This window comes from Podarcis tiliguerta, assembly GCF_965153285.1.
Source record: "Podarcis tiliguerta genome assembly, chromosome: 17".
Classification (NCBI taxonomy): Eukaryota; Metazoa; Chordata; class Lepidosauria; order Squamata; family Lacertidae; genus Podarcis; species Podarcis tiliguerta.
The window spans coordinates 27,798,454-28,086,811 of NC_139550.1; the positions used below are offsets into that span (position 1 = coordinate 27,798,454).

The following is a 288,358-nucleotide window of genomic DNA, read 5'->3' on the forward strand; positions in this document are numbered from 1 at the left end:
AAGGGTGCAACTGGACAAAGGTGTCCAAAACAGAAACTGGAGGGGAGAAAAGCTCCTCTCTTTGCACTCCCTTTCCAGCTGTGCTCTTTTGACTCCACAGAATCCTTACCATGTTGAATCAGAAGACCTATTAGATTAAATAGGTTTACTCCCAGGTAAGCGTTGTTAGGGTTGCACCATAAATTGTGCCTGGAGATCAAACTTCAGACAAACGTGTCCCATATTGCAGCCATATCTCTGATCACGTTTCACCTCTGCCCTTGCTCGCTTCACTTTTAACTGCTCTAGTTGTGAGTACAATCAGGTTAAAGGTAAAGGTTCCCGTGCCCGTATGGGCCAGTCTTGCCAGACTCTAGGGTTGTGCGCTCATCTCACTCTAGAGGCCAGGAGCCAGTGCTGTCCGCAGACACTTCCAGGGCACGTGGCCAGCGTGACGAAGCTGCTCTGGCGAGCCAGCGCAGCACATGGAAACGCCGTTTACCTTCCCGCTAGTAAGCGGTCCCTATTTATCTACTTGCACCCGGGGGTGCTTTCGAACTGCTAGGTTGGCAGGAGCTGGGACCGAATGACAGGAGCTCACCCCGCCGCGGGGATTCGAACCGCCGACCATGCGATCGGCAAGTCCTAGGCGCTGAGGTTTGCCCCACAGCGCCACCCGCGTCCCACAATCAGGTTACTACTAATAATAAAAATAAAACTTTATTATTTAAAAGTCGGGGGGGGGGGGGGAGGTCAGCTTATTGAGTCTAGGGGAGAGACACACTGCAAGTTCCCTGGATCAGAGTTCAGATCCTGTGCCGCTTAGGCGATTACTATAGCATGAAGTCAAACTCCAGTTTTTGTGTATGTGCGCTTGCTTATATTCTTGCATGTTTTACAGAAGACCCCTTCACAACAAGTTTTGGATGACCAAGTGTCAGGAGGTAGAGGTGCAAAGTTGTCATGTGGCTTTTCCGCCTAGGGGACCCACATTTCCAGGGAGTGCTCTGCTGTCCCCTTGCTGGACGGCAAGATGATGAGGCAGAGCTGTCAGTCTCCAGGGGCCATTTCTCAGGAAATGTGTAATCATGCAATCCCTCCCTCCCCACCAAGCATTTTCTTGATGACAGACTTTCAAAAAAACGAAACAAACCCCCAACCGAAAATCTTAGGATGCTGTGTGTCCCCTTGTCTGGGTGAAATCACCCAGTGATTTCTGGGTGAAATCACTCAGTGATAGGAGGATCACTCCGTTAAAGTGGTCCTGGCATACAGATTCTAGCCAGAGAGGATTCTCTCTAAATCCTAGGCTTCTGGAAGTGATTGACAGGGATAGAATTTTATGAGGGGACGAAACATATTAGCCAGGATGGGCTTGCTGATTTTAAAACGCTTGTGGAAAACACCGTATTGACACTGAATTCAGGGCAGAATTTACAGCTGAACACGATGCTTAGTTTTACAGACTTCTAATTAAAAAATGGGAGTGGGAAGAGGGCATGTCCAAAAGGGAAGGTTTGCATCCATTAAAACAGTTCAGAGGGAAGGGAAAACTCAGCTCCCCAGCAGGAAAGAAAAAAACCGATTCATGAGCACAGTCAGTTCCAAAGCATCTCGTGAGTTTTAGGAAGCAGAGCTAGGAGGAAAGAAACACGGCAAATGACACCACTTACTTTCGCTAGCCCTAAACGCCAGATTTAGCCCCAACTTCCCAGCCAGCACCGTAGCAGCCTTGTTAGCATACAGATGGCATTGCTCAGAGAGCTGCGAGGTGCCGTCTCTCTGCTGCCTGTTTTCTCCCGGGGAATGCTTAGTAAACAGCCGTGCTGCCGGACTTCCTCGAGGGGCACTTCAAAGTGGAAAGGGCAGCTGGATGGGGCCCTCTTGTCCCCGAGGGAAGCTCCCCTGCCACAGCTTATTGGGAAGCCCCCGCTTGAAATTGCAGCAGGCAGAACCAGGACCTGCAAAGCTCAGGTGGCGAGAGCCAAGGTTGCAGGTTCGATCCCCGTCGGGGGCAGATTGCAGGGGGTTGGACTGGATTACCCCGGGGTCCCTTCCAGCTCTGCAATTCTAAGCTTCACCCGATCTCCTGCCAAGCATGCAAACAAGGGGCCTGGGAAAAGCAGCCTTCAGCCCCAAGCCCGCTGCCTCTCGCCTTTCCTTCCGTCAAGCCCCGTCCAGGTTCCAGCACCTTCTTCCCCCGACCCTCCCGCGGCCAAATGCAGCCAGGCTCCTCTCCATCTCTGCGGAAGGAGAAGACTCTGCAAACAAGGCGGTGCAAAAATGCAGGGGGGAGAAGGCGGGCGCGCATCTCTATGTGCGTGCGGGTGTGAAATGAGCCCATGCAAACATCGCGCATAGTCCCAGATGCTCCGCGCGCGCCTTGCACCGAGAGCAGCGCCCGCCCGCCCCACCGGCCTCCCCCTCGGAGCAGGTCCCCAGCTCCGCCCGCCCCTTCCCGAGCAGCCTCGGGAGCGACTCCGCCTGCTGCTGGAGGGGGCGGGGGGCCCCGTGAGTGGCAGCAGGGAGCCTCCAATCGGGGACCCCTCTCCGCCCTCGGGGCGGGCACTCCGTCTCGGCGCCGTCCAGTCGGAGGCTCCCTTTGGGCGGCATGGGAGGGGGGGGAGCGTGGGAGGAGCCGGGGGCGGCGCGGGCGCGGAGGAAGAGGCGGGGATGGCCGCGCGCCGTGAAGTCATCGGCATAATCCGGTGGCTCGCGCTGGATCTACTCCGGGTGACTCAGAGAGAGAGGGAGGCAGGCAGAGGGATCTGGCGCGGCGCTCTCCCCCAGCAAGGTAAACGTCCCCCCGACGCCTCCCGGGCGCATCCTCCGCCCTGCGCTGCGCCCCCTCCGCGGCTCGCCGGATCCTCCACTTCGCTCGGGGCTCCCGTTTCCCCCAAATCGGAGACCCCCCCCCCAGCAAGTCCCTTCCCCCTCCCCACGTAAACAAGTCTCCCCGGGGCCCCCCTCCGTAGAGTGCGGGCGACTTCTTCCCGGCGCCCTTGAAGAAGCCAAAGACCCCCAAGAAAGTTTTTTTGGGGGGTCACGATCCCCCTTTTCCTATTTTCCCCCTCCCAGGAGGAAAGATTCTGCCGGATCGCGCCCTTGGCTCGCCGCTGACTTTGTGAGTCAGCTGCAGCTGGAGAAGGGAAGGTCGCGGGAGCGAGGAAAAGGCTGCGCGGCGGCGGCCGAGAAGCCGGAGAGAGGCAGCAGCTGGTGCTGCTCGGGTTGCTTTGGTTTCCAAAGCGGAGAGCGACCAAAATAGGCTGCGAGGGGCCGCCGGGTCGGGCTGCCCCGGCCCTCCTGCGCCTGATGGACAGAGCTGCGTTTGGGTGGCTATAAATAAGCAGCGGCGCGCCGAGAAAGAGGAGGATCCCCGCGCCGGATCTGCAGGAGGAATCTGCCCGGGAAACCGAGGCAGGTGCCGGGGGCGGGGGCTGCAAGTTTGCGCGGCGTCCTGCCCCAAGGAAGGCAACGTCGGGGGGTGGGGGTGGTTGCAGGGGATCCCCGGTCCCTCCCCGGGGTGGAGCTGCCGCCGAGGGCAGGGCGATGCAAGATGGGGAGGGCGGCATTCGGCAGCCGAGCGCAGGAAGGCCACGATAATCTCCCCGCCCGACGGTCACAAACATTACGCACACAAGGCGCAGCAGGGTCTCCAGGGGCCGCTGTCCTCGCTGCCTCCTAGTTGGGCGTCTCAAAACTCAAAAGGAGATCTGAGAGGCTGCCCAGCGCCCCGTCGGGGCTCCTTTCCGCTGCTGCGAAGGTGTTGCCGTGCGCGTCCCAAAATAGCCTGGCTCCCACCCCCCTCCCTCGGAGCAGGAAGGCGCTGTCTTCTCATCTTTACCCCACCCCCCGCAGTACATGCATTCATAATATTTCCGGCGAGGGGGCACAACTCGGCGAGCCGTTCTTCCTTTGGAGAGGGCTTTGCGTGCCCGGACGCAGCGGCGCGTTGGTGCGCCCTCCCCCGACGGGCGCCTGCCTGCTCCCTCGCCTCGTTGGTGGCCGTTTCTCGGCCGGGAAGGAAGGGGCGAAAAGTTTTTTGGGGTGGGCTCTCAAGTGCGGGGAGGCGCCGCCGTCTTTGGCGCTCTGGCGTCGGGGGCGTCGGGCGGAGCAGGCGGCCAGCTGGAGGCCGCGTCTCGGTGCGCCGAGCTGGCTGGCTGCGAGAGAGGAAGAGGCGAGGTCTCGGCGCGCAGGCTGGGCTGGCTTTGGCATCTCTCCTCCTCCTCTGCTCTCCTTCCTTCCTTCCCTCCGTCTGCTCCGAGAACCAGGAAGTCCCCGCGGCCGACGAGGACGCGCCCTCCCGTCTGGCCCGGTGAGCGGGGCGACGAGCTAGGCCTGCCTGCGCCGGGGAAGCGCACCCGGGGCTCGCCTTCGGGGCTCCCTTCGGAAAGGTAACGCGCCCTGCAACAGCAGCAGCAGCCGGGATCGGCTTCCCCTCCCCCCCGACGGGGGCCGGGACCGAGTGCGCGCTCCGGGGCTGCTTGGCTCTGCTTTTTCGGCGCGCGCGCCCGCGCCCTGCAAACTGGAAGCGGAGGCCTCGGCAGCCTGCAAAAGTCCCGGAAGAGTCTCGGATCCGGAGCGAGGTGGCGTGCGCGCGGTGGGTTGGGAGGTCGTGGCGCCGCGACGGGGCGCCCCACGCGCTGCAGGCGAGGATCCCAAGTTGGGCAACTTTGCCGGGGCTCCCGGGAGAGGTCCCGAGTCTCCAAATTCGTGGCCGGCGCTATGGCGCGCGCGCGCCGAGCCCGCGAGGGTTTCCCCAGCCATTTGCACGAGGCAAGAGGAGCCGAGGGACTCCTTTCTGGCGACGGGGCGGCCTTGCAGCTTCAAGGGACCGCGCCGGTTGCGTTGCAGCGCCTTGCGGTGTTGAAAAGTTTTGCAGAGCCCCGATTCGGGTTCATGTGCACCAAGAAATGGTGGAGCCGCCGCCGAACTTGGAGTTTTTTTTGTTTGTTTGTTTGTTTGTTTTTTGCGCGCCCTGGCCGTGAACGTGGCCTGTGACCCGACGGCCTTGGGGCGCCCTTGCCTCCTCCTCCGCTCCCTCGAGGTCCGGGCAATGAATGCAAAGGCCGCCTGGCCTTGCTGCCCTGCTATGCAGCGGCGTGTTAGGAGGTGGGGCAGCTTTTGCTGAGCGAGTTGGCCCATTGTTATGCAAATTGCAGGCACACTTTCTCTTTGTGGACCTAATTGCCCTGCTAGTTTCATTCTTGTCTCTCTCCTCCCTCCCTCCTCCTCCTCTCCAGTCCCTTTGTTACTGCAGGGAAGGGGGGGGGGGGAGATATAGCTGCAGCAGGACAAAATTAGAGGCAGATTTTTTAAGTCCATCTGCAATTCATCAGATGCATAAAACAAAATTCCTTGTTGGTTGTGAGCATTTTGAAGCGCATTCAAAGTTAAGCGTATCGGGTAACAGATGTGGGTTTGACAGAGGTGAAGGCAATGCTTCATTAAGCAAGAATTTCTTCTGCGCTGTGTCTCTGCTTTAAGGACGGTGGGATTTCATGAAAAGTGTTCTCCACCAGAGCTTGTTCAAAGCAGCCTTGGATCTCTCCTTTTGTTCATTTCTGCCGTGTCACATCTGAGGAGGGCTTTGACCAACACCTGAGGCTGCAGACTGACAAGGGAAAAAAGTCCTCCAGCTAAAAACGTTATATTGTTAATGCTGGAATTCTATTTAATACATGCTTTTCAAAAGTTTAGCTGGAATTAATATCCACCCTGTTGCATGTGCCGACTTCTGCTTTGCTTTGAAGTGAAGATCACAAACTGCAGAGGGAGGTTTCCTCTGCAAATTTTATTTCTCTTTTAAACCGTTAAACTCCTGGTTATTATTGTTGTAACCTCCGTGATCCGGGCATGAAGACTTCTCAGCTGGCAGCAAATGGGCAGATGCACACAAATCCTTTGAAGTATTTCCAGTGTGTTCCCGTGGCCTCTGCTGTTTGGGAAGACAATTGTGTTTGAAGCTGCTTGCTCCCCCAATTTGCTCAGAGTTAACTTCAGCTGAGATTCTCTCAAGTGATTATTACCTGAAAGCTAATCTGACATTGCTGCAAGGAAAGAAGATGATGTAGCCCTCGTTTTAACCACAGTTCTCAAACGTAATGCGGGGATAAAGTTTGCCACTGTTAGATTATGGTTCTTAGTGTGAGTTTTTGCATTTTGTAACTTTTCTCTGTGGGACAGCAGCATAGAACCCCCTTGCGGCAACACCAACAGAAAGTCCTGTGGCATCTTGGAGACCTGACATATTTTCCACGGGACGGACTTTTTGAGGGTCAGTCCACAGAAGCAAATGGTATAAGACATTTGTTAGTCTTTATGGTGCCAGAAGAACCCCCAAAACCTCTGGTATTTTGTCACGTTGCTCTGGCTTGTTAAGACATAGCTGTCAACTTTTCCCTTTTCTTGCGAGGAATCCTATTCGGAATAAGGGAATTTCCCTTTTTAAAAAAGGGAAACGTTGACAGCTATGTTCTTAAGAGCTTTGCACAGAGTGATTGATGCTTTGGGCTCCTACTTTTTCATGCCTCCTTCCTGCCAGGCTACCATATTCTCTTAAAGTTCCCAGCTAATGCCTTCTCCATTGGATGTTAGGAGACAGCGCTTGTCTTCTAAATTGGCTTGACGGTCCCTCGTGGAGTGGAGCTGCCTGGGTCCTTTGCACGATGCAAAGCTCCTCTTCCGTGTTGCTGTTCCGTCTTGCCCACCTGTTGGCTCTTTGTTCTGCCTCTCAGGCCTGTGTCTCCCTCCTGCTTTTGCAAAATACTTCTTATGCCAGCTGTGCTAGGAGACTGTGGAGAGCTGAGGCCCCCCTCCCTCTTCCCATCCCCAGGGAGGGTTTTGGCCCATGCTTTCTGAAACCTGAGTCCTGGCTTGTTTATGAGTCTGTTCCGAGATTATTTGTCGTCCTTGGCAGTTTGTCGTTCTTCTGCCTCCTCTGGGGGCCCTGTCCTAGAGTTTGCAAAATACCAGTTTTGCTCCCAAACGGTAATTATCCCCCCCCCCCTTTTGTAAATTACATTGACACAACGGTTGGAGTTATGGAGGCTGTTATCTAGTTGATCTGTTTTCTAATAATGTGCAGACAATAATCCCTGACGAGCCTTGGAGGAAAATAGATAATGCCCAGCTTTTGTCTGCTTTGCACTTATCCATGTTTTGCAGGATAACTTGTGAAGAGGCTTGTTTGGCGCAAAGGAGTGACGAAATTCAAGGCTGTTCCAGTGTTTTTGCAGCCTTGAGCTGCTCCGTGAAGCTGAACCTTTGCCAGTTTGAATCTGCTTCTTAGAATGGACTGCCTGGCACTGTTGGAAGTTTGCCAGGCGTGTTTTGCAACTGACGGGGGTCCGCTTGCGACCCCTTGAAGATCTCTGGGGGCAGGTCGGTGGGTTTGCCCGACTGGCCCTTTCCGGTGAAGTCTGGGCCTGCCAGAAGCGCCGGGGCTTCACATCAGTGTCAAATCTAGATAGTCCAAAGATGAACTTCGGATCGGGCCACCCCGATCTAGAGCCAGAATAAGGGGGCGCTTTGTCCTTGCTCCCTATTTTGGCGCAGCGGGTGATGTTATGATTGCTTCCGGGAACGTGCCCCATGGGATTTTAAAGCTCCAGAAGACAAATTGGGGCCCCCCTGCTCTGTTTGTCAGTGTGCCATCCCTGCAATGTAACTCTCGTGTAAATTGCAAGTTAACCTGGACTAAGAAGGGACCTATTCTGCAAAGGTGCTGAATCTAATGCATATTTTTGCCGCTTGTCCCGTGCAGTTCGGCTTCAACCTGCGCTGGTCAAGGAAGAGCTGCTGTTCCCATTGCTCTCAACCAGATGTCAGCAAACTTTTCCAGCAGGGGGCCGGTCCACTGTTCCTCAGACCTTGTGGGGGGCCGGACTATATTTTGGGGGAAAAATATGAACGAATTCCTATGCCCCACAAATAACCCAGAGATGCATTTTAAATAAAAGGACACATTCTACTCATGTAAAAACACGCTGATTCTCAGACCATCCGCGGGCTGGATTGAGAAGGCAATTGAGCTGGATCCGGCCCCCCAGGCCTTAGTTTGCCTACCCATGCTCTCAACCCTTGTGCGAGAAAAAATAAGAAGTCCTTGTTGTAAATATGCAGGGGTGTCGATCCGACGAATGAGTTCTTGTAACTACATCGGTCTCTTCATATTTTTCCCCCATTTGTATTTGCTATTATTGCTTAGCGAATTTATTGGTTGGAACTCGATAGTCTCTGTGAATGATGGGAACAAACAGAAAATAAACAGGACTGTACAAGGGGGTTCTGAGATTGCATTCATATTGTGGGTTTTTGCAGCCACTAAATATGCTTCCTGGTGTCTTTTCTAGCTGTTAACGTATTATTTCTATAATACAGTGGTGCCTTGGTTCTCAAACGCCTTGGTATTCAAACAACTTGGAACCCAAACACCGCAAACTTGGAAGTAAATGTTCCAGTTTGCGAACTTTTTTTGGAAGCCGAACGTGCTCTGTTTTGAGTGTTACACTTCTGTTTTGAGTGACACACTTCTGTTTTAAGTGTTACGCTGAGGTCTGTCTGTTTCTGCTATTTATTTTGCGTTTTTGCGGCTCTTTTGTTTTTGTGACTGTGTGGAACCCAGTTCAGCTACTGATTGATTCATTGTGTGACTGCAATGCATCGTTTGTTTCTTTTATTTTACGGATCAGTGTTCTTGTTTGATAGTAAAATTCATGTTAAATTGCTGTTTTGGAGGTTGTTTTTAAAAGTCTGGAGTGGATCAATCTGTTTTGCATGACTTTCTATGGGAAAGTGCGCCTTGGTTTTGGAATGGACTTCCGGAATGGATTAAGTTTGAGAATCAAGGGACCACTGTAATGCACTCTTAATACAAAAACCCAGAGTGGCTTTTTTTTGCCAAATAATATTTATTTGTTTTCCAAATTTTAAACAGATCAACGCCAAATTACATCAAAATTAATGCAATTTTCCCGAAGAGTTGACTTCCCGCTCTTGGTCCTAGATGCATCCCTGCTTTCCCCCATTGCTGGTAAAAACGTACCATGTGTTCATCCCCATGAGGTTGGGGTCCCATTCCCACTCGGCTGTGAAGCTGCCGCCGGGGAGCCCCTCCCTCTCAGCCTTGCCTACCTCTCAAGGTCCTTGTGAGGATATAGTGGGGAGAACAAGAATATACTCTACCTTGGAGGAAAGGTGAGATAGAAACGCCATAGGAAATAAACTTTGTGTGGAAATAGCCTCAGTCCTAAATGGTACCATTGTCAAAGCAACCGTATATTAAGTTTCTAATACATCAGAAATGTTGCTTCTGGTGCGTAACTCTGGCTAAATCTAAAAGAACATGCTGCACCCATTGCAGGGGTGTGAAGATAACTATTTATTTCTTCTTTCGCACTGGCTAGATAGCAGTTTCTGTTTAAATTTAGCCTTTCTGATAGCAGTTCTGCATTTTCAGGCAGTGCTAGGAGGCTCCGCTACATTGGACTGGCAGTCCCTTGTCTCTTGCAAAACACCTTCCAAAGCCACCTTTCCCTGGAAAAAACCCCCACAAGATGCAGTTTTGTGCGTTTAAAACACTTCCTTTTGTGATGGCGGTTAGTGGGGGGGGGGGACTGATGAGCCCCCGGGGACTCTGCAGGTATGGTTTGTTTTGCACAGTCTGGCTTTAGAGGTATTTACATGTCTTGCCCTGCAAGCAGTGGGAGTCCCCAGGTAGATGACTTTAATCCAGCCCAGTGACTCTTGTTCCAATTGCTGCCTGGCTTAATCAGAGGAAGGATGGAGTGATTGAAACACAAGAATGTAATGTTTGCACAAATATAAAAAACGCACTGGAGTAATGAAGTATTGCTGAGTATTTAGCGCTGGCCTATAAAAGGATGGAATTGGAAGAAAGAGGTCTTAGGCTGTGTTTCTTTTTTGAATAATTTGATTTTAAATAATATAAACAAATTACAAGCAACAATTCCAAGTCCAAATGTTGAGATTACTCTGAATCTCCTGACTTTCCCCCACCCCATGGATCCTATTGATAATATTTACAACTGCGTATCCATCTTTATCCTTTTAAATTATCCATACTTTCTGTTACTTTAAAGTGTGGTGGTTAAAATCCTGCCAATGTTTTAACTTGCTTGCAGCGGTCTCGTAAGTGAATCACAAACTTTCCCCATTCTTTTTTTAAAGTTCTGGTCTTCTTGATTCCTGAGCTTCCCAGATAATTTTGCTGTTTCGGCGTAGTCCGTCTTGGTTTGCCGTTCTTTTCTAGGAAACCCAGCCAGATGGGCGGGGTAAAAAAGGTAAAGGTACTCCTGCCCGTTCGGGCCAGTCTTGCCACACTCTAGGGTTGTGCGCTCATCTCACTCTATAGGCCGAGAGCCAGCGCTGTCCGGAGACACTTCCGGGTCACGTGGCCAGCGTGACAAGCTGCATCTGGCGAGCCAGCGCAGCACACGGAAACGCCATTTACCTTCCCGCTAGTAAGCGGTCCCTATTTATCTACTTGCACCCAGGGGTGCTTTCGAACTGCTAGGTTGGCAGGCGCTGGGACCGAACAACGGGAGCGCACCCCGCCACGGGGATTCAAACCGCCGACCATGCGATCGGCAAGTCCTAGGCGCTGAGGTTTTACCCACAGCGCCACCCGCGTCTCCGGTGGGATATAAATACTAAATTATGTATTATAAATGCTAATGGGTGGGGTATAAATACTAAATTAGTAGTAGTAGTAGTCAGGGTTGTTTCTTCCTTCCATCTCTGGCGTCTTTGACTGTGTTTCTAAGGCTCCCGTGTTGTTGTTTTCTGATAGGATGAAATGGATGATGTAGCAGCAGACGACAGGCTCCTGTTTGAACCCTTTTCATACTAGGTGTGCTTGTTCCAATTCAGGGATGCTTCACACACCGTGTAACACCGTGCAATAGCCAGTGCCACTTGCCAGCTGTTGTCCTTCTGTTTTCTGGTCATTTAGTCCAGCTCCTTGCGATGCAGGAATCTCAGCCATGACAGATGACCACCCAAACTCTGCTTAAATACCTCCGAGGAAGGAGAGTCCCATCACCTCCTGAGGGAGACAGTTCTGCTGTCGGAAAGTTCTTCCTGACGTTGGGCCGGAATCTCCTCTCTCGGAACTTGAAGCCATTGGTGCACCCAAAGTGCAAAAGCAAAGCCTTCCACGCTGTAGGTTCTTGGTTCAGGTGTCAAACAAGGTGCCTTGCAAGAACCCAGCTTTGCCATCTCTTCTCCCCGGATTGCTTTCCACAGTTGCCGAATTTCTGTCTTGGGAGACCCATCCCTCTGTTTGGGGATCTGTGGGGTTTGGGGCCCCAAAGGGGTCTGGCCATAGCTGTCAACCGTCCCTTATTTGGCGGGAAACCCCCTTATCCCAGTGCCATGTCCTGCTGCTGTCCCTTATTGATGATGTCCCTTAAACTTCCTGGGTTTCAAAGGAAGCAGCTCCTCTCCCTCCCTCCCTGCTGGCCAGGGAGGGAGGGAGGCTCCAACTGTGTTGCTTGGCTGCGTTGCTCACCCACTAAGGAGTCTAAGAATGACTGGGGAGTGGAGCTTGCATGCCTTGTGCCGATCAAATTGACCGCGTTGCCCAGGGACTCGCCTTTGCTCTGTGCTTCCCAGCAGAGATGTGACGGTGGTTTTCCTTGCTGTATCCCCTTTGCTGGGTTGCTGCGCCTTGGGAACCACCGCTTGAGGCTTTGTTTGGCCGCTGGCTGGGCTTTCTGCCTTTGGCTCGGAGGGGCTCAGAAGCTGAGCATACCTGCGCCCGGAAAATCCCTTATTTTGGCTGCTGATCCCTTATTTTCGAGGCTGCTGGTCCCTTATTTTCAAATCTGTAAGTTGACAGCTATGGGTCTGGCAGGTAATGCACACTGAGGTAACAGAAGCCAAGACAGGCAGAAGTTGGGAAGGGAGAGCTTGGTCTGGCAAGGTGCCCTCCGAGGGGAGGCTTTGCCAACACCCGGTGGAGCTATGTTGGTTCTTGAGCTCACCTGAGTCGATGCTGAGCCAGGTGACTGGTGCGGTCATGTCGCAGCCGAGATGGTGGCATTGATCGGTCCAACTCTGGCAGCAAACTTTGTGGTGGATGCTCGGTCTAGGTGGGAAGATGCAGGGATGGCAGTGGGAAGTCCTAGTAAGACTCTTCTTTCTCTTCACCAACATCACCAGTAATGGTTCTAGGGGTTGCTCGTGCGTAAGTTGCCGCCACTCCTGGCTAGGTTACCTGGTTGAACCCTTTCTGTCTGGACAGCCTCAAGTTTCGTGGCTGCCTCAGTCGCTGGCAGAATCCGTCAGTGGGCGTTTCTTGAACCTCTTCCAGCATAAAAGCTGTTTGACGCCCAGTCTCCTCCTACTCTCCCTGCGCGGAAGTCTTCTGCGCAGGGAGGGTATGGGCAGCGGAGTACCCGTGCTCTCTCTGCTGGTCTCCGGCGAGGAGTCCTGGAGCCACCTCTCCGATTCCCCCATCTGCCCCCCTTCTCCACTGGTGTTACGCTGATTTCCTTCCCCAGCGGATGGGCTGCCTCTCTCCCTGCTGGGACCCCCTCCGGCATCCCTCTGGAGCCTTCTCTCCGCCTCCAGCTCCGATGGCAGTTCCCTGACATCACCCTACAACTCTCTTAGGACGATGCCCCTGTCCGCCCACTGTAGGTGGCTGTCTTGGAGAGCAGTGGTCTGTTGGGGATCTCGGTTGAGTGGCACATGCCACTCAAGACGCAGCATGCTTGGAATAATGCAGTGGTACCTCTAGTTATGGATTTAATTCGTTTCGGGGTACCGTGTGCATCCCCAAAAAATCGTAACTAGAGGCGCCGCTTCTGTGCATGTGCGCGGCGCAATAGAGCACTTCTGCACATGCGTGAGCGGCGAAACCTGAAAGTACAGTGGTACCTCAGGTTACAGACGCTTCAGGTTACAGACTCCGCTAACCCAGAAATATTGCTTCAGGTTGAGAACTTTGCTTCAGGATGAGAACAGAAATCGTGCTTTGGCGGCGCAGCAGCAGCAGGAGGCCCCATTAGCTAAAGTGGTGCTTCAGGTTAAGTACCGTTTCAGGTTAAGAACGGACCCCTGGAACGAATTAAGTACTTAACCTGAGGCCGTAACCCAAAGATTCTGCAACCTGGAGGTTACGCAACACGAGGTACCACTGTACAGCTGTACTCAGCATGGCAGCATCCTGGTTGAGGGGAGAAAGATACCCACTTTCTAGGAGACTGCTCTGAGTCTTGTTCTTGTCATGCAGCCTATAGGACTGCAATGTTTGGCATGTCTGGTTGTGCAACGGGTGCCTGCTGAAATTGTGATGTGTGAAGTGGCATAAAGCGCCGGCCTCCATAGGTCCTTATTTTGTCTGTTCTCCCCCCCCCCATCCCTCCAAGGTCTTCACACGTGGGCCTGCGTGACTCGATATCTCTCTAGACTTAGGGTCCTGGACTCCATAGCAGGAATTTTCCATTTATTCCTCTGTGGCTTCATTGCCGCCATCCAAATTTGCTAAGTCCTCTGTCATCACTATTTGACATTTATTGCAGTGTTGGGGAGGGGCGATTTTTGAGTTGTTCTTTTTTTATTACCGTATTTTTCGCTCCATAGGGCGCACCGGCCCATAGGACGCACCAAGTTTTTTTGGGGGGAAATAAAGAAAAAAAATTTTATTTCCCCCCCCCCCAGGCGCTTGTGGGGCCAGCAGCAGGGAGAAGCGCTCTTCTCCCCACCGCCAGCCTTCAGATCAGGTCCGGGGACAGCGGGAAGACGCGCTGCGCCTCCCCGCTGTCCCCAGAGCTTGCAAGACAGGCAGCGGGGAGAAGCGCTCTTCTCCCCGCTGCCAGCCTTCAGATCAGGTCCGGGGACAGCGGGAAGACGTGCTGCGCCTCCCCGCTGTCCCCGGAGCTTAAGGGGCTGGCAGCAGGGAGAAGCACGCGTCTCCCCGCCGTCAGCCTCCAAACCACATCGGGAGACAGCGGGATGGCGGCGTTCCGCATCCCCGCTGTCCCCCGACCTTGTGGGGCTGGCGCTGGGGTTCTCCTGAAGTCTGGAGAGCGAGAGGGGTTGGTGCGCACCAACCCCTCTCCCTCTCCAGGCTTCAGCGAAAGCCTGCATTCGCCCCATAGGACGCACACACATTTCCCCTTCATTTTTGGAGGGGAAAAAGTGCGTCCTATGGAGCGAAAAATACGGTATGTACTGTATTCTGTGCTTTTATATTGCGATTTTATGTTGCGAGAGGCCCTGAGACCTCTGGGGTGTAGGGTGATATGCAAATCTAATAAATAATAATAATACATTTTAATATAATGGGTTGTATCTTACAAGTAGGCCCACTGAAATCCATGTGGGCAGAAAAGGAGGAGACATGCTCTGGTGCCTCTGTGAGCAAGTGTTGGTTTGATGTATTTAGGAGACGTCTCCTTCATTGGTAGCAATATAAACAGATCAGATTCTTTTTTTAAAATAAATTTTTATTGGAAATTTTATTTATAACATAACACAACCCCCCCACCCCCCCAACAACAAGCATAATATACAACAATACAAACAACCAAATAAAAGACTTCCTTTATCCTGTTTCTGGCATCCTTATTTACTTCTTATAAGCTGTTTCCTTTATGAATAATTATTAAGATTTTTCTAATTATAACTTAAACATCCACAAAGTCTCCTGCAGACATTAATCAAGTCCAGGTATGAATTTTAGGGCAAAATCGGTATCTGTATTCCAAATGCAAGCAAAGCATTCTTGTAGCAGAGAACTCTTGTCTCGGAGATACTCCCAGGGCCCTAATAAACGGTTGATGACCAGAAGTCTGAGAAGCTGTGTCTTTTTCTTCCCATTGAAATGAATGAACATTTGCTGAGGCTCATTCCTTTCCCCTAGTTTACTCTGAGTAGCGCTTGGTTGGCTCAAGCTCAGCATCCTCAGAGTTTAGATTAGTTATTCTGCACCGTCAGAATGAGTTTTCAAAGGCAGGGTTAAGGATCTGTGGTGTCCTTCACATATAGTGTCCGGTTCCTTTCTCTGGAATGCGCATTTGTCTTTTATCATTTATATCAATTTATATACTCTATCCTTAAACTGTCCTTCTGTGCAAAACTCCCAATTTGAAAGAAAATGTGCGATTTTGATCTTAACAAGTCCGGTTTGTTTAAAAGTTTCTGGCTGGAAACCCAGCCAGATGGGCGGGGAAGAAATAATAAATTATTATTAAATTATTATTATTATATTATTATTATTATATTTTCACGGCCCATTAGGAAGTGAGGCAATAACTGCAATTATTTCCATATGCCCTGTTCTAATTTATGCTTTGCATCGTTACTTGGCTGTGGACAACTGACCTTCACATTGTGTTTCTCTCCCTGCAGCCGGACCGTGGACTGAAAGCGAGGCAGAGAGCAGATGGCTACTCCGACAGATCCCGGCGCCATGCCTCATCCCGGACCTTCCCCAGGGCCAGGGCTCTCTCCTGGACCCATACTGGGTCCCAGCCCAGGACCAGGTCCCTCGCCCAGTTCGGTGCACAGCATGATGGGACCGAGTCCTGGACCTCCAAGCGTTCCGCACCCCATGCCCGCTATGGGACCGAACGATTACCCGCCAGAAGGAATGCACTCCATGCACAAAGTAAGCATTTTCAGTTTTTCCCCATGTTGTGCACGTCTTTTTTCACAATTTTCACAATATTATAAACAAACACATAAGACAAACAAACATAAATCATAGCCTTATTGAAAATTACACTTATTAACTTTGTTAGGTGACTTCCTCGCTTCCCCTTGGTTGAATTTCATTGCATGTCCTTTTAACGGTTTTCCGAATCCCAATTCTTATAAAATTTAACTTGGACGTTAACATCCTTCAATCTTCACCTTATGGAATTAAACATATCAATTCATCACTTAACATAAATAAAATCCTAAGCCAATTAAATATCTGCAAGGTATTTTCAATTAATTTAACTTAACAAATTTAGCTAGATAATCATTAAATTTAATCCACTCTTCCTGATACTCCTCCTCCTTCCGGTCGCGGACTCTTCCGGTTAGGTCGGCTAGCTCCGAAAAATCCATCATCTTCATCTGCCATTCTTCTGTCGTTGGTAATTCTTGGGTTTTCCAGTTTTTAGCTAACAAAATACGGGCAGCAGTTGTTGTGCACGTCTGACATCAGTAGGGTCGCTTGCACGACAAACATTGGTGGCTGAAATCCCCTCTTTTGCACAGCTATTAAAAGTGCCAAAGCCCCAAGATACCAGGATCTGATGGTCTATCAGCGAAATATTATAAGACATTGTAAGTCTGGCTCATTCAACCTCTAGTAGAAGTATCTAACTCGATTTTGCGAGGGGGCAAAGCCCCTGAAACCTGGAAGCAAGCTTATATTACTCTGATTCCTAAACAGGGTCAAGATAGATCCAATATTAAAAACTACAGACCAATCTCCCTATTCAATGTGGATTACAAATTTATTGCAAATATACTGGCCAACAGGCTAAAGAAGGTTTTATCTGAGTATATTCATAAAGACCAGGCAGGATTTCTGCCTGGAAGACATATGAAAGACAACATTAGAAATGTTGTGGATATTTTGGAAAAGTTAGAAGCAAGAAAGAGTTGTAAAGCAATGTTAATGTTTATTGATGCAGAGAAAGCCTTTGACAATATATCTTGGAGTTTTATGTTTTAGATAACTTTATTAAAAGTGCCAAAGCCCTGCGCTCCTTTTGCATTTAGCCGCAGACTGGACAAGGCTGAAAAGCAGTGGCTGTGCCTTTGTGTTTCAGAATAATCATAAGCTTTATATTATCTAAGTAAAAGCAGAGACATCACCTTGCCAACAAAGGTCCGTATAGTTAAAGCCATGGTTTTCCCAGTAGTGATGTATGGAAGTGAGAGCTGGACCATAAAGAAGGCTGATCGCCGAAGAATTGATGCTTTTGAATTGTGGTGCTGGAGGAGACTCTTGAGAGTACCATGAACTGCAAGAAGATCAAACCTCTCCATTCTGAAGGAAATCAGCCCTGAGTGCTCACTGGAAGGACAGATCGTGAAGCTGAGACTCCAATACTTTGGCCACCTCATGAGAAGAGAAGATTCCCTGGAAAAGACCCTGATGTTGGGAAAGATGGAGGGCACAAGGAGAAGGGGACGACAGAGGATGAGATGGTTGGACAGTGTTCTCAAAGCTACAAACATGAGTCTGACCAAACTGCGGAAGGCAGTGGAAGACAGGAGTGCCTGGCATGCTCTGGTCCATGGGTTCACGAAGAGTCGGACACGACTAAACTGAACAACAAAAGGGCAGACGGTGATCCTGTGATACGGAAATGCATTTGACTCCTGCAACTGAGCAGCGCTTCTGTAGCGCATGAACTGAATGCTGCAGTTATGGCAAACAGTTTTGACTTAGGTTTCTGCAATCCTATATCCATTTACTTACCAGGGCGTTTAGTAGCATTGAAGACAACGGGACTTACCTCTGAGTAGCCATGTCTAAGATGGCGCTGCCAGTTTCCTGGAAGGAAAGAAGGAAGAAGGATGGCAGTTTGGAAACCAAAGCAGTATATTTTGGATACTGTCCTGAAGGTTGAACACCACCTACTGGGAATGGTGTTTTTATTGAAATCACTGTATCTGGGCAGTAAATACAGGATCCAGGCATTAGAAATCACGCTGTGTACTTACTCAGGCTTGTATTTTTTTTTAAATAAATTTTTATTAAGTTTTACACAAATATCTCCAATTAACAATTCCCAATTAACATATTTTTCTCTTTTGGACTTCCCTCAGCTTCTCTGACAATCATCCGTATTTGAATTTATTATCTACACATTCCCAAAATTAATATCGCCTTTTAAGATACCTTTACATATTTACATTCTTGCAATATTCCTTATTCTTTCACAAAGCTTCTTTAAAACCCACTAGCATTGTTTGCTCATCACACACACTTTTCAAATACTCAGAAAATTTCCCCCAATCCTCAATGAACTTGTGATCTCGTTGGTATCTTATTTTTCCAGTTAGTTTGTCCAGTTCTGCATAGTCCGTTAACTTCATTCTCCATTCTTCAAGAGTCGGTAGTTCTTCCTGCTTCCATTTTACTCAGGCTTGTAAATGGCTACTCGATCTTGGTGGGACTCTTCTAAGGCCACATCCGTACAATAAAAGAGGGAAGCTTACAAGTGGAATATTTTCAACGTTTTCCCAAATGGAAACGCATCACAAATAGCAGATGCTGTTATGGGTGGGATAGTATAACTTTTGAGGTTCTTAATTTTTGTAGACTCAGCTGCCAGTGTTGAGCTAGCACCTTACATCCCGATCCTGAGTGAGTTACGTGGAAGCAAGTTCCCCTGAAATTGCTGGGGCTTACTTCTGTGTAAGGGACGCGGGTGGCGCTGTGGGTTAAACCACAGAGCCTAGGACTTGCTGATCAGAAGGTCGGCGGTTCGAATCCCCGCAATGGGGTGAGCTCCCATTGCTTGGTCCCAGCTCCTGCCAACCTAGCAGTTCAAAAACACCCCAAAAAGTGCAAGTAGATAAATAGGTACCGTTCCGGCGGGAAGGTAAACAGTATTTCCATGCGCTGCTCTGGTTCGCCAGAAGCGGCTTAGTCCTGCTGGCCACATGACCCGGAAGCTGTACGCCGGCTCCCTTGGCCAATAAAGTGAGATGAGCGCCGCAACCCCAGAGTCGGCCACGACTGGACCTAATGGTCAGGGATCCCTTTACCTTTACTTCTGTGTAAACGCGCCTGGGCAGCTTTACTCTCATGCAAACGGGTTTATTTGCCTTGGGGCTCATGAATGATGGGAGATTAGTGGTTTTCTCTTTCTTTATGACCACGATCCAAAAGTAAAGGATTTATACTTTAGAAGTGGCTCGTTGCAAGTTTTGTTTCTGAGCTAACCTCCTTTTGGTATAGGGGTTGTTGTTGCTTGGTCATGTTATTTGGAGTGCGTGTGATACAAACTGTGTTTAATGGGACTTGTATATTTTCAAGTTCCTACTCTGATTTGTATCCCTCCGTTTCTTGTGAATTTGGCAAAGCCCCGGGAACAAAAAGTACCCCAAGAATAATTGGGCTGCAGTATTACCTCCTGAAGGGGAAAGATCGCATTGCACCAAAGGCCACGTAGAGATCAGTTAACTTAGTTCTTCAGGTTAAGGTTTTGAGAACTTTAAAGCCCTACACGGCTCAGGACCTCAATACCTCAAGGATCGCCTCTCACCATGTGAACTGATCCAGACCCTCCATTTGTCTATCTCCCCCACTCCCAGAGAGGTTTGGAGGGTGGCAACAAGAGGGCGGGGCCTTTTCTGTGGTGGCTCCCCAGTTTTGAAACACTCTCCCCAGAGAGGTTTGCCTGGCGCCATCATTACATGCCTTTAGGCGCCAGGCGAAAACATTTCCCTTTACTTTTCATCCATTAAATAATCTGTGGCCTGTAAAAGTGTGGGGGAAATGACTATTACTATTAATGATTTGTCTGTCTGTCAGTATGCTTTTGACTATGTTTTTATCATTGATGTTCTGTAATGTGTTTTTAACGTAGTACACCGCCCTGGGAGCTTTTGATAAAGGGTGGTATATAAATTGATTGAAATAATGCGACTACTAATATAATAATGATGACACCTGGTTGGTTGGCGACAAATCTGCCTTAAGGTGTGCCCTGGGAGCATCTTGCCCGGCCTTCCTCTTCCTCCCTCACCTGCTTCCTGCTTTCCCATTCTTAACGGATCTGCCAACTGCCATGGAACATTCTGGACCCATAAATGCCATAGGGAGGAAACTCCCTTCTTGGACCTCAGCCCACCTGCTCTGAAGCATCTTCTGCCCACAGCAAAAAGGCCATTTTCGGTGTGACTCCAACTGCTTTTCCACAGTCCCGTGACTTCGAAACGCCTTGATCCGCCTTGGCAAACATCTCCATCGTAAGAAAGGCTGCTTGTGCCAAGGGCATCGTTTTCAGGATAGCTCTTGTCCTTTTTCAACACTAACAAACTGCCCTTCCCAAAATTGAGAATTTCTAGCGCTGTAGTTTTAATTATGTGCTATTAGGGATAGCAGTGGCTGTTGTTGTTTTATCGGGAACGCTGTGCCTTCGAGAGAAAGGAAGAAATGGAGTTCTTCCTCTCGGGCAGATTACCGTATTTTTTGCTCTATAAGACTCACTTTTTCCCTTCTAAAAAGTAAGGGGAAATGTGTGTGCGTCTTATGGAGTGAATGCAGGCTGTGCAGCTATCACAGAAGCCAGAACAGCAAGAGGGATTGCTACTTACACTGTGCAGCGATCCCTCCTGCTGTTCTGGCTTCTGGGATTCAGAATATTTTTTTTCTTGTTTTCCTCCTCCAAAAACTAGGTGCGCCTAGTGGTCTGGTGCGTCTTATAGAGCGAAAAATACGGTAGTTCAAAAATGCCGTTGGGTATAAAGGAAAACTTCTGGCCGTGCAAAAACCTGTTGCGATGTCTCGCAGCTCTTCCCACCTCCCCAAATCTGGAATCATTTATTCTTTCCTTTTGTAGCAGAGTTCTGATTTTCCTCCCAGCTTCTCGCTTTCTCTCCATCGCTCTCAGCACTTGGAGGCCTGGACATGGCCTTGGCTGGGCGGAGAGCAAGAGATGGGAGCGCGGCAGCTGTGTGTTTGTGTGTGTGTGTGTGCAAGGGGACGGGGAGTGTGTGTGTGCGCACACATGCGCAAGTCTGTGCGCTGCCCCTTTTTCTCCGGAAAGCAGCTGCTGACTGCTCCTTTCCCTTTAAATAACGGCTCCCCAGTGCTCTGCATTTGCAGCTGGCAAGGGAAGTAAATCTTCTATTTCCTCCTGCGCTGATGTTTTTGCTTTTTTTTTAAAATAAAAAAACCCTCCAGGCTTGCAATTTTCAGGTTTCATTTGCATGGACTTTGCTCTGTTTTCCCCGCTCCCCTCCCTCCCTTCCGTGTGGATCTCATCATGTCCCCGCATGGCGATCTCTTTCTCCCCTGGATGAATCCAGTTGCCTTTCGTGAGTTTGATTCTCATTGCTCAGATGCCTCCTCCCTTTCTCTCTCTCTTCCTCCCTTGGCTGAGTCTGGGTCTCAGTTTTTTGCTGGTCTTGGGTGCTGCAAGGGCTCCGCGAGGTTTTTCTGCTTCTCCTTCCTCCTGCCCCATAGGAAGGGCTGGTTCCTGCCATTGAATATTCACATTCAAATGGTCTTGGGGATGTTCTGGGGCGGCAGTTGCTGCTCAGAGCGTCCCAGACAACACATCTCCTCTTCTTCTGAGTTCCTTGCGTCTGTTTCCGGGTTATGGAGAGCAGAGGGCCTTCTCGGTGGTGGCACCCTCCCTGTGGAACACCCTCCCATCAGATGTCAAGGAAATAAACAACTACAGTCATACCTCATGTTACGTCCACTTCATGTTACGTTCTTTCAGGTTATGTCCTGCGGCAACCCGGAAGTACCGGAAAGGGTTACTTCTGGGTTCCACTGTTCGCGCATGCGCAGAAGCGCAAAATGATGTCATGCGCAGAAGCAGCGAATCGCAACGCGCGCAGGCGCAGGCACGCCTCTGCGGGTTGTGTTCTTTTCATGTTGCGAACGGGCCACCAGAACAGATCCCCTTCTCAACCAGAGGTACCACTGTATCTGACTTTTAGATGACATCTGAAGGCAGCCCTGTTTAGGGAAGCTTTTAATGTTTGATGTTTTATTGTGCTTTTAATTCTGTTGGGAGCCGCGCAGAGTGGCTGGGAAAACCCAGCCAGATGGGTGGGGTATAAATATTAATACATTATTATTATTATTATTATTATTATTATTATTATTATTGTCTTTGTGGTCCCTGCCATTTGCTTGGCTGCTGCCAAAGAGCAGGAGATTATCACAGCAGCACTTTTGGCCCAACACACCACGACAGGGCTCTCAAGAAGTCTTGGGGTTCAGCGAATGGCTTTTGAAGCTGCTCTAAGTTAGGTTTGGAATGAGAAAAGTCAAACACGCATGAATCGTAAAGGGACAGTTTCAGAAAAGATGGGTGCCGTATCACATAAAACTCTCACCGTGTTCATTTGATGCCGTCGGAGCTCCTTGAGTCTTCAGTTTTCTTGGTCTTTTTAGCATTGTGTTTTAGATGTTGACCTAGGGTTTGCAATATTTCAAACATGGACAGAAAAGTTGTTGAGCTTTGGGGGCAAAAGCGCTTTAAAAATGCCGTTTTTGAGTTATTTTTATGGGAAAACTGCACTGCTGACATGGGCTGCCATACGTCCGGATTTCCCCAATTTCCACCTGGACTCTGCTGCCCACCTCTGTTCCAGGTATGTCTGGGAAAATCCGGACATATGGCAACCCCAGCTGACCTGATTTTAATGCTATTTTGTGTGTGTACATGTCTAGAGACCCATTTTTCTGAAATGATGGAGCAGTCCAGAAACGTATGCATGTTTTTCATCTGTTTACAGCCCATTGATGGTTTGCATGAGAAAGGAATGGTGGAAGACCTGCACAACAGCGCCATGAAGACCGCAAGCATGAGGCCCCCTCACCCCGGCATGGGGCCGCCCCAGAGCCCAAGGGATCAGCACAGCCAAGGTGGGTTTTCCAGGGGGCTGGCGATATATTTGAGGTCACTCTTATGATCTGTGAAGCTGCTCGCTAATTTGGGCAGGGAGCCTTGTGCCCTTGGTTGTCATTTGGTTGGTTACTTTGGTGGTGGTTGTCTTTCTGCCTTTATTTATTTATAAAAAGCTTTTGAAGCTGTAATAAAGAGCTGAATAATCTTTCCCCCTTCCTAAAAGTTTAGGCTCAAAAAGAATTGCAAGGAAAGCAAGTTTAAGGGTACGTTCGTAACTCCACTTATGTAAACTTTGGGATAGGTAAGTGGCAAACATGGAAGTGTATTTCCGGGTTTTTGCCGCGTGCGCAGAAGCGCTCTCCCACGCCGCGTGTGTGCACAGAACAGGCACCTCCGATTGCGGAAATCTTGGGATCTGGCCAGAGCTCTGGAACGGATCCCGTCCGCAACCAGAGGTACTGCTGTATTTTCTGCTTTCATTGGGTGTGTTTTCATGTTTTGGAGAATCTGTATTTATTAGAAAATCAAGAAATTATTCACATGGTGGAACAAAAGCACGTGAGCACTGTTTGTGGAATGGAAACTTCATGTGGTGAGATGAACTGTCACGTCCGTCTGTTTTCCCAAGGTTATCCCCATCTCTAAATATGAAATCGCCCTTGTCACCCAGTCCAACTCTGGCTCTGCCATCCGCTGGTAGCAGAAGCTTCTCTCCAACTTTCTCGCTAACCGGCCAAGTCTCTCCCTCTTTGCCTTTGGTAAAGGGTAAAGGGACCCCTGACCATTAGGTCCAATTGTGACTGACTCTGGGGTTGCGGCGCTCATTTCGCTTTATTGGCCGAGGGAGCCGGCGTACAGCTTCCGGGTCATGTGGCCAGCATGACTAAGCCACTTCTGGTGAACCAGAGCAGTGCACGGAAACGACGCTTACCTTCCCGCCGGAGTGGTACCTATTTATCTACTTGCACTTTGACGTGCTTTCGAACTGCTAGGTTGGCAGGAGCTGGCACCGAGCAACGGGAGCTCACTCCGTCGCGGGGATTCGAACCGCCAACCTTCTGATTGGCAAGTCCTAGGCTCTGTGGTTTAACCCACAGCGCCACCTGCGTCCCATCTTTGCCTTTGGAGCCTGTCCCAGTTGCCATAAGAGGGCCTGGTAGCACTTTTCAGTGTAATTTTTCTGGATTCACGACGCCTCCTTTAGTTGCAGCCTCAGCTGTCGTGGTCCTATCATGGTGAGCCCTGACAGGGGCTCCTATACCTTCCGCCTTTGTTTTGTGTTTGGATAAGATCCCAGAAGGGCAAATGTCCGAGCTAGAGAACGAAGGCAGAGCCCTATCTTTGCATGCAGAGAAAGCAGACAGAAAGCATGGCTTGCCTGCAGAAGGTCGCAGGTTCAAATCCCAACATATCTGGCTAGGGTTGGGAAAGACCCTGTCTCAAGTCTTGGCCAGCTGCTGCCAGCCAGTGCAGACAGTACTCAGCTGTAGGTGGGCCTGTGATCTGGACTGGAAAAGGCAGCTTTCTATATAATATCAGACTGATGACCTATCCGGACTAATGCTTTGGCTGCCAGCATTTCTAGCCCTCCGGCAATGGCTTCCGAGGAAGGAACTCTCTGTTATGTCGATTAAATTCTTGCTTAGCTCATAGAATCGGAGGGTTGTAGAGCTGGAAAGGGACTACAGTGGTCATCTAGTCTAGCCCCACCACGATGCAGGGATTTTGGGTTGGATGAGTCTGTAGCATTGGAGTTTGTTTGCATTTATTCAGAGTTCATTGGAAAGGAACTATTATTATTATTATTATTATTATTATTATTATTATTAATATACTGCCCTATACCCGGGGGTCTCAGGGCGGTTCACAGAATAAAATCAAGATATTAAACCACAAAATACCTAATAAAAATAACAACCTGATAGCCCCCTCCAAAAGAGCCACATTTCAAAAGGGCATTGGATGTCAGTCAGCCCAAGGCCTGGTTAAAAAGGAACATTTTTGCCTGGTGCCTAAAGGTGTATAATGAAGGCGCCAGGCGAACTTCCCTGGGGAGAGCATTCCACAGACGGGGAGCCACTGCAGAGAAGGCCCTGTTCTCGTGTTGCTGCCCTCCGGACCTATTGAGGAGGGGACATACAAAGAAGGGCATCAGATGATGATCTCTGGGTCTGGGTAGGTTCATATGGAAAGAGGCGGTCTTGAGGTATTGTGGTCTTGAGCCGTTTAAGGCTTCAGAGGTCAAAACCAGCACTTTGAATTGGGCCCGGAAACTAATTCGTAGCTGGTGCAGTCGGACCACGATTAGTGTAATAAGCTCAGACTGTCTTGCAACCTGGCCGCTGAATTCTGCACCAGCTGAAGTTTCCGAACTGTCTTCAGAGGCAGCCCTGTGCATTGCAGCAATCTAACCTTGAGGTCACCAGAGTGACAACAGAACTATATGGGTGGGTGCTTGCTTTGTGATGTTCTTGCTGAAGAAGCAGAGGTATGGTGGGGAGGGAAGCCACGGAGAGCCTGTTGCAGTTTTAATTTGCGTCCCTTCAGAAAGCAATATTGGGGGCAGGCAGATGTTTGCCGGACCAAATAAAAAGGTTAAGGTACCCCTGACCATTAGGTCCAGTCGTGACCGACTCTGGGGTTGCGTGCTCATCTCGCAACTCTATAGGCCGAGGGAGCTGGCGTTTGTCCGCAGACAGCTTCCAGGTCATGTGGCCAGCAGGTCTAAGCCACTTCTGGCGAACCAAAGCAGCACACAGAAACGATGTTTACCTTCCCGTCGGAGCGGTACCTATTTATCTACTTTCACTTTGATGTGCTTTTGAACTGCTAGGTTGGCAGGAGCAGGGACCGAGGAATGGGAGCTCACCCCGCCGCGGGGATTCGAACCGCCGACCTTCTAATCGGCAAGTCCTAGGCTCTGTGGTTTAACCCACAGCGCCACCTGCGTCCCGCTGGACCAAATACATGATGTGAAAATGGTGCAACCTGCCTAGGGTTTAGCATTGTGCACACCTTGTGTGCAGGATATATCCTCCCCTTCGCGATTTGCATCTCCCTTTCCTTTGCCACCCCCTCCGCCTGCCTTCTTGGGGGTTTCTCCTTGCATTCCCTTGACTGACACATCCAGCCGCTTTTTCCCCGCTGCTTACGGAGGGCAGGCCAGGCCTCGGAAAGGTCAAACGTTCTCGTCGCGGCATATGCTGCGCAGCTAAGCTCTGAGAACAGAAGGTAAGCATAAAATACGGTTAATCTCTGGCAGTTTCTGAAAACAAATGAGCAGTGGCAGAAGCACATCGTTCGGGTGTCCCTTCCCTGAGGAATTCACGGTTGAAACCGAGCGCTTGGGATGGTTTCGGTATTTAGATAAGGCTTGCAAACGCTCTGCAGTTTAAACAGTTGCCTGGCATTCCAGAAGCTCAGCTGAACAGAAAGGGAGTTACTTATTTCGGAATGCTATTATGCCACTAAACTCTGCAGGCTGCTTCCCTGTGTCCCCTTTTGAAAACACGAACGTTGCAATCAGAGGGATATTTATATATATATATCCTCCTCCTATTGATGCTGGGTTGCCTGCTTTTTGTTCTCTTCCTATTAAAAAGGAAAATGTGGTGGGCTTTAGAAGGAGTTGCATTCATTTGAGCGCCAGGCCCAGCACCCAGCCGCCTGAGCAAACAACGTGTATTCACGCCTCGAGACAGTTACAGCGTAAAACCTCGTTCTGGCCTGACGTATCGTTGCATGCTTACATTGCAAAAGCTTTCCTGCAGATTGTGTCCCGGGGGGGGGGGGCTCCTGTTATTACGTAGAGCCTGGAATAGTATTGTGAAAGTGAAGAGCAGTGTGGAGCAATAGATATACAGTGGTGCCTCGCAAGACGAAAAGAATCCGTTCCGCGAGTCTCTTCGTCTTGCGGTTTTTTCGTCTTGCGAAGCAAGCCCATTAGCGGATTAGCGGTTTAGCGGCTATTAAAGGCTTAAGGGATTAGCTGATTAGCTGCTAAAAGGCTATTAGCAGCTTAGTGCCTTAGAAAAAGGGGGTGGGGAGCGGAAAAACCCCCCCAGGAATCGCAAGACATTTTCATCTTGCGAAGCAAGCCCATAGAGAAATTCATCCTGCGAAGCACCTCCAAAACGGAAAACCCTTTCGTCTAGCGGGTTTTCCGTCTTGCGAGGCATTCGTCTTGCGGGGCACCACTGTATATAGATGGCAAGGCTAGCCCAGTAAATTTGGGGACATCTAAACATCCCCTTATGGAACAGGGTGGCGCTGTGGGTTAAACCACAGAGCCTAGGACTTGCTGATCAGAAGCTCGGCGGTTCAAATCCCCGTGATGGGGTGAGCTCCCGTTGCTCAGTCCCTGCTCCTGCCAACCTAGCAGTTCGGAAGCACGTCAAAGTGCAAGTAGATAAATAGGTGCCGCTCCTGCGGGAAGGTAAACGGCGTTTCCGTGTGCTGCTCTGGTTTGCCAAAAGTGGCTGAGTCATGCTGGCCACATGACCTGAAAGCTGTACGCCGGCTCCCTCGGCCAATAAAGCGAGATGAACATCGCAACTCCAGAGTCGGCAATAACTGGACCTAATGGTCAGGGGTCCCTTTACCTTTAAACAATCCCTTACATTTGGGGCAAGGGCTAAATGTGGCCCTCCAAGCTTTTTTGTCTGGCCCCCAAGAGTCTCCCCAAACCGCACCTCTGCCAGAGTGGTTTTGCCTGTCTCCTTCGATTCTGATGATGCACATTGTTTCTCTGAACTGAGCATGGGGCATGCATTTGAGCATGTCTAGACAACAGCCCCCTGTATATATTCATTTTTCTGCCTGCTTTTGCCTTGGGTTGCCTCCCTCCCCTACTCCCTCCTCTGCTATTGCCTCCACAAGGCAATACGGCCCTCAAGCGGAAGGAGATTCCTGCCTCACACCAGTCAACAATGGACACAATACCTAAGGAAGCAAACCTGCAAAAAGAAAGAAAGGATACCGTATTTTTCGCCCTATAGGACGCACCATCCCATAAGGCGCACCTAGTTTTTTGGGGGGAAATAAAGGGGAAAAAAATATTTCCCCCCCAGGCGCGGGGTTGGGGAAGCCCGAGCTTCCCCCGACCCCAGCTCCCAAACAGGCAGCTCTCTGCAAGCCGTGGGAGCCCAGCGCTGGCTCCCGCTGCTTGTGGAGATGTCCGCGAAGCCTGGACACGCTGAGCTCAGCTCGCACAGGCTTCAGCATGCAGGCAACTCTCCGCAAGCAGCGGGAGCCCAGCGCTGGAGAGGTGCACGTAGCCTACATTCGCCCCATAGGACGCACACACATTTCCCCTTCATTTTTGGAGGGGAAAAAGTGCATTCTATAGGGCAAAAAATACGGTAATTATTTAGTTTTGCTTTTCCAGGGTTTACAGTGTCCTTCCTTATAAGTTCAGCCATAGAAGTGCTGGTCCTCTAAAAAACAGTTGCCCGAGTGTCTCACTCAGAGACACTGAAACATCTTTGTGAGATGCTGATTTTACAAGCATGTGGCAGGATCACACCGAGTGTTGAGGGATGGAGAGAGCGGTTGTGACCTGGCAAGAATCTTCCCCCTCCTTCCTCCTCTGTCCAATTCAACATTTTATTTAACATAAGACTAAAAGAGTTCACATTGTGTATGTGTGTGTTTTGATGGCTTGCATATTTAAGAGTAAATTAAGTGGAAATGGGAATAGGGACGCGGGTGGTGCTGTGGGTTAAACCACAGAGCCTAGGACTTTCTGATCAGAAGGTCGGCGGTTCGAATCCCTGTGACGGGGGGAGCTCCCGTTGCTTGGTCCCTGCTCCTGCCAACCTAGCAGTTTGGAAGCACATCAAAATGCAAGTAGATAAATAGATACCGTTCTGGCGGGAAGGTAAACGGCATTTCCGTGCGCTGCTCTGGTTCGCCAGAAGCGGCTTAGTCATGCTGGCCACATGACCCGGAAGCTGTCTACGGACAAACGCTGGCTACCTCGGCCAATAAAGCGAGATGAGTGCCGCAACCCCAGAGTCGGCCACGACTGGACCTAATGTCAGGGGTCCCTTTACCCTAAGTGGGAATGGTACACCTAGCCCCCCACCCAAGTGCTGTTACATCAAATGCTGCTTTAATCAATGTCGGGCTGTTTTAGTAACACTGAAGCGCTCTGCTAAGAAAGCATTTATTCCTGCGCAAGGTTGCGGGATGCCGCTTGCAAAGGGCTAAAACTGCCGAAGGAGTGGATGGGGATCCTATGGGTGACTAAGGGAAAGTAGCAACAGGAGGACTTGGGGATTTATTATGGCACGGAGGAGATAAAAATGCTGAGCAACGGCTGGCTGTGACGCAGGAGACCCGAAGGCACGGCTGTAAAAGCAAGCCATCAGGAATATTTGCACTCTTGCAGTGAAACTTGCATCCTCTTGCAAGGGGCTTGTTTTAAATGTGCAGCTTGTACAGTGGTTCCTTGGTTCTCAAACGTAATCCGTTCCAGAAGTCCGTTCCAAAACCAAGGCGCGCTTTCCCATAGGAAGTCATGCAAAATGGATTAATCCGTTCCAGACTTCTAAAAATAACCCCTAAAACAGCAATTCATCATGAATTTTACTCTCTAACGAGACCATTGATCCATAAAACGAAAGCAATAATCCAGGTACTGTGCTATAAAATAAATAAGGCAGTATTGTAGATGACGAAAATTAAAATGAATTTATTTTCTTACTTGCTCTGATGATAGTCATTGTTTGGATGGGGGGCTTTTATCCATTTCTGCAGTCAATCAATCAGTCAGCTGAACTGGGTTCCTCACAGTCACAAAAACAAATGAACCAAAAAAGCCTAAAAAAAAAAAAAAAAAGGAAAATAAATAGCAAAACCAAAAGCGCTAAAAACAGTGGTCCTCGAACTTAATCCGTTCCGGAAGTCCGTTTGACTTCTGAAATGTTTGAAAACCAAGGCGCAGCTTCTGATTGGTGCAGGCGCCCCAGAAACAAATGCTGACAGCCGCATCGGACGTTCGGCTTCCGAAAAACGTTTGAAAACTGAAACACTTCTGGGTTTTTGGCGTTTGGGAACAAAGGCATTTGAGAATCAAGGTACTACAGTGGTGGTTCGATGAGGCCCTCAGCTCCTGAAGGTACAGTGGTGCCTCGCAAGACGAAAAGAATCCGTTCTGTGAGTCTCTTCGTCTAGCGGTTTTTTCGTCTTGCGAAGCAAGCCCATTAGCGAATTAGCGGTTTAGCGGCTATTAGCAGCTATTAAAGGCTTAAGGGATTAGCGGATTAGCTGCTAAAAGGCTATTAGCAGCTTAGTGCCTTAGAAAAAGGGGGTGGGGAGCGAAAAAAACCCCCAGGAATCGCAAGACATTTTCGTCTTCCGAAGCAAGCCCATAGAGAAATTCGTCCTGCGAAGCACCTCCAAAACGGAAAACCCTTTCGTCTAGCGGGTTTTCCATCTTGCGAGGCATTCGTCTTGCGGGGCACCACTGTACTGTACTTTAAGAATACGGAAGCAAGCATCAGAGACTCCTGGGGTTTAAAACCCAGGACCTTTAGGTTGATGAGACTAAAACGCTCTGCATGTTACATCTTAATACTGCGTTTTGTTTTACATTGGTATCTGTAACTTGAATCTTTTGGAAAGCAAGAACCTTTTTTGTACTATGTGCATGCCCTGTGAACCCATAGAGCCATGGGAAAGTGGAAATTCTGTCCTAATTGGTTTGCACACCATAATCATAAGTTTGTTCAATGACACACGTGCAGCTGATTTAGGTAGTATATCATAAATGTCTTACAGGCTCTTAAAATGGGAATACCCAATTGGTTTTTATTTTATATGCTTTTCGGGAAAGCTGACTTGGCAAAATACATTCATTGAAAGGTGGGCTATGAATCCTATAAATAGATGAAATATCTATGGAACTTTAAAAAAAAAAAATGCATAAGATCGTGTTTACAAAAAACCCAGAGGCCCTCCTTCTTGGGCTACTGGGTTCCGATATCCCAAAAAGTATAAGGGAATTATTCCTCTGTGCGACAGTGGCTGCGAGAATTTTAATAGCCTCAAATTGGAAAGGAGAAAAAAATACCCTCAAAATTGGAGTGGCAACAAAAACTAATGGCCTACGCAGAACTGGCTAAGCTATCAGGAAGAATAAGAGACCACGCAGATCAAGTATTTTTCAATAAACGGGGTTTATTTAAAAGTTACATAAAAGATTGCAACACTATAAAATCTGTGGCAGCCTTTGAATAGCTTCTGTTATACACCGAACAGGTTTAAGAAAGTACAATATCTTGGCTAAGCAATTATTTTAAACAGACGCAAACAGTGAGCTAGATAAATACACATTTAAAGCTAAATGGAGTTGGCGGGAAGTCAGTGGAACTGTGATAAAGTGTAATAGATATTGACAATTCTTTGATGTTTATCTGTTACGGATAATTTTGATTTTGTGCTTTTTTAAAAGTTTAATAAAGTATTTAATTTTTTAAAAAAAGAATCCTATAAATAAATAAATCCAGCTTGTTTACCAAAATGCTAAGGGGAAATAATGTGGCTGTGAGTGGCAAGTTTCTCTTTTGCTTATTGTCTCCCCCCTGCCCCCCCCCCCGGGTGATCCTTGTTTCCTAATTAAGCTGAGCCACTCTGCCGCAAGGAAAACCTCTTACATTTTTCAGGAAATGACGGCGCTAATTCCTCTTTCGCTTCTTCCAGGCTACATGTCTCCGCACCCGTCACCCTTGGGACCGGCCCCCGAGCACGTCTCCAGCCCCATGTCCGGAGGGGGTCCCACCCCGCCCCAAATGCCGCCAAGCCAGCCGGGACCCACGATGCCAGGAGACCCGCAAGCTATGAGCCAGCCCAGCCGGGGACCTTCGCCCTTCAGCCCGGTTCAGCTGCACCAACTCCGGGCGCAGATTCTGGCCTACAAGATGCTGGCCAGGGGTCAGCCGCTGCCCGAAAACCTCCAGCTTGCCGTCCAGGGGAAGAGGACTCTGCCCGGGATTCAGCAGCAACAGACTCTTTACAAGCCAACGGGTAAAACAGCCAGGCTCAGTCGGCTTCCTCTACAGTCACCCTTGTGCAAATTACCGTATTTTCCGCTCTATAAGACGCACTTTTCCCCTCCTAAAAAGTAAGGGGATGCGTGTGTTCGTCTTATGGAGCGAATGCAGGCTGCGCAGCTATCCCAGAATCCAGAACAATAATAACAATAATAATAATAACAGCAACAACAACAACAACAACAATAATAATATGTTTTATTTATACCCCGCCCTCCCCAGCCAAGGCCGGGCTCAGTGCGGCTAACAAGCAATAATAAAAACAAGTTGAATGAATACAAATTAAAAACAAGATTAAAATACAACATTAAAATATTGAAACATTAAAATATTAAAATGCAGCCTCATCACAGGAGGAGAAAGGAAAAAGAAAAAAGAAAGAGGGGGAGGGAATCTAATTGGCTCCAAGCCAAAGGCCAGGCGGAACAACTCTGTCTTACAGGCCCTGCGGAAAGAAATCAGATCGTGCAGGGCTGGGATCCAGAATATTTTTTTCCTTGTTTTCCTCCTCCAAAAACTAGGTGCGTCTTATGGTCTGGTGCGAAAAATACGGCAATTGAAACAAACAATGAATTTAGCACAGTAGTTTATTGCACAAAACTCACGTATACATGTACAAAACTCACATACACGTACGTTAGTAACAGATATGGCCTCCGCTATTTTTAAGCAGCGTTTGAACACGGTTTGGTATGGAGTCTACTAGTTTCGAACAGTCCCTGTTGATTTTCGGATCCCTGCACCACACTTGAATAGTTGTGCAGTCTACACCACGGGTGTCAAACACAAGGCCCGCGGGCCGAATGCGGCCCGCCAGACCTCGTCATGTGGCCCGTGTAGCCGCTGCCGGCCGCCAGCCTTTACCTTTTATTCTCGCTTTTTTTTTTTTTTTTTTGATACAAGAAAGCCGCCTCTTCAGCGCATGCGCGGCAGCCTACAAGCCAGAGAACGTCTGCCCTCTAGCGGCGCCGGCCGTTCTACACAGGAAACCTCCACTTTACATGCATTCAGGAAACCTCCACTTGTTTTTATTTATGATAATACAGTGGTGCCCCGCAAGACGAATGCCTCGCAAGACGGAAAACCCGCAAGATGAAAGGGTTTTCCGTCTGCAGAGGCGCTTCGCAGGACGAATTTCCCTATGGGCTTGCTTCGCAAGACGAAAAATGACGAAAAAAGTTGTTTTTTTTTTTTGCTCCAAAACCCCTTATTTTGAATCGCTAAGCTGCTAAAAGCATTTTAGCAGCAAAACCGCTAATCCCCCACTCCTTAAAAAGCCGTTTTTAGCCCTTAAATCGCTAATAGCGCTACTCCGTCAATGGGCTTGCTTCGCAAGACGAAAAAACCGCAAGACGAAAAGACCCGCGGAACGGATTCTTTTCGTCTTGCGAGGCACCACTGTAAAGAGTGGACACATAGTCCTACAGATACAACCGGCCCTTTGAGGGTGACCAAACTGCTGATGCGGCCCCCGATGAATTTGAGTTTGACACCCCTGGTCTACACCATGGAGGCGACTTTTGCATATAGCCTACAAAATTCTCCATGGGATTGACATCTGGGGAATTCCATGGCCAATCAAAGATCTGTATTTGCTGCTCTGTCCTGAATTTCTTCCCCGCTTTCAATGTGTGACGGGGGCTAGTTCCAAAATCTAACTGCGTGAGCATTGCATACATGCTCTCTACGATGGGGTTTGAACTCTGTGTGTGCCTGTCAGGGCTTGTGACGTAATTCACTGCAACTCCTGACGGAGGTGCAAAAGCTACTGGAACCTGCTTTGGTGTGGCCCATTCTAATGGAAGGAAAACCGTCTTTTTGCAGTTTTTGCAGCACATGCCAATGCCCCCCTCCCAGCTGGACCACCAGGAGCTGCCTCAGGAATGCCAGCGCACACGGCTGCCATGGCCCCCAAAACCTGGCCAGAAGGTAAAAAAGAAAGAAAGATGTCGGCAGCTCTTTTATATCTAGAACATTGACATAATAGAGAGAGAGAGTTGAGAAAAAGATAATGTTGGGTTAGTCAGTCCTTTTCTTAAAAAACACACACAACTCCTTTGCTATACAGTGGTACTTTGGTTCTCAAACTTAATCCGTTTTGGAAGTCCGTTCCAAAACCAAAGCGTTCCAAAACCAAGGCGCACTTTCCCATAGAAAGTCATGCAAAACGGATTGATCCGTTGCAGACTTCTAAAAACAACCCCTGAAACAGCAATTTAACATGAATTTTACTAACTAACGAGACCACGGATACATTAAATGAAAGCAATAATCAAGGTACAGCAATCACACAATCAACCAGTAGCTGAACTGGGTTCCACACAGCCATGAAAACAAAAAAAGAGCAGCAAAAACGCAAAATAAATAGCCGAAACAGACAGATGTCAGCGCAACACTTAAATCGGAAGTGTAACACTCAAAACGGAGCATGTTCTGCTTCTGAAAAAAGTTTGCAAACCGGAACACTGACTTCTGGGTTTGCAGTGTTTGGGTTCCAAGTTGTTTTGAGTGCCAAGGCGTTTGAGAAACAAGGTGCCAATGTATAGCAAATTAAATACTATTGGACTGTAATGGTTTTTATTGCCGTTGGACTGTTGGGACAATTCCATTAAGTCGTTTGAAAAGTGCAATGTTATCCTTGGTGAACGATAGAAATGAGAATGGAATTGGGTAATGTGAGGTAACTGATAAACGTGAGAAATTGCGGCGAGTTTTGTGTTGACATTTCCTGGGAAAGGCAATCTTTTGTTGATAAAAGGATGGGAACAGTGATGGAATTTCATGGAGAGTTGAAGCATTCAATTAGCTTCTCAGGCACATTAGTAAATAGCAGCATCTTCTGGTCTTTACCCCTGACCTTATATATTGAGAATTACTGGTAAATGCCAACATTTTCATTTATCATAACAGACACACCTGTACTACCCCAAATGCAGCCACGTTCACTGCTTTATTGATGCATTCAGGTGGTTTTTTGATTCATTCAGTTTTTTTGTTTAAACGTAGCTTTGGTTTCTCTCATCTGCATACAGGGCTGTGTGAATATTGCAGCACTGGTGTCCATGCTCCTAATAGGAAGTAACTTGTAGGATGTCACAGGACCACAAAAGCAAACCCGTCCCGGTGGGCCCATAACATGTACTTTTATAATTAAAGGTACCCCTGCCCGTACGGGCCAGTCTTGACAGACTCTAGGGTTGTGCGCCCATCTCACTCAAAGAGGCCAAGGGCCAGCACTGTCCGAAGACACTTCCGGGTCACGTGGCCAGCGTGACATCGCTGCTCTGGCGAGCCAGAGCCGCACACGGAAACGCCATTTACCTTCCCGCTAGTAAGCGGTCCCTATTTATCTACTTGCACCCAGGGGTGCTTTTGAACTGCTAGGTTGGCAGGCGCTGGGACCAAGCAATGGGAGCGCACCCCGCCACGGGGATTCGAACCGCCAACCTCTTGATCGGCAAGTCCTAGGTGCTGAGGCTTTAACCCACAGCGCCACCCGCGTCCAACTTTTATAATTAATGAATGCAAAATAAAGTCCACCAACTATTTTAGAACTTTCAAACTCTAGAGATTAATCCTGATTTTGTTAAAAAGCCAAATAACTCATCACCAAACCATGATCTGGTATGAGGCTTCCTTCTCCTCACATACTTTGATTTCCTGAGTTGGGTAGACCACGGTGCGCTGTTGCATCTGAATGGGAAAATTGGGCTTTTCGCTTGTTCTCCAAACCAAAATCAGAAGCAACGCTTTAAAGCAGGTTACCAGTTAAGGTCTGCAACCATAGTTAGCCAGTTTGGATGTGATGGGGCTGCCCAGGGGGAGAAGAGAGTGTGCCAGCCCAGGCTGGCTTTGGCCTGTTACATGTGAACCATCCCTCAGGGTTATGAAAAGAGGGTTACGTATCATCTGCTCACATGACTGGGCAAAATTTGCTTTATAAAGGAATATTTCATGTGTCAGGAATTGGATTGCGGTACACCTAGATTCAGCCAGTTGTTAATATCTGATGTTTCCTCCCTTTATGGTCCTGATTTATGGGCTACTACTAAAATGAGGGTGTATTTTAATTAACCGTTTGTTTGTTGTTGTTGATTTTCTATTACGTTTTATTGTAATTTATATTTGGTGTGAGTCGCCCTGAGCCCGGCCCTGGCTGGGGAGGGCGGGATATAAATAAAATATTATTATTAATAGAAATAATGCTTCTGTTGGTATACATGGAAGCGAGTGTGGAGAAGTGTCATTGGAATCCACTCCAGAAGTCCGTTCGACTTCCAGAACGTTCAGAAACCAAAGTGCAGCTTCTGATTGGCTGCAGGAAGCTCCTGCAGCCAATCGGGAATCGCAGAAGCCCCGTCAGACATTTGGCTTCCAAAAGAAAGTTCAAAAACCGGAACAATCACTTCCGGGTTTTGATCGTTCAGGAGCCATGGCGTTCAAGATCCAAGGTATGCCTGTATTTCATTCCTTCTCTTTAGCAGGTGTATCTGGCTGCTGAAGTGTCCTTGATCCTATTGTGTTGACCTTATCCAAAAGGATAGATAACATTTTGTTTAGCTCCTTTTGGTCCAGGTTTATGAATATTGGTGCCGGCTTATTTTCCAGGGCAAGGGCCAGAGATGAATGTTCCCAGCACCCCTCAAAAGCTCCCTGTCCCATCTCCCAGCGGAAGACCTTCTCCGGCACCCGCCCCTGCCCAGCCGGCGGCCGTCATGCCAGGCCCTTCGGTTCCTCCTCCCACAGCCGGCCAGCCTTCGCCCATCGTCCAGCTGCAGCAGAAACAGAACCGCATCAGCCCTATCCAGAAGCCCCAAGGGCTGGACCCTGTGGAAATCCTCCAAGAGCGGGAATATAGGTAAGAACCAGGCGAAGAGGCAGGTGTTTCAGTACGATTTGTGATTTATTTTAAAAAAATAAATATTTAGCAATTGCTGTATGACAGGGTTGTCTTTGCCCATGGAGTTTTCTTGGCAGGGATACTGGAGTGGCTTGCCGGTTCCTGCTCCAGGTGGATCACGTTTGGTCAAAACTCTCCACTATGACCTGTTCATCTTGGGTGGCTCTGCATGGCATAGCTTATAGCTTCTCTGAGTTATTCAAGCCCCTTCGCCACGGCAAGGCAGTGATCCATGAAGGATCATAAAAAGCAGAGACCTTGGTGATGACCTTGCCAACAAAGGTCCGTATAGTTAAAACTATGGTTTTCCCAGTAGCGATGTATGGAAGTGAGAGCTTGACCATAAAGAAGGCATTTGAATTATGGTGCTGGAGGAGACTCTTGAGAGTCCCATGGACTGCAAGATGATCAAACCTATCGATTCTTAAGGAAATCAGCCCTGAGTGCTCACTGGAAGGACAGATCCTGAAGCTGAGGCTCCAATAATTTGGCAACCTCATGAGAAGAGAAGACTCCCTGGAAAAGACCCTGATGTTGGGAAAGATGGAGGGCACAAGGAGAATGGGACGACAGAGGACAAGATGGTTGGACAGTGTTCTCGAAGCTACCAGCATGAGTTTGACCAAACTGCGGAAGGCAGTGGAAGACAGGAGTGCCTGGCGTTCTCTGGTCCATGGGGTCACGAAGAGTCGGACACGACTAAATGACTAAACAACAACAACAACAAGTATGACAGGGATGTCCAACTCCCAACAGACTACGATCTACTCATAGTAGAAAAAAACTGGTACTGATCTACCCATTGTTGTTGGGTGGACCAAAGTTGTTGAGCTTTTTCAGGAAAGGCAAAGTGGTTGGGCTTTTTTAAGGAAGCCGCAGTTTTTGTTTTCCCTTTTTGGGGGGGGGGGCATCACTGAGGGACCGAAGATCTAGCAGGAACACCCCGCGATCTACCAGTAGATCACAATCTACCTGTTGGACATGTCTGCTGTATGAAAACAACGTCACACCCATGGTGTGTAACTTTGGGGGAAGGGTGACGACTCGTCCCGGAAATTGTGTGGTGTCGCCCAAATAGGCACCAGCTGACTTGAGGGAGAGGATGACGAGGTTGGTGTGCTTTCCGAGAGTTGTGTAGAAGGTGTTTTTTCACCTCTGCATAGCCATTTGCCAGAATTTCTCCTGCACCCAGTGGACAGAGGGAAAACTACGAAGGAACGTGTGCCTCCTTCTGGAAGATTCTTTGGGCATAGAGGAAGGGCACCTTCGCTCCCTTGAGGCTGGTGGTGGTTCCAATTGATTCAAATTTCCCTCAGCACCCTCAGCCCCAGGTTTGGTTCAAATACCTCATTTGTTTCCGTCAGATCTCTATAATACATCACTGAACCGAACCAAGCTCACCTACCAGCTGTGTCTTGTGTTCTGCTGGCTCTCCTTACCTCCAGTGCAAGACAGATAAAAAGCCAAAACTACGCGTGAGGAGATAAAGAGAGGCCATCTGCCAATCCTCCTCTGTACTGCCAACCCGACCAGAAGTAGTGTCAGAAACCGAGATGTAAAATCTAGGATCCAAACAGCACCTTAAATCTAGGCTCTGGTCGCCTCGACAATTTCTCTGGGTGCTTTTTCTTTGCAAGATCACAAAGCAAATGGTCAGTGGGGCGCCAGAAGACCAGCTCACCACAGACCAGCTGACTGGCGCGACATCGCAGCCACGCCAAACCTGGTCATACCCAGGATTATGTTGCTGCAACACAGGTTCCTTGGCTCCCAGTATTATTTGGGATTTCATCAATCTCTGTTAAGAATTGGGGTTCTCACTTCACCACCTTCTCTGAGGCTACATCATGGCCTAGGACCCTCGTACCTACAGGACCGCCTCTCCTTGGTATGCCCCACGGAGGACCTTAAGGTCCATATATAGCAACACCCTAGTGGTCCCGGGCCCTAAGGAAGTTAGATTAGCTTCAACCAGAGCCAGGGCCTTCTCAACACTGGCTCCGGCCTGGTGGAACGCTCTGTCTCATGAGACCAGGGCCCTGCGGGATCTGATTTCTTTCCCCAGGGCCTGTAAGACAGAATTGTTCCACCTGGCCTTTGGCTTGGAATCAGTTTGATTCCCTCCCCCTCTTTCTTTTTCCTTTCTCCTCCTATGAAGAGATTGCACCCTAATGTTTTATCTTAATCTTTCAAATTGTATTTTAATCAACTTGTTTTTATTATTGGTTGTTAGCCGCCCTGAGCCCGGTCTTGGCTGGGGAGGGCGGAGTATAAATATAATTTTTATTTTTGTTATTATTATTATTATTATCATCATCATCATCATTATCATCATCATTAGTATTACTACTACTACTACTACTACTACTACTTAAGAGAAACCTGCGTGCTCTGAGCGAAGGCAGAAGCCAGCTCCGGAAGGTGGCTGGAGAATGTTTTGTGCTAATGCTTTAAATTGTGAACCATCCTAAGATCTGCGGATGATGAAAAAGAAGAAGGGTCAGTGAAGTGTCATTGACGGTGCCTTCTGCCCTTAAAACTATCTCTGAAAAGTTGCAGCCCATCCTGAAAAGAGTTTTGCTGATATTCGTCATAGTATGGCTATACTTGACTTCTCTCTTGAATTGATTCTGCATAACAAGAGATTGCTCCAAAACGCGATTATACCCCCCTTTGACCAACAAAGACTATAGTGAAACTCTTGTCTTTTGAAAAATCTCTACAAAACCTTTACATTTATGTCGAGAACAGCTCAGCTTATTTTGCTGTTTGAAACTGGGCCAGCGCAATAAATTCATGCCGTAATTCTTACAAAGCTCTCTTTAACACTTAGAAGAAAAATTAAGTGCTGCTTTAATCTTAATGAATAAGTATTGTAAAACTAATAATGCGCAGTGCAATTTAATGTCACTCCACTATGTGCAAAGCTTCTTTCCTTCTCAGAGCTCATAAAAAAAATTACGCCCGCTATTGTCCTGAAATTACGAGCACAGTGGATTATGTCGGATGGATTCCTTTTATCATCTGACGAAAGTATCCCTGCCAGAAAGCTCTTTGTGACTCCAGAGTCCTCAGTCCTGCCGCATGGCCCCCGTTCCAAAAAAAACCCTCACCGTCCTTCAGGACAACGTTTGTGACTGCGCTCCCTTGGTTCCAGGGGCTGCTGCCCTTTTGCAAAAAGATCTCCAGCTCCGGCTCCAGTTCGAAATTCGCTTTCTGCATGGATGAAGACAAATAACTGCACTGTGGAGATTAATTAAACATATTTTGGGCAGGGTTAGATTAAATCCCCTGAGCGTTTTGCAAATGGCAGCTTCAAGAAACTGCTTCCGTCTTTGGCCTTTCCTTATGATTGAACGACTTAAGAGCCTTCACTGTTTCCCTCCGAATGCAAGGGCAGCCTTTTTAATCTGTTCCCAGGATTAGGCAGGGAGCATTATTTCGGCATTTGATGCATTGATTGTAGAATATGTGGCTGCCACAAAGCCTTTAAAGGTATAGTATTAATTACAATTCCTTATGCAGTGCATTCCTAGTAGAAATTTATATTTTAAAAAACAGCCCCCAAATATTTTTTCCTTTTAATTTATGCGAAAGCCATTTGGCTGTTGCCTTTATCTATCATCTATCTATATATCTATCTATCTATAGTTCAGTTATGAGACTCTTAGTTCAGTTTTAAGCAAAGCCAAGAATAAGTTTGCGATAAATTAATGGCAGCCTCTACAATTTGGTGCTACTGGTCTCTACCCTTAGATAGATGTGTGGGTTTCAGTTGATTTTCAGGTGTTGCTTTCTTCGTTTTACCTGCCAGGTAAGGCGGCCGGTCTTTATTAAGATAAAGGGGGCAAAGTCACGGTGACATTCTTCCCTGGATCAAATTCCCCTCCTGCCCAAATGCTGCTGATGGGTTTGCCGGGGACCCCGTTTGTTCAGAATTTCTGGGGCCCGTCCTGTTCCCTCCCCAGGTCCTCCTGACTTTTGCTGGCGCTTGGCTCTGTTCCCTGGCCTGAAAGCAGAAGGGGGGTCTTCTGTAACCTTAGGACCCACTTGGCTCTCGGAAGCGCTGCCTCTTTCAGCCTCCCCGTCTGGTGCCAGACTGACACCGCTCTTAATGTTGCGCTTAGTTAACAACTTTTCATCCCAGGGCTGCCAACTCCTCTATTAACACCATTAGCATTAATTCTTCCCTCTTTGCGCTGCGATAAAGAGATTTAACGATGCGCAAGGAGGTGAATTCATTGGTATTTGAATGGCATGCCGGTGAGTCGTCATGATTGGCAGCTGACATTCTTTTGACAAAAAAATAAATAAATAAGAAAAGGGTGTGTATTTGTGTGTCCACACCGTGGGATGCTACCCACCCACTTCTATCCAGGTGGACCTAAAAACCATTGCAAAACTTTTCCGTGGGTGAAATTGAGGCTGCTTTGAAATGGAGCCCAGGTTGGCTGGAATCTAAAACCTTTTCTCTCTCGTTTTGAGCCCTGCTTATGCCTCAAATGTCTTCCTCAACAGTGTGAGGGAACTCTTGGCCTTTTGGAAAATTTCAGAGGATTTTCTCTGTTCATTTCTTACCTTAAGCTTAACAGACACATAATGTGCAGTTCAAAGGCTTTTCAGATAAATGGGTAATTCTCCAGTGATTCGTAGTCTAATTATTTTAGATATAAATAACAGCGTTTGAAAGTGCTGCGTCTTTCAAGAGTGTACGTACTGGCATTTCATTAGCGGTAACAACAGCGTAGCCCCAATCCTACGCGTGTTTGCAGAGAGTAAAGTCCTGCGAGATGCGGTTGGATTTATTCGCAAGTAACAGAGGATGGGATCGCAGCTCTAGCAAGGTCAAGAGAATGTCAAATGCACCTGCAATGGGAAAATTAATCTCTTTCTCTTCTAATCCTCTGCCCTGTGTCCTTCCCTGTTTAGACTTCAGGCACGGATCGCTCACAGAATTCAGGAACTGGAAAACTTGCCTGGCTCTTTGCCCCCAGACCTGCGTACTAAAGCCACGGTGGAGCTGAAGGCACTCAGGCTGCTAAATTTCCAGCGCCAGGTAACAAATTTCCCTGAAAGGAAGTTTTTTTGGTTGTACAGTCGTACCTTCGATCCCAAACACCTTGAGACTCTAACGTTTTGGCTCCGGAACACTGCAGACCTCTTTGAGTGTTCCGCTTTGTGAACTTTCTTTGGAACCCAAATGTCCGACGTGTTCCTGCAGCCAATCAGAAGCCGCACCTCAGTTTTCCGAATGTTTTGGAAGTCGAACGGACTTCCTGAATGGATTGATGCATTGATTGTAGAATTGACAAATACAGTGGTACCTTGGTTCTCAAACTTTTACCTGTTCCGGAAGTCCGTTCCAAAACCAAGGCATGCTTTCCCAGTGCAAAATGGATTAATCTGTTCCAGACTTTTAAAGACAGCCCCTAAAATAGCAATTTAACATGAATTTCACTCTCTAACGAGACCATTGATCCATAAAATGAAAGCGGTAAACAATGTACTGCAGTCACACAATCGATCAGCAAGCAGCTGAACTGGGTTCCACACAGTCGCAAAAATGCAAAATAAAAAGCAAAAACAGACAAACCTCAGTGTAACAGTCAAAACGGAAGTGTGGTGCTTAAGTCGGAAGCGTAACACTCAAAACGGAGCACGTTCGGCTTCTGAAAAAAGTTTGCAAACCGGAATACTGACTTCCGGTTGAGAAGGGGATTGAGAACTTTAAGATTCCTTTAGGATGCATTGAAGAGGAATCTTTCAGGAAGGGGACAGTTGGCGGTGGGAGGTACCTGCAAGAAAAGGAGGGTGGGAAGAATTTCTCAGGGGGGGAAATGGGGGCACCCGGGTGAGGGCAGAGGGGTCTGCCTTTCTATGTGTGGATAAATGAGAAGATAGGTAAAGGGACCCCTGACCGTTAGGTCCAGTCATGGATGGCTCTGGGGTTGCAGCGCTCATCTTGCTTTATTGGCCAAGGGAGCCGGTGTACAGCTTCTGGGTCATGTAGCCAGCATGACTAAGCCACTTCTGGTGAACCAGAGCAGCGCACAGAAATGCCTTTTACCTTCCTGCCGGAGCGGTACCTATTTATCTACTTGCACTTTGACGTGCTTTCGAACTGCTAGGTTGGCAGGAGCAGGGACCGAGCAACGGGAGCTCACCCCATTGTGGGGATTCGAAGCGCCAACCTTCTGATCGGCAAGTCCTAGGCTCTGTGGTTTAACCCACAGCGCCACCCGCGTCCCTAATAAGAAGATAAATATAACACAAATGTCTTTATAGTTACTGTTTTTCTATTCTTTCCCCCTCTTTTTCCATTCTATAGTGTTTTGCGTTTTCCTACCAATGAGTTTGAATGTTAGTGTTTAACACGTCAAAAAACTTTCAATAAGATTGTTACGTTAGAGAAAGTGATGGATAAATTAATCGCAGTAATAGTCTGGAGCAGCACTGGGGGTGGGGAGGGTGGTGTTGATGAGGAGATCATGCTAGTAGCCTCCCTGTGAGTACATGGAAATTCAGTTTAATTTGCCCCGTGTGCATTGTTATCAGTAATAATTAACCACCGTCAAGTTGTTATTGTGCTTTCTGTAGCACTCAAGATCCCTAATCTTAATTGCTATCTGACGCCCACCCAGCCCCAACTAGGCTAGTCGTTGGATGAGTGACTTTTCCATCTTTATATCATCGAAGGAGCGATAGCTGAAAAGAGATTTGAACCTAGAAATTCAGCTTCCAAAATCAATCTTCTGCCTGCTGTGCTCTGCCGACATCCTGCTAGATTCTAGATGCTAACTCTTCTTTATAAGAATCATTTCAGTTGACTTTTTCTTCTTGCAGAACAGCATGACGACAACAGCATAGCAGTGCAATAACGAAAAAGTGAGAATAAAAGTCATACGTAAAGTCTTTGAAAGCAAAGTGTTTTCGGAGTGCGTTGCTATCTTGTATATAAATCCCGGAGCAGAGTGAATGATTCCTTTTTAAAATTAATTACTAGTCTGACAATTTCCCAGATTCTAACAATATTGGTGAGCTTGACCAAGAAAACAGGGATCTGGCATTTGAGGAATCCAGCCAGATTTAGACGTACTACCAAAAAAAGCTTATAGGCGAAAGGAAATATGCAGAAATGGCAAAATTTACCCGAAGAATAAGAAATCAAGATAACAAACTTTTTATAAAAGAATGGAAAAGGTTTATTGAATATTTACGGATAAACTGTAAACAGATAAAAACATTGGCAGGATTATTGTAATAACCTGCGGTTTCATAAGAGTGCATATTTAAAGAAGATGAATAAATGAGCAAATTAAGCTAATTCGGATATGCAGAGGATATTAAAAACAAATTCAAGGAACCGCAGAAAGAGGGGGAAGGAAGTTAAGTTTTGAAATGTCAGAATGGTGGTGAAATCAGTGAGATGTGTGAATCTGAAAAGTATGAATAAAAATTTAAAATACAAAAGTGGAAGGGAAGGAGACAGTTCTTTAAAAAATGAGTTTTGCTGGTGATGATTTGCTGCTGAGGTCTGTCCTTCTGGCTCCCAGCTGAGGCAAGAGGTAGTGGCTTGCATGCGCCGCGACACGACCCTGGAGACGGCTCTGAACTCGAAGGCCTACAAGCGCAGCAAGCGCCAGACCTTGCGGGAAGCGCGGATGACGGAGAAGCTGGAGAAGCAGCAGAAGATCGAGCAGGAGCGGAAACGGAGGCAGAAGCACCAGGTACCTGCATGCTCCAAGACGGTTCTGCTTGTCTGTTGCAGGAATAGCCCCCAGCGCCCCCTCCAAATAGCACTGGATTCCAACTCCCATCAGCAGCGCAGCCAAGGGTCGGGGGTTTGGAGCTGTAATGCAGTCAGCTGCTTGTCTTGCTACGTACACCCCTGTGCAAATTAATTGAAACAAGCAATGTAGTAATAATAATAATAATAATAATAATAATTATTATTATTATTATTATTATTTATACCCCGCCCTTCCCAGCCAAGTCCGGGCTCAGGGCGGCTAACAAGCAATAATTAAAACAAATTGAATGAATTATTAATTAATTAATTAATTAAGCACAGTGGGTTGAATGGTTCCTTCGCTCAGCCCTACATGCAGATGTCCAGGATTGAACCTGAGACTTTCCCCCAAAACACAAGGGGACAGAAAGAAGCTGACACAGACTTTCTGTCTGCCTAGGAATCGCTCTCAGGCTTTAAGCCTTTTGAATTAATTGCTACCTGGTCCTTTGTCAAAACGGGGGGTGCCAGGAATCGAACCTGGAACCCGCCGCATGCCAGATATGTAGCAAGCATGACCACGGATCTGCGATTTGTTCCAAAGGGGATCGGCCTACGGTTGATCTGCGGAGGACCTAGTGGTTTAGGAAGAGACCGCTGCCTGCTTGCTCTCATTAATAGGACTTGCAACATGCAGATTTCCTCTCCTACTTTTTTAGATACGTTCCATTTTTATTGAAGCTTGATGTCTTCCTGCAGAACCGCTAGGAACCCCCAGAGATTATGCCTCTGAGCCAAATAGCACGTGATGCTCAATATTGCATTAGAGAGCATGTCGGGTTGTTGGTTTTTTAATTAGACGTGGTGGGCTCCCCCCCCCCCCCCGGCCCCCCAAGATGTTAATACTCCCTCTGGCATTACAGAAGCTTCTTTCTAAGGCCATTGGCAGTGCAGAAGTGACTTTTATTTGCATCTTGGCTGGGGAGGGAAGATTAAACCTTTCTCCCTAGTCCACAGGATGAAAATCACAGCACACTCCACACACATTATTAAACAACATGCTTTCTAATGACATATTTAGGGCTGGCTGTAAATAGCCTCGCTTACTTTGTTTTTAGCTCCATTATTCAGCAGCAAAAGACTGAATGCAAGGAAGCACTCAGTTAGTGGTTTAAATATGTGCCACTTCAGGATGACGTACCAGCCTGGCTGTTTCCATAGAGGCAACAGCAGCAAAAACAACCCAGAGGCTGATGGCACATTGGAGAACCATCATGTCCGTCCACTTGTGGGAGCCAGCGTAAGGGTTCCCAAGGCGGTGCTCTCCCCCCTAGCCTGCCATGGGCCCTGTGGGGTCGGGAGAATCACCCCAGATCGGCCCAGAGAGAGAAAAGTGGGCACGCATGTCTAATAATAATAATAATAATAAAAAAAATAAAAATTTTTATTTATATCCCGCCCTCCCCAGCCGAAGCCGGGCTCAGGGCGGCTAACAACAATTAAATAATCAAACAATCAAACATTCTAAAAACATTCCATTATAAAAATTAATTAAAATCAAATTAACGGCAAACATTAAGCAAAATTCTGTGCAGGTTGCCAGAGGAGGGAGTCAGGCTGGGCCCTGACCAAAGGCCTGGTGGAACAGCTCTGTCTTGCAGGCTCTGCGGAAAGATGTCAGGTCCCGCAGGGCCCTAGTCTCTTGTGACAGAGCGTTCCACCAGATTGGAGCCGCAGCCGAGAAAGCCCTGGCTCTAGTTGAGGCCAGCCTAACCTCTCTGAGGCCTGGGACCTTCAGGATGTTTTTATTTGCAGACCGTAGGTTTCTCTGTGGGGCATACCAGGAGAGGCTGTCCCGTAGGTACGAGGGTCCTAGGCCGTATAGGGCTTTAAAGGTTAAAACCAGCACCTTAAACCTGATCCTGTACTCCACCGGGAGCCAGTGCAGCTGGTATAGTACCGGATGAATGTGATCTCGCAGCAAAGACCCCATAAGGAGTCTTGCCGTGGCATTCTAGAATGATACACACATGCAGGAAAAGCAGTTGTAAACAAGGGTTCAGATTGCCATGAAATACAAAAAGTACAGTTTGTGGCAGTTCCTTTAAGGCCTGAATGCATGCAAAATAAGACCAACGGGCGTTCACAACAACAGACACTTACTGTACGTTTCCGAGCACAATTCAAAGTGTTGGTGCTCACCTTTAAAGCCCTAAACGGCCTCAGCCCAGTAGACCTGAAGGAGCGTCTCTACCCCCATCGTTCTACCCGGACACTGAGGTCCAGCTCCGAGGGCCTTCTGGCAGCTCCCTCCCTGTAAGAAGCAAGGTTACAGGGATCCAGGCAGAGGGCCTTCTCGGTGGTGGCACCCCCCCCATCAGATGCCAAGGAAATAGGGAACTATCTGACTTTTAGAAGACATCTGAAGGCAGCCCTGTTTAGAGGAGTTTTTAATATGTTTTGTCATGTTTTTAGTATAGTCATACCTCAGGTTACAGACGCTTCAGGTTGCGTTTTTTTGGGTTGCGGACCCCCAAAACCTGGAAGTTCCGGAACGGGTTACTTCCGGGTTTCGGCAGTCGTTCATGCGCAGAAGCGCTAGATTGCACTTTGCGCATGCACAGAAGTGCCGAATTGCAACCGGCGCGTGCGCAGACGCGGTTTGCGAACTGTGTGGGTTGCAAACGTGCATCCCGCACGGATCACGTGCGCAACCCAAGTGTCCACTGTATTCTGTTGGGAGCTTCCCAGAATGGCTGGGCAAACCCAGGCAGATGGGCAGGGTAGAAATAATAAATATTATTATTATTATTATTATTATTATTATTATTATTATTTTATTATTATTGGCGAAGGCATAATTTACTTTGTTTATTGACAGTTGGACCGGAAAGCATTGCCCATATTCAAGCCCAAACTAATAGAAATGGTCAAAACTGGTAGGAGCCTGGCTGCTGGGTTGATCAGGAGTGGAGGACCCCAGCGTATCCCTCCTGGCTTAGTTTAAGGGCGACTCTGCAGTTACCTTCCCATCTCAAGGATGAAGGAGGGGCCACAACCTCATCTTCCCAGCTGTGAGTCATAGCACTATATCAGCCGGAGGAGATACATTTAGATCCTTGATGCAGGGTGCGCTTGGAATCTGCGACCGTTGCTTGTGGGTCAGCTCCCTGGTTGATTTCCCCCCCTTTTCTTTTTTGCAGGAGTATCTCAACAGCATCTTGCAGCACGCTAAGGACTTCAAAGAGTACCACCGGTCCGTGGCTGGGAAAATCCAGAAGCTTTCCAAAGCCGTGGCCACGTGGCACGCAAACACGGAGCGTGAGCAGAAGAAGGAAACGGAGAGGATTGAGAAAGAGCGAATGCGGCGGCTGATGGTGAGGCCGGTGTTGGCTCATGGAGGCCGTTGTTGTAGGGCTTCCCAAGCATGGGTCTCTTCCTGTTCTTGGACTACAGTTCCCATCATCCCTGACCACTGGTCCTGCTAGCTTAAGGATGATGGGAGTTGTAGGCCATCATCTGGAGACCCAAGTTTGGGAAACCCCACTGTAGAGGGAAGGGAGCGGCCGATGGGGCTCATCCACCTGGGAAGGGAGGCCATCCAGGAGATGGAAAACTCTGGTCCTAAACCTCTACTGCCTTGCGGGACATCTTCGGGAGAAGAGAAGGCTCAGGAGTAAACCCTGCTACCCAAATCCATAGGTGAGTCCCCAAGATGTTTGGATGGCGCCTTGTCCGCCTCCTTCCAGCAACTCCTTCAGCCAAGCTGGTACCCAACATCTTCTGCTTTCCTTTGGACCCCATCAGATGAGAGGGGGCAGCCCAGGACCCCCAGACATGCTGCCCAGGCTTGTACCCCAGGGAGGTCACTTAAGTGCTCCTAATACAGTGATTTGACTTCACCCCCGGAGGCGTACTCCATTGTCTCTCGAGAGCCATAAGCCAACCCAAGGTGAAAATAAGGGAGCTTTTTCTATTTGTAAACCTTTTGTTGTCTTTTATGTGCGTCTTAATGGGGTGGTTATGATATTTATGGACTCCCTTTAATATAATGAACCAAACCACTTTCACCTTACCTTGTGGTTTCCAATATTTTAATTGCCCTGCCCCCATTTATAGGTTGACCCCATTACTTATACCTTCTGAGCAACACCAGATGTTCTTTTATATGGTGGTTAATTTTCAAGGAACTATACTTTCTCTGTAGAAGCTTCTACCGCAGCACAGTAATTTCTTCCAAACGCTTGTTAGCATTCACGGCATCAAGACCATATCATTTTTTTCTAACCCTTCGGTTATATATAAACTACAGTGACACATTACCTTTCAATTATTTCCGGTGGCAGCCCCACCTTGAGAATGAATTCCATGTCAAAGGCAAGAGGCAAGATTTCATCAAAAGTTAAGCATCCTCTGAATCAGACTGATTTCCGAGGGAGGCGTTTAAGACTGTATTTTTCTGCTGAAACCAGCGGGACATAAGAGTGTTTAGATTTGGTGGGACTGAGACCACATTTTCCAACGTAGTTCCCTGTAATCCACAAAGTCAGGAAAGGGGAAGTTGTTGAGCTATTACATTCAGCAAATGTAACTCCATTTTGTTCTCTTGGGTGTTGACCTCAGTTCATCTTGGATTTTAATGCATCACTTTAATGCAGGCTTCCTCAGCCTCGGCCCTCCAGATGTTTTTGGCCTACAACTCCCATGATCCCTAGGACCAGTGATCAGGGATGATGGGAATTGTAGTCCCAAAAGATCTGGAGGGCCAAGGTTGAGGAAGCCTGCTTTAATGTTTCTCCAAGGTTCCCCCTGATATTTAATTAGTGTTTAAGGAATAATAGGGTATAGGTCCCCCTACTATTGCAGCTGGTGCTTTCACAGTACAGTGGTGCCTCGCAAGACGAAATTAATTCATTCCGCGAGTCTCTTCGTCTAGCGGTTTTTTCGTCTTGCGAAGCAAGCCCATTAGCGGATTAGCGCTATTAGCGGTTTAGCGGCTATTAAAGGCTTAAGGGATTAGCGGATTAGCTGCTAAAAGGCTATTAGCGGTTTAGTGGCTTAGAAAAAGGGGGTGGGGAGCGGAAAAAAATCTCAAGACTCGCAAGACATTTTCGTCTTGCGAAGCAAGCCCATAGGGAAATTCGTCCTGCGAAGTGCATCGAAAAACGGAAAACCCTTTCGTCTAGCGGGTTTTCCGTCTTGCGAGGCATTCGTCTTGCGGGGTAACACTGTATCTAGAAATCAGGACTTCGACTCACAATGGAAAACATCTGGGTGCAAAAAGTTTCTAGATTTTTCTGCAGAATCTCAAAAAACCCCAATAATAATTAACAAAAAATTCTCCAAAACATCAACATTTCCGATATGGGCTGCCATATACCCAGGTTCCCCCGGACATTTTAGCCAATCTTTGGAAATTCCGCCTGGACATCATTTTCGACAGAGGCATCCTGGGTGTATGGCAGCCCTACCGTAGGACTCTATTTTTTAAAACGGTGAACAAAATAGAGGCGCTTTTTTTTGGGGTGCTTTAACATATTGGAGGTTTTGACTCAACATCATTTGGGAAGCTGTACGTAGCTAGGATCACTGATACGGCGCAGTTGGCAAATAGCTGTCTCCCCAGCCCTGAAATGACCCCTGGAGCTTTGGAAGTGATGGAACTTGACCCCTGCGTCCGGATCCCGCGCGGAAAGTGTCCCCACTTTCTTTGGGTCTGCTTGGCGACAGAGTCCCTTAATTTGCCTTTTCTTGCGCTTCCAGGCTGAAGATGAGGAAGGCTACCGCAAGCTGATTGATCAGAAGAAGGACCGGCGCCTGGCTTACCTGCTGCAGCAAACGGACGAATATGTGGCCAACCTGACGAATCTGGTTTGGGAGCACAAGCAAGCGCAGGCGGCCAAGGAGAAGAAGAAGAGGAGGAGGAGAAAGAAGGCAAGTATCTCTTTCAGCTGCCACTAACAGAGTTTTCTTTTTTCTTTTTTTGTAATCGTTTTGATTTGATTTTGCATATACGAATTCATAACATTCCAAATGCATATCCATATATCAAGATTTCTCTGAATCTCGAGACCTCCCCCATACACTCAATGGGTCCTATTGTCAACATCTACAACTCCATATTATTCCATATTTTATATCAATCCATATTGTCCAGAGTATAATAATAATAATAATAATAATTTATTATTTATACCCTGCCCATCTGCCTGGGTTTCCCTAGCCACTCTGGGCGGCTTCCAACCGAGTATTAAAAACACAGTACAGCGTCAAACATTAAAAAACTTCCCTATTACATTACAAGTGAGCTTCAAATCCAGCTAATGTTTCCATCTGCTTACAGTCGTCTTCTAAGTAAGTTATAATTTTTCCCCATTCTTTTTAAAAGTTTTTGGCCTCAGTTCCTGAGTTTTCCATCCAGCTTTGCCCTTTCAGCTTAACTCGCCATTCCTTTCTGGTAGGGGATTCTTTCCATCTCTGGGCTAGTAGCATCCGGGTGGCTGTTGTCCCGTACATTAAAAAGTCAAAGGAATTGGGTACTAGCACTAAGAGAGTTTTCAATATCTCCCTCCGTCCTTTCCTTCCTTCCGCAGCAGAGGAAAGTAGCCCTCTTTGCGAAAGTGCCTCTCAGATCTTAAAAAAGTCTCAGACATGTAACGTCTGCCTTGCATGATGAAGACGTTGCTGGGGGTTGGCAAAGGGGGCAGCCACTCCCCCCCCCGCCACTGTGGGTGGGAAATGCTCCCTAGAGTGCAGGCTCCTCCAACCAGCTGGCTGGAGGGTGCGCAGTTTCCCCATGCCGCTGCGGAAAAACTCCCTAGAGCATGCACCTCCCGCAGCGGCATGGGAGGGGGAATTGCGCTGACCTTTAAAGTGTTGGTGCTGACCTTTAAAGCCCTAAACGGCCTCGGTCCAGTATATCTGAAGGAGAGTCTCCACCCCCATCGTTCCGCCCGGACACTGAGGTCCAGCTCCGAGGGCCTTCTGGCGGTTCCCTCACTGCGAGGCCAAGTTACAGGGAACCAGGCAGAGGGCCTTCTTGGTAGTGGCGCCCGCCCTGTGGAACACCCTCCCATCAGATGTCAAAGCGATAAACAACTACCTGACATTCAGAAGACATCTGAAGGCAGCCCTGTTCAGGGAAGTTTTTAATATGTGACATTTTACTGTATTTTTCGTCTTTGTTGGAAGCCGCCCAGAGTGGCTGGGGAAACCTAGCCAGATGGGCAGGGTACAAATAATAAATGATGATGATGATGTTTATTATTATTATTATTACGCGCGCCCCAACCAGCTGTCCGTGTATAGGACAACCCCATATTTTTTGATATATTTTTTGAGTCAAGAAACCTTGTCTAACACACGGAAAAATATGGTCATTCCCCAAATGTACACAAGCCTTGCCAGTTCACTCCCATCGCTACCACTTGGCGCTTGTCTTATCCATCCGTTGTGCTGGCCCCGGGGGTACCCTGAGAAACACGGTCCAGGTCCGGTCCAGAATTTGAAGGTTCCGCTAGGAGTCAGTCCGACAGGGCCAAGGCAGGAAACCAGGCAAGGACAGGTACAGGATATCAGGCAGGATCTAGCATACAGCATTGTTGCTCCCGCAACCTGGGGCAGGGTCCGACAGCCTTTTATCTTTGTCGGGGTAACGGCTGGTCCTGATCCCCCAGCGACTCACCTCCCTGTTTCGCCTGGAGACGAGCACCCCTCCTGCGAGTACTCAGGTCTCTCCTTCTCTCAGACCTCAGTCTCTGCAGCTCGGGAGACGTCGGTGGGTTACTAGACCTAGGGGCCGCCTCAGCCTCCCCTGACCCAAGCGGTAGTGGAGCAGCTGTAAGTGATGGCCCAGCTGAAGGCAACAAAACTGCAATTAATCCAGAATGTGGCAACTAGACTGGTGACTGGGAGTGGCCGCCGAGACCATATAACACCGCTCTTGAAAGACCTACATTGGCTCCCACTTTGAGCACAATTCAAAGTGTTGGTGCTGACCTTGAAAGCCCTAAATGGCCTCGGCCCAGTAGACCTGAAGGAGCGTCTTCACCCCCATTGTTCTGCCTGGACACTGAGGTCCAGTGCCGAGGGCTTTCTGGCAGTTCCCTCACCATGAAAAGCCAAGTTACAGGGAACCAGGCAGAGGGCCTTCTCGGTGCTGGCGCCCACCCTGTGGAACACCCTCCCACCAGATGTCAAAGAGATAAACAACTACCAGACTTTTAGAAAACAAATGAAGACAGCCCTGTTTAGGGAAGCTTTTAATGTTTGATGCATTACTGTATTTTAATATTTTGTTGATAGCTGCCCAGAGTGGCTGGGGAAGCCCAGCCAGATGGGCAGGGTATAAATAAATTATTATTATTATTATTATTATTATTATTATTATTATTATTATTATTATTATTATTATTATTATTATTATTGTGGGGTGAGCACTTTGAGTTGGGGTCAGAAGGTTGTAGGAGGAGGGATCCGTGAGGCCATGCTCTGCCAAGCAGACTTCTCAGAATAGTACCAAACTGAGGGTTAAGTCTTGAGTTGGGGAAAACATGAATCATGATTTCTTGGTTCCATTCAGAGACCATATTCTTAGTCTTAAGAGAGATACTTCACACTGTTTTTGAACGATCCTTCTTAACAGCATTCAACCTTGAGCCAGGCGAATGCAGTGTGTTGAATTTTTGTGTGTGTTTCCGATCTTGGAGAAAACACATTTAAATGGAAATGAAATATCTGGTGCCCTTCTGTTTATAGGCTCCCTCTTCATTGGGAGTCTGGCCATGGCTCATTTCACAAGTGTCCTAGTTTTGAGCGTGCCGTTCGAAAGAGCATCCTCACGTCTGGCCATTTTTGGGTCCTTTTAATTTGGGAGAAGGTGGCCCTTTTTGTACCACAAACCTGGATTTCTCAGCTCCCCTCAGAGGTTTCTGTGTCCTGTATTTAACATTATTTTGTCCTGTGTCTTCAGGGTCCCTTTTGAATCGCTCAACTCGGGGGGTGGGGGGGGGAGAGACTCAGGCCCCTTGCCTTACATAGAAAGGCAAAATACCTTTTTTTTATGTGAAGTTCTGTCTTAACTTGCTTAACTGTATGTGTGTGTCAGCTAGAGAGAGGGGAAAAATGTTCATCGTTTACCCACGGGACACAGTTTTTGTTGTTGCCTGATTCTGATCTACTGTCTTTACAAACAATAAATTCACACTGCTTTTCGGTAATGGATTATATAATTACTTGTCGCTAAGCAGAGTGAGAGGAAGCGAAAGTGGGAAAGGAGGGGAAACGAGCTGCTTCCCTTTGCATCTTATTTTATACCTGGCAGTTAAGAAGAGCCCATCTCTTTAAAAATGGCTTTGTTTCCAGTCCTAAGGTGAGTCAGAGAGCCCATCCCCTTCTGCTTTAGGGAAAGGGCCACGTACAGACAGAATGTAGTTTGAAGGCTACAGATTGTCGCAATAATTCAATTGGAAGTTCGGGATTTATGAGGCATCCCTTTTCCCTGAAGGCTTTCCTCACTCCCCGTGGAATAGTGAAATGCATGCGATATTATTTTAGCCCATTTTCACGGAGTGTGGCCTGCAACCGTATCCCGGTTTTCTTAGCTGAAACGTAACTTCTTGCCGGTGTTCTTTGGTTTCAGAAAGCAGAAGACAGTACAGAAGGCATGGGATCTGGACTTGGTCCTGATGGAGAGGTAAGGAGTCCAGAAGGCGTTTCAATATATTGCCCTCGGTTCATGATAATTAAAATGCCGCAATTGCTCACCCAGTGTGCCAAGGGACTTCAGAGAGCAGGGCCCAAGACACAGAGGTGGGGTTCTTTCACTTAGTATGGTTTGCCCATGAAAACCACATCAGTCTGACCTATAACAACATTGCAAATAAACAAGGATTTAAGACTTTTAAACAAGAGCAGGAAGGTGACTTTTATTATTACTTTTATTACTAGTATTATTAATTAATTAAAATTTGTATACCACCCTATACCAGCAGGTAGTAGGGTGGTTCATGGGATAAAACCACAATATAAAACAAAATGCATAATAAAAACAAAAGCATGAGCCCCTCAACCCCCCCCCCCATTTTAAAGGGGCATTGGATGTCAGTCAGCCCAAGGCCTGGTTAAAGAGGAACGTTTTCGCCTGGCGCCTGAAGGTGTACAATGAAGGTACCAGCCGGACCTCCCTGGGGAGAGCAATTTCACAAGTGGGGGGCCACTACAGAAAAGGCCCTGTTCTTGTGTTGCCATTTTCCGGACCTCTTGTGGCTTGGATTCCAAGTTGCCCTTTGATCGAAAGGAAACTCCTGCTGACAGAAATGGGCGGGTGGGTGTGATTCCTATGCTGTTCCAAAAGATCTCCCCAAACTTTTATTTGGGGGGTTGCTGGGGGGGGGGCGCAAACCACCGCTTCCCTATCATCTGCAGGGATGCTCTCCAATCAGAGTTCTGTTCTCAGGATCTATTTATGTTTTTAAATCAGCCTTGTCCAGAAGCCCACAAAAGTTACTCGCACAGACATTATTATTTTTAATTAAAAAAACTCGCTTTTGAGGGTTTGCCCACTGGCTTTTGATGTTAAGCGAGGAGGAAATTCAGAGCGTGGCTTTCCTCGCCTGCCAGCCGACTCACTTGCCAACGTCAGGCTATCCATTTGCCTGTGTGCCATTTAAATTGTATCCCTCCAGCACCACTGGTCCCGTGGAAAATGGCTTGAACATAAAGGATTAGAACATAAATGATACAGAGGTTGGTGATGAATTAAAACTATCTCCTGCTGCGTGAAATATCTCCAAATTTGCCACAGCAACACATTGATTATAAACGACTGGTTTCCATGTCAGACTGCCATCTCACATAGAACTAGTAAGAAATAAAATACCGTATTTTTTGCTCCATAAGACTCACTTTTTCCCTCCTAAAAAGTAAGGGGAAATGTGTGTGTGCGTCTTATGGAGCGAATGCAGGCTGCGCAGCTATCCCAGAAGCCAGAACAGCAAGAGGGATCGCTGCTTTCACTGCGCAGCGATCCCTCTTGCTGTTCTGGCTTCTGAGATTCAGAATATTTTTTTTCTTGTTTTCCTCCTCCAAAAACTAGGTGCGTCCTGTGGTCTGGTGCATCTTCTAGAGCGAAAAATACAGTATTTCACATTGCTTTTTTGGAATTAAGTAATTTGAAGGCGCCCATTATATAGCTGGGAAACATGTTTCATATTAACTTCCATGTGGTTGGCATTGCTTAAACAATGCACTCTAGAGTCAGTTTTACGATATTTTTGTTTCGTTATGGGAATTTATTTTAGCTTATACCCTCTTAAGTACCCTAGCTAATCAAGCAAACAGGCATCAGTGGTTTTAAAGTTTGCTGTGTTTTCTGGCATGCAGAAAGATGTGTAGCAAATTGGTTTAATGGAAGACACTGCCCAACACTTCTAATTGAAGTTTTTAATGAGTGCCCTTGCCGTTAATGAGCTATCTCACTAATGAGCATGCTGCAGTGCCCTATAAATGACTTCCGGAAGCTTCTGTCTGCGTGTCTGTTAGTATCCTTTACTGGAGATGAGACAGATATTATTATTTTTTGTTAGTGTAAAAGGAATAGGCATAAGGCATTAGATTTCTAATCTAAAACCTCGTATCCTAGTCATTAAGAAAGAATAATACTGACAGTGCAATCATATAATATCTACTCGGAGGAAGTCCCACTGATCTGTAAGATTGCAGCCTTAAAATCCATCATATTTATAATAATTTTCTTTATAAATAGTAAGAAGGGAACAGAAATTAAAATGATCTGTTTGGAGAAGCTGATGAATTCTTGTGGCTTCACACCATATTTTCTCTAATGTCCTTAGTGGTGCTGATATTCATAATCTGCATGTGAATAGTTTGGTTTGATGCTAACTGTCAAGCATATTTGAAGTCAAGTAATAATTTGCACTGAGAGTAAACTTTGAAGGTGTTTTTTTTTGGTAAAAGAAATCTCTTTCTGTGTTCTTGTTTGCACATCGCATTAAACCATACCTCGTTTCAAACAAACCATGGTTTAATGGGAAAGAGGAGTGTGTTGTGGGGAACACAGCTCAGACACAGTTTTCGTGGCGGTCCTCTCCTTCCAACCGCTGTGCTGCAGACGTAACAAGCCAGAGACTTGTAGTTTGTTTCCTCCCGATAAGCCATGAGTTGCAACCAAGGTTTATTCCAATCACGCTTCGGAGGAAACAAAACGAGCAAGATACTAGCTTGTTTTATTCGTGCTGTGGCAGAAGTGGACGAGGATCGTTGCTATATTTTTTGAGCAACATGCTCCAGTACACTGTTCGTACTAAACAGTTTAAAAATCTGAATTAATGTGATGTGAACTTGGCTGGTGTGTGGCTTAGCATTGCAGAACGATGTGCTCTGTGGCTGCCTATTTGCTCTCAGCTTCAGTCTCGTCGTGACCCAAATTGTGGGAGTTGGGTGGAAGAGCCAGGCTTTGGGTAAGGAGAACTGCGCCCAAAGTCTCTTCCAACTACAGTTGTACCTTGGAAGTCGAACGGAATCCGTTCTGGAAGTCCGTTTGACTTCGGAAACGTTCGGAAACGAAAGTGCGGCTTCTGATTGGCTGCAGGAAGCTCCTGCAGCCAATCGGAAGCCCCGTCGGACGTTTGGCTTCCAAAAATAGTTCGCAGACCGGAGCACTAACTTCCGGGTTTGTGGCATTCGGGAGCCAAAACGTCCGAGAACTAAGCTGTTTGAAAACTTAAGGTACGACTGTATATGACTCTGATGGGACCAGGGCCGGATTTAGGTTTGATGAGGCCCTAAGCTCCTGAAGGTAATGGGGCCCTTTCTGTGTCCAGCTGTCCTTTGTCAACAACAAATGGTCGCTGATTTTTGTGTTGAATATATGCTATAATGGTAATTTATGGACCTCATAGGTATCTCAAGCCATTTGCCCATGTTGCCATGCAACCAGTCCATGCAAAATGTAGGCACCCTATATATAAAAAGGAGCAAACCAGGGATATTTGAGGGAGCAGGCGAGCAGGCGGGGCCCATCATAGGAGCCTACACAACACAAAACATAGTTGCTGTATGTAGGTTTCATTTGTTTTTTATCTTATATTTTGGAAATGTACATCCAGTCTTTTTTTTCCTTTAATTTTTTTGGGGGGGCCCAAGAGAGTGGGGCCCTAAGCTAAAGCTTGTTTAGCTTATATGTAAATCCGACTCTGGGGTTGCGGCGCTCATCTCGCTTTATTGGCCAAGGGAGCTGGTGAACAGTTTCCAGATCATGTGGCCAGCATGACTAAGCCACTTCTGGCGAACCAGAGCAGCGCACGGAAACGCCGTTTACCTTCCCGCTGGAGCAGTATCTCTTTATCTACTTGCACTTTGATGTGCTTTCTAACTGCTAGGTTGGCAGGAGCAGGGACCAGACAACGGGAGCTCACCCCGTCGCAGGGATTCGAACCGCCGACCTTCTGATCAGCAAGTCCTAGGCTCTGTGGTTTAACCCACAGCGCCACCCTGTCAGGGGTCCCTTTACCTTTTTAAATCCAGCACAGGATTGGAGCACCTAGTTGGCATGGATTTCTGTGCAAGTGACGGCCACGTAGCTTGCAACTTTGGACTTGCCGTGACTAAATTTGCCGTTCCTCTTCCAAAGAGAGAAGCTTCCTTCCATGCCTTAAACTTGACTTTTGTCCTTCAATTCCAGCCCATTGATGAGAGCAGTCAGATGAGTGATCTCCCAGTCAAGGTAACTCACACTGAAACAGGCAAAGTTCTCCTTGGACCAGAGGCTCCTAAAGCAAGTCAGTTGGATGCTTGGTTAGAAATGAACCCTGGGTAAGTAATTCTGCATACCCCACAAACCCACCTTGCCTTTAATTGTACCGCATTGCACTGCACTGCATAACCTTGATTGATTTTGTGCTGCCTTTCCGGGCAAAAACTTGACCCGAAGCGGCTTGCATCAAAATCATAGTATATCCTCTGCCTTTGAAATATTTTCAGATCTGTATTCTGTAAAGCTTTCTGATACACACATTTATTATTTACTCCTCTGCCTGTTTCTTCCCCGCAGGTATGAAGTTGCACCCAGGTCAGACAGCGAAGAAAGTGGTTCTGAGTTTGAGGAAGATGTAAGTGACGGCTTCCTCTTGATACATGCATTTATCCAAAATATTATTTAATGCAGGGGTGCCCAAACTTTTTTCAAAGAGGGCCAGACTTGATGAAGTGAACATGCATGAGCGCTGACCAAAGCTTTATTTAGGATTGAAGTTGTTGAGCTTTTTTTACAATTTTACCTCAAAGTTCTTGAGCTTTATTTAGGATTGAAGTTGTTCAGCTTTTTCTAGGATTTTACCCCAGGACATATACTGCCACGGGGGCCAGATTAAATCAACCGGCGGGCCAGATTAGGCCCCCGAAACAGACTTTGGACATGCCTGATTTAATGTAATTTCCAATCTAGGGACCAGAGCCTCAGATTAAGCATATAGGAAGCTCACTCTGACCATTAAAATAATCATTGCTATAACTACCAGATAAATAAGGATAAAGTAGCCTCCTTAGAATAGATTTCAGTGCTTTTTAGACCCTCCTCTCGCGCCTTGCACTGTTAACTGGTAATGAGCTATTTCTGTGGCTTTACTTGTCTAAACAAGAAGCTTCAATATGATGGGAGGGAAATTGCAATGCTATAATCCAATTAATTAACAGAGAAGATAGATTAGATGATATACGTCTTTAGGCCATGAAGGAATGCAGATTTCGTTTTGATTTCCAGTGACTGTGAATCGCTATAAACAGTGGGCATTGTTTTTCTTGAGATCTGCTCTCCAAGAAAGCAGATATAGGTTGTTAGTCCTTGGCATAGTTATAGTATCCTGTCTGCTTGCATCAACGTTACCTGCATACAAGACAACTTCTATTTCTCAGGAAAGTGTTATCTTTTTAATCAGTCCCTCATTAAAATACAGTAATGCACCAGAGAGTGGGGAGAGAGAAATCTGAAATGCAGCTGTTGGTATATTTTGCCACTTTAGCAATCAAGCGGGGATTCAGTAATATGCAAAATGGTGTTTGAAAGCATTGTAAGTAGAGACTTGGAAAATGTGCGCAGTTGAAGAACAGCAGGAAAAACTGAATATGCTTTGATTTCTCTCTAGCCTTTAGAATGCGGCACTTTTGGGTAGGAAAAAGGAAAAGGGAGTCTCTTAAATAGGGCCTGTTCTGCCAAGGTTGCCTATTCCTTCTTTGGCTTAGCATCCAGAGCTCACCTAAGGGGCCCCCACCTGGTTCCTGCTGATTCCAGGAGCAGAGGTCCAGCCACCCAGCTTTGGAAATACAATGGTACCTTGGTTGTCAAACTTAGTCCGTTCCAGAAGTCCATTCCAAAAGCAAAGCGTTCCAAAACCAAGGCGCGCTTTCCCATAGAAAGTAATGCAAAGTGGATTAATCTGTTCCAGACTTTTAAAAACAACCCCTAAGACAGCAATTAAACATGGTTTTTTTCTATCTGATGAGACCATTGATCCATAAAACGAAAGCAATAATCAAGGTAAGGTAAAGGGACCCCTGACCATTAGGTCCAGTCGTGACTGACTCTGGGGTTGCGGCGCTCATCTCGCTTTATTGGCCAAGGGAGCCGGCGTACAGCTTCCGGGTCATGTGGCCAGCATGACTAAGCCGCTTTTGGCAAACCAGAGCAGCACATGGAAATGACGTTTACCTTCCCACCGGAGTGGTACCTATTTATCTACTTGCACTCTGACGTGCTTTCAAACTGCTAGGTTGGCAGGAGCAGGGACCGAGCAATGGGAGCTCACCCCGTCGCAGGGATTTGAACAGCCGACCTTCTGATCGGCAAGCCCTAGGCTCTGTGGTTTAACCCACAGCGCCACCCGCTTCCCAATAATCGAGGTACTGTACTATAAAATAAATAAGACAGTATTGTAGATGATAAAAATAAAAATTACTATTTTTTTCTTACCTGCCCTGATGATAGTCATTGTTTGGATGGGGGGCTTTTATCCATTTCCTCAATCACACAGTCGGTTTGACAGCTGGGCTGCCTGTTTTCTGCAGGAAGATGATGAGGATTCAAGTAGGCAAGAAACAGACGAAAAGAGACACCTGGATCCAAACAGTGAAGACGTTCCAGAAAGAGACGCTAAGAAGATAATTGAGTGAGTCATTTGGGAAGCAAACCCTTTTGGGCACGGCTAGTTGTTCTTTCTTTCTTTTAAAATAATTTTTAATGCATTTTTTTTGAATTTTACAATTTTATATTCCACACAATCATCACTATCGCAAAAAAACATGTATAAATCCCAACTCCCTCCCCTGATTTCCCTCAACTTTCCCTTCTGGTTCTTTAAATATTTGTTTCTCCTGCCTGTTTTATTCTACCTTACCTTTGGAATCTTTTACCTAAATGTCATTGCATTCATTTTCCAGTTAGCTTTGCTGAAGTGGCGAAGCTACCGTATTTTTTGCTCCATAAGACTCACTTTTTCCCTCCTAAAAAGTAAGGGGAAATGTGTGTGTGTCTTATGGAGCGAATGCAGGCTGCACAGCTATCACAGAAGCCAGAACAGCAAGAGGGATTGCTGCTTTCACTGTGCAGCGATCCCTCTTGCTGTTCTGGCTTCTGGGATTCAGAATATTTTTTTTCTTGTTTTCCTCCTCCAAAAACTAGGTGTGTCTTGTGGTCTGGTGCATCTTATAGAGTGAAAAATACGGTAACTGGAAAATGAAGAGGCAAGGACAATAGCGACTTTAAAAATGATGGGGTACCGTTTATGCTGTATTTACAGAAGTATTGTAAAGGAGTAGACTCACTAGGAGGGTTTAGTAAGGACTTCCAATTAAGAAAATGAACATGAAAGATAAGAGACAACAACTGGGAAAATAATAAAAATGCAAGATATGATTTGGGAGGAATGGTACAAAAATGATAAGAGCGCAATAATATTTGGGCACGGCTAGTTCTTTGTCCTGGTGCAAGAGCTAAAAAATCTTGAAGGAATTCTGCAGTGTAAATAAGGTGCTTCCCTTTCTCTCCTCACTTTGCAGGACGGCCAAACAAGATGTGGACGATGAGTATAGCATGCACGAATACAGCGCAGGAGAGTCTCAGTCGTACTACACTGTGGCGCACGCGATAGCCGAGAGGGTGGAGAAGCAGTCTTCCCTTCTGATTAATGGCACATTGAAACATTACCAGGTATGCACCCCAGGGGGAGATGATGATGATGATGATAAATTATTATTTATACCCTTCCCATCTGGCTGGGTTTCCCCAGCCACTCTGGGCAGCTTCCAACAGAATATTAAAAACACGATAAAGCATTAAAAATTTCCCAAAACAGGGCTGTCTTCAGATGTCTTCTAAAAGACATAAACGGCCTCGGTCCAGAATACCTGAAGGAGCGTCTCCACCCCCATCGCTCTACCCAGACACTGAGGTCCAGCACCGAGAGCCTTCTGGCGGTTCCCTCACTGCGAGAAGCCAAGTTACAGGGAACCAGGCAGAGGGCCTTCTCGGTAGTGGCGCCCTCCCTGTGGAACGCCCTCCCACCAGATGTCAAAGAGAACAACAGCTACCAGACTTTTAGAAGACATCTGAAGGCAGCCCTGTTTAGGGAAGCTTTTAATGTTTGATGTATCACAGTATTTTAATATTCTTTTGGAAGCCGCCCAGAGTGGCTGGGGAAACCCAGCCAGATGGGCGGGGTATAAATAATAAATTATTATTATTATTATTATAAAAGATAGTTGTTTATTTCTTTGACATCTGATGGAAGGGTGTTTCATCACAATACACCAATATTGAATTGATTCTGCACTGTCTATTATTCCGAAAGAAGAGTCAGGATCATTGGTTGCCACCTGCAAGTTGGAGAATAGAGATTGTTCTAAAAGGAAATCAAGAATGTGTAACCCTGGAAATAGGCATCCAAGACACATGGGGACAGTTAAGAGCCTGCAGTGTGTTGCAGGGCGAGCGGCATTCATCTCTAGCCCTGTGCCCAAAGCGTCCGTCAATAAAGGCAGCGGCATACAGAGCTGCAGGGTATCATGCACATATCTGCGGCTTATTTTTCATGAAAGCCGAGGCGTGAGATCAAAACTTTGCTGTGTGCGGACTCCGGTTAATTGAGGCGATTCTCCTGCATTTCAGATCCAGGGCCTGGAATGGATGGTTTCTCTGTACAATAACAATCTGAATGGGATTTTGGCTGACGAAATGGGCCTCGGGAAGACCATACAGACCATCGCCCTCATCACTTACCTGATGGACCACAAACGGCTCAATGGCCCCTATCTCATCATCGTTCCCCTCTCGTAAGTAGATGAACTCCTCCTAATGATATTTTTCTACGCCGTGCAGATTGGCTCATTAACAACGTGGACACTATATATATATATATATGCACGCGCTTAACAGTTAGACGAAGCATGCAGGAGGCTGTGCTGAGGGGGGGTCTCTGGGCTCCCTCTCTGATTGTCTTCCCTTCTTCTCACATGTCATTGGGGACCAGATGGCTGATAAAAAGCATTTAGCATTATTGTGCTTTTTAGTCATTAAAGCTTCTCCCTCCTGTGAGTCACAAGGGGGGAGCGAGAGAAATGCATGTGTTTCCTATTTTATGCGACATCCTTTTCCCTTCGTTTTAAAAGAATTTTAGCACAGCTGCTGGATCTTTATAGGGGGTGTACTCAACTGGCACCCTTTGCGGCACTTCAGCACCCTTGGTTCATAATAGTCTTCCTTTTCCCCCTTTTGGTGTCGGTACCTCCTAGCTGTGAATATTTTCACTCGGTGACTCACCAGCCACCTTTGCAGCCACCCCAGGCTCTGTGTAACAATAGATTTGAAACAAACACAAAATTAACATCCTAGGGCCCAGATTCCCAGGAGGAAATTTTATTCTTGGAAACATTGAACTTTGAGGGGGTGAAACACTCATATTGGTCTTACAGTGGTACCTTTGGTTACGTACTTAATTCGTTCCAGAGGTCCGTTCTTAACCTGAAACTGTTCTTAACCTGAAACACCACTTTAGCTAATGGGGCCTCCTGCTGCCACCGCCCTGTTGTCGTGCAATTTCTGTTTTCATCCTGAAGCAAAGTTCTTAACCCAAGGTATTATTTCTGGGTTAGCAGAGTCTGTAACCTGAAGTGTATGTAACCCGAGGTACCACTGTATTAAGGTAGTGGTTTTAGTGAAAGCCAGTCGGCTGCATTATAAAGCGATCACGCCACAAAGTCAGACCCGCCTTTGCGCAGGTGTGTCTGGGCTTCCAGAGCACCTGATCACCTTTCTCCAAGGATGTCTGGGGGCTCTTCAGTTGGCTTCACCATTTCAGCATATTCCATCCGTTTTCCTTGCCATTCTTCTTCATCACTTTTCCATCCTTGGGCCAGCAAAATCCTAGCCACAGTTGTAGCGCCCATGAAGAGTTGTTTCTTCTTCCCTTTTGGCAGATCTTGACCTGAACACAGTGGTAGAATTCTCGCCTGCCACAGTCCCCTATTAACGTTTCCCCAAGCTTTCACTTGCAAACTGAGAGTCTAGAAACCTGCTTGAAGAAAAACGAAATGAGCATCTGCCCAAACGTGCATTTGTCCCTTTTTGTTGTACCTTCAGATCAGTTAGCGAGGAGCAATAAATACGCACAACAGGATTTCCATTTTCAGGAGAAATCTTGTGACTTCAGAAGAGGACTGGGAAGCAAAGACCTCTTCAGTGCAAAAAAAATAAATCACAGGTTTTGTAATTACAAGCCTGCTGCACTGTCTATCTGCAAACAGGTGCAGATTCTGCAAATCCCCTCCTCTTCAGCAAAGCACTAAAATATATTCTGGCAGTACATTGGACTCAAATTGGGCAAGTGTCTGCATGCATGTGAGAAAGGAGTTCCGTGCTGCAGCCCAGGGAGCTTTTTGTCTTCTCTTGGCTGGGGTTTTTTTTTTTTTTGGTAACACTGTTTTTATTCATTATTATCTTTAAACTGCTGCATTGAGATATCTGTTTGCTTACATATGACCGGCGATGATTACGTAAAATTAAAAATAAGTCAACAATAAAAACACTCAGGTAAACGTTTCTGAATGCATTAACAAAATTGTGCCAAAGTGTATGTGCCAAAAATTATGACACTTATTCCAGATATGAAGTGATGTATAGTGACATGTTTTGCTTAGCTTAGGGACCAAAAGTAAAAGGTATTTTGTATCCATAGCAATTAGAATTTTTAGGAATTTTTGAGGAAGGAAGGAGGGAGGGAAGGTTAAAAAATTATGATATGTACTTCATTCGCGCCAGACGGCTGTAAACGATGGCTACTGTTCTACCATATTATTCATATAATCAATAGGGCCTTGTTTCTTTTGGCCTCTTTGAATTTCGTGTCATTTCCCCCCCCAATAATGCTGTTTGCCAGATTGCATTATACCATAGGTAGGCAAACCAAGGCCCAGGGGCCGGATCCGGCCCAATCGCCTTCTCAGTCCGGCCTGCGGATGGGCTGGGAATCAGCGTGTTTTCACATGAGTAGAATGTGCCCTTTTATTTAAAATGAATCTCTGGGTTCTTTGTGGGGCATAGGAATTCGTTCATCCCCCCCCCCAAAAAAAAAATAGTCCGGCCCCCCACAAGGTCTGAGGGACAGTGGACCGGCCCCCAGCTGAAAAAGTTTGCTGACCCCTGCATTGTACCATTGGTCCACAGTTAATAATTGGAATGATTTCCATGTCCTGGCAATAGTTGTCCTTGCAGCGGTTAATAGGTATGTTAGGAGTTGTCTGTTTCCAATTTTCAGCATACCATCACTATGTTGTCAGGAGCCGTCCTACTCTTGAGTAGGTAAGCAGGGTCCGTTCCGGGGACTGCCTGCTCCTGGGAGCCTTTTCTGAGATGACGAGAAAAGCTTCTGTTCTCCTTTGGTCAAAATCAAAAACCAGGCTGTAGACTTCATTATATCTTTTATTGTAAGACTGCAGAGTTCTAAGTCAATTTATAGAACCATCGGTTTTGAGATGCTTTGTGTTCTTAATCTTTTACACAGGACTTTATCCAACTGGACTTACGAGTTTGACAAATGGGCTCCTTCTGTCGTGAAAATCTCCTACAAGGTTTGGACGTCCTTTATATGCAAATATAAAGTGGGCAGTATAAACACATAACACCCCCCCCCCCAATCTATTTAGTTGTGTGGTTTTTCCGTGCACTGAAAACAGCTCACTGTATTTTACCCTGCATTAGACACCCCCTATTTTGGGGGACTAAATTTAAAGAAAATGAGGGGAAATGGCCCAAAGTTGTTGACAGTGGCGTAGCGTGGGGGGTGCAGGGGGGGGCCGGCCGCACCGGGCGCAACATCGGGTGGGGGGGCGCTCGCACTCGCAGCTCTCTGCCCCTACCTGGCTCACTCACTCTCTCTCACTGCAGTGCTGGCTGTGCAAATCCGATCCGAGCCGCCGGGTCGCCGCCCACTGTGGAGGGGAGGGTGCCAGGCGTGCGGTGCGGTGCGGAGAGAGAGCGAGGGACTATCTGGGGGAGGGACAGTGCAGCGGGGGGGGGGGGCGCAAATTACTTGCCTTGCCCCGGGTGCTGACAACCCACGCTACGCCACTGGTTGTTGAGCTTTCTAAAGGCGGGAAAAGCTCCCTGGAGCACGGACCGCCAACCAACTTCCCCCTATGCTGCTGTGGGAAACACTCCCTAGAGTGCGCATCTCCCACAGCAGCATGGGGGGGGGGGGAGTTGCGTGCCCCCCCAACCAGCTGGCTTGCGGTGCACAGCTCCCCCCCCCAGCCACTATCCATGTATAGGACGACCCCAGTTTTTTCACGCGAATTTTGAGACAAAAAAACAACAACCCTCGTTTAATACACGGGAAAATACGGTAATCCGTACACTTGATCCAGGCTTGTTCCCATCAGCTGCCGGCCCCCTTGGGCACCCGATGGCGCAGGGCATGCACAGGGAGCCGAACCGCTTCCTGGGATCCCAGAAGGCGTTTCTCATTGGCTGCTGAAGCGCTGTGGTGATCCCAGCAGGCGGCAGAGGGGCTCAGCCTCGACCCAAACCAAACAGGAGACTTCACCTCTCTGGGTCACACCTGCCTGGCAGAGGCCTCCCCTCCCCAGTCTGGAGCCCATTGTGCTTCTGCAAAGTCCCTCCCCATATACTCCTGCTATGGATACATTCAGATCAGTGCCAGATTTAGGTATGAACTAAACAAGCTATAGCTTGGGGCCCCACTCTCTTGGGGGCCCCCCAAAAATGTAGAGGGGGGAAAAACTCTGGATACTTCTTCTTAATTGTATTTCAAAATATGATAAAATACATATTTTGTTATGTGCAAATGGCTTGAGATACCTATGAGGTCCATAAATGACCATATAGCATATATTCAACACAAAAAAGCAGTGACCATTTGTTGTTGACCAAGGACAGCTGGACATAGAAAGGCCCCCATTACCTTCAGGAGCTGAGGGCCTCATCAAACCTCAATCCGGCCCCGGTTCAGTTGCTGGTTAAAAGGGTCCCGAAATTATTTTGGGCTCTGCATAGTGGGCCTCCTTGTGTTGAGGTTTTGCCTTCCTCGTGGCATCAAGTCTTGGCTCAGTTCTTTTTTTTTTTATAATATTTTTATTAAGGTTTTTACATAAAAAGAAAAAACAGCAGAAAAATACAAAAATACAAAACAACAAAAACAGCAACACAAAAGAGAAAAAAAGAAGAACGAATAAAAACAATTCCATTTTCACAATATTCCTTGCATTTACTTATTTCCCAGACTTCCCCACACCTCCCCTCACTGTATTCCAGTTCATATATTTGATCAGCAAATCCCTTCCCTCTATCTTAACTAATCTTTATCTTAATCTTAATATCTTAATATATCTTAATCTCCTTAATATCTTAATAAATTAAGTCTTGGCTCAGTTCTTGTTGTCATCATAACTTTGGGCAAAGGTCAGCATCAATAACCGTCTGTAGAGTTTTGGGTGGGGCTGCCCCAAAGGCCGTGGCCCCAGCTTGGTGGTGGTGGTGGTGCTGAGTCTGACCATCATCCCCCCTGGGGCTGGGCCTTCTCGGGGGGGGGGGGGCTACCCTGGGGTGGCTCTCTGGTGCTTTGTGACGCCCTTGCGGCTCACCTGGCTGCAGGATGGCGGCAGGAGAATAAGCCTGCCTTGCCCCGTGATCCTTGCCCCGTGTCGCATCATCTCCGCTCATGGCGTGACCAAGAGACGATGAAGTTGTTCCCAATCTATCTCTGGTATGCTATTGGCTCCTGGACGCTCCCCTCATACTCATTCAGTGCAATTTATAACAAGTCACAGTTACTTTTGGATATTGAAATGCAGCAGGAAGTCGTTAATGATCGTAAGCGTTTTGGCTGGAGCAAGACAAGAGGATAAATTCTGTGTGGTTGTACGTTCTGAAATATTTGTTGTAAATCATAGAATTGTAGAGTTGAGGAGACCCTGAGGATCATCTCGCCCAGCCCCAGCCCCCAACGCAGGAATACGCAGCTGCCTCATACGGGGGTCGAACCTGCAGCCTTGACCTTGTCAGCACCACGCTCTAACCAACTGAGCTATCCAGGAGTATAATACAGTAGAACCTCAGCTTACGTTACCCTCAAGTAACATAAACTTCGGGTTCCGAAAGCAGCAAACCCGGAAGTATTTTTCCGGGTTTTGCCGCATGCGCAGAAGCGCTCTATCACGCCATGCACATGCGCAGAACAGGCACCTCTGGCTGCGGAAACCTCGGGATCCGATCGGAGCTCCGGAACAGAAGCCGTCCGCAACCAGAGGTTACCACTGTATGTGAGCGTTCATGTCATGGCTTTTATTGGAGATTTCAGGTGGTTTAGCAATACTGAATTAGTTCACTGATGGACTAATTCAGCCCCTGATATTCTTAGGAAGGCGCTTGTAAACAATACGGACCTTCAGCCTAACTTGCAACAGCAATAAGACCTATTATCTGAGTGGAGTTTTTTGCCCGGGAGCCATTGTCAGTGGCAAAGTAATTACAATTTACTTTTTCTCCAGTTTGTTCTGGAGAATTTGCTCATTGCAACAAGACCCTTGCAATTTGTTTTGCATTTCTGTACCCTCGTTTCAGGGGAAGCTTTTCTTTTCTCTTTCCAGGGCACACCTGCGATGCGCCGATCCCTCGTCCCTCAACTCCGTAGCGGGAAATTTAATGTTCTTTTGACGACTTACGAGTACATAATAAAGGACAAGCACATTCTTGCTAAGGTAAGGCTGCGTTTCTGGCTCCTCTTGGGGATGTGGTCTCTTGCCCTCGCCCCAAACAGCCAGGATTGCACCCGGCAAAGAGACTCCTGGCTCTGCACCCGCCATTGCTGTTGTCTTTAAAAGGCAGTTCTGCGTTCCTCTGCCTGAATGGAGGCGTTGGGCTTTTCTTCCAGCCCCTTCACCGTCTCCTCTCCTGCTGCGCCACTTTCAGGGCTGGGGACGAGAGAATGGCTTTGCTGCCTGTGGATCTCGTCAATGCCTCCCCGCCATCGCTCCTCGCAGGAGCGTCACCATCCTCCCAGCGACATTTATTGTGGGGTCCTGCTATTCCATTTTGATCCACTGCTCTTCTCTCGCTCTTTGTTTTCTGAGCAGAGACAAACACAGCCAGCAAAAGGACTCCGGCTGTGTAGCCGCTTTCTGGATGTGGGGAGATAATAAGGGGCCAGAATGAAACCTGCTATCTTCATTTTCATTTGTGCATTTAGACCCGATAGCTCAAAATCACCGCTTTTGATCTGAATGTCTCCTGAATAGTTAATAGACTCTGAAAAGTGGGAGCTAATCTTTGGGAACCATGGTTTCTGCGGAAGTGGAGGCATTTAAGTAACGGAGCTCCAATTGTCATACATCAGAGCCTGTGAATTTCTTAATGAGCTTTCATGTGCTTGCCATCGTCACCTTTTCAACGGTAGTTTTCTGACCATCTCCCTCCTGGCCTAATATTCAACTGAGAACACGCATTCCTGGGCACAAGCACCTTCTTATAGGCTTTTTGAGGATAGCTTATTTAATCTTTGCAAAGATTTCCATCCTTTTCATTTGTTTTAAAAGCATACCTTAAACTTCTTTTCTGTGGTTTGAATCCAGCTTTCGCCCAATTCCTCCCTCTCCTTTCAAATCCCCCCATGGCTCTTTGAAGCATCTCCTGATGGGGACATAATTTTGGTTGCAAAGTGGCCCTCCTAAAACCAGAATTTGGAGCGCTTGGTTTCATTATTGCCTCGGAGAAACTGCCGACAGGCACCAAGCGCACAGCCCCAGATTCACGGCTGGCCAGTTAGAATTTCTTTTTGGGCCACAGAACCAGCATGCGTTTGTAATTGCCTGTGGGGTGACAAGCCCATTCTCTTTATCAGCTTGGCTGTCAGGCTCATATGGTGGCAGGTGACTTGGCGCAGCTGCAGTCGGGCAGATCGGTATCTCATCTGACTTGGAAACTCTCTCAGACTATAGCGAGAGGTTTTCCTAGAATGGTAGATGTCAGGGAACTGCCATCGGAGCTGGAGGCGGAGAGAAGGCTCCAGAGGGATGCCGGAGAGGGTCCCAGTAGGGAGAGAGGCAGCCCATCCGCTGGGGAAGGAAATCAGCGTAACACCAGTGGAGAAGGGGGGCAGATGGGGGAATCGGAGAGGTGGCTCCAGGACTCCTCGCCGGAGACCAGCGGGGAAAGTAAGAGTACTCCGCTGCCCACACCCTCTTTGCGCAGAAGACTTCCGCGCAGGGAGAGTTGGAGGAGACTGGGCGTCAGACAGCTTTTATGCTGGAAGAGGTTCAAGAAACGCCCACTGACGGATTCTGCCAGCGACTGAGGCAGCCACGAAGCTTGAGGCTGTCCAGACAGAAAGGGTTCAACCAGGCAACCTAGCCAGGAGTGGCAGCAACTTACGCACGAGCAACCCCTAGAACCATTACAGTAGAGTTGGAAGAGGGACCCCAAGGATCATCTAGTCCAACCCCCTTGCAATGCAGGAATCTCAGCTCAATAGAAAACAGCGCTCCCATCCTTAGACGGCAACCCTGCACCCTCTTGCTTCAGAGCAATCCCCGTTAAATTCTCTGGGGCTTTCTTCCGAATGGACGAGTGTAGGAGACAACTGTTCTTAGCTAAGAGGAGAAAGTTTTGTCTCCCAAGTTAGATTAAAAAGAATTGGACAGGATAAATATTCCCCCCCCCCTACAAAATGTGAGAGGTATCAGGACATAATAGAATGGGGGGGAAACATTTTCTCAGTTCAAAGAAGAAAAGGCAGATATGGTGTGCTTGCAGGAGGCACGCTAAAGAGGGCAGAATAATTTACTTAAAACTTGAATACAGTCACACCTTGGATCTCGGGACGCCTTGGCTCCTAAACGATTGAAACCCGGAAGTGACTGTTCTGGTTTCCGAAGGTTTTTTGGGAAGCCGAACGTCCGACGGGGCTTCCGATTGGCTGCAGGACCTTCCTGCAGCCAATTGGAAGCCACGCTTTGGTTTCTGAACCTTTTGGAAGTCGAACGGATTCTGGAATGGATTCTGTTCGACATCCAATCTGTACAGTGGTACCTCGGGTTACAAACGCTTCAGGTTACAGATACTTCAGGTTACAGATTCTGCTAACCCAGAAATAGTACCTCTTGTTAAGAACTTTGCTTCAGGATGAGAACAGAAATCGGGCTCCGGTGGCGCAGCGGCAGCAGGAGGCCCCATTAGCTAAAGTGGTGCTTCAGGTTAAGAACAGTTTCAGGTTAAGAACAGACCTCCGGAACGAATTAAGTACTTAACCCAAGGTACCACTGTACTTTGAATAGAGCAGGGGGGACAGGGCTGTCTTAAGCATATGTGGCGCCAGGGTGCAAAGATCCACCTGGCGGCCCCCCCCCCTCCCCAGGTTGCCTAGTCCCAGGCGTGCAGGAGGGCAGAGCCAGCCGGCCACCTCAGCGTCTCGCTGGCTCAGTCTCCCCCGAACTTGCAGCGCAGAGCTGCCCGCTGCGGCACTCCGACCAATGGGCTTCCCCGGACTCTGGGCCTGGCGCCCCTGAGAGCCCGGTGCCCTGCGCCCCTAGCGCCTATGGGTAAGATGGCCCTGAGGGGGGAGCAAGTTTGGCCCACAGGCCCCACATAGCCCCTCCACTGCCAGGCCATTTTGGGGGAGCCACGCCGACCCTCCACCTGACATGGTTGCATTTTGTTTGTTTTGTTTTTTAAATAATATTTATTCCAATTTTCACAAATACATAAAAAAGTTGAAAAAGACAAAATACAGTAGAGTAAGAAGGAAAAAGAAAACAAAAATAAAAATTTAAAAATACATAAAAACAGCACCCCTCCACCCCACCAACAAAAAAAGAAACAAAAAAACCCAAAAACGTTTAAAAAGAAAACACTTCCATTTTTCAAGTTCCATCTTTCGATAACTTATTTCCTCGACCTCCTCCCACCTCCCTTTTTGTATTCCAGTTATTAATTATATCAGCAAGTTCTTTCCATCTTTCACTGCTTACTCACTTATTTATCTTAATCCATTTAAACCTTATTCTCCCATCAACATCTAGAAAGTTATCCAAACTCCAGCCTAATAGACACTTACAAAAAAGAAGAAAAAACCTTAAATCTTATATCCTTAAATCCTAATATCTTATACCCTTAAATCCTAATGTCTCAAATCCTTATCTTATTTCCACTAAAGCCAAGTAAATTCATTCCACCATCTCCCAAGAGTCCTTAATCGTACAATATTATACTGAATGCTGTTTTTTTAAAAAAAAATCCCAATTTTCCCCCACCATCTCTTCCCCCTGGTTTCGGATTCTGCCAGTCTTTTCTATAAATTTTATCAGTCTTTTCTGTCGGCTCCCCTAATTCTATCAACCCGGTTCTCTTATGTCCGAGGCTCTTAAGTCTTCTCTCATGGTTGCATTTTGGGTGTTCTGGTCCTGCTGAATCTTTTGGTTTTTTATTTTTAAGCTGAAGGCCTGCAACTGTTTTAGGATTTGCACACGTAGAACTAGGGGAAGAAAGTTTTGCCGTCTTGTCTTTTCGTAGATTCGTTGGAAGTATATGATTGTCGACGAAGGCCATCGCATGAAGAACCACCACTGCAAACTCACTCAGGTGCTGAACACGCACTACGTCGCCCCCAGAAGAATCCTCCTGACGGGGACGCCCTTGCAGAACAAACTGCCAGAGCTTTGGGCTCTGCTGAATTTCCTCCTCCCCACCATTTTCAAGAGTTGCAGCACCTTTGAGCAGTGGTTCAACGCCCCTTTTGCCATGACCGGAGAAAGGGTATGATGATGATAATAATTATAATTATAATAATAATTTATTTTTTATTCCCCAGCCACCCTGGGCGGCTCCCAACAGAGAGTATTAACAGAGTATTAAAAACACGATAAAAGATCAAACATTAAAAATCTCCCTAAATGGGGCTGCTTATGGGATGTTGCTCGCTTGTTTGTATCACAACCTCTGTGAGTTTAACAATGCAAAATCTGTTTTATAAGGGGGATTATACTTTTCAGGCATACTTTCCATGTTAGCATGATGATGCTAGCCTTTTTAAATTACGTTTTTAAAAACCCCTCTAAATAAACTCTTCGGATTCTCAGTTTGCTAAACCATAAAGATATATGCTACAGATCGAACAGTGCAATTTTGGTTCTTTTTTTAAAAAAACAACCATACATTTCATTTTTTCGTCGTACGCTTTCCTGCAGGTGGATTTAAACGAGGAAGAGACTATTCTGATCATCCGGCGCCTCCACAAAGTTCTCCGCCCTTTCTTGTTACGGAGGCTGAAGAAAGAGGTCGAATCTCAGCTGCCAGAAAAGGTTTGTGGAAGAGGGAAGACCTCCTGAAGTTTTCTAATGTTCTGTATTAAATCCAAAATTCACAAAATGAGCAGCAAAAACATACCATATTTTTCGCTCTATAGGACGCTCCGTACCATAGGATGCACCTTGTTTTAGAGGGGGAGAACAAGGGAAAAAAATTTCTCCCCCTCTCTGCTCAGCGCCCCATTTCAGCGAAGCAGCAGGAGAAACGGAGCACCTTCCATTTCGCCTCCCGCTTGGCTGAAGGGGCGCCACGCCGCTCTCCCTCTCTGCTGAAGCCAGGAGACTCTTGCTCTCCTGGCTTCAGCGAAAGGAACCCGAAGCCTGCGGAGCACAGCGGGAACTCGCGCTGCACTCCGCAGGCTTCAGGCGGCTTTCCCTGAAGCCTGGAGAGCGAGAACAACGCAAAGCCTCCGGAGCGCAGAGGGAGCGCTCCCTCTGCGCTTCGGAGGCTTCGCGTTGCTATCGCTGAAGCCAGGGAGCCTGTATTCGCTCCATAGGACGCACACACATTTCCCCTTAACTTTTGGAGGGGAAAAAGTGTGTCTTATAGAGCGAAAAGTACGGTATCTCTGAAGACAAAGACTAATTGAGCTTGGTTGGCTCTGAATCTTGCCTTGTTTCCCCCTTCTGTGTTGTGAGCACAGAGAATATCAGGGGCAGAAAAATGAGCAAGATCTGAGCCTGTCCGCATTGCCCAGGGTCCAGTAGTCATGGAATCTGTATCTACAGAATCACCTTTTCCTAAAATCACAGTAATTTCTATTGGTCTCCATTGCTGTCTTTTGCTGTGTGCTCCCTTTGCACCTCTGCCTATTCTGTAACTCTCTTCATTAATAACGTAGAATAAGCCTCCTTTTCACAGATTGCACCCAAGGCAATACGAGATAAAAAAAAGCCTTCTGATCTCCCCAGGGCATCATCTAATGCTTTCACAACTCAGATTTCCCCCCAGTGTCAAGACTTGTGAGATCAAGAGTGAAGAGGCTTCAGGCTTGTGGAATCTGCTGTGACCCTGGCTTTAAACAACTGGAAATAGGTTCAAAAGAAATGGATCTGGAACTTTAGAACTCTTAAGTCAGGAGCCCACAGTCCCACAGAAAAACCCATTCCTAGTTGCCTCCTCTCTACAGACTGCCTTTATTTCAGTGGTATAATTTAAGGGGGAAGTCATTTGGTTGTTGGCGTTGTTATGTGATTAGGAGTCCTTGCTGATCTCCTGCAAATCACCTAGAAAATCTATATTCTGCCCACCCCTGCCTTAAAGCAGATCTGGGCAGAAGAGGGCAGAAATGGATCTGCTGTTCAGTCGCTTGGCGATTTGCAGTATATCTGCAGGGATTTCTGATGGTGTAGTTGTTTAACGATAGCAGCAACAAAATGGCTCCACCATCAGCTAAATTATGCTGCTAAAGTGAAAAAATCTCCAGGTAACCAGATTTGCCTGGTCAGTTCTGGTTCTCCTCTGCGCTGGGCTTTGGCAGATGAATCTTGGGTTTCTACTAGATCAAGTAGATCCCGTAAGCTTGAAGTCTTTCCAACTCTGTCTTGTGGCTTACGGTGCCATTGTAGTCAGACATTTAGAGATAACGTGAGATTCTCGCCAGGGCACGAGGCGTTTCCATTACTCTGAATTTTTGAGAGTGACACCTTACTTGCTCCTCTCAGGTGGAATATGTGATCAAGTGTGACATGTCGGCTCTCCAGAAGATCTTGTACCGCCACATGCAAGCCAAAGGGATCCTCCTCACAGACGGCTCGGAGAAGGACAAGAAGGTGAGCAGATTACAAGAGAGGTCCACTCTCTCTCTTTTTTTAAAATGATATTTATTAAAGGTTTTATAGTTACAGGAAAAAAGAAAAAGACAGTGTATGTGTGTGTGTGTGTGTGTGTGTGTGTGTATAGAAAATAAAGAAATTAAGAGATAATACATCAAAAATAAAAGAGAGAGAAAAAAACAATACATCCACACAAGAAAAAGCAAAAACATTTAAAAACACACCCATTTTCATATCTTTATCTTTCAATGACTTATTTCCTCGACCTCCTCCCACCTCCCATTTTTGTATTCCAGTTAATAATTAAATCAGCAAATCCTTTCCATCTTTCACTGCTTTCTATCGTTTAATTATCTTAATTTATTTTAACCTTTTCTTACCATCAAAATCTTAAAATGGTACTATCTATACTTAAATCCTTATCACATTTCTACTAAAGTCATATAATTTCATTCCACCATTTCCCAACATTCCTTAATTATGCTATATTACTCTGAATAAAAGAGAGGTCCACTCTCTTTCCCAGAGCAACCCTATCCCTGATCAGCTGTGTGACCCGAAGAAGTCAACGGGAAGCCTTTGTGGGTCCTCCCCACCCCTGGCCAGTCAGGGCTTGGGAGAGGGGGTGGGAGGGTGATTTGTACATTTCCCAGTACTCCCAGTACGTTTCCAAGCACAATTCAGAGTGTTGGTGCTGACCTTGAAAGCTCTAAACAGCCTCGGCCCAGTAGACCTGAAGGAGCGTCTCCACCCCCATCGTTCTGCCTGAGGTCCAGCGCTGAGGGCCTTCTGGCGGTTCCCTCATTGCAAGAAGCAAAGCTACAGGGAACCAGGCAGAGGGCCTTCTCGGTAGTGGCGCCTGCCCTGTGGAACGCCCTCCCATCAGATGTCAAGGAGATAAACAACTACCTGACATTCAGAAGACATCTTAAGGCAGCCCTGTTCAGGGAAGTTTTTAATGTGTGACATCTTAGTGTATTTTTGGTCTTTGTGGAAGCCGCCCAGAGTGCCTGGGGAAACCCAGCCAGATGGGCAGGGTACAAATAATAAATTATTATCATTATTATTGTAGGCACTTCTCTGCTGGCAAACAGGATCATGGCCAGCGGTGGGGGGGCGGTGGTAGAGGAGGGGCTTTACCCAACTGGAAGGAATCACCCAACTGGAAGGAAAGGTCCCTGCTGTTAGTGGCCAGTCATAGGGCTGGGCGATACCTGGTTTTCAACATTGTGATCTTTCACCAGCTAAACATTGCGATATACCGATATATCACCATGTCGGAAATAAGGATGGAGCTATGTAGAGGCATTGGCTGGCTTCACGGTTTTCCCCGCATCGTGATTTTTGCCGGCGCCAGGTTCAGGGGAGAACTGAGCTGGCAGAGTTAACGAGAGGAATCGAGAGAAGCTCTGGCGGTTTTTCCTGCATCGTGATCTTTGCTTGGAACATACATGCATCACAATTCGTGATATATTGCCAGGTCAAGAATTACGAATCCGACACAGTGGAACCTCGGTTGTCAGACGTAATCTGTTCCGTAAACCATTCGACTTCCAAAACGTTCAACAACCGAGGCACAGTTTTGAAAAATGTAGAAACAGACCGCGGAAGCCTTTCGACTTGCGAGACACGTTCAAAAACGGAAGCATTTGGTTGTTGGCATTCGGGTTCCGAATTGTTCGGATTTCGAAGCGTTCGACAGCCGAGGTTCCACTGTATCACAATATGGACTTCAGACTGGTTCTGGGTGATATATCAAGATATCGCCCAGCCCTAGCCAGTAGAAAGCCCCGAAATGCAGGACGTGGCAGGATGGGATGCTGGGAAATTTGGATCCAGTAGATCTGATGCGTGGAGCCCTTAGCCAGCCAGCCTGGGGCTAATGTAGCTTTCTTTTTTTTAAATGCTTTCCTATCCTGGCTGGGGCAAGCCAGCAGGACTCACTATGTCCCACGTAGGACCAGTCTGGATAGTTGGCCTTGGTGAAGATTTGACGTTTTCATCCCCAAAAAGTTTTTGATTTGAGTTTCTACTGAAATGAGGCTGCATTTTAATGTTGTATTTTAATCTTGTTTTAAGTTGTATTTTGATCAATTGTTTTTATACCTGGTGTTAGGTGCCCTGAGCCCGGTCTTGGCTGGGGAAGGCGGAGTTTAAATAAATATTATTATTATTATTATTATTATTATTATTATTATTATTATTATTATTATGTTCCTGTGCCTCAGTGCCTCCTAGTCACAGTTTGGACATCTCCTGGCAGATTTCATTATATCCCAGGAGCAGGTTTTCAGAATAGCTGGAACATTGGAGTGCTTTGAAACCCCCCCAGCTCATGTTAACTAACATGAAATAGGAGTCTGGGATATTTAGGGGCCTAAATTGTGTCTCCTGTGTTGCATGGTCTGCCAAGTTTTGTGGGATCTTCCCCGATTTCCACTGGACTTTGTGACTTCTCATCTGTTCCTTCCTCAGGGAAAAGGAGGCGCCAAGACTCTAATGAACACCATCATGCAATTAAGAAAGATCTGCAATCACCCCTATATGTTTCAGCACATTGAGGTGAGTCAACGTCGCTCCTTTGTTATCTCAGGGGTTAATGGGATAGAGGAGACTTGGACTTTGTTCTTTCTGGTTTTAAATTATTCTGTGTAGGGCAGAGCGAAAGGGGGAAGCCCCCAGGATGTGGAAAAACAGCCTCTTTAGGGAACTTGGGGCGGGGGGGAGAAATATGTTTTTAAAAAACCAAAATGCCAGCAATAAAAGGAGGCAAAAGTGTTTGTCCCTCATATGAGGAGGAATTTTTCAGGCCCAGACACTGATCTTATGTTGCCTCACAGAGTAGTATTTATCCCATTGGAATGTAAACCCCCCCCCCCCCCCGCAATGGCTTGGCAAGGTTTACCTCACCTGGGACAGTTTACTCTGGTGGAGATCCCTCCGTAGGCCGGATCGCGTGCGCGCCCCCGCTATTTTTAGCGCCTGCGTCTTAACAGACGCAATTTCTGGCCCCTGTGTCTGCGCAGATGTCATTTTTGGCGTCTGCGATTTCTGGTGCCACGGAAGCGAGTTCCCACGCTGCGCCAGTTTAGCGCAGCATGCAGGGACTTGCTGAGTGGGCGGCTCGGTTCGTGGGCGGCTTGTGGGCCAGTTAAACTACCCCCGTGGGCCGCTTTTGGCCCAAGGGCCTTAGGTTGCTGATCCCTGCTCTACAACCTTGCAGCAAGGTCTACTCAGAACAGGTTTCACTGATGATCCGACATGCATTGGAACCACGAAACAATGCGCAAAGCTTGTTTTTGAGGATTGTCTAAGGAATCTTTTGCCTGTAACTGCATTTGTGGATCTTTCCCATAACCTAGAGTCATGTGCCACCCTGAATGATACAAAATATATTTCATCTTCTTTTAGCTTAATTGTTTTTAAAAGGTTCATTTTTATACACCATTTGCAAAGGAATGTTCAGGCAAGATTTAATCTTATTAACGTGCTATTTTATGTAAGGCATATACATATTGGTACATACTGAAATTTTTCATACTTTATTAAGATGACATGCTGTGTTACAATATAAGCTTTTCATTGGCTCTTTATTTACCAATCAATCCATTTCAATAAGTTGCAAGTAGCTTGCCAGTTGATTGACATCAGAGAAGTATGTTTATTACAATGTGGTCTATACAGTAATAAGAGAAATGCCATTTTAAAAATCGGTTATTTTAACTAGCACCACCAACCTAGGTTTATGAGTTTAGAAAGAGTTATGTCGTGTTGAGTAATTGGCTGTTCTCCATTTGCAGGAATCCTTTGCAGAACATTTGGGCTATTCAAATGGTGTCATCAATGGGTAACTATTATTTTTTACCTCCTAGAACTTGTCATCACAGAATCTTTTAGAGTTTAAGTGTTTAGATAGTTGCTTGGCTTTAGGTTGGACCTTTTCCCTTTCTGGAGTTTGTGTAGGGTTTGGGGAAGTAATCCCTGGGCACCCTAATATCTGAGAAGAAACCACACATGGTTCGTTTTCCGCGGTCCATACCAAACGTTCCGTTTAACAGCCTATAGGCGAGAAGTAGGATGTGCATAGAAATCGGGATGCCATCGGCACTGCTAATTGCATGTGCAAATGTCGCCTTGTTAATATTTATTATCCAGCCTTTTCTCTTCACAGCGCTGAGCTTTATCGGGCTTCGGGGAAGTTTGAGCTTCTCGATCGAATTCTGCCAAAGCTGCGAGCCACCAACCACCGCGTCCTCCTCTTCTGTCAAATGACGTCCCTCATGACCATCATGGAAGACTATTTTGCTTTTCGGAATTTTGCTTACCTGCGACTTGACGGTAATGTTCCAAAGTGAAAGGAGCTTGGGAAATAAATGAGGGGCGCCTTGTGATCTTGAGGCCAGGGGCTCCCGCTCTCAAACCCCTGTTTCTCCCCACCTCCAGGGCACTGAGAAGGTGTTCCCTTCCTTCACATCCGTAGCAGTGCCAGCTGCCAGCCAGAAAGTTCCTTGTTTATATCTCGCCTCAGCCACAGTGTGGTTAAGACAAGCCGCTCTTGCAACTAACTCCCTTGTCTGTATGATGTGGAGAAGAATACTTCTCTGACTTACTGGAAATGCAACTCTGAGTCAAGGCATTTTCAAGCCCTTCCAGTACTGACTCCAGTCCTTTGCAGTCTTTGTCCAAGGTGGACAAAGCTCTCCTCTTGAACTTTTTAGCTCTCCTCTTGGACCTTTTCCTCTTTTGTACAGTGGTACCTCTAGTTACAGGGACGCGGGTGGTGCTGTGGGTTAAACCACAGAGCCTAGGACTTGCCAATTAGAAGGTCGGCGGTTCGAATCCCCGTGACGGGGTGAGCTCCCGTTGCTCAGTCCCAGCTCCTGCCAACCTAGCAGTTCGAAAGCACTTCAAAGTGCAAGTAGATAAATAGGTACCGCTCCGGCGGGAAGGTAAACGGCGTTTCCGTGCGCTGCTCTGGTTCGCCAGAAGCGGCTTAGTCATGCTGGCCACATGACCCGGAAGCTGTATGCCGGCTCCCTCCGCCAATAAAGCGAGATGAGTGCCGCAACCCCAGAGTCGGTCACAACTGGACCTAATGGTCAGGGGTCCCTGATGCCACCTGATGGATGGGCGCCCACTGAACCAGGTGAGTCCCAGCGGGTTTGTTTCCAGCACGATATCCAGATTATGTTATGGGACCAAGCTGAAAGTGTGCACTCAGTTCGCTGGAGAAACACTCTAGTCCATTGATGGAAATCAGTTTATCTGGGTATTCCTCTCATCTGGTCCAATTCAGATCATAGAAGGGACCCCCAAGGGACATCCAGTCCAGCCCCCAGCAATGCAGGAATCTTATGCCCAATGTGGGATTCGAACCCACAACCCAGAGATGAAGAGTCTCATGCTGCACCAGCTGAGCTATCCCAGCGATGTTTAAGAAGCCATAGTCCTTAACACTAATTTCCCATGAGATTTTTTTTATAAAAAAAATTGAAGTTAACTCAGAAGTTAAAGTAATTTGCTTCCAAAATCTGTCTATTTTAGCATTATTTTTACCTAAAATAATGGGCGAAGTAGAGCTTGTAAATGAATTCTTCTGCAGAAATATGATAAGTTAATGTGATTTTAAAAATTAATCGCACTCCAAATCGCATGCACGCTTGTTTTTCTCTTGGGATGAGTTACTTCACTAAAGAGACTTTTTTTACCCCCTAAGTATGTAGATATACAGTGGTACCTCGGGTTAAGTACTTAATGCGTTCCGGAGGTCTATTCTTAACCTGAAACTGTTCTTAACCTGAAGCACCACTTTAGCTAATGGGGCCTCCCGCTGCTGCCGTGCCGCCAGAGCACGATTTCTGTTCTCATCCTGAAGCAAAGTTCTTAACCCAAGGTACTATTTCTGGGTTAGCGGAGTATGTAACCTGAAGCCTATGTAACCCGAGGTACCACTGTATAAATATGTATCAGTGAATTTCAGAGCATTCTCCCTTTACCTTTAGCATCAATCGCCTCTGTCTGTGACTGAAATTGAAATGTTCAGTCTTTATATATTATTAGAAGAACATACTTAGCAAAACAAAATACTTCTAGATAAGCAGCAGTTTGAGCCTTCTAATTAAAAGGTAATCCAAGGCTTCAGTAATATTAAATGCTTTGATCCCAAATGTTTTTGCTTAGCAGTCAACCTCATTTTTTCAGTAACATCACTTCAAAGTAAATGGCTCAGGATCACAGTCAAAACTGGGTGGGTTTTTTAAAATAAAAAAAATTAGAATAGCAGATGATAGTTCATCAGTACAAAATGACAAAATGCAGAATTCTGCAACTAGAACAAAGTAAATAATCACACAAGCATTTATACATTATTTTTTCCTATCCCACCATTTGGCTTTATGAATTGAATGACCCATAGCAGATAAGATCTCATACAACATACACACCATTAAATGCTCCTGCAATTTTCCTTTTTTCAGAGCCTTACAGAAGTTGGTGTCTTTGCTCCTTCCGGTTCCCCTGGAGTCCTGATAACGCTGCAAATAACAATATTTGTGCCAATGCTGGTGGTGTTTATTATAGCCGTTTATACAGACAGCTGGAGCTACAGTGGCTTGTGCTGGTTTTGAACCCTATAAAAGGACCCTGGCAAGAGAAAGGAGAATTACAGAGGACATCATCGCCTGGAGATGCTTTGCAATGACATATGCTTTTTTGCCCGCTCCTCTTTTCAGGGACGACGAAATCGGAAGACCGGGCAGCCCTGCTAAAGAAGTTCAATGAGCCCAATTCCCAGTATTTCATCTTTCTGTTGAGCACGAGGGCTGGAGGGCTGGGCTTGAACCTCCAGGCAGCGGATACCGTCATTATTTTCGACAGCGACTGGAATCCCCACCAGGTTATTTACAGACTACAATTTCTTCTTCTTCTTCTTCAAATAACTTGTTATTAGTTCTTACACATATAAGGGACACGGGTGATGCTGTGGGTTAAACCACAGAGCCTAGGACTTGTCGATCAGAAGGTCGGCAGTTCGAATCCCCGCGTCGGGGAGCTCCCGTTGCTCGGTCCCTGCTCCTGCCAACCTAGCAGTTCGAAAGCACGTCAAAGTGCAAGTAGATAAATAGGTACCACACCGGCAGGAAGGTAAATGGCGTTTCCGTGCACTGCTCTGGTTCGCCAGAAGCGGCTTAGTCATGCTGGCCACATGACCCAGAAAAACTGCAGACAGATGTTGGCTCCCTCGGCCAATAAAGCGAGATGAGCGCTGCAACCCCAGAGTCTGTCACAACTGGACCTAATGGTCAGGGGTTCCTTTCCCTTTACACATAGTTTCCAGCATAACATACTTTTAAACATCATTTTGAAATATTGGGCTATCACAGCCTAAGACAGGGGTCAGCAAACTTTTTCAGCAGGGGGCCAGTCCACTGTCCCTCAAACTTTGTGGGGGGCTGGACTATATTTTTTTGCGGGGGGAGGGGAATGAACGAATTCCTATGCCCCACAAATAACCCAAAGATGCATTTTAAATAAAAGCACACATTCTACTCATGTAAAAACACGCCGATTCCTTTACCGTCCGTGGGCTGGATTTAGAAGGCAATGGGGCTGGATCCGGCCCCCAGGCCTTAGTTTGCCTGCCCATGGCCTAAGACTTCCTTCAACCTCGACTGTGGTTTTCTAAAGTTCATCAGTTTCTCTTGCCACTCTTCTTTAGCTGGTATTTCTTCTTGTTTCCATCTTTGGGTCTTCATTTGTTACACAAAGAAACCGTTCCCTTAGCCATTAATTTTTTTGCGGCCATTGTCACATATAAGAACAATTCCCTTGCACTTTTTCGGATATCGGAGACAAGTATCCCAAGAAGAAAGGCCTCTGGTTGTTGGGGTTTTTTGTAAACATGATCTTACGCAATTTTTTTTAAATTTTTTTTTTAGTTCCATAGATATTTCATCCCACAATTCCTTAATTTTTCTGCAAGTCCACCACATGTGCCGCATCAAATTGGAAAGGAGAAAAAGTACCCTCAAAATTGGAGTGGCAACAAAAACTAATGGCGTAGCTATCAGGAAGAATAAGAGACCATGCAGATCGAGTATTTTTCAATAAATGGGGTTTATTTAAAAGTTACATAAAAGATTGCAACAATATAAAATCTGTGGCAGCCTTTGAATAGCTTCTGTTACACACCGAACAGGTTAAAGAAAGTACAGTATCTTGGCTAAGCAATTATTTTAAACAGACACAAACAGTGAATTAAATAAATACACATTTAAAGCTAGATGGAGCTGGCGAGAAGTCAATGGAGCTAGAAGAAGACTGTGATAAAGTGTAATAGATATTGACAATTCTTTGGTGTTTATCTGTTATGGTTAATTCTGAATTTGTGTTACTATTTTTAAAGTTCAATAAAGTAAATTAAAAGCTAAAGAAAAAGAAACCATTCCCTTTGCCAATTGCATCTGTTAGTGGAGGGCTGCTCTGCTTTGAGATACGATGCTGCCTTTGGCCAGCAGGGAGGTCTTAGGGGTGAAAAGTTCCTGGGAATCTTGGCCTGGGATCCTACCTAGCTGCTCCTGCAATCTCTTCTGCCAGAGGAAGATTTTTTGGCTCCCCTTTGAAAATGTCGCTGCCGACCTCTAGATAAGGAGGGTTCGGTATTAGCGCTGACAGTTGCCCAAAGTACAGTGCAGAAACGGATTGGCAGATGAGACAGGCGGGTCGCTGTTGCTTCCTGGGAGCAGGAAAGTCAGGGCAGTGGGGACGTCGGTGGGGTGCAAACGCCCCCAGGAGCATTGCCCTATTGGGAGGTCAAAAAACCCCCCCAGAACAGATGGGGGGCACAGGGAGAAGAGAAGAAGCCCCACTGCACACTGCCAGGTCGACTTCCATGGATACAGCCCCTGGTCTCGAAAGGGCAAAGCGGACATTTCTTAAAAGAGTGGGAGCTCAAATTATTAGGGAACCAGAATTGGATTATTTGTTCACCCATCTTAGGAGAGGGCAGGTGTTGGCACCACACAGCCGGTGAAATGAACTCTATCCCAAATGCACATTTCACTTAAATGCCAAAACACATGAATTTCATGAAATATATTTTATTTTGGAGCCGCCCTGAGTGGCTGGGGAAACCCAGCCAGATGGGCAGGGTATCAATAATAAATTATTATTGTATTTATTATTGTATTTATTTCGTTAAATAAGCCATGCTTCTCTCATATAATCCTGTGCACCGAAAGCTTAAAGTTTAAGCAGTTTCTGAATTTGGCACTGTGGCTTGTCATCTTTAGCCTTTGATCTTTATAGGTTTATGTATATGTAAAACTGTGGCTTCGTTTTGCTTCAGCCAGCCCCCTCTCCCGGGACTAATCCGTTCCACGCAATGTGTTTTCCACAGGACTTGCAGGCACAAGACAGAGCCCACCGCATCGGGCAGCAGAACGAAGTCCGCGTCCTGCGACTCTGCACCGTCAACAGCGTGGAAGAGAAGATCCTTGCCGCTGCCAAGTACAAGTTGAACGTGGATCAGAAGGTTATTCAAGCCGGCATGTTTGACCAGAAGTCCTCCAGCCACGAACGGAGGGCTTTTCTCCAGGCCATATTGGAGCACGAAGAAGAAAACGAGGTAGTCTGCAAGCTTGTTTTAAGCCTTGAAAATTTAAGATTGCATTCCCCTCTCCCCCACTTCCAGGATCGAATGCTCATGGTGTTATTGGCTATGTCTACTCTAAAACCAGGACGCGGGTGGCGCTGTGGGTTAAACCACAGAGCCTAGGACTTGCCGATTAGAAGGTCGGTGGTTTAAATCCCCATGACGGGGTGAGCTCCCGTTGCTCAGTCCCTGCTCCTGCCAACCTAGCAGTTCGAAAGCACGTCAAAGTGCAAGTAGATAAATAGGTACCGCTCCAGCGGGAAGGTAAACGGCGTTTCCATGCACTGCTCTGGTTCGCCGGAAGCAGCTCAGTCATGCTGGCCACAAGACCCAGAAGCTGTACGCCGGCTACCTCGGCCAATAAAGCGAGATGAGCGCCGCAACCCCAGAGTCAGTCACGACTGGACCTAATAGTCAGGGGTCCCTTTACCTTTACCTTACTCTAAAACCATGTGCCCAGGCAGTCTGAACTCTGTGGCCAGCATTAATTACCCAAGCCAAGCGAAATTGCATAGTTTGTCCTGCTTTGCATATTTGGGCATGCATATTTGCATAATTGATGCTGGTCATAGGAAGGGAAAGGAGATACGCGTTGGAAATGACAGCCATCCCTCTGGCTTCTGAAATAGCAGCAGCAGGCATTATTGACCTCATGCTTTTGTGGCCACGTTTGCAGCCATAAATGCTACTAACTTGATGAAAATGTTGTTTTGAGAGAAAGGATGCTAGCAAAGATTCCTAGCCTGAAAGCTGAATTCTGCACTGAATATGCATTCGTGTATAGATAAGACGGACAAATTAATTCTAGGGGCAAAATACATTTTTTTCCTTTCAGTAAAGTACCTCAGGGCTGAAATAAGCATGTTGCTTCTTAGCGGCTGATCAGATTATTTCTATATAAAATGAAATATTGTAATTTTGAATGTGTCTCCAAAATTGCTCAGATCCAGGCATACTTATATGATTCAGAATCATGACTTTACAAATGATAAGGACCAGGAATTGCTGGAAAATCCGGCTACGTATTTTTTAAAACCTTGTTTTGAATCCAGTGGCTGCTCATGGGAACATTTTATGGAACCACTTACGTTGTTGAATTGTTGACTCTGAACAAAAGCCTTGCATACACGTTGCAGAAATCCCTCTCTCTCCGTTTTTCCCTTTCCCAAAGCACCACTTTCTGATCATGAGTAGATTCCTTCTCTGTATCTCTTTCGTTTTTGTCATCCTACTGGCCCGATCCCCATGTGGTGCTTTTATAAAGTCCAGAAAGGGAGAGGCAATAATGGGAATTTCTGATAGGATGCTGTGATGGGCACACGCATCATCCCTCAGGGAGACCTACTATGCCAGCCTTTGCCAACGGGGCGCCCTCCAGATGGGGTGAACAGCTGTTCCGAATGGGGCTGGTGGGAAACAGATGGCAGGCATCACATTGGCGGACGCTAATTGTGTTATGGGGGGGGGTATCCTTTTTAGCATCATCTCACTTTTTAAAAATATTACATTATTTAAATAATAAAATTTGGCTTCAGTTGAGAATCCTGCATTGCAGGGGTTGGACTACATGGCCCTTAGGGGTCCCTTTGTGTTTCAATCAGCTGATCAGCAGAAATGGAAGCCCTTTCCCTTCTCCTGGGAGTGGCCTTGGGGGGGGGGGATAGACGGGAGACTCTCCCAGCCTCCCCTGCCAGCGCTGCCACCCACTCAGCTTAAATGGCAGGGGGAGACTGTTTTGAACGGCGTTTGGCTGCCTTAAAGCCCTTGGCTCCCTCCCTTCCCCTTGAAGATCTCGGCGAGACTGAGAACTTGGAAGCAAGGAGGGAGACTCACAACGGCTTTCATGAGACTTTCTCACTTTCCTTTTAAGTCCCTGAGATTGGGAGCTTAAAAGGAGGGGGGGGCTTCCAGAAGCCTTTGCAAGTTTCCCCTCCCTCCTCCATCAATGTCAGAGCACAAGGGGGTTTGACGGGGGGGGGGGGCTGTCCGCCTCTCAAATTTGGCCCCCCAGGCAGATACTAATAAGCAGGGACGCGCTGTGGTCTGAACCACTGAGCCTCTTGGGCTTGCCGATCGGAAGGTCGGCAGTTCGAATCCCTGCAATGGAGTGAGCTCCCGTTGCTCTGTCCCAGCTCCTGAGTACCTAGCAGTTCAAAAGCATGCCAGTGCAAGTAGATAAATAGGTACCACTGTGGCGGGAAGGTAAACAGCGTTTCCGTGCGCTCTGGTTTCCATCGCGGTGTCCCATTGCGCCAGAAGCGGTTTAGTCCTGCTGGCCACATGACCTGGAAAGCTGTCTGCGGTCAGATGCCGGTCCCTCGGCCTGAAAGCAAGATGAGCGCTGTAACCCCATAGTCACCTTTGACTGGACTTAACCGTCCAGGGGTCCTTTTCCTCCCCCACTTTTTTCTTTTTTTCTTTTTACTAATAAGCACCTGGCTAATGGAGCCAGAAAGAATTCCCTTCTCTTAGCCTGCCTGGTTCTGCAGTTCTTTGGGTCCAAGCCAAAGGGGCTGCAATGAAGACTAATCTGCCACATTTTTTGCGTGTCTTTGCCCCTTCCCCAAGCCCTCTCCTGTCCCTGCCGTATTTTGCCAGATAGCCATTCCGTGAGCGACAGTGCAGTCTTCCTGCTGTCTATACAGAAGTCTGTGCACTTGCTCGGGAGCAGTGGCGCTGTGCGTGTCGGAGCAGAGCTATGGCAATGACCTCCTGGCCAGGGCATAGCAGCTGCCCAGCTGGGCTGGGGCAGGGTGGGTGCGCTATTGAAGGCAGGCAGGTGCACCTGCAGGAAGGCCACTGGCTCACCTGAATGGCTGCCGCCTCGTTCCCCCCCCCTTTCCACCCAGGTAAGCAGCAGTGAGGGGAGGGCATCTCTGCCCCCCAACACATGCCACTGCTGCTTGGGAATAAATCCAGTTGAACTTGAACTTCCTTCTGAACAAATATGCAGGTTTTCAATATACTTCCTACGAAGGAAGACCAGAAATTGTATTAAATTACCAAAAATAAATAAATACATCATTGTAAAATTCAGAACAATTTTCTTTCTATAGGCTTCCATTATTTCTTGCATATGGTTTGCGGTTGTTCAGACTGGGCAAATCGACAGATGCTTTTTACACATGTCTCATTAATGTCTGTGCCTCTTGTGGTGGGTGCATTCCTGTAAATTCTGTGATTTTTTCTTCTCTCCTGCAGGAAGAGGATGAAGTTCCCGATGATGAGACTCTGAATCAGATGATTGCGCGGCGCGAAGAGGAATTCGATCTTTTCATGGTAATGATACCATACAATCCTACTTTAAATCTTCCTTCCTTTGATTCCCTTTGCAGCTCACTTCCTAGCCTAGTGGTAGAGTTCTGCTTCAGTACTTTTTGAAATTCTGAAGATAGGGAATGTTGGCACTGTCTGGGCCAAAGACCTTTTCTCCTTTCTGGAGCATCCTTTTCCATAAATGCACCCTCCTCGATAATGGCCTTTTCAGGGGCCAGCGAAGGTTTGCACAGTCCCCTTTGGTTCACTTGAAATCATAATAATATAATAATAATTTATTATCCATACCCTGCACATCTGGCTGGGTTTCCCCAGCCACTCTGGGCAGCTTCCAGCAAAATGTTACAAAACAATAATTCATCAAATATTAAAAAATTCTCTAAACAAGGCTGCCTTCAGATGTCTTCTAAAAGTCAGATAGTTGTTTATTTCCTTGACATCTGATGGGAGGGCATTCCACAGGGCGGGCGCCACCACGGAGAAGGCCCTCTACCTGGTTCCCTGTAACCTCACTTCTTGCAATGATGGAACCGCCAGAAGGCCCTCGAAGCTGGACCTCAGTGTCTGGGCTGAACGATGGGGGTGGAGACACTCCTTCAGGTCTACTGGGCTGAGGCCGTTTAGGGCTTTCAAGGTCAGCACCAATACTTTGAATTGTGCTCGGAAATGTACTGGGAGCCAGTGTAGGTCTTTCAAGACCGGTGTTATGTGGTCTCGGGGGCCGCTCCCAGTCCCCAATCTAGCTGCCACATTCTGGATTAGTTGCAGTTTCCGGGTCACCTTCAAAGGTAGCTCCACGTTGAGCACATGGCAGTAGTCCACGCAGGAGATAATGGTGCAGCCATGGTTGAAAATACATCACATGAACTTGTAAAGTTGTAAATTCTGGTAGGTAGTTGTGTTAGTCTGACGCAATAGATAGATGATAGATAGATAGATAGATAGATAGATAGTCCAGTAGCACCTTAGAGACCAACTAAGTTCGTTCTTGGTATAAGCTTTCGTGTGCATCTGAAGAAGTGTGCATGCAGACGAAAGCTTATACCAAGAACGAACTTATTTGGTCTCTAAGATGCTACTGGACAATTTTTTTAGTAAAGTTGTGTTCCTGTTCTGAGAATTGAGCCCCTGTGTTGCCCAGTATGGAGGGAAATGAATGGATCTGAATCTGCCGCGATCTCCAAATTTTTTGCTGATGAACCAGATGAGTTGTTCTTTGTTCCTTCCTACAAAACCAGTATGAAACATGCTCAGTGGACTGACTCAAAGTCTTGGAGGGGCTGCCTTTCCCCCGGTGTGCCACAAGAGGCTGCTGTTGCGCCTGCTCGGCTGATAATCCAACTGGTCGCTCCTCTTCGCCTTTCCTGCCCCTGTCCCTTTCCGTTGCTTCTCCGCCACAGATCTGGGGAAATGAAAGCAAGCAGCTGCTGCTGCGTCCAGAAAGAGTGTTTCACTGCAAGAATAGCTATCGGTGGCTGTTTGTTTGCCGCCCTTATCTGGCAGCAGTCAAGGCTGCGTACAAATTAAGCTGCACAACAAAAATCACTAAATCAGAACAATGGACACAGCGCATTTTTAAAAGCCACCTTTTTCAGACAGCAAAAATGAAGGAACGCTTTTGGGTTGTATCATTGTGCAGAACGTTAGGAGGGGCTAAGAGCAGTGGATTTATAACAATGGATAAGAATCAGGGAATTGGCCATATTCACGAACCAAGGAAGGGAAGGGGCTGGGAGGCCAGTCAAAGAGCAGGAGCGCAAATGATTACAGTCAATCTCACAGCACGGGCATCTTAAAAGCTATATCTGGCATTTGGGGTACCTGCAAGCTCCCCGTACCCTTGAGTGTAGCATCTCAAATTTCCTAACCTGTGTATGGCATCACTACGCTGTTGGGGCTGAGGCAAATAAAATGGTCTTTCTCCCCCAAAACCACTTCTTTCCTGCCTCCCTTCCGTGAAATGAGCCTGCAAGCTCCTTTTGAAACAAAACGACCTAGCTCCCTCTGCCTTCCTTTTGAAGGGCCAACATTATGGTGACGTTAAGCAGAGTTGTTGTTGTTGTTTAGTCGTGTCCGACTCTTCATGACCCCATGGACCAGATCACGCCAGGCACTTCTGTCTTCCCCTGCTTCCCGCAGTTTGGTCAAACTCATGTTGGTAGCTTCGTGAACACCGTCCAACCATCTTGTCCTCTGTCGTCCCCTTCTCCTTGTGCCCTCCATCTTTCCCAACATCAGGGTCTTTTCCAGGGAGTCTTCTCTTCTCATGAGGTGGCCAAAGTCTTGGAGCCTCAGCTTCAGAATCTGTCCTTCCAGTGAGCACTCAGGGCTGATTTCCTTCAGAATGGATAGGTTTGCTCTTCTTGCAGTCCATGGGACTCTCTAGAGTCTCCTCCAGCACCATAATTCAAAAGCATCAATTCTTCGGCGATCAGTCTTCTTCATGGTCCAGCTCTCACTTCCATACATCACTACTGGGAAAACCATAGCTTGAACTATACGGACCTTTGTTGGCAAGGCGATGTCTCTGCTTTTTAAGATGCTGTAAGCAGAGTTACAGGGCAGTAATACAGACCCACTGACATAAAAACATAGGTAATTAGAAGTACCCATGTTTAAAATCATAGAGATACCCAGCACCCACACATATTTTGCGTGCCTCACCTTTCTCATGGGCTAAACTCATATTACCATAGCAGAGAACATGAGCCAAGAGCACCTTGCATAAATAATTTTTATGCTGACCAGGATGCTTTCCCTTCTTCATTTGGATAAGTTAATGAAAGCTTCCATGCTCTTGTTGATCAATTTGTGGGAGTTTGGTGACTGTCGTTGCCCTCAAATGCCCCTTCAGGAATGCACATAATTAAAAATATTTCAAACTGCGTCTTCAACTCACGCCTTGCAAATGAATTAAGCCACCTCTGGAAGAAGAATATCCTGCACATTATTCATCTTACAGCACAGCCATTATCAGTGGTGTGCATTGCAAAATGGCTTGGGCTCTGTGTCGGCCTTTCTTCGGTGCGCAAGCCCATAATTATTTCAAAGCTGCAAGGCATGATAGTGTTGAGACTATATGTCATGTCATATCCAGTCCTATAGACATACAAGAGCTCAGGATGTTTTTTCCCCAAAGCTGCCCGATAAATGAGGATCCCTTCTCAAGCTTCATTCATCTCGGTATGGAAGTGGTTGGCTGGTTGGCTTATTAAACTGGAGTAATCCATTGGAAAGCACATCCACAATCCAAGTTTGTCTCTTGAGCTTGAAAAGTAGACTCAAACCTTGGCATTTCTTGCACACAGTCACAGTTCCGCTGTTTTCTGTGGAGGTAGAAACCTTAGCCAACCTTCCATATTTTTTGCAGTGTGGGGTCTTTCTGGCCAGGCTGTTGGTTCTCCTTGTGCCTTTTCCAAGAGCCTCTGTTTCATTCCTCCTCTGCCATTCCCTTTGGCTTTCTGGTTTTCCTCAGCCAGCCAGCCAGCAATCTATGCCTCTGGAACCCACTTAATCCTCACTGGGCTCTTTCTGCCCCCTTCTCAAGTGTTTCCCCCTTAATTTTTCTTACATATGTTTTTCATAGTCCGACACAGCTTGAGGTTTCCCCGAACCTGTTGCCACCTGCTTTTTGTACGTAGATTGTTCTGTTTTGGCTACATAAGGATCCGCACACAGAATAAAATCACTATTAGTATATAGGAGGAAACATTTCTTATTCTTAGACCCTGGTGTCAACCAAGTTTGTCCTTGGAATTTTTTCTGCCTGCTCATATATTTGGAGCTGACCTTTCCCCATGCCTTGGGCAAATCACATTAGAAGTATTTTTGTCTCCTGCCATCACATTAGTTTGGGGAAAGGGGTGTTTAAAAATACTTCTTTGCCTGCACAAAAATTTCATTGTATGCTGTCTCCTCAAAGGAGTTGTCCTGTTCAGAGTTCAAGCCAGCCGTTTCTTCCAAGGAGGGCATCCCATTCTTCCCCCAGCAGCCATGATCCAGTTGTTCTTTTCTGATTTTCCCTCTATTATCTGTGGCTTCTCAGAATTGTTAAATGTTTTTTGTACTTTTCAAGTCTCAAGGTTCCCCACAAGCATGCAGATAACACCCTCTTGTTTGGGCTACATCTCTGTTCGTGCTCACTATCTGAGTTGACATGCGTACCAGCTACCGTTGTCGTAAATTTCAGAGGTGCTGTTTGCAGATATTCCTGTACTTTTCTTACGTTCCTGTTGTGTGGGACCGTCGGCAGGAAAGCAAGGATTGAATAGCACGCATCCAGTGAAGTGAATTCTTCTCCACCGTAATAAAATTCGTTAGTCTTTGTTTCTGCTGCAAAAGACTAAAATAGCCACCCCTCTGAAACAGAACGGACTTCTGAGGTTCTGTAAGTTGGAAGTGCTTGCTAGTTTATTTATCTTTTTTAAGTACCGTTTATCATCACCTCTGGAATTTATTTACTTGTTGGAAAAACCATTCAGATGTCTGAATATATCCCAGTGATGTTTACAGAAAGTTTATTCAAATGTAGTAAGGACTTTAAGGTCTTCGTACCGCTGTGTAATAGATGGCTGATATTTATCCTTCTAGGACTGGAGTGTAAGTCTCTTTAGTGACCATTAGGGCATGTAAAATTCATTCTCCATTACAGGTACTGCAAATGTTGGCATTTGGCAAACATTAATGCACAGGCAAAACAGCTCCAACAAAATACGTTCTAGTTTGCGGAAGCCTTGAAAGTGCCCCTTCCTCCTTTTTTCTTTATTTTTTTTTTCCTCTTGGTAATTTTAAAAAAAGAACCCACCCAATTTTCAGAAATTACCTGTCACGGTAATTTGCATTTAGTTGAGATTTATTTGAATAAATGTTAAGTCATTTGATAAAAAATAAATTGAAGGGAACTTTGCTGAGAGAAAAGAAATGGCCGAAAATTCTGCAAACCACCAGCTAGTTCCAAGCTTCCAGCTTGCTAGAAATGTCTCAAGGGCGTCCTGTGTTGTTCCCGCAGCGAATGGACCTGGACCGGCGCAGAGAGGATGCTCGGAACCCGAAGCGGAAGCCGCGCTTGATGGAGGAAGACGAGCTGCCGTCCTGGATAATCAAGGACGATGCCGAAGTGGAAAGGCTCACCTGCGAAGAGGAGGAGGAGAAGATATTTGGGAGGGGGTCGCGCCAGCGCAGGGATGTGGACTACAGCGATGCTCTGACGGAGAAACAGTGGCTGAGGGTATGTACCATCTCTTCCTTCCTTGACGAGATTCCTTTGTCTATTGATGGGGAGTTAGAGCGATTTGGGCGGCAAAATGGAACCACGCATGGCAGGGGGCAGGCTGTGAAGGAACAACTGTGAAATCCCCTCTCTGTCCCAGTATGAACTGCAAAACGGTGGTTGCTGAGGCTTGGAGAGCATGGTCTTGCTTTTCCAGCTCTGGACCCTGATGCCCATGGAGGGATACGGTTATCTTTTCCCTCCCACAGGGTACAGGGCAGTTTCTTGACGGGGAAACGAGAAATATCGGAGTCCGGGGATGCGTGTGTCTCGGCACACATCTGCAACCCCAAATTTCACCCTAATTAATCTATCTGGGACTCTGCCCCATTAGCAACTTAAATGTCCTTGCAGGCGGGAGGAATCAGGACTGGAGATACAGTGGTACCTTGGTTCTCAAACTTAATCCGTTCCGGATCTTCCAAAACCAAAGCGTTCCAAAACCAAGACGCTCTTTCCCATAGAAAGTAATGAAAAACGGATTACAGTAATCCGTTCCAGACTTTTAAAAACAACCCCTAAATCAGCAATTTAACATGAATTTTACTATCTAACGAGACCATTGGTCCATAAAATGAAAGCAGCAATCAATGTACTGTGCCATAAAATAAATAAAACAGTATTGTAGATGATAAAAATTAAAATTAAAAAAATTTCTTACCTGCACTGATGATAGTCATTGTTTGGATGGGGGCCTTTTATCCATTTCCGCAGTCACACAATCAAATGAATCAGTCAATCAATAGCTGAACTGGGATCCACACAGTCACAAAAACAAATTCACTGAAAAAGCCTCAAAAAAAAAAAAAAAAAAAAACGCAGAATAAATAGCAAAAACAAAAGCACCGAATATAAGCTCCAAATATCACCTTAGAACACTGCAATCGGAAACGGAAGGCTTGAATTACAACGGGGGGGGGGGGCACAAATCAGTAGCGCAACAGGAAACACAGGGGGACTCAAAATGGAGCACGTTCGGCTTTTGACAAAAGTTGGAAAACCAGAACACCTACTTCCGGTTTTGCAGTGTCCGGGTTCCAAGTTGTTCGTGAACTAAGCTGTTCGAAAACTGAGGTACCACTGTACTGTTTTAGTTTCAAAGTGGTCAGAGCTCTTAAAAGCTTTTCTGACATCCTGGATAGCCAGGATTAGGGCTGCTGCCTTGGAAGGTGCATCTTCTGATTTTGCTTCCCATCCTCGTTCAGGATACGGTAAGGGGCTTGATGAAGGCAGGGAAACTTCCAGCTTTGGGCCCCCTCCCTGCCTCCCTGTTTTCATGCCTGGGAGTCCCCTTAGTACACAGAATCCAAAACTCTTCTCTTGTCCATGGATGGTCCCATTTTGCCGCCCTGTTGATAGGCACGGCATCAATAAGTTTTCTATTAAAAGGAAATATTACGCGGATAGAGAATAAAACTTGGTCCATCAAGATTTCCTACTCCAGTTAAAGGTCAACGTAATCTTTTCGGGTGGTTCGTATTGCTCAGACGCCGTCTGCACTGCAAATGCCTCTCTGCCTGGCTCTTTCTCCATGTCACTCATATAATTATAAACACTTCTTAATTGGATGCAGGCAGTTTCTTGCCATTTAGTAAATCGCTAATTACTATGTGTCACATGTCTGGTTGGGGAAATGATTAAAATCTCCCTTAGAAGTTTACAAAGGCATTCATTCTTGCTGCCTTCGTGGCCTTATGCCTGCTAGACAAGGCTGAGATCCAAAAACCTGCCTCAGAATGAGAAACGGGATAGGCCATTTAAGATTTAAATTCTTATCTGTCCAGATGTTTTGATTCTTCAGAGGATCCTCATTACAATATCCCCAAATGCTCTAGCCTGTCAGTTGCTTATGTTGATGAAACATCTGGCTCTTGCTTGCTTGGGACAGAGGGGCCACTCCAGAAAATTCAAATGCAGTTGCATCCCTGTCTGGAAAGGAAAATAGATTTCCATGCTGCAATTTCTGCATCGGGGGGATTAACAAGTAAATGGCAGCTATGAAAACCTTTAGTGCAGATGTGCAGAAGTGATACTGCCGTGTGTTTCCATTGGCCACTGAGGCAGAGGTGATCTACACGGCCCCTTTCCAGAAATAGGGGTTAGGCTTCAAAGACTTGTAAGTGGGAGAAGAAATTACTATTATTATTATTATTATTATTATTATTATTATTATTATTATTTACATACATACCCCTCCCATCTGGCTGGGTTTCACCAGCCACTCTGGGCAGCTTCCAAGCAGGGATTAAAAATCCATAAAAACATCAGTCATTAAAAACTTCCCTAAACAGGGCTGCCTTCAGATGTCTTTTAAATAATCAGATAGTTGTTTATTTCCTTGACACCTGCTGGGAGGGCGTTCCACAGGGCAGGCGCCACCACCGAGAAGGCCCTCTGCCTGGTTCCCTGCAACCTCACTTCTCGCAGGGAGGGGAAATAGAGAGAGAGAGAAATAGTTGCTGGCACTGATCAGTTAATGTTTTTCCAAGATCTCAAACTTGGCGCTCCTAGCCAGCTAGCAACTGTACCCTCCGTACGGCACCAGCTGCAGCTGCCCCACGGGACGCCATCGCAAACTGCCCTGCTGCCAAATCAGACCATGGGTCTATCTACTCCAATATGGTCACTTCTGATTGACAGCTGTACTCCAGGTGTTCAGGCATGAGTCTTCCCAGTCCTTCCTGGAGATCCTCTGGATTGAAATGTGCATCCTTTGCATGCAAGGCATCAATTGCACCACTGAGCTATGGCACATTCCCTTGCTAGCCTCTACCCCTGCTTTGTGCCTTTAAGTGAGGACATTGAGTTCCCAGCAGTGGTCCCCTTTTTGTTGTTACTTCGAAGTGCTCAGCATCACCGGCGCACAATATGCACCTCCTTACCAGGGGCTGCCCAGAAAACACCCGCTACAAAATCCTTCCTAGTCCATTTCCCCTCCTGTAATTGGCCAGGAGTGACTGTTCTTAGGAAACATCAGCAGAATGCAGCAGGAGACAGAATCAGAATTCAAAATGACCTTACACATTGGAGACCAGGGCCCAAGCTAACGAAACTGATTTCAATAGGGACAAATGTCAGGTTCTGCGCTTAGGCAGGAAGAACCAGGTGCACGAATATAGGATGGGGGACACCTGGCTTTCCAGTAGCACATTTGAAAAGGATCTAGGGGTCTTGGTGGACCACAAGCTGAAGATGATGCAGCTATTCTAGGCTGCATCAACAGAAGTCTAGGGTCCAGACCAAGGGAAGTCATAGTCCCGCTCTGTTCTGCCTTGGTCAGACCACACCTGGAGCACTATGTCCAGTTCTGGGTGCCACAATTTAAGAAGCATATTGACAAGCTGGAATGTGTGCAGAGGAGGGTGACCAAGAAGATCAAGGGTCTGGAAACCAAGCATTATAAGGAATGGTTGAAGGAGCTGGGCATGTTTATTCTGGAAAAGATATGAGGAGAAATGAGTCATCTCAAGGGCTGTCACATGGAAGATGGATCAATCTTGTTTTCTCCTGCTCTGGAGGAGCAAAAACAAACAAGATGAATTTTAACAGGGAGAAATGTAAAGTATTGCACTTGGGCAAAAAAAATGAGAGGCACAAATTCAAGATGGGTGACACCTGGCTTGAGAGCAGTACATGTGAAAAAGATCTAGGAGTCTTGGTTGACCACAAACTTGACATGAGCCAACAGTGTGACGCGGCAGCTAAAAAAGCCAATGCAATTCGGGGCTGCATCAATAGGAGTATAGCATCTAGATCAAGGGAAGTAATAGTGCCACTGTATTCTGCTCTGGTCAGACCTCACCTGGAGTACTGTATCCAGTTCTGGGCACCACAGTTCAAGAAGGACACTGACAAACTAGAACGTGTCCAGAGGAGGGCAACCAAAATGGTCAAAGGCCGGGAAACGATGCCTTATGAGGAACGGCTAAGGGAGCTGGGCATGTTTAGCCTGGATAAGAGGAGGTTAAGGGGTGATATGATAGCCATGTTCAAATATATAAATGGATGTCACATAGAGGAGGGAGAAAGGTTGTTTTCTGTTGCTCCAGAGAAGCGGACATGGAGCAATGGATCCAAACTACAAGAAAGAAGATTCCACCTAAACATTAGGAAGAACTTCCTGACAGTAAGAGCTGTTTGACAGTGGAATTTGCTGCCAAGGAGTGTGGTGGAGTCTCCTTCTTTGGAGGTCTTTAAGCAGAGGCTTGACAACCATATGTCAGGAGTGCTCTGATGGTGTTTCCTGCTTGGCAGGGGGTTTGACTCGATGGCCCTTGTGGTCTCTTCCAACTCTATGATTCTATGACTTGAACCCATGACTTCACATTACAAGAAAGGAGATTCCGACTCAACATTCGGAAGAACTTTCTGGCAGCCAGAGCTGTTTGACGGTGAAATGGTCTCCCATGGGAGGTTGTGGGCTCTCCTTTCATGGAGGTTTTGAAGCAGAGGTTGAATGGCCCTTGGTCAGGGATGCTTGAGCTGAGATTCCTGCAATGCAGGGGGTAGGACTAGATGACCGTTGGGTCCCTTCCAGCTCTCAGATTCTCGGATTCTCTTGGCAGCCTGAAGGCATTGAGCAGAGATGGGAACAGGCGGCATTGTCCCACCGTTAAGCAATTTGTGAATATTGTACATGCAACAGGGTGGGGGCTGAGTGCCGCATACGATCTGTCTGTTGTGTTGCGTGCGCATCGTTTGAATTGCAATCCACGGATGTGGAAAATGACATTGCACACAGACTAAAACAAATCCACAAATTTACGCGCCTGCCTCTCTATTTTTTCCTTCATGCACCGTACTCCTTTGTGTGGTTGCCGTTCTTTGGAGATCAATAAGTTAGTTTCTGGTTTCTTTTAGAGCGATGCTTTTGCCTAGGAAAAAGTGAGATTTCCAAGTATTTTATGCTCTTTGTAGAGCAAGGCTGGAGAATCTTCTTTCTCTGGTGAGTCCCATTCCCTCAGAGATAGCAGTCGACCGAAAGTGTGCAGAGCTGGAGCCAATATTGGGGGACCCCTTCTCTCCCCCCCCCTTGCCACTCCTTGTTCTCTCTCCCTCTTGTCTTGCCACTTTCCCCCTCCCAACCCCCAACCCCCTTTTTTTAACTTTCTGTCCACCCGCATGGACTTAGGTGAAGGACTGCACAAAATTACACCAAGGGACAGATCTCTTTTTGGAACGAAAGGCAGTTATAAATCTGTTTGATGATGGTGATGATGATGATGAAGATGATGATGATGCTCTCCACCGCTGTAATTGCAGGTCTAATTGAACCTGTGTCTCTCCCCCCTTCGCCACCCTTTTCTTTCAAAACAACATTACCAAGCAAGGAAAAAGCACTGCTTCATAAATACCCCTTCTGTCTCAAAACATCATAATCTTACAAGGCCAGTTTTATTTTACTTGGCCACTAAGCTGTCAGTCAGTTGAAAATTCAATAATGATTTACTTTTACTGCTTGGAAGGTGGGTTACGGCCGCAAGTTGATATTTTCTCAATGGTGGAATCTGTTTGCTTCTGTTCATAGGAGGGTAAGAAAGAAGGCGAAGGCAATTCTTCATTTTGAACACCCAAGCTGCTGTTTTAAAACAATTTCAGCTGGAATAAATTTTATTTGGAGTAACTTTTAAAAGGAAGAATGCTTCTGGTATTAAGTAGTATATTTCAGTAACTTTTAAAATTAAGACCAACAGTATGGCCTTACAAAAATTAGGAGCAAAAAATGATTGCAAGGATCCAGCAATCTGCCAGCATCTGTTAGGTTTGTTTTAGCCCTGGGTCAGCACAGTGTATGGTCACATTAAAGGTAAAGGGACCCCTGACAATTAGGTCCAGTCGTGACCGATTCTGGGGTTGCAGTGCTCATCTCGTTTTATTGGCCGAGGGAGCCGGCGTACAGCTTCCGGGTCATGTGGCCAGCATGACTAAGCCGCTTCTGGCGAACCAGAGCAGCGCACGGAAACGCCGTTTACCTTCCCGCCTTTTACTTGCACTTTGACTTGCTTTCGAACTGCTAGGTGGCCAGGAGCTGGGACCGAACAACAGGAGCTTACCCCGCCATTTACCTTCCTGCTGGAGTGGTACCAATTTATCTACTTGCAGTTTGACGTGCTTTCGAACTGCTAGGTTGGCAGGAGCAGGGACCGAGCAACGGGAGCTCACCCCGTCGTGGGGATTGAACCGCCGACCTTCTGATCAGCAAGTCCTAAACTCTGTGGTTTAACCCACAGTGCCACCCACATCTCTTAACCATGGTTATCCCTTTGCAAAAAGGGCAGGGGGGAATTTGTGCTTGGCAGATGGGGGGGGGGGGCAAGGGATGCAATCCCGTAGGGAATCAGGAGTTTTATGGCCCTTTGAAAACTCCAGTGGTTTCCATAACTATGTTTAAAGAACTATAATCTGTTATCTTTCCCTACTTTTTGACTTGCAAGCAGAATATGGCTGCTTTTACTTTTTCAGAAAACTCCATTCTAAGAAGCTTATTTATCTAGTAGAAGTATGCATATCCTATTTGGGCTGCTTCTATAGATTAAATACAAGTAGGTGAATAATTGCTACACCAGTCCTTTAAAAGTGCCCAAGAGAGAATGCTAACTGGGGTGGGTCTTATTTTGAGAGCGTAATTTTAGGTATGCACTGAGGTGGCTTTCCATGCATTGCGCTTCATACTCTCTTTGTGCCTTTTAGGAACCTCTGTGGGCAAACCCAAACTCCCCACGTACCCGGGCAATGGCTCCTTGCTCCTGTCCGGTGATTAGTCTCTAGGCCAGGGCTGGCCCAATGCATTTTGCCACTTGGTGCAAACCACAAAATAGTGCCACCCCTAACCCTAACCCTGCTAGGGAATAAGCAGGGAGTGAATATCTGCATCAGAAACAGGGGGGAGGGGAGAAGGCCAGCAGCCCCTCCCATTCACCAAGAGGCCGCTGCAGAGGCAGCATGGCGAAGGGGTGCCATTGAGGACATGGCAGATCAGGAGAGTGTGGCAGATTTGGCTGCAGCAGCAGTAGCAAGCAATGCATTCCTTGGAGGCCAGATCCGCTGCCCCTGTGGATCCTGCCACCTGAAGCAGTTGCCTCCCCTTGCCTCAGGTGTGTATTGCTAACCCTGGCTCAGTCGCCAGACGACCTCGGCTTAAGCTCACGGACGGAAGCCATTGCGATTTCTGCGACCGCTTGCAGTAACCCCGGTACAGCTGCACATCTGTCTTAGAGGTTGATGAAATAACATCCCAGAAAGGCTGAAATGTTTATTTTCTTTTATTTGTTGAATTTATATATCGCCCTATACCTGGAGGTCTCAGGGCGGTTCACAATTCCCGGCTGTCTGGCTTTTTCTATAATGTGGGAATGAGACGTGAAATCGTCCCGGCTTTCCATTGGTTGATTCTTTGCTGTTGGGATATTGGCTTCGTTTCCTCCCGCCCATACAGATAACATGACCAAGAACTCCTTGGACTTTTTCACGGTGCAGAGGTTGTCCTGGTCAGGACCAGTGCTTTGGACATGTGGTTTGGAGAGATGTTCCTCCGAGGTGGGCAGCCTTTGGAAAATACTGCAAGGAGTAGTTCTTCTTCCTAGCGCAGTGGTGGCGAACCTATGGCACTGTATTTGTTTCCCCCCAGTGGTGATTTTCTTGTGTCAAAATGGGAGTAGCCTAAAAATTTTTTTAGAAAAAAAGCACTGATTTATACCATAAAATTCTGTATCAGTGGAAAGATAATTTAATGAAGAATATAATGCAATAACTTTTATGAAGGATTATTTATTGCAATAGCAGTCATAAAGAAGAAATGTGAAACAGACAGAAAAAATGAGATATACAGGTTAAATTGCCGTGTTGGCACTTTGCAATAAATACCGTATTTTTCGCTCCATTAAGTGCACCTGACAGTAAGGCGCACCTACTTTTTTTGGGGGGGGGGGGGATTTCAAGAAAAAAAAAATGCGGCTCTTGGGGGCTTTTGCGGGAGGTGGGGGAAGTGAGAGAGCCTCTCTGTCCCTTCCCCCACCTCCCGCAAAAGCCAGGGATAGCCGCGTGAAGCCTGCCCAGGGCAGCAGGATGAAGGCTCCCCGCTGCCTTGCGGAGGCTTTGCGGGCTACCCCAGAGCTGCTCAGGAGCTTGTGGGGCTGGTGGGGGGGGATGCCCAGCTTTTCCCCAGCCCCAAAGACCTTGTCGGGGCTGGAGGGGGAAGCCCGGGTTCCCTCCCCCCGCCCCAGGGACCACACACTCACTCTGTAAGATGCACAGACATTTCCCCTTAGATTTTATTTTATTTTTTATAAATATTTTATTAGATTTTACATAGAGAATGAAACAACAGAAAATAAACAACAACATGAAAGAAATAAGGAATACAATAAAACACAAACATAAAACAGCAGAAAGTATCAAAAAAGAAGAACAAAAATAAATGCAATTTTATCCTCATTATATTCCTTGCATTAACTTATTTCTCCGACCTCCCCAGACCTCCCTTCTCTGTATTCCAAATCATATATTCAGACAACAAATCCCTTCCCTCTGTCTTAATTAATTTTTGTCTTAGTTTTAGTGTCTTAATATAACTTAATTTTCTTGTATCTTAAATTTTTGGGTCTTTTTTAGTTTTAAACTTTTTACTAATAACCTTTTACATTCAATCAGATGTCATCAAACATTCATTATCTTATAATGTTTCTGTAGATAATCTTTAAACTTCCTCCAATCTTCTTTCACCGTCTCTTCTCCCTGGTCTCTGATTCTGCCAGTCATTTCAGCCAGTTCCATATAGTCCATTTCCCCTTAGATTTTAAGAGGGGGAAGTGCATCTTATGGAGCGAAAAATATGGTAAGTGGGTTTTGGCTTGCAGTTTGGGCACTCGGTCTCTAAAAGGTTCGCCACCACTGTTCTAGAGCTTGAAACGTCCTTGGTCATCTTCCAGACACGCTTGCCTTTTCCCCCATCCTTTTAAATTCTACGACCTCCTTGGGTTAATTCTGGGCAAAATGTTCAGCTGGTAAGGAAATGCGGCTTAAGATGAGTGTCTCCAGAAGCTGAGATGGGAACAAGCCTTTTGCGTCTCCCGTGGAAGCTCAAGTAGACCATTTTGCCCCAAACTAGAAAATTAGGCTTTTTCAGTATATTAAACCAACCTCAGAACCGTGTTTTAATACTGTGGCTTGTTCCAAAGTTGGTTTCCCCAGTTTCCCAGTTCAGACAACACAGAAAAAAATGGCAAATTGGAGAGCATTTGTGGACAAAGGACCTGTTCATATCTTGTCCCCAAACTTCATCCCAACCCCCTTTTGCAACCAAATTGTGCTGCTGGTATAAAATCTCCTCTTTTTTTCCTTTTTTTGTTGTGGAGTAATAGGTGCTAAGTTGATTAATATAGGGTCGTATGAGCATTAAACTCAGCGATTTCAGTGTTTTCGGGTGTGGAAGTTATTGGTGGTTTCGAGTGCTCAGACTGTGTTTTGTGTGGGTGTTTGTAAATAAAGATGTGTTTAAATTTGTTTGTGGACCAAAGCCAAGGCTTGTAGGGAATCAAAGCTAATCATGTTTTTGTATCCATTGTCTTTTGTGACCAGAGGACCCCCCCCCCCCCAAGATATTTCAGTTCCAGAGGCCAAAAATCAAAATGACCCCGAGGAATAAAATTAGACAAAGTTCTCGGGAGCCCGACTTGTTGAATAATCATTCTCTAAGCAACTTAATATATGAAATTATCACGTGACTAAGAATGACAATGCTCAGTTATATTTTGGCTTTTTTAAAAAATGAACTTGACTTCTGTAACAAATGTGCCATTAAAAAATTCAAGTTAGGCTTGACCTGCTATAACTGGATTGTGTATCTTGTACTGAAAATCTTTGATCTGATTAAAATAGTGTTAATTTCCATGGATTGTCAATAGAATGCAGAATACCAGCTTCTGGGATTAAGAGGTTAAATTTAAATTATTGGGAAGTCGTCACAAAAGAATGGTCAGTATCCATATGGTACCCACAAATTTATATAACTCATAAATTCTATAGTGCATATATCTGCTGGGTGAAAATGATATAATCTGCTGCAATATCATTTTTATTCAGATCCCTTTTGAAATCTTGCTAGCCATCAGCAAATCCAAGCAGCCTTTTAGGTGTGGCACCTGAGAGCATGAGAGGGTGGCAGTGGGACTTGAGTATGTTGTATTTTGCACATGCTAAAAACAGAAATATTTCGTTCCTTACGCTTTTGTCTCAAAGGCATGTTAAATCAGGAAGATTTTTGAAGTGCTGCTGTTTTTAGCAATCCCTGCATCTCCAAATTTAAGAGAACAATGAAGCATCTTTGTGTGTGTGGTGCAGCTTTAAAACGCACGCCTCTCTATTTTGCTTTTTTTAAAAAAGCGTGTGTTTATATTCCTTGGATTTTTAAAAAATATTAATGTACTGTAATTAAAAAGCTTCCGGGAAACTGCCCTCTCCCCCCCTTCCAAAGAAAATAATAATAATAATAATTCCTGATTTGAGTTCCTGGAATAATAAGGGGGAAATATGATAAGTCCTTGTCAATATTAAATCAGGCTGGAGGAAGGAGGCTGCAGGCCTTGTGGAAGGTAGAATGAAACAGCAGAATTGAGCCCCTACAACCCTCTCAGGATTGCATTTTCCGTAAAATAAAATTACTTGTGTATGAAAACATAGCCTTTCCCGGGCTCTCTTTTCCCCCCTGATCAGCTGATGAAGAGACTAGCAGCTCGCTGCTTTGCTGGCTTGTTAATTTTATCCCCACTAACTGTGATTTCCGATAGCCGGCCTGCTGCTGATAGTGGTAAGGTAAATATCCTTTTTCCTTGCTGTCGTGGAGATTCAGTTGAGCGGCATCCCGGGCATGCCTAGGTGTGCGCCGCATCCCAGGCCGGTGTGTGTTGCTGCCGCGTTTTCCGTGCACAAACGAGGGATTAAGGGGAGCAATGGCATTAACTGTTGACAGCCTTGCATGCTGCATTTACGATGAGCCTCCGAGATTTGCAGAACAGTTTCCTTTGCTTAAATCTCCGCTAGCTGCTGGTATGTGTGCACCGGGGTGTCCTGCTTGAGCCAAATGAATATTCATGAATTTGTGTGCAGATAATTCTTTTTTTCCCCTTCTTCTCCTTCTTCCTCTGCTTCTTCCTTCCTTCCTTCCTTCTTCCTTCCTCCTCCTCCTCCTCCTAACTCATCCGATCTCCAGCTCCTTCTCCGAACGCAGTGGAAGCAGGGTGGAAATTGTCTTTTGATGATTCAGGCCTGGCATCCAGGCACTCCCTCTGGATTGTGTGTGTGCATTCATGTTCGTCTGTGGATTTCCACATTGCAGGATGAATAGGAAGCAGGTTGTTCTGCGTCTCTGACATGCCCGCCTGCTTTGTGTGGTGCACCAGGTTTTGTGCACAAAACGTTTTGGCGAGAGAGAGACGTTGCGCCCAAGTGAAAGAAATTGTGCCTGGGCTGCAATCACTCTTTGTGTATTGATTGTTGCACTCACATGTTCATAAATATTAGCCATGTTTGGTGCTGTGGAAAAATGAAGGTAATTGCCTGATGATTAGAGCTCTTTTCAGCTCTGAGAAAAAGGATTGATTATCATGTGCATGTATTTCAGGGAGCACAGGAAAGCAACAGGGACAATGTCAACATTGGTGTTTTGAGAAAGCCTTCAGCACAAAAACAGAGGTGATTTATTTTTAAAAATCAGGATTTTTTCCCCCTTTCTTTCTTCCCTCTAATACCTTTGTCATTTTCATATCCTGGAAGACTAAACCGTCCCACATCTCTGGGCTTTTTCTTCTGTTTTCTTAAACCAAAGAAAGTTCAGCTTCTGTGATTGTCACACATGGATTTCTTAGACAGTGTGGACAGATTTCCTTTAAAACAGGTTTGTTTTTGTAGCAATTTCCACCCTCTCACTGCATAGTGCTGCTGCCTGAGGTTCACAGCACACATTTGCAGGTAAATTTTGAACTAGTGAATGTTGTTTGATTTGTGTTTGCGTGGTGTCATTTTCCTCACCCCACAGTGCCAATATTCTTTGCTGCACAACAATGTGTTGTCCAACACTTCTGCATTGTCAGTGGTCAAGACCTTAGCTGAATATTGCATTTGTGGCGTTTTAGGTGTTTAATTTGAACTGATTTGAAAATTCTGTTTGAAAATTTCTAATTGGAAAAAATCTGGTTTGTTACTTCTTTGTTCAGAAAGGGGAATTCATATAATGTATGCGGGTGAATGTGTTCTGAAGAGAAATCCTCACCCTTTTTAATGATTGCTTTGTCTATAAATATGTATTGAAAATGATGTATGAATGTACATATTAAAATATATTGATCATTCATTGAGTGTGCATGCAGACAGTTGGAGCTTCGATGGCCTTTGTTGGGGTGTGGCCTTAACGCTCTACAGTTGAATGGATTACTCCGACAAAATTGTTACTTTGGTTTTACGTTTAGCGCCGCTGATTTCCCCTAATATTTATATTTGGACTTCTGCTTCTGGATTGATTCGTTTTATCCTTCAAAATTGTCTGCACCTTGCAGAGGTTATAATATATATAGCATCCATTGGCGTCTTCGATTTTGCAAATAATTTTTTCTACTTTCCTAATTAAGGCAATCGAAGACGGCAACTTGGAGGAAATGGAAGAAGAAGTTCGGCTTAAGAAACGGAAAAGGAGGAGAAATGTAGACAAAGATTCGGGCAAAGAGGATGGAGAGAAGGCGAAAAAAAGGAGAGGAAGGCCGCCAGCGGAGAAATTGTCACCTAACCCTCCTAAGCTGACGAAGCAGATGAATGCCATCATTGATACGGTTATCAATTACAAAGACAGGTGAGCTCATATTTACCTACGTCAGTTCCTTGTTTTCTTTGTAAAGATTTACTTGCTCGGAAATAGGTGTATTTCATATGCACACATGTATTATTCTTATGGGTCAGTATTAAATGCATCATTTATTGAACTATTTCATGCCACATTTCAGGGCAGAAAAGCTCTCCCATGGCAGCGAACCAACAAAACCGCCATGTTTTAAAAGTAGGATATAAATGTAAAATAGTAACGTAAAAAACACACAATTCCTCCACACATCTATTCAGCGCTTTCACAGCATCCCAGGGACTAGGAGAGGAAATGGACAGCCTGTCATCTGATTCCACCTTGCCCAAACCTCCAAATAACTTCTCAACAGCTTCATGTAGTAATTAAAAGCACTTGGGGACAAGATGGAACCCAGAAGCCAGGGAGCAGAACCAGTGTTCGAAACTCCCTTTGTTCCTGGTGCATTTTGCGGCGGGGAATTTCATTCAAAGTGAGCGGTTTCTGAGCTCTGGGCGCAATCCTGCACCTAAGATTTCAGATTGAAACTGCAGATTGGAAGGAAAAGAGGAGCTTTTTCTGCCTCCCCACTTCCAGCTACTCTCTGAAGACTGGAGAAGAGACCCTCTTCAGAATATTAGGTGGCCAGGGGAAGGACCAGACCGTGTGAAAAATGAACATGATATTTTAGCTGCAGTCCATTCATTTTCAGCTTTGTATTCTTGTTATAAAAAGTGTGCCTGGACATTTCGTTGTTGCGCCCATAACCTGGTTTAAGGTGCCCTTGAGCTCCTAGCTTTCCTATCTCAGTTTCTAGCCCTGAGCAGTGCAGGGGTGTCCCAGCATCGCCTTCTGGCTCCATCCCTCCCAAGAGGATGGCAGAATTAATCGTATGTTTTCACTAGAAACTAGGGGCAATATGGAATACTCTCCTTTCTTCTTGCACAGAGTGATTTTTATTGATTGATTGAATGAATGAATGAATGAATGAATGAATTTATATACCGCCCTATACCTGGAGGTCTCGGGGCAGTTCACAGAACAAAATCAAAATATAAAACCACAAAGCATATACCGTATTTTTCGCTCCATAAGACGCACCAGACCATAAGACACACCTAGTTTTTGGAGGAGGCAAACAAGAAAAAAAAATATATTCTGAATCCCAGAAGCCAGAACAGCAAGAGGGATCTGGCTTCTAGGATAGCCGTGCAAAGCCTCTAGAGGGCAGCGGGATGAAGGCTCCCCCAAGAGCCACGCTCCTTTTAATGACTGACGGGCTGCCCTTCTCCCTCCTTGGGGAAAAGCCCCCAAGAGCCTCACACATGCTCCACGTGGCTCTTTAAAGGGAGTGCTAAGCAGAGCCTCCCGCCTGCATTCGCTCCATAAGACGCACACACATTTTCCCCTTACTTTTTAGGAGGGGGAAGTGCGTCTTATAGAGAGAATAATGCGGTAATCAAAATAAAAACAACAACCCAATACCCGCCCTCCCCCCAAAACCCACATTTTAAAAGGGCATAGGATGTCAATCAAATCAACCAAAAGCCTGGTTAAAAAGGAACGTTTTTACCTGGCACCCAAAGGTGTATAATGAAGGCGCCAGGCGAACCTCCCTGGGGAGAGCATTCCACAGATAGGGAGCCACCACAGAGAAGGCCCTGTTCTGGTGTTCCCACCCTCCGGACCTCTCGAGGAGGAGGCACACAAAGGAGGGCCTTAGAAGAGGATCTCAGGGTCCTGGTAGGTTCAGATGGAAAGAGGTGGTCCTTAAGGTATTGCGGTCCTGAGCCGTGATGGGAAAATGCATTAGGTAGTGAGGATAGGAGTTGGGTTTGACAGTTAGGGGTGCCATTCACAACATCTACAGGGTCTTCAATATCTCGAGGAACGCTCCCAAACCATGTCATCTACTCCAGCAAGATATTTTAATATCTTGAGCATTTCAGAAAGATTTTTTTAAAAAGATATTGGCAGCGCTGAAGTGGTATCTCCAGTTTCTGTTATTCTGACATTACAATCCAACGCACGTTTAGCCAGAGTGGTTTATTTCCAGGGAAGCGGATCTGATAAGTGCCACTTACAGGACAAAGGTTCCTCACAGCTTTGTTTGCAAAAGTATCGGTTTTTGGCTAAAATACATTCCTGGAGCATAACTATTCTTTAGTTCTCTGGGGTGGAGAGCAGTGTGACATTCAGCATCCATTGCATCTAGTAAAAAGAAAGTGTTTTGAATATCCTTAGAAGTGTTTGAGGTATTTAGTATTTATATTTAAAAAGTAAGTCATTGCTTTACCTACTTCTACCACTTCCAAAATACTTCTTCCTATGAGTCTAGACACTTCCTGTTCCTGTTCCTTTTCTTTACGCAGTGCAAATGACAAGGATAATGCCTTTTAAAGACATGAAGTTTTTTCTCTTCGACATTAGTATCAAGGCAGAATTCGTTTCTGCATGGTGGCTCAAACTTACTGAGTTTCATGAGGCTCACACACGGTTTAACGTTTCTAAAGATTGCCGGTACTAAAACTAGGACCTTTTAAAAGCAGAAACCCAGCTTTCTCTCGTGTAGGACAATGTGTTCCAGATTTGGTGTCCGCATCTTGGCTGCATGGAGACGCCATGCTAAACTCCCCACGGGCTCAGCCATGGTGGCCGTGAGGCAGAGATGGGATGTTTTCAATCCTGGTTTCAATTAATCACAGCAGAGCTGGCCCAATACACTTCGTGGCTTGAATCAAAACAAAAAATGGCACCCCTCCAGCATCTCTCCATTGCCTGAGGAGACTGGGAACGGCCGAGGGAAGCCCTGGCACACTGAAGGGGGCAGTGGCAGCCCCATTCTTCCCAGGTAGTGGGGGCAAGCATTCCAAGCTCCTGGGGGCGCTAGATCTGCCCCCCTCCCAGCCGTCGCCCAGCTGCCTCCCCAAGCAAGATGGGCAGACCTGGACCACTGTATCAGGTGCTGTCCAAACATTAAACAGTGGTTTATCTTTACTACAGCTTGTTGAAATGTTTAAGGCAGGGATGTCCAAAGTCCGTTTCAGGGGCCTAATCCGGCCCGCCAGTTGGTTTAATCCAGTCCCTGTGGCAGTTTATTTCCTGGGGTAAAATACTAAGAAAACCTCAACAGCTTCAGTGCTTAAAAAAAACGCAACAACTTCAGTCCTAAAAAAAAGGTTAACAACTTTGGTTGGCCGTTTGGTCGGCCCTCGCGGCCCTTCAATTCATCAAATCTGGCCCTCTTTGAAAAAGGTTTGGGCACCACTGGTTTAAGGAAAATTGTACTGAAGAACAGCTCAGCCTTTTGGATTCAGATGGCATGTCAAGTTGTAGTTAATCAAAAATGGAAGCAAAGGCTTCTCAGCTCTTTCTCATGGCCACAGCGCAGAGAAAAGGAGTTTGGATTTGATATCCCGCTTTATCACTACCCAAAGGAGGCTCAAAGCGACTAACAATCCCTTTTTCCCTTCCAACCCCACCACAAACACTCTGTGAGGTGAGTGAGGCTGAGAGACTTCAGAGAACTGTGACTAGCACAAGGTCACCCAGCAGCTGCATGTGGAGGAGCAGGGAATTGAACCCGGGTCACCAGATTACAAGTCCACTGCTCTTAACCTCTACACCACACTGACTCCCTGGGATGAGGCTAGGCTCATTTTCATCACTTTGGTTTATTGCAGGGTTTCCCAAACTTGGGTCTTCCCCTGTTTTGGGACTACAACTCCCATCATCCCTGACCGCTGGTCCTGCTAGCTAGGGATGGTGGGAGTTGTAGTTCAAAAACAGCTGGAGACCCAAGTTTGGGAAACCCTGGTTTACTGAGCCCACATACTGGTTCAGTGACATCTTGGAAGAACAGTCTGTTGCTTAAATATTTTCTTAAGCCTGCCTAGATAGCACATTTTTTTATATGGATGATATGGACAATTTTGCAACCATAACATGAAAACGTTAGTAAACTCTGCATATAGATGACCCTGTGTTTCCTAGAATTTGTGGGGTTTTGTGTTTAATATACTATGCGTTGGTTTTTTACCATTGCATTCTTTCGGGTTTTCCCCCTAAAGAAATGAGAATATTCCAAATTTGACGTGTACTTTTATGTGTAAGGTGGGAAACATAAAATTTGTATTCAAAATCCTTTTTGCCCGACATAAGCAGACCATCAGAAATATTTTGGATTTTGCATATAGCCTACATTGGTGTGTGATCCAAGTTTATCTTAAACCGACTTGCAGAATATCCTGCCAAACTTGTGCGTTCCTTGTTGTGATTAATTAGTTAATGAATTTGTTTATCCCTCTTGGAAGTAACGTAGAAGTTTATTCCTCTAGAAAGGGTTCGGTGATACGTACCTGCATTGTACAACTTGTCAAACTCAAGTAAGAGTGGTTGGACTGTGAATATGAGCCCCTTAATGAGAGAGATGAGTGATTTGAGAAATAGCACACAAATAGTGTCCCCTTGTGGCTTTGTGCATATTAAAATTCTGATCCTGTTATCTGGTCCCCAGACAGAGCATCAAAACAGATAACTTCTTAAGGGGAGCTCATTGGAAGATGTAATTCATAACTCGGCAACGCTTGAGGTTATTTTGAAGGTTCAAAACAAAAACCTGTTGGGTAAAGCTTTTGTGAAAATCGGCTGTTGTGCGGAAAAACACGTTGCATCTTTTTCCCCCAGTGTTGGCGTCATGTCGGTTGACGACATCTTTAAGCTATGCACTGTCCACAACAGGGGTTGTCAACCTGGTCCCTACCGCCCACTAGTGGGCGTTTTGGGATTCCAGGTGGGCGGTAGGGGGTGTTGGTAAAACCCCCTGGGGTGCCTGCAAGCCCCCAGAACTCTGAGCATCCTCTGATGGGCGCAGCTCTGGAAAAGGCATCTCCCTTCCAGTGCGCTTCTAGCAACATACAGCATAATGATGTATGCACACTAAGCTTCTGGCATAAGACAGCAAGAAGCGTGAGACATCGTAGAGCTAATCTATTTATTTATACACTATTTAATAATAATAATAATAATAATAATAATAATAATAATAATTTATTATTTATACCCCGCCTGAGTTTGGCTGAGTTTCCCCAGCCACTCTTTACAGACATAGGCACGCGGGTGGCGCTGTGGGTTAAACCTAGACTTGCCGATCAGAAGGTCGGTGGTTCAAATCCCCGCAACGGGGTGAGCTCCCGTTGCTCGGTCCCTGCTCCTGCCAACCTAGCAGTTCGAAAGCACATCAAAGTGCAAGTAGATAAATAGGTACTGCTCCAGCAGGAAGGTAAACGGTGTTTCCGTGTGCTGCTCTGGTTCACCAGAAGCGGCTTAGTCATGCTGGCCACATGACCCGGAAGCTGTACACCGGCTCCCTCGGCCAATAAAGCGAGATGAGCGCCGCAACCCCAGAGTCGTTCACGACTGGACCTAATGGTCAGGGGTCCCTTTACCTTTATTTACAGACAACAGCATAGTGGCATCCGTTCTCTCCAACTCCTTGAGAGAACAACAGGCACAAGCAAAAACGAAAGTACATAGCAAGTCCCTCCAGTGGAAGAGATAAGACTGTTTAAGTTTCCCACACTCATCTCAGACAGACATGTGATTTACACAATCACAAATGTAGCATCGGAGGAGTGAAATTGCTAACAGGGGTTCTACGACACAAGCTGAATCCTCCTTCCATCGAGTACTGGTGGGCAGTAAGAAAATTTGACCATCAAGAAAGATGCATTAGTGGGCAGTAGGTATAAAAAGGTTGACTACTCCTTATCTACAGGGACGCGGGTGGCGCTGTGGGTTAAAGCCTCAGTGCCTAGGGCTTGCCGATCGAAAGGTCGGCGGTTCTAATCCCCGCGGCGGGGTGCGCTTCCGCTGTTCGGTCCCAGCGCCTGCCAACCTAGCAGTTCGAAAGTACCCCTGGGTGCAAGTAGATAAATAGGGACCGCTTACTAGCGGGAAGGTAAACGGCGTTTCCGTGTGCGGCTCTGGCTCGCCAGAGCAGCGATGTCACGCTGGCCACGTGACCCGGAAGTGTCTTCGGACAGCGCTGGCCCTTGGCCTCTTTGAGTGAGATGGGCGCACAACCCTAGAGTCTGTCAAGACTGGCCCGTACGGGCAGGGGTACCTTTACCTTTTTACTCCTTATCTATAAGTTTGAGAAGGGACACCCTGCAAGACATTGTCCCCGCTGAAAGACGGGGTCATATTCATCCTCAGGAGTTTCTCTCCTTGCAATGTCAGGAAAAGTGAGATGTCCCCGGGGAATTCTCTGGTCTTGCTTCCTCGTGATGGCCCCTTTTGGAGAGTTGTATCATGGCTCAGCAGGGTGGATTTGATTTACCATATTTTTTTGCTCTATAAGACTCACTGTTTCCTTCCTAAAAAGTAAGGGGAAATGTGGTTATACTATTAGAAATACATGGAGTGATAATTATGAAATCGTTGTGAGGTTTAATAAGTTAACTGTGTTTATATTTGGACAACTTTTCTGCTGTGCTTTATTGGAAGGAGGAAAATAATTATTTCCTTAATGACAATTTAAACAATTTACTTAACTAAAACAGTAACGGTATAGCATATGCATCCATGTTTGTTAACTGATGTGACTAAACGATTTTTGAAATAAAAAACTTAGACTTAGTTTTAATACACATGAAAAACTTTAAAAAATCCTTATTTCATGATGAATAGCCTTTGGACTCTAATGTAACTTAAATAGAAAACTATTTTTAGAAAGATTATTCCCCCAAAAGCATTTTATTTTAAAAATCCAATTTAAATAAAAGAAATCTGATTTAAATTTTAAAAATCCATTAAAAAAAATAATCATTGATTTTTATCCACCCTGTGGGTTAGGAAGCGAAGATTCTGACTTTGTCCATTTACGTGGCCCCTTCTCACAACCAGGGAGCCCCTAAGGCACTGTGGCTCCCCAGTTTGGATGACACAGAAAGCTGCTGTCATTTAGAGCTTTTCCTAAATGACACATTTATTTTCCTAAATAATCGCAGCGGTTTGGTGGGAAGGCCAACGGTTCCGTTCATATCTGGACTGACTAAATGGAGATGGGCTTGTTCACCGTGACCAGCTTAGATTGCACAACGGACACATGAGTTTGCTATCTGTTTGCAAAACTCAAGTGAGCTCAGAAGTCGTCTTATTGCATTGATTCAGCGTTTGTAAAATTAAAAACACGGGCACTTCCTTCTCTTTTTATAGCAGCGAGTTAGCAATGGGAGTGTTTTCCTGAATGTTCTCCTCCCCCGTTTGGCCCTTGGGAGTCGGGGACCCCGGCCACATGTGCAGAGTGCTTTTGCCTGGCGGAAATGTTTCCTTGATCTTTTCTGCTGCCCCTTGCTCACCACTGGGGAAGGTGGAGAGGTCTGGGGGTGGAGAAATCTAGGGTTTCTGCATGGCTGGAACACAACCTGCCATGCAAGGGAAAGTGTCCCCACCACCACCACTTTTGCTCTTTGGACATCTGCCCCCCACCACTGTCACAAAGCCCCAAGGAGGAATAAAGCCATGGAGCCAAAAGAGGTTCCCCAACCCATCCTGAGAGCTGAAGAGTTTTTTGTTTAGCTAGAAGTGGATTTTAAAAAGTAGGTGAGAGATTACTGACATGAGTCCAAAATGTGGCTTTGTAATTCTGCAGAAGCCTATTGTGCCCATTATAATGAAAACAAAATTAATGATGACTCAGAACAGGGACAAAACATGAAATGCCATCATCCTGAACCTGCCCTTTGAGGTGTGCTTCTGGATGTTGTATGAAACAGTCAGTGGTGAACTAATGCCAGTGTACTGGAAGAAGCAAAGATCACCAGTGTTGATTCTTCAGCCTCAACTTTGTTGGACTGGTCATGTTGTGCGGATGCCTGATTATCGTCCTCCAAAGCAACTCCTCTACTCCGAAATTATAAATGGAAAGTGTAATGCTGGTGGTCAACAAAAGAGCTTTGTCTCAAGGCAACTCTAAAAAATGTAGTATAAACAACAACAATTGGGAAACACTTGCCTGCGAGCGCTCCAATTGGAGAACAGCCTTTACCAAAAGTGTCATGGGCTTTGAAGACGCTCGAACTCGGGACACAAGGGAGAAACGTGCTAAGAGGAAGGCACGCTTGGCAAATCCACACCGTGATCAACTCCTGCCTGGAAACCTATTTCTCCACTGTGGAAGGACGTGTGGATCCAGAATTGGCCTCCACAGTCACTTACGGACTCATTGTTAAAACTGTGTTTATGGAAGACAATCTTACTCAGCTACGAGGAAGAGCCAAAGAAGAAGTCAGTAAGTTACTTTGCTTTGTTAAAAGCAAGAAGAGAGCAGGACCCCACGCTGGTTCTCCGTTTTCTCAACCTGATTGGTTCTAAATAAGGAGTACAGCACACTAGCACCCTCATTCTTCCGGTTGTGTGCCCAGTGGCTGCGCAAAGGGGCCCTGAGCATCTTGAGCATCTCTACCCTTGAGGGGATCCAGATCGGCCTGGGTTCTCCTGTCACTTCAGTGCAGATGGCATGGTTTGAGGCCAGGGGTGCAGGGCTGGCCTCCCCGGCCAGCAATCCCGTAAGGGGGGGGGCGGGAATGTTTGTGTGTGCATATCTCGCGCCACATTTATTGGAGCTCAGTGTCTCCCTCCAGTCTTTGGAAGACTGAAAGAAGCGAAAATGGGTGGAGATTGATTCACTTGTTGCTTCCCCCCCCCCAGTCAAGGGGGGTGGGGGTGGCGCACACTATTTTTTGTTCATTGAACGTGAGCTAATCCTTTTAGGAGACCCCCGAAGCAATGTTTTCATCTTCCGCGTCTCACTTCCGTTTCCCTACAAAGGCAAATGCTCTCACTAAGAAAACCGCCTTACTTAACTGAGGCCAGGATGGATTTTATTTCCTTCGTTCCTCAGGCCACTTTTGGTCACTTCCAACTAATTCTCTTCACTGGAGCTGGAGCCTGGATCATTTAAGTGGTGCGATGAATAAACGGGAGTGGCAAGGAGCGCTTTAAAGAGTTTGTTTAATGATTCCATTAAGACATTTCAGACCTGATCCGAGCAGCCCTTTCCACATCGTAGAATTGTAGAGTTGGAAGGGACCCAAGCGTCATCTAGTCCAACCCCCTGCAATGCAGGAATCTCAGCTAAAGCATCCATGACAGATGACCACCCAACCTCTGCTTAAAACCCTCCAAGGAAGGAGAGTCCACCACCTCCCGAGGGAGACCGTTCCTCCCTCGAACAGCTCTTCCTGTCAGAAAGTTCTTCCTGATGTTGAATCTCCTTCTTGAAGCCACGGGTTCGAGTCTCCAGAGCAGGAGAAAACAAGCGTGCCAAGCGCTGCATTTCTTCAGTGTCAAAAAGTCCCTTCCAGAGATCCTTAAACAAGTCAAGGAAGAATGAACTAATGGTTAATGCATTTTGCCCTTTTTACTCCAGAAACAGTGGAAGGATTCCAGGTTCTCAAGCCCTTTGCAAACAGGTGCTCGGCACAAACACTCCCAGTTCACAGCTTGTGTCTTGGTTTTCCAAGCTTCTGCATCAACTTAGCTTGAACCCATTGCTGGGATATTCCGTTCCACCTTAAGGAACAGGCATGGCTGTTGTGTGTCACATGCCTGTTTACACTCCAGCACAGCTTGCTGGGAACTTCCGTTTGTGAATTGCTTTTGCTTTTGCTGTCTTGCTTTGGACACAAAAGGGATCAGACATGTTTCCTTTTGTCCTGCTGTATACCGAATAAGGACGCGGGTGGCACTGTGGGTTAAACCACAGAGAGTTAAACCTACTGTGGGTTAAACCACAGAGCCTAGGACTTGCCGATCAGAAGGTCGGCAGTTCAAATCCCCCCGACAGGGTGAGCTCCCGTTGCTTTCTCCCAGCTCCTGCCCACCTAGCAGTTCGAAAGCATGTCAGAGTGCAAGTAGATAAATAGGTACCGCTCCGGCGGGAAGGTAAATGGTGTTTCTGTGCACTGCTCTGGTTCACCAGAAGCGGCTTAGTCATGCTGGCCACATGACCCGGAAGCTGTGCGCCGGCTCCCTTGGCCAATAAAGCGCCTCAACCCCAGAGTCGGCCACGACTGGACCTAATGGTCAGGGGTACCTTTAACTATGCTGAATAAACTGCTTGTAAATATGCTCACACAACTTCTCCTGCCACTTCTGTTGTGTAGCATGCCCCAGCTTCTGAAGCTCGGGTCACTGAGGCTGCAGCAAGGACTGGAGATCACCCGGCACACCGGCCAGTGGGCAGGAGCCAGCTGGGGGCCTGCCAATTGCCCCCGTTTCCTTGGTTGCTTGCCAACACCCGTGTCTGCCTGCCATGGCACCCCAGCCTTGGTTCATGTTGTGGCATGAAGCCTCTGTTCATGGGGGTCACTGCCCAGTCCAGGGCAAGCACTACTTCCGAGAGGCTGTTAATCACCAGGGAAGATTGGTCATAAATCGGCCGGCTGTCTTTTGGGGAACCCTGTGCATCATTGCTGATCTCGCCGCTGATGATACTTTTTCTGCAAACTCACGCAAGGCTCTCAATCCGGCGTTACGCTGCAAATGCATATACAGAGCATCCTCGTGAGTAATGATTTGCAAGAGTGAACTGACTTGAAGGATTCTCAGAATAGCTCATTCAGGATTCTCAGAAATCCCCCTTGTGGAGGTGCTATCATGCTAAAAATATACAACAGCATTTGAGGAGCTCTCTGTTCATGCTCTCTGCCATTTTTTTGTTGCACCCTCTTGCAAATCATCTTCTAAAGGCTGATGGCCTGCTGAGCTGTGTGGGGGTCCGGAGAAATTAGTTGTGAGTGAAATGACCCATTCCGTTGTGCTGACCGATCAATAGTAAGTAGCAAAGTCTCTGCTGATTTATGCCGGTTTCCATGAGAACAGAATTTTGCTCGCCGTGTCTCTTTAACTCTTGCATACCTGCTGCAAATCAGGGCGATGCTACAAATGGCAGCCTTGCACAGAAACATCCGGTAATACTGAGCCTTGTGCGAGCCCGGCGGAATTACCGTATTTTTCGCTCTATAAGACGCACCAGACTACAAGACGCACCTAGTTTTTGGAGGAGGAAAACAAGAAAAAAAATATTCTGAATCTCAGAAGCCAGAACAGCAAGAGGGATCGCTGTGCAGTGAAAGCAGCAATCCCTCTTGCTGTTCTGGCTTCTGGGATAGCTGCGCAGCCTGCATTCGCTCCATAAGACGCACACACATTTCCCCTTACTTTTTAGGAGGGAAAAAGTGAGTCTTATAGAGCAAGAAATACAGTACTTGCTGAAATGTGAACAGCGGCTGATGTCATGATCTATGATTGCTGAATTAAAAACATTGCACAGTGATGAGTTGAGCTCTAATTTTCATAGGCCAGAGGAGACACCCAAAGGCTCTGAGTGAAATTTAACAATCCTAAACATAGTATGGAATCGGGCTGGGCGATAATCTGGTTTTCAGCATCGCAATCTATCACCAGCTAAACATCACAATATACCAATACATCACAGTGTCTGAAATAAGGATGGTACTACTTGAGAGCCATTGGGTGAATTCCCGTTGTTTTATTTCATGACACACATGATTCACAATACCATCCTGTACTATGTATAAGACAAGGAATTGTCACTAAAATGTATGTTAAAAATTGGGGTTCGTCTTATACACGGTGACGTGGAATTGGTTGCTGCCGGGAGCCAGAGATTGTCAGCGACCATTTTTTGTGTTATTGGTGGCTGCGTCAAGGGCGGTTATTGATTGGCTGTTGGAGCGGCAATAAGGCGGGCGATTGGCATCCCCCCCCCCCAAAAAAAAACAAAAAGCTCGACAACTCCTGGCAATCTTCCTCCCGTTTTCTTAATTGTGAGTCCCCCAAAATAGGGGGTGTGTTATACATGGGGGCGTGTTATACACAGAAATATACACTATATTGCCAGGCCCAAAATGATGAGACCAATATCACAATATGGACTTTGGACCGGTTTGGGATGATATTTCAAGATATCGCCCAGCCCTAGTAGGGAGCGAGAGTCACAGAATTTGCCAGAACTCATATGTGATTGTGCTTCCTGTCAGCTGCATCGCTTGCTGTTGTCCCTGGATCCCCATCCTATCATCACTTGCAGGGAAACACCTGCAATAGACGATGTCGCCAGGGGAGAAGTGCCGTTTCTGAGCAGTTACCTTTGCTTTTCCTACACTGCTTTGCCAACAGCAGCGGTTACAGAGCTCCTTGCACTTACAAAAATCAAAATAAGGGGGAAAAATACCCCTAGCTACAATTTTAAATTTTAATTAGCTTCTTGATGACATTGCTTGCCCTTGACGAGAAGCACTTGAAGCTGCAGGTTCATGTTACAGATGAGTTGCCTTGCGATGAGGTTTGCAAAGGATGCTGGGAATTTTGTTTGGTTCGACTTAGTTTAAATGCTGAGTAAGTGCTAGTCTCGTTAATTGTTTTGGAGGGTGGGGGCTCACTTTGGCAAAATGCCTCAAAGATCGGGCTGCGTACAAGGTTGTCTAATAGATAAACAGAGATGGATTCCTTTAGGAAGAGAGCATTGATTAGGGGGGAAATAATAATACTTGTTTTCATTTCTGTGCTTTGCCTGAGCTCTTTAATTAGGACTGTAGAACAGAAAGTCTTCTGGCTCGTACCAAATTAAATATACCTGCCAACCGTAAGCAAACAAGGGATCTGGATCTCTTTACACGCCTGATATGGAAGTCACTGCAGAAATGTAACATGATGGTCTGGGGCTCTAGACCAGTGGTGTCAATGTAGTGAATTAAGAAAATATTTCTGCGTGAATTGCCGGACGAACATGTTTTTATGATACAGTGGTACCTCGGGTTAAGTACTTAATTCGTTCCGGAGGTCCGTTCTTAACCTGAAACTGTTCTTAACCTGAAGCACCACTTTAGCTAATGGGGCCTCCTGCTGCCGCCTGAGCACAATTTCTGTTCTCATCCTGAAGCAAAGTTCTTAACCTGAAGCACTATTTCTGGGTTAACGGAGTCTGTAACCTGAAGCGTATGTAACCAGAAGCATATGTAAACTGAAGCGTATGTAACCTGAGGTACCACTGTAGATGATACAGACAGCATTTTAGAAACGCAAGAAACTACTCTAGTTTAGTAGGTTATGTCTCTGACATAAAAATCGGTGGAGGTGATCAGCATTCTAGTCTTTCACAAGAAATCTCTGCAACTGCACTGTGTCAACAGGTATTGAAAACTGCGCCCGTCTCTTTCCTACCCTTTGGTCACGTGGAACGCAGGAGCCGCTCTTTCCATAATCCCAGCTGTCCTTTTCCCATATGGCAGATGCACTGCAGTTTCCTCTGTGTACCTTCCAGTTTACGCTGGAGAAAATAAAAATGTGCAAATGAATGCCTAGATGAAGTGGCCCTTTCCCAAGTCCTCTGTGTGTCAGTTCCTGGCAAATGTGGAACAGGGACAAGAGAGAAAGTCATTTTCTCTTGATGGCATCCACTTCCACCTAGCAAGGAAAATAACTCCCATGCCTCTACCTTGCTGTGTGAATATTTTCTGCGACTGAATTGTTGCAGAACAAAGAGTTTTGTGAAATGATGAAAGCAGGATTGTGATTTGAATACCAAAAAAACAATTTCAGTGTTGTCCGTTGAGTGGGGATTTCAGATGACTGCGAGAACTCGAGGCATTTGCTGGTCATGCTATTATTCGTGGATGTTTTGTGTAACTTGTGTTTCAGGAATTGTTCGGGTGCAATAGTTATATCCTACAGAAAATTTTGGAAATTAATAATAATAATAATTTATTATTTATACCCTGCCCATCTGACTGGGCTTCCCCAGCCACTCTGGGCAGCTTCCAATTTTTTTTTTTAAATACTGTAATACATCAAACATTGAAAGCTTCCCTAAACAGGGCTGCCTTCAGATGTCTTCTAAAAGTCTGGTGGTTGTTGTTCTCTTTGAATATGATAATCGAATATGAAAAGAAACTTTTCCAATAAAACTGAAACAAATTCCACACTGCTTTGAACAGAAACACCCGCTCAGTATTTTAATTCTTTTTTACCATTTCTAGTCTGATGTTCGTAGCTTAACAGCGGCCCAAAACAAACCACTTATTGAGTTTACGCTCCCTTTGGGATTGATGCTCTCAGACCCCCAAATAGCTGCCCCTCTTTGCGTGACGGGTAGGAAGGCGGGTCAGGCTCCGGATGCCAAGCGTTCCTTTCCACCCTGGCATGTCTGCCGGAATTAACAGCACTTTCACACTCGGCTGCATTTGCTGCTTTGTTAAGCGTGCATGAAGAACAAGGACCCGATCCAGCAAGGGGGCGCTTTAGAAGTCACCTATTGGAGAAAAGAGCGAGTTTCTGCCTAAACTGGCTTTCCCCTTCAGACAGCGCTCCAGACTTCGTCCTTGAGATCAATAACAGGGCACTTAGCACAATATCCAGAGGAGGAGGAGAAATGTTGACCTGTTGCAACAAATTGCCCAGGGGCGTCTTGAAAGACGGCCATATTTATTAGGGTACCGGGCAGTCTGTCCCGGCTTGCATTGCCTAGCAACCCATCCATGAGCCCTCAACAACCCAGCGCACTCCTAAACCTCATGAAATCTATGCTGACCCATTAGACCAGGAGTGGAAAAGCCTTTTGGCTCCTGCCTCATGGGCCAACCTTGACCCAGGTGAGCAGGACCAGGGCCGGATTTAGGTTTGATGAGGCCCTCAGCTCCTGAAGGTAACAGGGCCCTTGATATGTCCAGCTGTCCTTTGTCAACACTGTTTTTTGTGTTGAATATATGCTACATGATAATTTATGGACCTCATAGGTATCTCAAGCCATTTGCACACATTGCCCTGCAACCAGTCCGTGTAGAATGTCGGCACCCTATATATAGAAAGAGGCAAACCAGTGATATTTTAGGGAGCAGGCAGGGCCCATGACTTATATCCTAGGAGCCTACACAACACAAAACACTGTTGCTGTATGTGGGTTTTATTTTATTTGTGTTTTATATTTTGGAAATGTACATCCAGGGGTTTTTTTCCTTTAAGTTTTTTTGGGGGCCCCAAGAGAGTGGGGCCCTAAGCTAGAGGTTGTTTAACTTATACATAAATCTGGCACTGTCAAATCAGTAGCTGGGTTGCATCAGCCACCTGTCCAAATCCCAGCATCGGGGTGGAAAGGGGGCGCGGGAAGGGCATCAAAACATAGCCCACGCTGGTCCTTTCCCCCTTCTGCAATGCCCCACCCGCTTTCCCTTTGGCCCCCTCCCCTCTTGCCCAAGCCCCCAATGCCGCCTACTCCTCACCGAGTCTCCCACCTCGCGAGGAGGAGGCAGCCCAGCCCCAGAGGTGCTGTGGAGAAACACGCCCCACAGGCCAGGGCCCCCTCTGTCCTCCTCTCCTGGCACCTCCATCCTCCTCCTCTCACTCACGGAGCAGACTGCAGACGACAGTTTGGGAAGCCCTGATGTAGATAATCCTACTCAGATCTCAGAGGCACCAAATCCCTCCAGACAATACGTACACTCTGCATGTGTGCATGTGTGAAATTTGGGGGTTTCAATTGATAGCGGCGTTGAATTGCTCCAGTGATACTGCCCAGATGGCTCACCTTGTAAAATGAATCTGCAGCTTGTTGCAGGAATTTATGTATAGGTTGGGGGTGGGGTTTGCCCCCCCCCCCAGCAGATATCATGCACATACAGCCCACTACCACTGAGAGCCAGTGTGGTGCAGTGGTTAAGAGCGGTAATCTCGTAATCTGGGGAACCGGGTTCGCGTCTCCGCTCCTCCACATGCAGCTGCTGGGTGAGCTTGGGCCAGTCACACTTCTTTGAAGTCTCTCAGCCCCATTCACCTCACAGAGTGTTTGTTGTGGGGGAGGAAGGGAAAGGAGAATGTTAGCCGCTTTGAGACTCCTTAAAGGGAGTGAAAGGCGGGGTATCAAATCCAAACTCTTCTTCTTCTACCAAAATCAGCACAATCACTTTTGTGATTTGTCCCCACAAAACACTTCATCACAGTTTCTTCCTATCTATTCAAACGGCCTCTGCTGCACAATGTAAGAATTGACTGATAAATGTATCTATGTACTGGCTCACTGGAAAACTTCAGAAATTCATATAGACATGTGAGCTCAGCTCCTCAGCAGCTCCTCTGCCTGAGCAATAATCCCTGGCATCCTGATACCTGAGTGCCAGACAGGTAGCCATTCCAGAAATAACAAACCCAGATGAAGACAAAAGGGTGTGATTAACTTGGCTGGGAAACAGGGAAATGTAAATATCTCTTTTGTTACACTTGACTGGGTGTTTGGTGGAGGGCAAGGAGAACCATGGTGCAGACGCCAGGATGCTCAGATTATTGCCACCAGACCTCCCTTTTCATGATGTATTAGTGATGTAGTTTTTTGAGGGTGTAACATGGGGATTAGCAGCTAATAAATGTTTGGGGGCTCTTTTGTTTGGGGCTTCCATCTTGTTCCACCTTGAGTTAGGAGGGAGTCCTGTCGCAACAGTCTTCAATAATGACCAAGCCACCTGGCTGCTGTTTTGCTCTGGTATTCCTGGCTGGTGTCCTTGTTTTTTGTCCAAGGGAGCCCTCAGATTTCTCCGTTAACAAGCTTACCATATTTTTCTGCGTATAAGACGAGGGTTTTATAAAAAAAAATAATGTAAAAAATTGGGGGTCGTCTTATACACTGGTCGTGCTTGGAGGGGGAGACGGGCGATTATTGGCAGCCCTTTCGGAGATATACAGTGATGGATGCATGCCGCAAGGACTGGTTGGGATTGGCTGTTGTTGCGTGGGTGATTTGTGGCTTCTGGGTGTGATTCGGTTGACGATTGGTGGCTTCTTCGAGGCGTGCGCTTGTCAGCTGTGGGCGGTCCCGCCGGCCCCCCCCCCCAAAAAAATAAAGCTTAACAACTGGGCAATCTCCCCCCACTTTCTTAATTTGGAGTCCCCCAAAATAGGGGTTGTGATATACACCGGGGGTGTTATACACAGACAAATACAGTACCTTAAAATTTGCCGCCTGTTAATGCCACTATATGCAGCGACAAACGATGCTTTTTCCCACCAGTCTGGAAGGATGTTGCGCAGAACACAAAACAGATTTAAAACAACACCATTATCTGTGTTTATTTGCTGAGATGCCTTGTTGGGGGGGGGGCAGACAATGTGACCCAGTAGAGTCAGAGTACAGAGATGCCACTCATCTTTCTGAAGATTTTCTTAATTTATGCAGGTCCTACTGCTCTTCAGCGTATAGCCTGGCAGTTGCTAGGCAACCGGAAAAGAAATAGTGTGCATGCTTTCTATGACTGTTAGATCTCTTATTTCTTTATTTATGCTCAAAAGGTGCATATGGAACTGGAAATTGAGATTAAAAACCAGGATAGCATATTCACAAGTAATCATTTGCTTTTTTAGCATAACCTCAGTTGCAACCGGTGGAAGCTTTCTGTTAGCAAATAAATGCTAATGAATAAATGGCTGTTGTTTTAAGCCATATTCACTGACAAACGCACAAAGGGGACTAAGAAATCAAATCCTTCTGTGAAAAAGTAGCCAGGTATTTGGGTTTTAAAAGAAAAGAAGAAGAAGGTAAAATTCCGTCCTGTGCCGCTGTTCTGGGAATGTGTGCAACGTAGTCTGTTCTGCAGTTTGCGTATATTCCCAGAATATCCTTCACTGGTGCATCTTTTATATTATTCTACATGGCTGCCCTTGTACTTTGATTCCTCACAGCACAGGGTTTTATTAATGCTCCATTTCTTGAACTGGAACAAATTCTTAGGTCAAAAGCAAAACCATCTTCCTTTTTTTCTTCTCAAACATACTGCTCACTGCCATTTCTTGTCACAGCTAAGTAATAACGTTTTCTATTATTTTTGTCCTTTTTAACAGCTCAGGACGACAGTTAAGTGAAGTCTTCATTCAACTGCCTTCCAGAAAAGAATACCCAGAATACTATGAATTAATTAGAAAGCCAGTGGATTTCAAAAAAATTAAGGTGAGCCTGATTTCTGCTAAGCGTGAATGCAGCTTCCTTTCTTTTTTACATATATTTTTAATTAATTTTTTCCAAACGTTTTCACGGTAACCTTCAAATCAAAGACATTGTTTTATGAGTTGACTCCCTCACCTCCACAGTGTTTTTGACTCAAACTCTTTCTACTGCATTATACCTATCACAAAAAATTCCCTATTCCAGATATTTTGTCATTTTTCCTTCCACTGCTTTTACCTCAAATCCTTCCCGCCATTTCGTTTGACCTTGAATACAGCTTTCCAGCATCGGGCCAAGTTATCATGACTTGGCTTTTGCACTTGTGCACAAATAGCAGAAATTACCGTATTTTTTTGCTCCAGACGCACCAGACCATAAGACGCACCTAGTTTTTGGAGGAGGAAAACAAGGGAAAAAAATATTCTGAATCTCAGAAGCCAGAACAGCAAGAGGGATTGCTGCACAGCAAAAGCAGCGATCCCTCTTGCTGTTCTGGCTTCTGGGATAGCTGCACAGCCTGCATTCGCTCCATAAGACGCACAAACATTCCCCTCACTTTTTAGGAGGGAAAAGGTGAGTCTTATAGAGCAAAAAATATGGTAAATACTGCTTGTTGTTATTCTTCCATGTCTGTGATGTACCTGTGGAATTGCTTCCTGTTCTCACAGTGGCCAGCCAGATTATTATTATTATTATTATTATTATTATTATTATGTATGTATTAGTATGTATTATGTATTAGTACCCCACCCATCTGACTGGGTTTCCCCAGCCACTCTGGGCGGCTTCCAGCACGTATAAAAACATAGTAAAACATTAAACATTGAAAACTTCCCGATACAGGGCTGCCTTCCGATGTCTTACAGAAGTTGTGCAGTTCTTCATCCCCTTGGCATCTGAACAGAGGGGGGCCTGTGGGAAAGCTGAGCGCCAACCCCCTCTCCAGCGCCTGGTGTGCAGAAGCATTGCAGTCTCTGCGCATGGAGGCAGAGCATAACCTCCGCCATGTCTAGCGGCCATTGATAAACCAGCAGGGCGATCCCATCCCCAAGTAACCGGCGTGAAGCCAGGTTAGGCTGGTTAAAGGATGCCAGATCAAATTCCCTTTGGATCAGGGCTGCTAAACCCAGCAGAGGGAAAACTCGCTTTTATTTTTACAGTCATACCTTGAGTTGAAGAAGCTTGCTTTGTTTGTGCTGTCCGATTAATCTGCGCCAGAAGGATAACAACACAGAAAACATTGTGTACGTGAATCTGTTGTGTTCATGCGTGCAGCAGGCTTGTTTAACCAGCTATCCTGTTCTTTCTCTCCCCCTTTCAATCTCTTTCGATTGGGTTTTTAGGAAAGAATTCGTAACCATAAATATCGGAGTGTTAGCGACCTGGAGAAGGACGTCATGTTGTTGTGTCACAACGCTCAGACCTTCAACTTGGAAGGATCACAGGTCGGGTTCAAATTATTTGCTTAGCAGAACTACCGTGTTGGTGTACACATTTGCATTTGTGAACATGTTATGTCAGTCAGCAAGAAGCCTGGGGGCTGTCTAAACTTGGGGTGGCATTAACATTTCCCCCGTTGTATAAAACAACCTTCAGGCCTGTATTTTCTGTTTCAGCTTGCTTTTAGTCTTCAGAGTTTGTTCTATAGCAGGAAGTTCTTCTCCTGCAGCTACAGTATACTTTAAACATCTCTGTTGGAGAAATAAATCTACATTTACCACCCTTGGTATCAACTAATTGGTAGTTCTCCATGGTGGTGTTATTTTAAAAAATCTTCCGAAGAACTGAACATTTTCCTTCGAAGTTGGGTAATAAAATTGGCATTAGCTGCAGTAAATATAGACTGTATCTCCATTTTGCTTACGAGTGGATTGGTGGCTTGTCAATCTTTATCTTGCAACTCATCATCCATGATGGATCATTGCAGGAATCTGTTTGTTGGCTAAGAGGTACAGTCTTCACCAGTCTTGACCATGGCTAATACCAGGCATAGGCAATCTCTGCCCTTCAGATGTTTTGGGACTACAACTCCCATCATCCCTAGCTACCAAGACCAGTGGTCAGGTGTGATGGGAGTTGTAGTCCCAAAACATCTGGAGGGCAGAGTTTGCCTATGCCTGGCTAATACGAACTCAGCTTCCCTATGAAAAACTCCATCATGCAGGAACCTAGTTGGCGTTAACCATAGCTAAGATCATTGAAGCCATGACCCTTAACTGCAGTTTAAGCTGTTGGGGAAAGGGCAGAGAGAATTTGCAAGAGGAGATGAGATGGGAAGGATGAGTGAAATCGCACAGCCTGTTCATAATCTGTGAACCATGGATAAAGATTGCAAGAACCTTCACTGTAACAGGTCCTATATTTACCCCAGAATTCTATTATTAGCTAACACAAACTCTTTTGCTCTTACTGCTGATAATTAGCATCAGAAGAGTGCATTTCTTTTAACCTGGATATATTGTTAGACTATAATCTAAATCTTAATTAGAACCTTCCATTGAAGACTCTTGAGATCATTACTAATAAAACATTAAATAATTCAAACATAAGCAACTAAGTTTGTTCTGGGTATAAGATTTCGTGTGCATGCACAGTTCTTCAGATTTAGATTCTAGTCTAACATCATGAAAGCCTATACCCAGAACAAACTTAGTTGGTCTCTAAGGTGCTACTGGGACACGGGTGGCGCTGTGGGTTAAACCACTGAGCCTCTTGGGCTTGCCGATCAGAAGGTTGGAGGTTCGAATCCCCGCGACGGGGTGAGCTCCCGTTGCTCGGTCCCTGCTCCTGCCAACCTGGCAGTTCGAAAGCACGTCAAAGTGCAAGTAGATAAATAGGTACCGCTCCAGTGGGAAGGTGAACGGCGTTTCTGTGCACTGCTCTGGTTCGCCAGAAGCGGCTTAGTCATGCTGGCCACATGACTGTTCGGCGCCTCCCTCGCCCAATAAAGCAAGATGAGCGCCGCAACCCCAGAGTCTGCCACGACTGGACCTAATGGTCAGGGGTCCCTTTACCTTTAAGGTGCTACTGGACAATTTTTTATATATATTTCGACTGCGGCAGACCAACACAGCTACCTACCTGCATTCAAACATAAGTGTAGGTGGTGCTTAGAAATGTGAAAATATAATATGGAGCTTCATTTTGTTTCAGGCTGCCACCAAAAGGCTTTTTTTTTTAACCCTCATTTAGTGCATGAAAAATTAACATTGGCATTTCCTGTAAAATTCATGCAACAAGGCTTGTGACTTGTAATGGGGGAGAGAAGCCTTGCTCTCTCTGGGTTTGCATAGGAAATAGCGCTCCACGCTGTGAATCTTTGATGAAGCACAGCTTGCCGGCCTGACGCAGCCCTGCTTTCCTGCCACAGATCTATGAGGACTCCATTGTTCTGCAGTCGGTGTTCAAAAGTGCGCGGCAGAAGATTGCCAAAGAAGAGGAGAGCGAGGACGAAAGCAACGAGGAAGAAGAAGACGAGGAAGATGAGTCGGAATCTGAATGTGAGCCCCTCACTTCATTGCTTTTTTTTTCCTCTTAAAAAATGTTTAGGGGTACTCTCATTTTGACTCGAGAAAACCACCATTTTATAGTTCAAATCAGGGGAAATGAATACAGTAAATGGACAAGAGTACAAACGACATGCGTGGCCCGTATTGAAATAGTGCCCCTCCATGAGACCAAGCTTTCATCAGTGAAACACCACACATCCACATTCCACACTGCTTCACATATTAAACGCCCGCTTCTGTCCAAGACTCTGGAAACACCGGGAAAGGAAAGGAAGCTGCCGTCGGGGGTAGCAATGGAACCGACGGTTCACCCTGCTAGAGAAGAAACTAACAATTTTTTAAAAAATAGTTTCTTCTTCCGGTAGATTCACAAACCGTATAGGGGTATGTGTACCCCTGCATCCTGTCCCCCCCAGAAAAAAAGCAGTTTTAAAATAGGAAATTTCCTTATATGAAATTTACATTCAGATTATTTCTTTGCAAGTAGAATCAGGAATGCTTTTCAGGATGGTGTGTGTGTGTGAGAGAGAGAGAGAGAGAGAGAGAGAACGAGTGATTTGTGTGAGTTTGTTTGTTTGTTTGTTTGTTTGTTTGTTTGTTTGTTTGTTTTATATATGGTTTAAATTTATAGCCCACTCTTCCTTCCAGAGGAACCCAGGGGAGTCAGTGGCTGAGAAACCTTAAACACTGGGCTTGACCCAAATTTAGTCACACTTGAGACTAGATTCATTCACATCCATAGTGTGTAGGATTGCGATGACAGACTTAAGTCCTGTCGATGCCTCCGGCTCTGCTGTAAGCCGGACTAAATCTGCGCCCGGTCTGTTCATTTTGGCTGCTAAGTTTCTTCTGTGGGCTTTTTGGGGGGTTTTTTTGCAGCCAAATCTGTGAAAGTAAAAATCAAACTAAACAAGAAGGAGGATAAAAACAGGGAGAAAGGAAAAGGCAAGAAGCGGCAAAGTCGAGTCAAAGCCAAACCGGTTGTGAGCGACGACGACAGCGATGAGGATCAAGATGAAAATGTGAGTGTTGCTTGCAAGAGCAGTAAATGCATTCCCCCCCCCCCATCCCTGTGCCTGTATCTGCAGTCGTCACGACTGAGATTCGCCTTTGGAGGTTGATTCTGCCTTTGGAGGCAGAGCGTTTTCCAGCAGGGGGCGCTGCAGGTATTTGGGGCTCCCCTGATGGGAGCTGTCATCCAAAACCAGTTGGGGGGCCAAGGGGGCCGATTTTGGGGGGTTCAGGATGCATGGAAGGTTTGAGAGCGTTGCATAGTATCCCATCACCTCTCCATTAAGATGCTCAGCATTTGGACTCAATGCCCGGGATCGAAGGAGCTGGGAAGCTTCTTCTGAGCTCCAGGGAAGAGATTTGCATCAAGAAGTGGCAAATTTCAGGGAGATGCTCCTAAAAGGGGGGAAAGGGGGCCTTGAGCATCCCTTAAGTAGTGCTTTTTGAGCTCAGCCGGCCAAGTTAAAACTAAGTACTAGAATGGCAAACCAAGTTGATGGACTCTACTGAAATGGCCAAATTAACTGGGAAGTTCAGAAATCAAGAAGACAAGAACTTGAAAAAAGAATGGGGAAAGTTTACAAATTATTTACAAGACCATTGTAAGCAGGCTAAAACATTAGCAGGATTTCAACCACACTTATAAAATAACGGGAAGTATGGCTAATTTGGAAGGATAAATCTTGGATAGTATTGATATGCAGTTGTGAATATTATTACTAGGACCTGTGGAAGGGATGGGGTGGGAGTCAGGAGATTCAGAGTAATCTTGATATTTCAGTCTTGAATTGTTTTTTGCTGTATGTTTATATTTTTAAAAATCAAAGTATTTTTTTTAAAAAAATTAAGTACTAAGGCTTAACTCAGACATGGGCAAACTCGGCCTTCCAGATGTTTTGAGACTACAAGTCCCATCATCCGTGACCACTGGTCCTGTTAGCTAGGGATGATGGGAGTTGTAGTCCCAAAACATCTGGAGGGCCGAGTTTGCCTATGCCTGGCTTTACTCTTGTATGGATAGCTGGAAAGACCCCTCTGTTGTGTGAAATGTTATCGTGTGGAGTCCTGTGGTTTCTTGAAGAGCAGGGTCCCTTAATGGCAAATGGGGTTTTGGCAGGGGAGTTCTGCCGGCCGTTTGCAATATGCATGGGCTCCTGCACTTCAGAGGGGAAAGAAAGAAATTCTGTAGGTGCACAAAGGTTGCTGTTTGCTAATTTTGTTTTAAGGTAGCCTATAAGGGCCGGCTGTAGGGATGCTGGTGGCTCTGTGGGTTAAACCACAGAGCCTAGGACTTGCCGAACAGAAGGTTGGCGGTTCAAATCCCTGCAAGGGGTGAGCTCCCGTTGCTCGGTCCCTGCTCCTGCCAACCTAGCAGTTTGAAAGCACATCAAAGTGCAAGTAGATAAATAGGTACTGCTCCAGCGGGAAGGTAAACGGCGTTTCCGTGCGCTGCTCTGGTTGGCCAGAAGCGGCTTAGTCATGCTGGCCACATGACCTGGAAGTTGTACGCCGGCTCCCTCGGCCAATAAAGCAAGATGAGCGCTGCAACCCGAGAGTCGGTCATGACTGGACCTAATGGTCAGGGGTCCCTTTACCTTTACCTATAAAGACCAGCTAAGGCTGCGTAAACCCCGCTAAACTCCCTGGGATTTGGTTCTGAGTGAGCATACTGTACATGCCGTCAGTCTTTTGGTATATTTATTTGGAAGTAAATCGTCGCGAAAGCTGTGAGACTTGCGAGATGCACACGGCACAGCTGTGCCTGATAGCTCATAAATCTATTACAGAACATCTTGCGACAAATCCAGAGGCATGACTAAATTAACTGGATTGCCTTGCTATCTCTTGGTTGCACCTTGTTTCTTTATTATGGCCCAAACTGGGGTGTCAAAGTAACATTGTCTTCTTTGCAATGCTTTCAACAAACGAAACCTCTAACCTCCCCCCCCCCCCCCTTGCCTCTTCCACCCAGGACCAGTCGGAAGCCAGCGGAAGTGACGACGAGTGATTCACACGGTCCGATGTTCATAAAGGAGAACCGTTCTTCTCTTCTCTCATTTTTGCACCCAGCGAATTCACTCTGCCAGATCGGCATCGGGGCGTTTCTGTATTTACATCATCTATAACTAGCTTTAGGATATTGCCAGACAAACGTTATGGTATCGTGGTGTAAAAAAGAAAAGAAAAAGAAAAACATGTAACATACTGTGACCAAACTGGCCTCAAAGATTAAAAAAAAAAAAAAAAGCTTTTGATGGAAAAAAAAACATGGGTTGATAGTATATTTCTATGGGTTGGGTTTAACTTACTAATGGTTTGACATTCCTGGTTTCAATATTTGATTAGATGCTATCATTCGGCATCAGAAAGATTTGAAAACAATGTCTTTTGTAGCATTGCTAACCAGGAGAAGCCATTAAAAGCAACTGGTGATTTTATTTTTCATCAGGCAGTTTTCAAGGTTTTATTAGTTCTGTATTTGTTTCTTCACTGTGGTGCATATATACAATTTTCTTAAATGTACAGTAGCTAGCCTCTACCCAGTCCTGCCGCATTCATTGCTTCATTTTATTCTCTCTTGAAAAAGAAATGCTTTTCGAACTGTATACATGAAATTTATGTCTACTGTAAACTTTACTTTTCCTTTTCTTTTATTCTTTTTCTTTTTCTTGATTACAAAAAAGTTGGATTTAAAATGCTATTGAATATTGCAATCTATATAGTATAATGAATGGCTTCTTTCATCGGATTACCTTTTGTGTTACCAATGTGGTTTGCCACCTTCCCCCCAAGTGTACTTAATCTTTGCTTTCTTTGCACAATGTCTTTGGTTGCAAGTCATAAGCCTGAGGCAAATAAAATTCCAGTAATTTTGAAGGGTCTGTGCCATCCGTGTTTCCCAAGCAGAATGACATATCGGCGTTGAGCTTCATTCTCACTTCCTTTCAGTGTTCAAAACTCACCAGGTGCCAGGCGTGTTTTGCACCCGGCTCTCAGCCACATGCGACCAAGTGAAGATGCCCGGGAGCCAGGATGACACCTGAAATCTCTCTCCTTTTTTCCAAAAATTTTATTGGTTTTCACAATATCATAAACAAACAAACACACAAGACAAACAAACAAAACAAACATAAATCATAGCCTTATTAAAAATTAAAGTTATTAACTTTGTTAAGTGACTTCCTTGCTTCCCCTTGGTTGAATTTCATTGCATGCCCTTTTAACGGTTTTCCAAATCCCAATTTTTATGAAATTTAACTTAAACATTAACATCCTTAAATCTTCACCTTACAGAATTAAACATATTAATTCATCACTTAACATAAATAAAATCCTAAGCCCATTAAGTATCTGCAAGCTATTTCCAGTTAGTTTAACTTAACAAATTTAACTAAATAATAATTAAATTTATTCCATTCTTCCTGATACTCTTCCTCCTCCTGGTAGCGGACTCTTCCGGTCAGGTCAGCTAGCTCCGAAAAATCCATCATCTTCATCTGCCATTCTTCTATTGTTGGTAATTCTTGGGTTTTCCACTTTTTAGCTAACAAAATACGAGCAGCAGTTATGGCATACAAAAATAATTTAACATCTTTCTTGAGCAATTCCAAACCTGTTATTCCAAGAAGAAAGGCCTCTGGTTTCTTTATAAATGTATATTTCAACATTTTTTTCAATTCATTATAAATCTTTTCCCAGAAGTCTTTCACCTTGGGACAGGTCCACCACATATGATAAAAGGTTCCTTCCTTTTCTGAAATCTCTGCCACCTGGAGGTCCATGCCTGGGGATCCTTGGATCTGGGCTGTTTCCACACACCAAGACCACATCCTGTAGAACTCTGTCCGTTCATATTTTAGCTACACAATCCAAATGAATTTCAGGAGCCAAAATGCCTTTTCTGTGCAGCCTGAGCAGGAGCAGCAAACAAGGTTATAGTGAATTGTTTCTCTTGTCTTCACTTCCCCCACCCCAATGCCCTGCTCACAGTTGTGAATAATATTCCCATGTTATGAATGGTCCGTGTCACCATTAAGAAAAAGAGGCAGGGACAGGCCAATAGATATGTGGACAGTACCTGGATCAAGACTTTTCTTTTTTAAAGGTCTCAAAGCTCTTAGCCCAGCTCAAGGTTGTCCTCTGAACTAGCCAGATGTTTAATTGAGACTCAGTCACATTTGGGGTCAAGAGGGACCGAAAAGAGAATCGGATATGATTTTCTTTTCTTCTTCTTTGGCGATCCCTCGTAGCCGAGTAAGATTGTCTTCCATAACCACGGTTTTAACAGTGAGTCCGTAAGTGACTGTGGAGGCCAATTCTGGATCCGCACATCCTTCCACAGTGGGGACATTGGTTTCTGGGCGGGAGTTGATCACGGTGTGGATTTGCCAAGCATGTCTTCCTCTTCGCCCATTTCTCCCTTGCGTCCTGAGTTCAAGTGTCTTCAAAGCCCATGACACCTTTGAAAAGGCTGTTCTCCAACTGAAGCGCTCGCAGGCCAGTGTTTCCCAATTGTTGGTGTTTATACTACATTTTTTTAGATTTGCCTTGAGAGAGTCTTTAAACCTCTCTTGTTAACTGCCAGCATTATGCTTTCCATTTTTAAGTTCAGAACAGAGTACAGTGGTGCCTCAGGTTAAGAACTTAATTCGTTCTGGAGGTCTGTTCTTAACCTGAAACTGTTCTTAACCTGAAGCACCACTTTAGCTAATGGGGCCTCCTGCTGCTGCCGTGCTGCCGCTGCACGATTTCTGTTCTCATCCTGAAGCAAAGTTCTTAACCTGAGGTAATATTTCTGGGTTAGCGGAGTCTGTAACCTGAAGCGTATGTAACCCGAGGTACCACTGTAGTTGCTTCGGAAGACAAGCAACTTTTATGGCCCTCTTGACCTCAAATGGTAACTAGATATTTGGACGACCATAATGAGCCATTTGGCGCCTAGCTTGTACCGAATTTTTCGCTCTATAAGACGCAGCAAACCACAAGACGCAGCTAGTTTTTGGAGGAGGAAAACAAGAAAAAAAATATTCTGAATCTCAGAAGCCAGAACAGCAAGAGGGATCGCTGCGCAGTGAAAGCAGCAATCCCTCTTGCTGTTCTGGCTTCTGGGATAGCTGCACAGCCTGCATTCGCTCCATAAGACGCACACACATTTCCCCTTACTTTTTAGGAGCGAAAAAGTGAGTCTTATAGAGCAAAAAATACGGTATATCCAAGTTTCTCATAGTGCTTCCTTTTGCTCTCTCTAGGGGGAGTTCCTAGAGTAAAAAGCTCCTACCACCCTGTTCTGGTGTGACTAAGGAGGCCTTAAGGGAGGGGTGGGAAGGCAGGTCAGGTGAGCAACTTGCCCCAAGAAAGGCTCTTCAGCCTCTTCCTGCCATCTGCCTCTCCTCAGTGAGGACGGCAGTCTTAGGCGGCTATCCCTCTGGCACGTGGACAGGCGCTTTGCACCCTCAGGTCTCCTGCCCGCTGCGCTCCCTGCCTGCTTGGAGAAGTGAGGTAGGCTGAGAGGCACTTGGCTCCTTGGGCCCAGGGAAGGCTGGGCGGCGGATCCGGGTGCCGTGGCATTTGGGCCAGAGTGTTCTGCCCACCAGCCTCAGATTTATTGTCCCCCTGGTCACAAGCATCAGGCTCCAGAGTTCAGTAGCCAAAATGGCACCAAAGTGGTTGATTCTGCCGCCTCCGAATGCGCCTTGATCACGGCTGGGTGCTACAGCCAGGATAGGTACCAAGATTACGTCCTTCTATGACGCTTTGGCATTCTGTGTGATCTCCAGAGCCTTATCTGTCTCCCTCCCATCTTGCAAAGGAACCTGAGGCAGCAAACAATTGTAATTTAAAAACACAATTAAAAATAAAAGCTGGCCCCAAGCTCCAAGGGCGATGGAATCCCTTGAATTTGGCCCAGTATCCATTGCAAATCTTGGAGCACGTAGGAAAAGGTAAAAGGTAAAGGACCCCTGGATGGTTAAGCCCAGTCAAAGGTGACTGTGGGGTTGCAGTGCTTTAAGGTCGAGGGAGCTGGTGTCTGTCCGCAGACAGTTTTCTGGGTCATGTGGCCAGCAGAACTAAACTGCTTCTGGCACAACGGGACACCGTGACGGAAACCAGAGCGCACGGAAACACGATTTACCTTCCCGCTGCAGCAGTAGCTACTTATCTACTTGCACTGGCGTGCTTTCAAACTGCTAGGTTGGCAGGAGCTGGGACAGAGCAACGGGAGCTCACCCTGTCATGGGGATTCGAACCGCCGACCTTCTGATCAAGCCCAAGAGGCTCTGTGGTTTAGACCCCAGCACCACCCGCATGTGCAATATGTTGACAGTCTCCCACTTCTATTGGTCCTCCTGCTGCATTAGCTGCCGTTTGTTTCCTCGGTGCAAAAGATGCTGCTCATGCAATGCCTTGAAGGAATCCAGTCTTGGAAGTTCCCAGCGCCTGAAGCACCGTGGACCAGCCGTCCCAGTCCAGGATTGCTTGCAACTGTCTTAGCAGCCTGTGATGGGCGATCCTGGTTCCCTGGGCCTCCAGTGTCCATGCTGAACGTTACTGCTAATAAAGCACTTTCAGTCTTTGCTCCAGCAGAATTGGTCGCCCGTTGTCCTTGACTGTTGGCCGCACTGGCAGAGGCTGAGGGAAGCTGTCGTCAACATCTGAAGGACATAAGGTTGGGAAAGGCTGAGCCAGTGTCTTACCAATGCCAACCCAAGCCTTGCGCACATCTTTCTCTAATGACTTCCATGCTCAGATGCGCACGAGGCAGGAGCGTGTGCCAGTGAGATACAGTGGTACCTCGGGTTAAGTACTTAATTCGTTCCGGAGGTCCGTTCTGAACCTGAAACTCTTCTTAACCTGAGGTACCACTTTAGCTAATGGGGCCTCCTGCTGCCGCGGCGCCGCCAGAGCACGATTTCTGTTCTCATCCTGAAGCAAAGTTCTTAACCTGAAGCACTATTTCTGGGTTAGCGGAGTCTGTAACCTGAAGCGTATGTAACCTGAAACGTATGTAACCAAGGTACCACTGTAGTGTATTACGCAAGAACAAAATGTGCTCGGGTCCAATTGGCATATTTCTCCACAAAAAAAAGAGGATGTGTAGGGATTAAGTATTACATTTGCAAATATTCATTTCCAGCAGAAATGGGGGTGGCGTGAAGATGAGACGCATAACCCAAAATAAGCTCTAACAGAACATAATCTAACAACTTCCAGTTGGCTTCCAGGTCAACTTCACAGAAACTTTGCTATGGCTGTTCAGCTGCTTTATTTGGTTATTTCCTTAACATTTCATACATGTGGTTCCTCAGCGGTCACCCATTCCAGCCCCGATCCGGCCCAGACCTGCTTGGCTTTCGCAAGGTGGGAGCCTCGTCGGCCTTCAAGAGCGCACACCCCTTTCTCATGCAGGATCTCCACAGGGCACACACAAAGCATTAAGATTCTTTCGAAGGCTACAAAATACCGTTTGAAAATTCTGCTTTGGTAAATCACAGGGGAGGATTCGCATAGACGCCTCGTCGGTGCGAAGCGGCACGTAAAACAACACTTGAAACCAAGCAACTTGGCCTTGACGATAAGGGAGATAAGCAAAGACTGTCGGGAGACTTGCTTGATGTTTCCGTTCTTGAGAAAGACACAGGGCTGCACTTGATTCAGATGAACAATCCTTTTTAAAAAATAATACGTAACCACATTAGCCTTCCTACCACCCACGCAAATGCTCTTCAAACTGATGCAAATCCATTTGCTTCCACTAAAATGCGACAAGCAGCTGGAACAGAGGTCTCTGTGTCATGAACTGTGTTGCACCGATGTATGGCACCGCAGCTATTTATATATGTGTGCGTGTGGTTTAATTGAAATCTGCTTGAATGCTAAGCCTCCTGTTAGTCTCTCCTTTCTTCCCTTTTTATTATTATCCTTTATTAAATTTATATTCCGCCCTTCCTCAAAAGAACCCAGCGTGGTTCACAGAACAAAATACAAGATCATAGAATCATAGAGTTGGAAGAGACCACAAGGGCCATCGAGTCCAATCCCCTGCCAAGCAGGAAACACCATCAGAGCACTCCTGACATATGGTTGTCAAGCCTCTGCTTAAAGACGTCCGAAGAAGGAGACTCCACCACACTCCTTGGCAAGATAATACACAAGTTTCTTTAAGGTAATGTGAGAGGTGAAAAGTGAAAGGAAAGAGACTTGTAATGGCTGGCCTCCTAAAATGGAAATCACTTCTGGGATTGTGAACTGATAATCCTCTTGCCATCTCCACCTGGCCCACCAAAAGCCTTGGCATTTCCTTTCTTTCTGCTGCCATCATCATCATCATCATCATCATCATTTTATTTATTTATTTATTTATACATACCCCGCCCTCCCTGGCTAGAGCCAGGCTCAGGGCAGCTAACACCAATAAAATTTCAGTAAAAACATAATAAGAAAAGAAAGAAAGAAAGAAAGAAAGAAAGAAAGAAAGAAAGAAAGAAAGAAAGAAAGAAAGACATTTTAAAATACAGGTTAAAATGCAATTTAAAATGCAGCCTCATTTTAAAAGTCAAAACCATAAGGGGAGGGAAACATAAGGGTCAGACTGAGTCCAAACCAAAGGCCAGGCGCAAGTCCCGCAGGGCCCTAGTCTCTTGTGACAAAGCATTCCACCAAGTTGGGGCCAGTACTGAAAAGGCCCTGGCCCTAGTTGAGACCAATCTAACCACCTTGCAACCTGGGGCCTCTAACGTGTTGTCATTTGTGGACCTTAGGTCCTCTGCGGGGCATACCATCCATGGTTCCTTGGTGCGTGTTTCCTGCTGTGGGATAATCCCAAGTCCTGCATTGCCAAGGATGATAGAGGGAGAGATGGCACTTGGCTCCCTATTCCATCTTGGTTTCTGGTTTTGAAGCGCATCCTCCTTGCCCTGGAACATGCCCTCCACGCTCCTTCTCAGAGGGAGGCTTATTATACAGCCAAAATAGGACATCTCCATTTTGTCTGTCGTTCTGGCTGGCTTTGCTTTTCCCTGCGTTCTACCTTGATTTCCAAGAAACCAATTCCCTATCCTCTTACTGTCTGGTCAACCCAAAGTGTCATTCCCGCAACATGTAATTAATAATAATAATAATAATAATAATAATAATAATAATAATAATTTATTATTTGTACGCTCCCTATCTGACTGAGTTGCCCCAGCCACTCTGGGTGGCTTGCCACAAATATCATTAAGCACAGTAAAACATCAAACGTTAAAAACTTGCTGATATAGGGTTGCCTTCGGATACCTTCTAAAAGGTTTATTTCCTTGACATCTGACAGTAGGGCGTTCCACAGGGAGGGCGCCACCACCAAGGAGGCCTTGCCTGGTTCGCTGTAACCTCAATTCTCTTGATGAGGAAGCCGTATGTGAAATGGCTGATCATTAGCGCATCCTTCTAATAGTGCACTCCAGTGGTGAGTGCCAACAGGATTTGAGGAACCAGAATGGGGCAACTTGAGAAAAAGAGGAGGTTGCTGCCGACATGACTGGGTTAACCAGAAGTTGACCTCTCTTTAATAGTCTTACTATTCATAACAATAGTAGTAATATTAATGTTGTTGTTGTTGTTGTTGTTGTTAAACATGAGAAAGCAAAAACCAGTCCATGAGGCTGAGGACTACAGATGCTCAGTAAATCAGTCATGAAACAAAACCAGGCTGAACAAGAGCACTACTCTTTAGTAGTGAGAATATGCTGCAACATTTTGTTGAGGATCCCATTTATTTCACCACAACCTACCTCGCAAGCTTGTTGTGAGAATAAATGGAGAGAGTTTATAGCAAAAAAGTCCCCTTTTTACATTTTTTAAAAATAATTTTTATTAACAGACCAATCAAATCAAATCAAATCAAATCACATAAATTCCGAATTACAGAGCCTAATTTTAAATTTTTGTTGGGGGTACCCATATTTCAAGTTCCGAAAGGGATCCAATCCTCTTGTTGCTGCTGCTTTAAAAGTCCACAAATCTGTCCAAATAATGTTCACAATTCTGTCCAATCCTTTCTTGCTGTTTTCCACATCTCTTCTAGTTGTTTTCATATATTTTTCCTTTCTCTTTATCTTTGTGGCCTCTGATAGTCTCCATAAGCGGGTTGAAACAAATTTGTATTCCTGTGTGGATTTTTCCGTTCTTCCAAGGGTCATATTTCAGATAGCTACCGTATTTCATCGCTTCCATAAAGAAAAACATTCTTGCTGTCTACTCTTTTCACAGGTCTGTCCTCTCTTTCTCAGTCCTCGAGGAGGTTCTATCAGGAATCCAATACGAACCCTTTTTACATTTTCTTATTCATTTTGAGGTGTGGGACGGATTTTTGTTGTGCAAATGTCCCAAATCGACTTGAATTGTGCCACTTGATTTTGCCATCGATCAGAAACCACACTCTGTGCTTCCCAGACATAAACTGCTCTTTGTGTGTGATTCTTGAACACCCCCTTTGGCTTGGTCAACGTCCGAGGCTAGTTGTCGCTCCGACATTTGTGCCATTCGCCTGGAACCTTGCCCACAAAATAGGCTCCTTTGCTAATAAGCTATGGATTTGCCAGTTTACATTTTAAACATACATCAAAAAGAATCCTGGAGAGCTTTTTATTTTTAAATTTACTTTAATCTAAGCACCAAAGGAGCAGAGAAGGGAGATCAATACAGTGGTACTTCGATTCCCAAACACCTTAGTTCCCAAACGCCGAAAACCTGGAAGTAAGAGTTCCGTTTTCTGGAAGCCGGGTGTCCAATGCGACTGTTGGCGATTGTTTCCGGGGCGCCTGCACCAATCAGAAGCTGCATCTTGGTTTTAGAAAATTTCAGAAGTCAAAAGACTTCTGGAACGGATTAAGTTTTGCGCTTTTGTGTTTGCTATTTATTTTGCGTTTTTGTTTTTGAAGCTTTTTTAGTTCATTTGTTTTTGTGACTGTGTGGAACCCAGTTCAGCTACTGATTGATTGTGTGACTGCGGAAATGGATAAAAGCCCCCCATCCAAACAAAGATATTTTTTTTAAAAAATCATCTACAGTACTGTGTTATTTATTATATAGTGCAGTACATTGTTTATTGCTTTCATTTTATGGATCAATGGTCTTGTTAGTAGAATTCATGTAAAACTGTTGTTTAAGGGGTTGTTTTTGAAAGTCTGGAACTGATTAATCTGTTTTGCATTCCTTTCTATGGGAAAGTGCGCCTTGGTTTTGGAACGCTTTGGTTTTGGAACGGACTTTTGGAACGGATTAAGTTTGAGAACCAAGGTAACTAATACTAACCTGTTCCTGTACTAGTACCTAAAACTAACCTGTTCCTAACTTCACCCTAAGCCATGGAAGCCCAAGGGAGTTTCCTGTGACCTTCCAATATTGTGCAGCAAAGATTCACACAAAGAAAACAGAAAAGGCCGCTGCAAACCAGCTCCTTGCTCACTTAATCTGCATTGCAATGCCCCAGTGGTGTCTGAGAGATGGCTGATAAGCCTTGTATTAAAGAGAATCGACTAACTTTCCTTGACAGCTTTTGTCATCATCTTTCCATTAGGTGGAGTCAGAACCCTTTCTGGTCTCTCCTGTGTTAGGATCCTGGGAGTTGCTATTTGAAAAGGATCTGTTTCCTTCCCTTTAGCTTGCAGTCATATGCACACAAACCTGGACTTAAGTCCCATTCAACAAAACGAGACCCAACATGTGCAAAGACTGGCGCTGTTAAACAATTTCCTCCCTTTTCTCTCTGTTCAGTATCATATTTTTTTTTTATCTTTTTCATCATCTGAATGAATGAGCCAAGTTACAGTTCTTATGGCCGTAAAGATAGAAAATAATCTCAAACACAGAATCTGGGATGGGAGAGAATGAGCCTTTTTCACTAGTCAATAGAAAACAAGGCACAGAGTGTCGTGCTCCTCCCAATTATTCTCAGAAGCCAATTATATTATAAACATAAGAAATGTATGCAAACTGGCTTAATTTTCATAATCTAAACAGACTGCAAAATCCAGCTTTCCCTGCTGCAGAACTTTGTGCAGGCGTTTGAAATCTTCATTTAAAAAACGAAAAGTGCCAAGTGTGTACAATGTGGGCCACCCCCTGCGGGCGTCAGGCGTGCTTTTCACAGTCGGTCTTATTAGTCATTCTGTCCTGATAGCACACCGTACACAATCTGGCACCATTAAAATCCGTGGGAGCCGTCGCATGGCTGGGAGGTATCCGACAAAAGTACTACGGGCTGCATAATGGAATCCCCCCCTTCCTTCTCCCTGGGCTCCCCACTTCCTCACCCCATCTGCTCCAGAGAGTTGTGGGACACCCCCCCCCCCAGAACAAATGGAGAGCCTGTGAGGGGAGAGGAGAGGGAGATGGTCCTTTGCTCAGCCAGAAGTCCTTACGCGGATGGAGGAATTTCATTGTATATCTATCTCCCTATGCCAGGGGTCAGCAAACTTTTTCAGCAGGGGGCCGGTCCACTGTCCCTCAAATCTTGTGGTGGGCTGGACTATATTTTTGGGGGGAGGACGAACGAATTCCTATGCCCCACAAATAACCCAGAGATGCATTTTAAATAAAAGGACACATTCTACTCATGTAAAAACACGCTGATTCCCAGACCATCCGCAGGCCGGATTGAGAAGGCGATTGGGCCGCATCCAGCCCCTGGGCCTTATGTTGCCAACCCATGCCCTATGCCTGCGGTTCTCAACCTGTGGGTCCCCAGGTATTGTTGGACTACAACTCCCATCATCCCTGAGCTCTAGCCTTGCTAGCTAGGGGTGTTGGGAGTTGTAGTCCAACAACATCTGGGGACCCACAGGTTGAGAACCGCTGCCCTATGCCTTTCCCTCAATACTGTGAAGCAGGGTCACCACCATGTTGGAAGACAGGCGAACTAATGCCAGTGTGCTGGAAGAAGCAAAGATCACCAGTGTTGAAGCAATGATTCTTCAACATCAACTTCGCTGGACTGGTCATGCTGTGTGGATGCCTGATTATCGTCTTGCAAAGCAACTACTCTATTCCAAACTTAAAAATGGACAGCGTAATGCTGGTGCTCCACAAAAGAGGTTTAAAGACTGTCTTAAGGCAAATTTTAAAAAAATGTAGTATAAACACCAACAATTGGGAAACACTGGCCTGCGAGCGCTCCAATTGGAGACCAGCCTTTACCAAAGGTGTCATGGGCTTTGAAGACACTCAAACTCAGGACGCAAGGGAGAAATGTGCTAAGAGGAAGGCATGCTTGGCAAATCCACACCATGATCAACTCCCACCCGGAAACCAACGTCCCCACTGTGGAAGGACGTGTTGATCCAGAACTGGCCTCCACAGTCAAGTATGGACTCATTCTTCAAACCATGTTTATAGCTTACTGGGCTATGAGTAATCAGCAAAGAAGAAGGGACCACCATGCAAGGGATGGCTTAACTCTCCGCCTCCTCCTGCCACAATCCTGACACATGGTCATGAGACATGGGTGGAAAGCTCTCTTTGTCACCATGTCAGATCTGGCTGAACGTGGTCTTCATAATGTTACAGATCTGGGGTAACAGAGTTTGGGGGTGTGAAGGCACCCAGAACTGCTAGAGTCAGTGAAGCTTAGAAATTAATTAATGGTTGGATTTAGGTGATATTTTGGAGTACTGAAAGGAATATGCCAGACCAGTGAAAAGTACAGTTGAAGCTTCTTTCCCAGGTCGGGATAGAAATGGTTAAGAATGACAAAGAAGGTTCTGGAAACAAGTCCTAAACCCATCAATGGGAACCATTTGACCCCCAAGTATAGGGCGGTATGTAAATTCAATTAATAATAATAATAATAACCAGGCAGAAGGTTGCCAAGGTGACAGCAGGGGCATGATGTCACACAGGGAAAATGTGTCCTTTTGAAATTCGGAGGTTGGAGAGGAAGGGGGGGGGGGCAAATGGATGAGATGCTGTGAAGGCCAGAACCATTTTGTCAAGGGGAGGGAGGCACAGAGATGGCCAGGAACCTGGGGGGGTGGGGGGGGTGCTCCTCCTGAGATGCAGCTGCTGTGAAATCTCTCTCCACTGAAGGCTTCTGGTGTAAATATGTGTAAATGAACCCTATTTGAAAGACTCCCAAAGGAAAGCAGACCCTGGTTGCGTGTCAAGACCCCTCGGGGGTCTTCTGCCCCCCTCGGCAGAGATTGGGGTGGGTGGCAATAGGAACACAGATCTGGAGAAGGAGGAGGTTTTTGTTAAACTGGAAATCAGCAGGCCGTGAATGAACAGACACGAAATAATTGAAGACAAAAAAGAAGTTAGAATAGCAATCTGTTTTCATGATGGATAATTCCTCTTAGGAATCTTTGCTGACGTATTTCTCAATATCCCATAGGGGTGTAGCTTTATTTCAAAGAGATAAAGGGTTCAGGAGTTCTCTCTTGATAATTCTGTTTGGGTCCCTAATTCTATTTTATTTATTTCACAATGTTCATATACCATTTGATGGTAATAAAACCACAAAGCGATCTCAATAAAACCTGACTAAATGACATCTTCCGCTGCATTCCCTGACAGCTTCTTTCTCTCAAGTAAGGTATATTATCCCAGCAGAATAAAAGAAAGAAAAATCTGTTTCCCCAGAGTGGGATGTGACGCAGCGTACAATATATTTGCAGCCCAGGGAATTCTGATACATAAAATATACGCAGGCGTCAAATGCTTCACTCAGTTGGTGCTGGGTTTAATTGAGAAGCCCATTTCTGTTTTTATGTACGATATCAATTTTCATTTATTCAAAATTTCTACAGGCTAAAGCACCTGTTCTAATTTCATTCAGTGCCGTTCCTATGCAAACTTTGTCCCTTGGCCCTAGCAGGACACCCGCTCTTGTAAGCTGGTTTAGGATTGCAACTTTTCTTATTAATAACTCCTGTTGACATTCATTGATGATCACATCCTAAAGGCCGAAACAGAAAAGATGTCGGAGATCCATGACACAGGAACCAGTATGTTTTCTTCTGTGGGGCTAGTAACAGCTTTCGATTGGGGAAACAGTTAACGTCCCCTCTCAGTATCACCTCATTGATCTAGCCTGGAAGGAGAACTGCAGCTATTTTGAACCTAAAATACTATTTCCAACCACCTCAAACTCTGCCAAGTGGTGCATGAGATTCCTGGGGTTTTGGTTTGTGTTTTCTTTGGAAAATTCAGGCACAGTGGTTTATTTACGTTGGTTTATGAACTTAATCCGTTCCAGAAGTCTGTTCTTAAACCAAAGCATTCTTAAACCAAGGCGTGCTTTCCCATGGCAGTGGGGGACTCCATTTACAAATGGAACACACTCAACAGAAGTGGAACATGTTCTGCTTCCAAGGCAAAGTTCACAAACCGAAACACCTACTTCCGGGTTTGCAGTGTTCTTAATCCAAGTTGTTCATAAACTAAGCTGTTCTTAAACCAAGGTACCACTGTATTTACAGCCTGACACCGAAAGTGGAGGGCATGAAGAAGATTGCACCTCGAAAGCATCTCTTGTTGCTTCTCCCATAACTTATTCGGTCCAGAGCAGAAGCCAGCCTTGCTTCCTGGTCTTTCGGTGCAGCTGATCCCAGCCAGGGGGCATGGTTGCTTCCCGCTTCATCTGTGGGAAGAGCCTGAGATTTTGACTCTCTGAGTTGTGAGTTCAAGCAGGGAGTTTGACTAAATGACCCTCAAGTTTCCTTCCAATTCTACGATTCTTTGATTCTGTGACCCCTTGCCAAACGCAACCCAAGCCTCATGCGAAAAAGACACCCCCCATGGAGACATTACACCCCTGTGACCCTCCCCCTTTCAACTCTGATATTGTCCTCTGCTCACTAACCCATAGCTGGGGGGGGGGGGGGCTCCATCCCCTTCTTGACTGAGACTGAATTGTTTTTGTTCTTTGATGGCACCTCTCTCAACTCCTTTTTTTTAAAAAATAATTTTTATTTAATTTCCAATAAACATTTTATCCAAATTTAACTTTTGTTTTATACATAAACATCTTTTGGACTTCCATCAGCCTATCTGACAATTCTCCATAGTCTCACTACATCTCACATTTCTTAAATTTGCATTGCACTTTATCACTCTTAGTCTTAACCTTTCTTTCAAACAATATTTCTGTCAGTCTTTTTCACAAAGCTTCTTGAAAGCCAACAAGCGTTAGTTGTTCCTCACATTCATTTTTGATATATTCTGTAAATTTGCTCCAGTCCTCGGAAAATCTCTGGTCGCGTTGGTTCCTTATTTTCCCAGTCAATTTGTCCATCTCTGCAAATTCCGTCAATTTCATTCTCCATTCTTCCTTGGTCGGCATTTCTTCCTGCTTCCATTTCTGGGCCATCAAGATTCTTGCTGCTGTCACTGCATACCTGAACAAACCTCTCTCAACTCCTGAGGAAGCTGGCTGGACTTATTTTTCAGGCCTTGCTAAATCCATCGGTCAAACCTCACACTTTCAGAAATTATGGGGAGAACTTGGCGCCCAAGAATTTTGAGGCCTCCTTGTCCCCTGAGAACCCACAGCAACACCAGTGCTAGGAGATGTGCGGTATAATTTGACGCCTACGCAAAACTCAATGCGATGGGACTTACCGCCAGGTAAGAAGTACAGATAAAATTGCAGCTCTGAATCTGTCCATCTCTCATCTTAATCTGGGATTGTGAACCACCCAGACCTCCTTTACTTCCCCTCACCCCTGCATCCTCCTCCTGCTAGCCCACATTTTCTCCTCCCTAGGCCAGTGGTTCTCAACCTGTGGGTCCCCAGATGTTGTGGGACTACAACTCCCATCATCCCTGAGCTCTGGCCTTGCTAGCTAGGGGTGATGGGAGTTGTAGTTCAACAACATCTGGGGACCCACAGGTTGAGAAAGGCTGCCCTAGGCTCTCAAAATCCCAATCGGAGAGCTCCATTGACTGCATAGGGAATCTCTGGCTGTATGGAGGGCCTCTTGCAAGGCTTGTCTGCTTGGCATCAATGCCGTCTTACCCATAGGTGCTGGGGGTGCGGGGCACCTGGGCGCAAGGCTCTCAGGGGTGCCAGGCCGAGAGTCCGGGGCCTGAGAGTTGAGTCCGGGGAAGAGCCCGCCCATCTGTTGGAGCGCCGTGGTGTGCTCTTCTGTTGCAAGGAGCTCTACGCCATGAGTTTGGGGGCGACCGAGCCAGCGAGACGCTGAGGTGGCTAGCCAGCTCCACCCTCCTGCGCACCTGGGATCAGGCAACCTGGGGGGGGGGGGCTCCAGGCAGATCTTTGCACCCCGGCACCGCATTTGCTTAAGACAGCCCTGCTTGGCGTATTAGTGACCACACACAGTGCGGTCAGGATGCCTTGGCTATTAAGCTTGCCGGTCTCCCCCCTACCTTTAATTTTGTCCCAAATGTTTTCCGCACTCTTGCAAGGCTCTAATATGGATGGTAAAAAGGGATGCGGGTGGCGCTGTGGGTTAAACCACAGAGCCTAGGACTTGGCGATCAGAAGGTCGGCGGTTCGAATCCCCGCGATGGGGTGAGCTCCCGTTGCTCTGTCCCTGCTCCTGCCAACCTAGCAGTTTGAAAGCACATCAAAGTGCAAGTAGATAAATAGGTACCGCTCCGGCGGGAAGGTAAACGGCGTTTCCGTGCGCTGCTCTGGTTCGCCAGAAGCGGCTTAGTCATGCTGGCCACATGACCCGGAAGCTGTACACCGGCTCCCTCGGCCAATAAAGTGAGATGATCGCCGCAACCCCAGAGTCGTCAGTGACTGGACCTAATGGTCAGGGGTCCCTTTACCTTTTAATATGGATAGTAAAGTTTTGGCTACACATGGGTCCACCATCTGATAGCGTGACTGGTATATCGGATGCAGTGCAATCATTCTGTTCCATTCTGACCCTTTGCCCTTCTCTTGGTTCCCTTCTCATGTCTGTTCCTTCTTGATGTTTCGGCTTCTTTCCCAGCCTCCCCTCCCCTCCTTAGGCAACGCGGTCCTTTTCTCTGTCCTCCTGACTCAACACAAAATGTTCGTGGGCAACGAGGCCACAGTTCAAGAGGGCAGGTGAGCCCACAGACTTCGGGAAATCCTTTGCCGCTCTGGAGCTCAGCTGAGCCTGACCCCGAGGTCAACAGCAGACCTACAAGAAATGAAATGAAGAGGCCGATAATGAAATGAAACAAAAATCTGGAGGCTATGGAAAATGACTGGGGCGGGCAGGCAAGGAGGGAGGCTGGAGAGCAGGACCACATCAGAAGTGCTAGGAGCAAAAAGGGAGAGCAGCAAAACAACCCCTTCACAAGTGCTTTTGGAAAGGATTATTATTGTTATTATTATTAAAAGAGGCACGTCCTAAGGAGAAGCAAGTGATGTATGGAAGTGAGAGCTGGACCATAAAGAAGGCTGATCACCGAAGAATTGACGCTTTTGAATTATGGTGCTGGAGGAGACTCTTGAGAGTCCCATGGACTGCAAGAAGATCAAACGCATCCATTCTTAAGGAAATCAGCCCTGAGTGCTCACTGGAAGGACAGATCGTGAAGCTGAGGCTCCAATACTTTGGCCACCTCATGAGAAGAGAAGACTCCCTGGAAAAGACCCTGATGTTGGGAAAGATGGAGGGCACAAGGAGAAGAGGACAACAGAGGACGAGATGGTTAGACAGTGTTCTCGAAGCTACAAACATGAATCTGACCAAATTGCGGGTGGCAGTGGAAGACAGAAGTGCCTGGCGTGCTCTGGTCCATGGGGTCACGAAGAGTCGGACACGACTGAACGACTAAACAACAACAACAAAGGAGAAGCAAGACATTCCAGGATCAAATCAGAAACCAGGACGGCTTATGTAAATCTGTCCCTGGGAAATAGGAACACTTGGAGGGTCTGCAGAGTCTGATTGCAAGGACATTTTTTATCAGAGAAATGTTGGAGGGTATGGCGTTATGCGACCCCCAAGCCAAGAAGATAAGTAACTATACAACCTTCAGAAGACATATTGAAGGCAGCCCTGTACAGAGAAGTTTTTAATTTTTAATTTTTAATGGTTTAATAGGTTTTTATATATGTTTGGAAGCCACCCAGAGTACTTGGGCAACCCAATTAGATGGGTAGGATATTATTATTATTATTATTATTATTATTATTATTATTATTATTAATTAACTAGGACACCCTATTTTCCTTGGAGAAATGTTGGAGGGTATGGACTTTGTATTCCCAGCAAGAAATGCATGCTTGTGAGATCTGAGACCTAACCACATATAAAGGGACCCCTGTCCATTAGGTCCAGTCGTGACCGACTCTGGGGTTGAGGCGCTCATCTCGCTTTATTAACCAATGGAGCCAGCGTACAGCTTCCGGGTCATGTGGCCAGCATGACTAAGCCGCTTCTGGCAAACCAGAGCAGCGCACAGAAACGCCGTTTACCTTCCCGCCGGAGCGGTACCTATTTATCTACTTGCACTTTGACGTGCTTTCAAACTGCTAGGTTGGCAGGAGCTGGGACTGAGGAACGGGAGCCCACCCCGTCGCGGGGATTCAAACCGCTGACCTTCTGATCAGCAAGCCCTAGGCTCTGTGGTTTAACCCACAGCGCCACCCGCGTCCCTTTAACCACATATACATGCCATTTAAACTCTCGGGGAATTTCTCCCATGTCTCTTTAGAACAGGGATAAGGAACCTTTTGCAATTCAGATGTTGCTGGGCTGCAGCTTTCAGCCACTGACTGGAGCTGATGTGAACTGGAGTCCAGTAACGTTCAGAGAGCCACAGGTTTCCTATCCCTGCTCTCAAATTCAAACCTCTTCCTAAGTCTCTCTTTAAATGCCTAGACTATTTGAGCGCTGGCACTGAAATACCCACCATACCTGCTGGCAGAGAACCAGTGGCATTTGCAACACACCTTTGAATCGACTTGCATTTTATGTCTCTGCTTATGTCTCTATGGAATGCGTATTTGTGAGAGAGATACTGCCGAGCTGTTAGCTGAAGCCTGTACTAAAAGAGGCAACTAGAAGGACAGGGACGTTGGCCTCTCGTGCGGGGAGGAAAGCCAGAGACTGCCTTAGGACGGCTTCTTCTATTGCTCAAAGTGAACCGATTGCCCTTTCTTGTTTCCATGAATCAGAACAGGGATTATCACCTTCCAGAAATGGTTTTTAAATAGAACATAGCAAAGCCACTCTCTGAAAACTCTGTGGCTGCAGAGCATTGCTGCTGGCCTGAAAACAAACAGCTTGCTTTCTCACTACAGGCAGCATGGGACTGTTATTTTGCAATAACTGCCTATGGTATTAACAGTATCTTCTAATTACATCAATTAACCATAAGAGCATCACAGTGAAGTGAAACAGCAATTTAGCTTGTTTTGTTTCACAGCAATGAAGTATTGAAATTCAGCTGCTTTTTTCGAGAATGTAAGACCTTTGCTACTTCGTTTTGTTTTTTAAATACCAGTTTTTACCAATGACTGATTTAAGCTTATTAATTGCTTTTTCACTATTAAATGAATAACAAACCTTCTCTGTCCTTCTCTGTCCCTGCCAGGGCACTCTCCCATTGCTTTGCCCTGTATTATTCAGATCCCTCTGCTATCCCTCTACTGTAACCTGGAGCAGGGCTGTTGAGGTAGTGGCCCCCACATTTCAAAATGCCATCCCTGGAAGCCTGCCAATTTTCCCCCTACAGATTCTAAGACAGTTAGAAACTAGTTCTTCTTCCACAATGAACATATTTATTCCACCAGTTAAAGCAAAGGCTTGTTTTACCATTATTATTTTTTCATGCTTGTTGATTTCTATTTGGCATCAAGTGATTGGTTTTAATAATTTTAAAGTCAGGGTTAGAGAATGATTCGACCTGCTGATATTATTCTCCTGTTACATGGCATTATGCTATACCTGGCCTGGCAGTAAGATGGGCCACAATTCTGGATTTGAGATCTTGAAGTTAATTATTTTGCTCACTTGGTTTAAAGTACCATAAGCAGACGCTGCTGTGATTGAGCTGAAGATGCGCACAATGAATGGACAAAGACAATGTTGCAAAGTATGTAGGGAACAATCCATCTCTCAGTTCCACCATATAACTAGCAATGCTTTTGGATTCCTGCAGCTGCTTCTCTGCTTTGTGTTTCCTGCGCGACTTAATTTCCTCCCAAGGGAATCGAAAGCTTTGAGGCTCCTTCGCTGGCTATGCAGTTTGCCACCTCAAAAGGGACAGCAGAGTGCATTATACGCAGACATTTTACGTTGCCGTGAGCACAGTTTTTGTTTCAGCTAATTATTTGTTTGCTATAAGGGGCAATTGTAACAAAAAGGAAATTGTCTGCAGTCCTCTGGACGCTCCTCTGAGAGCTCCTCTTGGTGACTGGTCCTCTGTAGTCTCCAAAGCAGCATGACCATTGTCAGAAGAGAAATTGATGTAATTCTGAACAAAGAATTATAGCAATATACTTGTCACATTTTGTGGATTTCTCTGCCTTGCACCCTTCACCCATCCCCCAATGGAGGCTTTGCATGCTGCCTCAAGGCGTTTGAAAGAAAGGAACGTACTTTCAATGGGAAAGCTTCCTTAATATTTTATCATGTTTGTTTGCAAAATAAATGAGGAAGATCTGTTGTGTGTAAGGTGGGGAAAGCCCTGGCCCTACCATGAAATATTTGTTTTGTTTGTATTTATGCTACTGGGATTTTATTTATTATTTCTCATTTTATTTTATTTTGCTTTTTTCCTCCCTGCCTCACCCCTTCCACCATTGTAATGTGACCATCAGAAGGGTTAGCACGGTTGAGACATGTTCCTTGTCCCAGAGCAATACAATTTGTATAATTTGCTTATCATTCTAATGAAAATCCAAGCTACCTTTTAAACACAATTTTATGTTATTTTGTGTTTACAAATCCTGTCTGTGTTTCTATAAATCCCATTGACTTCAGTGGGTTATTTGCTCTTCTTTTCTCTTTCCTCTCTTTCCCGCCTTTTGGATTCTATTTGTTCTAGATACTATTTTATTGTATTGTTGAAAACTTTAATAAAAAACTTTGGGAGGGGGAGAAGAAAGTGGAGGAAATATAATATTCACTACTGTAAAGATACCCGAGGTAAAACTGATTTTTTAAAAAATGCAATATTAGCACAGCCATATGAAATATTCAAGCACTAATTTTGAAGACATGCATTCTCATTTAATTAGTTCCAAATCCAACTATATCAAGAAGAGAGAACTTATCATGACATTTACAAATATTCCCCAATGTCTCTCCCATATGCCAAGCGTCGGTGCACTATCACCCTGTTTAGGGAAGTTTTTAATGTTTGATGTTTTATCGTGTTTTTAATACAGTGGTACCTTGGTTTATGAACTTTATCCATTCTGGAAGTCCGTTCTTAAACAAAACGTTCTTAAACCAAGCCTCACTTTTCTATAGAAAGTGATGCAAAATGGATTAATCCGTTCCCGACTTTTAAAAACAACCCCTAAATCAGCAATTTAACATGAATTTTACTATTTAACAAGACCATTGATCCATAAAATGAAAGCAATACTGTACTATAAAATAAAGAATGCAGTATTGTAGGTGATAAAATAAAAATTCATTTTTTCTTACCTGCTCTGATGACAGTCATTATTTGGATGGGGGGCTTTTATCCATTTCCGCAGTCACACAATCAATCAATCAATCAATCAATCAATCAATCAGTAGCTGAACTGGGATTCGCACAGATCCCACCCCCACCCCCGTTCTGCTGCAGGAAATGCTCCCTAGAGTGTGTGCCTCCCGCAGTGGCATGGGGGGGGGGTGGAGATGACTGACAGGTGCGCAGCTTCCCTCCCTCGCAAATGTGAGAAACGCCGTGACGACCCCCTTCTCCGTTGCTGGACAATGGAAGTGTGGCACTCAAAATGGAAGTGCAGCCTCGAACAGAGTACAGTGGTACCTCGGGTCAAGTACTTAATTCATTCCAGAGGTCCGTACTTAACCTGAAACTATTCATAACCTGAAGCACCACTTTAGCTAATGGGGCCTCCTGCTGCCGCCCCGCTGCCGGAGCACAATTTCTGTTCTCATCCTGAAGCAAAGTTCTTAACCTGAAGCACTATTTCTGGGTTAGCAGAGTCTGTAACCTGAAGCGTATGTAACCTGAAGCGTATATAACCTGAAGCGTATATAACCACTGTACAGTCATACCTCAGGATGAATACGCTTCAGGTTGAGCGTTTTCGGGTTGCGCTCTGCGGTGACCCGGAAATAACGGAATGCGTTACTTCCGGGTTTCGCTGCTCGCGCATGCGCAGGTGCTCAAAATGACATCACGCGCATGTGCGGAATCAGCAAACTGTGACCTGCTGTCGCGTCTTACCTTCCTTTCATGATGCGAACGGGGCTCCGCAACGGATCCCGTTCGCATCCAGAGGTACCACTGTACATTCGTATACAAACCAAACAAACAAACAAACAAACACCCAACCCAGAACACTCATTTCTGGGTTTGAAGTGTTCATAATCCAAAAAATTAGTTAACTAGGCTGTTTGCAACCCGAGGTACCACTGTATTCTGTTTGGAGCTGCCCAGAGTGGCCATAAACTCATATGGCTCCTCGCCATTCTTTCTCACAAAGTGGGCTTCTCTTGGAGGAGCAGGCTGGCATTTTAGTTCAAACCAAATTCCCCTTTCCTTTCCTTCTTTTTTTCTTTCTTTCATTTTCTTTCACACACTGATAGAAGCTGCCTCTGCTTTTGGAGTGCTTAATACACTCAATTTGCACATGAACTCTCTTGGCCAGAATCTTGCCCTTAGAGTAACTTTCTTGTTCACCTTAATTCCCACAGCATGCTGGGTAATGCTGTATACCAGTGTTTCTCAACCTTGGGTCCCCAGATGTTGTTGGACTACAACTCCCATCATCCCTGACCACTGGTCCTGCTAGCTAGGGTTCGTGGGAGTTGTAGGCCAAAAACATCTGGGGACACAAGGTTGAGAAAGGCTGCTGTATACCCTTCCCTTATTGCCATGGTAACATTTATGGCGCATGTTGTTGTTGTTTAGTCGTTTAGTCATGTCCGACTCTTCATGACCCCATGGACCAGAGCACGCCAGGCACTCCTGTCTTCCACTGCCTCCCGCAGTTTGGTCAAACTCATGCTGGTAGCTTCGAGAACACTGTCCAACCATCTCGTCCTCTGTCGTCCTCTTCTTCTTCTGCCCTCCATCTTTCCCAACATCAGGGTCTTTTCCAAGGAGTCTTCTCTTCTCATGAGGTGGCCAAAGTACTGGAGTCTCAACTTCAGGATCTGTCCTTCCAGTGAGCACTCAGGGCTGAGTTCCTCCAGAATGGATAGGTTTGATCTTCTTGCAGTCCATGGGACTCTCAAGAGTCTCCTCCAGCACCATAATTCAAAAGCATCCATTCTTCGGCGATCAGCCTTCTTTATGGTCCAGCTCTCACTTCCCTACATCACTACTGGGAAAACCAGAGCTTTAACTATATGGGCCTTTGTTGGCAAGGTGATGTCTTTGCTTTTTAAGATGCTGTCTAGGTTTGTCATTGCTTTTCTCCCAAGAAGCAGGGGTCTTTTAATTTCATGGCTGCTGTCACCATCTGCAGTGATCATGGAGCCCAAGAAAGTAAAATCTCTCACAGCCTCCATTTCTTCCCCTTCTATTTGTGGGGCATGCCTTTCTGAATTGTGCCCATGCCCTTTATGTCAAGAATATCACTGTTCTGATAGATGCGCATGAAGGTAGCGAGAGGGACCACACCATGTTTGCGAAAGGGTCTTGAGAACATGTAACATGTCCCCCTCCCTTTCCCCTTGGTGTTGGTCATCTTGATGGATTACTTACTGTAAGATGGCGTCCAAGGCCAGGGGAGCGGGGAGTGAATCATAGCATTGTTGATCATCTAGTTTAAGCCCCTGCAATGCAGGAATAGGCAGCTGTCCCAGATGGGGATTCAAACCCGCAAACTTGGTGTTCACAGAACCACACTCTCCCCAAGTGAGCCACCTGAAACCCCTCTTTTTGTTCAGCTCCTGGGCACCTGTCTCCTTAGCCACGTGGGACGCTCTTCTTTCCTCCCACCTGAGAGCAACACATGTGGATTAATCTTATTAAATACAGAGTTTGACCCACCCTGAGCTCTCAGGCTGGGCAATAATAGAGGCAATTCAAGGTTAGAAATATGACTGTACACAATTTAGAAAGACCGCTTATCTGAAGGAAACAGAACACAAACATGACATTTTAATCCGGTCAAGGCTGTTCCCTTGCTGTCCGTCCCTCACTGTCTGGCCCCCAACAGCCGCTTCTAAGGCCAGGGAAAGGTTGCTTCCAGGTGGTAACGGAATCCTAATTAAAATGATAAACAATCTTTAGCTAAAGAAGAATTCACCTGTGTGAACTGTCTCCCATCGAAAAGGAAAATCCAAAGAGGCTGAATTTGGGGTCTACTGCTTTGAGAACAAAATGGATGGGAGAAGGATTAGAATAATTATAACATGCAATTGATAACTTGAGGAAAGCACGGGGGGAAGGGAAGTCGACCATTGAGGGATTAGCTTGTGAACTGTTAGATTAATTGTCTTGTATTCTCTCTGGGAAATGTATAAATATTTTTTGGAAGGAATTTGGGGTCTACTGTTCCTCTTCTTCTGTGCCATTGTTATTCAGAAGACAGACCAACACGGGAGGCACAGAGGCAGTCTACTGCAGAGCTGGGAGAAAATGTCTCAGATGTCTAATAGCTAACCCTGAAACTAGAAATTATTTTGCAGGCGCCGGTGCTGTTGCCATGGTTTCCAGGAGGCAGGAACTCCAAGGTCATTCCCTGGAAATCCTTGACGCCTGATGCCAGCCCAGAGATCTCCTCAGCCTTCTCCGTGGCCTCTTCCAATCTCCAGCAATGGAGGCCGTCGCACAGCTCAGCTGCTGCTGTTGCCACCTGAGCAAAAGGCCCAGAGAGAAACGACTTGCCTTCTTTACGCAGTCAAACAAATTGCAATATTAGGCAGAAACGGGCTGTCTCTGAAGTTTTTCCCAGCAGCCTGCCAATGTCTGGCCACATCTGCAGATGCTTTGGGAAAGCCAGAATCACGTTGGGTTTTTCTGGTGCCCCTCTCTGGGTAATTGTTATTAAATATACCAAGAAAATATCTGGCCAATATAAATTTCAGTAGTGGGAGTAGTCCTTACTCGCAAATCAATAGTCAATTGTAACAAAGACAGGGCCCTGTTTCAATGTATTCACCTTCATCAGCTAATTTTTAAGGGGTCATGTAAGTTTGAAGAATTCGTATAAATACTGTATATCCTGTTATTTTCTACGTTTCTCAGAGATAACAACTACGTGTGGGTAGATCGATGTGTATCTGAAGCAGAGAAAAAAACACACAGAAAAGCTCAAGATACATGTCGATCTACCCAGCAGATCACAATACATAAAATACCACAAATCATCCAAAACGATGTAAAGATCCCCTTAATGTCCAAAGTGAGTGGTGATCTTCTTTGTGGTGGCCCCTCGACGTCCGTCTTCCCAGGGAGGCTCAGCTTAGTGCCAAGCCTGATTTTCCCCCCAGCATTGTGAAGACACTTTTAATGGCCCAGATCTTCCCGTGTGCTTTATCTGTATCTTCTTAGAATCATGGAATTGTAGAGTTGGAAGGGTCCCTGACGATCATCTAGTCCAACCCTCTGCAATGCAGAAATATGAAGCTGTCCCATATAGGGACCAAACCTGCAATCTTGGTGTTATCAGCACCATGCTCTAACCAACTGAGCTTTGAGATGAAGTATTTCTTCCATCACTCTGTTTTTATTACTTTTAATAGATTATCATGTAAACGTGCTATGAAAAATGCCCTGGGAGGGCTTGGCTTGAATAGAGCTATAGAAATTATATAAATACATGCATTGGCACACATAGCCCAGTGAGTTCAAGACTCTCTGAAGGGAAAGCAATGAGGAATCAACCAACCATTCCATTTATTGATCCAGTCAACAAACCTCACCATAGCACATTCATAACATTAAAAACAAAGCTGCAAAATTATTGAATATCCCTGCAAAATGGGAAAACATGTTTAGATTCATTAGGTAAGATTTTTACTTGTATCTTCATTGATCTGAGCAAGTGTTTAGCTGCACAATTATTTTTTCTTACCTGAAAGGAGACAAAGAGCTTAATGTTCCAGGGACTGTCTTCCAGGATACAAACTGGTTACTGGATCAATCAAATGCTTTCTGGAGATCTCAACAAAAGTTCCGAAATAGTAAAGAAGAGGGGATCTAGTTGAAATGTGCAAAGAAGAATGGAATGCATTGTGAAACACTTAAGCTCTGCAGGTATTTGGTCTGAGAAGGGAAATGCTTTGTGTGGCTCTTAAAGAGCATCCCCCTGGGATGCTCGCCTTGCCCTTCTGGGACGCTTGCCCTGCCCCTGCAGGCAGCTAGGACAGGGTGCCGGCAGGAACAGGTTACCAACAATGTTGCTCCCACAACCTGGGACTGGGCTGGCTGGCTGGCTTTTATCTCCTCTGAGGCATAGGGCGGCCCCGGTCCACAGGTGCCTCACCTCTCCTGGCCTGGAGGCGAGCACTCCTCCTGCAAGAACTTAGTTCCCTCCACCTCTCTGCCCTGAGTCTCTGCAGCTCAGGAGAGGCTGGAGGGTTACTGGACCCAGAGGCAACCTCAGCATCCTCTGACGGGGCTGAGAGTGGAGCACCTGCAGGCAATGGGTCCTCCATCACCTCCGGAGCCAGAGCAGACTCAGCTGGTGTCTGCTCCTGAGGATCCGGCACAGGTGAGAGCCCTTCAGGTTCAAGCCCCAGCCCCGGCTCAGCCGGTCCTGGAAGTGGGGACTCCTGTGCAGGCTGGGATTCCTCAGGTTCAGCCTCCGAGTCCGAATCCCAGGCCATCACACCCTGCCTCTGACTGGGGCCACCAAAGATTATCCTTAAGAACCTGGATTGAAAGTCTTCAACACTTGAATTGAAACTCAACATCCAAATCTGAACACAATATAAAAGCCAAACAGGTGGCTTAGCGGCAACAACTTGCACTCCTGAGGGGCAACAGTCCCCTTCCTTGTAGCTGAGTAGCAATTCTGCTATCATGTGAATTTTCTATTACAAAAATTCCTAGGAAATTCCCAAGGCAGGAAAATTTCATAGGAACCTGTGAAGGGTTTCTGGGAATTTTAACTCTTTGAGGGGTAAACTGCACTGCCCATAATCTTTGAGTGTGTTTGAATGTGCTTGAATGTGCTTTCAAGTGTGCATGCAGTCTCAGATAATAAGTCCCATTAAGTTATATTATATAGGTGTACAGGTTTGCACAATCTTTTGTGCTATTATTTCATTTATTTGCATTTCTAACATGAGCTATCCATTAGACACAGGGAAAAACCACTGTTTCATAATATGCTAAGAATACAGATCTGAGCATATGGTTCAGATATACTGCAAACTTGGAAAAGATCACTACTTATTGACTTTTATTTGCAGGAAAATAAACCCACCTTTCGGGAACAGATCAGACACAGCAATTCCTTAGTTAAGTCAATAGGTGATTTGTTATGTTGGTGCTCTCCAATGATGTCTGTCTGGGGACTGAGGATGCGTGCAGTATATGGTCTTCCTTACAGAGACTGTTTATCCTGCCGTGAGGCCGGCAATAACCGGGATGGGCAGAAAGGCGGCCTCAGACATCTCTGTCCACAATGTGTTCCTATCAGTCACTGATGGCATAAAATCAATGGCCACAAAGGTCTCGTTAATTTCAGTCTCTGTCAATATGAGAGATGTATGAAGGATTGAATGTGACCCGGGCAGCACTTGCGCTAAAGCAACAGTCGTAACCCTCTGCATTAGGCCACCGGTTGAAATCCAGAGCATGTTTAGAGACATGCTTTTGAAGGCTGACAGCACATTAAGTTCATAACTCAGCAGCTATATGGCATCTTGGAGGGAGACGGAGAAGGACTCTTAACCGTTGGCCTGTGAATTGCTGCCAAGCAAATACAGTGGTACCTTGGGTTACATACGCTTCAGGTTACAGACTCCGCTAACCCAGAAATAGTGCTTCAGGTTAAGAACTTTGCTTCAGGATGAGAACAGGTGGCGCGGCGGCAGCAGGAGGCCCCATTAGCTAAAGTGGTGCTTCAGGTTAAGAACAGTTTCAGGTTAAGAACGGACCTCTGGAATGAATTAAGTACTTAACCCGAGGTACCACTGTATCCTGAATTTTCATAAAAGGTAAACACGAACCTTTGTCGACCAAATTCAGCACCGATAAAACAGGTCCTGGGACAGGGTGTGTGGCTAACCATTTGCTCATGTGCTTGAGCAAAGATGGGGGAAACTGGTCCCTGTGGATGTAGACTAAATATAGCTGAGCCTTCCCCCAGGGGGTTGGAAATGGCAGCACTTCAGTTGGACAAAGCACGGAAGGTGTATTGCAACTCTGCCTGGAAGTGACATGCGCCAGGAAGAGCTCTTAGAGAAGTCACTGGCATTCGCAGACCTAAGTGGAAGAAAAATCTGGCCTGTTCCTTTCCCTGGGTCTGTTCGGCGAAGTGACTTCCTTGTGACAGCGCACGAATGCTTCTTTAATGAACTAGAACTCCCTCTCTCTCCATCTGGCTGGAGACGAGTGCCCCAGAACATGCAAGGAGGGAAAAAAAATCTAACCTAGTTTTATTATTTAAAGTTTTTAAATCCTGGGATTTGCCCATTCCTGAAGTTCATTTAAAAAAACAAAACACCAACTACCCCACTTTAAAAAATCTTTTGAGCTTGAAACTCAGCACATACCAAATATTCTCGAAAAAAGGATAACTGGTCAGGAAGTCTTTGCAGAGCTTGAGGGACTTGAATCATCACCATCATGATAATTTTATTACTTATAGGCCACCCATCTGACTTGAGATGCCCCAGTCGCCTCAACTCTCTCTGCCGGTGTGAGAGGCAGACAATCATGGCAGCTACATTCAGCAGTCTATCGTTTTGTTGTTGTTGTTGTTGTTGTTGCTGCTGTTGTTATTTATTTATTTATTTATTTCAGATTTTCTTGATTTACAAAAGTGTGTGCAATGTCTCTCTCTCGTGTTTTTTTTTTCCTTGTAACATTTTTACAAATCAGTTTCATAGAATCATAGAATCTTAGAGTTGGAAGAGACCACAAGGGCCATCGAGTCCAACCCCCTGCCAGGCAGGAAACACCATCAGAGCACTCCTGACATATGTTTGTCAAGCCTCTGCTTAAAGACCTCCAAAGAAGGAGACTCCACCACACTCCTTGGCAGCAAATTCCACTGTCGAACAGCTCTTACTGTCAGGAAGTTCTTTCTAATGTTTAGGTGGAATCTTCTTTCTTGTAGTTTGGATCCATTGCTCCGTGTCCGCCTCTCCGGAGCAGCAGAAAACAACCTTTCTCCCTCCTCTATGTGACATCCTTTTATATATTTGAACATGGCTATCATATCACCCCTTAACCTCCTCTTCTCCAGGCTAAACATGCCCAGCTCCCTTAGCCGTTCCTCATAAGGCATCGTTTCCAGGCCTTTGACCATTTTGGTTGCCCTCCTCTGGACATGTTCCAGTTTGTCAGTGTCCTTCTTGAACTGTGGTGCCCAGAACTGGACACAGTACTCCAGGTGAGGTCTGACCAGAGCAGAATACAGTGGCACTATTACTTCCCTTGATCTAGATGCTATACTCCTATTGATGCAGCCCAGAATTGCATTGGCTTTTTTAGCTGCCGCGTCACACTGTTGGCTCATGTCAAGTTTGTGGTCAACCAAGACTCCTAGATCCTAGATCATTTGTTGAAACATTAGGAAGAAAAGGGGGAGAGGGGTGGGGGGGGGGAAAGATGGCTAGGTGTGGGGTCGGGTGGCGATGCTTCTATTTTACTTACTATATGTGAGGTTTGGTGTCAGCGTTGCTTGTGCAGGTTCTTTGCTGTTCGCTGGTGTTCCTTTGGTGGTGAGAGAGGTTGGGGTTGGCCTAGGGTGTGACTGTTCATTTGTGATTGGCTGTGGTGATCTTTGTTTTCATGTTTGAGTGGGGTGGGTGGGTGTTTTGGATCAGGTTAGCCATATTGATTTGTATGCTGTTGGTGGATCATTGTCATTGTGTTGTTGGGCTGTGTATGTGATAAAGGTGAGCCATACCGGGGTGAAGGCGTCTGTCGGATTGTTTTTATTGTTGTTAGCCGCCCTGAGCCCGGCTTTGGCTGGGGAGGGCGGGGTATAAATAAAATTTATTATTATTATTATTATTATTATTCTGTTTGTACCCGTGTCAGTTTCAGTTTATTGGTTAATTTTTCTAGTAAGGCTGTTTCCCATACTATTTGGTACCATTGGTCCATGCTTACTCCTGACAGGTCTCTCCAGTGTCTGGCTATGATGCTTCTGGCTACTGAAAGTAGATGGGTTATGAGTTCTTTGTGGTGTAAGTGAGCGTTATTGTCTTGGAAGATGTTTAGTAAGGCCAGTTCTGGGGTGGGTCTATCGCTTGTGAAACGATGGCTGCTCCCAGTCCCTATGCCTTCAGCTCCCAGCTGCAGCTTGTTTCTACCCCAGCACACTGGGCGCTACAGGAAGAGGGACTCAGGAGGCGGCCTGATGGGCAGGGTATAAATAATAAAATTCTTATTCTTATTCTTATTATTCTTTCTGATTAGTTCCCAGAAATGCAATCCTCTACAGGTCTTCTCAGAAGCTGGTTCCATCGGCTTCCACTAAGCTTACCCCCAGATAAGTGAGTCAAAAATAATTTATTTTAGGGATTTTTGCCCTAGTAACATTCCTAGGGCAGCATACAAAATTCAAAATTCTTGTATTTTTAATGCTAACTTGACAGGCAGAAATGAATAAATGAAACCTCTACAGAAGTAGGACTCGGGCACGGGGCAGAAATAACTTATACAAGGTGCAGAAAACACAGCGCTCCATCTTTTCGAATCACTTAGAAAGCACCTGCAAGATCAATCTTCTTTCTTTGGCGATCGCTTGTAGCCGAGTAAGATTGTCTTCCATAAACATGGTTTTAACAAGGAGTCTGAGGCTACCCTTCCTGAATCCCAAAATGGTTTTCGGCCTTCTAGGGGGACAGTGGACATGATTTTCACTGTTCGACAGCTTCAAGAAAAATGCAGAGAGCAAAACCAACCCCTGTCTATGGTGTTTATTGACCCGACTAAGGCTCCCGACACTGTAAATCGTAATGCAAGATCACACACACACACACACACCATTCAGGGGGGAGCAGAAATAAAATCAAATTCGCTGCAGATTCAGTCTGAATTCATTGACATACTACCAACCAGTAGCAAAACATACAAAGTCATGGTCAAGTCTCATTAAGTTGTTCCCTCGATCCCGTAATTGTCTTAAGCAAGTCCGAAGGCTTACAGTCATTTAAGCGTTGAATTGTATGTGTGAAGATGCACATAGGTAAAGGTAAAGGTACCCCTGCCCGTACGGGCCAGTCTTGACAGACTCTAGGGTTGTGCGCCCATCTCACTCAAAGAGGCCGGGGGCCAGCACTGTCCGGAGACACTTCCGGGTCACGTGGCCAGTGTGACATCGCTGCTCTGGCGAGCCAGAGCCGCACACGGAAACGCTGTTTGCCTTCCCGCTAGTAAGTGGTCCCTATTTATCTACTTGCACCCGAGAGTGCTTTCGAACTGCTAGGTTGGCAGGCGCTGGGACCGAACAGCGGGAGCGAACCCGCCGCAGGGATTCGAACTGCCGACCTTTCAATCGGCAAGCCCTAGGCTCTGAGGCTTTTACCCACAGCGCCACCCGCGTCCCTTGAAGATGCACATAGTGCCGGATTAAAACCTGTGGAAGCCCCTTGGGAGCCAAATTTTTTTTTATGGGGGAGGGGGCTGATGCACACTTTCCAGTGGGATAGCATTGAACTCAGAAAACTTGATTATAATTTTATTTCAAAATCAATTCAATATTATTTTGATCCATTGTTTAGGGTTGCCATATGTCCGGGAAAACCCAGTCATGTCCTCTTTTGGGGGGCCAGCATGCCCATCTGGGCTGGCTTTTATATTTTTAAGGCAATGTCTGGGTTTCATGGGCAGCTCCGGCTGCTCTGCACACCATGGCTGCTGCCAGTCTGAGCTGGGGAAAGAGGCGCATGGGTGCGGTGGTGGCCCTGCACACCTCTTTCTCCAGCTCGGGCTGGCAGGGGCTCAGGCTGTCCTCTTTTTTTGCTCTTCACGATATGTCCCCCCATTGCTGTGGGACCCCTAAAAATGGTGGGCATCACTGCTTCCCGTAGGAGGGGGTTCCATAGTTTATTTACTATCTCCTCTTGGACTGAACCCAGAGCAACCTCGGGCTGTTGGGGTATCTTTTTTGGGGGGGGCAGATTGCAGTAAAGAGCACACTCAGATACAAGCCCTTGAGATCCATCAGAAACATCTGGCCCCAAACAATTCCAAAAGATTTAGTTCCTCAAACCAACTTGTGCTGCACAGCAGCTTTGAGTTGGATAGAATGAAAGGCACCATAAAGACGTTTTCAACAAACAAAAAAAATAGAACAGAATAAGCCAATACTCCGCAAAGCAAAACAGGGACTAGGAGATTGATTGCCCCAGTAAAATAGGCAGAGATGTTTGGAAAGGCAAGAGTAGAAAAAACATCGCCCAGGCCGTCTCCAGCTTAAACCTTAGTGTCTACGTCACGTAATATCTACTTTCAAAGATCCAAAGTTCAGATTACGAGTGACATTCTCATTTGCTGCCATGAAACCCCAGCTTCAAACCCTGGTGGGACAGTCCCTAGTCCTCTCTCCCGCTCTGGTGAAACTCCATTCAGTGTGTCAAAAAATTATGCAGTGCAAAAGGGGGGGGGGGCGAGGACGGACTCTGAGCTGTTCAACTAGGCCAGCTGGTGCCTACACTGTAGATTTGGTCATCTGGCACTGACTACACATGGGGAACAGGTCAGAAGGTCTAGAAAATGCATCTTCCCTGCGCTTAGGTTGGGACAAGACTCTGTAACACAAAGGTAAGTCAATGATATGCGCTCAGATTGGTGCAGGCACCCCCCAACCTGCAGCCCTCCAGATGTTTTGGCCTACAACTCCCATGATCCCTAGCTAACAGGACCAGTAGTCAGGGATGATGGGAATTGTAGTTCAAAACATCTGGAGGGCCAAAGGTTGCCGATTCCTGGATTAGTGGCGCTGGATAGGCAGGTGTGTTGTACAATTCTTAATATGAAGTGAGTTTCTGGGTTTTTATATCACGAACCGCCCTGTGATCCTATAGAAATTTAATAAATAAGATGATGATGATTAATAAAGCCCTGGAACTGGGATCACATCCTGCTGGTTGATAACTATAAAGTCACAAAAGGTTTCTGTTTAAAATCAAGCAAATTCCAATCTTTTCCTGGGCACAGAATGATGAGATCGACTGGTGCTTTCATAGTAGTATTTGGGTGCAGAATTCTTTTTCAGGTTATATTCTTGGAGCTTTGGAAAATTACTTAGTAAGCACATTTTCATGTATATGAAAACATTGTTGGGGTGATTGGCTAATCTCCAATTTCTCCCCCTTCCCAGCTCATGCTATGCAAAGCAGCTTTAGTAACTAATGAGACATCTAGGGACTCCTGCTGCATTTATTTCACTCCAGTGTTTAGGCATGATATTTACATACCTGCAGCAGGGACAAGATTGGAACATGTTTTCAATCAGCATCAAAATTTATTTTAAGCTTAGCCTTGCCATGTATATCACATCTATGGAATGGCATTATGCTTTTTTCCTAATATGTTCCTTCCACTCTGTTGGTCTGGCTATTATTGGCCACTCAGTGCAGACATGTTAAAAACACCTATCCAGGACTTTAGGAAAGGGGCTTATAAAAAGAGAAGCAATTGCAAGATGTCAACCTTGAATGTACAGCGGTACCTCTGGTTAAGTACTTAATTTGTTCTGGAGGTCCGTTCTTAACCCGAAACTGTTCTTAACCCGAAGCACCACTTTAGCTAATAGGGCCTCCAGCTGCCGCTGCGCCGCTGGAGCACAATTTCTGTTCTCATCCTGAAGCAAAGTTCTTAACCCAAGGTACTATTTCTGCGTTAGCGGAGTCTGTAACCTGAAGCGTGTGTAACCTGAAGCATATGTAACCCGAGGTACCACTGTATTGGCTTCTTTCCATTCAAGTCTCTCTCATCCTCACCTAGATTGTGTCCATTATCTGGATGCAAAGTCCCAACAAACTGAGTGAGGCTTGCTTCAAAGGAATGTGCCCAGGACACTAATTGTCCTAATAGGAAACAGGAGCTGTCTTAAATCAGATAACTAGGTTTAAAAATATTTGGAAATTAAATAGGAAAAGTAATTCTATGCAAGGAAAAAGAAAGGATTTTTTTTAATGGGGGGGGTTTAGGGGGAAGTCAAACAAATGAATATGGTGTTATTATGAATGGAAAATTGTTGTTATATTGTAAGATTTTAAAATACAATATGTATTTGTATTTTAAAAATGTATTTGTATTTGTACAACCTTGGCTGCAGTCTTCAAGATAACCTTGTAGAGGTGTGTGGCTGTCATTCTCTCAGAAGACTGTTACCAGAAGCCTGATGAAATTTGCTTTTTCTCGGGGCTGTAAGAAAACAAAGAACCCCTAACGCTGCGGTTTATTACTTTCCCTGTATCATAATCGCTGTGGTGCTCTGATCGTACTGGGCTTCCGTATCGTACCCGGATGATTATTTTTAACTGCCATTCAAAATACATTAACCATCCAGAGAGGATTGCTAGCGCTGTGTCGTTTTGCGTGGAATTATAGGAGCACCGTGAGCTGAAAGCGAAAGGCAGGCAGCAAACCCCGAGAGACGCCAGCAGAGGGCTGCATGCTGAAATCCTTGTCCTTCTGTATAAAGAGGAGCAACTCAGTCACTTCTGCTGGAAAAAAACAACAGCAACATGCAGCAGGGTCATGCGCCAGTTCAAAGGGTTCTTGCTTCCTGTAAGACATTTGTCCTCGCAATGTGCATCATAATTTCCATGCCCGAAAGGTTAGAATTTGCAGGCTGGTGGCATAGAGTTCACGCAGTCGTACAATGCCCGGCTCCTTTATTCTCCCATCCATCTGTGTGGAAGAGATGTTGAGATAAATAGAGGGAACACATATGCATATTGGGAGATGTTACTTGATTAATTAAACATTAGAATCTGCAGGCGATTTTTTTTTAAAGATGTGCCATTATTCGGAGCTGCTTTCCTGACCTGGTGCTGGCAGATATTTCTCCAAAATATCTGGAGAGCAGCAGATTGGGGAAGACTGCTTTGGAGCGTAACTTAATTGCATTATTGGATATTTGTTCAGTGGGAAGTGTTGTTTTCTGTTGTTTCTGCCAGTCTATACATCCCACTGTAGTCTGTCCTTGGCATGTTTTGAAATGTACAATAAAAATACCAGAGCCCATCTGCTATAGATGCTTAAGGATGGAGAGTTCTGAGACTTTGCCCCCCCTGTTTGCATGGATCCTTAAGAACAAAGATGTAAACATTAACATTTCTTTATTTCACTTTTTATCTTCTCCTCTTGCCAAAGAAGTCCAGGATCTTAGAATCCAAAATGATGAAAACTAGGACAGAGAGCCCTCCTCTTTTGGAAGGGTAATCTGGTCTAAGCCAAGTTTAAAGATAAATAAAAGTGTGGGGTTAGGAGCCTTGAAGCTGCCCAGAAACACTTTGCCCCTTGGCAGCTGAGAGCTCACCTGGTCAGGGTCTTCCCCATTAAGGTGAAATATGTTCTGTTCCTTTTAAAATTACTTCTCAATTTGCACCTACATATATACATTCACACCTGTGATTTTTATGCAAATCTGCATCCTCTTTCTTGGTGTAAAGGTAAAGGTAAAGGGACCCCTGACCATTAGGTCCAGTCGTGGCTGACTCTGGGGTTGCGGCGCTCATCTCGCTTTATTGGCCGAGGGAGCCAGCATACAGCTTCATGTGGCCAGCATGACTAAGCCGCTTCTGGCGAACCAGAGCAGCACACGGAAATGCCGTTTACCTTCCCACCAGAGTGGTACCTATTTATCTACTTGCACTTTGACGTGCTTTCGAACTGCTAGCTTGGCAGGAGCAGGGACTGAGCAATGGGAGCTCACCCCGTCGAGGGGATTCGAACCACCGACCTTCTGATCGGCAAGTCCTAGGCTCTGTGGTTTAACCCACAGCGCCACCTGCGTCCCTTTCTTGGTGACCCCCCCCCCCAATATTAACAACTGTTTCAATGTGTGGGTGGCTGTGGTGCATTTTCCGTGAGCTTCCTTGCCTCACGACGGTTCCTTCTCTTTATTTATAGCACCTGAAGCCCAGAGGAAGGTCCCTGTGAAAACATCTCCTCATACACTCCAGTGCTTATTAATTACTTTAATGATTTTTGGATTAAGATGTTTCGAGCCAAAATAAAAAAATGTCAGGGAAAACTGGCAAGCAGCCATATGAGTGTACACAAGCGAATTGGTGCATGAATAAAAACTGCTTTAATTCCCTCAAAACCCTTTTGCAGGGCGGTGGGGGTGGGGATAATAATAATAATAATTGAAAATAAAAATCTGTTGTGCAATAAATCCATTCCCCATGTGTAGGCTAATGGCAGCAAAAGAAAACGGCTGTGTGCTTATCAGTTTCCCTCTAAATATCCGATCCATTTAATTTAGTGCTTTCCAGTGGCCTAATCTTTTGGGGGAGGCAGCATTTGGTTCTGCTTTATTACTAGTCATGAAATATTAGTGTGTCGCTGTGAGAGGAAAGGAAGGGCAGCGAATAGGAGACGGGAGACAGGGTTGCCATGAGACTCAAATGAGAGACCGGGCCTTTGGAAGGGGGCTCTGCAAATGGACCTGTCTCTTCCTTCGGGCAAGGAGATTCTCAAAAGCGGGTTGCTGGGAGACTAATCCTGCTTTTGGTGTGTGTGTGTGTGTGTGCTTGGCGGGAGGGGGGCTAGAATCTTGCAGGCCATTTAGTGTAAATCCTTAAAACTACTGAATGAATATTTCTCAGGATTCAGGTGACCTTGCAATGTCTCCACGAAGAAGACCAGTCTGGCCTCATCGTCTCTGTGCCACAGACGAGAAGACATTGCATCATGAATTGATTCAATCACATTCCTCTTAATAAGTTTGCAGCAGCTCCCTGATGATGTGGGCAGGGGCGGCAGCGAACATTGGTGTAACATTAACATATGAGAGTGCTGGAGGTGAAATAGTTAAACAGGTTACCCAATCGGAACCCGGGGGGTGGAGTCAGAGGGACTATAAAACCAGCTCTGGGAGGGGCGAAGGGAGAGTTCGTTGGGTGGTTGGTTGGAGTGGAAGTGAATTGGGATAGAGTCTGTGGGTAGGTTGAGTTAGTGTAGCGAAATAAGCTGAGTCAGGAACAGTTAGGAGCTAGGAAGACAAGTAAATATTTGAGAGGTGGTTTAGTCAGTGAGAGCAGGTAGCGGAAGTTATAGGTCTGGATAGACATCCCATGATTGTAATTGACCGATACTGTTTATGAAACCACATGCTTGTTAAACTGCAATAAATAAACAGAAGTTTATGTTCCAATTTAACCCTGACTGGACTCAGTATTGTACCAGGTAGAGTCTGGGTGGTGGCAGCGAGAAATCAAGTGGTGGCACAGGGATCAATAGATGGTAAAACGTCCGGGGATCCTGTGTGATCCCCACAGTCTTTAATATGGTGCCCTGAGCAAGGAGAAAATGTGGTGTGCCCCCTAAATATTTCTCATCTTCACAATAATTCCTTGTTTAGTTATGCGTTTGTGGTACCTTGGCTTGGCTCAGTGTGAGAGGCAATGGTCCACACTGCCCTAAATTTGGCACTGATGTGGAGTCTGGTCCTATGGAAGGCGGTTGTTCTTGCCTTGGGCTGGGGCTAAACGAAGTGGCTTGGGGGGTACCTGGCTTCTCAAATGCATTTTATCCTAGTGAGGTTTGTCAGGTAAAAGCCTCACTTCCCTGGGAAGCAAACACTCCCTGATGTTTTAAAGGACAGAAATGCATTGAAGGAGTCTTCACTGAAGGTGCCAATTTAGTTTCTGCCTGAATCAGAGGGTTTGCTGTCCCTCTGTGGGTGTTATTTTATCATTGCAAAACTCGAGAGGTTGTGTTGTCACCAGTAACATCTGTTGCTGTGCTAAGCCATTGTTTTGTTTTAAAATACGTCTTTCCAAATGCATATTTTAAAACTAATCTTCTCTCATAGCAAAGATTTAAAAATGCGTTTTGATTCGTTTCTGAGCCAAGGACTCAGTAGAGCATTTGAGAAGCGCAAAGGCTCACCTCTGGGTGGCTAAGCTCTGACCTTCACACATTAGTCAGGGAGGTGCGGATCAGATCAGTTGGAATGGGATTGTGCAGAGAGCAAATCCCTCAAGCGCTCCTAATCTTATCTGGACCCAGAGTGGGGCCAGTGGTACAATCAGAGGCACAAGAGGTACTTGTAAATTCAACTGCCTAGAGACGGATGTGGTGAAAATCCCCTGAAGCCCCTCTGGAGAGGCATCTCATGAATGCTCCATGTGGCAAGCTGTTCCCCATGTGCTTGTGCAATGAAACAGCTTCCCTGCTGCTGCCAGGGGAGATGAAGGCGTTCAAGGATGCCCCAAGAGGGACTACCTCTTCCTCTTTTTTGGCAAGCTGTGCCACATGGACCTGGCTTCTCACCAGAGGAGCTTCCATGACAAGACCTAAGCAAGGTGTGATGGCCTGGGACTCGGGCTCGGACTCGGAGCCAGAAGAGTCTCAGTCCGCACCGGATCCTTTGCCTCAGGCGGCAGCTGAACCTAGTCTGGGGCCTGATTCTGAAGAGCCCCAGTCTGCACAGGTTCCCCTGCAACAAACACCAGCTGGGCCAAGTCAGGGGCCTGAGCCTGCCCTGGCTCTAGATGCGGGGATTATCTCGTTGCCTTCAGCTGGGCCATCACTTACAGCTGCTCCACTACTGGTTGGGTCAGGAGAGGCTGAGGCGGCCTCTGGGTCTACTAACCTACCCACGTCTCCACGTCTCAGGTCTGAGAGAAGGAGAGACCTGAGTACTCGCAGGAGGAGTGCTCGCCATTGGGCGAAACAGGGAGGTGAGTTGGCAATTTGGTGTTTTGCAACTTTCTGACTAGTTGCAGGACCTTAGCCAGACCTAGCAGAGTACACGCAGAATCCATGGAAGCAATTGGCGACTTGGCTGCAGACAAGATAGACGAAGCAGGAACCAGGGACTTGTAGTTAGGTGTTTATTATATACAGTGGACTATTTACAGGAACAGAACACGGATCTTTAGCTAGCTCTCTCATACACGACTCACAACTCCTACACTGAAACACAGAACTCTGAACTCTGAACTACTGAACTTCTGAACTAACACATTCCAGTTAGTAGGCCATTAATTATCACTCCCTTGAGAGAGCTTGACCAATCATGGAGCTGTCTCCATGCCTCTGTTATCACCAGGCAGACTTACTCCTTCAGATTGCCTTCTGGCTGTCTGCCAAACCTTAATTTACTCTGTGTGAGTAGCTGCACGTACACAGATTCCCAACAGATCAGGACCGGCCGTTACCCCGACAAAGATAAAAGGCTGTCGGACCCTTCCCCAGGTTGTGGGAGCAACATTTCTGTTTGCCAGAGCCCGACTGAGATCCTGTGCCTGACCTTGCCTGGTTTCTGGCCTCGTTTCCTGCCTTGACCCTGTTGGACTGACTCCTCGTGGAACCCTTGGATTTGGGACTGGACCTGGACCACGTCGCTCGGGTTACCCCCAGGCCCAGCACACAAGGAGTGGAGAACCCTTTTCAGCCTGAGGACCACATCTTCTCATGGGGAACCTTCCCTTCATTGGGTGGGGTGGTGGGGTGATTACGTGCTTCTGGTGGACAGGGCCAGAGGTAGAAGTGGGTGGCACAATGGATGCGACTCTTATCTTCACAAAATGGGCTACACACCAGCCATGCAAAAGTCAGAGGGTTCTGCCCACATGGACTAGAAGGACATATCACAGCTAAGCAAAAGCACTCAAGGAGGACACAGAACGTAGCTGGGGATGGGTGGAGGGCCTAGTGAGAGCTGTTGGGCCACATCTAGCTCCTGGGTGAGGCCCCTCAGCCCTGCTCCAAACTGTCTTCAAGAGTGCCTGACATTATTTTGATGCTAAATCATCACAAAGCAGACACTGGAAGGTTTCTTGCTAGAGTCCTGAAATTAATTGCATTTGGGACCTGTAGTGGTTCTAGGGGTTGCTTGTGCGTAAGCCGGTGCAAGCACCTGGCTGGGTTGCCTGAGTGAAGCTTTTCTGTCCGGACAGCCACTCACCCGTGGCTGTCTCAATCGCTGGCAGAATCCACCAGTGGGCGTTTCTTAAACTTCTTCCAGCAAAGAAGCTCTTTGACGCCCAGTCTTCACCTACTCTCTCTGCGCGAAAGCCTTCTGCGCAAGGAGGGCATAGGCAGCGGAGGACCCCTACTCTCCCCACTGGTCCCCGGCAAGGAGTCATGGGACCACCTCGCCGCTTCCCCCATCTGCCCCCCTTCTCCACTGGTGCTACGCTGATTCTCTTCCCCAGAAGATGGGCTGCCTCTCCCAATCCCGGGACGCTCTCTGGAATCCCTCTGGATCTTGCTCTCTCCCTCCGGCACTGATGGCAGTTCCCTGACAGGACCTTTGCGACTTTGTATTTGGCATGTCAAACCAGAAGAAACATTTGTCAATAGGAGTATGAAGCACACAAAGGTTGCCCCATAGCATATCTTCGAGAAATCGCCATGCTTCAAGAAGATTGTTAATTTCAGGGCTCTTAACCCAAGCTGGAGAGAGGGTTGCTAGTTAAATCCAGACCAAAAATTCTATCGGAAAAGACAGCCATACTATTTTATATCTTTGAGCTAAGAGATAGGGCAGTAGCACTGAATTTTTAAAATCTCTCCTCAATATACATTTTCTTTTTCTTTTTTCTTTAAAAAAAATCTCTGGGGTTCAGGCCCGCTTGAGGGAGTGAGATAGTCAGGCCCCACATCTAAAGGGAGCAGCAAAGTTGTGACAAGGGCCTATATAGAATTGCTATATGTGTCCATTAGCTAACTAGTGCCAAGATATTTACGCCGATACATTTTTTTGAGAATGGTCACTGTCACTACCAGGACTTTTTGCATTTCATTCCTCTCTGACTCACTGCTTACAATCCTCTCCCCCAATGTGTATTTATACCAACTCAGGATAACACTTCATGCACCTGATAAACTGGACATTAATCCACAACCAAATTTCTTTTCTTGCTTCATAGTTGCAAATTTCCTTTATCTGTAGGAGGAAGAGAAGGCAAAGGGAACACATAAACCATAGCCTTGTTTTGGCAGGGATGCTACTCACTTCAGGGAACAGTGGTGAGTTTATTAAATATACAGTTATCATCTGACTTGAGATAGTACACCAGTGATTAAACAAGAAAATAAAGTCCATTTACCGTATTTTTTGCTCTATCGGACGCACCGGACCATAGGACGCACCAGACCATAGGAGGGGGAGAACAAGGGGGGGATTCTCCCCCTCTCTGCTCAGCGCCCCTTCAGCGAAGCGGCAGGAGAAACGGAGCCCCTTCCATTTCTCCTCCCGCTTCGCTGAAGGGGCGCTGCGCAGAGAAGGAAAACTGTGCAACGCCTCTCCAGCGAAGCGAAGCCTGGAGAGCAAGAGGGATTGATGTGCGGGGAGTTCCCGCTGTGCTCCGGGGGCTTCAGGCGGCTTCAGCGAAAGCAACGTGAAGCCTCCAGAGCACGGGGGGAGCTCTCCCTCTGCGCTTCGGAGGCTTCACGTTGCTATCGCTGAAGCCAAGGAGCCTGCATTCACTCCATAGGACGTACACACATTTCCTCTTAATTTTTGGAGGGGGAAAAGTGCATCCTATAGAGCAAAAAATACGGTAATTAATTGGCAGTCCTAATTATTTCCTTGACAGTTGCCATTTGCCTTCTTCCAGCTCCACCCCAAAAATATGTCTTTGGAATACTGAGCCAGAAGCCCACCTGCAGAAACTTGTAGGAGCGGCTGCCGGACCACAGATAGGGCCAGATTTTGTTTCTGTGTTTCCATCATTCTGTGCAGCTTCCATTCTCTGAATGGGAGGCATATTATGTGACACACACTCAGCCTAAGAGCCAGCAGTAGCAAACAGTGACATGATATGACAAGCCTTTCCCCCATGCATGTAAATAACCCCACTGTATTTTCTGAAGTTGTCAGGATTGCGCATTTCAGTACATTGTAGGCATGGCATTGTGGCTCATAAAATGCCCATAGCTGCAAGAGCTGAGCAAATCTGTCATTGCTGTACTGCCAACTGAGGAAAAGGGAGTCTTACAAAGACATCTCCAACCAAGTCATAAGCAGCCTGTGGAGGGTTTGGGGTTTTTTGCTCTGGAAGTTAAAAAGCAGTGTTTCCCATTCAGAAGACAGACTAAACATCTACAGATTGACAAGACGTGGGAATGGAGTCACCATCTTCCAGTGTGGTGTAGTGGTTAAGAAGGGTGGACTCGTAATCTGGGGAACCGGGTTCGCGTCTCCGCTCCTCCACATGCAGCTTCTGGGTGACCTTGGACCAGTCACACTTCTCTGAAGTCTCTGAGCCTCACTCACCTCACAGAGTGTTTGTTGTGGGGGAGGAAGGGAAAGGAGAATGTTAGCCGCTTTGAGACTCCTTTGGGAGATTAAGCGGGATATCAAATCCAAACTCCTCCTCCTCCTCCTCCTCCTTCTCCTCCTCCTCCTCCTCCTCCTCCTCCTCCTCCTCCTCCTCCTCCTCCTCCTTCTTCTTCTTCTTCTTCTTTCAGGGAGGACTCTGCACCTTTGCAAGTGCATGATAAACAGAAGCTTAGCCAGCAAAGTTCCTCCCAGATTAGAGATGCTAGACATTAAAAGCACAAGAGCCCTGCTAGTAGAGAAATTGGCAACCCTGTACAAAAAAAAGGCCTGTACCTTGATACCACTGCTTTAGCCAAACTCAGAGAAATGCTGTTCTATGCCTTTTGGCCATGCCTTGTAGTTATAATTCTGTGGCCCCTCTTATTATGCAGAAGCCAAGTTCACGTTCTCTCTCCTCCTCCAGCTTCTCGAAGGCGAATAATTGTTAGGTGCATCTGCCAGATTTGGGACAATTGCCTTGTTTTGTTGCAAACCCAGCTACCCTCTGCACCAGAGCCCACACATTTCCAGGGGTCACCCCACCAGCTCTTTAGAGATGCTTTTGGGGCCTTCAAAGGGCTGCAGGGGGAAGAGAGGATGGGCAAGATTTTTGTGCCAGTGGCCTTCTGCTCACACCTTTGGGATTCAGCCAATGGCGCCAACACTGTCACATCTAGTTTCGCCATTCAAAGACATCCAAGGCAGCCCTGTGCCTGCACATCTCGGTGGTCAAGTTGGCTGTCAGTTCAGCTTGTCCACTCACTGTTCCTAATCTTCTCATTGAGAATAACAGAATCATAGAATTGTGGTGTTGAAAGGGACCCTGAGGGTCACCTAGTGTCAGGGACTGGACTGAGGGGGATGAGGCTGAGGAGGAATGTGGAGACCACTGCCCCCCTGAACTTCCCAGAGAAGAAGAAGGCAGTATTGAATTACAGCAGGGGTTTGAGGAAGGTCGCAGCTCAGAGACAGGTGAACAGAAGAGTTGGGAGGTGTTGGGAGAAGAGAAGGAGGAGACAGAGACAGAGCAGCCAGCTGACACGTTATCACTGGAGAGCATTTTCGACCCCCCCCCCTCATCCATAACTCAGCATATGTTGAAAGTTGAAGAGTGAAGGACTTCAAGACAATTAGCCCTGCCAACCACCATAAGGGGAAGTACTGTTGCTAGGAAGGGAGGCGGGAAGAGCTCAGTTGGAGCAACATCATTTTTGGGAAGGTTGCATTCCTTCGTCGTTCTCTGTGAATAATTGAATGAATAGCTTGGTAAGAACTCTTATTCTTTCTCTTATTCTGGGCTGGCCCGTGGGAGGGAGTTGATTTCCTGACACCTAGTTCCACTCCCTGCACTGCAGGAATCTTGACTAAAGCATCCATGACAGATGGAGATGGCCAGCCAGCCTCTGCTTAAAAACCTCCAAGGAAGGAGAGTCCACCACCTGTTATAGCTCAACCACAATGGGAGTACACCCCCCCCCGCCCATGTGGATGTTCATTATTTCAGAAGCATGGGCAAAGGACAAGACAACTCGCTTGCCTTCTATTACAGTTTCACTCTAAACCCAGCCACCTTCCAGATCTTAGGACTTGTTTACATCTCTGCAGATGTAGTCCAAAAAGATGCACAATTGCATTGATGTTTCACCGAAAGCATTGAGGCAAACAGCTGCAGCTCTTCATGTACTGTATGAGCCTGCCGACTACTCAGGGGTTCAGAGGTGAGGAAACAAGACAAAGCAGCAGAGCTTGTTATTGAAAGTTTGATTTTGTGGGTGGGGTCGTTTTTCCCCCTTCCTGCTGGACCTGGGACTTGATCTGGCTGCCGGCATGGATGCCCTAGGAAAGGATGAATTGGCTATGCTGCTGTGAAGGGCAGGAAGGCGGACAAAGACTGTTGCTGCCATTTTCAGCAACAAACACCTCTTCAGTTCTTCAGAAACGGTTCAGTTCAAAACGCAGCAACAGTATAATTTTCTGCTAAGCATTAGACACAGCTCTTAAGTTCTACAAATAGCAAGCTAAGCCCTGGAGCCTTCATACTGGCATTCCTCTGCCACAAAAGGGACTATTGTCAGAACAGACTTGCATTTGGTTTAACAGGTAGGAATTATTGTGAAGTCATTCAGGATATGAGCCCATTGGCTGTAATGGACACAGTATTATACTTGGACCAGGGAGCTCTGGCTTCAAATTCCTGCTGGCCATGAAAGTCACTTTGAGTCTATTATTATTTTAGTCCATCGCTGGATCATTGAGAAGATAAAATGGGGGGACATCCCACATGTCATGCAGCACTCTGAATTCCCTAGAAAGCATGATGCGCCAAGTAAATTGGAACTTGTTGTTATTGTTTAGTCTTTTAGTCGTGTCCGACTCTTCATGACCCCCTGGACCAGAGCACGCCAGACACTCCTGTCTTCCACTGGCTCCCGCAGTTTGGTCAAACTCATGCTGGTAGCTTCGAGAACACTGCTCAGACATCTCGTCCTCTGTCGTCCCCTTCTCCTTGTGCCCTCCATCTTTCCCAACATCAGGGTCTTTTCCAGGGAGTCTTCTCTTCTCATGAGGTGGCCAAAGTCTTGGAGCCTCAGCTTCACGATCTGTCCTTCCAGTGAGCACTCAAGGCTGATTTCCTTAAGAATGGAGAGGTTTGATCTTCTTGCAGTCCATGGGACTCTCAAGAGTCTCCTCCAGCACCAAAATTCAAAAGCATCAATTCTTCGGCGATCAGCCTTCTTTATGGTCCAGCTCTCACTTCCATACATCACTACTGGGAAAACCATAGCTTGAACTATACGGACCTTTGTTGGCAAGGTGATGTCTCTGCTTTTTAAGATGCTGTCTAGGTTTGTCATTGATTTTCTCCCATTGGAGACTCCCAAATTGGAACTAGGTTGCCATATGTCTGGAACTTCCCAAATATAGCTGTGATTCTGCCGTCGCAAATAGAGTCCGGGCTGAATTCCTTGAAATGTCTGGGAAAATCCAGATGTATGGCAACCCTTGTTGGAAGTGTAGATTTTGGCAAATTTCCTTAGAAAAAGCTAAAGATCTTTTAAAATATATTTTAAAGAGATTTTGCCAAGAAAAAACTCAACAAAAGTCTGGATTTTCACTTTTTGAAATATGACAACTGGTTGGAACCATCTAAACATATTAAAGTGTACATTTCTGATGAGGCATCATTGGAATCCTGTGCGATGGGCAAATGATAGTCTTCCCACACCAGCACAGTTACAAAAATTGCCTAATTTTGTAAGGTTCCCCCCATGAAGTGCTTGAGGACTAAAAACTCCATTTAAAATAAAATTTAAAAACCCAAATTCTCCAAACTCCCTAGGATATTACCAAATGCAGTCTTAATAGCATTTCCATATTTTCTCAATGTGATCACAGTTAATACGGTTCCAACTTGGGGGATTTATTAACATGGGGAAGGTAGATGTTATTCTCGTCATATCAGCACCATACATTGAAGGTCCATTGATAACAGCACCCCACCCCAGGGAATTCTGGGAACTGTAGTTTACCCCTCACAGGGCTACAGATCCTTTGGGTGAAGTCATGTACCTCACAGGTATGGTGTGAATGTGGGAAACCTCCCTCAAAGAGAAAAGAAATAATTATTTCAAGAGGAAATGTTTGGAAGGGCTGGGAAATGGCGCTTCCTTAGAAGGTGATGTCTATGTGCAATGATGAATAACACTAATCCTACATTTAAAGATTGATGACTGAAAACAAGTTTTGGACCAGTTGCTCTGCTTCAAATGCTTAAAAGAGATTAAGGGCAAGTTGAAATTATTTATTACACTGACTTTGCATTAGAAAGGGAACCTCTACGTGGCCATCAAAATTGGCAGGGGAAAAATGAGGCTCGGAAATATCTGGCCTGCTGAGAGAAGTGCATTGTCTCCTTATCAATGACAAATTATCCACACTAATCCCAAGGAAAGGGGCTCAGATGACTAGGCAGTTGCTACTCCAGCTGATGAAATAAACAGCAGATGGGAGGAGCGGAGCAGCCTCAGAGGTGGCGGGTATTTCTGCCTTATGGACCTTCCTTAGGGAAGATGTGAAATAATTATTGGATCTCCGTGAAACGAGGAGGAGTCCTCAAAACAGCAATGTGCTTTCATGCAATTGCAGGGGCGAGCAAGCTAGGGGGCTGGTGAGGTGCATGTTTTGGTAACGTGCAATTTATATAATTATTATAAATATCACCGGTGCCAAGCTCCAGGCAGCTGCAATTAGCAGCTGCATCTGTTCACACACACACAGAGAGAGAGAGAGGGAGAGAGGGAGAGTGTGCGGGTCCCGTGAGGCGATGTCCGAGTCCAGTCCGAGGTCGAGGTCGAGGGTGCAGTATGGAGGCAGTCCGTCAAAGCTGAAGCTGTGTCCAAGGCAGGGAGTCGGGTGAGGTCAGGAGCTCCGGCAGGACAGGGTGCAGGCAGGAACTGGCTACCAACAACGTTGCTCCCACAACTTGGGACTGGGGCTGGCTGGCTTTTATCTGCCCCGAGGCATAGGGCAGCTCCAGTCCACAGGTGACTCGCCTCTCCTGGCCTGGAGGCGAGCACTCCTCCTGCAGGAACTTAGTTCCCTCCGCCTCTCTGCCCTGAGCCTCTGCAGCTCAGGAGAGGCTGGAGGGTTACTGGACCCAGAGGCAACCTCAGCTTCCCTTGACGGGGCTGAGAGTGGAGCATCTGCAGGCAATGGGTCCTCCATCACCTCCGGAGCCAGAGCAGACTCAGCTGGTGCCTGCACCTGAGGATCCAGCACAGGTGAGGACCCTTCAGGCTCATGCCCCAGCCCTGGCTCAGCTGGTTCTGGAGGCGGGGACTCCTGTGCAGGCTGGGATTCCTCAGGTTCAGCCTCCGAGTCTGAATCCCAGGCCATCACAGAGAGGGAGAGATGGGGAGGAAGTTACAAGAGCAAAGGGATGCCCATTTTAAGCCTGCCACGAGTTTGATTGGATTTATGCAGGGGTAATGAGAACATATTTTTGGGCCAGGCATCTCCCCCTCCCACTAACTCCCCACCAATGGCTCTGCATTTGGTTTTAGGGAGTGAGAAAGTCACTCTATGCTCATGTGTTGGAGAAAATATTTTCATAAAAATGCATATTGATGACTCCATTTTCTTATGTGTCTATGGCCTAGCTAAACTGAAAAGGCCTGTACCTGCCTGTACATAGGGAATGTCTGCTCCAGAACACTGAAAAGAACAAACTGTTAGAATGTATGCCTGAAAACAGAATCAGCTAGGCATGGCAACTGTGATTAATAGTGAATTGTTTTGTAGCCAGATGAAAGAGGACATTGGAAGATGTTTAATGAACAGGAAAATTAGTCAAAGTCTTAATAAAGAAAAATACTGGAAAATGGTTATATTCAATCATGTGATATTATGATGAGGTCTGATCTGAAGATCCAAATGATTTTGATTGGTTCAGGATGACATTGGGTTGCAACTATTAAGATTGCTGTGATGCTTTGATTGGTGAATAGAAATGACGGGAGTAATTTGGAAGTGTATAAATAGCATTGCTTTAGACATGGTTATTTGCAGCCTCCTTACTTTCAAGGCTGTCCCTATGCACATTTGTATTTCAATAAAGGCCTACCTTTTCACTTGGAAACTGCATCCTTTTGGGGGGCTTTCTGGGAGGGATCCCTCTAGTCTAGGGACCTCTTTTTAAATTCCTCCAACACGTAATGTCATGTTCTGGTTCGATGATGGATCCCACAGAGAAAGCAGAGCAGCTGGTAAGATGTTTCAGGACCATGGAGAGCTCTGAGTGAGCCACTTGCTGCAACAAAGCTTGGGAGCAGACGGAGGTCTTTCAAGCCTCTGTCTCCTGACCCCATGCTCTTTGTTGCGTTAGGGTTGCTCTCTTGGGTTCTGCTGATCTTTTCAATCAATCAATCAATCAATCAATCAATCAATCGATGGTACACACCCTTTAAACAAGGTGCATGATAAGGTGAGTTTCTTGGGCTCAGGGATTATACTAAAGCTGAAATGGGGCATATTTTTGTGGCTTGACGCCAGGAGGAGGGAGGGGAAATTGCCTCTCTTACTCCTAAAGTGGCCCTACAGGTGGGATTCTATCCTGAAAAATGCTGACATGTGACAGTGCTATAGGTTGTATAGGTAGCTATAGGTTGTATAGGTTGTTTTACCCACTGAAATGAATGCCCATGGCTAACCTAGATCCATTAATTTCAGTGGGTCTACTCTGAGTAAAAGCTAGTTGTATATAACTCTAAAGCTATAACATTCTCATACTTCAGGCTTGCAGCTGCTGTAGGATTCCCTCTTTCTGGTTTGTGTGCCTTGGACTCCACCCCCCCCCCTTCCACAAGGCTTCTGTGCCTAGGAATCTGTCAACTCCTTAAACCTCGGATACACAAAGCCTTTTAGACAGCAATTATAGCACTGCCGATATACTAGCAGTGCATTAATTCCTGTCAGGAGTGTTTGAGTTCAAGCACCAGAGCAATAATAAGATTATCTGTGAAGAATTGGGCTGTGACCAGGCAGCACGTTCCCACACTATCAGTTCTTGTGCTCATCCAGAAACAAACAAAGCAGTTACCTTAGAGACAAAAACCTTAGCAAAACATACGGCTGCTGGCTTACTATGGAACTCCTGCCACAACTCCTGACAGCCTCCTTAAGTTCAAGGAGGTAACTGGAGAAGCATTGATTTATGAAACTACCTGAGAAGCTAATGCAGGTCACGGGGCAAAGCCTGAACCTTAGAGGATGTTGCAGAAAACCAGGACAACTAGAATTAAGGTGTGTTATTACATGGCCTGCAAATGGTGCTCAGCGATTCTTTTTCTGTGGGTTGTATTTAGCAATGTGTATGTGCAAGGACGCAGGTGGCGCTGTGGGTTAAACCACAGAGCCAAGACTTGCCGATCAGAAGGTCGGTGGTTCGAATCCCTGCGATGGGGTGAGCACCTGATGCTCTGTCCCTGCTCCTGCCAACCTAGCAGTTCAAAAGCATGTCAAAGTGCAAGTAGATAAATAGGTACCGCTCTGGTGGGAAGGTAAATGGCGTTTCCGTGCGCTGCTCTGGTTTGCCAGAAGTGGCTTATTCATGCTGGCCACATGACCCGGAAGCTGTACGCCGGCTCCCTCAGCCAATAAAGCGAGATGAGCGCCACAACCCCAGAGTCGGTCATGACTGGACCTAATGGTCAGGGGTCCCTTTACCTTTACCTTACGTGCAGGGACATTGCTAGTTACTCTAACAGCCCAGGGCACAGGCCCATGGCACAAATTTGCACAATTATTTCCCTAGGTTAATTTCTATGCAAAGAGATACAAATTATGGCCAACTTTTAGAGGGGGAAAGCAAACCTGTTTTTGGCCTCAGGGCTTATTCTGAGCTATGAGGGACTATGGACCCAGGGCACTAGACATGGATCAGGCCCTCTGCCCTGTCTGCTGCAATCCATCAGCAAGAACTGCAGCAGATGTGCATGCAAATAAACTAAAATAAATGCTGCTCAACATCTAACGTGGTTTCCCTCTCCCTCTTTCTCACCCCATGCCTTCTTCTGCACCTTCTTTTGAATGTGCCTCTGGGCAAACTGAGACAGTGTTTGCATCTCATCAGCACCATTTCTTGACACGTGCCCAGCCACACTGTAAGCAGAGGTTTCTTGTTTTAAAATATAGTTGAAGATGCCTTCACCCCGGTATGGCTCCCCTTTATCACATACACAGCCCAACAGGACAATGACAATAATCCACCAACAGCATACAAATCAGTATGGCTAACCTGATCCAAAACACCCACCCACCTCACTCACACACGAAAACAAAGATCACCACAGCCAATCACAAGCAAACAATCACACCCTAGGCCAACCCCAACCCCTCTCATCACCAAAGGAACACAAGTGAACAACACAAACAACACTGACCCCAAACTCTACATACATTAAACATAATAGAAACACCGCCACCCGACCCCACCCCCTTCCATCTTCCCTCTCTCCACCCCCCTTTCTTTTTTCTTTTCTTCTCCGCCAATGCCTCAACAAATGAAATGGATTTGTAAAAATGTTACATGGAAAAACAACAACGAGACATTACACTTACTTCTGTAAAACAAGAAAATCCTTAATAAAATATCAAGATTAAAAAAAAAAAAGATCAAAGGAGGACAAGGGGCCCAGCACAAAAGACCCGGGTCTCTCGTTGCCTCGGTGTGTGATTGAAGGAAGGTCTTGCAAAAGGAAGATGCACTCTGCAATTATCTTCCTGCCAAATCCCAGGCAGTTTCCTTAAATCCAGGTGTTATTTTGGGATGATGGCAGGCTGTGACAATATGTAGTCAGAAGGATCATTTGTAATGATTCTCCCAGCTGCTTCTGTCATCAGGACACCCAGATCCTAAGTTTGAATCTCTCCCTCTCTCTTGGGTCAGAAGTCACTCTTATCAAATTAACTGTGGCAGGATAGGGAAAGATCTTCTTCGGTATTTTATATCAGCTTGTCAGTTTCTTTCAAATCAGGGCTCCTGTCCCTTGGCTGAAAAGGGACGAAAGAAGAAGAATTCAGCCAATGCCTGTAGACTCATGATGGAGCTGGAATTCCTTTGCAGGGAACAACACAGGACACAGATCATTAAGGGAGCCTACGCAATGTAGATTCCTAGGAAGATATATCATCTTTCCCCCCTTTTTGTTCCAGATAACTTTAACCAAGGCTGTTTGGTTTCCTTCTTCATCTAAGAAAGTCACATTCTCAAATGTGCTTCTAAAAAGTCCCACCACACAATATTCATGCCATTTTGTTTCCAACTGCAAATATTTTAAAAATGGCTCAAATGGCCAAAAGTAAGATCATGTACAAAACACATTTTACTGGCATTTATTGCACTTATAGCTGAAAGCTTGTAAGGTGGAAATCATGCAAAACATAGTTAGGCTTGGGATTATACCTGCTTCACAAATCCACACAGAAAAATATTGTAGTAAAGGAATGGTCTCTTGGGACAGAGCGTTCTACCATGTTGGGGCCAGTACTGAAAAGGCCCTGGTTATCTGTTAAAAGTTGAAGAAGAAAGAAACAGTGACAAAGGTTGCCGTCCCCATTCTGGGTTGGTTGTGTAATATTTCTTAAATGGCAAGCGATAGATCCTTTTCATTGGAGGCATTTGATTCCAGAGAAGGATTCTGGAATCACACTGACCTCTTTTGGTAGAGTGGAGCCTTTTAGAGTATCCAGGGCGCTTGTTGCTGAGATCAGATTATCCTTTTGTTGAACTGGTATGCCGTTTCACTGTGGGAAAAACCCTGCCATGCTCAGGGATGAATAAATCTCACATTCGTTCTCCACATATAGAAGAGAGCAACTATGAGCCAAACAATAAATGATGAACATACCTGAGCTTTGGGATAAAACAAGTAATTTTCACCAGAGGCTTCTAATAGTTCTTTTGCCCCTTACAGTGGTGCCTCGCAAGACGAAATTAATTCGTTCCACACTAATCCCAAGGAAGCGAAGCAAGCCCTTTGGAAAATCCGTTTTTTCGTTGAGCGAGTTTTTTCGTCTTGCGAAGCACCACTGCAGTTAAACACTAAGAACGGTGGGGAGCGGTGGGGAGAAGCAGGGCACCTGCCGCAGCCGGTACCTCAGACTCACCCACGCCTTGTGGCCACCACGCGACGCAGCTGCTGGAGGGCGGCGGGGCTTAGGAGCGCGACTCTGGCTGCAACGCTGGCTGCTGGCGGCAACAGCTCTCTCAGAGGAGCGTGCAAGGGCGGTGGGCAGCAGCGCGAGGCAGCCGGAAGGTCGGCCATCAGCCGGAAGGTGGGAGGGAGCCGGAGGAGCGGGGAAGCAAGCGTGCGTGCGTGCAGTGACCGTCGCCATGACAGGAGAGGCAGGGCTGTTTCGTCTAGTGAAGCAAGCCCTTAGGAAAATCCGTCTTGCGAAGCACCTCAGAAAACGAAAAACCCTTTCGTCTAGCGAGCTTTTCGTCTTCCGAGGCATTCGTCTTGCGGGGCACCACTATATATTTCTTTCCAGCCACTTTAGCCCCTGAGCACAAAAAGTCCCAATTGGAAAGGACTTCTCAATTAATACACATCTCATTAGGTTTATCTGGAGAATGCTTGGCACAAGTCATAAATGACTAATAAATATTACTTGCTTTAGCGCCACATCTTTCTGTGAGCGTCATTTTAGCATTGCTGGGATCTCCTGATCCCTCAAAGCACTCTCTAGTTCAGCCAACTAGTCAGCATTTAATCCTTATGCATTAATTTAAGACGGATTCGTTCAAGCCTGGCAGAGAAACAAATTATGTATGGAGGGGGCTTTTAATAATAGGGTTGTCAACCAACCAGGAAAAAAATAATGGTCTGGCTTGGTTTACTTTCTTTGCTTTCATGCCAATGAGTAGAAAATCAAGGGGTCCGGCCATCTGCAGCAGGTGAGTGCAACTCCTTTTTAGCCCCAGTGAAATATTGGAGGAGACTGGGGTCCCACAAAGTTGATGAGTATCGCCATTCAAATGGTTTAATATTCTTACTCTGCCCTCCGTTAGTTAACAGTCATCTAACTAACTGCTAGCTAACTAGCTAGCTAGCTAGCTAACTAACTGGGGACACGGGTGGCGCTGTGGGTTAAACCATAGAGCCTAGGACTTGCCGATCAGAAGGTCGGCGGTTCGAATCCCCGCAACGGGGTGAGCTCCCGTTGCTCGGTCCCTGCTCCTGCCAACCTAGCAGTTCGAAAGCACATCAAAGTGCAAGTAGATAAATAGGTACCACTCTGGTGGGAAGGTAAACGGCATTTCCGTGCAATGCTCTGGTTTGCCAGAAGCAGCTGAGTCATGCTGACCACATGACCCGGAAGCTGTACGCCGGCTCCCTCGGCCAATAAAGCGAGTTGAGCGCCACAACCCCAGAATCAGCCACGACTGGACCTAATGGTCAGGGGTCCCTTTACCTTTACACATGCATTCTTCTTTCAATCATTAAACATTTTTTTTATTAAATACGCCATTTCATCCATATTGTGTCTGCCATTCTCTGAAACAAGACAGCAATACAGTAGGACTCTTTTCCTCATTTTGTATGTCATATTTCCATATTTCCATTTTATTGCCATTATTGTTTTCTGCTAAAAATATATATATGGGGATTTGGGGTTTTCTCCATCAGGAAGATGATACCTTTATACAGGAAATCAAGCTAGCCCTTTCTCTTTTTCCCCAGCTTGCAAAACACAGTGGCACCACATGAAACGCACAACCCTGTCATGTTGATGCTGCCACATCAAAATGAAGCCCGTGTTCATTGTGTTATTGCATCCACTTGCCCTGTGATGGGAAAACTCTGCCTGGAAGTGTTAAGAATATAGCGCTCTCTTTTTAAGAATGCATTTCACTTTTTGCTATAAACCTGCCGTTTCAGCAATCGGCCCTGCCAACAAGCTCCCCCACCATAATACTGGTGGAAAGCACTTTGGAAAGGCTGCAAATCACATTCTGCGTAGGTATTTTTTAATAAAGAAAATTGCACAGTTGTACAAATGCTTCTTCAACACTTGCACAGTACAGAACGGCACTGAATCTGATGCATTGTTAGTGAGTTAAATTATCTCTGTCTCTGCCGAGCGCAGCCTTTCCCGTCCCCTTAGGGAATAGGATGAGAATGTGAAAGCGCATCTCTTGTCATGAGAGATGTGTGCATATGTTTTGCAATCTGGCTTGGAAGGCGGAACATGATGAGGCAGCACAAACGGCTGCCCCAAACTTCCCGAAAGCCACTTGGGAGCGTTTCTTGTGACTCAAATGACTTTGGAAGCAGGTTCAAAATCATTACATTGGAATTTGAAGTAAGGTGGAAACAAAGTCAACCTTATTCCAGTAAGGTTGCAAGAAATGGTTTAAAAATAGACAGCTTTCTTCGTATCATAGCTGTCAAGCGTCCCTTATTTGGCGGGACAGTCCCTTATCCCAGCGCCATGTCCCGCTGCTGTCCCTTATCGATGAGGCTTCGTTTGGCTGCTGGCTGGGCTTTCTGCCTTTGGCTCAGAGGGGCTCAGAGGTTGAACATACCTGTGCCCGGAAAATCCCTTATTTTGGCTGCTGATCCCTTATTTTCGAGGCTGCTGGTCCCTTATTTTCAAATCTGTAAATTGACAGCTATGCTTCGTATCATCTACAGATTACCATTTGTGCGATATTTCTCAAATCTGGTCTTTTCTCTCCATCAATACGCCATCAATTCTCTCCCTTATTTAACGCCTGAACAGTTTCAATGTTCTCTTCACCGACTTACGTTTTTCTCATCTCCAACCTCTCATTTTTGTTTTCATTTTGTCACTCAGGCTGGTTTCCCTACCTCCTCACCTTGAAACTCTTCCAACATCTCTCATCTCATTCTGCATCCTATTTATCAGTTCTAAGTCACTTTGGGTCGCCTGGGGCATGATAAAGCAAATAACAAATCTACTAAATAAAAGTAATATTGGCTCCTTATTCTTCTTCACTATAAACATCTCATCCTTTCTTTAGAAGCCTCTATCCCTCTCTCTTTTTGCCTTCTTACATTCCTTCTTCTTACATACTCTCAAATATGAGCAAGAAATAATCCCTGACTTTCTGCAGCCATTTGGGTAGATTACGAACTTCTGTGGCCGTGCAGACGGTATCAGTCTATTCCTCCACTGATCACCCAATTTGTTTTCTTTTCTTTTTTTAATAATAATTTTTATTAAGTTTTCCATTTTAACAATCCAATCAAATCACATTAAATATTCCAAATTATACAAATACATATCATAAAGTCCAAATATTTTGCCAAATTATAAATTTTTGTTGGGGCTTCCCATGCTTCAAGTTCAGTGGGGTCCAATCATCTTATGTTTCTACTGCCTTGAGTTTCCAAAAGTTCCTTCTTTGAGTCCTCCTGTTGTTATCCTTAATTTCGTTTTCATCTTTGACTCAGGCTCCGTCCAGGCACTCACCAGGCCTGAGAGCATCTTTGTGTGATGGGAGAGCAGGCATGGCCCTGTTCCCTCCACCATTCGAAGAATGTCACAGCTCATGAGTGACATGGTGTGGCATTTGTCCTCCTAGGTGTGTGGCATCATACTGGGTTCATAAGGAAAGGGTTAACTAATTGTAAAATGACTAACCAATGGGAACCCAAGGGGCAGAGTTAACTGTGTATAAGGTTTAAGCAGGGAGGTTTTTTTTTGGAGAGAGTTAGAGTTAGGGTGGTTGAGAAGACAGTCTGGAGTTAGAAGAGACAGAGAAGATAATCTGTGGGTTGGGCTAGTCGAATGTGAGAGAGTGAGAGAATTTGTTAAGAGGAGTCAGTCAAACAGTTGAGATAATCAGTCAGAAGGTACAGTGGTGCCTCGGGTTAAGAACTTAATTCGTTCCAGAGGTCCGTTCTTAACATGAAACTGTTCTTAACCTGAAGCACTACTGTAATGGTTCTAGGGGCTGCTTGGGCGTAAGCCGGTGCAAACACCTGGCTGGATTGCCTGAGTGAACCTTTTCTGTCCGGACAGCCACTCACCCGTGGCTGTCTCAATCGCTGGCAGAATCCGTCAGTGGGCATTTCTTAAACTTCTTCCAGCAAAGAAGCTCTTTGATGCCTAGTCTTTGCCTACTCTCTCTGCGCGAAAGCCTTCTGTGCAAGGAGGGCGTAGGCAGCGGAGGACCTCTACTCTCCCCGCTGGTCCCTGTCAAGGAGTCATGGGACCGCCTCGCCGCTTCCCCCATCTGCCCCCCTTCTCCACTGGTGCTACGCTGATTCTCTTCCCCAGAAGATGGGCTGCCTCTTCCAATCCCGGGACACTCTCCGGAATCCCTCTGGATTTTGCTCTCTCCCTCCGGCACTGATGGCAGTTCCCTGACAACTACTTTAGCTAATGGGGCCTTCTGCTGCCGCTGCGCTGCTGGAGCACGATTTCTGTTCTCATCCTGAAGCAAAGTTCTTAACCTGAGGTACTATTTCTGGGTTAGCAGAGTCTGTAACCTGAAGCGTATGTAACCTGAAGTGTATGTAACCTGAGGTACCACTATATTAGGAAGGTATAGGCCAGTAAAGAAACTAAAGTTAAGATACTGACAGGAATATTATCTGAGAAACCATAAACTTGTTAATGTTTGTAAAATAAACTTGGTTTTTTGGTTCACTTTTAACAACTGTCTGGACTCGGTGTTTTACCAGAGAGTAATGGGTTGGTGGCAGCGGGGAAGCGAGCACAGTGGTGGCACAGGGATCAATAGACCGTTAAACATCCAGGGACCCTGTGTGATCGCCACACACGGCTATTCAGTCGGGCAGTTAGCCAAGTTGTGTGTTTCTTCCCCTTTAAAAGGGAGGGAGCAGGAAGATGGCACAACACAGAGCTTTGCATCGACCGGCCTCTGGGCGGAGCATTTTGCATGTCACAGCAGACCACACTGTGTGCCTGATGGGATGTGCACCCAGTCCTCTATTGCGAGATCCTTGCTGCCTAGGAAAGATACAGAACCAGGTTGTAATTAATGTTCTTAAAGCTGAGTTGTCTAAAGCAAAGCCTTATCGGAATTTTGCATGCAGGAGGACTGAAGAGTTCATGACAGTGGGTTTCTCCATATGATTAACTGAATTCTGTTCCCCCCGCCTCCCAAATGAACATAGAAATAGTCAGTGTGCCACGTCGCTCTTTGGGATATTAGGAAAGCACCCACTTCATAGCCTCTGAAAGATCAAAAAATTATTTACAAAATGTTTGTTTAGCTACCGTTTGCTTTTGATTTTGCAGCTGCTTGAAAGGGTTGCTTTCAAATCAGCAGCAACGTCAGAAAACGGGAAGCAGAACATTAAAAAGAGGGGGGAATATCTATTGAAACCTAATACTCTTCCTGACAGTCGCCTTTTATGTCTGTGCTTTCCTTTTTGTCAATTATTCATAGGTGACGTGAGGGGGCAATTTATAAACAATGAAATATATATGAATCGCGGTAAAGGTAGATCTCCGAGAAAGACAAAGAACTCAGCGTTTCATCGGGTCTTCTTTGAAATACAGTATTAGTTCAAGGCAGAGAACTGATCGAGTCCACAGCTTGATCTGAGATGGCTTGACTATGGGCCAGGCAAAAGCTACGGTCAGGCAAAGAATCATAGACACCGAGAGACAACTGGACTGCGCAAGGTGCCCCGACTATAAAATTGGAGAAATCGAGGGATATATAGCCGCACCGGCAGCATATCTCTTCTTTCTCGTATCTAAAAATGCAAGAAGGGCCTTTACACTCATGAGAAGCTTGGCTCTGCCCTCGCCGGTCCTAGAAGGGCCTTTAAAAAAGTCCCATCTGCTCAGAGACTTTGCGCCTGTTCATTGGGAGAGGTAGGAAGTGCAGAACACTTGTTCTTTAGATGTCCCTTTTATGAAGAGGCACATAGTGAGACCATTGATCCCCTACTGGTGAGGCTCGCAGACCTCCCACAAAAGCAAAAATTTGACCTTTTCCTGTTAGGTAAAGATCAGAAGACGACCTGGATGGTCACCAGATTCTGTGTACAGATCTGTAGGCGCAGACCATCTCCCAACTCAAACTAGTTCGTTATGAAAATCCCCAAACTCAGTTCCATGGGTGACTCTGGGTCAACGATAGTTTATTGCTGTACATTGTTTTTAAATTTATTGTTGTACATTGTTTTAATTGTCTGTTTTTCTTCTGTGACTGTACCCCCAAGTGTGTTTTATAAGCTGGTCTCCGACCGTAATAAATTATCTATCTTGAACTGAGATGGCTTGACTTGGCTTTGAGAGCTACTCTCTGGTAAGTGTGACTAGAATCGCAGCCTTAGACTGTGTACACATGACATTTTATTCTAAAACCAATGGACACCCAGTACTTGTTTTTTTTCTGCACACCATCTAGATCTGTTGCATTTCCTTTTGCCCTGGAAGAGCTCTTATTTGTTTCCAATTAATTTTTATTAATTTCCCAAATTTTAAAAAAATTCACAACAAACCGATTCAAATCTAACACCAATTTAACAATTAATTTTCTGTCGCCCCCCAAGAGCCCATCTGATTTCATTATGAAAATGAAAGCACATTTGCAGTTTGATTCTGAGGTACCCCAGAATGTGTCCATTAGAAAAGACATGAAAACAGATGCAGATGATCCTGGAAATGGTGTGTGTTTGTGTGTGTTATCCACACTTGCCCACCAACATTGTGGGTCAGATTCATTTGAAACTACAAACCCGCTTCCGGACGGGGTGCCCAGTCAGGCAGACGAAGACACCCCCCCCCTGGAAAAAGAAGGAAGAAAAGCTCCCATGAGAGCCAATTTCCTGGCAGACACACAGAGTAGCATCTAATTGAGAGCAGTCAGAGCATCCCAGGTTCCCTTCCTTCCCAACACCCACCAGGCGCCGAAACACAACAAGTCTCCCCTGAGCAGTGATAAGAGATGTGCTACACCTCAAGCAGAAAGGCTGACAGCCCAGCTAGATCAAGGCCCAGGAATCAGGCAACTGAATTAATTGAGACAAAGTGGGGCAGCTTCCCTATCTGAACAAAGGAGCTGCAATGTTTGAGATCTCCAAAAGAAGCGTTGGCAGGACTGACAAGGCCATGGGTAGGCAAACTAAGGCCCAGGGGCCGGATCCGGCCCAATTGCCTTCTAAATCTGGCCCACGGACGGTCCAGGAATCAGCGTGTTTTTACATGAGTAGAATGTGTCCTTTTATTTAAAATGCATCTCTGGGTTATTTGTAGGGTGTTTTTACATAATATAATAATGTTAATAATTTGTTATTTATACCCCACCCATCTGGCTGGGTTTCCCCAGCTGCTCTGGGCGGCTTCCAACAAAGTATTAAAATACAGTGGTCTGTTAAACATTAAAAGCTTCCCTAAACAGGGCTGCCTTCAGATGTCTTCTAAAAGTCTGGTAGTTGTTTTTCTCTTTGACATTTGGTGGGAAGGAGTTCCACAGGGCGGGCACCACCACCCAGAAGGCCTTCTGCCTGGTTCCCTGTAAGTTGGCTTCTTGCAGTGAGGAAACTGCTAGAAGGCCCTCGGTGCTGGACCTCAGTGTTTGGGCAGAACGATGGGTGTGGAGACGCTCCTTCAGATATACTGGACCGTTTAGGGCTTTAAAGGTCAGCACCAACACATTGAATTGTGCTTGGAAACGTACTGGGAGCCAATGTAGGTCTTTCAAGACGGGTGTTATGTGGTCTCGGTGGCCGCTCCCAGTCCCCAGTCTAGCTGCCACATTCTGGATTAGTTGTAGTTTCCGGGTCACCTTCAAATGTAGCCCCACATAGAGCGCATTGCAGTAGTCCAAGCGGGAGATAACTAGACCATGAGTAGGATGTGTGCTTTTATTTAAAATGCATATCTGGGTTATTTGTGGGGCATAGGAATTTGTTCATATTTCCCCCAAAAAAATATAGTCCGGCCCCCACAAGGTCTGAGGGACAGTGCCCCATCCATGTCTCCCAGATCCACCATCTGAGGCATCCACCTCTGCCTAATGGTAGGGCCTTCTACAAACCCCATGTCCCATGTATCAATTACTCAGACTGTGGGGCACTGCAAAATGTGGAGGTTTTCACTGCAAAACCATTGCAAAACTCTGGCATGGGTTTGGAGGAGATTCCAAATTATGGCTTCTTAGTTAATTTGCCTCCTGGCCTGGCCTACATCCCAACCAAAACACAGTTCAGAGCTGTTGCTCCTCCCAAAGCTTTCTTCCCTGATGAAGATACCAATAAAAAAGCATAGTGTGCCGAATTTGAATGAGCATTGTCTCTCCGCCCTTTTCTCCAAGAAGCCCCTGGGCATTGCAGTGGAACCTCGGGTTACATACACTTCAGGTTACATACGCTTCAGGTTACAGACTCCGCTAACTCAGAAATAGTACCTCAGGTTGAGAACTTTGCTTCAGGATGAGAACAGAAATCGGGCTCTGGCTGTGCGGCGGCAGCAGGAGGCCCCATTAGCTAAAGTGGTGCTTCAGGTTAAGAACAGTTTCAGGTTAAGAACGGACCTCCGGAACGAATTAAGTACTTAACCTGAGGTACCACTGTACATGAAAACTTCCCATGGGAGGATAAGCGATTAAGAGCGTCACTTCTCAGAAAATAGCAAAGTGCTATCTAGCAGTGTCAAGCGCAGTGCTGAGGTCCCTCAGCAGCCCCAGTGAGCGACTCAAGTTCTTTTGTTTTTAATTATGCTGACAAAAAGGGACAAGCTCTTTTGGGCAACAGCAAGCAGTGGCACTGAGAGTGGGAAGCTCTCTGTTGATCCTGCCAGCTGGACAGAGGAAGACTGGCATAAGTCGGCCGTCATAAGCCTCTCACACTTCCCATCCGAAACAAAGCAAACAGTGCGAAAGAGAAAAGAGCGGCCTTTGTGCCTGATGAAAATATTTGTGTAACGATGGGCCCCTGCCATGTTGTTGTCAGCCATACCGAAATGCTTGTTCCCTGCTGAATGCTTAAAATGGTCGCTTTGTCGGCTGCTGTAATGGATGACAGGGAAGCACAGAGAATTATGTTGTACCCTGCTAGTACTGAATTTTTGGAATGTGTCTCCCTTTCTTCTTGTACATTAAGAGAGCTTGAATTCACCATCTCATTTGACAACCCACACAATGCCTGAAGAATACATGGTCTCAGGATTGTGCCATACTGGGAGAATTAAATTTCCCTGGCCTTTTGTCTCTCTCCCATGTAAGAAATGCAGGAAAAGCTTGAGGAACATTTTATAATTTTATATATATATATAAGATAGCACAGAATACTTGCCATTTCCCTTGGCAATTATCTGTGGTGTCATTCGGGACCCAACAAAGCATGACTGCAGCAGATCCCCATATGTTTAAATCCTGAGCTGCCCCAAGCCCCTATATAGGTCCTGCACTCCCTTGGTCTCTGGCTGCCCTCTGTGACAAGGGGATGCTAGAGTAGAAGGACTTGTGGCCTGAGAAAAGGAGTGAGAGTCTATTTTAATGACCAGGGGGCAGTGGGCTAAAGCATTGCTTGCCAGCAGCAGCAGATCTCCCCACAATCTGAAGCCAAGGGACTTTTCTCTCCTGCAGATACAAGAATGGGTGCGGAGTAGAGAAATTGAGGAGAGAAGGATGCTAGGGACATAAGGAGAGCTCTGCTGCGTCAGGGCAATGAGCCATCTAGTCCAGGATACTGTTCTCACAATGGCCAACCAGATGCCTATGGGAAGCTGTATAGCAGACCATGAGTACAGCAGCATTCATCCCACTTACGATTCCTAGGAACTGGTATTCAGAGGACTACTGCCTCCAACAGTGGAATGAGAACACAGGAGATACACGCGCACACACACACACACACATATACAAGGGTAAAGAGACCCCTGACCATTAGGTCCAGTCGTGGCCGACTCTGGGGTTGCGCACTCATCTCACTTTGCTGGCCGTACAGCTTCCAGGTCATGTGACCAGCATGACTAAGCCGCTTCTGGTGAACCAGAGCAATGCATGGAAACGCCATTTACCTTCCCACCAGAGTGGTACCTATTTATCTACTTGCACTTTGACGTGCTTTTGAACTGCTAGGTTGGCAGGAGCAGGGACCGAGCAACGGGAGCTCACCCCATCATGGGGATTCGAACCGCCGACCTTCCGATCGGCAAGTCCTAGGCTCTGTGGTTTAACCCACAGCGCCAGCCACGTCCATATACTTATACATATACATATATATACATACACTAAGGTTGCCCAACTCAGGAGATTACAACGAACAACAGGTCTCCAATGTTTGATACTTGTCAATGGTATAATTCCAGATTTGGAATTCCAAATCCACCTTCCTTAATTTGTACTTGCATTTTCTGCAATGATATTCTCAGTACAGAATAAGAAACCTTGAGGCCTCTAGGTCGGGACCTCCAGGGGCTTCCTGCCCACAAGCCAGACCCCACGGAGGAATCAGAGTTCCTGCCCTCAAGGATATGCAGCCAGGCTCTGGCCAGAGGGCTGTTCCTGCCAGCCTCTCCATTCTCCGCCAAGGGAGAAGAGTTGTGGCAGGCAGCCATGCCCAGCTTGGTGCCCTTTGGGGATTTTAGACTACAACTCCCATCACTCCCAGCAATAACAAGGGGTTATGGGAATTGTAGGCCAAATCAGCTGGAGGGCAGCTGGTTGGAGAAGATGGATAAGGACTGGCTGCCGTCTCGTGAAGGCATCACAAGCGTTCTGAGATGCTGCCAGAGCCCTTACACCGCTTTCCCAAAACCCAGTAAGTGAGGAAACCTGCTGGGGGGAGAGCAGTGAAGTCTGGGTGGGATTCTCCACTCTCCATTTATTTATTTATCCCCCCTCCCTTCCTGGCAAAGCTGGTGTAAACGCAGGGCAAGTTGTGGGTTCACTGCACTCTGTCTCCAGGACCTGTCCAGGGTCCTGAAGGATCTCTCTCTGCACATTCTTGTCTTTGGGATCTTGTCCTTTGTTCCACTCCCTGATGGTCATTTCCCCTGCTCTGGCTATCTGTTCCAGACCCCCCTGGGCTCCTTCTTGTTCCTCTAGATCATGGGTAGGCAGCCTGGGGGCTGGATGTGGCCCAATCACCTTCTAAATCCGGCCCACAGATGGCCCGGGAATCAGTGTGTTTTACATGAGTATAATGTGTCCTTTTATTTAAAATGCATGCCTGGGTTATTTTCAGGGCATAGGAATTTGTTCATTTTTATTTTATTTTTTCAAAATATAGTCCAGCCCTCCACAAGTTCTGAGGGACAGTGGGCCGGCCCCCTGCTGAAAAGGTTTGCTGACCCCTACAAGTCTAGATCTCACCAGGGACTCATCCCTCACACAAAGCTACTAGGCATCAGCAACAGCTAGTGGTGTGTGATGAAGGAAGCAACTCTTTGCGTAATTCTATTCCTCTGTTCTAGGACATGGGTGGCACTGTGGGTTAAACCACAGAGCCTAGGACTTGCCGGTCGGAAGGTCAGCGGTTCGAATCCCCGCGACGGGGTGACCTCCCATTGCTCAGTTCCTGCTCCTGCCAACCTAGCAGTTCGAAAGCACATCAAAGTGCAAGTAGATAAATAGGTACTGCTCCGGAGGAGAAGGTAAAGGGCGTTTCCGTGCACTGCTCTGGTTCGCCAGAAGCAGCTTAGTCATGCTGGCCACATGACCCGGAGACTGTACGCTGGCTCCCTTGGCCAATAAAGCGAGATGAGTGCCGCAACCCCAAGGTCGGTCACAACTTGACCTAATAGTCAGGGGTGCCTTTACCTTTACCTTTATTCCTCTGCTCTGGTTCTGAGTACTGTGGATTTTCAGTGTGTAATAGTTGTATATAAGTATAGTGTCTGAAATACCGAATTGGCCCCAAAATAAACCACACCTGAATATAAGCCGCACCTTTAAAATTGGAGGGCAGGGGGGAGGGGAAAAGACTGATCAAGGACTTAGGGGACTGAGTCCCTTGAGGAGTTGGGCAGCAAAAGCCAACCCCCCCTATAGAGATTTGCATGTGCCACAACAATTGAAATATGCCCAGGAAGATGCAGGCAGACATTACACAAAGCCCCTTCAAAGGGGAGGTATAACAGCAAGTTCATGGCAGTGAGCAGCAGGAAAATGAGAGGTCTGCGCAGTTGCTGAGAAACACCTGGAAAGGTAAGCAAACAAAAGTGAGGAGAGGAACACAAGAAGAGATGCTGCGAGATTTGGAGATAAAATGAAAAGGAATGGAAATGTGCTCCACAAACTTCCACCAAGCCCTTACTCTCCCACCGATTTTCTGCACAAACAACTGCTTATGCAAAAATATCAATTATGGAATTCAGAAAATGGCAAATGGCTAGTTTAAAACAAGTGAAGACATTTCGTTTTGGACATCTGTGCATTAAACTGCAGCGCTGCTTCTTCCACTTCAATTTGAGGCTTTGTTCACGCTTGGAAAACACCAGTGGAAAAAGAAACGCATTCGGCTTGAAATGAAGAGCAGCGATGTGACTTTGCATTCTGAATTAGGTTCCGGGACTTCAAAGGGTTCCAGAAAAGATACTCAGTGGCAGCTAATCGAAAATGACTGATAAATTTGCAACCTAATTGGAACACGTCAAAAGTTCGGCAGCGACTGTGTCTTTTCCCCACATGCTCTACAGTTCTGCCCTCGCTTAGTAGAAGCAGCAGGGTCAACAATGGGGAAATGCTGTGAAGGAAAGCAATTTGTAAGGATGGAACTTGTTTCCTGGGCCACAGGAATTAATCAGCTTCCATTCCATGATTCATTCCCATTCTGACCGAACTTTCACCTTTACAATGAAAAACATTCAAACTTGAACCTGACAGGGGCTTTCTCAATTGTTGATTGGCACAAAACTGGGAGTGTGCTAGTCAGGTAAGCCCTGGAACTCCCTGCATCATGATATTAGGCTGGCCACTGGGCCCATCGCCTCCTGGCAAATAGAAGGGGAAGAAATGGAGGCAGTGAGAGATTTTACTTTATTGGGCTTCATGATCACTGCAGATGCTGACAGCATCCACGAAATTAAAAGACGCCTGCTTCTTGGGAGAAAAGCAATGACAAACCTAGACAGCATCTTAAAAAGCAGAGACATCACCTTGCCAACAAAGGTCCGTATAGTTCAAGCTATGGTTTTCCCAGTAGTGATGTATGGAAGTGAGAGCTGGACCATAAAGAAGGCTGATCACTGAAGAATTGATGCTTTTGAATTATGGTGCTGGAGGAGACTCTCGAGAGTCCCATGGACTGCAAGAAGATCAAACGTATCCATTCTTAAGGAAAACAGCCCTGAGTGCTCATTGGAAGGACAATCCTGAAGCTGAGGCTCCAATACTCTGGCCACCTCATGATAAGAGAAGACTCCCTGGAAAAGACCCTGATGTTGGGAAAGATGGAGGGCACAAGGAGAAGGGGACGACAGAGGATAAGATGGTTGGATAGTGTTCGCAAAGCTACCAGCATGAGTTTGGCCAAACTGCGGAAGGCAGTGGAAGACAGAAGTGCCTGGCGTGCTCTGGTCCATGGGGTCATGAAAAGGCGGACACGACTAAACGATTAAACAACAAAACAATCATTCAGTTCTTTTAGATGCCTACTGAAAAAGTTTTTTTTTCCGTGGGACTTTTCAGACACCTGACTGGTTACATGTTTTATTATGTTTCATTGTTTTTAAACGTTTTAAATAATAAATGTTTTTTCTTTTATTTTTTAATTGTATCTTTATTTAGGGGGGGAATAAAAAAATTGATGACTAAACAGATAATGGGGAGATTGCAACTTGTCAAGTGCAGGGTTGTGAACTGGTAGATGCTTTGGGGTTGCCCCATTTGTGCTAACTCCATTAGGCTGCAGTCTGCAATTTGGCCTGGCAGCATGTGCCCAGGGAACAGGGCTCTCGGACCACGTTCACACCATACAGTGAAAGCACTATGATGCCGCTTTAAAATGTCATGGTTTCCTGCAAAGGATTCTGGGAGCTGTAGTTTGTTAAGGGTGCTGAGAGTTGTTAGAAGACCCATAACCCTCTCCCAGAACTACAATTCCCAGAGAAAAGGGATTGATCATTAAATCACCCTTGGAATTGTAGCTCTGGCAAGGGAACAGGGGTTTGCTAGCGATATTTGACAAGAGTTGGGGTGAATAGGCAGTGAAAAAGCATGCTGCTCTTCTTGGCCCTGTTTGGATGATAATGACTTGGCTTTCTAAGCTGAGATGTGTCCGTATGTGTCGCTCCTTTCCCCCCTGTGTGGTTTGTTCTATTAAGTCTCTAGTTAGCCTTAGTTTCCCATTTCCAGAATAAGGAGGGATCTTAAACCACAGTTTATATAATAATTTAATAATAATTTATTATTTGTACCCCGCCCATCTGGCTGGGTTTCCCCAGCCACTCTGGGCGGCTTCCACAGAGACCAAGAATACACTAAAATGTCACAGATTAAAAACTTCCCTGAATAGGACTGCCTTAAGATATCTTCTGAATGTCAGGTAGTTGTTTATTGCTTTGACATCTGACATCACAGGGCGGGTGCCACTACTGAGAAGGCCCTCTGCCTGGTTCCCTGTAGCTTTGCTTCTCGTAATGAGGGAACCACCAGAAGGCCCTCGGCTCTGGACCTCAGCGTCCAGGCAGAACAATGGGGTGGAGACACTCCTTCAGGAGTTTGAAGCTGCTTCAATATCATGGCTTCCTCCAAACCTGCTAACTATCATTTCTTGGTTTAATGAAATGGGAAACTATGTCTAATGAGAAGCCTTCCGGTATACTTGCGATTCGCATGAAGGAATGAGCAAAGGAAGACTCAGGTATAACTTGGCTTACAATAATCCAAACAGGCTCACTATGCCTGACAAACCTTTCTCAGCCAAATGAATTGAAGCAGATAATTCTGTGCATCCAAAAGAAGTGGGTTAAAAAATCAGCGTGAAAAGGCAGAGAAAACATCCAGAAAGGAAAGGCCATTATTAGCAGTCGATGTACTATAGATTGTGTTGCTCTTATATTCTGGCCCTTGTGCCTTTAGGACGTTTTCCTCAACATCATTTTAGCACTAACAAGTCATCTATCATCCCTATTCATCAGAGGAGGCCAGAAATAAAACGAGGTCACCCGGTTTCTGAAAGGCGGTTATCCCCCAAAGTACTTGAGGCTGCCAAGAGCGCGGCTGGCAGACCTTCTTACTAGAAATACTTACATAGTGCAGCCTGGAGGCCTCTGCTAAAGCCCCTCTCCCCGTCCACAGTTGCAATTTTATAAAAAGCGAATTGCTCCTGCTATACTTTACATTGCTAGCGGTTGATTGGTAATGTTCAGACTTAGACGCAGGGGCAAAAGCGGTGGAGGGAAAGCACGTGAGGAAGTAAGTGAGGTTGCCTCAAGACAGAAATAAGAAGAGCATTTAAAGAGCTGCTTCAACTGAGCAGGCCGTTTTGCATTTAGATGTCTAAATAAATAAGTAATTTTGAAAGTAGCAAAAGGTACCAATACTCTTTTATGGCCTCTTTGAAAGTGATGGCACTGTGTCAAATCTTTCTAGTATTCTGACCGTGTAGCCCCAAGAGCTACAAGACAACGAAAACAAGAAAATGGTTATTGTTGCTGTTGACAATAAAGTAATTACATTTGGCAGGGTAAACTACAGATATCATCTGGCTTCCAAGGAAGCTCTGACCTTTGGGGCATCAACTGCGTCCCATAACACACAACCACTTTTGCACGAAGAAGAATATAAGCTGCCTCATCCGCCACCATCTTCAACACCAAGCAAAAACATGTTGTATTGGCAGATCTCCTGCTGTCAAGCTCACATTCTGTCCTCTCCAAAGCCAGCTCCAATAATTAAAGGTTTCTCCTTCTGAAGGCAGGGGATTAAAAGAAAGGAAAAGCAAAACTTCGGTCTGTCAAGGACAGTATTTTTGAAGGTGAAAGGCAAAACATTCCATTCGGTGCCTTCCGTTAAGGATAAATGTTTGTTTTTCAGGTAGATTCAAGAGGATATGTGCTAAAGAATGTGGAAGCAACAAAGCTTCTTGTCTGATGCCTGAATTAGCTTCCACGTGTACTTTCTGAAATGAGGATATACAGTTCAGAGTTTTGAAGAATTTACATTAGAAAGACGATGATAATGAGAATTTTATTTATTACATTACTTAGTAACTTTATTCAAAAAAAGGTCTCAAAGCAACTTAACAAGAAATAATATGGAATTGTAGACTCATAGAATTGTAGATTTGGAAAGGATCCCCAATGATTTTCTAGTCCAACCCTCTGCAATGCAGGAAACTCAACAAAAGCATCCATGACAGAGGGCCATCCAATCTCTGCTTTAAAATCTCCAAGGAAGGGGAGCCCACCACCTCTTGTATTGTTCCGCTGTCTAACAGCTCTTACTGTCAGAAAGTTATTCCATATGTTTAGTTGGAATCTCCTTTCCTGTAACTTGAAGCCATTGGTTCATGTCTTGCCCTCTAGAGCAGGAGAAAACAAGTTTCCATGTGACACCTCTTGAGATATTTGAAGATGGGCCAAAACAAACAAGATGAACTTTAACAGGGAGAAATGTAAAGTATTGCACTTGGGCAAAAAAAATGAGAGGCACAAATACAAGATGGGTGACACCTGGCTTGAGAGCAGTACATGTGAAAAGGATCTAGGAGTCTTGGTTGACCACAAACTTGACATGAGCCAACAGAGTGACGCGGCAGCTAAAAAAGCCAATGCAATTCTGGGCTGCATCAATAGGAGTATAGCATCTAGATCAAGGGAAGTAATAGTGCCACTGTATTCTGCTCTGGTCAGACCTCACCTGGAGTACTGTGTCCAATTCTGGGCACCACAGTTCAAGAAGGACACTGACAAACTGGAACGTGTCCAGAGGAGGGCAACCAAAATGGTCAAAGGCCTGGAAACGATGCCTTATGAGGAACGGCTAAGGGAGCTGGGCATGTTTAGCCTGGAGAAGAGGAGGTTAAGGGGTGATATGATAGCCATGTTCAAATATATAAAAGGATGTCACATAGTGGAGGGAGAAAGGTTGTTTTTTGCTGCTCCAGAGAAGTGGACACGGAGCAATGGATCCAAACTACAAAAAATAAGATTCCACCTAAACATTAGGAAGAACTTCCTGACAGTAATAGCTGTTTGACAGTGGAATTTGCTGCCAAGGAGTATGGTGGAGTCTCCTTCTTTGGAGGTCTTTAAGCAGAGGTTTGACAACCATATGTCAGGAGTGCTCTGATGGTGTTTCCTGCTTGGCAGGGGGTTGGACTCGATGGCCCTTGTGGTCTCTTCCAACTCTATGATTCTATGATTCTATGATATCTCCTCTCACAGTTTCCTCTTTTCCAGGCTAAACAGACCCAGCTCCTTCAACCGTTCCTCATCAGGCTTGGTTTCCAGACCCTTGATCTTCTTGGTCGCCCTCCTCTGCACACCTTCCAGATTGTCCTACTTAAGTTGTGGTGCCCAAAACTGGACACAGTATTCCAGAGTGGCAGAACAGAGTGGGACTATGACTCCCATTGATTGGGACACTATAATTCTCTTGATGCAGCCTAGAAAAGCAGTAGGAGTTAAAATCAGGAACTTTAAAACAACGTACAATACAAAACACCTGAAATTCTCAGCCAATAACGTAATAATAAAGTCAAGTCCTACCACCCGAGGCAGCAAACAGGGATGCAACACCCATGCTCAGGGCCCAGGCTGATTCATATGGGGGGAGGCAGCCTTTGAGAAAGTGCAATTCTGAGCCACGTAAGGCTTCCCAGCGCAGAAGCAACACTTTGAATGATCATCATATCAAATATTTAAGTAATGCATTTGACCCAGTGAAGCTCATAGCCAAGTGGGGATTTGAACCGTGGTCTTCAAGGGCCCGGGACCCGGGTGGCGCTGTGGGTAAAAGCCTCAGTGCCTAGGACTTGCCGATCGAAAGGTTGGCGGTTTGAATCCCCGTGGCGGGGTGCGCTCCCGTCGTTCGGTCCCAGCGCCTGCCAACCTAGCAGTTCGAAAGCACCCCCGGGTGAAAGTAGATAAATAGGGACCGCTTACTAGCGGGAAGGTAAACGGCGTTTCCGTGTGCTGCGCTGGCTCGCCAGATGCAGCTTGTCACGCTGGCCATGTGACCCGGAAGTGTCTGTGGACAGCACTGGCTCCCGGCCTATAGAGTGAGATGAGCGCACAACCCTAGAGTCTGTCAAGACTGGCCCGTACAGGCAGGGGTACCTTTACCTTTTACTTCAAGGGCCCAGTCCAGCCCTCTCACCACTACTCTAAACGGATTCTCATATAGGTGTCCTTTTTTATAATAGCAGTTGTAATAGCTACAATAATTGTCAATATTAATGACTCAATCCCTATGAGAAGACAGAAAAAGGTCCAGTTAGATAGGCCTCAAAGCTGGGCAAAGCAGAAAGCTGAGGCCAAGAATTCTCTTTCACTGTGTGTTCCTGACTTTGTGTCTTCCACTTAGCTGAAATAAAAAAAAATACTTTGCTGTCATTTTTACCCCTTTCTTTTTTTAGTGATATGGAAACAACATTGTTCCTGAGATTGATCCCTTACATAAAACTGATGCCATGACTTGATCTGGAAATGGCAATGTTTATCATTAGGGTTTCTTTTTAATATATATATATGAGGGATGCGGGTAGCACTGTGGGTTAGACCACAGAGCCTAGGACTTGCCGACCAGAAGGTCGGTGGTTCGAATCCCCGCAACAGGGTGAGCTCCCATTGCTCGGTCCCTGCTCCTGCCAACCTAGCAGTTCGAAAGCACGTCAAAGTACAAGTAGATAAATAGGTACCACTCCAGCGGGAAGGTAAACGGCATTTCCATGCGCTGCTCTGGTTCGCCAGAAGCGGCTTAGTCATGCTGGTCACATGACCCGGAAGCTGTACGCTGGCTCCCTTGGCCAATAAAGTGAGATGAGCGCTGCAACCCCAGAGTCGGTCACAACTGGAGCTAATGGTCAGGGGTCCCTTTACACACACACACACACACACACACACACACAAATTGTTGGGCTTGTGAAGGGTATTGGATTCAGACAGCAGAAAGATGAAGTTACACAACAAATAAGCAACACAAAGTGAAGATAAGCCTCCATTAATTTGCCTGCTAGCACAGGCCCATTCTAAAGGACCCCCTAGTCATTCTTTGACCTTGGTCATCAAGACGTTGTTCTCTCAAAGGAGCTTTCATACACTAGCAAATGGGCTGAAGCTACCAGAGGTCAGTGAGCAGACATCTGGCCTTAAGAACTCAGAGCTGTTGACATAGGTTGGTTTTGACCTCTGGATGGGAAGGCTCCATGAATCAGCCAATTTACTCCAGTCAGTCAGGGCTATTAAGTGGGAAATGTTGAATGAAGCTTCTGCAGCCCGCTTGCTAAAGACTTGAGATGACACTGGGCATGAACCTATTGTGTCTATGGATTTTGATGTGTGTGACGCTCCCCACCACGTATAAAATTTGTAATTAATTAATTTTGTATATTGCCCTTTACCCGTGGACCTCAGGGCAGTTCACAACATAAATTTACAAAATACAGACTTGAAGAACCCTTTTTTCTAGAAACAAAGATTGTGGATAAAAAAATTAACATTTAGCACCCGGGTAATCCAGACTCAATGCTCGGAACAGCTGATGTTGCAACATACAATATAATAATGCAAATTGAACAGATTTGCATAATTTCTACTATGTTGAATTAATTAGTCTGCATTTCTAAAAGCTATTATTTAGCCTGATTTTGATCACTGTAGTGAGAGGCTAGGGACTAAAGAGAGTGCTGAGGTTCTGCCCCGACCATGGGAAATCTTGCTCAGAGCTCATCACAAGCTTGTCGCACAGATCCAAGTGGTTTTCTGTTTGCCCCACCTCTTTCCCCAGGAAAACCCGCTCTTTAGTGCTATATCGGCACAAACATCAACCAGTGGAAAACCCGGCTGACTTGTGCTTCGAATTAGTGGGAAAGTTGGGGTTTTCCCAGGGAAAAGTTACCTTTCTAGCTTCCATAAATTCACCAGATAAGTTATGTGATAGGAATTTTGAGGTCTGCTTACAACAGTTACAAAACATAAGGTAGCGATCGTAAGAGCTAGAAGCTTGCTGGGAAAGAATAAAGCAGGCGTTTTCCGAGATAGCAATTCTGCACCTAAAATGCTTCTTTCTTGTTTCATGGCGCCATGGAATTGTGACATACATACATATATATCTTCTTCTTTGGTGATCAGTCGTAGCCGAGTAAGGTTGTCTTCCATAAACACGGTTTTAACAATGAGTTCATAAGTAACTGTGGAGGCCAATTCGGGATCCACGCGTCCTTCCACAGTGGGGACATTTGTTTCCGGGTGGGAGTTGATCACGGTGTGGATTTGCCAAGTGTGCCTTCCTCTTAGCACGTTTCTCCCTTGAGTCCTTAATTTGAGTGTCTTCAAAGCCCATGCCACCTTTGGTAAAGGCTGTTCTCCAATTGGAGCCCTTGCAGGCCAGTGTTTCCCAGTTGTCAGTGTTTACCTCACCGGCAGCGTATCTAAAGATGACAGGCTTCCTTTACCCCTCATGCTTCCCATTACCACTTCAGGTAATATGATTGACAGTGCAATCCTTTCCATCCCTACTCAGATCATATCCTTCTGATCACTGAGGCTTCCTGCCTGGTGAATGGATCTGGACTTGCAACCTGAAGTCCCAAGTTCTCTTTATGAGAATAAATGGGATCTGTGAACATGGACCCCAGATGTACACTAGCAGCTCAGCTCTATGGATTCCAGGCAATGTCCTGTTGCAGTGGCGTAGCGTGGGTTGTCAGCACCCGGGGCAAGGCAAGTAATTTGCCCCCCCCCGCTGCACTGTCCCTCCCCCAGATAGTCCCTCGCTCTCTCTCCGCACCGCACCACACGCCTGGCACCCCCCCCTCCACAGTGGGCGGCGACCCGGCGGCTCGGATCGGATTCGCACAGCTAGCACTGCAGTGTGAGAGAGTGAGTGAGCCAGGTAGGGGCAGAGAGCTGCGAGTGCGAGCGCCCCCCCCCCAGATGTTGCGCCCGGTGCGGCCGGCCCCCCCTGCACCCCCCACGCTACGCCACTGTCCTGTTGGTCTTTCTTTTCAGTATTTATCACTTCCTCCTCCTGGCAGAGTTGTGTTCATTGAACCTGGTTTTTCAACTCTTTGGAAAACTTTCTCTAAACTTTAGCCATACTTGGCTCCATGCGCAATATGACTATAGGTTGCCCCCCCCCTCAACCAGCTCAGTTAAATAGCCATACAGATTGCCTCTTTTCCTGAATCCTGAGCTATCTTCTGCATTTCTTGGGAGAAAGAGACTGTTAAGTAAATTCCCCTTCTCCAGTCTCACAGTTGCTATGTGATCTCTGTCTGCTTCCAATCCACTTGACAAACAGTCTCCTTGAGAGTTTGGACTGCATTTGCATGAGCAAACAGACTTAACAAAAGTACTAATGAGCTGTGAATGTATTGTGTCAGGGACTTCTCATGATTTGCCAATGCCCCTTCCTCTGAAAGGAACCTCTCGGTGTGTGCCTACAAGCACGCACACACGCAGGGCAAATTGTTTGCATACAATTTTCCAGAGCAAATAAAGGCCACAGAGAACTCCCCCTGTCCAATCCCCTTTTATATCATTGGAGAGAGTCCATGTAAGCCTTCTGGGGATGAATGGTGGATTCTGCAAACACTGCTGTGCTTCCTGGATATCACCCTACATGGGCGGATGTCAGCAGGGGCAAAATGCCCAAAATGCAGTTGTGTGTTTTCCGATTGTTTCGTATAATCCATCTGTGGATGAAACCGGCCTGTCATTTATCAAGGCCTTTTTGTGTGCGCCTGTTCCAAACAGCTGCATGCATGGCTGTGATTTCCTTGTTTATTATTTCCTCCAGCTGATGGAGTGGGATCAAATATCAACGGCCAAACTGTAGTTTCTCTCCAGCGCTGCATATGCCCATGTTTGCAAGACTGCTTCACAGAATTGCTGGCCAACTCGTTTTGTTTGTTAATTAGTGGCAACCCCAGCATTCTGGCTAAATTTCCTCCAAGGGTGAATAGCAGACAGCTGAGTGAAAAATCTCCCTTCTGCTTGGTTTGGATGAAATTTGGCACAGATGTATTTCATTTTTTATGAAAGGATGTTTCAGGCTGTGAGATCCAACAGCAGTCCCAGTTTTGCATCAAAAAACCCCACTACTAGATCCTGCAGTCAGGAAATGTTACACAAGCTAGGCCCCATTCCCCAAATTGGCTCTGGGCATGACCTGGTGTTGCTGCTCATGTGCAATCAGTTTCCATAGTGCTGAACAGCTGTGGAGAACAGAGGAAAAGAGTCACTCTGGATTTGGAACGGGTATGTACACCAATGAAATCCCCATTGTGGTCCCACTCGCAGTGACTCCTCCCCAGGGAGCAAGGCCTAATCTAAGAAGATGAACAACTTGGACAAGACAGGTGTGGAGATTTAAAATGGGCTACAACTTTATTGGGGCGAGCTGGGGCGGGGGACTCCCTGGTCCTGAATGGGGTAACAGTGCCCCTGAAGGACCAGGTGCGCAGCCTGGGAGTCATTCTGGACTCACAGCTGTCCATGGAGGCACAGGTCACTTCTGTGTCCAGGGCAGCTGTCTGCCAGCTCCACCTGGTACGCAGGCTGAGACCCTTCCTGCCCGCAGACTGTCTCGCCAGAGTGGTGCATGCTCTGGTTCTCTCCTACTTGGACTACTACAATGCGCTCTACATGGGGCTACCTTTGAAGGTGACCTGGAAGCTACAACTAATCCAGAATGTGGCAGCTAGACTGGGGACTGGGGGCGGCTGCCGAGACCATATAACACCCGTCCTGAAAGACCTACATTGGCTCCTGAAACTGTTCTTAACCTGAAGACCACTTTAGCTAATGGGGCCTCCTGCTGCTGCCGTGCCGCCGCTGCACGATTTCTGTTCTCATCCTGAAGCAAAGTTCTTAACCCGAGGTACTATTTCTGGGTTAGCGGAGTCTGTAACCTGAAGTTATGTAACCTGAAGCATATGTAACCCGAGGTACCACTGTACTCAGACTGTCTTGCTCTGGCAGCTGAATTCTATATATGTAAGCAGCTCTATAAATACATTTACTCGCCTCTGCTGTTTCCAGTTGTGAACAAAATGTCATCTACTGTACTGTTCACACTGGGAACGGTGTCCTCCCCCCCCCCCCCCGCTGCTGAGATCTGACTAAGCTCCTTTCTGCAGTTGTTGAGGGCGAGCGAACAGATGGATAGTGTAGAACGGCACACGCTGAACACAAGCGGCTATTTTTTGCTTCCCTTGTCTGTTGCCTTTTCAGCCTGCCTGTATCCAAGGGGACCCAGCTTCATTCCAGTCTAGAACAATGATGCAAAAATGATGGTGAGACAAGGGGGACTTCTCTGCATGGGAAGAAAGGATCGTTTTGATGAACTAATCCCAGCAATTTTCTTCCCACGCTTCTGAGATATGGCAGCATAGAACACAGCTCACATCGTCTTCAACACGCCTGCAGAGCGGCTGATTCGTCTTACAGATGATAGTCTGTCCTTAAAAAATAAAGAAAGAAAAAGCATTTTAAATGGCAGACATCCATCTCTCTCAATATGATTGTGGGCTTGTGTGAGATGGCGGATCTCTCGCTCCTGTTAAACAAATTGAATCGAAACAAAAACTCCATCCAGATTAGTGAGCAGCATTTTACCCTTAGACAACTTCCTGCCTCAGGGCCAAACATCTTTAGAGAAGATGCATGATCAGAGCTCCTATCACTTTCGTTGTTTGTCAAAAGCAGTCACAGGGAGGGTTTTGTTTTGTTTTTTAAATGCCTCTCCAGTTCAGCATGCTTTTCTCCCACTGGTCAGCCCAGATGCCGATGGGAAGCCCCCCTTGGAGGAAGAAACAGAGCACCCCTCTTCCACTCAAGAGGGCCTGCAGAGGGGTACTGCCACTGATACTTTTTTCTTCTTCAATTTTTTAAATTAATTTTCACAAAATTATAAACAAAGCACACAAACAAACAAACAAACATAAATCATAACCTTATTAAAATTACACTTATTAGCATTGTTAAGTGACTTCCTCACTTCCCCTTGGTTGAATTTCCATGCATATCCTTATAACGGCTTTCCAAGTCCTAATTCTTATAAACCTAACTTAGTTCATCAACATCCTTCAAATCAAAATTGTACATGTTAAACATCACTTAAATCAAAATTGTACATGTTAAACATCACTTAACTTATATAAATTCCTAAGCCAATCTGTCACCTGCAAGCTATTTCCAATTAGTTTAACTTAACAAATTTAGCTAAATAATTGTTAAATTTTGTCCATTCTTCCTGATACTTCTGCTTCTTCTGGTCGCAAACTCTTCTGGTAAGGTCGGCTAGCTCCAAAAACTCCATCATCTTCATCTGCCATTCCTCCACCATTGGTAATTCTTGGGTTTTCCACTTTTTAGCTGGTAAAATATGAGCAGCAGTTGTGGCATACAAAAATAATTTAACACCTTTCTTGCCATGGATACTGGAGCATCAAAGCAGTAGTCCATAATAGGCACTGGTAAAGGTAACATAAAGGACTCATGGGTGGTTAAATCCAGCCAAAGGTGACTATGGGGTTGTGGCGCTCATCTCGCTTTCAGGCCAAGGGAGCCAGCATTTTTCTGCAGACAGATTTCCAGGTTGTGTGGCCAGCAGGACTGAACTGCTTCTGGCGCAATGGGACACCATGACGGAAACCAGAGCGCAAGGAAACGTTGTTTACCTTCTTGTTGCAGCAGTACCTATTTATCTACTTGCACTGGTGTGCTTTCAAACTGCTAGGCTGGCAGGAGCTGGGATAGAGCAACGGGAGCTCACCCCATCACGGGAATTTGAACTGCCAATCTTTTGATCAGAAGTCCTAAAGGCTCTGTGGTTTAGACCACAGTGCTACCTGCTCCCCTAGAGCACTGGTACCCTTCATAGGCAAGATAAATATGGGCAACATGATAAATGTGGACATAGACACTTTAGCTTCAGTTACGGTGGGAGCAAGAAGGTTCACTATATTGGGGCAATGCAGCGTAGATAAGGTCCCATAATACCTTATTGACCTGAATATAAGGCTTATATTCATGACCTTATGCCGCCGGCAAAGGGGCGCAGCGCTCCCCAGGAAGCAGCCCAGGTATTGTCTTTGTTTTCTTTTCCCTCCTTCAATTTTAAAGGTGCAGCTTATTTGTGGGTGCGGCTTATGTTCGGGCCAATACGGTAATAGTTACCATACATGCCAACGACTTGCACCCAAGCGATCTTCTTGCTATACAAGAGGAGCACTGATCCCAGATACGACGCTGTGAGTTTTGTCACTTGAGAAATGAAACAGGACCTTGAACTGATAGAACCTGTCACCTTCTTTCTCCATGTTTTGAATCTGTGTGTGAATGCAGAGCCAATCTATAAAAATTAACAACTAGGCATATTTGATGCCTTTTCCGTGATGCACTGGGTTGCATCCAGCACTGCAGTTTTGCAGGTGTCGCAGATGTCCATGTGTACCACAGAACTTCTTTTACCTCTCCTGCCCCCTTTAGCCCCACCATACATCCTCACCATCGGCTCCAGAGGGTTGGGGATAGTTCAGAGCAGGGGTGCTGTAATGGTTCTAGGGGTTGATCGTGCGTAAGCTTGTCCCAACATCTGGCTGGGTTGCCTCAGTGAACCTTTCCTGTCCGGGCAGCCACTCGCCCATGACTGTCTCAATCGCTGGCAGAATCCGTCAGTGGGCGTTTCTTAAACTTCTTCCAGCAAAGAAGTTCTTTGACGCCCAGTCTCTGCCTACTCTCCCTGCGTGGAAGCCTTCTGCGCAAGGAGGGCGTGGGCAGCGGAGGACCCCTTCTCTCCCCGGCAAGGAGTCATGGGATCGCCTCGCCGATTCACCCATCTCCCCCCCTTCTCCACTGGAACTACGCTGATTCTCTCCCCCAGAAGATGGGCTGCCTCTCCCACTCCCGGGACGCTCTCTGGGATCCCTTCGGAGCTTGCTCTCTCCCTCGGACACTGATGGCAGTTCCCTGACAGGTGCCAACTGGAATAAAATATTGGGGAAGTCAAGGAAGCCCCACCCTTCATGATGTGGTGCACAGACACCATTTGAATGGCAATGCCCATTAACTGGGGGGGGGGGCTCAAATATTTCATTGGGGGGCAAATACCCCTCCACCCCCAGGAGTTGGCTTCTATGGTTGAGAGCAGATTTGGGGTTGTGCAGAGAGAGGAGAGAAGTCCTGTGTTGTGAGTGGAACTCAGTTGACAAAGTGTTGGAGGCAAGCCACTACAGTGGTACCTCGGGTTACATACGCTTCAGGTTACAGACTCCTCTAACCCAGAAATATTACCTCAGGTTAAGAAGTTTGTTTTAGCGATGTATGGAAGTGAGAGCTGGACCATCAAGAAGGCTGATCACCGAAGAATTGATGCTTTTGAATTATGGTGCTGGAGGAGACTCTTGAGAGTCCCATGGACTGCAAGAAGATCATACCTCTCAATTCTTAAGGAAATCAGCCCTGAGTGCTCACTGGAAGGACAGATCGTGAAGCTGAGGCTCCAATACTTTGGCCACCTCATGAGAAGAGAAGACTCCCTGGAAAAGACCCTGATGTTGGGAAAGATGGAGGGCACAAGGAGAAGGAGACGACAGAGGACAAGATGGTTGGATAGTGTTCTCGAAGCTACAAACATGAGCCTGACCAAACTGCGGGAGGCAGTGGAAGACAGGAGTGCCTGGCATGCTCTGGTCCATGGGGTCACAAAGAGTCGGACATGACTAAGCGACTAAACAACAAACAAGAAGTTTGTTTCAGGATGAGAACAGAAATCGTGCTCCGGCGGCACGGCAGCAGCGGGAGGCCCCATTAGTTAAAGTGGTGCTTCAGGTTAAGACCAGTTTCAGGTTAAGAACGTACCACTGTATTTCCTTCTACTTCATGACAGAAACGTAGACCACTCAGCTTGTTCTTAAAATACCAACCTGGTCAAAAGTGGGTTACCTTAATTGCCAAAATGCAACATTCCCCAAAATTGGTCTTCATAAACCCCAAGTCCAACAATCTCATGCTGAATGCTATATTTCTTTTAACTTCAGAAGTATTTACCGACCGCTGTGAAGTTCCAACATCTGCTGAAGTCCTCCATCGACTGTTCTCTGCTCTCCCCAGAATTCAGCCTCGGAACCTATTTTGTTGTTGAGATCCACCTGCCAAATGGCCTAGTTCTCCTTTAATGTGCATCTAAATTTGTTTATCCTTCTCCTCAGCATCTCATTTGAGTTTGCCACGTCAGGTATGAAAGAATATTCTCTCGAGATCAGCCGCCATCGCAGCTAATTAACCACCCCATCCTCTGCCGGCTGTTTCTGAGATGGATTTTCAACAACCATCGCAAATCTAACTTCCAATCTGATGATCTTACGTTGGAAGCGACAAAGCTTTCCCGCATCCTCTCTCATTAATTAATTCAAATTGGCTTGGAAATTAGCACTTCGGAAAGGTTTACAAGCTGGCTGAAGGGCCGTAAAACTTACCAGTGATAAACGAGAGTTTTCTGTGAGGGCCCATCCAGTTCAATTTAACAGAAATTATGTTAGGCCCTGTTGCCTTGATTAACACGTGCATAATAAGACGAAATGGGGAGGGCAGTGCAGGGGGGGAGAGATGCACTGTCTAATTGGGCAGAGGTCAGTAAACACATGGAAACAAAACAGTGGCACCAAGCAAAAAGACCCATCTGTGAGGGCTGCAGGGCAAAACTTCAAGAGAGCTCAAGGTTGGCAAACACTGATGCAAGTACCGTATTCTTTGCTCTATAAGACTCACTTTTTCCCTCCTAAAAAGTAAGGGGAAATGTGTGTGTGCATCTTATGGAGCGAATGCAGGCGCGCAGCTATCCCAGAAGCCAGAACAGCAAGAGGGATTGCTGCTTTCACTGCACAGCGATCCCTCTTGCTGTTCTGGCTTCTGAGATTCAGAATATTTTTTTTCTTGTTTTCCTCCTCCCAAAACTAGGTGCGTCTTATAGAGCGAAAAAACCGGTAATTGACTGCAATAGGACAAAAGTAATCAATAATAATGGGACATGGGTGGCACTGTGGGTTAAACCACAGAGCCTAGGGCATGCCGATCGGAAGGTCGGTGGTTCGAATCCCCGCAATGGGGTGAGCTCCCGTTGCTTGGTCCCAGCTCCTGCCAACCTAACAGTCTGAAAGCACGTCAAAGTGCAGGTAGATAAATAGGTACCGCTCTGGCGGGAAGGTAAACGGCGTTTCCGTGTGCTGCTCTGGTTCGCCAGAAGTGGCTTAGTCATGCTGGCCACATGACCCGGAAGCTGTACACCGGCTTCCTCAGCCAATAAAGTGAGATGAGTGCTGCAATCCCAGAGTCGTCCGCGACTGGACCTAATGGTCAGGGGTCCCTTTACCTTTCATTCAATAGCAACCATGTGTGTTAAATGGGATGCACATGAGTAAGAGGAAGCAAAAGCAGTTGCTGGGGAAGATGATCTAGCCTTCTATAGGTATGGGGCAGAAAGAGACAAAGGAACATGAAACACGGGGACTTCTCAGTGGTGGCACTGCAGCTTCTGGAAGAGTTTCATCTCAGTGGCCTTTAGTGTGTCAATTCCTGCGGTGCTTTTAACATTGTTTCATGTTGCCTGCTGTTTTAGATTTTCTTCATTGGGATTGTTTTATAATTTTGCAGTTCTGATGGTTACATTATATATGTTTCCTGGGGATACAATACATGTGTTGGGGGTTCAATACTGGTGTTCAGGAACTCAGGGGTGCTAATGGTCCACAGGTGAGGGGGCACATTACTTGGCTTGCCCCGGGCACTGGCAACTCACGCTATGCCACTGTAGGTGGGCAACGATACTGCCTGCACAGCATAACAGGTCAGAAAATCTTCCTGTCTAGACATTCCCTCTTTTGCCACTTCATCCAGAGTGAGTTCAACAGGGTGTCTTCATTTACCCTCAGTGATCATAGAATCATAGGACTGTAGATTTGGAAGGGACCCCAGGGGTCATCTAGTCCAACCGCCTGCGATGCTGGAATCACAGTTAAAGAATCCCTGGCAGATGGACATTGAGTCTCTGTTCAAAAACCTTGCAACATGAGCCAGCAGAATTAAAATACCCCTGAAAATCTGCTTTAGTTCAGTTTTTAAAAGACATGCATCTGTGAACTTGCCTGGTTGCACAAGTATTTTCCTGAAAAGCAGAATGGAAACTCCAGATGTGGCTATACATCTGAATATATTATTTAAATATTTCTGCATTTAAATATTTGAATATTAATGAATATTAATAGCATCGCCACATTATAATGTGGTGATATATTACTAATATACATACAGATGCATTAATTATTACAAATGTAGCAATTAAGCATTAACACGATAAGCACAAACATCGCATCTCAATCCTCCTGAAATCTCAATTCCACCTGGGATAGCGCAACATGGAATGTGGGGAGGGGGGAGGGGGAGACCCAGCTGGTCAAAAATTGGTCATGGAAACAAGTGGGTTAGCTCAATTAAAGCCCAATATTCGTCAGCCTCATTTGTGGCAGCTATTTTTGTTCAGCCCCGCTGGGAGACGTGAACATCACAGCACCGGAGAGTAGAAAATGTATTCAGCTGCCTGTTCTTGGCCAGCTATGCTAATGCAATCTGCAGCAATAGCTCAGTAACAACGAGCACTAATTAAAGATATTTAAATAAGTAAACAGCCTTTTTATCAAATGAAGCAATGTTAGAGGAGATCCTGAAAAGATTAGAGTGCCTGGGGGATTAATGAAGGGCTGTGCAATCCATTGTCACTGCCTCTGCAGTCAAAACCTCCCAGCTAGCCAGAGAATTTTGGGGGTTCCCCGATTGGGTGGGAATCCCTAGTGGTTAGAGTCATAGGGCTATTTGGGGCCATTTGGTTCAACCCCCTGCTTGAAAATGCAGGAAAACCAGAGCTGGAACATCTGCAACAGATGGCTGTCCAGTCATTTATTATATTCTTATTTTTGCTCACGGCTTCTGGAATGCAAAATTGGACATTGAATGGGCCCACCAAAAATGCTGGCATAAATTAAGCACTTCTTAATACATGTTAGGGAACCTGTATTTTAATCTAGCTTCTGATCCCTTTAATATAAGGAATGGTGCCAACTCCATTCCCTCCAGACTTAGCTGGTTTTAATTAGGAATCTCTGTTGAGAAAAACCTGCCTCAAAAAAGGACAATTAATTGTGCAGGCCAGTGTTTCGTGCACTGTGTTAGCAGCTGCAGCACCGAGAGCCGAGCAAGGGGCATATCCTTTTAAGAATAATTGTTTCAGCCGTGAGTAGAACCTACCTCCATAATTGTTTCAGAAATGCACGAGGGTTAGGATATGCAGGACTGAATTATTTTGGAAGCCCTTTTAACGAGTTGCTTTGCAGATCATGCCTCAGTAAGATGGTTCCTCCTTTATTGCCCCGTTGCTCAGATTGTGCAGAAACATTTTGAGGGCATCAGGATGGGAAAGGCTAGGGCAGATGAGACAGAGTTCACTCTGGTCCAGCAATTGCCTTACGTTGACGCCCTGCATGGAAGCCACTGTGCAAACCTGTGCAGGATACCATTTAATTTGGTGAAAGGGGTGGAACCGGAAATCCACCTTCCACCTTTCATGGTCGTATTGCTTGCAGGTAAGCAGTGGCGTAGCGTGGGGGGTGCAGGGGGGCCGGCCGCACCGGGCGCAACATCTGGGGTGGCACACTCGCACTCGCAGCTCTCTGCCCCTACCTGGCTCACTCACTCTCTCTCACTGCAGCGCTGGCTGTGCGAATCCGATCCGAGCCACCGGGTCGCCGCCCACTGTGGAGGGGAGGGTGCCAGGCGTGCGGTGCGGTGCGGTGCGGTGCGGTCCGGTGCGGTGCGGTGCGGAGAGAGAGTGAGGGACTATCTGGGGGAGGGACAGTGCAGCGCAAATTACTTGCCTTGCCCCAGGTGCTGACAACCCATGCTACGCCACTGCAGGTAAGTCAACAGAAAGGCAAGGAGGATCACTCAATCCAGCTGCAATGGTTTGGATCTATCACAAGGCACATGCTACCCAACCCACTATAGCCTTATTGGAGTTCACCGATTGGGTCTGCGTTGCTCCCAGACGGGAGGAAGGAAGTCAAATTACACCGAGGTTGGTTCAAAGAAAGAGTTTATTCTGCTCTCCAGATAGCAGAAGGCACTTGTGTGGTCAATCCACAGCAAGTCCAAAGAAATGAGAAATTTCATGCAGTATATATATCCTCCAGGCACCCTCTCCCTCCTTCCCTAGGAATCCAACTACGTCAGCCTATGTACGCAGGTTGACATCACATATGTTCCTGCTCTGGTGTTCTTAACCATAAAAGGGTATTCCTTCCGGTGCTTCTGACCATGAAAGGATATTCCTTCCTGTACTTCTGACCATAAAAGGATCTTCCTGTTCCTACTCTTATCTTGGAGCAAGAGGTCACCATCTCTGAGAACACATTCTGGCGCTGTTCCCAGACTGGTTCTGTGCGTCTTTGTGGTCAGGACGTAAGATAAGGCACAGACGTGTCTTCTCTGTTCTACTGGTACAGTCAAGGCTATCCTTGCCGTCACAAACTGATAAAGGAGAGGGCTCTGAGCACTTGTTTATAAAGCTGGGTTTTGGCTCAAAAACTCAGGTTTATGCATTTTAGAAATGCTAAGAAGAAAAGGGGCGGGGGTTGAGTCCATTCCTTCACCACGCTCTGTTCCATACCCTGCAGAGTGTTGGTGAAGAGATGTATGCCCACCTACTTTATATCTTTCACCGCTGCCACAAATATTACCTGTTTTGGACTTGCATACTGCTTCTAGACATGCAACTGCATTTGTAAGGCAAGCTACCTCAAATGTTTAGCTCTCAAGGATAAATGACTTGGGTGTTGCAATTCTGCTCCCCTCAATTACTTTGCAAAGTAAGAAACGAATATAATGGAGGAAGAATGGACAAAATTTAACAATTATTTAGCTAAATTTGTTAAGTTAAACTAATAGGAAATAGCTTGCAGGTGACCGATTGGCTTAGGAATTTATATAAGTTAAGTGATGTTTAACATGTACAATTTTGAATTGAAAAGATATAAGGAGGTTAATGAACTAAGTTAGGTTTATAAGAATTAGGATTTGGAAAGCCGTTATACGGATATGCATGGAAATTCAACCAAGGGGAAGCGAGGAAGTCACTTAACAATGTTGATAAGTGTAATTTTAATAAGGTTATGATTTATGTTTGTTTGTTTGTGTGCTTTGTTTATAATTTTGTGAAAATAAATTTTAAAAAAAGAAGAAATAAATACAGTGGTATCTTGGGTTAAGAACTTAATTTGTTCTGGAGGTCCGTTCTTAACCTGATGCTGTTCTTAACCCGAGGTACCACTTTAGCTAATGGGGCCTCCCGCTACCGCTGCGCCGCCGCTGCACAATTTCTGTTCTCATCCTGAAGCAAAGTTCTTTACCCGAGGTACTATTTCTGGGTTAGAGGAGTCTGTAACTTAAAGCGTCTGTAACCTGAAGCGTCTGTAACCCGAGGTACCACTGTATCTAGCACACATTCCTGCCCTGCCTATGTTATGCAAATGGGAGCAATTTTTGAGACCTGGCAACCTTTTTTTATGGGCAGTGCATTCACCTAAGCATATAGGAGATGTTTTTGCTGACTGCCAGCAATGCATTGCATGAAGCAGCTGCATCGCAGAAGAACCAGCAGGTCTCAAAATGCACAAAATTTACAGTCTTGTGTGCAGGAACTGCTGGGATCAATAAGCTGTGCTGAAATCAGCAAATGCATTTCATGTATTCAGCTGATTGGTTACAGCTGAAGGCATGAGTGAATCCCACTTCCCCATTAAGTAAGAAAGATAGACAGGGCTTCACTAAGGCACATTGATTGCATGTTTTAAGGCTTTGTTAAATGTTTCAGAAAGTAGTTTATGCATTTCATTAACAGGCATCCGTGTCCTCTGTGGCATGTTTGCTGAATGAATCTTTTGTGACATGGAAGCTTTTCTTAAACAATCCAATTTTATTAGGGGAACAATTCATTCATTTTGCTGTCTTTATAGATTTTTTGTGCAACGTGTTTGTTTTCTGAAGGTGAAAATCAATTCCCTTTTGCCCAGAATCCAGACAAGGTCTATGACAATGAATTGGTTATCACCTGAAAACATTTCTTGGGGGAAATCGGCCACATCCCCCTAGCACTGCTTTTGCTACAGGAATACAAATAGGCTATAATGGAACAGCATCTCTCTCCCTTCCAATAGATACACAACCAATCCAGAAAAGATTAAATGCAAACCAAGCAGAAAATAGCAGAAGGCACAGCATATTATAAATAATAATCGCATAACGTCAATAATCTAAGCTGTATACTAGACTCCATAACATGTTAGCATATCCGTCAGTCCACTTTCCTGACCCCAAGCAGAACTGTAACCAGACATGCCCTTTTCTGTTAATATCATGAGCACAAATGGATTGATGGCATGGTATGATTGCACTTTTAGCATCTTGTCTTGCCCATCCCTTGGTGGGTTTGACTGAAAGGTTTCCTCCAGTAAATGGAAGCATGGTTTTCCACAAGAGGGAATTCCTTCCCTTCATGGAGAGAGAGTTCTGTTCACAAAAGGATTTCCTGCTATTCATGGAACCTTTGGATCCAACCCAATATCAAAGGCCGCTCTGCCCAGAGACAGTCAAGTAACCTCAGGAGTCAAAAAGGCTATTTTCTAATAGGACAACATGGAGTTCAGGAGGCAAGTTATACGACATATATGCATGGAGAGGAACAAACAGGGCCTGTGGCATTTTTTTGAACTTTATCAGAGATCTGTCAATGAGAAGGTTCATAGGTAAAAAGTTAAAGGTCAAAGACCCCTGGACAGTTAAGTCCAGTCAAAGGCGACTATGGGGTTGCAACGCTCATCTCATTTTCAGGATGAGTGAGCTGGCATTTGTCCACAGACAGCTTTCCGGGTCATGTGGCCAGCAGGACTAAACCGCTTCTGACACCACGGGACACTGTGATGGAAACCAGAGTGCACAGAAACACCGTTTACCTTCCCGCCACAGTGATACCCATTTATCTACTTGCACTGGTGTGCTTTCGAACTGCTAGGTTGGCAGGAGCTGGGACAGAGGAATGGGAGCTCACGCCACCATGGGGATTCGAACCGCCGACCTTCCGATCGGCAAGCCTAAGAGGCTCAGTGGTTTAGACCCCAGCACCACCCTGAAATATAGTACATTCAGGTCTGGGCACAAAACTCTGCCCACACCTGAATGTATTACATGTCTTATTGCCTTTGACACCTGCTAGCACTTTTTATGTTTTTATATCTCTCTTTTAAAAAACTGAGTGAATAGGGTGTGAAACCTTGTGAGCCAACGTACAAGACTGGTAAATGAAAAACTGAATTTTCTTCAAAGACAAAAATAGCACTAAATTGTCTGGATCTCATGGGAAATCAAAGGAACTTAGACAGCTGTATTATCATTGCCTCCCTTATGAAAAAGAAACAGAAGCGGTAGTTTCTCTATAAAATATATATAAAGATAGATGAGCCTTGACCCTGTTCACATGTACAGCTGTTTTTAACACACTTGCATGCAGTTACCGTACATAAGATTTGTCATCAGGCAAAACCCATAATTCTTCTGGAGCTTATAATTGCTTGAAGTGCATTTTCCTCAGAATTATACCCAGCTCCAAAGTGCTGCTGAGGGCCATTTGACTTCCAATATCCCTTAAGGTAGCCTGGGGCCTTCCTTAGACCATTCTCTTCCAGACACTAGGAGTGCAATAACTTCCATTTGTCTCCAGGCTGCATCCTTTATCAAATTGCCTTCTTATAAAAAGAAAGTGGTCAACATGTATGGAGTTGATTATGTTCATTTATAGATTGTAAAGGTAAAGGGACCCCTGACCATTAGGTCCAGTCAAGGCAAACTCTGGGGTTGCAGCACTCATCTCGCTTTACTGCCCGAGGGAGCCGTCGTACAGCTTCTGGGTCATGTGACCAGCATGACTAAGCCGCTTCTGGTGAACCAGAGCAGTGCACGGAAATGCCATTTACCTTCCCACCAGAGTGGTACCTATTTATCTACTTGCACTTTGATGTGCTTTTGAACTGCTAGGTTGGCAGGAGCAGGGACCAAGCAACAGGAGCTCACCGCTGACCTTCTGATCGGCAAGTCCTAGGCTCTGTGGTTTAACCCACAGCGCCACCCGCGTTTCATATGGGCATCTTATGAAGGAGAACTAGGCATTAAACAGAGATGTTTCAGATTTACCAAATCAATCTATTAAAGTGTTGCTTGTTGTAGTAGAACAACTGGTCAATGTCAAATCCTAATCTTACGAGACACTTTTTCAGCTGTTTGAAATATTGTGCTGGATCTTCTCATTTTGATGTGGCAGATCCTCTGCATTACTTCACCAGGACTTTTCTTCTTCTTTTTTCTTTCACTTCTGCACTTTACCAGACAAAGAAGAAGAAGTTGGGGGTCAAACTGCATGCAACTGAACAAACTTGCCATGACTCAGTCTCAGGAAGTCTGGCCTTCAGACTGTGGAACTTGCCTACGAAAACTGGGAAGATACGAGTCAGCAGGGCAGATATCAAAGGATGGGAGAAATATCTGAACCACGAGGAAACTGTGTGAAGCCCTGAATGAGAAGTTCTCCTGAGATGAGACAACCTCACCTAAGTATCTCTGAAAATTACACCAGTACTGATCAGCCAAGACCAGACCTTGCAGTGTCTCTGTTTTCCAAGGATAGTCCAAGATTTACAGAAACTGTCTCAGTTTGTTCCTGTCCCACTTTTCCTTAGGCCATCCCTATTTTCATCGGAGAAATCTTGGAGGGTATGGAGTTATGTGATGACCAAGCCAAGGAGATCTATACAACCTTTAGAAGACATCTGAAAGCAGTCCTGTACAGGGAAGGGTTTTTTAATGCTTTTATGTATGTTGGAAGCTGCCCAAAGTGCCTGGGGCAACCCAGTCAGATGGGTGGGATATAAATAAAATAATAATAATAATATTTCTTCTTGTTGTTGTTGAATAGGACCTCTCTGTTTTCACTGGAGAAATGTTGGAGGATATGCAAGACTACTGTTGAAGGGACTCATAGTAAGAATGAGTGTAAGCATTCTAGAAATTTTGGGGAACACCAAAAGCAACAGTGAAAACATGGCAGGAAACTCATTATAGATGGTAAGAGTTTTAATTGCAGAATATGTGACCCACAGAGTACTTCCAATTTCCCTTAGCATCTCAGGTGTGATTGTTCTAGAAAGGCATAACTGAAGAGAGAGAGAGAGACTAATTGGAACAATTAATTGAAACAACAATTAATTTCAGTGATGACAACCTTGACTGTGTTGCTGTCTTTCGATATTAAGAGCGGAGACGGCATTGTCACTCACAGATTTAGACATGGAGAGATTTAGACATGCAAGAAATAAATGGGAACAACCCAACGATCGTCTGTTCTGTCTCAGGAGATCCACCATCAGGTGTATCTCAAAGGGCGAGTTGCAACGGGTGATTTTACTATTGCTGTGAGGGATACTTGGTACACTGAAAAACTGCTGGGGAATCTTGATCTGTGCCGGCATCACAGAACCCATGGCGCACAACAATCTTGCAAAGCAGTGACCTGCCACTCAGGGATCTCACCTGCAATGGGTTTTTCCCCAACGTCTCTGGCTGGTGGGAAGCTCACAGGTTTTAGGAATATTAACTTGGGGATTTGTCCATGGAGTTTTCTTGGCAGGGATAAAGCATCAATTCTTCAGCGATCAACCTTCTTTATGGTCCAGCTCTCACTTCCATACATCACTACTGGGAAAACCATAGCTTTAGTTATACGGGCCATCACCTTGCCGACAAAGGTCTGCATAGTTAAAGCTATGGTTTTTCCAGTAGTGATGTATGGAAGTGAGAGCTGGACAATAAAGAAGGCTGATCACTGAAGAATTGATACTTTTGAATTATGGTGCTGGAGGAGACTCTTGAGAGTCCCATGGACTGCAAGAAGATCAAATCTATAAATTCTTAAGAAAATCAGCCCTGAGTGCTCACTGGAAGGACAGATCCTGAAGCTGAGGCTCCAAGACTTTGGCCACCTCATGAGACTCCCTGGAAAAGACCCTGATGTTGGGAAAGATGGAAGGCACAAGGAGAAGGGGACGGAGGAGGACGAGATGGTTGGACAGTGTTCTCGAAGGTGCCAGCATGAGTCTGACCAAACTGCGGAAGGCAGTGGAAGACAGGAGTGCCTGGCGTGCTCTGGTCCATGGGGTCACGAAGAGTCGGACACGACTAAACGACTAAATGACAACAACAACAACAACTTGGGGATTGGGAAACTGCCAACTCTCCACACGAGGGCTGGGCAAGAACTGGTTTTCAGCATTGTGATATATCATCAGCTAAATATCGCGATATACTGATATATCACAAAGTCTGAAATAAGGATGGAGCTATGTAGATACCAACCGATGATTTTGGAAGGCTTGTTTAGCAGGTGCAAAAAACCAGGAGAGAAGGCACCTGTTGGATATGCAGTGGGAGAGATGTGCAGAGAGTGCAAACACACACTAGAGACAGACGACATGATGATACCCTTGAAAAAAGGGTTGGCTGATGAGAGTCCTGCTCCTCTCTCTGTCTCCCAAGGCACCAATCATATGTCTCTCTCTGAGCCATGGGTTGTGCTCCTCAAAGTGCCCCCCCCCTTACACTGATGGCACTGATGACGCTTCCAGCTTCCAGTCTCCCTTAGAAAGCAAACAAAGTGCTGGAAAAGCAGCTAATTGGGAAATTCATGCAACAAAAGCCAAGAAAACCAGATGTTGTTTATGCCCTTCCAAAACTGGTGTGCATACATTTAGTTCAGTATTTCTGCTGTGTTTCCTGGCCTGAATGTGCTTTTTCTTTTTTTAAAAAAAAACAGGCAAAATGTGACTGAGCCACAGGTGGTCCATTCAAAACCTCTTTTGATTAGGATTTCTTGCATATCAGCAATTAAAATCTTTTGCAGAATCAACTTGTCCTTAACCTTCTCTTTGAAGCTTCGGGCGAGCTTTTTAAGCTTCGCTATGCTTGCTGAAGTCTTGTCCCCCCATTTCCACACTGATTTGCTTTATTCTGCTCTTGGTTTTTAGCATATGAAATTGATTTTAGTAATTTGAACTGTTTTGCATTGTAACTTAAACCATTTATTTGTGCTTTGTTTAGTTTGTGAGGCCTTTGTGAGCTGCTTTGAGTTTATTTTATAGAGAAAGGTGAGATCTATGCCAGACATAGGCAAACTCAGCCCTCCAGATGTTTTGGGACTACGACTCCCATGATCCCTATCCAACAGGACCAGTGGTCAGGGATGATGGGAATTGTAGTCCCAAAACATCTGGAGGGCCGAGTTTGCCTGTGCCTGATCTATGCTTTCAAATAAATAACCTGTGAAACAAAAAATGATTTAAAAGCAAAATAAAACATTGAAGTCAAATATTTCCTGATTTAGGAGGGGAATAGGCATGGAACAAAGGGGTTCATTAAGATCATGCCTGCACAGGAATATACTGGTTTTATTTCAGTTTTTAAAAGACATCGTCCTGTATTTACAGTTATATTAGTTATCTAAGTCATCTTAAGTACCACTTTCCGTATTAGTGGAATGCTGGGCATTGATGAATGGAACATGGTACATTCATGGAGCATTGTTTATTTGGTGCATCAGTGGAAATATTTGTCTGAGAATTGAACAGGACTCACATCCTTTTGGGATAGCCCTGAGAGTGAAAGCACGAGACTCTCAATCTCAGGATGGTGGGTTTGAGCCCCACATTGGTCAAAAGATTTTTGCAGGACAGAGGACACTTTTCTCCACCCAAAAAGAGGACAATTACATTTTTCTAGGAATGGGTGGTAACCCTAGTTGGAAAGGTGCCATTGGTGGTAGCCTGCCGAAAAGCCCTGAAGGAGGGCGTGTTTGGGCAGGATGGGAACACGGACTGCTTTGGAAACACTGGATCCAACGCCCTGGGAATCCTCTAAGGAGACTCTGGATCCTTGGGCCCCTCTGATGTGCCAATCTGGAGGGAGTGGTGTTAGGTCCTGAAAGAACTACATTGGCTCCCAGTACGTTTCTGGGCACAATTCAAAGTGTTGGTGCTGACCTCTAAAGCCCTAAATGGCCTCGGCCCAGTATACCTGAAGAAGTGTCTCCACCCACATCGTTCTGCCCAGACACTGAGGTCCAGCTCTGAGGGCCTTCTCACAGTTCCCTCATTGCAAGAAGCGAAGTTACAGGGAACCAGGCAGAGGGCCTTCTTGGTGGTGGCACCCACCTTGAGGAACGCCCTCCCACCAGATGTCAAGGAGATAAAGAACTATCTGACTTTTAGAAGACATTTAAATCAGCCCTGTTTAGGGAAGCTTTTAATATTTGATGAATTATTGTATTTTAATATTTTGCCGGAAGCTGCCCAGAGTGGCTGGGGAAACCCAGCCAGATGGGCGGGGTATGTATGTATGTATGTATGAATGAATAAATAAGTAAATAAATATTAGATGTGCTGCTCCATTGTTTCCCCAGTGGGGTTTCGATTTTAACTGATTTAATTCAGATCCATGCAGATGCAAGCTGCCTTGGTTCCAATCTCAAGAGTCCCACTACACACAAACACACACTCGTGTGGTGTCAATATTATTTAGAAGCAGCAGTACCAGAGCCCCGTCTTTCAACGAAAAGTTTGGAATTCCACTGCATGTTTGCCATACGCATTTCTAGTTCGGAGCATCTTTGATTTCCTTTCAGAAAAGCCTTATGCACCTGGCCAGGCATGATAATTGCTGACGTTCCCATTTTAAAGTAATTCCCCGTTACAGATGCCAGAATACAGTAATGCGACACAATGAGTGAGGAATCCTGACTCCATCACTGAAGAATTTCCTTGTCAGTCTTTGACTTGATTCATTGGCCTCAAACAATGGAAACTGCTTGGGAAGATTAGTCGGCGTGTCTTTTTCATTGTACATTGTTCCGTCTGCCAAGACTAGGGTGCCTTGAGAAAGTTTTGACAAACTCAACACAGAGAGACAGACACACACACACACACACACACAGAGAGAGAGAGAGAGAGAGAGAGAGAGAGAGAGAGAGAGAGAGAATGGTTTGTTTGCCACCGACCTGACAGTGCTTAAATAAAACTGAATAATTTTAAAGACCCTTATTGGTCAGATTATCTGGATTGTTCTGAGCCATTCTTCATGTGGGCAGCTGCTGGAGAAGGAGGAACCACCCAAAATTAGGGGTTGTGTGCAGCTTCAGGGGGAGGAGGAGATGGGAAACATGTCTTTCCTTAAGCATAGGATAAAGCCTATATATACAGTGGTGCCTCGCAAGACGAAAAGAATCCGTTCCGCGAGTCTCTTCGTCTAGCGGTTTTTTCATCTTGCAAAGCAAGCCCATTAGCGGATTAGCGGATTAGCGCTATTAGCGGTTTAGCGGCTATTAAAGGCTTAAGGGATTAGCGGATTAGCTGCTAAAAGGCTATTAGCAGCTTAGTGCCTTAGAAAAAGGGGGTGGGGAGCGGGAAAAAATCGCAAGAATCGCAAGACATTTTCGTCTTGCGAAGCAAGCCCATAGAGAAATTCGTCCTGCGAAGCGCATTGAAAAACGGAAAACCCTTTCGTCTAGCGGGTTTTCCGTCTTGCGAGGCATTCTTCTTGCGGGGCACCACTGTATAATGATCCCTGATCCCAATTCACCAACATTGTAGTAAGTCCATTAAAATATTTATTGCAGATGATGTTGTTGCTTCTCCTGGTTGTTCCCTCAACGCCACTGATTCGGCCTGTGGCTCCGTGTGTAGACAAACATCAGCACCCATGAAAGATGTGTTGTGGTGCATGATGCTTTGCTATATAAACCAGGAATATAAGAAACCAGGAAGATCAAAATTTCAATAAAGAACGGGAGAAATTTATAGTGTATCTGGGAAACCACTGTAAACAATTGAACTCTTTATCAGGACTGTAATAACACTTGTAATGTAACAAGGATTATGGAGACTTTAGAAAAGGAAAAACTGGAGAGACTTAAAATATGCAGCAGAAAAGGACTAGCAACGGAACCCATGGAGGCGTGGAGGGATTAAATATATTTTTTAAAAAAAGAATAGCAAAAGAACATCTCAGAGCTAACATTGCCGAGAATGATTTAACCACCAACCCCTCTTCACAGGGAACTCTGGGAACTGTAGTTCTGGAAGGGGAATGTCATCTTCTAACAACTCTCAGGACCCTTAACAAACTGCAGCTCCCACAATTCTTTGGGGAAGCCATGCCTGTGGCATCAAAGTGTACTGGAAGAAGCAAAGATCACCCGTGTTGAAGCAACAATTCTTCAACATCAACTTTGTTGGACTGTTCATGTTGTGCGGATGCCTGTTGATCATCTTCCAAAAAAACTACTCTATTCCGAACTTAGAAATGGAAAGTGTAATGCTGGTGGTCAGCAAAAGTGGTTTAGAGACTCTCTCAAGGCAAATCTAAAAAATGTAGTATAAACACCGACAACTGGGAAACGCCTGCAAGCGCTCCAGTTGGAGAACAGCCTTTACCAAAGGTGTCATGGCTTTGAAGACACTCAAACTCAGGACGCAAGGGAGAAACGTGCTAAGAGGAAGGCACACGTGGCAAATCCACACCGTGATCAACTCCCACCCGGAAACCTATGTCCCCACTGTGGAAGGACGCGTGGCTCCAGAATTGGCCTCCACAGTCACTTACGGACTCATTGTTAAAACCGCGTTTATGAAAGACAATCTTACTCGGCTACAAGGGATTTGCAAAGGAAGAAGAAGAAGAGGAGGAGGAGGAGGGGGGGGGAGGAGGAGGAGGAGTGCTTTCAATGTATGGTGTGAACATGGCCAGAAAGTGTTGTTGTTGTTGTTGTTTAGTCGTTTAGTCGTGTCCGCCTCTTCGTGACCCCATGTACCAGAGCACGCCAGGCACTCCTGTCTTCCCCAGTTTGGTCAAGCTCATGGTGGTAGCTTTGAGAACACTATCTAACCATCTTGTCCTCTGTCGCCCCCTTCTCCTTGTGCCCTCCATCTTTCCCAACATCAGGGTCTTTTCCAGGGAGTCTTCTCTTCTCATGAGGTGGCCAAAGTATTGGAGCCTCAGCTTCAGGATCTGTCCTTCCAGTGAGCACTCAGGGCTGATTTCCTTCAGAATGGAGAGGTTTGCTCTTCTTGCAGTCCATGGGACTCTCAAGAGTCTCCTCCAGCGCCATAATTCAAAAGCATCAATTCTTCGGCGATCAGCCTTCTTTATGGTCCAGCTCTCACTTCCATACATCACTACTGGGAAAACCATAGCTTTAACTATATGGACCTTTGTTGGCAAGGTGATGTCCAGAAAGTGTTACTGCAGGCCTATTCTCACTTACCTGGGAGCAAGCCCCACTGACGTCAATGGCACGTACTTCACTGTGGATGTGTCTAGGATGGCATCAGATGTCCCTCAGTCAGCAGCCTTCCTTTTAGAGATTAAGCATGGGCGTGCTGACAGTACAAGACACATTAGGGCAGAGAGAAACTCAAATGTAAGCATGGACAAAGACATCCCCACCATCCCCATATTTCAAACATTATTTCACTGAGCGCAGTATCTGGGACATTTCTTCTAACCCTAGCGGGCATAATTCTATTCTCTGTAAGTTAATGCACAGACCTTGTGACCTATTTTGTTCCCACTGAAGGCAATGAAAAGTCTTAAGAGCTCCTCCCCCCCCCCCATATTTCTCATTAATGTATGTGCTATTTATAGAAGACTCTGTCACTAAAGATGAGTTTAAAAGCTAGTTTTCGCTGAACATTCACCCTGAAATAAAGACTGTGTGTGGATTTGGCACTCACCAAATTTGCACCCTTCCAGGCGTAATGATAAACTTGAAAACAGACATTTTGAAAACTCTGTGGGTTTTACAGTTTCGAAGTATCTGCTTCTTCTTTGTGAGATTGATATTTTATTGCAAGATGTTTCTTTATAAAGAAAAGGAAGAAAGGAAAAGAGAAAGAAGGGGAGAAAGGTGCAAAAATACAATGTAATATATTGTTGTTGTTCAGTCGTTTAGTCGTGTCTGATTCTTCATGACCCCGTGGACCAGAGCACGCCAGGCACTCCTGTCTTCCACTGCCTCCCGCAGTTTGGTCAAACTCATGCTGGTAGCTTTGAGAACACTGTCCAACCATCTTGTCCTCTGTTGTCCCCTTCTCCTTGTGCCCTCCATTTTTCCCAACATCAGGGTCTTTTCCAGGGAGTCTTCTCTTCTCATGAGGTGGCCAAAGTATTGGAGCCTCAGCTTCACAATCTGTCCTTCCAGTGAGCACTCAGGGCTGATTTCCTCCAGAATGGATAGGTTTGATCTTCTTGCAGTCCATGGGACTCTCAAGAGTCTTCTCCAGCACCATAATTCAAAAGCATGAATTCTTCGATGATCAGCCTTCTTTATGGTCCAGCTCTCACTTTCATACATCACTACTGGGAAAATCATAGCTTTAACTATACGGACCTTTGTTGGCAAGGTGATGTCTCTTCTTTTTAAGATGCTGTCTAGGTTTGTCATTGCTTTTCTCCCAAGAAGCAGGTGTCTTTTAATTTCGTGACTGCTGTCACCATCTGCAGTGATCATGGAGCCCAAGAAAGTAAAATCTCTCACTGCCTCCATTTCTTCCCCTTCTATTTGCCAGGAGGTGATGGGCCCAGTGGCCATGATCTTTGTTTTTTTGATGTTGAGTTTCAGACCATATTTTGCGCTCTCCTCTTTCACCCTCATTAAGTAATTTCATTGCTATAGATTATTATAGAGATAAAAGGGATAAATATAATAACCCACTGCGTTCCAAATATAAGGGTTAATATAATAACCCACTGCGTTCCAAATATCAATATATTTATCCAAACAAAGTCTACATCTATTGGTCATCCATCCATACTTGCAAGTGTTATTGTGTTGTCAATCTTTTGATTAAATGAAATTGGATCTTTTTTTTCTTTCCTCCAGTTCATCAGGATCAGTCTCCTAGCAATCATTAAGGTGCATATTGTCAACTTCCATATAATAAGTATATAATTCAGAAGAATATTCTCCTCTGTAAGTTTTAACTTTTTCCATACTTTCAGGGAACTGCCATCGAAGCTGGAGGCAGAGAGGAGGCTCCAGGATGATGGCGGAGAGGGTCCCAGTAGGGAGAGAGGTAGCCCATCTGCTGGGGAAGGAAATCAGCGTAACACCAGTGGAGAAGGGGGGCAGATGGGGGAATCGGAAAGGTGGCTCCAGGACTCTTCGCCGGAGACCAGCGGAGAGGGCACGGGTACTCCGCTGCCCACACCCTCCCTGCGCAGAAGACATCCGCGCAGGGAGAGTAGGAGAAGACTGGGTGTCAAACAGCTTCTATGCTGGAAGAGGTTCAAGAGACGCCCACTGACGGATTCTGCCAGGGACTGAGGCAGCCACGGAACTTGAGGCTGTCCAGACAGAAAGGGTTCAACCAGGCAACCTAGCCAGGAGTAACGGCAACTTATGCACGAGCACCCCCTAGAACCATTACACATACATTCATATTTACACAGTCCAGCACTTTCTCCCAATAAGTAATGCACTGTAAAAGGGTGTGTTTCAAAGAGGCATTGTCCTGATTACATCTCCAGCAAAGAGCTGCTTTAGCTAGTCCGTTTTTATAGAAATCTAAAGGAGTCCAATAAATTCTGAATATTATTTTCTGTTGTGTGTCTTAATTTAAGATCCATTGATACCTTTGGTACCAATGTATTTTCCCGCTGTGGGTAATATTTAAAGTTCCAGTGCTTGGCTCCAATCATTTCTTAAAGTCTGCATACCAAGCTTGTTTATTGATAACAAATATGTACAAAAAGCAATCACTGGCTTTTTAGTTCCAAACGAACTATTCAATTGCTGCAATATCTTAGGTGTCTCAGAAGCAGAAAAGGCTGCTGGCCCAAATAAATTTGTTAAACGATGTCGTAGCTGGAGAAAGATGACACTTTTCTCTGAGAACATTGAAACATCTGCTTCTTAGAAAGTCTGTTGCGTGATTCCCTCTAATGGCCAGACTTCAAGAGTTTTCACACATGACACTTAAAAGAGCTTTTGAATCACTTTCCCTGCTATTTGGGCACATGTGAGTGTTGTCAACACAGGAAAGAAAGCGAAACCCAGCCAATTTAAAACCAAAAGTTTATTCTAGCTACCGTAGGCATTATTACATTCACATTACAAAGAAAATGGGGGTGGGGAGGATTTAGGCCTCATATGTGAAAAAGCACCTTATAATCATGCTTTCTCTTCCACAGAAATTGGTACAGTCCAAAAAAGTTCATTCCTGATTTTCTACTCACAGGAAATCTCTGGGAACTATTTTTCAGTATCATTGGAAACACATTTGTGTGCCATCTGAGCTACAAATTATTATTTCTGCATACTTTTTCCAATCATGGTTTTTAAACTGAAAATAGCATCTTGGTCAGCCTTCCTCAAATTGCTGCTCTCTCTTTCTTTAAAACAACCCCCATCACTCCAGGCTGTTGGCTGTTAACCATGCTGGTTGAGGCTGGTGGTAGCTGGAGTGCCAAATAGCTAGACTTTGCCAGATCAGGAAAGGGTCATGAGATCAACACACACAGTGACGGAGCTCAGGTGACGTGTTGGACTGTCCTGCTCTATAGCAACTTCCTTGTTCTCCACTGGTTTCTTCAGTCGTTCAGATGAAGAAGAAGAAGAAGAGTTTGGATTTGATATCCCGCTTTATTACTACCCTAAGGAGTCTCAAAGCGGCCAACATTCTCCTTTCCCTTACTCCCACCCAACAAACACTCTGTGAGGTGAGTGGGGCTGAGAGACTTCAGAGAAGTGTGACTGGCCCAAGGTCACCCAGCAGCTGCATGTGGAGGAGCAGAGACGTGAACCCGGTTCCCCAGATTACGAGACTACCGCTCTTAACCATTACACCACACTGGCTCATGAAGATGTTTGACAAGGCCACAAACCTGAAAGAGAAATTGGTTTGACCAGTTCAGCAGTTCCTTCTACAGCAAACTTCCACCTTGTTCCATGCTAAGTCCCAGGTTAGTTGGGATTCAAAGGGATCATCTAAACCACCCCACCCCACCCCAATCCTTTTTTTTAAATAACTTTTTTTATTCAAAATTAAAACAAAACATATTATCCAGAAACATATCATGCTTATTTTTCCCCATTTTCCTCCCTCCCCCTCCCTCCCCCCACAGAACTCCCCCAACTTCCCTGTTCCAGTCTTTGATTTCTCTAAAAATACTGTTTTCTGCATGTTACACAGTTGTATAGATCCTCAAACTATTTAGCTGATTATTATCAATAAAAGGTTTGTGAATGTTTATTCAAAACCAGCCAAGGAGTCCAGTTCGCTTTGTTGCGTCTTCAAATACTTTGTTAAGGGTTCCCATTCATCTTTAAAGTCACAGTTATCCCTGTCCCGTAGCTTGTATGTCAGTTTTGCTAGTTCTGCATAGTCCATCAATTTTTCTTGCCATGATTCTTTAGTTGGGGTTTGTTCAGTCTTCCATCCTTTAAACTCGTTGTCGCATACATGAAGATGTTTTTCAGCTTTTTTGGCAGATCTTTCCCTACAATCCCTAAAAAAATGCTTCAGGTTTTTTAACAAATGTTAAATGGAACATTTTCTTCAATTCGTTGTATATCATTTCCCCCCAAAATTTAATTACCTTACAATCCCACCACATATGATAAACCCCAATCTTTTAACACTATTACATTACTCAGGCTTCCTCAACCTCAGCCCTCCAGATGTTTTGAGACTACAATTCCCATCATCCCTGACCACTGGTCCTGCTAGCTAGGGATCATGGGAGTTGTAGGCCAAAAACATCTGGAGGGCTGAGGTTGAGGAAGCCTGACATTCCCTGATGGCATTCCTTGACCCGCATTTGCAGCCAAGGTCTGAGAGTCACAGAGGTCTGCTAATATTGAAACTGCCGCCTGCCGCCTGTTTTTATTACAAAACTGCAGGGGATGGCTAACACCCTGGCACAAATCCTGCCACCCCAGCACCACTGAAGGAGGGGCCCCAGCTCTGCTCCGGCTCATTTCACCGGGTTCCTCCTGGCAACCGCAGCTCAGTCTCCCGGCTGCTACTGCTGTGAATCCATTCGAAGGTAGAGTCCATGACTGCTGGTGATAAAGGGCAAGATCTGTAGAAATCGTAATGCAAGAACGTTTGACACTAACCCAGCCAAGTCTATGAGCGGAATGTTAATGAAGGAACCTATTAGTTCTGCAGAGCAGCGGCACTGTAACTGCATTGGCAACCCACTTGCGACAAAGGCACAAAGCAGGGGACCTGGGCTATTTCGATGGAGGGCGGCTAGCAGCTGGCATTTCACTTTTGTACCTTTCTGGTTACATTTTTGTTTATCAGAAGGTTTGGTCCTTCCTGCACTATGCGGTTCTTGCCTTAAACTCAACTCACGTCTTTGAAGTACAGTGGTACCTCAGGTTAAGTACTTAATTTGTTCCAGAGGTCCGTTCTTAACCTGAAACTGTTCTTAACCTGAAGCACCACTTTAGCTAATGGGGCCTCCCGCTGCTGCTGTGCCGCCAGAGCATGATTTCTGTTCTTATTCTGAAGCAAAGTTCTTAATCTGAAGCACTATTTCTGGGTTAGCGGAGTGTGTAACCTGAAGCATATGTAACCTGAAGTGTATGTTACCCGAGGTACCACTGTAAGTTAGGCTGAAAGCTGGTAACGTGCCCCAAGTCTCTCAGGTTGTTGTTTTATAAATAAATAAATAAATAAATATTGGTTTAAAATACAAACATACAATCATACAACGAAGGTACCATATTTTTCGCTCTATAAGACGCATCAGACCACAAGACGCACCTCGTTTTTGGAGGAGGAAAACAAGAAAAAAAATATTCTGAATCTCAGAAGCCAGAACAGCAAGAGGGATCACTGCACAGTGAAAGCAGCAATCCCTCTTGGTGTTCTGGCTTCTGGGATAGCTGTGCAGGCTGCATTCGCTCCATAAGACGCACACACATTTCCCCTTACTTTTTGGAAGGGAAAAAGTGAGTCTTATAGAGCAAAAAATACGGTAAGTATTACTGAGTTAAATTCAAAAAGGGAAAAAAAAGAAAAGAAAAAGAAAAATTTGAAGAAGAAACAAGAAAATAATGAAAAAAGGGGGGGAGATTTATACGACATTATATCTATCAAATAAAAAAAAATGCAGAAAACTCCCAATCTTTCTCGTTATACTTTTTCTGTTGTCATGGTATCATTGTGCAGTTTTGTTTTATATCCTTTTTCTTACATTCCACTATAATGTTTATTTCAGTTATCTATTATTCACAAGTATCATTCCAATTCAGGTGGTATCATTTTTGCAATATTTCTTTTGCGAGTGTCTCAGGTTATAATCCTATAGACCTTTGTCTGGAATCAAGTCTCATTGAAAATGGGACTAATTTCTGAGTGGGCATACAAAGATCCTAAGGTAAAAGGTATATTGCCTATAAGATTGCCCCACACTGGTTCTTGCAACGGGCGTCCTGCAAAGAACACCTGGGTCTGCTCTGCCTCCAGTTTCCTTGTCCCTGCCTGCTCTACCCTTGATCTTCCCACGTTGAGGTGGAAAGTCTGACGGGAGTTTGGATGTGCGTTTGCCCAAGACCAACAGCTAGGGGTGCAGCAGGAAACACATGGACATTGGAAGTGGGGCTGGCACTCCACCGAATGTGGGAAGTTTTAGGACAGGCAAAAGAAAGTACTTTTCCACACAACACGTAGAGTCTGCTCCCAACCAACTTGGAGCGCTTCAAAAGAGGGTTAGATAAATTCATGTAAGATAAGTCTATCAACCATTACCAGGCAAAAATGTCTATGTTCCCCCTCCGTATCACAGAATCGTAGAGCTGTAGAGATGGAAGAGACCACGAGGGTCATCTAGTCCAGGGGTCTGCAACCTTTAAGACAAAAAGAGCCACTTGGACCCGTTTCCGAAGAAAAAAAAAACCTGGGAGCCGCAAAACCATTGCGACATTTAAAGCATGCGTGACGCTGCCCTCCGATCTGACAGCGGGTGGGAAGGTGACGTCGGGACGGTGCGTGACTAACGCACGCACTGCCCCCATGCGATGTCACAGCCAGTACAGCGCCCGCCACAGTGGGGAGTGATGGGGCGCACAATGCGCCTCCTCCCCTCATTAGTATCTGCCCCAGAGCCGCGGCAAAGGTGTAAAAGAGCCACATGTGGCTCCGGAGCCGCAGGTTGCAGACCCCTGATCTAGTCGAACCCCCTGCCCAACATGGGGGCTTGAACCCACAACCCTGCAAAGGAGAGTCCCCTGCTCTACCAACTGCATCATCATCATCATCATCATTTTTATTTATACCCCACCCTCCCCAGCCAAGGCAGGGCTCAGGGTAGCTAACAAGCAATAATAAAAGCAAGTTGAATGAATACAACTTAAATACAAGATTAAAATATTGAAACATTAAAATATTAAAATGCAGCCTCATCACAGGAGGAGAAAGGAAAAAGAAAGAGGGTGAGGGAATCAAATTGGCTCCAAGCCAAAGGCCAGGCGGAACAACTCTGGCTTACAGGCCCTGCGGAAAGAAATCAGATCCTGCAGGGCCCTGGTCTCACGAGGCAGAGCATTCCACCAGGCCGGAGCCAGTGTTGAAAAGGCCCTGGCTCTGCTTGAAGCTAATCTAACTTCCTTAGGGACCGGGACCACTAGGGTGTTGCTATTTATGGACCTTTAAGGTCCTCCATGGGGCATACCGGGAGAGGCGGTCCCGTAGGTACAAGGGTCCTAGGCCATGATATTAATAATATTAATAATAATAATAATAATAATAATAATAATAATTTATTTATTTATACCCCGCCCATCTGGCTGGGTTTCCCCAGTCACTCTGGGCAGCTTCCAACCGAATATTAAAAACAATACAGCATCAGACATTAAAAACTTCCCTAAACAGTTGTCTTTTATAGGAATTGTAAGTGAGGAGAGTGGCGGTGTGTTCAGGTCCTGCTTCCAGCCTTCTTCTCAACACTTCAGGACTTAAGTGGACTTTCCTGTGAACACATTCAAGGTGGAAACCAAGGGCTGTTGCGCTTGCAGCCCCTGAACCAGAAGCAGTAATCTGACACGGGAGCACCTGGAGGAACCGAGAGTAGGGTGATATATCAAAGGCCACCGGAAAGAAACAAGGGCTCCATCTGGACTGCCAAAAAAAGTCTCACAGGCATCCCATGGAACATCTGGACAGAGAGAGCTTGATGTCTCGGATCCGTACAATTACTGATTTTAAAAATCTACCTCTGCAACAAACTGTAACAAGACAAACTACCGGTCCATTGGTGGACTTTGTCGTGTGAAACAGATCATTTCAAATGCATTAGGAACTGAGCTCCACCAAGCACATATTGATACCAAACTTACTTGTTTTTACATGTCTGCACTAATGGTATGACTTTAAAGAGCTGGGGAAACTCAAATGTATTTAAGGATGGAAACAGAAACAATGAAATTAGGAGCTCTTCAATTGATTTAACTAAGCATTTCCAGCTAATGAGTGGATGTGTTTTGCCTGCAGTGCGCAAGATAGTTCAGTTACCTCGGATTCAGCAGAGGAAGAGAAGGAGAAATAATCAATACCTTTCAAATCAATGTTTGCCAACAGTGGAAGTTACATTAAAGCTAACAACATTACCTGTTGACATTCGGCTGAAAATCTATTGCAAGGGTAACTGACCTGGGCGCTCTGTGACTGTTCTTGGACTAGAGCATGGGTAGGCAAACTAAGGCCTGGGGGCCGGATCCGGTCCAATCGCCTTCTAAATCCGGCCTGTGGACGGTCGGGGAATCAGCGTGTTTTTACATGAGTAGAATGTGTGCTTTTATTTAAAATGCATCTCTGGGTTATTTGTGGGGCATAGGAATTCGTTCAAAAAAAATATAGTCCGGCCCCCCACAAGGTCTGAGGGACAGTGGACCGGCCCCCTGCTGAAAAAGTTTGCTGACCCCTGGACTAGAACCTCCCGTTGCAGCTGTAGTCAGCATGTCAAATGGTCAGGGATGCTGCTGAGGTCCTAACAACATCTGGTAGGCACAACACTGGCCAACCCCTAGTGAACTGACTTCATAGAGAGGAATTCTCCAGCGGGGAAGAGCACTTGGTTTCCATTTTGAATGTGTTCACTGCAAAGTCCAGCTAATTGCTCACAAAAATAAGGGAAATGACCTAAGCAAGTGAAGTCACATTAGGTGCATGCACACTGCACATTTAAATCACATTTATGATGACAGAATCATAGAGTTAGAGGGGACCCCCAGAAATCATCTGCTCCAACCCCTTGCAATGCAGGAATGTGCAGCTGTTCCATATGGGGAGCGAACCTGCAACCTGGGTGTTATCCGTATAAGGCTCTCACCAATGGAGCTATCCAAAGCACCTTCTGTTGGTGCTGAAACGCCAACAAACGTTGGAGTTAAGAAGCTGAACTGAAGACTGAAGTCCTTTGTCCTGGATGTCATCAGACTGATAGTCTTGAGTCTAATAAAATCAGAAAGCTCTGTTTATTGTAGGAAATACAGGCATAGTTACGATCCCAATTCTAACTACCGTATTTTTCGCCCCATAGGGCACACCACCCCATAGGACGCACCTTGGTTTTTTTGGGGGGGGGGAAATAAAGAAAAAAAGTTCCCCCCCCCCGAGCTTCCCCCAACCCCAGCCCCGAGAACAGCCTGCTATCCGCAAGCCTAGGGAGCCCGGTGGGAAGTCGCGCCAGTCTCCCCAGGCTTGCAGAGTGATGCGCAAAGCCCGGGCGTGCTCCTCAGCATGCCCCAGGCTTCAGAATGCAGGCAGCTCTGCGCAGCCCTCGGGAGACCGGCGCGAATTCACGCCAGTCTCCCAAGGGTTGTGCAGAGCTTCCTGAAGCCTGGAGTGCCTGGTGCGCACCGACCCCTCTCGCTCTCCAGGCTTCAGCGAAAGCCTGCATTCACCCCATAGGACACACACACATTTCCCCTTCATTTTTGGAGGGGGAAAAGGTGCGTCCTATAGGGCGAAAAATAGGGTAACTAAGCAGGAGATGCAACAAGCCATGCTTCCATTTTGCATCTTGGATGGAGAGACCTGCAAAACAGGGGTCTCCTCTCACTAAGAAATAGGAAGCAGGAAATGATGTCCACAGCCACAGGAGTGTCAGTCTAGTAGTCTGAAGGGAGGTTAGGGCAGCTTAAAGGACAGTCTAGGCCAGGGGTCGGCAAGGCTTACTGGGCATGGGCCGGATCACTCCTGCGGAGATCCTCCATGGGCTGGACCGGCAAAGTGCGACGCCAGAAATCTTGACTGTGCATGTCCGTAGTGCTGGAAATCACTTCTGCACATGCCCAGATGCCAAAAATCGCGCCTGCACAGAAGCAATTTTAGGCATCTGGGCATGTGCAGAAGCGATTTCTGGTGCCGCAGACATGTGCAGACACGGTTTCCGGTGTCTGGGCATGCACAGAAGCAATTTCTGGAGCCATGGAAGAGAGTCCTCACACTGCGCTGTAGCGGTTTAGCACAGCATGCAGGGATTTGCCGAGAGGGCAGCTTGCTTCAGGGGCAGCTTGTGGGCCAGTTAAATGGCCTCCAGCCCATGGGCTTTAGGTTGCCTACTCCTGGTCTAGACAGAGGGCCTTTTTGGTGGTGGTGCCCGCCCTGTGGAACGCCCTCCCACCAGATGTCAAGGAATTAAACAACTATCTGACTTCTAGAAGACATCTGAAGGCAGTGCTGTTTAGGGAAGTTTTTAATGTTTGATGTTTTATTGTGTTTTTAATATCCTGTTGGAAGCCGCCCAGAGTGGCTGGAGAGGCCCGGCCAGATGGGCAGGGTATAAGTAATTAATAATAATAATAATAATAATAATAATAATGAGCTCCAGCTCCTCCTTTCCCATGCAAACACATCAGTCTTCAGTGCAAGTGGAGATGCTTCCTGACACATCCAACAAATTCCCTCCCAAAGAATATTTACTCCCGGAATGACTACAATTCCCAGCACCCATAAAAAGTTACAGTTCCCAGGACCTTTGCAGCCAGCCACAGCATGGAATACACGCAGCAGCAGTTTCAGAGCTATTTTCAGGCACTGAAAGAAGTTCTGCAATCAACAGATCTAACTCATATACGGAATAAAACAGGTTACAATGTTTCTAGGTGCTGGAACAAAAAATGAGGTAGAGTCATTGCAATTGAAACTCTTTAATTGTATCAGCATAATGAAGCTATTCACTGATAAGAAAAACCTATACTTATGCAACTTAGATCCAAATTAATTTTTGTTCTTCCTGTTTAAAATTATAGGTTATACATTGCTGTTTGCTGCCACTACTGACACTAATTCGGTTCTGTTTCTGTGCTAGATTGACAGTGAATTCCTCTCTCCAACTTACACCCACTTGATATTGGGGGAGAGAGAAATGGTTCCCAACTTCCTGCAGAACAACACCCTTGTGCCATTTCCCCTCAGAGGTTGTATCTAGAAATGCCCCAAACTGGACTTTTGGGGGGAAATCTAAAATGGCAGCCACCCTACCAGCACAGCAAAGTGTTGAATAGTTCCAATAAATTATGCCAGCCGCATGGCTGCCCCTAAAAAAAGCATACGCACAAAACATGAAAGGAAGAAAGTGGTTTTGTCTTTTCATTGGCACCTCTCACAAAACTGGGTTGAACATTTGGTCTTTCAGATGTTTGGTAGAGGGTGGGGGGAGAGGGGTAACAGTATTTACCAGGGAAGGTAAAGGTAAAGGGACCCCTGACCATTAGGTCCAGTCGTGACCGACTCTGGAGTTGTGGCGCTCTTCTCGCTTTATTGGCTGAGGGAGCAGGTGTACAGCTTCTGGGTCATGTGGCCAGCATGACTAAGCAGCTTCTGGTGAAACCAGAGCAGCACATGGAAATGCCGTTTACCTTCCCGCTGGAGTGGTACCTATTTATCTACTTGCACTTTGACGTGCTTTCGAACTGCTAGGTTGGCAGAAGGAGGGACCGAGCAACAGGAGCTCACCCCGTTGCGGGGATTTGAACCTGCAACCTTCTGATCGGCAAGCCCAAGAGGCTCTGTGGTTTAACCCACAGCGCCACCAGCGTCCCATTTAGCAGGGAAAGGAACCAGCAAGTGAAGAATTTTCCTGCTAAATATAGACAGGGAGCCCATTTGATAAGAGCACTTTCTAAGAGGTGCTTGACACAGTAATTTATCTCCCCAGATTCCAGCAAAACGCACAAGCTCTGTGCTTATTTACATTAGGTCCAGTCGTGGCCGACTCTGGGGTTGCGGTGCTCATCTCGCTCTATAGGCCGAGGGAGCTGGCATTTGTCTGCAGACAGCTTCCGGGCCATGTGGCCAGCATGACTAACCAGAGCATGGCAAACCAGAGCAGCGCACGTAAACGCCGTTTACCTTCCCGCCAGAGCGGTACCTCTTTATCTACTTGCACTTTGACTTGCTTTCGAACTGCTAGGTTGGCAGGGACCGAGCAACGGGAGCAACGGGATTCGAACCGCTGACCTTCTGATCGGCAAGCCCTATGCTCTGTGGTTTAACCCACAGTGCCACCCACGTCCCATTTATTTACATTAGCACAGTCCAAACACTTGACTGGCTCCAGGTTGTCAACATGCCATTATTCCTCTTTTCTCTTGCACTTCTGCATCGCACCATCAGCGGTGTGCATTCAGCATGTCTCTGAGTCCTGCCTCTACCACATCTTCTTCTCCTCCCCACCCCAACAGAAAGCCAGCCTCTTCCAGTCGAACCCCCGTAGGAACCATCTCTTGCGCTGTCCTCCGTCTTCATTGTCCGCGGCAGTTTTGTGAAAGAGCTCCAAAGGCTGCCGTGAGCCAAGAATGGGATTGAAGAGCAGAAGCTCAGCACTCATTCTGCCCACAGCGAGACTCTTAAGTGGATTAGCAACAAAATGTCCTTGGATTGTTAAATGTCGCTGTGTACATGAAAATGGAAAGATGCTTTCCCCATGGTTTCCATACACGTTGATGAACAATATTATCCCTCTTCAGACCCTTGGCCTCATCACAAGAAGTCAGGTGTGTGTAGGGGGCTGGGCACAGGCTAGGGTGCCCACCCCCACCCCCCAAAAAATCAGCTGCGTATCAGGCATACCCCCTCCTCCAGCTGACCTTTGCATGTTTAGGCATCTCTAGGTAGAGTTGCTCCTTCGTGGATCACTGTCTTGCCGTGGCGAAGGGGCTTGAATAACTCGGAGAAGCTATGAGCTACACCGTGCAGGGCCACCCAAGATGGACAGGTCATAGTAGAGAGTTTTGACCAAACGTGAGCCACCTGGAGCAGGAACCGGCAAGCCACTCCAGTATCCCTGCCAAGAAAAATCCATGGACAAAGAAAACAGGCATATGAAAGTTATGACGCTGGAAGATGAGCCCCTCAGGTCGGAAGGTGTCCAACATGCTACTGAGGAAGAGCAGAGGACAAGTACAAGTAGATGCAGAGCTGATGAAGCAGCTGGGCCAAAGCCGAAAGGACGCTCAGTTGTGGATATGCCTGGAAGCGAAAGGAAAGTCCAATGCTGTAAAGAAAAATATTGCATAGAAACCTGGAATGTAAGATGAGCGTGACCAAACTGCGGGAGGTAGTGGAAGACAGGAGTGCCTGGCGTGCTCTGGTCCATGGGGTCATGAAGAGTCGGACATTACTAAACGACGATACATCTTTATAATGGCCAGCCCTACAGATTCCACCAGCCTGTGGGCTTCATAAATGTAAAGGGACCCCTGACCATTAGGTCCAATCGTGACCGACTCTGGGGTTCCGGCGCTCATCTTGCTTTATTGGCTGTGGGAGCCAGCGTACAGCTTCCGGGTCATGTGGCCAGCATGACTAAGCCGCTTCTGGTGAACCAGAGCAGCGCACAGAAACGCTGTTTACCTTCCCGCCGGAGTGGTACCTATTTATCTACTTGCACTTGACGTGCTTTCGAACTGCCAGGTTGGCAGGAGCAGGGACCGAGCAACGGGAGCTCACCCCGTTGCAGGGATTCAAACCGCCGACCTTCTGATTGGCAAGCCCTAGGCTCTGTGGTTTAACCCACAGTGCCACCCGCGTCCCTGGGCTTCATACGGGCTCCTAAATTGATCTGTATTTTCTCCTTGGGACCTTGTTCCCAGCACCTCCTCCTCTGCAGTGCTATTGCCCTCACACAGCACACACAAGACACCGCGTTAATTCTTCATTGTTGCATATAGTGCGTTCGCGTCAAAATCCTCTTAAATCTCTCCAGCGACCTTGTTAAATTAGGAATTTGTTTCTGCAAGAGGCTAAATGCTGCCTGTAAGTAGGCCTAGGCTCTGAAAGTCCCGTATGTCACATAAGGATGTGGTATCCTAGGTCTCACTATTAGTAGATAAAGCCCTTAACAGCTGGCAAGCTGTTTACTTAAACTGGATCGTTTTACCCCATCGATGGCCACTCAGCCACTTCAATCTGCAGAAATAAGGCTCATACAGGATCCATCTGTTGCCATAACAGCATCTACACTTTGAGACTCCCTGCCCCTTGATATTAGGTACCGTATTTTTTGCTCTATAAGATGCACTTTCCCCCTCCTAAAAGGTAAGGGGAAATGTGTGTGCGTCTTATGGAGCGAATGCAGGCTGTGCAGCTATCCCAGAAGCCAGAACAGCAAGAGGGATTGCTGCTTTCACTGCGCAGCGATCCCTCTTGCTGTTCTGGCTTCTGAGATTCAGAATATTTTTTTTCTTGTTTTCCTCCTCCAAAAACTAGGTGCGTCTTGTGGTCTGGTGCTTCTTATAGAGCGAAAAATACGGTAGATGGCTCACTGTACGTAAAGTTGATACGTCTTTTAATATGAAGCTTTTTTACAGCACGCCTTTTAAACTGCTGGTCCTATTTGTATTTTGATATTTTTAGGTCAACTTGTTCTTAACTTCTGACCTTCATCCGTAATTTTAATGTGCATTTGATGTAAAGCGCTTGCAAGTTTTCACAGTCATATAAAATAAATGTAGCTTCTCAGACAGCCTTATTGCAACGACTCTCAAGGGTTGTTTGTTGCAACTTTACCCCTGTTTGTGCAACTGCCTGTGTTTTACCCCACCTCACTTCTCCACTTTCAATTACTGCACAGATTGCCTCTTTTTTTCCCACTTCCTGAATGGCCTCCATCCCTTGAAGCTGGGAATTCAATACTGATAAAACTGCAGTTTGATTCTTAACATTGGCTATCAATAACATTTTGATGCTACTGAATATGTTTGCCACCCCCAAATAAAAAGGTAAAGGGACCCCTGACCGTTAGGTACAGTCGTGGCCGACTCTGGGGTTGCAGCGCTCATCTCGCTTTATTGGCCGAGGGAGCCGGCGTATAGCTTCCGGGTCATGTGGCCAGCAGGACTAAGCCGCTTCTGGCAAACCAAAGCAGCGCATGGAAACACTGTTTACCTTCCCTCCGGAGTGGTACCTATTTATCTACTTGCATTTTGACGTGCTTTCAAACTGCTAGGTTGGCAGGAGCAGGGACCGAGCCACGGGAGCTCACCCCGTTGCAGGAATTCGAACCGCCAACCTTCCGATCGGCAAGCCCTAGGCTCTGTGGTTTAGACCCAAATACTTGCCAACAAAAAAAGAGGAGAGACTCCAAAATATGTTGGGAGTCCTAGAAGATTCACAAGCAGTAACAGCTGCTATTATTAAGTCAGTTCTCATTAGGAATCCACTAATTAACCTTCTGAAAATAGAAACATTTCAGCGCAGTGGGGGGAATATGAGTCCCCAGTCATTCTAACAACAGAGAATTCCACTCCTGGGAACAAGACTGACTTCATTTTTAAAAAACTCAAGCCATCCTTGACTGAGAAAACCAATCACTCAGGACTTTGATTTTTTTTTTTTTTTAAGGGATAAATGTTCAGTGCATAACCTTTAAGCTTTGTGCATAGATATTAACATTAGTATAGCTGTAAAAAGTGAATTGTAATAAGATGAAGAAGGTTTAAAATTGGATTATTAAGATTATAATGTTTTATGGACGTGCATGAACAAGTACTAAACAATGGAACCAAGAGAGTGGAGGAAAGTCAAGCAAAATTATGGTTCAAAAATTTGTTTATGATGTTTGCATTTTCTTTTTCTTTATGTATCGTTGTGATTGTTTTTATTTCTTTATTTTTTGTTGTTTTTGGAAAATTAATAAAATGTTATCAAAGAGAGAGAGAGTGAAATATACTCAGAGTCGCAAAGTGATTTCATGCTCTTTATTCAGCTCATAGTGGTGAGGAGGAATGAATGAAAGTCCCCTCAAAGTATCTGCCTTATATACATTATTTACACAATGGGCTGCACATGATTGGCTAATTCCGGAATTCTACTGTAAGCCAATCAGGTTGTGGATTCACTTCTTTCTGGAGCATGATTGGGTGGTTCCTGCCAACCAATCATACTGCTGCATTGTTCTAGGACCAATCAGACTGCTGCATTCTGAATCCTGTTGTTCTAGGACCAATCAGACTGCTGACTTTTGGATCCTATTGTTCTAGGACCAATCAGAATGCTGCAGTTTGGATCCTATTCAACTCAGTACATAACAGAGAGAGAGAGAAGCAATCACTCAGGTCTGCAGGATTGAGCAGAAGCCCAAACACAGTAGAGCAGGTCACACCATTGTGTGACAAACAGATGCAATGGCAGAAGAGTCCCCTGGCAGAGCCATTCCACCTGGGAAGATCTCCTGCCCAAATTATGGGTGGGATATAGATGGCCGAGGGGACGGCAACCCTTAGATTCCAACCCACAAATTGTCCAGTCCGTGGCTATACCCCCATAACCAGTGAAACTCAACACCAGCCTCCACAGGTAGCATAAATCCTTTCCCTCCCATGGTGGCAAAATCTTTAGAGGAGGGAAAGAATTTGTGCTCCCTGAATCAGGTAACTCAGCATCAAATCACAGCACATTGCCGCTGAGATATGCAGACACTGGGAGACCAAAATTGCCAAAATCTTCAAATTAAAAAAAAGTAAGTGAATGTGGTGATTTTTATTATTGTGGTGATTTTTATTATTGTGTCATTTGTTACCTTAGAAAAAAGAATCAGAATGAGCTTGAATGTAGGGGCACATAGCATGATTTGCTACGGAAACTACAAAACAACTTCAAGGAGGAACGCCCATCTTGAAGGGGTTGTGCATGATTATTAATCAGATTGTCCTTCTGCCTCTGTTAGAAACCAGGATGGAAAAGCTACGGTATTTGTCACATGGCTCCTGGTGGGGGAGAAGGAAGAAGGGGAGGCAGGTAATTCAACCCCCTCCTGTCTAGGAGCAAGGAACTGAAAGGGAGCTGAAAACACAGAGCAAAGGCAGAGAGAGCTAAAGGGATAAGTGAAAGTGAGCCAACTGAAAAATCAGTTAAAGGTAAAGGGACGCCTGACCATTAGGTCCAGTCGTGGCCGACTCTGGGGTTGCGGCGCTCATCTCACTTTCTTGGCCAAGGGAGCCAGCGTAGTTTCCGGGTCATGTGGCCAGCAAGTCTAAGCCGCTTCTGGCGAACCAGAGCAGTGCACGGAAACGCCATTTACCTTCCTGCCAGAGTGGTACCTATTTATCTACTTGCACTTTGATGTGCTTTCGAACTGCTAGGTTGGCAGGAGCAGGGACCGAGCAACGGGAGCTCACCCCGTCGTGGGGATTCGAACCGCTGACCTTCTGATCGGCAAGTCTGATCGGCAAGCTGTGGGTTAAACCACAGAGCCACCCATGTCCCGAAAAATCAGTTGCTACAGCTTTAAAATCAGTTGCTACAGCTTTTGTAAACCCAGGGGAGGGTGGGAACAGCCCAGGACAGGAGGAAAAGTTTGCTCTGTCTCCTGCAAAGTTGGCAATTCAAATAAGCATCCACTTAAACACATGAAAGAGCTTTGCAGTTTGTTTGTTTACTTATGCAAACAGCTCCACGATGGAGTCTCTTTGGCACTTCAAAAGGCTTCAGGGGAGTAGCAAAGGGGAATGCCAAAAGCTCAAGAGTGGAGGTTTTCAGTCACAAACCTTGCAACAGGAAATCTGCACTTGGTCTCAAGGGGGCGCTCCTGAGTGGGAAAAGGAGCCTGGCTAGTTTTGAACTTCCTTCTTCCACACACCTGTTGGTACCCAAACGCAACATCTTTCTCTGTTTTGTGCTGAACAAATAGTGAGAATTATTCATCCAGAAATTCTTTTTTTGAGGATTCACAGGCCAATCTCAATAATCCATCCCAGAATTTCTCCAAGTACTGATAATTGGATGAAAACTCTTTTTGAACCCAAATCGCCAACAACCAAGTAGTGGCTTTGGGGCACTGCCTGCAGTCTAAAAGGTGATCCTGAATTGATGCCTTGGTTTTCCTTAAGGCTTCAAATTCCACACCAAATCTTCTATCACAGGGAATAGCATCTCCACAACAGGCCTTGCATTTTTTTTGTCTCTTTAGGGCAAGGAAACTGGCATTCATAATTAAAATTCTGTTAAGCATCTTTCCGTAGATGCATGTTCATGACAGATCCAGAAAGTTATTGATGATGCAATATTAGTCAGCCTCCAGAACATTGCCTCTGACCAGCTGATTCATCTTAGTTCTTGGCAATTTCCACATCTTCCACTGCCTGCAATATCATTTCCACTGTAAACACTCAAAAGGAAACATCAATCATTCACAATGCAAAAATATCTTCTGAAAGAATTTCTGTTTCTATAGACTACATAGATATTTAGCCACAAGCAAACCATACAGTGGTTTTCTCCCTTTCTGAGAAGTCCTGACTGCATATCCACAAAATGATTGCAGAGAAAATCATTGGCCTAATAGACGTCGCTCCCAACATTATTCCATAAATTCCAGCCTCTGTCTTCTCTCCAGAGAAGGAAGTTGATTCTTTCCTAACCTGGAACAAGGAGACTCCTTTCTGGCTAGAGCCCAGAAGAGTCTCAAGATGACACGGAAGAATAAGTATTTCTCTCTCTCATCACGTACAAGTGCATAGGAGAAGTGCCACAGAGAGCAAGGCTGGCAGAAAAACACCTCTTTTCCTGGCAAGGGAGACTTAAGTAATGCTGGCGAGATTTCTATGCACTCCCTGCCACACACACAAAACATTCTTCTGGTGTTTATGAAGGAACCTCCCAGAGTATTTCTGAATGACCTGAAAGCAGCCAAAAAAGAAAGTGTGTAGACAGACCGGGAGCAATCCTACTCCTGCAACTCCATCTTTAATATGCAATGATGGTGGTCAGCAAGATCTCTGAGGTTAGCTGGACTAGTGGCGTAGTGTGGGGGGTGCAGGGGAGCCGGCCGCACCGGGCGCAACATCTGGGGGGGGGCGCGCTCGCACTCGCAGCTCTCTGCCCCTACCTGGCTCACTCTCTCTCTCTCACTGCAGTGCTGGCTGTGTGAATCTGATCCGAGCCGCCGGGTCGCCACCCACTGTGGAGGGGAGGGTGCCAGGCGTGCGGTGCGGTGCGGAGAGAGAGTGAGGGACTATCTGGGGGAGGGACAGTGCAGCAGGGGGGGGCGCAAATGACTTGCCTTGCCCCGGGTTAAGGGGCGCAAATTACTTGCCTTGCCCCGGGTGCTGACAACCCACGCTACGCCATTGAGCTGGACCATATGGAGGCTCCATGTGCATCTTCCCAGGTGGGGCTCAGTCCCCCATCTTCTGCTTCCCAGCGCATCATCCACACTCACTGACCCACCAGGCAGGTTGTAGCACTACCTCCCATGAGCTTACAGCTTTATTCCCTCTTCTATCTTGTCCATTTATCTCCCTGTAGCCTTCCTTGAATTTTTTTAATAAAAAAAACCTTGCTTCATGCTACGTGCAATTTTATTAGCAGCATCCTCTGTATGGGATGGATGGGACGCGGGTGGCGCTGTGGGTTAAACCACAGAGCCTAGGACTTGCCAATCAGAAGGTTGGCAGTTGGAATCCCCGTGACGGGGTGAGCTCCTGTTGCTCTGTCCCTGCTCCTGCCCACCTAGCAGTTCGAAAGCATGTCAAAGTGCAAGTAGATAAATAGGTACCGCTCCAGCGGGAAGGTAAACGGCATTTCCGTGCGCTGCTCTGGTTCGCCAGAAGCGGCTTAGTCCTGCTGGCCACATGACCCGGAAGCTGTACGCCGGCTCCCTTGGCCAATAAAGCGAGATGAGCGCTGCAAGCCCAGAGTCGGTCATAACTGGACCTAATGGTCAGGGGTTCCTTTACCTTTACCTGTATGGGATCCTTGCTCCGCTTCACCCGCCATGGAGCCTGCTCTTAGTGAAGAAGACCTACAAGTGCAGCCGCTCCAACTTCCAGGAAGGTGAAGAAGGGCCCTCAGCATCATTGCCCTCTGCAGCTTTTCCCTTGTGCTTCTGTAAGTCTCCTCTGGAGGAGAGATGTGGGAGCCAGCTGCAAGTAATCTAGCCTGGAGAGAAGGCCCCTCCTGCTCTGAGCTGTGTCTCAGCCCCACTCCTAGGGGGCTGCAAGTGTCAGAAGGTCTGAACCAGCAGCCAGCTGTCCTCGTCTTCTTTCTTGTGGCTTTGAACTTAATTATTTCAGTCCCCTCCCCCCCCCCAATTTTTATATTGGTTTTCACAAAATTATAAACAAACAAAAACATACAACAAACAAACATAATTCATAACCTTATTTAAAAAATATACTTATTAACATTGTTAAGTGACTTCCTCGCTTCCCCTTGGTTGAATTTCATTGCATGTCCTTTTAACGGTTTTCCAAATCACAGTTCTTATAAAGTTTAAGTTGCACATTAACATCCTTAGATCTTTTCCTTTTGAAATTAAAGCATTATTTGTGTTAAAGCATTATTAAAGAAATTAAAGCATTATTTCTGTTTTCTCAATTATCTACGTTTATGTTTTTTCTTTTTTCTTTTTCCTCTATATTTTTCTTTTTCGCTGTACTGGTGTGTCTTAATTACTTTTCTTTTTCTCTGTTTGTTGTTTGGTATATAAAACTAATAAAAAGTTTTTTTTAAAAAAAAGAAATTAAACATATTAATTCATCACTTAACTTAAGTAAAATCCTAAGCCAATTAAGTATCTACAAGCTATTTCCAATTAATTAACTTAACATATTTAACTAAATAATCATTAAATTTAATCCAGTCTTCCTGATACTCCTCCTCCTTCTGGTCACGGACTCTTCTGGTTAGGTCGGCTAGCTCCGAAAAATCCATCATCTTTATCTGCCATTCTTCCACCATTGGTAATTCTTGCGTTTTCCACTTTTTGGCTAGTAAAATTCGAGCAGCAGTTGTAGCATACAAAAATAATTTAACATCTTTCTTGGTATGTATTCAAGTCTATATTATTTCTTTTGCAATACAGTACTGATTTATTTGATGATGCTTCATAAACGGTTGATTTTTGTCTTATTTGAATTTATTGATTGATGGTATATTTTGTAAACTGCTTTCTACCCCAAACTTCCCAATGCAATGTTTTGTCATTTGAAAAGTGGGCATGACTTTATTTACACCTTATTGTGGAAAGGTGAAAAAACAGGAAACTAATTTTATTTATTTATTTATTTTTGGTGATATGGCACATCACTGGAGGAGGAGCTATGGAATCCTTTCTCATTCAAAATGTTCACACGCCCAGTAGTTTTGCAAGCACTTCTCCGTAAATGTGTACAGTGGTACCTCTGGTTACGTACTTAATTCTGGAGGTCCGTACTTAACCTGAAACTGTTCTTAACCTGAAGCACCACTTTAGCTAATGGGGTCTCCTGCTGCCGCCGTGCCACCGCCAGGCGATTTCTGTTCTCATCCTGAAGCAAAGTTCTTAAACCAAGGTACTACCATATTTCTGGGTTAGCAGAGTCTGTAACCTGAAGCGTATGCAACCCGAGGTACCACTGTATTTGCAAACTTTCACTTAGCAACATTTCACCCTGTTGCTAGAGGTGAGAGGGAAAACATTACTAGCTGCATTCCTTATCCTCTTTCCGTTCACCTTACATCAAAACAGGTTTGGGTATATATGATAGAAATACGCAAGCTTACTGCAGTATTGGATAGAAAAACCAAGTACTTACTCAATCTGAATATGCTTGCAATGAATAACTCCAACTAAAGACAATGGCCCTTAAGAATTTTCCATTTGTTTCAGGATTGCAGATTTACCAGTTCTAAAAAAAAATATACCATGAACATAGCAAATTGTGGGGTTTCTCAGCCTGCTTTATTCTACTTCCTTCCTGTTGCCTGGCTGGTAACCTTTGCCTATGAAGAATAGCAGTTACCTCTATTTTGAAAATTGGAATGGGAAAAAAAAACCTATGGTAAATTTTAAATCGGGTACAGTGGTATCTCGGGTTAAGTACTTAATTCGTTCCGGAGGTCCGTACTTAACCTGAAACTGTTCTTAACCTGAAGCACCACTTTAGCTAATGGGGCCTCCTGCTGCTGCCGCGCCGCCGGAGCATGATTTCTGTTCTCATCCTGAAGCAAAGTTCTTAACCTGAAGCACTATTTATGGGTTAGCGGAGTCTGTAACCTGAAGCGTTGTAACCTGAGGCGTATGTAACCCGAGGTACCACTGTATTGGAGAATAGTGTAAATGTTTTACATACTCTGACTTCTCCTTAGTTTTTCTAAGACTACTGTCAAAGGGGGAAACTATAAATTTTATAAGTAAAACAAATAGTGTTGTTTGTACCATAATCCTAATATATTGGCCAAAATGCATAGAGTGACTTTCTGTGTGCTTATGAGCTTCCGCATACTCCCCTCCCGCACCATGGAACTTTTTCCTTATTTGAGCAACAGACCCCTAAAGTTCCCTTAATTTCAGACATTGTTTGATCTGAGGACTCAGGACGCAGGAATGTTGCTGAAGTTAAGCAGGTCTGGGCCTGGTCAGCATTTGGATGGGAGACCACTTTGGAAGCCCACTTTGAATTTTATGGTGAAAGAAAGGCAGAATAAAAGTGCAGGGAATAAATAAAATTAATCCATTTGTGGCTCACAAGCCCCCCAACTCCCAGACTGTGCCGTACTAATAGCTGTGGAGTTATGTGGAAGTAAAAGGTGCTTTACGCATCATGTTGGGAGCAGATGCCCTGCTGTTGCAGTGATGCTTCTGGTAATAAAGAGGTAACCTGCCAGGAGAGCTAGGCATCCCTTAACAGGCATATTGAGGAACAGCAGCCAATCAGCTTCCTCGATTCTTTAAGGAAGCACATCATCTGCCTTCCATTTAGCCAATATGCATTTATTGCATGAAAAAGACGCTCCAATGCCAGCGTAGCTCTAAGCAAAGACTGCTGCGTAAAATGCCCATCAGTCTTGTGCCGCGGAAGTTAGTGGGGCTTCTTTCCACATTACATGTTTGAGGATAAGCTGTTTATTGCAACATCTGTGCATCAAAATAAGTGCAACCCTTTATTAAGGTCACTATCAGATCCTCGGGGGACGCGGGTGGTGCTGTGGGTTAAACCACAGAGCCTAGGACTTGCTGATCAGGTGGTCGGTGGTTCGAATCCCCACAACAGGGTGAGCTCCTGTTGTTCGGTCCCAGCTCCTGCCAACCTAGCAGTTTGAAAGCATGTCAAAGTGCAAGTAGATAAATAGGTACGGCTCCGGCGGGAAGGTAAACGGCATTTCTGTGCGCTGCTCTGGTTCGCCAGAAGCGGCTTAGTCCTGCTGGCCACATGACCCGGAAGCTGTACGCCGGCTCCCTCGGCCAATAAAGCGAGATGAGCGCCGCAACCTCAGAGTCGCTCACGACTGGACCTAATGGTCAGGGGTCCCTTTACCTTTACCTTATCAGATCCTGCATTTCCATGCGTTGTAAAGATGGCTGGGCTATCATTCACTTTGCATTCAGAAGGTTGACAGCTGCATGTTGGGCAAAAATTCAATGAGAGCTGCATGGATGTGCAGTGTAATGCAAAGAGCTGCACCTGTTATATTCCTGCCTGCTCTGCAGCAGTTAAAAGACACAAGAGGAAGCCTGCCAAGGAAGGGGAGAGATGATTTGCAACCCTCTGTCATATGAGAGCAGCCACTTGGAGAGGAACTCTGGTTGTTCATGGGAGCTGAGTGCTTTAAATAATGGAGATTGGAATCATCAGTAAGTGACACTTCCAAATATTACTGCTGGAATATCACAGACTGCTCAAAGCAAAGCAGAGCAATCCTATACATATCTACTCCTAAGTAAATCCCACTGAATTCAGTGCGACTTCTTTCAGTAAAGTGAGTATTGGAGCTTTAAGAGTCTCATTCGAAGGCTGCAATCCTACGGACACTTACTCAGCAATGGGACTTACTTCCGAGTAGACATGGTTAGGATCCCCATATCTGGGCCATGCCTTTATTAGGACCAACCGAAGGGCAGGGGTCCCTTTGGTTCCGTACCCCCAAAAGTAACTTCAAAGCAATCCGTTCCAATCTCTTGCGGCCCCTCTCTGATTCCTTACACGCGCACGTGCACACGCGCATAAACACGAATTTATTCCCCCGTCTGTTTGGCCACCCAGGGCTCGGTCGGTGGAGCGTGAGCCTCTTCCCCTCCGGGTGGTGGGTTCGAGCCCCATGTGGAGCAAAAGGTTCCCGTATTGAAAGAGGTTGGTCTAGATGAACCACGAGGTCCCCTCCAAGCCTAGGATTCATGGGGTCTTTGCTACACCTTTTGAAAACACCTGCCTGTGGAGAGGATTCCTAACTTGGCAGAGAGAGAGAAAGAAGACTTGAAAAACAGGACGAAACTGTATCGCACTGAAATGTGGGACAATCCTGCCTTTCCGCGCGTGGATCTCCTCCTGCCACCCCCGTCGGGAAGGCGCAACTTACTGCGCGGAGGTGCGGGGCGCGCGCGGCTCCTCTGTGCGCAGGCGGCGGCGCGGGCGCCCAAGAGCTTCCCTTGCGCGCCTGCTCGCTCCTTCGCAGCTGGGCGGCGCGCGCGGGATCGCGGCTGCGCGCGTCGGGCGCGCGCCCGGCGCAGCTGCGACGCCAGGTTGGGCGCATCAGGAAATCAGGGCAGCGGCGGCGCTGGCGATTGGAGGCGCGGGCAGGAGCCCCGCAGACGCCGCCCAGCCAGGCGCCCGCACGCGGCCGCGGAGGCAGCGCGGCGCCTCTATAAGAGCGCCCGGAGACGCGCAGCCCGCCCTCCCCGCCTGCTCGCCCCGTCAACCTCGCCCGCGCCGCCGGACGCGGGTGCGCGCAAGCCAGGGGGCCTCCCGGAGACGCGCCTCGTCCGTCCTTGCGCCGCCTGCCTCGTCCGGGAGTCTGCCGGCTCCGCTTTCCAAAAAGGAGCCGCGCGGGTGGAAAGAAGGACGCACTCGGTCGTTGCCGCCGCCGCTGCTGCTTCTTGCCTGTCCGCCGCTCCCGCGCCTGCTTTGGCTCCGCGGAGCTGCGCGAGGAGGCGCCGCACGATGGGCGCGCTGCCCGGCTGGGCTCTTGTCTGGCTGCCTCTGCTGCTGGCCTCGGCTCGCCTGCCCGCGGCGCGCGGTGAGTAGCCGGCAGCTAGACGGGGTGCGGGGCCTTTTCCACGCGGGTGCGGGGAAGCGCCGTGGGCGGAGGAGCCGGAGGAGGCACCGCGCGCCGGGAAGAGGCTTGGGGGTTCCCGTGGGTGAGGAAGGAGTGCGTCTAGGTGGGCGCTCCCTCCTCCGGGGGGTCTTCGGATGGAATAAGGTCCCCCCTCGGAAAAGCATCCCGAGAAACGCAGCCCGACGCGCCGGAGCAGCCGCAGCCGCGGGCTGCTTCTGGGCACCCGAGGGGGGGGGGCGTCGCTTCGCGGGGGGCGTCGAGGGAAGCCCTGGCGAGGGATGGACGGGATCCCCTTTCCGTGCCACGGCCGAAGAAGCCGACAGGCCTCGGGAGGAGGGGGGGGGGCAGGCAGAGGCTCTTTGTTTCCAGGGCTGCTGCTGCCGCCTCCACTCCGCCGGTGAAGAGATCACCTGGGATCTTTCCCCCATTTCGCCCTGGGAGGAGATTTCCACGGCAGAGCGAGCGAGCAGCTGGCTTCCCTCTTGCTGCTCCCCTGTTGCTTGCAGAGTCCATCCCAGGCGCGTTTTACCCATTTCAAGACCCCGCTTTCAGATTCTCTAAGCAAAGGGTCGCCAAACTCCCTAGTCCAACTACTGTAATTGCTCTGGCTGCCTTTATGGATCAGGTGATCTGTTTGGTGGTCCGGAGCTCCGTCCGTAAGATACCGGAATGGGACTCGAATGAAACAGGGGGACTTGGGGGGGGGGGAGAGTGAAGCTTCTTGGAGTGCCGCCTTGCTCGTGGCCTGTGAACAAACCCCGTGTTTTCTGCGCAATTTGGGCTGACATTTGGGTCTCCTCTGGTGGCAACTGCTCTCTGCTCTTGGAGCAGTGGCTCTGCAAAGGTTTATAAGTAACACCTGGGACAGAAGCGTTTGTTTGAGTAGTTAAACTATGAACCAGCCGCTCCCTAAAATGACACTTTTTCAAAATTTGCTTTGCTAACCTGAAGTGTGTGTGGCTTGAAGATAAACGGGGAGCAACTGGAGAGTTAAATGAGACTTTGAGTAACAGCTTTGAGAGGAGCCACACTAGACAACTCCAATGAAGAGGCCATTGGTGTTAAAGGGAAATCTTGAAATTACTTGATGCTGATGGCTATCCTGTTTAAGTAGGCCAGAATAGCCTATAACTGGCCCTTCTAGGCCAGAAAGGTGCAGCAGTGAATTCAAACTGCAAGGAAGGAGATTCTGACTAAGTACTGTATTAGAAAGTTTTCTGACCATAAGAGCTGTTTCGCAGTGGAACAAACTCCCTTTGGAGATGGTGGACTTTCTAAGCAGAGGTTGGATGTCTGTCAGGGATGCTTTGAGATTCCTGCACTGCACAGGGTTGGGCTAGATGACCCTTAGGGTCCCTTCCCACGCCATTATTTATTATATTTGTATACAGCCCTAAACCCGCAGCTCGCAGTTCTACGATTCTAAGTATTGCCCATACTATTACAGACATCTGAAGGCAGCCCTGTTTGGAGAAGTTTTTAATGTTTGATGTTTAATTGTGTTTTTAATATTTTGGTGGGAGCCTCCCAGAGTGGCTGGAGCAACCAAGTCAGATGGACAGCACATTAATAATAATAATAATAATAATAATAATTATTAATTATGATGTAGGGCTGAGCAGGGCACCAGCAGACAAAATCTGCCACGACCCCAAACCTAAATTCTAAATTTCTGCTAATGAAAACTGTAGTTGAGAGAAGTTCGCCTGAACTTTATGGCTGCTACTGTTGCAGTTGGCCATATTTGCTACAGTATTTTAACTGTCTCTTCCTTACTTGTTTCATTTGCTTGGTCTTTGCCTCTCAGTCCCATAAAGGTGAGATTCTAATAGTTGTCGCAAAGACTCAAAAAGTGACTGGATACCTGAATTCTTCAGAAGTACTTTGTGTAGTTAAAATGTGTGCTGTAAACTCTAAACTTGGTATAATAAGGACCTTCTGGTCCTAAGGATCTCCTTGCAGCTGGTCCTCCTAAAGGGGCATGGCTAAGGCTTTCTTGGTTAAGGACCACATTGTTAAAACCAGTCTAGGGGGCTACACTCTTGAGAACACCTATAGATGCACAGTCCCATTTTACTAATTCAGGGTGAAGTCTTAGAGAGAAAGCTATGGCTGGGGAGGGTTGTCTGGGCAGGGAGGGGGCTGTTAGCTATCCCTGGTGGGGCAGGGATACCAGCCATTCAGATACCACATCACTGGCACTTAAATAAATCCTGCTTGATTTGGGCACGTGCCAACTTTTAGAAGAGGTCCTCCCCTGGGAATATAAATATAGTCCTTGAAACTTTATTTTATATATTTTTGTTTCATAAAACGTAGGTGCTCCTCGATTGCGCAAAGAACAAACCAACCTCAAAGCAACTACTTTGAGATTCTAATTCACGAGGCCTTAAATGTTTTGGCTCTCTATTAAACTGGGTAACCGGCTAATGCATTCTCCAATCAGGTGGTGAATGCTTGTCACTTCTATGTAGTTCAATTTAGCATTGGCCTACTACCAGGCTGAGGGACGCGGGTGGCGCTGTGGGTTAAACCACAGAGCCTAGGACTTGCCGATCAGAAGGTCGGCGGTTTGAATCCCGCGATGGGGTGAGCTCCCATTGTTCGGTCCCAGCTCCTGCCTACCTAGCAGTTCGAAAGCACATCAAAGTGCAAGGAGATAAATAGGTACCACTCCGGCAGGAAGGTAAACGGCGTTTCTGTGCGCTGCTCTGGTTCGCCAGAAGCGGCTTAGTCATGCTGGCCACATGACCCGGAAGCTGTACGCCGGCTCCCTTGGCCAATAAAGTGAGATGAGCGCCGCAACCCCAGAGTCGGTCATGACTGGACTTAATGGTCAGGGGTCCCTTTACCTTTACTACCAGGCTAGTTCATCAACCATCCAAATAGGAAGATGCAGTTTGCGTTGGTGGTGGTAATGTCTTTAAAAGTTTGTCATGCCCGAGGCTGTCCTAAAAACCTAAGGATTTATAGCTGGGACCCTGCACATATCACCCCTTTCCCAAGTCTTCACTTCTCGGTATCTAATCAGGAAATGCCACTTCCAGCCAGAAGTTTATTTCTGAGCACTGACTGTACATTATACTGGCGAGCTCTGCTAGGAGGAGTTGACTTAGATCACCACTTGCTGTTTTAGTGAGGACTAAAATAAATGCTCTCTACTAACCTTCAGGTGGCAAAAGTAAACATGGAAATGATGCAACAAATTAAGAAGAGTCTTGCATCATGCTGCACTTCCTTGGCCTTTACAATGCCTGGATCATGTTTCACTGTGCTTCTAGACAGATGAGCCTGACTAGAGCCTGCGCAGAAGAGAATTTATTCTTGTCCTTCAGATCGGCTTGGGAGTACGTGCTGGGAGGAGGAGCACAATTCCTCGCTTCTGGAAGTAATAAGTTCAAAAACTGGAATACGGTACTAGATAAAAGTCAGTTATTCTGTTTCCTTTGCATGTCAGGCAGCACTTTCCTTACTGCAGTTTTACTTGCAAAAGGAAGACCTGCTGATGTGTTGTTGTTGTAATAATAATAATAATAATAATAAATACAGTGGTACCTCGGGTTACATACACTTCAGGTTACATACGCTTCAGGTTACACACTCCGCTAACCCAGAAATAGTGCTTCAGGTTAAGAACTTTGCTTCAGGATAAGAACAGAAATCAGGCTCCGGCTGCGCAGCAGCAGCAGGAGGCCCCATTAGCTAAAGTGGTGCTTCAGGTTAAGAACGGACCTCTGGAACGAATTAAGTACTCAACCTGAGGTACCACTGTAGTAATAATAATGCTGCAATATTTATACACCACCCATCTGGCTAGGTTGTACCAACCACTCGGGGCAGCTTCCAACATATATAAAAAATATAATAAAACATTAAAACTTCCCTATACAGGACTGCCTTCACATGTCTTATTTATCTCCTTGATGGGAGGGCAAGGGCCTATACCGAAAAGGCCCTCTGCCTGGTTCCCTGTAACTTCGCTTCTCACAGTGAGGGAACCACCAGAAGACCCTTGGCGCTGGACCTGTGTGTCTGGGCTCAGCAATGGGGGTGGAGACACTCCTTCAGGTATACTGGGCCAAGGCCGTTTAGGGCTTTAAAGCACAACACTTTGAATTGTGCTCAAAAATGTACTGGGAGCCAGGGAAGATCCATTTACCTTCTCGCCAGAGTGGTACCTATTTATCTACTTGCATTTTGAGGTGCTTTCGACGTGCTAGGTTGGCAGGAGCTGGGACCGAACAATGGGAGCTCACCCCCGTCATGGGGATTCAAACCGCCGATCTTCTGAACGGCAAGCCCAAGAGGCTCAGTGGTTTAGACCACAGCGCCACCCGCCTCTCATAATAAATATATTTTACATAATAAAAATGGTATCTGCAAGTGCTGAAATTCCACTTAGCCTTCAGGGGGTGATGAACATCTTCCTAGAATTAGTTGATCCTATGAACTTTGAGTTGAGACGCGGGTGGCGCTGGTGGCGCTGTGGGTAAAACCTCAGCGCCTAGGACTTGCCGATCACATGGTCGGCAGTTCGAATCCCCGCAGCGGGGTGCGCTCCCGTTGCTCGGTCCCAGCGCCTGCCAACCTAGCAGTTCGAAAGCACCTCCGGGTGCAAGTAGATAAATAGGTACCGCTCTCGCGGGGAAGGTAAACGGCGTTCCGTGTGCTGCGCTGGCTCTCCAGATGCAGCTTGTCACGCTGGCCACGTGACCCGGAAGTGTCTGCGGACAGCGCTGGCTCCTGGCCTATAGAGTGACATGAGCGCACAACCCTAGAGTCTGACAAGACTGGCCCGTACGGGCAGGGGTACCTTTACCTTTACCTTTATGAACTTTGAGTTGAGACCCCAAAGGAACTTAACAAAGACGTCTCAGAGCATAGCAAGATAACTAACTTAAGGAGCATATGTTTTGGCACATGGCACTCATTCTGCTTCTTCCATGGTGATTTATAAGGCGTGTGTCTGCACAAAGGAATCCAGGAGGCTGATCTGGCACACCTAACCTCTGATAAAAGTTGCTTCACAAGTAAAAATTCCTAGTAGTGTTCACATTCTGTATACTCTTCTGCATGTTTGTGTAGTATACATGTTGGTTTATATGTGTAGGCTTTATTTTAGCATTTTGGAACTAAAAATCTTCCTTAAAGAAACCCTAAGTACGATATTACTTGCCCCCCTCCAGTCTTGAACTGCTCTTGAACTCTGCCTGCATGTCTTCTCTGATGTCAGTCTGTTCCCAACCATCCCACTCTTTGAAAGCATGCTTGCAAAGTCTTTTCAGGGTGACTCATTTCTTAATACTGGCCATTGCTCCCTGCTTCGTCGACTCAGAATTTGCTCAGCTATATAGTATGTGCCTTATCTCTTAGATGAAACTATCTGCCCAGGGGGGGTTATAATCTATGTTTAGTGCTTGGTGGTTTGGCAAAAGTATTATTGTTGTTGTTTAGTTGTGTCCAACTCTTCGTGACCCCATGGACCAGAGCACACCAGGCACTCCTGTCTTCCACTGCCTCCCACAGTTTGGTCAGACTCATGTTAGCAGTTTTGAGAACACTGTCAAGCCATCTCGTCCTCTGTCGTCCCCTTCTCCTTGTGCCCTCCATCTTTCCCAACATCAGGGTCTTTTCCAGGGAGTATTCTCTTCTCATGAGGTGGCCAAAGTATTGGAGTCTCAGCTTCAGGATCTGTCCTTCCAGTGAGCACTCAGGGCTGATTTCCTTAAGAATGGAGAGTTTTGATCTTCTTGCAGTCCATGGGACTCTCAAGAGTCTCCTCCAGCACCATAATTCAAAAGCATAGGCTCCTCAAATATTCAGTGCGGCTTTCTCCCAAGGTGACAGCAAAACTTGCATCAGTGATAGAACTGTGCATCTCAGCATCTCCTTGATGCATCTATTGTCACCTGAAACCTGAACAGCTGAGCTAAGCCATACAGTGGTACTTCGAGTTAAGTACTTAATTCGTTTCGGAGGTCTGTTCTTAAGCTGAAACTGTTCTTAACCTGAAACACCACTTTAGCTAATGGGGCCTCCTGCTGCTGCCACGCCACCGGAGCACAATTTCTGTTCTCATCCTGAAGCAAAGTTCTTAACCCGAGGTACTATTTCTGGGTTAGTGGAGTCTGTAACCTGAAGCGTATGTAACCTGAGGTACCACTGTATTAACTTTTTCAAGATACATGTACATGTATCTTGGTCTTTTAAGTGGCTCAGGATAGTTAAAATGCTCTATAAAAAAAAAGTAAAATAGTCTGACTTTCATGGACTAGAAAGCCATATTAATACTCTTTCAGGTTGTGATTGAGAGTGATATTCCATGGCAAGATCATTACCCATGGGGTCTACTTGCTGCTAAAGTGGACCTGTGGTTTAAGGGCTCCCCTTGTAGCTACAGGTGACATGGGATTCTGTGCAAATGGGAGAGCAGTCCAGTGGAAGGAGGGACTGAATCTACCAGTCCTCTTTGGCCAGCTTTCCTGCTTAAAGACCATTTTAAAACTAGCCACTTAGCAGGCTGGTAAGTATTGCAGGCTAGCAATGTTTGTGGCCTTACTTTACTAACACGGCTGGTTGTTAATTTCTTTTTGTTGAGCACAGAATAAATCAAAGCTAGTTGCTAGTCATATCCCAGAAGAGTGATAGGACTTGAGCTGTGTGAATTAAGGAGTTTGTACGTTGGAGATGATTGGAACTTCCCTTTGCCATGTTTAGAAGGAGCATCCCGTGACAGCTGAACAGAGGACTATGCCAAACGCTGACACTAAACGCAAAGAAGCTTTGTCCCTGTGAAAGAATGCATTGGATTGGTTAACTCTGAATTACTGCTTCTGCATCTAACAGGCTTGTTTCTTAATTCAAGGTACAAGAGTGACTTGTGACGACTCTCAGTTCCAGTGTCACAACGGCCGCTGCATAACGCTGCTATGGAGATGTGACGGAGATCCAGACTGCACCGATGGCAGTGATGAACTGTCCTGTGGTAAGGAAGGTCTTGCATGGCCACTGAGCCCGTAGTTGAGTAGCAAAGTAGCTCAGCAGGTCCTTTGGCCTGCCTCTGACATGCTTTGAGCTTGGGTAGCTGGCAGCAAACCATGAAGAGCAAAATGACTGCAGTTAGAGGTTCACGTCAGGCTTATCAAAGCATGCATCCCTATCAAGGGAGTCAGTTCTTTGGTTGCATGTGGGATGGGCCACTGGCTTTGACTAAGGCAATTGGGCAATTCCTTTTTTTCTCCCCCCCCCTTCTTTGTTGATAACATTTTATTGATTTTCCAAAAATAACAAAATGGGGGGGGGGGGAACAGGACAGAGAAAAAAATCATAACCAAATTAAACCATAATTTTTGGTTGACTTCCCTCCACTCCCCCTCTTGGTTCCATTATAATATACTTGCTCATGCACGTCCATGAAATCTTATATCCTTAACAATCCAGTTTTAAAACCTTCTTCATCTTATTGCAAGTGACTTTTAAAAGTTATACTGATGTAAAAATCTATACACAAAGCTTAAAAAATATGCATTAAACAGTTGCCCTTTTTAATAATGATTAGTCCTGCACAGTTCAATAATTTATTTTGCCAGTCTTCTTCTTTTTCTTCTTATCTTCTTTGGCCAGGGCTTCTTCCTTCTATAGGGGCTAGTTGGACTTGGCCTGGCATCCAGTCTCCCATACTGGAACAAAGTCTTTTGCTCAAACAATCCTGTACATCTTTGTACATCTGTACTGTACATCTCAGTATCATAATTTCAGGGGGTTTTTTAACAACAATCATTTTCCACACTTTCTTCAAATCTTTATATGTCTTTTTCCAGGCCCAATTACTTATTTTTCTTAAGGCTGTGCTCAGAACTCTGTGCTTTGTGCCATCTGACTTAGATCAACCTGAACCTTCAGTGTTGGCTTGTCTGACTCTTCTAAGTTGCTCCCTTGTTTATTTGGTAACGGTCAATACATAGATAAACAACTTGTAGTCTCTTGGAGATTCTGCCATTCTCAGGAGCTTGGGTGCCAATAGGCCAAGAGAGGGTCTTCTCTGTAGCAGCCCCTAAGTTGGGGGACTCCCTCCCCACAAAGCTGTGTATTGCAACTTCATTATACAGTTTGGGGCAAATGCTGTAGTTGCACCCCTTTCTCCTTTGACACCTGGGAACGTTCGATTTTCAAGACTCTGTTTTTCATGATTGTGTTTTTTAAAACTGTATTTTAAATCATTGAAACCTGCCCTGAGACCTTGGGGTGACGGAGAGGTAATAAAGTAACAGGCAGTGAAGTGTATGAGCATCCTTTGGTGGTGGCTCGGTCTATGCAATGGCCTTCATATTGACGGCAGTCATGCTGCCATGTTCACTTCAACACAAGATCAAAACTTACTACTTTGCCCAGGGACTTTTATTGCGGTTTTGAACCAACCTTTCATCTGCTCTGCTTGTATTCTATGACCTCCATATGCATTATGATTGATTTTTAGTGTGTTGTATACTTGGTTTTATTCATGCCTTTCTTATATCCTGCTCCTAGTATCTGTGTAGATGAAAGTGCTTTAAAAACAGCTTTTAGTAATACAGTACTCAATTTAGTGTTATATAGAGATGGGGACAATTGCAGTTCCGTCTGCATATTGAAGTGAGTCTTCCTAGTGTGCTCACCTCAGACACCTTGATGGCTACAGATTAGACCACACAGTCAGTGAACCTCTGTGCACAATAGGTCCATGCCTTATTATTAATTTTATTTATTCCCTGTCTGTCTGTCTGTCTGTCTGGGTTTCCCCAGCCACTCTGGGTGGCTTACAGCATATACCAAAACATCATAAAACCTCAAATATTTAAAACTTCCCTATGCAGGGCTGCCTTCAGATGTCTTCTAAACGTCAGATAGTTGTTTATTTCCTTGACATCTGATGGGAGGGCATTCCACAGGGCGGGCGCCACCACCGAGAAGGCCCTCTGCCTGGTTCCCTGTAACCTTACTTCTCGTAATGAGGAAACTGACAGAAGACTCTTGGAAGAGGACCTCGGGGTCTGGGCTGAACCATGGGGGTGGAATTGTATGGGGGAAAGATGACGTCACTCATAGACCGATGGCAGCAGCTGTCTTTTCTTCATACAATTCCTTGACTGCATGTTGTGAGAGCATTTAAAAACAAATCTTACAATGCAGCCACAGAGCTGCTCTAAGCAGCTGTAAAAATCTCAAAGGAGAAATGGGCAGCTCTTGAACCACCTCATAGAAGTGTTGCTTTTGTTTGTTCATAAAATTAGGTGGGATTTTTATTTTTTAGGATTTTCCCTTAAAAAGAAACCTGCCCATGATTTGGATGAAATGGGGCTGGTTTCGTAAAGATAATGAACAACACAGGATGGAAATACGATGACCGTCCACCCTGGGGTTGGGAACTGTTGTTGAAAGACCTCTTGGGAAACAGAAAATTCCTCCTCCCAATGTTGAAGTGGAGCAAGCCTGCATCTCTTGGAGCAACAGGGTGACCATGTCATTCTGCCAACTTGTAGTATAGCTGCACCTCAAAATATCCTGCTAGAGGTTGCTACCACATTTTCTTTGAGGTCCAGCACACCCACTTAGCATCCCTACCAAATTTATTCCATACACATCCTTTGGCATTTTGCTTCCTGTATTCTTCATGTTGAGGAGGTGGCCAGAATCCTAACTAGGGTTTCATAGCTGTGCTGTGACTTCTGCAACAGGGCGGCTCCAAGGAGCATGAAATCCTGCGCACTGGTCCTGTGGAGGCCACATGGCACCATTAGCTGGGCTAGGGCATCTGTTTATTGGAGCAGTTGAAAGCAAGCGATGGTCTTTTCCCTGACAAATTCAGCAAAATGCTACTTCCCTGCAGTGAAGAAGACATGTGCCGCATCCGATTTCGTGTGCCTAAGTGGGCAGTGTATACCGAACCGATGGCAGTGCGATGGGGACCCCGATTGTGAAGATGCGTCGGACGAGCGATCTGAACTTTGCTGTGAGTAGCCGGGTCCTTAATGCTGCAAGGCAACTGCGCCACCTTCCCTTAAAGCTGGAGCCAAGTTGTGCCCAGGGCAGGCTGCTTCCATGCTTTTTCCATATGGCTGAGACAAAGAACCTCTTGCACTGAAGTTGCATGCATGCTCTTAAGCCACTGGGCAGGAGACAGGCAGGGCGGAATTCGAATTCAGATTGCCCATGTCTGGCCTACAATCCAAACCTTCATCTACTTTCGCTACAAGGCTAGGCTTCCGGGAAGCCATGCTGGGGCCTTAGCCTCTTTCTCCACAATTAAGTAAAACTTTTTAGCATTAAACCAACCATTAGCTATATATTGGCAAATAACTTGGCATAAGCCAATGCATTATTACCCCCAAATGGGGTTATTGTGTCGTGGTAGCATTTGGTATTTGTTTTAAATGTGTAAGCAAACATCGAGCCAAATCTATGAAATATTAAAAATGCAAGATTCTCTTCCCTGCTCTCCTCCACAAAAGGTTAAGCTGCTCAGGTCTTGCCTAAGATCCTGAAATGGAGAATTGGCTTCCCCCTGTAGGGTTGGAGATCCCTGAGCAGGGCATAGACCAAGCCTCACTTGACTGGTACCTGCACTGACTGGCATGGGAGCTTTTTAAGTATTCCGGGTATTATTATTTTTTTAAGTGAACTCTTGATCGCTTCTCAATAGACACAAGGAAGTGTGATATAGGGGAAGTCAGCTGTGGCCCTCAGTCAAGTCGCTGCATCCCCGTGTCCTGGAAATGCGATGGAGAGAGCGACTGCGATGCTGCTGAGGATGAAGATGATTGTGGTAAGTTCATCAGGGCTGTGTGGGTGACTTGGCCGCATCACACCCCATAACACACAGGAATTGTATTAGTATCCAGCCACGCAAATGCACACTAGAGGCGGTGTTTGCAGCTTCTTGATATGCAAGCATCAGTTCCTGTATCCAGTTGAGCTAAGCTTCAGTAAAATGGTGGTTGTGGTTTCTTGTCTCTACTTAAAGGTGTGGGAATGTTAAGGAAGGTAGGAGAGGATCTATTGTTTTGATATTATCCCTCCTTACTCACGCTAAGCAAACAACAGAGCACATTCCCTTTGCAACTTGTTAGAGTTGATGATTAATTAGAATCCTTTAATTAAGCAATCCAGTCTGGATTGTCCAGTCTGGATTGTTCCTGGTCTGTTTCCCCTTTTATTTCCCTCTTAAAATAATAATAAATAGGGATGCGGAGATGGCTCTGTGGTCTAAACCACTGAGCCTAGGGCTTGCCGATCAGAAGGTCGCCGGTTCGAATCCCCGCGACTGGACTTAACTGTTGGGGTCCTTTACCTTTTTAAAATAATAATAACACAATACAGTCTTCTTTAAAAGTAAGAATAAAGTTTTACTCACATTCAGTTCCCAGCAGTAATCTAAAGGCAGGCTTTATCTTGTGGTTACAGTGAAAAGAAGTCTGAGCTACGTCTCAGACTTTCTGCTTGTGGCCTCCATCCTCTGTGAAGGTTGAGCCATGCGCTGGCTAAGAGCCAGGAGAGCAAGAGACCAAGAGAGAGATGGTTGCGTGGGCAGCCCTTTGATCTGGTCTGCTAGGATTATGCCCATCTATCTGGTCACACACAGAGGGAGGAAGCTCCAGAGCAGGTATGACAGGAAGCCCTTCCTGTCTGGAGCCACATTCCCCTGTGTGTCCATTCTAGGCAAAGGGAAAATGTTGTACTTGGCTGCTCTTGTAATACTACATCTCACAAAAGGGACTTGAGCAAATCCCCCAGTAACATTTTCCAGGGGTAGTTGAGTCGGGCGGTGCACAGCCCCCAGACCTGCCCCATGGCTCCAGTCTTGGGGGCACTGGATTCACTCTGCCTGGGGACCACCCCCAGCCCACCTTGGACCTGTTCCTAAATAAGTGCAAGGCAGGCCAGGGGCTGGGGAAAGAGACCTCCAACTCCGCCACCTCCCCTCGGATCACCCTCCCATCTCCACAGTTGAGCAAAGGAGGAAATGATGATAAATGAGGATAGCTCAGTTGGTAGAGCATGAGACTCTGAATCTCAGGGTTGTGGGTTTGAGCCCCATGTTGGTCAAAAGATCCCTGCATTGCAAGGGGGTCAGATTTAGATGACCCTTCAGTTCCCTTCATGTTACCATAGAGTTTTAGAGCCAGTGTGGTGTAGTGGTTAAGAGTGGTAGTCTCGTAATCTGGGGAACCGGGTTCGCATCTCCACTCCTCCACATGCAGCTGCTGGGTGACCTTGGACTAGTCACACTTCTCTGAAGTCTCTCAGCCCCACTCACCTCCCAGAGTGTTTGTTGTGGGGGAGGAAGGGAAAGGAGAATGTTAGCCACTTTGAGATTCCTTAAAGGTAGTGAAAGGCGGGATATCAAATCCAAACTCCTCCTCCTCTTCTTCTTCTTCTTCTTCTTCTTCTTCTACTACTACTACTACTATCTGGGTGGAAGGGTGGTGCTCTGCAAGACTTGTGTCACCCTCACATTGCCCACATGCCAGCTTTTGAGTGGAGGAGAGCATCAGGCAGGCAAGCAGGTTTCCCCTCCTTCCTGCCTCTCCTTCCAGGCCCTGATGTCCTGCCCCCTGACAACCGTGGATCATTCTGGGCCATCCCGTCAGACCTGTCATGATCCGTGGCTGCCTGAACCCAACTCATCCAATGCCAGAGTCCCTGGGAATAGGCCCAGTTTTGACTCACACCTCAGCTGAATCCAGGGCACAGCCCTGGTGTTGAATCTCAGGCAGGGGTGGCACTTGTTCAAAGCAGCAAACTGTAAAGTACCAAGAAGAGACAATGATCTAAATTAAAATCTCTACATTTGCAAACTGCCATTTTATATTAAAACATGTAGATGGCAACTTTAGGACTGCAGTGAAGATAGGAGATGTTTTTCTTTCAGCATGAATTTTGCTATTCACCAATTGCTTAAGTTTCAAAATGTAGCCTTAATAAATAGCTCGCTTGCTACGGTACTAAAATGCTCATTAATTTAGGTCCTAGATGAAGTGGAAACTTAACTGTTAAACCCATCCTGCTAGTGCTAAATACAGTCATACCTTGGAAGATGAACAGAATCTGTCCTGGAAGTCCATTCGACTGCCGAAACGTTTGGAAAACAAAGCATGGCTTCTGATTGGCTGCAGGAAGTTCCTGCAGCCAATCAAAAGCCACATCAGATGTTCGGCTTCCAAAAATAGTTCGCAAACCAGAACAGTCACTTCCAGTTTGCAGTGTTCGGGAGCCAAAACATTGGAGAACTAAGCTGTTCGAAAATCAAGGTATGACTGTATACTGCAGTGGTACCTCAGGTTAAGTACTTAATTCATTCTGGAGGTCCGTACTTAACCTGAAACTGTTCTTAACCTGAAGCAGCACTTTAGCTAATGGTGCCTCCTGCGGCTGCCACGCCTCCGGAGCCCTATTTCTGTTCTCATCCTGAAGCAAAGTTCTTAACCTGAAGCACTATTTCTGGGTTAGCGGAGTGTGTAACCTGAAGCGTATGTAACCTGAAGTGTATGTAACCTGAGGTACCACTGTACAGTGTAAATCAAAACAAGTACTAGAGTTCCCTTGGTGTGCAAAATTAACCTGATCAGCGTAATATTTCAGTGGTTGACAGTTCCCCACGGTGACTTCCTGTTAAGCGGCTGTGCCCAGTAAATAAAATTAAAAGCCGTGTTGTGCCTTCTTCCCCTTAGCCAACATAACTTGCAACCCGGAAGAGTTCACGTGTTCCAACGGCCAGTGCATCTCCAAAGACTTTGCTTGCAACGGGCACGAAGACTGCAGCGACGGCAGTGACGAGGTTGGCTGCGCGGCGCCCACTTGTCGGGTCGGCGAGTTCCAGTGCAAAAGCGAGAGCGACACTTGCATCCCAGTGAACTGGGTGTGCGATGGCGAACCAGACTGTACCGACTGGTCGGACGAGTCTTCGGAGCAGTGCGGCCACCAGCCGGTCCGGACTGTGAAATGCGGGGAGAGCGAAATGCTTTGTGACTCGGGAGACGAGTGTTTCCACAAGAAGTGGCGCTGTGACGGCGACACGGACTGCAAAGACGGCAGCGATGAGATCAACTGCTGTAAGTAGCAGGCCGTTGGTCCGCGGACGGCAGAAAGTGGCTCTTGGGCTCCTTCAGCTGTAAGCTGTATTCTTGAACATCCTCTCTCCCCCCCCCCCAGCTTTCCAAACATGCAGACCCGACCAGTTCAGATGTGAGGATGGGAACTGCGTCCATGGAACCAGGCAGTGCAATGGTGTGAGGGACTGCATAGATGGATCCGATGAAGTGAACTGCCAAGTAGGTAAGTGAGGAGCGTCACGAAGCAGGGAAGATGATGGGCTGAGACCTGAAACCTCAAGAAATGCTACGCAAAATGCAATCTGGAATGAACTTGGTGATGGCTCTGGTGACCTTCCTATTGAAGGCTCTTGTAGGCCCGTAAAGGTAAAGGGACCCCTGATTAGGTCCAGTCGTGGCCGACTCTGGGGTTGTGGCTCTCATCTCGCTTTATTGACCAAGGGAGCCAGCGTTCAGCTTCTGGGTCATGTGGCCAGCATGACTAAGCCGCTTCTGGCAAACCAGAGCAGCACATGGAAACACCGTTTACCTTTCCGCCGGAGTGGTACTTATTTATCTACTTGCACTTTGACGTGCTTTCGAACTGCTAGGTTGGCAGAAGCAGGGACCGAGCAACGGGAGCTCACCCCATTACGGGGATTAGAATTGCCGACCTTCTGATTGGCAAGTCCTAGGCTCTGTGATTTAACCCACAGCTCCACCCGCGTCCTTAGTTGCATGCCCATATAGTGCCTCAATATCATCAAAGGGCAATATCTCGACATTGAATTAAAAAGGGGGGCTTAAGGTGTTGCTGCTCATATTTTTATTAATCTAGATGTCGTGTGGTTTTTAAGTGCTTCTGCATAGTTTAAGCAATCGTGGGAAGGTGGCATACTTTAAATGGTAGAATATGTATTAAGTCGACACCAATAACAGTTTGTTGACAACAGCCACAGCATTTTGAGCTTGGCATGACTGCTGTTTAACGTGGTCCGTCTCTTCTCTGTGACCTCCAGTGAATCAGTGCACCGGACCTGGCAAGTTCAGGTGCAGAAGTGGCGAGTGCATTGAGTCCAGCAAAGTTTGCAACCAGAAGCAGGACTGCAAAGACTGGAGTGACGAACCTCTCAAAGAATGCAGTAAGTTGGAGGTAGCGTAGCGTGGATTGTTGGCACCCGGGACACCTGAATAGGTCTGTGTCTTCTTAGATCTATCAAACAAACAAACAAACCAACCACCTTCCTTTCAAGGTTGGAACTTTAAACGTAGCTGAACCACATTCAACAGCAACATGCATTCCGTGTCCTTTTTGAAGCCAGCAAGGCATTGCTCCTTGCTTACCTGTAAAGCAATTTCTCCACGAGTAAAGCAATTTCTCCACTAGAGCAGTCAAGTGTCACACAGCTCTAATGGGTCATGTGCTAATTCAACAGCTCGGTCTCCAATTCTCTCTCTGTTGCAACAGACATCTCTAAAAGGTTTAGGGAGGTATTGCATCAACATCAGGGAAGGTATTGCTTCTAAGCCAGGGGTCAGCAAACCTTTTCAGCAGGGGGCCAGTCCACTGTCCCTCAGACCTTGCGGGGGCCGGACTATATTTTGACAGGGAATTAAGAACGAATTCCTATGCCCCACAAATAACCCAGAGATGCATTTTAAATAAAAGGACACATACTACTCATGTAAAAACATGCTGATTCCTGGACTGTCCGTTGGCCGGGTTTAGAAGGCGATTGGGCCAGATACGGCCCCCGGGCCTTAGTTTGCCTACCCATGTTCTAAGCACATGAAGCAAATCTCTCAAAGGACTGAGTGGCCCTTCTCATTTCTTCCAGACGTCAACGAGTGCCTCGTGAACAACGGAGGCTGCTCTCATATCTGCAGGGACCTGGTTATAGGCTATGAATGTGATTGTCCTGCTGGTTTTGAGTTGATAGACAGAAAAACGTGTGGAGGTGAGCATTCTGTGGCAAGATGGTATTCCTGAAACTTGCATTCCTATCGCAGTGCAATGCTAAATAGCTTCTCTCTTCCAGACATTGATGAATGCCTGAACCCAGGTATCTGCAGCCAAATCTGCATCAATACAAAGTTGGGGTACAAATGCGAATGTAGTCGGGGCTACCGGATGGACCCACAAACTCTAGTATGTAAGGCAATCGGTAAGCAGCTTGAGTGGTTCTGACACTAAGCAGCTCTTCATCCTGGTGTCCATAATTTTCCTCTTGAGGATGTAAAACAATCGTGAACTCATTTCCAGGCACCTTCCCAGAGCCTTGCATCCCAGAGAGATGAATGAAAGTTGTCCACCTTGCAAAATGTCCCAGGAGGACTACTGTAATTGACATTGGGTGCCCCTGATTGCCTCTGAAGCCAAATCAGTTGGGATCTGAATTCCTGAAATGCATAATGGGAATGAGGAGTCGTGAATGGCTGAGAAGAGCCTGCAGATGGGGGGGGGGGAATGTCCAGGGAGGAGCTTGTTTGAAAGTGGGTGCTCAGGGTAAAAACCTATTTCTTCACCATCTGGCTGCTCACTTCACCTACTAATCTATTATTGTAGGTGGAGAACCAAGCCTGCTTTTTACAAATCGCTGGAACATCAGGCAGTTTGCCCTGGAAAGGCAGGACTACACCCAGCTAATCGGAGACTTGAGGAATGTGGTGGCTTTGGATGCGGACATGGCTGAGCATGCCATCTTTTGGGCGGACATTGGCCCAAATGCTCTCCTCAGGTAAGCTTTTTCCATGCAGATGATGGAACTGCAGAGCTGCTTGCACACCTACCTAAAGAGTAGCAACTTTTGACTTGCCTGACTTGCAGTAGATCACCAGTAAAGGTAAAGGTAAAGGTACCCCTGCCTGTACGGGCCAGTCTTGACAGACTCTAGGGTTGTGCGCCCATCTCACTCAAGAGGCCGGGGGCCAGCGCTGTCTGAAGACACTTCCGGGTCACGTGGCCAGCGTGACATCGCTGCTCTGGCGAGCCAGAGCCGCACACGGAAACGCCGTTTACCTTCCCGCTAGTAAGCGGTCCCTATTTATCTACTTGCACCCAGGGGTGCTTTTGAACTGCTAGGTTGGCAGGCGCTGGGACCGAACAGCGGGAGCGCACCCCGCCACGGGGATTCGAACCGCCAACCTTGCGATCGGCAAGCCCTAGGCACTGAGGCTTTAACCCACAGCGCCACCCGCGTCCCGTGATCACCAGTGATCACATCACAGAGCCAGTATGGTGTAGTGGTTAAGAGCGGTAGTCTCGTTATCTGGGGAACCGGGTTCGCGTCTCCGCTCCTCCACATGCAGCTGCTGGGTGACCTTGGGCCAGTCACACTTCTTTGAAGTCTCTCAGCCCCACTCACCTCACAGAGTGTTTGTTGTGGGGGAGGAAGGGAAGGGAGAATGTTAGCCGCTTTGAGACTCCTTAAAGGGAGTGAAAGGTGGGATATCAAATCCAAACATCACACATCATCACATCAGTAGTCTCACTTTAAGACTATACAGCTTATTTTTTTGGTGAAGACAATGTCTTGTACCCTACTCTCGGCCTCAACTTGATAATGGATAATCAACAGCCCAGCGTAGGCCTTTCAGGTCACCCGACACCCAGGTTCAGCTGAAGAACAGACCCTTGGATTTCTTTTGGGGGAAGTATAGAGGAATAGATTAATAGAATTAGAGTTGGAGAGGGACCCTGAGGATTGCCTGGTCATCGTCCCCCGTCCCCCCGTCCCCCCGCAATACAGGAATATGCAGCTGTCCTATACAGGGATTGAACCTGCAACCTTGATGTTATCGGCACCAGGCCCTAAACAACTGAGCTCTCCAGTGCTGGCTGCTACCATAAAGCATAATCTACTAAACAGCGCTGTACAAAATTTTGTACTTGGAGAGAACCTTCTAATAATGAGGGCTCCCTTAAGGTGTTGAGCTACTATACCTGTACAGTGGTACCTTGGTTCTCAAACACCTTGGTACTCAAACAACTTGGAACCCAAACACTGCGAACCCGGAAGTAAGTGTTCCAGTTTGCAAACTTTTTTTGGAAGCTGAACGTGCTCCGTTTTGAGTGTTATGCTTCCAATTTGGGTTCTACACTTCCATTTTGAGTGTTACGCTGAGGTCTGTCTCTCTTTGCTATTTATTTTACTTTTTTGACTCTTTTTGTTTTGTTTTTGTGACTGTGTGGAACTCAGTTCAGCTACTGATTGATTGATTGATTGATTGATTGATTGATTGTGTGACTGCAGTACATTGTTCATTGCTTTCATTTTATGGATCAATGGTCTCCTTGGTTTCGGAACAGATTTCCGGAACGGATTAAGTTTGAGAACCAAGGTACCACTGTACCCAGTTTCAAAATGGCTATCAACTTAGCAAGACGTCACTAACACAGTTGAGTTTCAAATGCAGCTGAGCAGATACATGAGCAAACTAAAAGTCCTGGGCACCTGTTTTTGCTTGGTACCAGGCACACAGACCCGGGAGGGAAGCCCAGCTGAAACCTTACTGTGTGTGACTGCCAAAACATACTAGATTGCAAGTTTGATGGCCAAAATCAATTCCCTTAGATGGGTGGCCTTGGGGTGCTAAGTAGCCACCATCTCAGAGTCTCAACTTGTAGATCAGGGGGTTAGTAATCTCCCGCCAATGGGCCAAAGGTGCCTCCAGCCCTGGGAATTCTCCTCAGGCCATGTTTCTGATCTGCATCCTTCACAGCTTCTCCTTAGCTTGAATGTATTGTAGAACTGGGCTGCCTCTCGCTTGACTTGGTGGAAAATGTGTTGTGTGAGGATCTTCAGCTTTTGCATGGTTGGAAATTAGCTGATTTCACATGGGAACGTTCCCTGCATGTAGCTCCCAGTAGGTTGTCTATGAGGAAAATGTACCCCTTAAGCTGCAAGCTTGTTCTAGCTAAATCTGAGTCTAGGATTAACTTGGAGCCCCACACACTGGGTTTGGGGCAGTCTGTGCAGTATGTCCATTGGGGACTCGACTCAATGAGATCTTTCTTCCCAGCACCTCAATCACTTCCAATAACAAGCCACTACAGCACCGCCGGATCGTAGAGAATGTGCAGAATCCTGCAGGAATTGCTTTTGACTGGATATACAAGAACATCTACTGGACTGATTCTTCTCTCAAGTCCATTTCTGTGGCCAGCCTGAACGGTGCTAAAAGGAAGGTCCTCTTCAACACGGACTTAAAAGAGCCCGCCTCTCTTGCTGTGGATCCCCTTTCTGGGTAAACAATGTTTAGATGTCTGAGATCATCTTAACTGAATAAACCTTGATGATTTTTGAGGCTCTCTCATATAACCTATCCTCACAAGGGTGCAGCATTCCAAGACGTGTAGCAGCACTTGCAGGAGAGAGAGAGGAAACCCGCAATTTGAGAGAACATTATTGAGGATTCCATTGGGGAATCCAGAAAAGACAGCAATAACGTGCTTCATAAACTTTTATCTCTTTGCCAATGTAAGCACATCTATGTTGAATAGACAGGAAGTGGTACTGGAAGAATTGCTAGTAACTTAATGCCAGAGTAGCTGTCCACGATACTTGCCCAGGCATAGGCAAACTCCGGCCCTCCAGATGTTTTTGGACTACAATTCCCATCATCCCTGACCACTGGTCCTATTAGCTAGGGATGATGGGAATTGTAGTCCCAAACATCTGGAGGGCCGGAGTTTGCCTATGCCTGTATTTGCCCACCCCAGTTGAGAAGGGACTGTTTTTCTAGGCTTGATCTATATGCTTTGGTGCATTGTGCATTTGCGCAACGAAAGAATGACCCTAAAGGAAGATACCGGTCCTTTCTGTAATTTGGTACAAACGGGAACTAGGGCTAGGCGATACCTGCTTTCCAACCTTGTAATAGATCGCCAGCTAAACTTTGTGATGTGGCAGTATATTACGATGTTGGAAGGGAGGAAGAAAGCAGTTGCCAGCTGAGGAGATGATTGGCGTCACCATGTGTAGCTTCTTACCTCTTGCTGGTGAGGCTGGGCGTGTGGCGCTGCCCCAGGCAGAGCACATCAGCTGGGGCACTGCTGGGCACTGTGGCACCACCAGCTTCCCCGGAACCGCCAGCTGTGGCTCGCTCTGACCGGAGTCTCTCTTGGCCACCAGAAGGCACCATTCCACTTGGCACGAGGAGGGGTGGAGGGAAGAGGCAGCCTGCTAGCGCTCCCGCAGCCAGGGAAAGGAACAAAGGCACGGGTGGCAGGCAGGAAAGTCCCACTCGCGAGGCGGGTGGCTGGGCTGCGGAGGGAGGGGTGGACCAGGCGACCCGACTGCAGGGTACGAGGCTCCCTGCAAGTGAGCAGGGATTTGTGATCCGTTGCCTGATCAGAAATTCCAAACTTGCTCTTGCGATTTTTAACTTTAAACCGGTTTTAGACAAGACATCACCCGGGCCTGCCAGGAACCGATGCATAAAAAGGCCCATTAGCCAAAATCGGCCAAAGTTTTGAGGCGAAACTCTAGTGAGTGCAACTGCTGAGGAAGAAACATGCAAAATGATCTAGGCAGCCGAGTCGACTCCTGACGGTTTTTACCTGGTTTCTCTTACAGCTTCATGTATTGGTCTGATTGGGGTGAACCAGCCAAAATTGAGAAAGCAGGGATGAATGGACTTGACAGGCAACAACTTGTGACAACAGATATTGAGAGGCCTAATGGGATTGCACTAGGTATATAAATGTTCTTCCTACCGTGCTGGAATTCCTTGTTGTAGGAATTCTTGGAGTTGGATTAATTGGGAGGAGTGCCTTAAGGGTGTGAAAGCAAGTAGTCTTCTGGGATGAACTGCTTTGGGCCAGAACATGATGAGACCTTTCCCCACCCCAAATCAAGCCAATACCCAGCCTTGGGGGTATTTGACATGCTTCCATGGCTTCGCTCTATGATCATTGCCATTGACTTCAGGATCCTGTAATCTGTATTTTGTGGTGCCTTAATTACCCATTGCATAGCCAAGGACGCTACTGCAAAACTTCCTTAGAAATCTAGGCTTAGAAGTGCATTTAGGCAAGCTCTTGTCAAAACTTAGCTGCATTCTGAGATGTTTTCTCTTCAGATCGTGTGAAGAATCGTCTCTACTGGGTTGATTCTAAGCTGCACAAGCTGTCCAGTGTCGATCTGAATGGGCACGACCGAAGGATCGTGTTGGAATCCCATGAATTCCTTGCTCATCCCCTTGCTCTGACAATATTTGAGGTAAGAACCAAGGTCCCAGTGAGAGGCAGCGTGGCTTAATGGGTAGAGTGTCAGGTTGTGACCTGAGAGACCAGGGTTCAAATTCCCACTGGGCCACGAAGTTCGCCGGCTGACCTTGGGCCAGTCAGTCACTCAGTCTAACCAACCTCACAGGGCTGGTAAGAGGATGAACTGGGGAGGGAAAAGAACCATGTAAGCCACATTGAGCTTCTTGGAAGAAAAGGTGGTCTTTGAATGTGAGAAATACTGTTGCCTTCCGTGATAATGGAGCTGGGCCAGGTGGCTAGTGAACTAAATTGCTGCTGAAAGGTTGCTCCATTTAACTTGGCTCGTGGAATTTGATGGAAAACATGTCTGGTCCTCACTTGCATGCTTCTTAATTTTAGCAGTTCAAAGAATAATCCTTCAGTCTGATATAACGACCTTCCTCCCCGCCCCCCCAGGACACCATTTACTGGACTGATGGTGAAAATGAAGCTGTGTATGGTGCGAATAAGTTTACGGGCGCTGAGCTGGAAACCGTAGTCAACAACTTGTATGATGCTCGGGACATCATTGTGTATCATGAACTTGTACAGCAATCAGGTAACAGGAGTCGTCAGGTGCAGTGCAAAAAGGCTTTCAAGAACCTTTCCGAGCCAACTTTTAAATGCAAGCTGAGAACTTCTCTTCCACCAGGTCTAGGCAGGCAATTACAGGGAACATCTCCCACAATACATTGCACCCAGTTGGACTTGATCAGGCATCCCCAAACTCAGCCCTCCAGCTCTTTTGGGACTACAATTCCCATCATCCCTGACCACTGGTCCTGTTAGCTAGGGATGATGGGAGTTGTAGTCCCAAAACAGCTGGAGGGCCAAGTTTGGGGATGCCTAGACTAGATGATTCCTTCCCTCCCATTCCTTACTACTTGTTTTTAACTTTATTTCTAATCTTCATGGTTTTATATTGTTGTAAACTGCTGTGATATATATTTATGGTAGGTAAAGGTAAAGGGACCCCTGACCATTAGGTCCAGTCGTGGCCGACTCTGGGGTTGTGGCGCTCATCTCACTTTATTGACCGAGGGAGCCGGCGTACAGCTTCCAGGTCATGTGGCCAGCATGACTAAGCTGCTTCTGGCAAACCAGAGCAGCACACAGAAACCCCGTTTACCTTCCTGCTGGAGTGGTACCTATTTATCTACTTGCACTTCGTGCTTTCGAACTGCTAGGTTGGCAGGAGCAGGGACCGAGCAATGGGAGCTCGCCCCATTGCGGGGATTCGAACCGCCGACCTTCTGATCGGCAAGTCCTAGGCTCTGGCATTTAACCCACAGTGCCACCCGCGTCCCGTGTATTTATGGTACAGTGGTATAAAAAAACTTTCAGAAATGAATCTGTTTAAAGTTGCCACAGTGCATCTGAGAGGGAAGTGAATGGTTGGCCCAAATTCTGCCTTCAGTCATCCAAGTTCTGACTGTAACTTGCTCTCAGTCCATGGTTTACTTTGGCAAAAGTCAAGGGACAAATAGCATTCTATGCTAGAAAGACTCTCTGTTCTCGCATTTTCTCTTGGAAGACACTCCCATTATAGGAAGATGAGCACCATGTTGCGTATAGCCTTGACTGCAAGCCAAACATTGCGAAGGCTCGCCTAGTAAACTGATCACAGCCTTTGCCGTCTTGATGGAAGTTTAAGTTCTGATACGAGATGAACATGCTTGGAAACATCTCTCCTCAGGAAAGAACTGGTGTGAAGATGAGAACATGACAAACGGAGGCTGCGAATATCTGTGCTTGCCTGCTCCCCAGATCAATGACCGTTCGCCAAAGTATACTTGCATATGTCCCGATGGCGACACGTTGCAAGATAATGGCTTAAGATGCAGAGGTACACTTGCATGCTCCTTGGAGTTGCGTCTCGTGAGTCTTTGCCCCGTCCATCTTGTGCATTAATGCTGTCCAAAATGCTTCGATGTGGTCATTCAGCGGCATATTCTGGCTGGCATCTACATACTCATGGATTTCACAAGCTATAGTAGGCATCTGTTAAATTCAGATGTCGTCCTGATAATAATTGCAGTAATGCATTGTGAGCTGCCTCAATCTCCTTTTCTGCCACGAATTTGAGATGGCATTGGACAAAAGATAATCTCTGCAGTGGGATGTATGCTGACATACGGCCTACTGGGAGGCAAAGTGCTTTGAAAAAGCAAGGTCTTTTAATCCAGAATGCTAGTTCTAGGTGGGAAAGGTTTGCTAGAGTTCTCTTCCAACTCTATGATTCTATGATTCTAGGTCTTTAAGCAGAGGCTTGACAACCATATGTCAGGAGTGCTCTGATGGTGTTTCCTGCTTGGCAGGGCGTTGGACTCGATGGCCCTTGTGGTCTCTTCCAACTCTATGATTCTATGCTAGTTGAAGTATGAAGCCTCACATATCAACCTACTATAGCATCTCTTGGAGCGCTGCATAATTGGCATTCCTAAGAGCAATGTGTTCAACTGGTCCTGCAGCTTGCTTCTAAGCATAACATAGCTCAGACTTCAGCCTTGGCTTTTATTTTCCAGCATAGTTTTGAAATACATTTGACCTCTCGACCTCTTATTTTAAAAATACAAAAAAATTAAAATAGCTTAATTGGCCAAGAGCTAGAAAACTTGAGCCTGACTTTCTAAGCATTTAAGAGCTGATCTGATGACAGATCTACTGCGTTAAGAAGCTGCAGCAGACGGCTGACATCTTGCAATCCACAGCTAATTTGAGACATGCATGAACATGCTCATCTGTAGATGCGCCACCTCCACAGAACAAGGACCCAGTCAACCCTGGGCTTCAAAGTTGCTGATCTATAATTTCAGGTACAGGAGCTGCTGAGGCAAAAGAGAACAGCAGAACAGAAAAACCACCTGGACCACTTTCTGGAGGTATTGGTCCTAATGCAGCGTGCTGGTGGTGGAGCAGAATAAGCGAAGGATCACACCACTTCTGCTCAGTGCAAGGGGGGGGGCACAGAGGTCTTTTTGCAGACCTTGTGTGTTTGGGTTATTCCAAGGAACACTGGGCTAAGCTCAGGGCCGGATTTAGGTTTGATGAGGCCCTAAGCTCCTGAAGGTAATGGGGGGCCCCTTTATATGTCCAGCTGTCCTTTGTCCACAACAAATTGTCGCTGCTTTTTGTGTTGAATAGATGCTATATGGTAATTAATGGACCTCATAGGTATCTCAAGCCATTTGCACATAACAAAATATGTATCTTATCAAAGTAATTGAACTGAAATACAATTAAGATGTATATTAATAGTGAAATACAATTAAGAAGGACCGAATCGCAACCCGCGCATGCGCAGACACGGGTTGCGAATGCTGCAGGTTGCAAACATGCATCCCGCATGGATCACATTCGCAACCCGAGAGTTGACTGTAATGCGAACACATTGGCAGCTTAGAGACCAACTAAGTAGTTCTGGGTATAAGCTTTCCTGTGCATGCACACTTCTTCAGATACCCTATACCCAGAACTAACTTAGTTGGTCTCTAAGGTGCTACTGGGCAATTATTTATTTATTTTTTTCGTCTGCGTCAGACCAACACGGCTAACTACCTGAATATGGTCTGGATTGACTTCCTTTCCTTGATAACAGCTAACAGGCAATATTCCTAGCAATTGCTGCAGTGTAAGAATAATCTAGGATAGCTGCAGACCTCAAGGGGGAGTGTGCAGACGCTTAGAGGCCTCTAGACGCCCCCCTCCCAAGCAACAGTAACTTGGTCTTTTCTGTCCTAAGCTTCATGCTACCATTTCCCACTCAGAATTGTAATGCCCATTGGGTAGGCCTTGGCGCCTTCAGAGTTGATCCTTCTCTTACCTGAACTGGAATATCCCCTTCTGACTCTGGCCAGCAGAGCTATTGCACCAGGCAGTGATGCCATGATGCATTGGCCAATATCTTAAAACAAGGGGATTTGTGGCAGCACACCTCAATTTTTTGAGTGGGAACCAGCTTGGCAAGTGGCTCATTTCTGTCGGAACTATGGGATGGAAAGCCAGCTGGCTTGGCCCCAGCCCGAACGTCTCCCTTCTCAGTCTTGCTGCTGCAAAGATCAATCAATCATCCTCCTCCGACATGCATCCGCGACTCATTCTGCTGTGCCTGCAAGAGCACACATTACTCAGCAGAGTAAACACACAACAGATCAGGCTCGAGGCAGGGATACCATACTAAACTACGCATTTATTATACATAAATCAGGACACAGAAAAACATGTCCTTTCTCCTTGTCGTTCTTCTCGGAGAGAGAGAGAAAACAAAAGCAATACAGAGCGGATGTTCCACTCACAGGACTCCAGCAATCTGTAAACAGACATGTGACATGTAACAATCTCACATATCTGCAGCAAGGGTGGAATGGAATTTCCAACAATTTCCTCCGCCAAAGTTCAGGCAACTTTGCCTCCCCTAGCATTTAAACTGTTTAGTAGACAAAGCTTTCTACCAGATGTGGAAAGCTTTTAAAACACTTAACTGGGGTTGCGCTTGGGAATGAATGAAATGGCCGTTTCTTTCTTCCTAGGACAAAATCTAAGCAGTCCAGTTTCAGAAGAGCTTTCTTCATCCAGAAGTTCTTCAGCAGCATGGGCCATTCTTCCCGTATGTAAGTAGAAGACGTTGCCCTGAAATCGTGCGAGGTATTTCCACTGTACCTCCCTCCTGGTCAAGGGGTCAAGGGCCCACCCCCATGTTCAGGGAGAGGGCTGGCCCCCCTTAAAATTCCTTGGCAGCCTTGTGTGCATTCCATGGAGTGTGCTCATGTCACATGCACAAGCCACGGGGTGTGCGCATGACACTTCCACATGCTGACATCATGCCCCACTGATGCCACACAGCCGCAGCCCCCTCAGTCATGGGAGCAAGGTGGCACACTTGCTCCTGATGATGGCTGCATACAACTTAGGCCACCGAAGGCTATTCAGCAGTCTGAGCTGGGCTAAGATGCTCCAGAGGAACGTCACCTTGCCATTTCTTTTAGTGTTGTTGACCATGGCGGCGGCAGGCAGCTACTTCATGTGGCGCAACTGGCAACACAAGAACATGAAAAGCATGAATTTTGACAATCCGGTGTACTTGAAAACGACGGAAGAAGACCTCTCTATAGACATCGGAAGACACAGCGCTTCAGTGGGCCACACGTATCCAGCTGTAAGTGAAGGGGGTGGAACTGCAGAAGACTGCAGTAAATATTGGGCACCAGAAATAAGTACCGTATTTTTCGCTCAATAGGACACACTTTTCCCCTCCAAAAACTAAGGGGAAATGTGTGTGCGTCCTATGGAGCGAATGCAGGCTCCTTGGCTTTAGCAATAGCAATGTGAAGCCTCTGAAGCGCAGAGGGAGCGCTCGCTCCACTCTCCGGAGGCTACGCGTTGCTTTCGCTGAAGCCTGGAGAGCGAGAGGTGTCGGTGCGCACCGACACCTCTCGCTCTCCAGGCTTCAGGGATAGCCGCCTGAAGCCTTTGGAGCACAGTGGGACTTCACGCTGTGCTCCAAAGGCTTCAGGTTCCTTTTGCTGAAGCCGGGAGAGCAAAACTCTCCTGGCTTCAGCAAAAGGAACCCGAAGCCTTTGGAGTGCAGCGCAAGTTTCCGCTGCGTTCCGAAGGCTTGTGTATAGCCGCCTGAAGCCTGGAGAGAGAGAGGGGTCGATGCACACTGATCCCTCTTGCTCTCCAGGCTTCGCTTTGCTGGAGAGGCACTGCACAGTTTGCCCTCTCTGCGCAGCACCCCTTCATCGAAGCGGGAGGAGAAATTGAAGGGGCTCCGTTTCTCCTCCCGCTTCGCTGAAGGGGCGCTGAGCAGAGAGGGGGAGATTTTTTTTTCCCTGTTCTCCCCCTCCTATGGTCCGGTGCATCCTATAGAATGAAAAATATGGTACTCCTAGAATGGTGTAGCAGAATATTGCATCTGAAGCAGTGGTGCCATCAATGTGTTGTCCTCCTGACATGTTGAATCGTGACTCGCATCATCCCCAGTCTGTGTGGCCCAGGGGTCAGGGATTATGGGAATGCAGGGCACTATAGTGACTGCCTTAAATGGATCCCGGCAACTCTTAAAAATCAGAATTTGTTTCAAGTCCTTAATCCAAATTGGTTCTTAAGGCTTAAATCTCAAACTAGCTTTGGTAACTGCATAGCATAACTTTGGACACAGCTACAGATCCATCCATGGGCCAAGCACTTTCCTGGGATCCAGGAGCTCACTGGTTCTCCGCTGGTTTTCTCTGAAGGGAGACCCAGTGGATTCAGTGAGGCTCACTTCCAGGTGGTCTGCATAGGATCACTTGCAAAGCAAGCAGGTGGAAGGAGGCAGAAAATGGGAGGTCCCTTTGTGGATTTCTCCTTTGACTCCAGTGTAGACTTCTCCCCCTCTTCTAATCTTTATCTTGGGAGTCATCTTAAGTTTTATCTGTGGGGGAAAGAATGAGCGATGGGAGGTGACCAGGGCACCACTGAATACCCTTTGCCAAGGGTCTTGGGTTCTTGGAACTGGTTCTGTCCCAGCACCCACCTAAGTCATGTTTGAGGAGATGACTTTGCATTAGCTGCTAAAGTTGTGGCAGCTACTGGCTAGGAAGCTCTGCTGGCTCTGCGGATAAGTAAAGCAGTGTTAGTATTGTGTACTATTCCTGCCATACAAAGTTGACAGCCAGGAGCATCTTGTGTTAAACACAAACCACGTGCTGCAAAAACTTCACTGCATGAAACGGGAGGGATTGCATTGTCACTAATCCTCGTTTCTCCTCCGAACAGATATCAGTCGTCAGCACGGACGATGACTTATCATGAAGGCAGCCATCTCCTAGTCTACTTTTGTTTTACACCATTTGGACAAAAGCCAGTGGCTGGACAGTTTTCCTTCCTGTCATGGGAGAATGAAGATGGCACAAGCTCACAAACCATTTTCATACGAAGCTTGCCAACGTCTGTCCACAGCAATTCAGCTTTTAAGTCACTGGTTACCTGTAACCCTTTTAATAAGTATTGCCACCGCTGGCCCTGTATAAAGCACTTTCCAAGAAGCCATAGGGAAGGAACAAGCGCTGCAAGAAGTACTTCCTGTAAATAATTGTACAGGCCCCTGTAAATTTTCCTGAGGATAGTCTATCAAGCACTTTGGAGAAGAAACACATTTCAATGTAAATTATTGTATAACTTTTTTTTCAATGGTTGGGCAATGGCAATAGGAGAAAACGGGTTACTCAGTCTAATTGCCAAAAATTTGTAAAATTTAACTTTTGTATGAATTGTGAATTTGTCCTCCCCAAACCACCTACAGGGGTGTGCAGAGGACAATTGCTCTGTATCAGAAAACCACTGTAAATTTCGACACTGAAATGACATTAAAGAGAAGCAAAGCTATAGACAGGGCTGGACGTGCCGTTTGCTTGATCCCGCTGCTGACACATTCTGGACACCAGCTGAACTCGCTGGGGGAAGAGCTCCAGAACTTTGCTTGGAATGAAGGGAACACACGGAAATCTGAACGGCGGGGCTGCATGCGAATGGTGTAGCTCTCGCCAGAAGCTGTGCAGGGTTGAGCAGCCCAGTTCACGCAGCCCTCACTTCCCCCCTCAGTTACCGTATTTTTCGCCCTATAGGACGCACTTTTTCCCCTCCAAAAATGAAGGGGAAATGTGTGTGCGTCCTATGGAGCGAATGCAGGCTTTCGCTGAAGCCTGGAGTGTGAGAGGGATCGGTGCGCACCGACCAGTCTCACTCTCCAGGCTTCAGGAAGCTATCCGCAAGCCTTGGAAGACTGGCGCGACCTGCATGCCGAAGCCTGGGGCGCACTGAAGAGCGCGCCCCGAGCTTCGCGCAGCTCTCCACAACCCTAGGGAGCCCGGCGCAACTTCCCGCCGGGCTCCCTAGGCTTGCGGATAGCAGCCTGTTCTGGGGGCTGGGGTCGGGGGAAGCTCTGGCTGGGAGGGAAAAATTTTTTTTTCTTTATTTCCCCCCCCCCCCCAAAAAAAAAAACTAGGTGCACCCTATGGGCTGGTGCGCCCTATGGGGCAAAAAATATGGTAATATCCTAACACTTGCTTTAAGCTGTTACCTTCCTGAGTCTGCCCAATGCCTTTCAACTTCTCTCTCAGCTACTCTCAAGAGGCAGTCCTTGGATGTCAGAGGTGCTTACGGTGCCAATTGAGTGCTTGATTTATAAGCAGCTGAATATAACAATAATAATAAATAATTTTTTATTTATACCCCATCCATCTGGCTAGGCTTCCCCAGCCACTCTCTGCAGCTTCCAGCAAAATATTAAAATACAATAATCCATCAAATATTAAAAGCTTCCCTAAACAGGGCTGCCTTCAGGTGTCTTCTAAAAGTCAGATAGTTGTTTATTTCTTTGACATCTGGTGGGAGGGCATTCCATAGGGTGGGTGCCACCACCGAGAAGGCCCTCTGCCTGGTTCCCTGCAACTTCGCTTCTCTCAGGGAGGGAACCGCCAGAAGGCTCTCAGAGCTCGACCTCAGTGTCCAGGCAGAACGATATGGTTGGGGACACTCCTTCATACACATAGTAGAGTCCCACCCACCACCCACCTCCCAGTATGTGGAAACCACTTTTGTTTTGGGGGTGGCCCCTTTTCCTTCCAAACGGTAGGCCCACCACAACCCAAGTTGACTGTTGGATCTGTTGTTTTGAATCCCGTGACCCTCCAGTTATTGTTGGACTCCGACTCCCCATCAGTCCCAACCAGCACAGCCGGTGGTCATGCATGATGGGGGCTGTAGGTCAGTGATGCCTGGAGGGTCCTGGGGTCCCAATCTCTGCTCCAAAGGGAAGGACTGGGTCGCAGCAATACGGCTAACCTAGTCACACCTGATATTGAAGCAAAGGATGAGCTGCTGCTGCTGGTATATCTGCCCAACAGGACTGAACGTGGGTTTTAGTGAGTGATTCAGCATGTCTGGGAATAATGTCTCTTTCTACCACACAGCACTCCACATAAGCAAAACACCAGGGAGAGGCTGTCTCTTGTGATAAGTCCTGATTTCTTATGGCAGGAAACAACTTGCCAGCACTCTCTGGTCATGGTGTTTTTGGAAGGGGTGTTCAAGGGATACATCAGGAACCAGACAACCTCTAGGTATGCCATTTTCATCTAAATTGCCCACAATCGCAGGAGTGCAAGTTCCACCTGCTCCTGTCAGTCTAAAGTTTGGCAGGATCCATCCCCCATTTCCTACAGCACTCTCCTCCACTGAGATCAGGTATCAGAAGTGCCCTTTCTGCTGCTTTAAATCCAGACTACCCTCCTTTTCCCACGATTCTATGTTTAAAAGAAAGCTCTCAAAAGATTTGCTCTCAAAAGATGTCTACAAATCACCAAAGTTCTGAGTCAGCAGAATCTCCGTCCTGTTGTCATTGCAAAAGCTTCTAGAATTGTAAGGGAATTATGACCAGCCTGACACAGTTATGATATTGGCACGTCTTTGTGACGCTTGCTTCCATGTTGCATTCTCTATCCTCCTTAGTTTCCAAATGCCTTTTTGCAGAGTTCTGCCATCTGCTATGAGCCAAGTGTGGCAATTTCTCATTCCCTCAGGGGATAGTTTTTTCCTTCCGGTGCTGAATTTCAGAGGGATACACATGCTTTCACCCTCTCCTGATACTTGATCTGTTGACATCTTGCCAACCAAGGTAAAAAATAATTGCCCATAACAGAAGTTGTTTGCAACAATACATTAAAATGCAGCCTTATGGTTAGGATGTAGGCGGACACCATTTCCTTTGTGTTAAGAGTGGATTGTTCTTGGTCAAGCCTTTATAAATGGGTCTTCCTCCAGAATCTTGGCTTCTGTAAGCAGACTGCAAAGAGAGCCCTGTGCCAAACCTAAAAAGCTTAAAACGGCTGAGCCAAAGCCATGTAGAAGATGCAAAAGACATTGAGAGTCAGTCTGATCTGATAGAGGGAAGTGTTTCTTGTCTCCAAGCACAATGATTAGTTAGATGTAGATATTGGAAGCAAAACCTGCCTCAGCTGCCTCCATAAATATGTGTTTAGTAGTACCATATAGCAATCTGTATTCTAACTTGCATGGGTTAGAAACATGGAGGCTGTAATGAAGGGAAAACACACCTTGGGTTTGTTGCTTTCCCCTAGCAAACACTTGGGGGTGGTGGGCTCTGCAACCGGGTCTGCAGTAGAGGGGGCTGGCTACAGTGGTACCTCAGGTTACATACGCTTCAGGGTACACACTCCGCTAACCTAGAAATAGTACTTCAGGTTAAGAACTTTGCTTCAGGATGAGAACAGAAATCGTGCTCTGGCGGCAGCAGGAGGCCCCATTAGCTAAAGTGGTGCTTCAGGTTAAGAACAGTTTCAGGTTAAGAATGGACCTCTGGAACGAATTAAGTACTTAACCCGAGGTACCACTGTATTTTATTTGGTGTTTATGTACAGAATCAAGCAAGGGAAGGGAACTTTTATCCCATGAGGCCATTTCCTCCCACCTTCGCATCATGCGTGGTGTCGAGCGATGGGTCTGTGGAGAGAGGACAGCTCACACAAAATCGGGAGCAAACGCACTCCGAGTTGCACACTGGCAAGGCATGCTTGCTGCCCCTACCAACTGATACGTGCCCCCCGCCCTGTCACTTTGCCCCCATCCCTGGCAAAGAGAACTCCTGTCTCCAGCAAAGAAAATGTAACTCTCATTTCCTGTAGGTGGGGCAACATGCTTGCAGCGCTTCGACGTCTAACTATTCAGAGACCTTAAAATTAAGATATCGTTATGCACTTTTAAATTAGCAATGTGCTTGGCTACTTAAAGAATTAAAACCAGAGATTTGGTAAATGACATGACTTGAACACACTTGACTATTATCTCATGTTGTGTAGAAGATCACCATTTGTTGGCATCTGCCTGTCTCGAGAGACAATGGAGTGCGTCTCCAAGGCTGAAGTCAAACTGCTGGAGAATCACAGCGCCTGCTGTGGCGGCAGAGACTGTGAACTCGTAACTGCTGCCTCCTGCGTTGCTTTTCCTGATGGGACCTTTCTGGGGCGCATGTCTGAGCAGTGTGTCTGGAGGTCCTCAGCTGCCCAGATGACAAGAAGAAGAAGAAGAAGAAGAAGAAGAAGAAGAAGAAGAAGAAGAAGAAGAGGAGGAGTTTGGATTTGATATCCTGCCTTTCACTCCCTTTAAGGAGTCTCAAAGCGGCTAACATTCTCCTTTCCCTTCCTCCCCCACAACAAACACTCTGTGAGGTGAGTGGGGCTGAGAGACTTCAGAGAAGTGTGACTGGCCCAAGGTCACCCAGCAGCTGCATGTGGAGGAGCGGAGACGCGAACCTGGTTCCCCAGATTATGAGACTACCGCTCTTAACCACTACACCACACTCCTCTCAGCTTTGCTGACGTGGTCCAAAGGAAAGCAGAGCAAAACGTTCTGCACCCGCTTGGCTGCGGGAAGGAGGCTTACAAGATGCCATCAAACTGCCTTAGGGACTCTGCTCTGTGTAGGATTTAGCCTTTTCTTCTCCCAAAGATATTTCGCAAGGCAGCTGGTACAGATTTTTCCTTGGGTTTTAACCTGAAGAAAATCATCATTGTGGTCAGCATTGTGAAGTGCAGCATTATGGAAGAGTAAAGCATCAGACCAAATTGAGGATTATTTTAGATTCCTCCTGAAATGGGGGCAAAAACAGCAGATTAAAGGCTTGGGACATGCATATTTTTATGGTGTTTTCTTTTTTTTTTAATGACTGCCACAATTCTTCTGGGTAGTCTAGGGGGATATATAATTTGAAACTTTGGCACCATCTGTTTTTGGGGAACTATAACTCCACAGAACGTGAGAATTTCTGTTTTGGCATTTCATGGATATCCGTTCAACAATACTGATGTGCTGCAGAGCAGAAATAAAATACCTCGGTGCCTGTTGCTGGCTTCTGAGCTGCAGGAGGCTGAGTAAAGTGGCATCTCACAAACAGCTGTTCTAGGGCAAGTGATATTGAGCGCCATATGGACGCACACTCTTCACTATTAATCAAACGTATTCTCATCGAGAAGGACAGCGTTCTGCCCTGCTCTGTTGTATGGTGATGTCTGGAATTCATTCTTTCCCATTTAAACAAACAAGTCTAGTCCAGGGATATTCTGAAACGTGCAAGTGTTTAAGGGAACAAAACACCCCGGTCCACAGTGTGCTCTAAGAATGGAAATACCGTATTTTTTGCTCTATAAGACACACCAGACCACAAGACGCACCTAGTTTTTGGAGGAGGAAAACAATAAAAAAAATATTTTGAATCTCAGAAGCCAGAACAGCAAGAGGGATCGCTGCACAGTGAAAGCAGCGATTCCTCTTGCTGTTCTGGCTTCTGGGATAGCTGCGCAGCCTGCATTCGCTCCATAAGACGCACATACATTTCCCCTTACTTTTTAGGAGGGAAAAAGTGAGTCTTATAGAGCAAAAAATACGGTACTTTCCTCTTTGCAAAAAATTGCTTCTGTTTGCTTCTCTCCCATGCAGTCTCACTGACTCAATTTGATACAAGTTTCTTTATTGGTTAAAACTACTACTCCCCCCCCCCCCATTCTGCAGCTCATTTTATACTATTCTGCAGCTCATTTTATAAAGTTCTTGGTAGCTATTATACAGAAGACATATCTGCTCCTAGGTTAGTTTTCCTTGTAGTGGACTCTAGTTGCAACTGCTCTTTTCTGCCATAGATGGATGTGGTGGTTTTGTTAAATGTGCTGGGGGCATAGATTTAGGGCTGGCCGGCTACCAGTTTGTTGTTCTTGTCTATCCGATTCCTGAACCTAAAAACCAAGCCCAGATGCTCACTGTTCTCTGTCCACATTTAATGTAACACCACATACTTCAATGGCACCTTCTACAGGTCGGTGAAAATGGTGCCGTTAAAATCAGCTGGGGGAGGATAGATTTATTATCTGAATTATCCTAGCACTATTGCAATAAATTACTTGTGTTCTTTATAAGACTAGCTGTCTTCCCTGACCCTGTCATTCATTCTCCACTTTCCTGAGAATCCTGGTGATGTGGCCCAATGTTTGCAACCCTCTGGTTTTCTGACGTGGTCTCCTGCCATGTTTAAGAGCTGATTTATGTCTATTTTTCAGCACAGTAATAAAATGCAATTGCAGTGCCTGCCTTTCCAACTTGGGCAGTGCTCTGAGGCTTTTCAAGGCTACTTAAATTAAAGTTGTAATTTGATTAGATAAAAGCTTCTTCCTTACCCACTCTTCCCCCTTTACTGCTTTCTCTTGTTCAATGCAGCTGAGGAATTAGTGATTAATTGCTCCTTGGTAAGTCAACTTGAGTTCCTCATTGGAGAAGTGGCTTCGGTTACTGGTTTCCTTTCAGGTAAGTTTTATTTTGCTATAAGAGAGGAAAAAATGCTATCAAATAAAAATTGATGGGGAAGAGAAAGCAAGTAATAAAAGCTGCATGTTGGCAACAGATGCTGACTAAGGAGCGGTAAATTATAAATCCCCCAAATGCACTAAATTAAAAGCAAAAAAATAATAATGGGCAGAATCTATAAGAAAGCTACTAATTAGCATTGCAGGGGGGCTTAGTTAAATGGGATTTGCGAGTGAACAATAAAAGGATTTTGGCCTTGGAAAACAGACTGCAGGATAAAATAGCACTATATGTAGTACTTTTTGAAACTACCATTTTAATTCTGCCATTAGGCAGCAGCAGCCAGGAAGTTGTTGCCACTGCTGCTGCAGCAAAACAAAACAAAAATTGCCTTCATTGGGAGCAGAATATTGGGGCAGCGAACTTTGGGATTTCAGCAGCAAGGCCCATAAAGACCCACAGTCGTCCTTAATGTACCACAGGGCACTTAACACACACAAAAATGCCTTTATTAGACAAACTGGCAGATCCCAAGGACTGCACAACTCCCTCTCTGTGTTTCCACACTCAAGGCCTTTGTGACATGTGGGGTCCTCCTGCGCCACAAAGCACAGGTAAGTAGCGAGATTTGCCCAAGTACCATATTTTTCGCTCCATAAGATGCACTTTTTCCCTCCTAAAAAGTAAGGGGAAATTTGTGTGCGTCTTATGGAGTGAATGCAGGGGGGAGGCAGGCAGGAAAAGCCCCCAAGAGCCGCACACAAGCTCCGTGCGGCTCTTGCGGGCTTTTCCCCGGGAGGGAGAAGGGACTGACACGGGTAGTCAGTCCCTTCTCCCTCCTCCTAGAAAAGCCCGCAGGAGCCACGTGCTCCTTAAAGGGTATGCAGCTTCTGTGAGCTTCTGCGGGAGTTGGGGGTATTGCCATAGGCACGCGCAGCCCCTCCAGTCGGGAGAGGCTGCGCACAGGTATGGCTTCTTTAGCTGCGCACAGCCTCTCCCGGCTGGAGAGGTTGCGCACGGCTAAAGAGGAAGCCAAGACAGCGGGCGGGATGGATCCCACTCGCTGTCTTGGCTTCTTTGCTCTTTGGGGCTGGGGGGGGGGGGCGGGCTTCCCCTGGCAGCCCTAGAAGCTCTGGGAGCTCTTTGGGGCTGGGAGGGGGAGAATAAGATTTTTTTTCTTGATTTCCCCCTCTAAAAACTAGGTGCGCCTTATGGTCCGGTGCGCCTTTTGGAGCGAAAAATACGGTAATTCTGGGGATCCTGTCCAGAAACTCCCCAGCGATTGCGGGGGTGATCCTTCGCACCCAGAAACCTCCAGAGATCAGAAATCTGTGCTGGCTAATCAGTTCCTTTGTCATCCCAGACCTTGTGCCTGATAAAATCCCGCCAGCAGCAAGACCCGGCTGAACCGCTTTGCCGACTTACAGAGAGGGAGGCCAGCACTGAATCTGGATGTACTGTACCGACCTGACCATCTGTTGCCACATTAAAAGAGGCCACAAAGAGCAAAATCTGCCACCGGGTGCGGGGGGGGACGGGGACGGGGACAGTGGGCGACAGTATTTTAAAACCAGCAGGAATTTGTCAGGCTTTTGCTAATGCTGTGTTGCTGACGACGTGCCTGGATTTGGGCTCGAGAAGGTTGTGGTGCTGTGCTAAATATAGCCCCCTTTTCCTGCATGAGCCGCTCTAGTGACTGAAGCCACAGGGTTGCTGCTGCCTGGCAGACTTCCCTTTTATTTTTTAAAATAAGCCCACTGGCATGCTTTGCTTCTTAGCTGCTCATCGTCTCTTCCTGCATGGTTCTTCTGCTCCCTTCCTCCCATCCCCCGCACGGCACTATTTCAGCAGGTCTCTAAGATTTCCAATGAACGTGGGCGCATCATTAAGGATCTAAGAAACGGCAAGGAATTGTCAAGAAAATATTCAGCATTCTGGACTCTTAAGGCAGTGGGGATTTTTAAGAAACTGTGTTGCACTAGGGTAGGGGGCCAGAGCTCACCTGTGGAGCTTTGCACCCCAATTTTGAGCACAGATGACAGGAAAGACTGCTAGCTCCAACCTTGGAGAACCTGCTGTTACTCGATACGAAAGGATAGTCTTTATTGTCATTGTCCCATACAGAACAACAAAATTGGGGGGGAAATCTACATAAGACAACAAGCCTGCTATCCCAACCTGGTTAGCCCCCTAAAAACCCTGATACCCCATTTTTAAAATATAATATACTCCCACAGAGACTCCTTACACTGCGTTTAAAACCAAAATAGCATTTGGATAGAAACTGTTTCTCACCAACAGCTCAAGAGAATAAAATGGTTTTAACCCAGTAACTTAGAGAAGAGGGAAGTGTGCCTCCCCCTGTGTGCATGCGCGTGCACACACACACACACACACACACTTTGTAGAGTTTGAGAAAAGCCAGAATATATTTAGCAAGTGCACAGGGAAAGAGGCCCAGTGGCCCCTTGGTTCTCCCAACAGGACTTTTCTTTCAATAGGGAACCTATGGCCCCATTGGACTCCCATCATCCCCAGTCATCATGGACCAATGGTCGAGGAAGGTGGAAGTTAAGTAGGAACAGCAGGAGAAAAATATCTAATGAGAAATAAGAACAACTTTAAAAAGTGAGAAGCAAACAATGATTCCTCACCCCTTGGTAAGACAAGGTTTCAATGAAAACGAGGAATCTAACTGAACAAGCAATGTTGGTTAGGTTCACTACATTCTCCCAAGCTCAGTTGGTCAGAGTGTGGTGCTGATATTACCAAGGTTGCAGGTTCAAACCTTGCATGTGACAGTTGCATATTTCTGCATTGAAGGGGTTGGACTGGATGGTGCTCAGGGTCCCTTACAACTCTATTATTCTAAGTTACAGGTGAAACTCGGAAAGGCATTGCTCTGTCTCTCATCTGTCTCTTGGCAATGCCCCATAGATTCTCTTTGGGGTTCAGGTCAGGCGAGTTTGCTGGCCAATCAAGCACAGTAATCCCATGGACATTGAACCAGGCTTTGGTACTTTTGGCAGTGTGGGCAGGTGCCAAAGTCCTGCTGGAAAATGAAGTCAGCATCCCCATAAAGCTCGTCTGTGGAAGGAAGCATGAAGTGCTCCAAAATCTCCTGGTAGACGGCTGTGTTGACCCTGGACTCAATGAAGCACAGTGGACCAACATCAGCTGATGACATGGCTCCCCAAATCAACACAGACTGTGGAAACTTCACACTGGACTTCAAGCATCGGGCATTGTGTGCCTCCCCATTCTTCTTCCAGACTCTGGGTCCTTCGTTTCCAAGTGAGTCTTGGCCTTGGGCTTCCTTTGGGCTCTAAAATCACGAGGAATAGAGGCTGGCATTAAATATTGAGAGCTTTTGACTGGCAGGTATTGCATTCATCTTCCAGCATGTCTCCTGTCTCCTTGCTCGGATGCCTTGCTGTGCTTGTTTCTTGTTTTAGAACCTGAAGACAATCTCCTTCCCATGTGATGGGCCCACGTGTTTCTTGGATCTGGGCCAATGCCTTGACCTGTTATAAGAAGCCTCCACAATCATCACTGACACTTCCTCTCTATCCATCTCATTGCTGCCCTCTGACCTCTTTCTCCCTTCACACATTTTCTTCAAAATGCCTCTGTTTGTGCCTCTGTAAACTCTGTAAAAGTGCACAGCGATGGCTCTATAGCAGCTCTCAACCTTCGCTTTTTAGAGTATGCAGCACTTAAAAAAACAAAGACCCAGAATTGTGGTCCCGTAAGAAGCAGGTGGCACTGTGGGTTAAACCACAGAGCCTAGGGCTTCCCGATCAGAAGGTCGGCAGTTTGAATTCCCGCAGGGGGTGAGCTCCCGTTGCTCGGTCCCTGCTTCTGCCAACCTAGCAGTTCAAAAGCACGTCAAAGTGCAAGTAGATAAATAGGGACCGCTCCAGCAGGAAGGTAAACGGAGTTTCCGTGCGCTGCTCTGGTTCGCCAGAAGCGACTTAGTCATGCTGGCCACATGACCCAGAAACTATACGCTGGCTCACTCGGCCAATAAAGCGAGATGAGCACCGCAACCCCAGAGTCTGTCACGACTGAACCTAATGGTCAGGGGTCCCTTTACCTTTACCTTTAAGAAGCAGATGGAATAAGAAAAGATCCCTTACTTTCCTGTATAAATGGCATTGGATTCAGCTGCAGGCCCCCTTGGAGGAAACAGATTATCCGGACCTATGTTAGCAGAGATTTA

At 46.3% G+C, this 288,358-nt stretch overlaps 2 protein-coding genes and 1 long non-coding RNA gene across 23 annotated transcripts in view; 2 read left to right on the forward strand and 1 right to left on the reverse strand.

The window, feature by feature from the left end:
- The first annotated feature begins 2,614 nt into the window (after positions 1-2,614).
- Positions 2,615-131,325, forward strand: SMARCA2 (SWI/SNF related BAF chromatin remodeling complex subunit ATPase 2). 20 transcript variants are annotated; one of them, XM_083419390.1, is made up of 34 exons: positions 2,615-2,773; positions 15,361-15,619; positions 22,444-22,573; positions 31,260-31,583; positions 33,434-33,538; positions 36,218-36,467; positions 41,439-41,565; positions 44,063-44,236; positions 47,442-47,615; positions 50,002-50,172; positions 53,879-53,932; positions 57,941-58,071; positions 58,310-58,367; positions 60,319-60,419; positions 61,309-61,459; positions 62,417-62,580; positions 65,307-65,373; positions 68,410-68,520; positions 72,326-72,568; positions 73,000-73,113; positions 74,785-74,892; positions 77,371-77,457; positions 78,696-78,742; positions 79,067-79,233; positions 81,627-81,790; positions 84,293-84,520; positions 87,749-87,826; positions 92,832-93,050; positions 105,713-105,930; positions 123,826-123,931; positions 125,272-125,373; positions 127,299-127,428; positions 128,317-128,459; positions 130,421-131,325. In XM_083419390.1, exons 2-34 carry the CDS (start codon positions 15,395-15,397, stop codon positions 130,454-130,456), a joined length of 4,707 nt encoding a protein of 1,568 aa, XP_083275516.1. In that variant the 5' UTR covers positions 2,615-2,773; positions 15,361-15,394; the 3' UTR covers positions 130,457-131,325. The 20 variants fall into 20 exon arrangements, 19 of the variants coding, with proteins under 19 accessions (XP_083275516.1, XP_083275505.1, XP_083275504.1 ...); XM_083419378.1 differs by having other exon boundaries at positions 2,628-2,773; positions 50,002-50,176; positions 53,883-53,932; XM_083419392.1 differs by having other exon boundaries at positions 2,720-3,396.
- Positions 131,326-248,865: 117,540 nt separating this feature from the next.
- Positions 248,866-278,153, forward strand: VLDLR (very low density lipoprotein receptor). 2 transcript variants are annotated; one of them, XM_083419758.1, is made up of 19 exons: positions 248,877-249,429; positions 256,334-256,453; positions 259,334-259,456; positions 260,147-260,269; positions 263,175-263,555; positions 263,656-263,778; positions 264,554-264,676; positions 265,373-265,492; positions 265,574-265,699; positions 266,101-266,272; positions 268,557-268,781; positions 270,113-270,231; positions 270,618-270,757; positions 271,201-271,342; positions 272,480-272,629; positions 273,600-273,665; positions 275,313-275,393; positions 275,769-275,938; positions 277,543-278,153. In XM_083419758.1, exons 1-19 carry the CDS (start codon positions 249,354-249,356, stop codon positions 277,576-277,578), a joined length of 2,616 nt encoding a protein of 871 aa, XP_083275884.1. In that variant the 5' UTR covers positions 248,877-249,353; the 3' UTR covers positions 277,579-278,153. The 2 variants fall into 2 exon arrangements, with proteins under 2 accessions (XP_083275885.1, XP_083275884.1); XM_083419759.1 differs by lacking the exon at positions 273,600-273,665 and having other exon boundaries at positions 248,866-249,429.
- Positions 278,154-282,140: 3,987 nt separating this feature from the next.
- LOC310667944 overlaps positions 282,141-288,358 on the reverse strand; it is a 21,829-nt gene continuing 15,611 nt past the window's right edge. The window contains exons 2-3 of the long non-coding RNA XR_014506459.1: positions 288,276-288,358; positions 282,141-282,336 (exon numbers count right to left, since the gene is read on the reverse strand). The exon at positions 288,276-288,358 is cut by the window's right edge and continues 197 nt beyond it. This is a non-coding gene — a long non-coding RNA (uncharacterized lncRNA). The remainder of the gene's footprint in view (positions 282,337-288,275) is intronic.

Coding starts and splice junctions, on each gene's coding strand:
- SMARCA2 (XM_083419390.1), top strand. CDS start 15,395: ATGGCTACTCCGACAGATCCCGGCGCCATGCCTCATCCCGGACCTTCC. Junction 47,616..50,001: donor AGCGAATGCGGCGGCTGATG/GTGAGGCCGGTG, acceptor TTGCGCTTCCAG/GCTGAAGATGAGGAAGGCTA. Junction 125,374..127,298: donor TCAACTTGGAAGGATCACAG/GTCGGGTTCAAA, acceptor TTCCTGCCACAG/ATCTATGAGGACTCCATTGT.
- VLDLR (XM_083419758.1), top strand. CDS start 249,354: ATGGGCGCGCTGCCCGGCTGGGCTCTTGTCTGGCTGCCTCTGCTGCTG. Junction 249,430..256,333: donor TCGCCTGCCCGCGGCGCGCG/GTGAGTAGCCGG, acceptor TCTTAATTCAAG/GTACAAGAGTGACTTGTGAC. Junction 266,273..268,556: donor GGCCCAAATGCTCTCCTCAG/GTAAGCTTTTTC, acceptor CTTTCTTCCCAG/CACCTCAATCACTTCCAATA.